Below are 288,358 nucleotides of genomic sequence, written 5' to 3'. Positions count from 1 at the left end.
CAAAGTTGCCACAGTTTATTAAGAGCAGACTGAATTAAGATTTGACTGACGACCGTTGATTGTTGTGGGTTTGACAGTGGTTGCGGCATGGCAGCAGCAGAGAGGAGCATGGAGAAAGCGCGCGACCAACGGATGCTGGTGGGTGTATGCAACTATGCAAAGCAAGCAAAAAAAAAGTAACAATAAAAATTACAACACTAAATGCGAATGACTGACAGCGCAATAAATGATAATAATCAAATTGAATTTTAGCTAAAAATAAATCGCACTCAACTAGGCAAATGAAGTAATGTGCGAAAAAGAGGAAAAAAACTCGAGCGAAAGAATAAAGTGGAAAATGCGAGTAATTTGATAAGTGTGGTAAACTACATGATATTAATAAACGGAGATTTGTTGTAAATTTGTTTGGCGCCCAATTTGTAGGAGTTATGAGAGAGAGCGCTACGTATAAATTTGTAATTATATATTTAAGTTTATTTATTACCTAAGGAAAAAAGAAATACTAAAAAAATAAATGTTACACTGAATTTTCGGGATCCCGTTTTTTCGGGACTTGGCTATAAATTTATAATTAAATATTTATGTATCGATTAATTACACCTAAGGAAAACAGAAATATTAAAAACAGAATGTTATTCAGAATTTTCGGGATCCCGTTTTTTTGAGACTGAACTATAAATTTATAACTACTTACATACATACATTTATGTATAAATTTATTTCACCTAAGGAAAACAGAAATATTGAAAAATGAATGTTATTCATAATTTTCGGGATTCGGGTTTTTTGGGACTGAACTATAAATTTATAAATTTATAATTTATAACACACTTATGTATAAATTAATTTCACCTAAGGAAAACAGAAATATTAAAAACAGAATGTTATTCAGAATTTTCGGGATCCCGTTTTTCGGGATTAGAGCAGTTTTGTAAAATATTTCTACATATAGGCTTAAAAGCCACGAGCTTGCTGCATTATGCGACTTACTGGCAATGAGTTTTCGGGATCCCGAAATTTTGTGGTATTACAAAAGTTTTGTCAGAGATCTGTTAATAAAAGCCTTAAGCTATGCAATAAATTTGTATGTGTCTTTTAAGTTTTTTAGTGAACTTATGTATGTATTTCACACTTTTGGTATCTCCTAATCCTTCAAGATAGTACCATAAATACATATAAATGTACATACATACATACATATGTACATATGTAAACATAACAATGTATGTACATATATATGTATGTATAACTTTATAATAAAAACGGTTGCTGCTTATTAACAAAATGTTACACCAATGTTATACCGCGTTAATCGACTTAGTGGCATTTGAATTTCCTTCTTAGCTTATTATATTTTTGTTCCAAAGTTTTCAGGTTCAATTAATTATTCGGCATAAATTCATAATATAAAAAAACTTTCATTGCACATAAATTAAAAATTGTTAATAAAACAATTCTCCTCTTTTTATCGCCTTCAACTTTTATTCAATAAGTTTTCGGGATCCCGACAAATTTCGGGATTAAAGAAAAATTCTAATATTTTCTCTTATTGAAATCCTATATTCATGTCAAACCTACATAGCTGAATTTCTTTTCTTTAGAAATAAATATATTTAAAATAAAATATTAATATTCTGGATCCCGAAAATTTACGGATTTTTTTTTATTTTTTTGCATTTTTGTTCATACACAATTACTTATTATTATTATAGTATTACTATTTCTAACATTTCGAAATTAGAACTCCTATGCAATATTCGGGATCCCGAAAAATGTCGGTATGTCTTAATCGTTTTTGTTCATTTGCAATACATATTTATTTCTCGCCTAAGTTTTCCTCTAAAAATTAAAAAAACTTTAGCAATATTACAAATTCTCTATGTACATTCAAAAGTTTTTGCGGGATCCCGAAAATTTAAAGTTTACATGTTTGTGTATTTACTTACATACATATACTTATATGTACATCTGTACTAAGAACAAAATCATTCGAAAAATTAGAACCCAATTTAATTTATAATAAAAAAACTTCAAAACAAAAATTCCATAAAAAATTTTGAATTCCTCTCGCATTGACACATATTGAACACAGAATTTTTAATTTCAATCTTGTAACATTCAAACACATCGCAGTGAAATTAAAAGTTATAAGAATAAATAAAAAAAATCGTATTCGAGGCACGTACAATAGCCCTTTGTCAAAGCAAGTGCTTAAAACTACGGGCGTAAGCCTCGGTTACATATTTACATATCTACAAAGCAGCTAGTGAGAGTGGAATTGACAGCAGTCTTTACATGAAAATAACTTTAAATTTTTTCGAATAAAACATTTGTTACCTAAAGGCAATCCCAGTTCAAACAAAAGCTTGCTATAAGTGTGTTCAAAGCTCATATATCAAATTTATGAACTGAATTTATTATTTTTGGAATACGTTGTGTAATACTTAGAAAATTTAAAAAAAAAATTCAAAGTTGCCACATTTTTGAAGTAATACAATAGAACTAAAGAGTTTTAAGAAAGCTAAGAAAGCAAACATAGCTTTTGGGAAGGGTTTCAGGAGGATTGCCACTTGTTTAAACAACATTTTTACTTGGATATACAAAAAAAAAAGTTAGAAGGTTGCCAACTTCTGGAAAACATTTAACCAAAAATTATAAATACAAGCAAAAATACAATAAAACTAAAAAAATGTAAGAAAGCAACGAAAATTTAAATTAAATAATTTGTGTTTTCATGTTTATAATAAAAATTATAATTTGCTTTGAACCGATTTTAATGTTATCTGAAACATGCGTTGTAAATCTCGAACTTTTCTAAAAAATTTAAGGTTGCCACCTGTTTGAAATTATTTAACTAATTATTATGTAATTAAGAAAATATACAATACTTGTAGAGCTAAAGAACCTTATGAAAGTAACGAAAACTTAAATGCGGGGTTTTCAGCAGGGTTGCCACATGATTACTAAAAATTATAATTTGGTATGAACCGATTTTAAAGGTATATGATATATGCGTTGTAATAACTGAAATTTTCAAAACAGCTAAAAAGGGTTGCCACCTGTTTGAAATAATTTTTAATTCGTTTTGAGTAGATTTTAATGTCATATGAAGCATGCGTTGTAATCCTTGAAATTGAAGTTTTCAAAGTTGAAGGGTTGCCACCCATTTGAAATTATTTAAACAAAAATCATATAATTAAGAAACAATACATGAGAGCTAAAGAAGTTTAATTAATCTTTGAAAAAATAAATAATTTTTGCTGACTGTTTTATAAAGGATGCCACTTGCTTAAAAAATATAATTTCATAATTTTAATAAAATAAACATACTAAAAAATATCAAAGGTAACACATTTAGATAAGTTCGCTTTAATAAAAATTTCTTTAGGAAAGTTGCCACCTAATTCAAAAATCTCATATATTCTTGAAATATGTATATGCAGTATGTGTATCACACTGCAGTCCTAAAACATGTCACCGGTTAAAAAAAATTATAGAAAAGTTGCCACCTGAAAGCAATTAATATACTTAAATTTATTAAAATTTATAAAAGTAAAATTTTTTAGCAATGTTGCCAGCTGTTTAAAAAATCTCAATCAATGAAATTGTTTAAGTAAAGTAATTATTAAAATATATGCTCTAAAGAGGTCTAAGATATATTTATTAAAAACATTTTTTTTAGGAAAGATGCCACCTGAAAACAATTAACATAGTTAAATTTATTTGATAAACATTTGAAAAAAACATAAAAATTTATATTATATTTAAAAAGGTTTAAGCAACTTCAAAATCGAAAGTGTTTTCAAAAATGTTGCCACCTGTTTAACAATTTTCAAATAATTAAACTATAATATTTAGTTTAATAATATGGCAAATGAATAGAGTTGAAGACATTTATTGAAGTTCGGCTTTGAAAGTATTTTTCGGAAAGGTTGCCACTTGCTTAATATTTTTCAAAATTAGTAATAATATTTTAATGATAATTTAAATTAACAGAGTTAGAGACATTTAATGAAGTTTGCCTTTAAAAACATTTTTCCGAAAGGTTGCCACTTTTTTAATATTTTTTAAAACTAATAAAGTATTTCCAGTATTTATTCTTCTTTTAAGTGTCTATATTGCTTACGACACATGCTATTTCTTTTTTATTATGAAGAGAGCTATTGTGTACAGGAATATTTTTCAAGTTGGGAATATATTTCACAGTTTAATTTTGCCGACTTCAAAGTAATCGCGTAAAATATTTATCGCTCAATAATACTTATATATTTCTTTACTACTTCGTTTCATTCTTAAGAGAAAATATCTGGGAATAATAATTGAAAAGAATTGAAAACGAGACTTTTCTTAAGAGAATGGTATTTACTTTTCCTTGAGAGCTCGAGAGAAGATTGAGAGATCTGTTTTCAAATACTGCATGCGTCAAAATATCAGCAGTTTTCCACTTTTGGAGCTCTTTTACATAAACAAAACTCTCTTGAATGTTAGAATGTCAAATTAGAAAATGATTGGGTAATGTAAAGCTATCGTAGGACCAAAGATGAAGCGTCTAGTCGGTTGGTGGATTAATTTGAAAAAAAAACTTGAAAATATGTCAGGAGAACTGAACTGAACTGAGGAAAGTCAAGACAAAGAACTCTGCGGCCAATAAATCAACGAAGAAGGAAGAGAGCAAGAGAATCACTTGTTTTGCCACCAAGCTCCATAAAAAACAATTTAAGCTTAAAAATAATGTACATCAAAATTCTTTGACGGACATTTCTTTTCAGAATAGCTTAAATTCTGGTTTCTTAAGCAATGAGTTCTTTATATGATTCTAGAGGCTGCTTTACAGACTAGTAAAACTTTTAAATTGATTTAATGAGTTTATATTTTCTAAGCGCAAAATTTTTATTTCATTTTCACAGTTTTATATCTGGCATTACACTATTGGGCACACCCACAGAAGTCTATCTCTTCGGCACACAGTATCTCTATATCATGGGCTCGTTGGTGATCATGGGTTTCGTGCTTTACTATTTCTTCCTGCCAGTATTCCACGATCTCAAATTAATATCCACATATCAGGTAAGAAAATGTGCTCTGTCTTATAGTTCTTCAGCCTACAGTTTTTGTACCCTTTCTACCATTAGTATTTGGAGTCGCGTTACGATCGGCGCATGCGTCTCTTTGGTTCGGTGCTCTTCATGTTCGGATCGGTGAGTGAAATTCATAACATAAAATTCACATTTCTTTAGCAGAGAACGCTTTTTTACTCTCTTTTCTCTCTCTTATTCTCTCTTTATTCAGTTATTATGGCTGCCAATTGTCATTTATGTTCCCGCACTGGCCTTCAATCAGGCTACGGGCGTTAATATACATCTGGTAACGCCGATGGTTTGTCTGGTGTGCATTTTCTACACATGTGTGGTAAGTAGACAGCGCTGAAGAAGCATGTTTTCTATTTCAAAATTGCTCCTCTCTTTAGGGTGGTCTGAAAGCTGTCGTTTGGACCGATGTTGTGCAGACGATTATTATGTTTGGCGCCATGGTTTTGATCATTGTCAAGGGCACCATAGATGTGGGTGGATTTGGTGAGGTTTATCGTAAAGCGAAGGAGAGTGGACGCATTGAATCACCAAAGTAAGTTTTTTTCTTATTACTGTTCATAGTTTATCGGTATACTATTAGCTTTTACTCTCCACAGCTTCACCTTTGATCTCACCGAGCGTTATACCGTCTACTCGCTCTTTATTGGCGGCGTTGCTCATTGGCTGAAATCGAATGCGATCAGTCAGAACATGATCCAGCGCTATCTTTCGCTGCCGAATATGAAATCGGCGCGCACCGCACTGTGTCTCTTCATATGCGGCGTTCTGACTTTCATATGTGTTTGCGGCTACAGCGGACTGCTGATCTATGCGACTTACCATGATTGCGATCCGCTGCAAACGAAGGTGCGCTGTTATTTATTTTGTTGCTAAGACACCGATTAAATCTGTATTTTCAGCTCGCCAAACGAAATGATCAACTACTGCCGCTACTTGTCATGGAAATACTGGGCGACTATCCCGGCTTGCCGGGTCTCTTCGTTGCAGGAGTCTTCAGCGCTGCGCTCTCTTCACTCTCCACTGGCTTGAATTCTATGTCTGCTGTGATGCTCGAGGACTTCTTCAAATCATTTGCTAAAAAGCCACTCACCGAGCGTCAGACCGCGCTTATAATGCGTTTCGTAGTCATCATCTTCGGTGCCATATGTGTGAGCTTGGTTTTTGTGGTAGAAAAACTTGGTACTGTGCTACAATTAACCATAACTTTGTCGTCCGTCGCGAACGGTCCACTCTTGGGCATCTTCACGGCGGGTGTTATGGTGCCCTGGATTGAGGGAAAGGTGAGTGGCTGAAAGCAGTCTTAAGAGAGCTGAAAAGTGTTGGCTAACAGCAAAAATAATTCGAAATTTTTAGGGCGCTCTAGTTGGTGGCCTAAGCAGTCTCGTCTTCATGGCCTGGATGTGCATACGCGCTCAGGCAGATCTCGCTAGCGGCGCTGTAAGCTACCTACGCAAGCCACATACTATAACGGGTTGCAATTACACCTTCATTGATTTTGCTTCGATGAGCATGATAGCTGAGAATGTTACTGGGCATACGACAGTGCACTCGGAGTGAGTAATATAGACAATTTTGAACAAAGATTTTCTTAATATTTATAATAAAAAATATATGAAGAAAATAAAAAGTAATGAAACTAAGGAAATAAAAGAAAAAACGTAAACTTCGGTTGCACGAAACTAAAATCTTCTGTATAGAGTCATGTATAGAAGTTCACACAGATGAGGAAAGTTCTCTTAATGCCACTCAAATTGGAGTGGCCAGAAACGATTCTCTTACATATGGCTCAAGCAGCTCACGGCTTTCGGTCTTAGACCAAGTATCCTCTGGGTAGCCAAAGAACATCTGTTTGAAGGCGAGCTAAAGTGAGAAGGCGAACCATCCCACCCCAGAATTGGGCACTGGGTTTGGGACGCGCCACTTACAAAATGCCCACAATGAAAAATAAGCAATAGTGTCGGATGAGAGACCCCCTTTTGATGGCGACGATATTAAAATAACCTTCACAAATACAAAATATTTCTTAATATGTCTTAGACAGTATTCCGTGCAATATTTCGTGAAGATATCTCGTCAAATGAAAAAGTTTTCCCTACAACCACTTGATTCCAACCAATCAGTTTATATGATAGCTGTATGTTATAGTCGTCCTATATCGGCGGTGCAGACAAATAAGCTGCTTCTTAGAGAGATAAGGACGTATGCAAAATTTCGAATATGGCAAAATTTCAGATCAATATCTCAAAAACCGAGGAACTAGTTTCCGCATATACAGACATAGGGACAAATGGACTTACAAACGAATATGACTAAATAGAATCAGATCGTCAGGCTGATTGTATATACGCTACTGGGTCTATGAGGTTCCCTTCTGAGTGTTACAAATATCGTAGTAAACTCAATACACCCTGTTCGGAGTATAACAACCAAACTTATAATTTTTTTTAATTTTAATATAATTATAAACTTTCTTTATGCAAAAAAAAAAATAAATTATCTTCAAAACTCTTTCAACAGAAACGACACCTTTCACATCTACAACATCTCATATCTCTTTTACACGATGATCGGCTCGCTAATAACGATCGTGATTGGCTTGATCACCAGCTTTCTCTTGGGCCCCAATAAGCTGGAGAACATGGACACTTTGCTGCTGTCACCCTGCGTGCGACGCTGGGTCGATAGTTACAAGGCGCGAAGAGCGCTAGAAAATGGCGCACAGCAGCAAAACAAAACACCAACAAAAGCACTGGAAATGGACAAATTGAAGTTAACGAAACTGTCGGAGAAGCCCACGTAAAATTAAACGAGTACGAGAGACGCCAAGCAACTAATAAGTTAATTTATATTTATTGAAGGCTTTAAGTGAGCTACCAAAGAAGAAAAGAAACGAAGAAATTAAGTTTAATATTAATTTAAAGTGTGTAAAGAGGGAAAAAATTTATTGGTGTTGCCTACATTAAGGCGCTACTATTTATTTAAGTCAATAATTGTAAATATCATGCATTAGTAGAGAAGTTGTAGTGTGTAGTTGCCACATTTAGCACTGTAAATAGCAATAAGCAAAACAAAAAGAAAACTAAAATTAAAATGTTCCTATAAATTATTGTAAATACAAACGAAAAGTATGCTCCCATCAATATTTGTTGCTTTATTTGGGTTTAATTACGACGATTATATTACTTAAACCCACACATAGCTCAAAATAATACTTCAAAGCCTGCCTGCAGGGCAATACCGGCATATACGTATGTATATATATATTTTTTTTAAGTTTTCGCCGCCTCTAACTATACATAGCGGCCTGATTCCTTCACCCTAAACACAAAAAATGCCCACTGGCGCGTTGGACCCATCACTAACCTCAAACTAATGACCCGCATTTTGCCTATGCACCCCTGTTAATTGTTAACTAAACCCTTTTGCGGCACTAAAATTCGTCTTTCATCTTTTTTCGTAGTGTTGGCTGTCGGTCCCACTCGGCTTGTATGCGAAAAAGGTCACTTTACTATTTGTTATGTAATGTTTTTGAAAGTTAATTGAAAATTTGCGTCTTTCTGACCAACAACAAGCTTCGTTGTTATTGCAAGTAATTAGTAGTTGTTTTTGTTTATTTGATTTGTTGTCTTTGGCTGCTGTGATGTGTTATTTGTTGGTGGTTAGATAGAACTTAATTGAATAGTTAATGATTTGCGAAGATTTTGAAAGAATTTCAAAGGGAATAATTTTATTGCGATTTTCCAAAACAGTAATAGCAATATGTGGCAGAAAAGCTCTGTTTAAAAGTATGTAATATTAAAGCACTACACTCATTATTAAAGTAGCTGCATTCTAGTTCTAAAAAGGCCTTGAACTGTGCGTTTAGGGTTGGTCGAGGAGTGCCTAACCTCGCTATCAATAGCATCGAGTCTCTTTGTGATGAGACTGCTATGGGTGCCAAGGCACAGCGGAACCTCAGAATTGTAAAGCTGGTGAGCTAGCAACGAAAGACATCCTAGAACCGCTTTCAGAGGAATGGGAGCGGGTCGGTGCTCCCGCATTCTCTTGAGTTCTACTACTAGATAGCTGGAATTCGCGTAAGCTTGGCCAGTGTTGGGGCAGCATCCGTAAAAGCGCTGTCTTAAAATTCTTTTGGCCCAATATCGATCACAATAAATCTAGGAATCTCTTTGGCATCAGTAGGGCTAGCCTCTCCCCTAGTTCTGGGACTTTTAACAGGTTATTGCTCTATTGGCTTCCATGCTGTGAGGCTGGCAACCTTACCAGATGCTATCTGCAGTTACTGTATGGAAGAAGATGAGGTAGAAACAACTCAACACTTCCTACTTGACTGCCTCGCGTTTGGGAGATTAAGACTTGGAAGCGCATACCTTCGGACATACCACGGAACTGGCGGGCATGGAAATTAAACGCCTGTGCAAATTTGTTTTGGTCACTAAACTTCTTCTTTTCTATAGTTTCACAAACGACTACATATAGCAGTACTTGACTTGTTACGTTTCCGTTAACGATTGCTTTTAAACATACTTACTATAATAAAAAATACAAGGGCTCTCGCAAAAATTACATATCACGGTCAGCCATCTAACCTAACCCTAACCTATGTCGCACGTTGTGGGGACCTTCCGACTCACATTAAGAAGTAGCCGAGAGTACAGTTTCCCGTCGAGAGGACACAATTTGAATACAACCATCGCCCACCCTATCACCGATTTCGCATTTATTCAGTGCGGCGTTCCATATTCCTCGTTTTGAGACTTATATGTATGTCTTTACATACGTTCAGGTCTAGGTTTTGAACAATAGTACGTTTACTATGTAATTCCACATGTTCTTCCAATTTGCCTCGTTTTTAAGCATGATAGTAAGAAAGCTGTACGGAACAAGGAGTGAAATGTGTAGGTCCTTGTGGCATTTACTACAGTGCCCATATAAAGGAACACAAATTCGATGTGGCATTCGTGGAGGGAGGAGACTACGTCGTCGAGTCCTGGCATTCACCCCGGTAAATGAACGTCTAACCACAAGCCGCATCAAGCCGAATTTCTTCAACATATCGCTGATTTGCGCCCACGCTCCGAGGGAAGAACGCTAGAAGCGCACCTATGAGACATCAACGATGACAACATCTGATGAGTCGACGTTAAGAGTTTTCGAGAGAAAGGTTCTGCGGAAAATGTATGGTCCCTTGCGCATTATCACATGGTGAATATCACATTCGATGAACGATGAGCTGTATGAAATATACGACGGCATTTACATGGTTCAGCGAATGAAAAGACAGCGGCTACGATGGTCATGTAGTTCGAATGCACGAAAACACTCCAGCTCTGTAAGTGTTCGACGCAGTACCCGCCGAGGGAAGCAGAGGAAGAGGAAGACCTTCAGTCCGCTGCAAAAACCAGGTAGAGAAGGACCTGATTACACTTCTAATTGGCGCCAATCAGCGAAAAAGAAGAACGACTGGCGCGCTGTTTTAAACTCGGCTATAACCGCGGAAGAGTTGTCTATGCCAGTAAAGAAGAAGAAGATGATATAGCAAACAAATTCTTATCGCCCATAGGTAATGCTTAGAAATATAAAAAAAAGCAGAGTTCCATTATTATACTCTAGGAAAATAAAAAAATATTTATTCTTTACTAATAGAATATTTCTATTACTCAAACTATTATAATTATAACTAATTATGACGGCATAGTTTGGCTTTGACTGAAAGCACAAAACTAAACAAACTATTACCAAAACGGATGTCAGCGGAATGCAACCCTTCAACTGCTTACATCTGCAAACACACGAGATAATACAAAACAGCATCCCATTAGTGATGTCAACTCTTTTATGCCGCCAGTGTCAAAACATTAGCGTACACAAAGAGCGACGAAAAACAATTACAACCGCAGTGACATGAGTACACATTTTTGATTTTTCTACTACTATTTTGTAGTCAAATGCACTTTACCCCCAAAAAATGCGTAATGGTTGGGTGAAATAATAATTAAAATTGTTGTAAAATCGCACATAAAAGACAACCGAAAATGTACGGTACTCCTACACGAAATTGTGGCCTGTAGGAAAAGTATAGTCTAAAAATTTACGTCCAATGAGCTTTCATACTTTGTTGTAATTAGTTAAGTTAGACTTTGGACTATATGTTATAACTGTTATAGTGTCTAAGTGTTCATATATGCGATTCCTTGGTGCTTTAAGAAGTTTTCAAACTTAAACAAAGTCAAAAGCTTACACTTCTGAGCTTTCGCATAACCTAGCACAATTAATCTACGCTTAAAAATATGTTTATAACTAAACAAAGACCATTCTAAAGCCAGAATGAGTTCCTATTACGAATAGTACGGCATATGTCTAGAGTATTACGTGTTAATGAAATTATTTTGTATGAAAGTTCAGTGCTGCGAAAGCTTAAATGGAAAATTTAAACAAAATAAACTTTCATCTTTCCAAAAACAACAACAAGTACATTTCTGAGCTTTCATAAACTCTATTACAGTAAATTGAGGCTTGAAAATATATATACAAACAATGCAAAGCCCATATTGAAGCCAGAAATCAGTTCCTACTACTATGAGATTCATATATATATTCATTCCATAAATTATTAGGAGTCAGCGTAATAATATTGTTTGAGAGCTCGAAATTCTCGCATTAAGACCTAAATTTAAATAAAAGGAACATACATTTCTTCCGATCTTCCCTAACTTGTTTTCAGCTCTCTATATTATTGAAAACTTTCGGAGCGCCATGCACAGATAATGTCGAGTATATGAACCTTCAATTCTAGACATCGACTGGGAAAATGAGATAGATGGAGATAAAACTCACAACTTAGGTGGAATACAGGCCACAATTTTGCAGCCGATTTTTCTTACCTAGAGAATCAGTCAACCAAAGATGGTGCATACATTTAAGCGAATCCGTCAGAACTATTCACTATACTATAGGAAAATTTTAAATATAATATTTACTCTTAATTTGTTTCGCAAGTCTAGCTCGAAATGACAGCAAAGCCACAAACATTGCGAAATGTATATAACAGAAAATGTTCCTGCAATTAGCATAATTTATCCCAAGGCGTAGTATACTTTTAAGAGCGAAGACCAAATTTGGCTAGAGCTACTTCTCTTGTGTAAAAGTTCACGCAAGTGAGGAAAGTTCTCTGAGCGCCATTCGCTTGGAAGTGGCCAAAAACGATTCTTTTACATAGGGCCACATACATAGGCTCACGACTTCCGGTCTTAGACCAAGTATCTTCTTGGTATGTAGCCACAGAACGTCCGTTTGAAGGCGAGTTAAAGTGAGAAGACGAACCATCCCTTCCCTGGGTTGTGCGCTGGGTTTGGGACCCGGTACGTAAAAAACGCCCCGAATGAAAAGGAAACAACAATCTCTGATGCGATACCACCCTTTTGGGAGCGACCACGGCAAACGCATTAAGAATTACGATTTAAGGGCATGCATCCGGTCCCTTAGCTGAAAAGGAGCCGCTGTCCAGATGGTTGATGTCCTCGTAAAAGTAAATCACCGCCGTTCAAGAAGTGCAATGGGTAGGACAAGGACTAAGACGACTACTACAGGGACCATATAGAGGAGTACAAATTCGCTGAAGTACTAGTGGCGGAATAGAAACTCCGTCGCCGAGTTCTGGCATTCACCCCAAATCAAAAGGTGAGTAAGGTTCTTCGGAAGATTTATCGACGACATTGTTCACAGATTTGAAAGACAGCGGCTACGCTGCTTAAGTCATGTCGTTCGAATGGACATCCGGCTCTGAGATTATTCGACGCAGTACCCGCCTTGGGAAGCAAAGAAAGAGAAAGACCTCCACTCCGTTGGAAAAACTAGGTGAAGAAGGACCCAGCTACACTTGGAATAATAAAAATATTTTTACTCTCAGCAGAACTTTTAGATTTTTTATAACTGGGTTCTTAGAAAAAACTGGAAAGCAAGCAATGAATACAATCAAAAGATTGAAGAAAAGCTCCTTTATATGGTAGACCTTGAGATAGAATTTAAAAGCTTATAAGCTACATAAGGCTCATCAACCAAAAGCCAGAAAGCAACCTACACTTTTCCTAGAGGGTACTCACTACCACACTATAAAGGTACAAAAAAGCGCACTTCAAATTATTTTGTTGAAATAATAGTTGCTAGCGGGTACTGGCTGTACGAAAACCTACATTTGTACCCATAGTTGCAGCGCCGCATTTCCCCATTGATTCGTTTTTGATGTGCAGCGCCGCTTCGACTCGGCGCAGTTCACTAACAGACGGGTGTGCGGCCCCGGACCCATTGTCATTTCCGTTTTTCGCTTGTCGCCGTTGTCTTTGCTGCCGCTGTGGCCGTTTGATACCCGCTTTTGGGCTTTTTTCGGTTGCCAGCTTCCTTGATGTGCTGCCGCTATGATGCTTTGTGTTAATGATAAAATTTTAATTATAAAATTTTTATTTCATTACTTTATTGTAGTTGACATTACCTTTGGGTGCATTACGACACATTACCCGCTGCTATTATACCAAGCAGCACAAAAGCGGTAAGTTTGTAAGCAAAATACTTTTAAATTGTGTGTTTGTAGTTGTGATGTAGCTTGTGTGGGGTTAAATAAATATAGAAAATATTTTTGAACAAATTTTTATCAAAGAAAAATAATTACTGTTATCATGGAATGTCAACGAATGAGCCCAGAGCGAAAATTTCACAACAAGGGCCATGGACTCAAGACCCGACTCTGAAGATGAAAGCAGTGAAGCAGAGAGAGGGGTTAGATCAGGATCATTTCTTAGAGAGACCGGAGTTCTCAGCGAGTTCAAATGCTCTGCCTACATTAATTTCTTTAGCAATTCACTGCAATTCTCCCTGGGCTCGGATTCTCACTGCGGCTCTGGATAGAAGTGTACCTTATGCCAACTAGCGAGAAATGAAAGTGGAACTCCACAAATTAAAGGAAAATAGAAGCATAAATGTCATAAATTAGAGAAGAATTCAAAACCTATGGCAAACACCTGTATCATTGGAAAAGGATAAAAGTAGAACTCTCTTAAACTAAGAGGAATGCAATGTCTCGGGTAAAGTTCTGTGAATTCAAAGAAATTTGAAAATAAATTCTCTCAAATCAAAGACGGAAGAAAGTATAACTGAAACGAAGCAGCAATAGAGCCGCTGGGCTCATAAGATGAACTGTGGAGCAGCACAATATCATGCTATTATTGAAAAACAGTTTTTGTGATTTCGAATTTAATTGAAATTTTGGACACGTCCTTTACAGCTCAAGAAGCGGTTCATGTGTCGGCACCGCCGATGTTGGACCGCTGTACCATATCTGTAGCTGTAATACGAGCTTAAATAGTGACCGATAAAAAACCAGGCTTTGCATTGAAATTGATTTTATTTGACGAGATATCTTCTCAAAATGTTTAGTAGTAGATTATTGTGAAGGATAGCACTACAGTCTCCGATCAAATTCACAGACTGTCCAAAAACAAGATCTTATTTTATTGCGACTTGAAGGTTGTTGATATCAAACAACGTGGGCAGAAAGATCTAATATAAATGCTTTAAAAATTTATTTGTGAGTGAGTCCTAACCACTCCAAAACCTCCGGAGAACTATAAGGTTTGATCTCCAGAAGTCATTGTCAACCCTTAATACGGAAAATACTGCTGGTTCCCTAAAAACACTGAAGTCGATCAAAGGCTATAACGTTTAGAAAATGGTATAAAGCTGTGTTCTTCAAGTATTTCTTACTACTGTTCTTATACAGGTTCATAAAGCGCTAATAAACGTTTTCTATTCGCCACTTTCCGGCTCGCTAAGTTTGAATGCAAAAAGTTTACAATTGAAAGCAGCAAGAAAGTTATCTAATGGAACACCCAACAAAAGGATACGAGATTTCTCACTTAAATTCTACTAAGTATCTTTATTATCTGCCTATAGCATAGCACCTAATGTATGTACTATGTATCTCTATCTATGGATTATACCAATTTATAGGGTTTATACCAGTTCTTTGTTCGATTTGCTAGACTCTAAAGTATGTCAAATATAAGATAAGCTGTCTGATCTGTAGCTGTTTGATTATACCAATCGTTTACATTTCTACCACTTTGTCGATCGAATCGCCACGCTCCAAGACTCTGTCAATCGAAGATTATTAATATACCTAACGAAGTTCTAGGCTTTCAAACATTTATTTTTCTCAAACTGACCAACTTCTTTAATAAATTTGAGAAAATGAGCGCGCTAATAGCAATCCGCTATCAATTTAAGTGCGCACAGTTGCTAATTTCATCCGCAGGGTTGCATTAGCATTAAGATTAATTATTTGTAAAGCACACTAAAATGCATATGAAATAGGATTCAAGTAAAAAAGGTTTAAACATTGAAGATAACTAAAATAAAATAAGTACCGCTAAGAGCATGTAAATTGTGGAAAAACTAAAAGGCGTACACCAATACACTCGTAAATGAGCGGAACGCACGTAGACACATAACGACTTACTTACGAGTGCGACACTTTTTTATTGGCCCGCTCGTATTTTTACAACTCGAATGTTATTCAATGAGTTTTTGTATTGCAACTGCTGCCCAGTAGGAAAAAATGGTAAGAAAAAAAAAACTAAAATAAAATTTATTTTTTAAATAAAAATTAATAAAATATTGTAGCTATTTGATTATTTGATATTTATTGTAGCTGATGATCAGTTGGAAAATATAGTGCAAAAAAAAATTTAAAAAAAAAAATTATTTTCCAAATAAAAATTAATAATAAAGCAATTGTATATTTTATTTTTTTATATAATAGTAACCAACAAAAAATTTAATTCTAATAAATATTTTATCAGTTAGAAATAAATTTTAAATTATAAAAAAATCTCCTATCATTTAAAAGTAATTATAAAATTTTTAACATTTTATGGCAGCACTACTAAGTATAATTCTAGAGCAAATAATTAAACAGCATATGCTAGAATACTCAAAATCTTTTTCGAAGTGAGTTTTTTTTTATTTTTTTTTCATACAAGCTTACTTAATTTTAATAATTATTTTTTAGAAAAAATTGGAAAATTATTTTTTAGCATTTAAAGTTGCAAGATACACATTATACTTTTATGTAGAGCGTTTTAGACATGTTCTCTCATGACAATATGCTATCTTTTATAAATATTCTGTTATAATGTTTGCGTCACTGCTTCATATTTTTCCTACTCTGTCAGTTATAAATACATTGGAGAGTATCTTAGAACAGTCCAGCCATTTAAGTCTTTCCCTACATTGTCAGCAATGCCGAAATGACTTCCAATGAGAGTGAGTTAGCCAGAGAGTAAATAACCACAACACGCAGACTAATAAAAAAATCGTAAACAATTTCTTGAAGAAAAAATATTGTGAAAAAGAAGCAATACTAGTGGGAGCTTTGCTGTTTTATGCGTTTATTTTATGTTAGGATGAGAAGGAGGGTGGGTTGTGTAATGAGCTGGGATATACATATATACGCTATTCATCTACCTAAATATTATTTGTAATAAATCCCAAAGAGGGTCAGGCATATTAACATACTATGTATATAGTTTTGAAGGAAAAGTTCATCCATTGTTTCTTTTGCAATATAGCATAGTCCTTGGAAACAAAGAAGATGCCAGGTCATCCCACAGCAGGCACGTAGACAATTCTAATATTCCTCCAGGAAAGAAATATTTATGTTTATTTTCGATAGACTTGCTGGAGGTTTTGTTCCTGTCTAAATTTTTATAGCTCTTAGTCTATAATTCACAGTTATGAAAGAACTCACATTGGAAAATTTAAGTTTTTTATCAGTCGAGATTATCTGGCCAAATATTTTGATTACTTACTCCGGGCCTATATCGCTTTTGAACTATACTTGCAGTATTATATAATCCTAAGTAGTAAGGTATTCCATGAGCTCTAAGAGCTTCTGAAAGCAGAACTTGTTTTTGGCGGAAAAATTGTGAGTCGTCTCTTGGAAACCACAAAAAAGGCCTTAATAATACTTTAAGCAGGGAGAATAAGGTTAGGTTGAGAGTGAAAAGGCATTCAAGCTTAACCGAGCTTCTAGTTCTTATTGTTCTGATAGCACCTTATTAATGACACTAAAAACAGATGGAAGGAGGCTGATTTAGAAGTAGGCTCTGGTGGCTACCTTGTTTCAGTTTTTCTTAAGGAAAATTTTAGTTCGGTTGACCTTTAAGCATGTTCCAGCTTCCATTTTCAATTCTTCTTGTATGTAATCACCATATTCCTATCTGTATCATACAGATTTTCTAACATTTAAGTCTGGGTATCCAGTAAAAACTTGTTGAGCTCGTTAGACACTATGGTCCTCAGTGTCAAACTAAGTAGAACCTCCGAAAAAGAAAATGTCAGGGTGTGCGAGACGGGAAAGTGAAGCCCGCTGTTTTTCATTTCTACATCAAACTCAATCCATCCAAGAAAACTCGGCAGCAATTACCAGAAGTATTTGATGAATCATGGACTTGAACCAATAATTAAGAAGGCTGAGAGTGTAAGGTTTGAGGAGTCTGCCGAGATAAGCGAAGTGTTAGCGGGAACTCATTGAGAAAAAAGTTTGTCGGTATATAGTTCAGATAAGCAAGAAGCTAGACTTCTACAGTATACAAAACGAAATGACGTGCGAAATTCATTTCCTGCCTGCTGTGGGTGGGAATACCGATTAACATGATGTTGGTACTAACTTCTGGCAGAACCAAAGTTTCCAGAAATGTTTATTTATATTTTTTTAAATAGTATGTCTTTTGAGACTTTTGAATTTGGTAAAGAAAATAAGACTCTGCAAAATAAGAACGAATATTTTCGAGTTATTTAAATTTAGAACTTGGGCAGTACGCCTTTGAGTTTAATATCGAGTATCTTAACTCAGTTCGAAAGAAAATTCAACTGGAACATGGATTGGGCTAATCGATATCGCCTTAAAATCACATTTTGCTATATTAAATATGCCTGATGGCTTGATATTATGTCTTGGTTGCTGGGAAGAGCACTCTAATATCGTGCATTCATATCATCATGGTCTTCGATAATCAGTTTAGAAGCAAACTTGACAGTTCTTGGTATAAAAATATAATTATTGAGAACGCCAAATGAACAAAGACGCAAGGATCAAGCAAAACCACTGAGCTCTACAAAGATATTGTAGATAGCTTTGCTCTTTATACCCTGTCGGTTAATACGCGAACTGGTCCCTCTGTTTTTGAGATATCGCCCTGAAATTTTGAGAACAATCTATTCTCATCAAGAAGCTGCTTATTTGTCGGGACCACGGATATCGTACAACTATAGCGTATAGCTGCCATACAAACTGAACGATCCAAATGAAGCCGTTGTATGGAAAACTTCTTAGTTTGACGAGATATCTTCACAAAATTCGACACAGATTATTATTTTGAACAACGTTAAAATCTCCGAAGAAATTGTTCGGATCGGATTACTATAGCATATAGCTGCCATATAAACTGAACGATCAAAATGCTGTTCTTTCAGAAAAAAACACTTCATTTGATGAAATTTCTTCACGAAATTTATTGCAGAATATTACCAAGGAAACGATACAATCTTCAAATACATTTTTCAGATCGGACCACTATGGCATATAGCTCTCTTACAAAATCAACGATCAAAAAAAGTTCAATTGTGGCGAAGGTTTTTATTTATAAAAGGTATTACAGCTTCGGTACCACCGATTTTAACATTTTTCCTTGTTTATACTCATATTTATCCCCTATCTACCACAAATGTTTAGTTCAATTCAAGCAACTTACGAAATATTGCCTAAGAACCGCGCTACTATAATTAAACTAAGAAGCTTATTAATTCCTTACTGCTGAAAACTTTTGGAATATTTTACTTAGAAAGTATTAAACTTATAAAATAACTCAGAATTTTTTCGGTTCACTTAGTATTTAGAACAAAGAGCCACTTCATACTCCTAAAACAATACTTAAAATTCTCTATCGCTCCCAAGACAGCCATTGCAAGTTGTTGCTAAAATGCATTTCATAATCAGTCAGCAAAATAAAAACTGTTTCGAACAAAATGCAGTAAAAGGTACTCAAAATGCTCAAACATGCCATGAGTAGTGTCAAAGACTTGATCCTTTCCGCAGGTCAATTGCCAAAACTTTTACATTACTCAAGTAAGAAAACTTTGCATACTTTCGGGATGCGCCCATAAGCATAGCACGCTGGTTCAGCAGCAGCGCTGATGACACCTAACAACAAGCTGCTGGAAAAAAAACAGAAAAAACATATTTAAAATAAAGCCTGAGCTACTAACTACCAGCATAGCGCCGGAGCAGCCGCACATTCTTCAACAAGTAAGTGGAAGCGCTTAAGCGGCACACAAAAATCCCTGTAATGCAATGGCCTGCAGTCTTCGGGTTTAGTTTGCGACGAAACTTTGTCGAACATACTTTGCTGCCCAGCACCCACGCGCTGATGTATGCCGTTATTTTGCGTAATTTTTTTCAACTTTTTATTGCTGCTTCCCTTTTTACTCAGTCGTTGTTGTTGCTGCTGTTGTTGGCTTGCCGCAACATCATTTCTTTGTTGTTGCTGCTTGTTTTGTTGTGCATTTTGAGGCTACTCTAATGCATTACAAAGTTTTTGGGTTTAACCCCCCCCCACAGCGTCTCTTTCGTAGCTCACATTCTTGCGCGCGGCTACTCGAGGCTTTGTCCAAGGTGTAGAACTTCTTTAATTGCTGTTGTGTTGTTCTTAGCTGGTACTTAGTGGTCTTAAGTATCATACTGCCACCGCCGTACAACTCAAAGCCAGTTAGGCGCATGCCGTTTTGGTACAGCGTCCGTCGTTTGTTGTATAATACAGCCTTTTCTTAGTGGACACCACAATAACGGAAGTTTTACAACTATCTGATACTCAGGTAGAAGTTGCTGGTTTTTCACCTTTTTGTTGTTGTGTTTATTACTCACCTCCCGCTGGCTGTATTTCCTGGTTGCTGCTACTTTCTGCTTGTTGTTGTTATTTCTGGTGTCTTTAGTGGTGTTCTAATTGCTAACAAACTTAATTTTATTTCTCGGTGGCTTTTGGTTGCTTAATTTCATTTCCTTTTTTCAAAAAAAAAATGTTGTTGTTGTTTGCTGTTTGCATAACCGAAATGTTTTTGCAAGTCTCCGTATGCCAAAACTTGCATAGGCATTTGTAATTACAAGCTCAGTAGTTATGTGTTGCATACTTTTCGGAGCGCAGTTTTGTTCGACAACCCGCATGCAGCCTTTGATGTAGCAGTGCAGGTGGAGGCAACAAATATTTTATGCAAAAATTGTATTGTCTTGTTTTTTTGCAATGAAGAATAGCAGATGATATCATAACCCGATATTTTTCCCCAAACTGCTGTGTAAACGGCTGACCGGGACGAAAGAACACTAATTACTTTGAAATTAATAGCAAAAATTTCAGTTATCTATCTCTGCTATCTAGCCATTTTTGTGGGCTAATAAACTTTCCAGGTATCTCTACAGTTTACAGCCTTAAAGCGCAATCCATTTACACTGTTTTTTTTTTTTTTGTGCAGCTTGTCTCGGAGAACTAACTTTTTCTGTAACTCGTAACGTCTCCTGAATCAATCACGATGGTTTGAGGAATTTACCGCTTATTTCATGACATTAATGTGAGCTCACCAACTGCTCTGCTGTTTCTACATTTTACAGCCCTAAGGGTAAAAAGTTTTTTGCTTTTGGTCTCGAAGACTCCACTTTTTCTGTAAACTCCAGCTAAAACTTCAAACATGCCTCTTACTAACACCGCAAAAAACGGTTGAACCGATCCGATGTAAGTTCCAAATATTTTACCAAACACTAGCTGGGGTTAATTTTGTCGAATTAGAGTTTGAGATGCATTTACATGATGACCTGAACAGAAACAAGGTAAGGGAAATCAATACTCGATGGACCGAGTTACTTAAGTGCAAAAGTGATGTGTAAAAATGTTGATCGGAAGTACACAAAATTCCTATTGGCACTCAATAGAAGAGACTGTAGGAACATGGTCGGAATACTAACTGATCACTGTCTGGTGGCTGGTCCCCCTTAGAATGGGGCTGACAGATCGAGAAGACTGCAGGAAATATCTAGAGCAAGGCACCAGGGAAACAATGGAGCAACTCTTGTACACTTGTTCGCATAGGCAAGACTACGCTTAAAGCATCTGTGGTCCCCACGGTATGATACATTTGGAATGATATCGAAAGTGAGGCCACAAAGTCTGTTGAAATTTGCGTCAAGTGCAGGCATCTTTAAGGTTGACTACTCCTCATGGACCTCACAAAACGACGCGTATCTCAAATACTAATGAATATTTTGACGTGAAATTTGGCATAGATGTCACTAAGAGTACTACCAACTTACAGAAAAAAAATATCGATTCGAAAAACACGCGAAGTATAAATTAAAAATTCACCTTTCAATTTCAGTAGTATGTCGTCCTACTCAAAGTTATTCCCCTTGGCCCAATACATTTGGGTTCACGTTTTTTCCAATACTCGAAAGAGTTGTTAAAGAAAATTTCTCGAATAGCCTTCAATGCATAGCGATTAACATTTAATGTCTTCAATTGACTCAAAACAGTTTCCTCTGAGCGATCGTTTGAGTTTGCAGAATATCCTAAAGTCGCGATATTGCTTAATTTCGGCGTAAAATTCACTATGAGTCTATGCAATATACGACGATACATTATTGCGGCGCAAGAACTAAGGGTTTTCGGCTCATAATCTTGGCATCTTGTTACTGATTTGACGTGGTTTTTTCGGCTTCGGCTCAACTTTGCCGCGATATTCGGCCGATTGATCGTCTGTTTCCGGGTCATAAGCATAGATCCAAGACTTAGCACCTGTAATAATACGTTTCATGACATCCTGGTAGTCAAATTTCATTGTTTCACAAAGGTTAACGCGACGCTGTTCTTCGAAAATATTGAATGAATTTGTAAGCCATCGTGCTTTCACTTTTCATAGGTCCAAATGAACTTTCAAATTGTTTTCACTGATCCCTGTAGCAGCAATTCTTTTATTTTATTGACGTGTTGATCATCAGTTATGTCCAGGATCTCTTAGAATAATTTGTACGAATCAAAAATATTTACTCGTTAAAAAAAATTAACTCCCAAAGTCTTTTCCAACATTCTGAACGTTTCGACACCAAAAATTTGACTCCGCACACGAAATTTAATGGAACTTCTTTTTTGAATATTTTCTTCTTCTTCTTTATTGGCGTGGCACCAATTGGGTATTCCAAGCGAAGCCAGGTCCTTCTCCACTTGGTCCTTCCAACGGAGTGGAGGTCTTCCTCTGCTTCTCGCGGCGGGTACTGTGTCGAATACATTCAGAGCTGGAGTGTTTTCGTCCATCCGCTCAACATGACCCAGCCAGCGTAACCGCTGTCTTTTAATTCGCTGAACTATGTCAATGTCGTCGTATATTTCATACAGCTCATCGCTCCATCGAATGCGGTATTCGCCGTGGCCAACGCGCAAAGGGCCATAAATCATTCGCAGAATTTTTCTCTCGTAAACTTGCAACGTCGACTCATCAGTTGTTGTGATCGCACCATATAGCAGGACGGGAATTATGAGTGACTTATAGAGTTTGGTTTTTGTTCGTCGAGAGAGGACTTTACTTCTCAATTGCCTACTTAGTCCGAAGTAGCACCTGTTGGCAAGAGTAATCCTGCGTTGGATTTCCAAGCTGACATTGTTGGTGGTGTTTACGCTGGTTCCAAGATAGACGAAATTAGCTACGACTTCAAAGCTGTGGCTGTCAACAGTGACGTGAGAGCCAAGTCGCGAGTGCGACGACTGTTTGTTTGATGATCTTGCCCTCGTTCACTGCCAGACCTATTTGCATTGCTTCCCTGTACAGTCTGGAGAAAGCAGAACTAACAACGAGGGTGTTGAGGCCGATGATATCAATATCGATTTTAAGACATTTTCATAGTTGGTATTTCGAAGACATTTAACGCTTGGCGTGTAATTAGTTAATTGACTAAATTAAGGTTGTATAAGAAAAGCGTACTAAATTTCATAATAGCTATAATAAATATAATATTTTAACAGTATTATGAGTTCCATAAGCACTCTAAAACCCGTATAGTGCTTTGAGCCTCGTTTTAATTGTCCGTTTAGACTTCAAAAATCACCCTCACTTTGGGATTACTAAAATACAAGTTACTTACATAGACTTAGTGTCAAACTGATTGACCATTTACAAATTAAGTAATAAATAGCCTAAACAAAATATCAAACAAACAGCTCAACCAATGAAGCCCTAAGCAAACAAGTAAACGTTGACCAAAGCCAAAGGAAGGGTTATAATAAGAGGAATGAACCAAAAACAGGCAATGAAGCGACAGAATAGATACCTTCATGAGCAAATCAAGTTCTATGTAAATAGCAAATTCTTCGTAGAAAATTAGTAGAATGAGCTGCTGACGAAAATCGGGATATAACAACAACGAAAACAAACACGAAATATTTTATCCAAAAACAGATTTAAGAATAAAGAAGTAATATATCGAGTTGAGTGGCAGATTTAGTGGCGTATTCCCACACACTTAATAACAAATGACAACAACAACAAAACCAAAACTAACTGCACGCTTAACTTGTCCAAAAAGCTTGAAGAAAGCATGCTGCTCAGAGCAGAATGTCCAGCTGACACTTAACGTAGCATTTTGTTGTTGCCTCCTTGAACTTATGGCCTACAAAATGCATGTGTGTGGTTGTGAACAGACGATATAAAGCTATAAACTCGCATGTACATACATACTTGTATGTACAAATTATAGTCGCACGCGCCAAGCCAGCTCGAAGGAAAAGCGCAATCTTTGCAACCCCAAGTTAGTCCAGCTAACAAGGGAGTGTGCCACAAGCACTTGAGTTGACCAGCAGAGAAAAGACAGCAAAAATAAAAGGCAAGCAAAACTCAACTATATATTACAAAAACAAAAACAAGTAAGATTGAAGAAGTAGTTCGTTTGAGTGGTTCAACTTAACAAATAAGGAAGTGCGCGTCAGTGGTCAGTCTACAAGACGCGCCAGGACCTAACTCGCTTTGGTTGCGTTAAGAAATTGTCGTGTGGGGTGACTTACATGTGTATGTGTGTATCAAGCATAATAGGAAACGGTAAATGTACCAATAGGCCACACATGTAATACAAGCGCTGTGGGAGGTGGACCGATTGACGCCGGGTACGCAAAAATAACGGTGGTTGAACCTGTCATATAATCGTATATGATTATGTAGCTAACTACACTTTTAAACAGACTATGAATTAGTAGCTGCTGATTTATACAAAAACCAACGTAATTTTAGAGATATAGCTACTGGCATAAATTGGTATAATCGCATAGAGTTGTTGTAGCAATTGGTTAGAGCATTTTATGAGGTAGTCAAACTCTCTCTTGAGTGGAATTCAACAAAAGAAATTTGTTGTTGCGCTCCGTTTAAATTTTTTCAACATGCGAGCAGCAGAGCAGAAAAGTAGCGTATCGAACACTACTAATATTAGCGACCTTCACAGAGTGCTGTAATCCGATTTCACACTGTAATATATATAAAAATGATAATTGTGCTAAGGTAACTTGGCTATTTATGGACATTCATATATATTTAACCCACCACCCTCTTTTTGATGAAATCACATATTTCGAGACCCGACGCACTGATTTCGACATAATTTTGTACGTGACATTTCTCTCATATTTCCATGTTACAGTGAGACTTTCCTAAATCCAACCAAAACTGTTCAAACCGATCAGCCAATATTTGGACCCCAATACCTGTAGTTGATTTTTGATCTAAAATACCGGCAAATGCGTAAGATATATAACTGAAATTCAGGGCTAATTCTTTTATGACAATGATATGTCTGTGTGTCAAAAATCGGTTGAATCGGGTCAATACTTCTTTTAGCACCCAACTTTATGCTGGATATTTCGGTCAATATGTGAGTTATCTCAATGGAAATTACAAAGAGTGTTTTAAAAAATGGGCGAAAGCTTTACCTCGCCCCTATATAACTATAATCAGTATTTTCGAACAACCGGCTGACATTACTCTTGATTGGTTTTACACCTTAAAGTATTTCCCTGGCTTTGATTCTTGCAAACTGCAAAAGTATAAAATGCTCGATTGCACCCGAACTTAGCCCTTCCTTATTTGTTATAAAACTTATTTTAAATCAGCTCTCTATATAAATGTCTCGACATTTAAAGATTCTGCGTGAGTATCGACCTGATTTTCATTATCTATTAATCGGAAAATGCACCTCAATGCATATTGCGCTCACTTACCTTTTTATATAGAGTTTGATGAATGTATGAATGATTTTAATAGCGACTTGATTAAAGTGATACACAATTGTGTAACCTTTGAATGAATAGCCCTATAAATAAATGAGGAAAAAGTAATTAGGTAAAATATATGTATATCCAAAAAGAAATTTAAATCGTATAAAAATTATATCTACAAAGTAAATTATTTGTTATCAGTTTCCTAAAATTTACATAACTTTTTTATACAACATGATAGATAATAGCATAAGCTTTTTTGGCTTAACCCATTTTAAAATCACTTCGTGATATATTAGAGAGTCAATTGCAATTTCTCTTTCGCTCGTTGAGCAGACATTTAATATGATTTAGCCACGAATCAAATTCTTGTAAGGAAAACTTTTGCATTTGACGTGGTATCTTGACGAAATTTGGTATAAGTTATTGTTCATAGAAGTAATGTAATATCGGAAGAAATTGTTCAGCTCGGCTCACTATTGCATATAGTTGCCATACAAACCGAACGATTGGTATCAAGGGCTCGTATGGAAAACTTTCGCATTTGACAAGATATATTCACGAAATTTGGTAAAGATAATTTTTTAAGGCAACAATGTAATCTCCGAAGAAATTGATCAGATCGGTTGACTATTGCATATAGCTGCCATACAAACCGAACGATCGGTATCAAGGGCTCGTATGGAAAACTTTCGCATTTGACGTGGTATCTTCACGAAATTTGACGTGGATTGCTGCTTAAGGGAATAACATAATCTCCGAAAAAATTGTTCAGATCGGATTATTATATGCTATAGCTTCCATACAAAATGGATACATAGTTACTAAAAGAAATGCACCTGTGAAAGGTATATTAGCTTCAGTGCAGCCGAAATTAACGTTTTTTCTTGTTTTGGAATAAATATAGACCGATGATTTCACCGGACCACAGATCACATCAAACTTTTGTTTTTTTTGATGAAATAGACGCTCTTGAATCTCTTCAGATAGCTCTTTATCCGAAATGTTTTAATATGGGTCTCCCCGCTGAACGAAAATAGTAAACATCGGGTCTTCTTGGAACTTTTCAAGAGCTCATAGGACAAAGCGATGTCGCTTAGTAAAGCTTAGCGGCTTCAGTTCTTGCATTAGCTGTATTTTGTATCTTTTGAATATAAGGTCTTGACGTAAAATGCGCCAAGTCGTTCCATACGTCAGTCCAAGCTGCTGCAAACGGCGCCGAATCGACACTCCACGGTCTTTGTGAACATTCCCACACGCTAAGATTAGGAACGCTTCGATCTAAAGTGACATTATGCATTTTACCATTGTGGAAACGAAGGCTCCAACTATCTATTTGATCACAGAAATTGACGTTGTTTTTTTTCGTTGAAAAATTGCAAAAAAAACTCCCTGAATTTTGAAATACTACTAAATTGAGTTAAGTTGAGAAAGTGAGAGTGCCCATCACATAACATGACAGAACATGCTTTGCATAATTTAGTGTAACTCTGCATGTTGGATAAGCTGTTAAACTTCCCTCATAATCTCATATTTTCCTCTTCAAAGCTAGATTTTATTCTAAACGTGATAGCCTTTACCAAATATTAGGCTACATTTGGTTGAATTCCGGCCTTAATTGTTTCAAATGTTTGTCTAAGTTGAGTAAAGTTTTTACATATACGCAAACTATTGCTCGAATATTAACTGTTTAAGATAAACTGAGTTGAGCTTAATTTGCTAATTAACTACATAAGAGATGGATATCCGTATTAAATATTAAGAACAATGTTTAATTAGCATCAAAATTTACTCATATAATAAATATTGTTTAAACGTAGCTTTTGAGTTCAATTTACGTCTTAATTGCCGCATCTTTTAAATACAAAATTTAAGTTAAATTGAGTTCAATTTAGGCTCTTATCTTATGTTAAATATTAAGAGAGGCAACTCAACTTTACTTTGAGCTGTGCGAGTACTGCGTTTGCAAACTGTTTGAAAATCTCAGCGATTAAACAAAAATAAAATTTTTATTAATTGTATAATTCATTTTTATTATATAAATACATAGTTATTAACAATAAATGTGAAAAATGAGTATGTTAGTAATGCAATGAATATTAATTATTTAAGTTTAATAATGTTTCAAAATACATTTTGAAGTTTTTAAAATATGCTATTATATAAAAGTGATTAAAAATAAATGATGTCAACATTTAATATCAATTTGTATAACTTAATTCGTTGGTATTTATCGATATTTGGTTTTCAATCTCATTAATTTAAAGTTTATGGTTCGACTGCTGCGCTACAAAGAGACAAATTTTATGAAAATTTATTCGTGACAACAGCACGCATATAAAAATTTTCAATATTTTTTCATATAATTTAAACTAACCTCTAAAAATATGCAACCAATATGCACATTACAGCTTTTTGCATAATTTTTTGAGTCATAAATCGCCTCAACGCATTTCCCACCCTTTGCATACAACGCCCAGCCAACGCAAGTTAACACTTAGTACTACTTTTCAACACCTTCACTTCTTTATATCCACCGCATTCAACGTGTGCTCCGGTATTTGCTCCCACAGCTCCTTCAATTTATTGCCGATATTCGCGGGATTTTTCCTCAATACCGTGTCCTTCGCTAGCAGCGTGTCAGCAGCGAAACTCTCCTCGAAATCCTCCACCGAATTGCTGGCAACCGACGACTCCGCCTCAAGTGATTCAATAGCGTGCTGTTTGTGTTAAAAATAACTAAATTAAATATGCGCATTTATAATGAAATATGTGCGTATTTATTGCGAATTTTTTTTTATTTTTAATGTTTTTTTAATTTTTGCGCGCCATAAAAATGCGACCTTTTGAGTACTCACAGCGGACCTTGGCACACTGGCAATGGAGTAGGCGCATATTGCTAGTAAGAATAGCATATGTACTAGGGCGAAGCGGGAGTGACGGCGGTTAGAACGGGCTTGCGTAGTAAACATTTTTAACACTTTTATAATATATTATGATACTTTTTTTTAATTTTTTATATAATTTTTTTTTTAATGTTTTAAATATTTTATTTTAAGTTTTTTTTTTAATTATTTTTTAATTTTATAAAAATTTTACTTTAAAATGTTTATTTTAATTATATTAAAATATTTTTAACTTGTTTTTAATTTTTATAACCTTTTAATTAATTTTATATTTTTATTTTTATAAAATTTTACTTAAAATGTTTATTTTAATTATATTAAAAATATTTTTAACTGTTTTTAATTTTTATAACCTTTTTAATTAATTTTATTATTTTACTAATTTTTTTATTTATTTTAATGTTTAATAATTTTTGAAATTATTTTTAATTTATTTTATTTTTTACTAATTGTTTGCTGTTAATTTTTTTTAATTTATTTGAATTTTTTTTCTTTAATTTCCGAAAATTATTCTATTCCGCTAAATTTTTCTGTTAAATTTATAACGCAAATAATACAGTTTTCCACAAAATCGCCAACATTTGCAATAAAATTGTATAATCAACGTTTTTGCACGATTTCGAAATTATTCCAAAAATTCGAGAAATTCTAATAGCACATTGAGCGCTCTTCAACAATTACACCAGCCCTGTGTTTTTGTGCGCTTCGCTTCAACACTTTCAACGTAATGCTCAATCAAATTGTCCGTCCGGCTTTGGCCGCCAGTTCACGTTTAATAAACTAGCATTGAACGCCGCGCACATTAAACGCTTACGACGCGTTCTCCATATAAAGTAAGCAGTCACAGCACACATGCACACACACTCATATGTAGGCGCTGCAAATTTACAACTGTGCAAATCAAAAATGAATTTTTTAGCCAACAAAATAATAATAATAATGAGGCATACGTAAGTCTTGACTCCACAAAAGCACTCACTCTTGCCTTTTCGCACGTAAACAACTTTTGCACTCATATTTTTTAACATTTGTGGTGTTATTAACACACTGTGGCGCTGTTTAACAGTAGCTCAGACTCTCTTCAAGCACACAGCGTACTCTCGGCAGCAATTACTTGGTGCTGCCATTTTTACTGTACTTATAAAATTTTATTAATTTCCGATTACATGGCACGCTCAAATTGCCACCCACCCTGTAGGAAAAATTTGGTTGCACTTGTTAAATTTTTGGCAATGTTAAATATAATATATGAAAATATATTCAATTTCATAGAAAATTGTATTATTCATATACACATACCCTGTAGGAAAAATTTGGTTGAACTTCTAAACTTTTTGGAAATTTTAAAACTATTATTTTAAAGTAATTTTAATTTCATATAAAAGGTTGTTTTTCATATATTTTACCTACAGGCTTTGTAGAAGAAATTGTATTGTACTTTTTGACAAATATATTATTTAAAAGCATATTTATTTTCATAAACAATTTTTCTATTTATATGTTTTTACCTACATACTCTGTAGGAAAAATTTGGTCGCACTTGTTAAATTTTTGACAGTAGTATATATAATATTTAAAGTGTATTTATTGTCGTAGCAAATTTTATTATTAATTCTTCCACTAACATACCCTATACGAAATTTTTAGCAAACCCATAAGTTTTTAATATGCAATTTTAAATATTGTCAATTTTGTTTACTGCGTCCTTCTGATTTAATTTGCATTACTAGCATGTTCGCCTATATACCCTGCAGGAAAACTTTAATAAAGTTCATAAATTTATGTTGAAATAAAATATTTTGCATTTCACAGATTTGGTTAACCTTATTAAATTTAAGCAATTGTGTTATTGCCGAAAGACCCTGTCGGAAAACTTTAATGAAGCTGTTGAATTTATTTTTATGAACTTGTATTAATTTTACACATTTGAGATATATATTGATATTTATTAAATTTTTTTTATTAAAATGTTTTACTGGTTTGCTTGTTACAAACATACCCTCTATGAAATATATGTATATCTATTATTTATTTCAATTAAGTTAAGTAAATTAAAATTTATATATTTATTTAAATTAAGATTTTTATAAAATTTTTAAAATGCAGAATTTAAAATTTTCTTATTGGCATATTTGCCTACTTACCCTGCAGGAATTAAAAAGGAAAATCGTAATTTTAATTTATTAATAAAATTAGATATATGTATTTTAAATATTAGCCTACATACCCCTTAGGAAAAAGTAAAACAAATTTCAAACATACCATACTTTTTTTTACATATTGTGAATTTTATATATTCTTCTTAAATAACTTTCATTATTAGATTAGTATTCTACATATATACCATATTTTTTATATTAAAATAATTACTAATTAAATCTAGTTCATCTATTTATTTTCTTCTCTCACAATTTTTTAAAACATATTTTAACGCCATCCCCTGTAGGAAAAAGTTATCCTATATAAATTTCAAAAATCTCTACTTTGAGATGTTTTCTTTTTAATAATTTTTTGGTTTTAGTGTTTTGCATGGAAATTTGTATAATGAAACAACATTTCAAATATTTCTAAAAACAGGTTTTGCTCTTTTCTTACGTTTTAATTTTAGTGCGTTGCCCTGCAGAAAAATATAGTTAAATAAGCTGCGTCACTAGAAATTTTAAACTATACCGCTATTTGTTAATGATCTGAGCTTCATTTTTATATTAGTTTCAGAATTGTCAATAAATTTCCTACAGCGCATTGCATAAATATTAGATTTTCACATAATACCGGCGAGCAATAATAAACCGTAAGAGAGTCAGTTTTATTATTATTCTAATTATTGTACACATACAATTGCAAAGTGGTGAGAGTGGAGCAGTGTAGTCAATTATTTGCGCTACTACTCGATTCATTGTGAGAGAGTATACATACATACAAACATATGTTACACGCTCATAAGCGGTCAGTGGGGCAAACATGCATAGAATGTAGCGTAATGAGCAGGTGTTTCTATAAATAATCAGTAGTAGATTTGCCGGTAGGCAGTGGCGTTGGATACATTTTTCATATAGAATGAAAGGAATTTTTATGAATTTCTTCTTTCATTTCATAAAATATCAAAAATAAAAAGGGAGCTAACGTGCGAAAACTAGTTTTCTGGGAAACAGTTGTTAAAAATAATCAACTCGTTTCGTCAGTTTCTCGTTATCGTTATTATTTTTTGACACCTAAGCCCCCTTTTCGTAGACCAGGTCACATATTTTTAAACAAAATATAAATAACTTTTATTTTATCTTAATAACTAATGTTATTTTGGTTTTATAAAATGTATATAATTTAATGTAGATGAACAATACAATTATTATAGTTGAATTTCCACATTTCTAATTACAAAAAATTAATTAAAATTAATTTAAAAAAAAATACAAATTTTGTATAAAATCCATTCATAACTAGTTATTTTATGCCCAACAAACATTAATATTGCGAAGAGGCTAAACACGAAAAAGTTGACCTAATCCCGAACACAAGAACTTCAAGAAAACTACGAAAGCCGTAGAGCGGCATATGCTAAGCCTGAACTCGAGAGAAAAGCGCATTCTAGAAAAGGCTGCGCGGCTTGGAACGCCAACAATACAAGAAAAAATTGGAACACGAATGCGGAACATTTCAAAACTAAATGCTTCGAAATTACTAGCAGCAATAGACAACCAGAACCCATATAGCAACTCACCAAAATTGCAAGGAAATTTGTCGAGTCAAGGCTTCCCACAGCATACATAAAGCAGAAGTTTACTGGTGGACCGAAAATATCGCCCAACTCACATGCACATGCCTCAGCCTTTGCAGATCCCACACGAGATCTAGGTGCTGAGGAGCCGTGAACCCTGTAAAACGCAACGGCTGCTTGTAATCAGTAAGGGAAAAGAAGACCCTAACTTGTCATCAGCATACCGTCCACTACGCATGTTTGACACAGCGGAAAAGCTCTATGAAAGGCTACGTAAAACCAGACTCGAAGCGGCTATCCACGAAACTGAAGGACTTTCCCCTATACAGCACGGCAGATCAACTCTAGGGGCTATAAATGCACCGTCGAAAGTGTAGAAGCCGCACAGTGTATGTGGCATAAATACAAACGAATTGTGTTGCTGTCAAAAATAGATGTCCGAAACGCCTTGAACAGCGCTAGAAGAGTGGATATGATAGAAGCTTTAAGATGCCCGACTACTTCAGCGCTGTGGTTCGAAGCTACTTTAGCAACAGAAAACTGCTGTACCAAACTAGAGAGGGATCAAGACGAACAGACATACCCAGATTTCAACTCGTCTCGTCATATATACATATATACTATATATATAACTCTATATCTACCTCGCTTAGTTGTAGGTGTTACTTACAACCATTGGGTGAACAAAACTATTCTACTCTGTAGCAATAGGTTGATTGAAGATAAGGAATGCACGGCGACCTTTGGTCTATTGTGCCCTTAGCAATAGGTTACCAGAATATACAAATCGGTTTGATACTACCCCAAACCCCTTATACTACGTATAATAATTTTCGTTCTACTAACAAACCTTATGGTGAATATGTCGGACACTGCATGAGTTATTTATAGTATATGTATATATTTACATCTTAAGGTATTTCCCTCTCTTTGATTCCTGCAAGTTGCAAGAGTATTGAATGTTTGGTTGCACCCGAACTTAGCCTTTTCTTACTTGTTTCTTCGCGTGTTGGTTTAGAAGCTCGGTGGAAGATCCAACGAAAAGAATATGACTTAATTGCCTTACTATGCCTTCAAAAACATGCTGCCGGTACACTTCTGACCCAGTTTGAACCTGATTACCTAACTATTACAGCAGCTGGCTGGTGACCACATTGAATCGAGTGGGTTACTCTTCCGCCGCTCTTAGCCTAGAGGCAATACTGGCTTCGCGATTCTCTGACATTTCGTTTTCTAAATAACGGTTTGTATTATTCACCAGCCATCGTGTACGATAATATCGGTTCTTTGAATGACTTTATACTTTGTATGGGTCGGTAGTTTGGGAAAATTTTTCAATATTCAATAATTACTAGGAGTTTACAAAGAATTTAAGCTGGTAAATTCCTCACGAACAATACACTCAAACCCCCTGTTTCTAGCGCCACTGCTTTGAGCTCACTTCGCATGAAAATGAAATTATTCATGAATTCAAATTGATTACTACACGCTCTCGCCGGCTGAGTCAGTTGGCGCATTATCAAAAACACAAAAAATGCATTTGCGTATGCAACAAACACACAACCGGCACACAAGTGCATACAAAGTATGTATACATATGTACATATGTAGGCGTGTGTATGTTTGTTTATCATAAATATGCGCACAATAAAAAGCGTTATGACTGTTGTTCCACAATACAATATAACAATCTAAACGTTGTGTAAGTAAAACTAATCGGCAAATTATATTTAATCTTTGTGCAACATAAACAAAAGCGGTCGGCGCACGTTAAATACACTGCGAAAAAATCAGCGACATAATTAGTGTGAGACTATTAACTTTTATTGCTGTGCGGTCACCTGTAAGGCGCATGTGTGCTTATATTCACATACAGCCATATATGTATGTACATAAATTCAGTTTTTCTTGCGTTTATGACTCACTGGAAAATCCCATAATATTATATAAAAGTGTCGAACGAATTGTGCTTGCGGAAATGTTACGCCAGCTCAAATTAGCGATTTTGTATTCAAGCGGCATACATTGGGTATAACAACAAAAATGTGTATGTATATATGCATATAATATGTGTTTGAGCTGCTCTTCGTGTTTATTTATAAATAGTTTTTGAACCACCGTGAATCCGTGAATGTAGAACTAGAGCGAGTGTCTACAGTAAGACCGTGATAAATGGCAGTGCAAATGTATGGACAGTGGATTTGGTAATGGAAAAAGCATACTCTATATTTTTAGAATAGAAAATTTTCGTAATTTTATTAATCTCTGTACATCGCTAAAAGCAAAAGAGTTTATCATGAAGTTTTTAACACCCAGAAGGAAATGTCGGAGGATGGAGTCATGTGTAGAAGTACACGCAAGTGAGGTAAGTTCTCTGATCGCCATTCACTTGGGAGTGGCCAGAAACGATTCTTTTACATATGACTCAAGCAGCTCACGACTTCCGGTCTTTGACCAAGTATCCTCTGGGTATCCTAAGAACATCCGTTTGAAGGCGAGCTAAAGTGAGAAGGCGAAACATCCCCTCCGCAGGGTTGTGCGCTGGGTTTGGGAACTGTCACGTAAAAAAACACCCTAATGAAATCCAATCCGCCTTGGATGAGAGACCCCCCTTTTGAAGATGACCATGGCAAACGAAATAAGGGCATGCACCTCGAATGTCCGGTTCCTTAATTGGGAAGGTGCCACTGCCCAGCTGGTTGATGCCCTCATGAAAATAAAGGCTGACATCACCGCCGTCAAAGAAATGCGATGAACGTGACATGGACTGAGACGAGTAGGTCCTTGTGGCATTTACTACAGTGACCATATAAAGGAGCGCAAGTTTGGTGTGGAATTCGTGATGGGAAAGAGACTCCGTCGCCGAGTACTATCATTCCCCCCCACGGAAGAGAAGGACGATGTGACCAAAGATGCCTTCTATGAGCGCTTGGAGCGCACTTATGAGAGCTGCCCACGCCACGATGTCAAAATTGTGCTAGCCGACTTCAACGCCAGGGTGGGCAAAGAAGGTATCTTTGGCCTACGGTCGGTAAATTCAGCCTCCACGAGAAAACATCTCCAAATGGGTTGAGGCTGATCGACTTCGCCGGGGCCCGAAATATGGTTATTCGATTCTAGCACAAGAAAATACATTAAGCTCCCTGGCTGCCTCCGGATCGAAGAGCCACCAACCAGATCGATCATGTTGTGATAGACGGAAGACACGTCTCCAGTGTTCTAGACGTGCGTACGCTCCGAGGCCCTAACATCGACTTGGACCACTATCTTGTTGCAGCCAAGATTCGCACCCGCCTCTGTGCAGCAAAAAGCGCACGTCACCAAACACAAGGAAGGTTCGACGTCGAGAAGCTGCAATCACAACAGCCAGCCGAACGATTTTCTACTCGGCTGGCACTCCTGCTCTCTGAGAGCACTCGTCAACAACTCGGTATAAGGGAACTGTGGGACGGCATTTCAAATTTCTTACGTACAGCTGCTACCGAAACCATTGGTTTTGTTATCGTCGTCCATGCCTCTGCACCATACAGCAGGACGGAGATAATTAGCCCAGGATGGGGCTATGTGTAGAAGTAGGATGGTGCCATTTGAAGAAATTCGCGCAAGTGAGCGCCATTCACTTTGGTGTGGCCAGAAATGATTTTTTTTCATATGACTCAAGCAGCTCTGAACTTCCGGTCTTAGACAAAGTATTCTCTGGGTAGCCAAAAAACATCAGCTTTGATGCGAGCTAAAGTGGCTGGGTTTGGGACCCGACACGTAAAGAAAAAAACCTCCAATTAAAAGAACACAACAGCCGCGAATCTAGGTTGTTCTACATACGCATAAATGCTGTCCAGTGAAACCGTAAACAGAAAATTTGTTCGTAGGTGTAGTGGAGCTAGAAGTGTTAAGACTCCTCCGATTGAACCATGCATTTCATAAGAAACTTTTTCATAGCATACAAATTTGAATTGTCGAGCTGTTAGAGAAATCTAACTAATCTTGTTTGTAGGTTAGGGTCGAGTCCGGTAGTACATACATAGTATTAACTGCTACATAGCGATACTTAATTAACGGGTTTTATTCTAAATATGAATAAAAGCTAAATGGCTGTACTTAATGGCTCATTCATTACGCCCTTAAAACTCAATGAAATGCAAATATTTAGCTCATTGAAGAACTGCTTTTTTGTGTTTTTACTTTTTGTCTTCTGGACTCATCAACGCAGACACGAACAACAACATGCAAATATACCAAAATATCTACCAACACCAGCTAGCGGTCCAGCACGCATGAGAGTGTGGTAGTATTAACGGCAAGTGGCGGCATCGCTACCAAAACCACCGTTCCAACTGTGAACGAGTGTGCCAACAACAACAATGTCAAGCATAGAGCCAAGCAACGGCAACAACAAAAACAATGTGAAGCCCTTTGCCCAGCAGAGGCATCAACAGCAGCCGTTGCTAAAAGCACTGACAAAAAGCAGTAGCTTAACGGTAAAGGCTTCGCATGGGCGCGTGCTCTTTGATTGAATGTGTGTGTATGTGTCGGCGTATGTGTATGTCATGCATACTCATTTGCGTCCCGCATAAATCAATTGCACTTGTCATCAACTCAATTAATTTTTGGCAAACAAAAGTGTAGTAAATCAATTGCGCTGGCAGCGTATAACGGGAATACAAAGAAACACTGATGTGTTTGTGCACACATATATATGTACATCTGTGAGTGGCTGTGTGGCTGTTTTGCGCACAATAAGGCCTCTGTGCATGCTAGACCCCGCTCAACCATAGATATCCATACACTCGCTCTCTCTCTCCCGCTCTGCGCTCAACTCTTCAGCCACTGCATGTCCTTTTCGTGCCGTTGCGCTCTACACACACACACACACGCATGTGTGGCATTTGCATTGCCATTATTGCATTTTTTTGCTAATTTATTTTGCATTTTCTGCCGCTTGAATGTGCAGCATATTTGTTGTTGTTATTTTTTTGGTGTCTCCCACCGCCAATTTTGGCATTTTTTCTATCGCCACTCATCAACCGCCCATACATTTTGCAAATGACGATACTTGCCTCGTAGCAAGCGCTTTGCATGCATGTGGCGGCCGCTGGTGTATGTGGCATGCAAATATGCGATGAATGCGTCGCTTTGGCAATGTTTCGGTCATCAAATAGGGTTAAAATGCGATTAAATTGGGTTTGGCCATGTCAACATCGTATTTTATAGCCGCAGATATCCAGATATCCATTGAGGACAGCCAACAAATTTTTAATACACACACACACACACACATGCAGGCATTTTGTATTGCAATACATTTTTTTTCGCTGTCGTTGAACGTCAGTATTTTCTACTTTGACAGGCGTGAAAGCCTATAATTTTTGCGCCAAAGCTTGTTGTTGCTGCTTTTGTTGGCATTGCAAATTGTCAAGTCGATATTCGGGTGGATAATGTAATGTAAATAAGGCAAATGAAACGAATATTTGTGTAAAAACAAGGAAAAGCGGTAAAAGCAGGAGCACCAAGAGTCGATAGTTGACTATAAAACGACGAATTTGTGGACTGACTGTTACCCTTGGTATCTTACAATAAATGAATATGCCAAACTAGTTGCAAATCATCAGATATTCGATATATTAGCGGATATAGCTTTGATGAAAAAAGGTAGAAATTCTTTTGTTTTTGATTACATGGAAGTTAGCCAGGGATATGGACTGATTTCTAAAAAAACTTTTGGTACGACGTACACAATGTCCTAATTATTTGAAATTATCGTACCATGAAATCATATACTAAACATTAAATAAAGATTCCCACACTGCTGACCCATATAAGGTATAAAGTCAAGCAAATAACTGATATTATTATATACGATTGCTGAGTGAATATACAAACAGTTCTTTAGAAAAGAAAGTGTCAGAGAACCGTTAAGCCAGTATTGCCTCTAAGCTATGAGTGGCGTAAGCGTATGCTACTCGTATGAAAAATATTCCAAAGACGCAAAACTGTGTTTCCAGGGACTTAAAAGGGTCAACTTTTAGCTGATGTAATGGTTAGGTAGAGAGTCTCCTGTAAAGGCGTAATACCTCTTAACTTCTGGAAAAATTAGGTTCAAAATGGATATGAAGTGTGCCAGCAGAATTTTTTAGAAGACATGATAAGGCAAGTAAGTCACACTCTTTTCGAAAGAGAGAGTATTCCAGCAAGCTTCTGCATCAACACACAAAACCAAAATCAACCAACAGTTGATGATTGGCCTTCAGGTAGTCCCGAATTGCCACCAATGGACTACAGTTTGTGGCCAGAGTTAGAGAACACGGTCTGTCGAAAAACCTCAGAAATATGGAGAATCTCAAAAAATCTTTGGTTCCAGCTATGATATCAATACCAATAGAAACTATATGAGCTCACGAGTTGTTCTTTCGATTAGCAGAGAAAAATTATAAGTAAATTGAAAGGTCCCTGGCCTACTATAGCATAATACAATTTTTTGTCAACACTCGTTGTTTGTATTCAACATTGTTCCTTTATGGCGACCCTCTAACTTTTCGATACCATTTTCGTAGTACGATTTGTACTTTGCCTCAAAATAGACCTAAGTTTCGGCGATCATCCTTTCATTCGACGAAAATTTCTTTCTAGCGACCATTCTGAGATCTCGAAACAGAAAATAGTCAATGGGGACCTGATATGGAGAATACGGTGGATGCGGAAGCAAATCAATTCTTGGATTTTTCGATCGTTTTTTTCCTGGTACATATCTATACAAAATTATTCCAAACGCGCCCAATATACAGCGGCATCTACTTTGCATAGAGCTTTCTCATACCCAAATATTCGTGAATCACGTTCAGTTGATATCTTTTGGCGTCCACAGCGTTCACCGTCTTCGGTAGCACATTCTTTCTTAGCATATCAATCCTTGTTGGTTGATTTTTGCTTCAGTTCTATTTTTTTCTTCAAAAAAATGTCTTATCAACACGCGAAATCCCTTTTTTTTCTTTTTTTACAATAACAAAAGTTTCTGCACTCAAAATGATATACTACTGATCAAATTGTAATTTTTAATTTATGTTTCGTGTGTTTTTCGAATCGAAATTTTTCTTCTGTAAGTTTGTAGTACTCTTAGTGACATCTATGCCAAATTTCACGTCAAAATATTCATTAGTATTTGAGATACGCGTCGTTTTGTGAGGCACTAAAAGTGAATTCTTCGATTTTTACTATGCTTGAATTTATTGAACAAAGAACAACGTGATCATTTCGCCACATTTTCAACTAATATCGTGCCGCAACCAACGCATTCGCCTGATTTAACTTCGTGCAACTTCTGGCTATTCAGAAAATTCACATCACCACTCTGAGGACACCGTTTTGACTCAATTGAGGGTATAAAAGCTGAATCGAAGAAGGCGCTGATGGCCATCACTGCGAAGGATTTTTCCAAGTCCTATGATGACTGGAGAGTTCGTTGGCATAAGTGTATTGCAACGGAAAAGGGATTACTTTGAAGAGGATGAAATGGACCAAATTCACCTTTCAATTTGATCACAGTTCACGTTACCGCTTAATTTGTTAGTTCTTAGTCGTTTGAAGTTTATTTAAAACTTGCGAGTTTCCTCAAATGTGTGGCAACATTAAGGCTTCAATCTCGATTTTGTACAGTAGGTTCAAGACAGCTTCTGAATAAGGAAATAATTCACAAGCTTTCGTGTGATTAAATTCGTTCATATATGCTTAAAAATCCGTTTGTAGCCTGCTTATGAATTGAGGGAGGCACCCTCACACTTCTAATCTTTTGGAAGGTATGACCTAATCTAACAAATTTGTTATTTTATGAATTTGGTGTATATGAACAATAAATGTTAGTTTTAGGAAGAGATTAAAGCTGATTTCATAAGTATTTCTTTACATAATCTTATTATAGAATAGTTTTTACCAGAGTTTCTTAGAAACTTCCAGCTGAGAGCCTTTAAAATGGAAAAAACATGACTTTTTCGATTTTTAAACCTTTTTTTCATAACCTTACATTATTTTCATTTTCCCTACCATTTATAATTTGAACTAGTATGCAATTGGATTCAAATAATTTAATCCACATACATACATATATGTGAAGCAGGAGAATTTATTTCAATCATATCTCAAATAAAAACTGCAAGTAAATATTATTTGAAATACATTTTAATCTCAAAAACCCCCAAGCAAATATCACAAATTCAGTGTGTCAACAGCATTGTAATTCCGGTATCCGGTCAATTAAACGGCTTACCAAAGCACAACAACCACACTTCCCGCAAGACTAAGCCGAAATAAGCGACGAGCGCACGAGAAAATAAAAAAGAGAACGTGAAAATTGTTCAGCAGGTGTAAACCAGCAAACATGAAATATAGGCGGGTGACAACGCGAATCGGCAAGCGGACCGAGAATGCAAACACACACACATGCACAACGGCGGAGTGCAAATGATGAAACGGATGTAACCGCCAAACGGATGGCAGGCAACGACGCAAATGATTCATTTCCGATGAGTGACAAAATGCAAACAAAACAGCAGAGGTGTCTAAAACAGGAGCAGAAGACTAAACACATACACACATACATATTTGCATATGTGCGCAGAAATAAAATTGTAAATAAGCGAGGTGGTGAGTGCCAGTGCAGGAAGTCGAAGCGGTGTTGCACAGAGTGTTGCCCACATTTTTCTATTTGCATCGAACAGCAGGTGAGTAGTGACGCTTTGAATGGTGTGTGGTGAATGTGGCCAGCAACGGCGCTAAAATCGCTACCAATATTGCAATACTTGCTTGCCACACCGATGCGATGTGAGTGAATGGCGCTGCTGTTGTTAGCAGGCGGGGTATGTTGTCCTATCGATATGTTGACACCAAAGTCCCCACTTCGCTTGACATTCGATGGTGACCCCGCTTCGCAAACCTTCGCTTTTCATTTGCTTATTTTAGCATTTGAGTTATGTGGAAGTGGTCAGCGACCATTCGATGGCATTGGCCGGTCTGACTTTGACATGTGTGCGGCAATGAAAGTTGGTGTGGGTTCACAAAAAACAAAAACAATAGGCATTTTCAGCGGCCAGTAGACGCCAAACCATGCTGTTTTCCCTTTGCTAACCCTTCACTATTGGTTACAGCAGTCGCACTGCAGCACACTTTCAGTCTTCCCCCATGGCGTATGAGTGACATGGCGACATATTGGAAATCAGCTATGTTGACACATGCCACTTACATGAATTATGAAATGCTGACTGGGTTGGTTGGAATGTATGGGTGTAAATATTTTGAGGTACAAAATACAGTGCTTGAAGTGAGTTGGAGTTTGGTATAATCCGCTGATCGAATGTTTTGTAGTAAAAAGACGCAACGAATAATGTGAAAAGCGCACAGAGGGAAGCGGAGAATGCTTAAAATCTCTTCTAAACTCGCACAGTTAACTACCCAAATGTTTAAACTTAAACTTTATTTTTCACCAGTACGCATTCTTCATGTTCCCAATTGCACTTCCGACTTCAGCACATCAGTTTCAACAACACTCCAAACTCTTAAGATAAAATTTTTGATTTTCGACGAGGTTACTGTCTTGATTGCTGCTTAGCTGTCTACGTAGATGTTGACTTTAGAATTGCCTGTAGGTGCACTAGAGACCAGCTCTACGGCTTTCGCAACAGCAAAGACATCAGCTTGAAACAACCTGCAGTGGTCCAGCAACTTAAGAGGCTGACTTATGCCTAAATCTGGAAAATATATCCCCGCACCAATTCCATCTTCCATTTTCAAGCCATCCGTAAAAATATTTACAGTGTTGCGCGCAGCTAACATAACTTTACGCCAACCATTCTTTTTCCCTGTTTACTTTGAACCTGCTTTGCCATTTGAAAAGTGCGATCATGTAGTCGGTGCTGTGGGTGGAAGGTTTTTTCCGAGTTCAAAACCCGCTGTTGAAGCTGTCTTTAAAGCTATCCACAGCGCTGCGAGCCTTTGAACTCTTTATATTGGCTTCCGGTATGTGGATTTCCGGACGCCCGTCCACCTTACTACTGCAACGAAAAGAAGAATTAGTCTTACAATAGCTGTGTAGCAAGAGTTCATGAGATCTCCCTCTCTCAGCCTCCAGGCTTTTCTCAGTTATTCCACGTTGTTTTTCCACAGCAGTTTGCTAACCAAGACTACGCCAAGTTATTTTGTGCGGTCCTTGAGAGAGAGTTGCAACCCATTTTTCGAAGGTAACCTCCAAAGAGGAATTTTTTGCCTTCTTGTGAACACAAGCAGATCCGATCTCTGCGGTTTCATCCCCAGACGAGCTTGCGATGCTCAATTCTAAACTGTCTTGAGAATGGTGATCAGAATACTGCTAATGGTCTGTAGATACCTAACCGCTATTATGATGGCAATGTGGTTCATATAAGCCACTATCTTAAAGGCTTTTGCCGTCTAAGTTCTTTAGCAGTTCATACAACACTAATGTCCATAGAAACAGAGATACACTCAGAGAGCACTCTTCTTCTTAATTTTTTTTTGAGAAATACCGCTATAGACTTTTTTGATCATTCTAGCGTCGCACCATTCTGTTCTTATCGCTTCAGAGGTCAAAAGGCTTTTAATCCAACGTAGTATAGCAGGATCAACAACTATTGACTGGATACTATTCAATAAAGATTCCGTAGAGACCTTGTTGAAAGCTTCAGAGATGTCCAGGAAAGCTCCAAGAGTGTATTCCTTATATTAGAGCCCTTTAGCCCTTTCGATATTAAATACTAGTGTATGAAGTGCAGTCACTACCCACTTGCCTTTCGTATATACGAGCGGCACCTTGGATAAGCTTCGAAGAGACGTTGCGGCCCTAATATGCACGTCAAGGATTTAAAAGCTTAGCTAACCTGTTGATCAATGGTCGAATTGCTTAAAGGCTCTCAAAGAAGCAAGAGATGACCATTTCAAATACAATTTTTTTGTTCGTTCACTTAATACATGCTTTCTTACAAATAAAAAATTTATTAAACAGAAATTTATTTTAGTTCCATTGTTATAATGTAATTGTTGTAATAGAACTTGTGACAAAATTAAGTATAATTTACCTTCAATAAAAGTATTAAATTTGTTGTTTATCTTGTTTCAAAAGATATTGAAAACAAGGATTGTGAAAGTCCATTTCTGCTACAAAATGTCAGCTTCTAAAGCGCAGAACACAATATATGTGAAGGATTTTGTTTCAGAAATATATTTCTTAAGAATTTAGAACTTTTATTAGTCCTCTCCAAGTATCCTCAGATATATTTATGCTATTATTATACCACATACTCAATTTTGGGGACAATGAGCATACAATTTCGGAATTCAACTTTGGAATTTTACACTAATAAATGGGAAAACTGATAGTACACACAAACACATACATATTGCAAACAGCATTATGCCACCAAATAGTTAACGACAGACAGAGAAACTAAACTGAAAAGCATAAATTTTGCGCCTTATCGCCATTGTTGCGAACGCGCTGAAAATTTGCCGAAAATGAAGTCATCGAATGAGCAGTTAATTGAAATAAAAATAAATAGCCGAGAATATTATATGATGGGCTGGGTATCTCCACGCCATTGGGGGTATTTTCGTTTGTTTGGTGAAATCGATGTGAAGTATCAGTGGCAGGGCGGGTCAACTATAAATTCTACAAATAGTTTTGACAATAAATTGTGTGGGCTTTGTTGTAAAGTGTTCGAACGGGAATGCGAACTTAATTTGTGGTCGCCACAGACGCTAAGTGGCGCATAGATATGTGCAACACGTACGACACGTACGTTTTTATGCCACCACTGTGGCGACTTAAGTGAATTTTTCAGTAAAAGCTTTAAAATATTATGCAGCAGAAAATCGAATTAAACGCGCACAGAGCTTTAACGCAATGTGCTGTTGCTTTGAAGTTTGCTTTATTTCCTTTTAATATTTTTTTCGTTATTTTTTTTTTCTTCAGTTATTACTTATTCCCGTCAAGCGCCACTACTTAAGCACTTGTTATCTCCAAGGACCTCTTAAGCATGTGTTGGGCAATAAAGTTGTTGTAGCATGTGTGTTGTTGCTGCTGTTGTTAGTGTTATGTGGTCTGTTAGCAAACACATATGCAACAACAATAATAAAAAATGTGACAAATGCCACACAGTTTACTTAAAGTCTAAGATTGACAAAAGTGTGTGATCAAAGTGAATGGAAGAAAAATAAATAGGAGAAGCAGCAGAAGAGAAAGATGAAGTGACGGCAGAAATACAAAAAATAGTAACAGGAAAATCTCATAAAAGATGCTTTGTGGCTGGCATTTTTTATTGTTCAAATAAACCACGACATCGTGTGCACACATATTTATTTGTTTGGCACAAGTTCTTCAACGCTATGCAACACAGCGCAGAAGTTTTATCATAAAAAACGTGAATTGCAGCAATTTTTTTCACTCACACCATAAGCACACACATTCAACTAACCAGCTGTATGTGTGTGTGTGTAACTTTAAGTAAGTAGTTGAGCGCGAATTAAATGTCTCACTAAAACTTAAGAGAAAACACCGACAATGGTTACGCACACCGACATACAGGGTGCTACAATAAGTTTGCGCGGTCATTTTGTGACTTTTGTGACGCTGAAGCCATTGACCACTATGCTTTTCAATCTCTGAAACTGGTCCAGTAATTTTTTTCTACGGCAAGCAGTTCCTTCAGCACTTTAATTCTTTACGAGGAGCTTTTAAAAGCTTTCATATTTAATTTATATAACTTTTGGTGCATTATTATTTCTAATATTTCAATACTGCATTAGCGATATACTATACTTCAGTTAGCAATATCATATATAATTGGTTTTTGCTAAGGCTTTAAGCTTTTTTTTTGGAGTTCTGTTCTTTTATATTTCACTACCTCATTGCTGATTAAAAACTTCTAGTGAAAGCTTAAAGCTCTGTTGTAAAACTTTTTACCTCATTGCTAGTTAATAATTTCTACTGAAAGCTTAAAGCTTTGTTGCGAAACTTTTTAAGCGTTTCTGACTTTAAATAGTTTCCATATATAATTTACGTCATTTTTGATTATTGGTATTACTTTTTTTCAAATCGGCGCTATCTAAGAACTTAAGTTATCAATTTCATATATTTCTTAAGTTATCTGTAGGAGATTTTCTACGTATGTTCCAACTTTAAAAACCTTCATCATTTTGTCGAGATTCTTTTTTGTGTATCTCTTTCTATTTTAGCACTTCAATTAGCGTTTTTATAAATTTTTTTGTAATTCCATAAAGCTTTAAGCTACTTTCTGAAGCTTTTGAAAAAAATTTTTGTTGTATAGTGTTTTTTATGTTTCAACTCTGCGCTATATAATCATCATTTGTCGAGATTCTTTTTTTGTGTATATTTTTCTATTTTAGTATCTCAATTTGCGGTATTATAAATTTTTTTGTAATTCCTTAAAGCTTTAAGCTACTTTCTGAAGCTTTTAAAACAAATTTTTGTTGCATAGTGTTTTTAATGTTTCAAATCTGCGCTTTTTTTTAGCTATTAATTGCTTATAGTATATATAATATTAAGCTAGTGAAAGATAAAAGCTTTGTAGTGAAGCTTTACTTCGTTTTTCTGGCTTTAGCAAACGATTAAGAAAGATAATTTTTGGTGCATAACATTTGTTCTGTTTAAAATCCATTTTATTTTAATATTTCAGCTTTTAATTAAATATATTATATAAGCTACTGAAAGCTTATAGTTTTGTGTGAGAGTTTTCCTTTACAGATCGAATATATTAATCGTCACCTAAAATGCAAAATAACGTAACAACATTTACGAAAATTTACAGTGGCGTGAATGAAACTTGAAATAAAATGAGTGAAAAAAATTGTAATATTAGTTAAAACTGGTTTATATTTGAGCGCAGAACCTGAAAATGTTGGACAAATGTAATATTATGAATATAATTTGAAGTAGTGAATCGTAATCTGTAAGATACCCAATTTCGAATTTTTTAAGGATTCGTTATTTTGCATTTTAGGTGACGTTATGTTACCATATACATATATTCCTTTTTAAACTCCCAGAACGCGGTTATAAATTATTATCTGAATACTTCAGTGGTATAAACTCATAATAACAAATTTTTTAACTCTTCAACACTCAATCTAGTTACTTTTGAAAGAGTATTTAAAAGCTTCGTGACATTCCTGATAATGTTCGTGAACTTTCCCAGAATTTTGAAATATTTCTTAAACTTTTAAAATATAAAAGCTCTTTCCTGGGGCATTTTTACAGTTATACATAATATTTCTTTTTAACTGACATTATTCTAGAGGTTCTTGTCAAATTTTTCCTTCCTGAATACTCCCTATTTGTTTCTTTGTGTATTTCAAAGGCAAAAGAGTCCTATGGAGCTTTGAATTGTTTTGAATTTTAACTCAATGCTACTCAATTCAGGTTATTTTTAGTAAATACATAGTTAGTTAGTTCATAAGTTCGCGTGATAACTGTCAATACCAAATCAGCGCAGATACATATTTTAAATATTTCTTTCGAAGATTCTGTCGACGATCTTTGCTGATACTTTGTGTACAATGTAATATTCTAAGGCGCTCTGTTAGAGAACCATGCAAGGAGTTTGTGAGTTCTGACTCATAACTTAAAGCCCATACCCGTCTGTTTTCGCTCTCGTCTTTGTTCGGAAGGCGCTCTGTTTATTTATTTATTAGATATACGTGCAAGGAGCTTGTGAATTCTGAATCAAAACAAACAAAATATTCTTGCTTCTTTTCGATTCCATCTGTGATGCTGCTCTATGCCTTGCTATTTAGATATGTTACTGAAAGTTTCTTCGATAGATATTCGATGATATTTAGAGATGTTACTGAAAGTTTCTTCGTTAGCAAAATATTTTAATTTCTTTCCCACTCAATTACTCGCTAGAACTCTTTCGAATATCTGAAGGTATGCTATTTAGGAAAGTTTAGAGCTATACCATATTTCCAGAATGAATAATATGCAAACGGCAAACTCCAGTCAAAGAGTTCGTTTCGTTTCTAGGTGAGTTAAAAAGTCGAGAAAGAGTAGATATTGAAATTTATGAATGAGATAATCGTATACCATGTTCAGACCGAAAACTTAAAAGATTAGATTACATTTAAGCATTTCATAACCCAACAGTGTTCTCACTGCCGTTAGAAAGATCAAAAAACAGCTGTTATTGTCATTCAAGAATTCACAACGCTTAATATTTATGAAAAGGAAAGATTGTCATATAGTATTTTAAAATAAAAGCCGTCTTTTTTTAATATTTTCCATATAATAGAAATAATGGATGCATTTTTTCATTTGTTAGGTCGATTTTCAGGTGAAATTAGATTCATTGCTTTAAAAAAATGTGTTTGTTTACTTTTTCCCCCTTTGTAGTGTCTAAATCAGCTGTGATAATGTAACAGATTTCCAGTGCTGACAAGTAGATTGCGCAAAATCAGAGTCGCACAGAGAGATTTAGCGTGGATCAGTTTGAAATCATTTCAATGAAGTGATTTGGAACTGTCATTTTTGTATGGCGAAATCTTGATAAATTTTTAAGATTAGTGGGATAATCCATTCAACAGCCGAAATCGTGTGATTAAGTGTCGATCTGAACATGGTATTAGACTTAAAACAAACTATTCTTGGTTCATAGGTGTAAGGTCTCAGCACAGCATCCGAATCGAACTTTTTGTCGTTTTAAAAAAATTTACAGATTTACAAAAGCACAGCGCCCATATTGCAATACCCATTATATTGTATTTAGATAATCGGCAAGCCATGTTAGTTGAAAACTCCAATACTAACTCCAATATCGTATGTCACATAGCAACACTTAGTAAAATGTTGCCGAGATTCAACGATTGTCAATGGGAATTCTGGAGAGAAGGAGCACGCGCATCACGTGCTATTATGTACTAGCTTGCAACACTGTCGTACCACTAAATGTTGCAATAAAGTTAATGCTAAAAGGCTTTTTATAGAAGATATTCAGCGCAGAAATGAATATGCGGGAAATAAATTTCAATTTATTCCAAAGTTACTTTAAAAAGAGATATTGTGAACTGAAATATTTGAAGAAGGATTGAAGTTTTGAGGTTGACTTACGAATCAGTGGTCGAGTCTTTATTTCGTGCATCAAAGGTTTCAACGGCGGAGACAATTACCTTTTTTGCAATAAGTTAGTTTCTGAAAGTAAAGCGATACCAACTTAGATGAGTGAGTAAAAACTTTAATAAAATAGAGGGAACTAAAAACTAGCATATGGGCCAAGAGAAACATTTCGTTGACGTCTCGATTTATTAACTGCTGTATTTTAGAAGTATTAAAGCCTGATTTTTAGCCAATTCAGAGATCCCCAGCTTACTCTGAACACTGAAACAACAGCGAAGATCTTCGATGGATTTTGACAGCACATTCGTCGAAATATGTCTTCTATGAGCGCTTGGCGCGCAGCTAAGAAAGCTGAACCCGCCACGTTGTCAAAATGATGCTTGGCAACTTTAACGCTAGGGTGGGCAAAGAAGACATCTTTGGCTTACATGATGAAACATGCGCAAAGAGGTTGAGGCCGAATGACTTCGCCGCGCTCACTAATTCCACTAACAAATTGTACAATATACCATTTTTGTATGACACTCCATTACAGCTTTAAAAGTTATTGGCACTCGTCTTCTTATCGTTACTGCTTCCACTGTTTTACATGCATTCATCTCCGGTCTAATAAGTTCCTCACAATTGCACTCAATTGTAGCAATTATTCAATGTCACAACCAAATGCCACTCAGCACAGTATTTGGACGCAATAGACATATCTAAGCATAAGCCAATGCATCCTTCAGCTCTCCGACGTGTGTGGCATGCATATATTGAATTATTTTGAATAATCGACAAGCCAATCGATGTGCACTGCTGGTAACATTCAACAAAACGCCTCCTCTTCGAGGATAACGCTGCCCTTTAATTTTTGCCAGCAAGCTTTTATTGTTGCTGCGAGTGTGTGAGAAGGAGATAGAGTGCATAGGCAGCCGCTTGCAAGCCAAGCGAAGCGTTTAAGCATAAATGCAACATGCTGCAAGAGACCACATGCAACACATGCCACACCTGCCGCACAACTTGCGTTTTAGGATAAGTGTTTGTGGATACAACTGGGTCTATGCAGCCTTGTCGTGCTGGCAAATGCACTTTACCTAACGCTATTAACTTTGTACTTATTGTTGTTGTTGCTGCAAATGAACGATATGAAGTGCAATCATTTTGAAAATTTCAAGTGTCTGCACTCCAGCCACCAGCCAACAGCTTGACTGCCTATCTTTAGCCGGCTAAAATGCTTTGGAGCAACGAATCGTTGTTGCTCTTGTTGTTGTTGTATAATATTGCACTCGCATTGCCGTCGGTTATTATTCACACGCTATTGATTTCTAATTGAGTTGACTTCAAATCTGTCTGCATTGACAGGCAGCCAAGTGCTGCAACCCAAACCGAAGGTGCCTGGCAAAATGTAGCATACTTTTTGGGGCCATGTTGTAATATCTACATACGTATGCACATATGCGCTGGTTTCGACTAAATGACAACATTGCTTGCAAACTGCTACCGATGCATTCGAAGGGAGCTGCTGTTGTGTTTGTTGTTGCCTGCTTCGATATATTGACGAAGTGGCGGTATTGATGTGTGCACACATTTGCTGCCGGAAGTTGACTAATGAAATGCATTTATGCGGCGTGTTGGAGCGAATGGTAATCGGGCTATTAATGGCACGTTGTGCGGCAAGTAAAGTCTCGCTTTGTTTCAATTCATTGGATTAATGTGAGGTCTTCTGTTTTTATAGGTCTAAGCTAGGAAGGCGAATGGCATCAGTGGTGAGGTATTGCCATAGAATCGATTGACATGTTGTTGGTGGAAAAATGGTGTGTTTAGTTTAGCATATAGAACGTGGAAATGACAGTGAAGAATTTTCTAGAGCATAGTAAAGAGACTAAAGCCACAGCCGCAGTCATAAATGAAATATTATATGACATATGAAAGGTTTGAGCTCCTCCAAAGATTCCATATTTTCAGATTTCAGAAACACATCGTAGTGGTTGTCTGCTGTTGGCTGTAAAGATGAGTCAGAGCGGCAATACCAGCCTTAAACTCATTCAGGTCGAAGAGTGTCTGGGTTGGTCAAAGAGTGTCTGGCGTCACTGTCTCTGGCGGCGAGAGTATTTCTTATAAGACTTGTATGGGTGCCGGGCCACAGCGGAATCGCATGTAACTGCAAAGATGATGAGCTGGCAAGAAAAGGCATCTTAGAATCGCTATCAGTAGAATGGGAACGGGTCGGTGCTCCCGCATCCTCTTGTGTTCTACTACTGGATAGCTGGGCCTCGCGGATGCTTAGTCAACGCTTGAGCCAGCATTGCTACTTGCGCGGTCGCAAGAGCCTTTTGGCTCAAGATAGATCGCAGGAGATCTAGTAATCTCTTTGCCCTCAGTAAGGCTAGCCTCTCATTTGAGGTGGGGCTCTTGACGGGCCACTGTCCGTCCGGCAGTCTGTTCGTATAAATGGTGGTTTTCAATGAGCAAAACTTTTTTCGGAGTTTTCTTTTTTTGACAGTTGTTACCTGATTTACGCTCAGTGGGGCTTACCACTTCATAATAAACAAACTAACTGCGAAACGAAACTCCAATTTACTGCCGTTCAATATTCGGCCGATATAATCGCCCAACAGTGTCGGTGAGTCGAGCACCCATGGATCGTTTTTGCACCTCGTTTACTCTAGTAGATTATACGCATTCTCAGAGACGCTGTACAGTGCGCACCGGGCACTATTGTTGCTGTGGAATAGACTATCGAAGAAGTTTTGGAGTGATGATAATCCACAAGCCATAACTAAGAAGCCATTACATCCTCAAAAAGTTAAGGTTTGATGTAATCTATGGACAGCAAGAATCATTGGTCCATATTTTTTCAAAAATGAAACCGGTCATAATGTTACAGACAATGCGATCGCTGTAGAGCCATGGTTAATGACTTTTTCGTACCTGACTTTGAGGGTGTTGATGTGGACGATCTTTAATCCCAACATGCCATACAGCCAACGAAACAGTTAATTCATTGAAATTCATTCGTGAGCTGTTAACATGACCTCCGAGATCATGAGATTTAACACCACGAGATTATTTTGGGTTTTCCTTAGCCATGAAATCCAACGCATAATCGCTCTTACCAACGGGAGCTACTTTGGACTGAGTAGAGAAAAGTAAAGTCGTCTCTCGTCGAACAAAGAAAAAACTCCACAAGTCCCACAACTTTCCCGTCCTACTATATGGTGTGGAAGCATGGCCAATTACATTATCTGATGAGTCGGCCTTAGGAGAGTTCGAGAGAAAGGTTTTGCAAAAGATGTATGGTCCTTTCCGCATTGACTACAACGAGTACTGCAGTCGGAACGGTGAGCTATACGAGATATGCGGTGACATTGGCATAGTTCAGTGAATCAAGAGACAGCAGCTGCACTTGCTAGGTCATATTGTCTAGATGGAAGAGAACACCCACCGATAGGAGCAGAGAAAGAGGAAGACCTCCACTCCGTTGGACAGACCAGGTGTTTCTACCCCACCTTCCTCCGTATAGGATAAAAAAAATCAAGAAAGGTTTATATTTTCTATTAAATATTCTATCTATTATCATCCAAAAGAGTGGCATCGCTGAAGTTAAATATAATTCCTTTTACGGGAAGGCAGTTTATTTGTGTTTATTATGGAATCGGTAGTGATTTCCAGAGAAAAAAATTGCTTGGTTAATTTTTGAACTTTGAATAAATGCTGAATCACTCACACTTTCTGCCATCGAACCATTTTGTTAGATGCCTTAGCAGATCGCCATGACGGGAATATCTTGGACAACTAGAGGTAAATCCTATGTAGGTTCTGAAGTTGGGTAAGCAGTCAGCAATTTGCTTCCCAACTTAAAATTTTATTATAGCTGATATTCCTGGTGGAACCGGTTTCAGTCTTAATTTTGCCAAAATGAAACAGTCAAGGTGAGAAGTTTCTGCCTAGTCTTGTTCCAAACAATTTTGTCATTAAGCTTTCGGTAAAATTTGAGAAAGCTCTACAGCTTAAGCCTAAGAACAACAATTTAGGGTTAGGTTATGTGGCGATCTAGAAAGATCGCACATGGACTGATATATGTAGTCCTTTTTAAAGTCATAGGAACGAAACAAATTTGTGTTCGAACTTATTAACTAGCAAAACGCTTAGTAGCCAATACAAATTTGCACAGCCGTTTAATTTCCTTCCCACCAGTTCGGTGGGATGCCTGAAATAATGCGCTCGCAAGTGTTTAAGACTTGACCTACCAAGCACGGAACAGTCAAGAAGGAAGTGTTCAGTTGTTTCCACCTCATCTTCTTCTATACAGCTTCTGAAGAAAGGAGAGGCTAGCCTCACTGAGGGCACTAAATCTCTTGCGATTGATCTTGGGTCAAAAGAATTTTGCGACAAGGCATGTACCGATGATGGCCTAGCTATCTAGTAGTAGAACACAAGAGGAAACTGGAGAACCGACCCGCTCCCACTCTACTGATAGCAGTTCTAGAGTGCTTTTCCTTACCATCTCATCAGGTTTACAATTTCCTTTAATTCCGCTGCGGCCTGCCACCCAAACCAATATTATCACAAAGGCACACAATGCTATTGATAGCGAGGTAAGGCACTTCTTGACCAACCCTGAACACACCGTCAATGAGTTCAAGGCCGCTCTGCTGTCTGAGCGGATGGTCATTTTTCTAAAGGAGAGTACACTCGAGATCAGTAAATCGACTGCTACCTTAATGGCTGCAAACCGGGGTTTGGAGAACATTGCAATAGTGAGGAGTCTGAGGTGGAGCTTTCGCATCCATACACCCTCCGACGATGTCAATGGGTAAGAGGTGCAAGATGGCGTTAAATGTCGTGGTTGGAGTGGATCTTAGTGCACCAATCATGCTGATGAGCGCCGCCCGTTGAACGCTCACGAGTTTCTTTGAAAAGGTAGTTCTTTCATAGCCCTTCACCAGATAAAGACGCTAGAGCATAATGGGCTTCACTATGGTGTCGTAGAGCCAGAAGAACACTTTCGGTAAGAGACCCCACCTTTGGCTCGTCTACAGCAGTATAGGGCAATCAAATCCTTTTTTGCTCTCTCTCGGATAACACTTTGGTTGGAAATATTCTTTTATTTGAATTAACATTCAAAACTGCGAAATCTGAGGATACAAATAACCGCTTCTAATTATCAAGAAGACATTTTGTCCTCTGAGAATGACAATTTGAATCCCATACCTGGAAAATACTTGGTTGAAATATAAGCAAAACGAAAAATTCAACATGTTTTGAATGAAATAGTGTTTCAACCCGAACTTATGCGATCTTTAGTTTGAGTAGAATGACGAGTTCGTTTTACAATGTTTAACTGTGGATTGAAACTACATTGATTGGCTTTTTTTTATGCCCACTTGTTATAACTAGTCCCTTATAGTAAAATGTGATATGGAAAACAATGACATAAGATGAGAAAGAGAGAAAGAAGGACGATCAGAGTGATAGGGAGTATACTCTGAGGCATATACTATATGCACTTACATAAGAGGGTAATAATTTAGCAATCTTTCTGGTAGTCTTCAATAAACCAAACTTAATTGTAGAGTATTATGTCCAAGTTCAATTCAAATACTAAAGATTTTGCGACTATTAGAATTCCCGTTCAATGAAATAGCACCTGGAAAGTACGTACTTAATATTTTTAAGAAATATTTTAATTTGAAGTAAATCTACAATAATTAAACAACAAAATATATACATTTATGCTCCTATATTAGCCTTAGTATAACGGTAAACAATTTCCTAGCTGCAATCTTTCACAAAATCCGTTTTATCTAGCTTCCACATGTAGTAGAGCATGAAATACAACAACACCACTAAACCATAGATGTATGTATGTACATATGCATGTATGTATGTACATAGATAAATATTTATATTTATGCTACCAGAAATATATTTGTTCGGTTTTGCTACACTGAGCTGCACAGCGATTTATTACTTTGGAATTTCAATCTTAAATTTCGCAATTTATTATCCAAAATAGTAACAAAATCAAATGTGTTCCGGCACGAGAGGCGGTCGCTTGAGTTCGGTCGGGTGGCGAGTGAGTAAATAGACAGTGATACAAACGCAAAACTACTTAGTAGCAAAGCGAAAAGCGACCCAACTAAACAAACTGACCGAACCAACAAGCACTGGCAAACAATCAGTCAAACAAACAAACCGAAATGCATGGAAATAAGTCAACTATGCAAATTCAAACGTTGTAAAATGGTATAGAACTCTAAGCATATGTACTGACCCCGGACGTCGGCCGGCAGAGCCAATGGCTGCAGCCCCAGAAACGGTAAAGAAATGGTAAATAGGAATGACTGTTGGCACAACAACAAACGACGATAACTAATATAAATATAAATTACCTTTTGATAAATCTGAGTCATTCATATGTGTAAAAACAAAAATAAAGCAAATGGATTTGTGCTTTTACGAGGACCGTTCGATTTGTCCACGGTTAAGAGAAGACCGAAATTTAAATAATTTTTTAGCACGTGGATAACGCTTATCCATCCTATCTAGAAAAAAGATTTTCGCACTAGTTCTCTTCACACCGCACGCCACTATGAGTTTCCGAAATTAAAAATAGTTGTAGACCTAGAAAATTATATTTTATTCATATATTTATAGAAAGTTTTTTTTTCTATTCAAAAGTCAATTGTTTTTACCTCTATTTGATATTGAAGTAAATGGAATTGATAGGCATACATTTTTATACCCTCAACAAGGTATGTTAAGTTTACCACGAAGTTTGTAACACCCAGAAGGATACGTCGGCGACCCTATCTGTCGTATTTCGATACTAGAAAAACTATGCCAGAAGAATTTCTTAAAGCTTTTCGCAACTTTCAGGAAAGTGTAGGTCGGCTAGTTAAACTCGAGGACAAAAGAGTCTTCGAAGTTTTTAACACACAGTATGATACGTCGGAGACCCTATCTATCGTATTTCTGTATATACGCAAACAAATCACTCAGTTTTTGAGATATCGACCACTAGAATAACTAAGCCAGGAATATTTCTTAAAGCTTCTCGCAACTTTCAGAAAGTATAGGTCGGCTAAATGAACTTGAGGCTTTCTCGAACTCTCAGAAGGTCGGCTAGATAAACTTGAGGACTATGTAACAGAAAACCGCACTGACCTGTATTCCTGGTAACCGAAAAGTATTGTACAGGATTGCTAGGAAGCTAACCGATACGGCAACAATAAAATACCTACCCGGAATTAACGGTCTTTTAATTTTGCAATGTAGACTCAAATCAAAAGACAAGAGCTTGAATAATGTAAGGCAATGAAACATGTTTTCAAAAATATGATAAAACAATGCTGAGGCTCTGTTACAGAGTCGAGAAAGTATCTTATACGAACTCTTGATTAGATAAGTAGATATGGAAGTAGTATGAATATTATTTTTGAAAAAATAGTATTTCAAAAGTGGAATTGCCTAGTTGGTAATATACATATATACGAGTATATGTATCTTCATTCTCGCTGCGAACTTCGAGTTTAAAATAAATTAGACAATATAACAAGGTCACTGAAATCAGATGAGATCAAGCGATTCGCAATTCGGTAAGATTGAGAGACCTTAATGCTTCGAAGTTACGAAAGTTAATAGAAAAAGGCTAGAGTGTATGAAAAATCTACGCAAATAGAGAAGAAGAATATGAAAATATTGATAACTGCATTGATTGTTATTGCAGATCTCGAGAAGCTCTCAAATCAAACAGCTAACCAGGAAGTGATTGGATATAATGGGTTGTCAAAAAAGTCAGTATTTTTATTGAATTTTTTTTTTTATTGAAATTGAAATGAATTTTTAATGACTCATGCCCAGCTCTTGACCGATGCTACGGCTGATACTATGCCGGTGTCTTTCGACCAATTCAGTGATTTTATCGCAATTTTCGACGACAGGCCTTCCGGAGCGTGGCGCATCTTCGACTACCTCTACACCAGAACGAAAACGTTGAAACCATCGTTGTACGGTGGAAATGGAAACTGTATCGGATCCATAAACTGCACAGATTTTATTGGCGGCTTGAGATGCATTTTTGCCTTTATAGTAGTAGTACTGTAAAATATGCCGTATTTTCTCTTCATTTTGCTCCATGTTTGCGACGCTTTAACTCACGAACGACTTAAAAGAAACGACAATCAATCAAACACGTGTGAAATGAGCTCTCCAAAAAGGTATAGCATAACCCGATGCGACGAATAAAACTAACGCGCTTTCAGCGCCAACTAACGAAAATACCGCACGACTTTTTTGACAACCTTATATGTGAAAATATTAGGTACAAAAAGAACTGATTTTCAATTGCAAGTTTAATCCCATAAAGTCTCATAGTTATATCTCAAAATGTGGATATACATACACGGATTGTAAAAAAAAATGTTGCACTTCGAGTTCAGTAGGAATTATTCAAGATTTCCCTCCCTCGGTCACTGTCCTTACATAACTTTAAACAAAAAACAAGTTTACTTCGATTGCACCGAAGCCACAATCTTCAAAAATCACAGAAAATAGGTTGCTTACAAAAACTTGATTCTTATCGTTCAGTATAAGGATTCGAACTGAACAATTTGTTTTAAGTAATGATCATGTCAAATTTCGTAAAGATATCTCCTGAAATGAGAAAGTTTTTTTTACAAGCACTTGATTCCGATAGCTAAGATTGTATGACAACTATATGCTGTAGTGATCCGATGTAATGAACTCTGGATGGAGCTCTGAAAAAGAAGATTATGTTAACCAATCGTGATATAGTCACGATATCTTGAAGTTGCGGTTAGCTGAAGATGGAACTAACAACAAAATTATGTTGATAATTACTAATATCATGGTTTCATGGCTTTTTATCATTAATAATTCTTCCACCATTTTTTAAAAATATGTTATATCTAGCACTTCCTAAAAACCCTAAAGACATATATCCGTGGCTTATTGGCCTACCAGACTAACCTAACCTAATCTAACCATTTATTATTTCTGAGAACGGCTAAGCTTTAGATAAATTAAAGTTTCGTTAATGTAGCTTGAAACGATGTTCTTATTGCCTGTTCTATATTTTTCTCAATACCTACAAAGGGAAAACACCACCCTACAAGTCGTGAAGATTAAGTCAGAATGATGAGGATCAAGATTTTGGAGGACGCAACTTATCAAAGCTGCAGCGAAGAGGATAAACACTTTCACCTTCACCGTCCAGGTTTCACTAGATCAAGGTTAAAGCATTTTGGTTGTCATACTTTTTACGAACCCGACGAATTGGCTGGAATAAATTCTAGCCGGCTAAATAAATTTGTGATGGGATCTAGGCGCTTTGCCGATATACGAGGGTCATATCTAGGAGTTTTAGGCATCACGACGAATAGGCGTCACTAGCTGCCTAAGTGGGGTTAAGAATAGCCTCTCGAAAAAATCGGACTATTTACCTAATCTAAACTAACGCACGTAAGGGAAAAAAAGCTTGAATTTCTGTTCGTCACTTTTTACGCAAAGATTTTCGATTTGAGTATATATTTCCCGAGGCTGACACTCGATTTCTCGGAGGATTTCGACCTCAATTTAAAGCCGCTTAACGATAACTGAAAATCACCTTGACTATTCAAGCCTCCATCGTTCAAACGCCGCATTTCTGCTCGTAGTAATAGCTTATTTGTTGTTATTACTGTGATTTTTCTCCCCACACAACAGTTTAGAGCACACCAAAAGAGTTTCGAAGAAAGCAGCCGAGCTGCAGTTGCACCACCAACAGCGAGACGCATGCAACATGCTTACGAATATATGCATTTGTAGCGCGTGTATGCCATGCCAGCAGCAGCTTGTAGCAGCTTTGACTGCGGTACGGTGGGGCGTTAAGCGTGCGGACATAACAAATATCTACGTATTTGTCCAAAAAGTGCACAGTTGCATTTTATTTCTGACATATTTGTGCTGGCTGTTGATATTTTTCAACAATTTTGTTGTTGTTGTACCCTCCTTAGTTCTTGCCTTTATATGCCACATACATATATATACAATATATTTTGTTGTTTGCTGCATTTTATAAAATCACATTTGCCTTACGTCCGAGTATTTGGTTTATGGCTTGTGCTTTAGACGCCCGTCGCTCCTCGCCGCTATGCTTCACTGCTGCTCCCTGGCTGGGTTTGGAGAAATCTAATATTTTTGCTGGCGTCACACACGCTTGAGAAATCTATTCGAACGTAAATCAATCCACATGCATCAGCGTACAGGACACGCAAGCCAATGGCTACGCTCGAGCCATTTCGTCACAACAGCACAGACCCTACCGCCTGGGATTTTGCTTCGTATAGTTGCGGCCCATTTCGTATGTGCGCTGCGTCTCGACTCACATACCTCACCAGTTCATTTGCCACTAACTAGTCAGTTGGCCATTGGCAAACACGTTAGCTGGAAGAAAGCTTGATTACGTAAACACATAATATGCCTCGAGTGAATTTCGAGTATTCTCTTTCCCCACACCATCGTGTGCCAAGCAAGCAGTCCAGCGTCATTTCTTTCCGCTGCTGCTGTCAACTTCAATTTAGCATTTTCTTTGCCGACAAACTGCTACTGTGCCGATCGGTCTCTTGGTCTCTACACTTCTCTGCAGTTGTAAGTATGTTTGTTGTTCGCAGAATTATAAAATGATTTTTGCTTTGTCGTATTTCATTTTGTTCGTTTCGAATTTGAATTTGGTTTCCTTTGCCTTTGCTGCTATAAGCCGCTCTCCGTTTGAGCTTTGCGCCCTTATGGCCGTTGGTCACGGAAAGTCGTTTGATTTGTCCTATTGCCAGCTCACTTGGCACTGCCTGCTTGTGGTGACTTCCAATCGAGGCCTTTGCTTGCATTGGTTACACTCTTCCGGCTCACAGTGTGTTATTTCATAAAAGCAGACTTGTAGGTTCAACGCGCTCGGTATTCGTACCTCGAGTACATCTGAGAAATCGTTTTGATGTTAGCCAAGATACTTGTATATTCTGAAAATACCTAAACTGCCTTACGATTAGTCTTAGGTCATTAAAGAAAAGAATTCATACGAAAAATAAGACCAAACCTCATTGTCGAGAGAGACAAAAGTTTGAATCTGATGAGTTTCTGAGAAAACTAATTGTTCTTCAATCCTTTTCAATTATTTTTTCCACAAATAAGTTCTGACAAAACTCCTCTTAAATAGGATTGGTCAGTCAAGCCCTCCTTAGCATGTCTCAAAGCTGAGTGAAACATATTTCCGTTGAGTTCTCTTTTTCTACAGGCATTCTCGGTGGTCTTTGGTGGAGTTGGTAGAATATTTCTTCAATTTATTTAGTAGTAATTTCGTCAAATTTCTACATTTATAGAAGGGACAGTTCAGTACGTGATTTTAAATTGTAGTGCCTGAAATTGCAGAAATTTTCTTGCAATATCGGAGGCTACGTCAGTTTCTCTTCAGACAATTTAAAACCGCTTTTTCTAAAATCACTTCTAAAAATGAAAGCTCTGAGCCTTTGCCCCATCGGTTCCGAAGAATATTTTAAACGTTTTCGTGATCGTTTGAGTTAAAAAGATATTGAATATCCAGGAACTTTGAAACGATTGATATCCAAATAAAAGTGGTTGTCGAAGTCGAGACTCTAAGCACTTAAATGGAATACGAGCTTAATTTTTAATTTGTTAGAGATCTGAGACATGGGTGGATGATGGGTGTATCACGATACTCAGGGGAACGGACGAAATCCAAATAAAACTCAAATCAAGGTCTAGCTCTTATGTACAGCCGTTAGAATTTCTTCAGGAACTTTCTCCGTATGAAGTAGATGAATCAAAATTTATCGGCCACTCAAACCGATAGTGACTCGCCAGATGCTACGGGAGTTTCGTTGGCAGGTTCTCATGACTAATACCTCTAGCTTCTATGCACAACCTTTACATTTTTTGTTAGAGATCTGATACATTGGTGGAAGATAGGTAAATTACGTTACTCAGGGGAACGAATAAAATCCAAATAAAAGTGTTTGTCGAAGTCGAGACTCCTTTTCTTAGCAAAAGCTGGGGCTCGACAACGAGAGCAAGCGTCTGGAGTGTTTAGTGTGGGTTGCAGATTGCCAAGAATCTGAGACATGGGTAAAAGATGAGTTTAACACATTACTCAGTAGATTATAGAAGGCGAAAGGTAGGAAAGTTTTCAGAATGAATGCATAACTACTCAAAAAGGGGACTAGTGAAACAGAGAAAGAAATTCACCACTCTCAAGAGAGGAGAGAAAAGTAAGATTAGTTCAATTTAATGAATTTATATTTCACTCAAAGGGTTTGAGCATAGAAAAGTCAGAAGATCGGTGCGCATTTATGAGAATCTTTAAGATCAAAAGGACCATAATGACAATACTACAGAATCACAAAAAATACGCAGAACCCTGCAGCCGAATTAACGAAAACTTTTTACATAAAATTTTAGTCAAATCTCAGTTTCTTAAACACTGTGCTTCCCTGGTACGATTTTCGATTAGAAATTGCATTTACGATATTTACCACTAGCCACCAGCCACCCCTCTGCAGCAAAGAAAGCTCAAAGATTGCTACGGGTTTAAGGTTGAGTCAACTGGGTTATGAGGCACAGCAAATAGTGAGTGCAAGTGAGTGAGTGTGGCATGCATAGCAAACTAAGTCAAATTGTTGCAATTTGCCAGAGACCAAACAAACCGACTGACTTACACGACGGAATCGGTGTGCAAGGATCACTTTTTGGACTTGTTGGAGTGCGACAATAGTGCAAAGCGGAGCCAAGCTCGCCAATTTTAATCTTAACACAAGTGCAACTGACCAGCCACAGCAGTTTCGCTTTGCTAGCTGCGTTTATGAGACTTTTTTTGCAACGCTTTACAAAGGCGAAATTCGTGTGGGAAAGTAAAGGCAGATTCCACGGTAGTGGGTCCAAAAATGTATATGTGTGTGTGTGTGGCTGCCGCAGCATTGCAGTTGCAACATTGCATCGAGGAGACAACCATTAGCTTCCGTTTTTGCAATCTTTGTTCTGCTACCACTACTCCTTCTTCTTCTTCTTTATCACTGATTTGTTTCATTTCTGTTGCACGCTGCAAATTTCCTATGAATTGTAGATGCAATCAACAGTCCGACCAACAAACAAACAAATCAAGTTGGGCATAAGAACACAACAAGGCAGTTAGTCACCTAACGAAATCTGCAAATCAGTTGGGACCAACAAAGAAGCAAAGCTGGCAGAGCTGACCTTAGTGACACATAAGCGTATATAGGGCTGTATACGCATTTTTTCTGTGTAGCTGGCAACCCTGTGGCACCTAACCATTAAGCCAGTTTATTGTTGAGCTCACTGGTGCCTGCAGCGGCATCTCCTAATGAGCCCTCACCCATTCTAGCTAGTTCGAGGTTGTTCTCTAAGCTGGTAGTTGCAAAGCTCATGCACTCTCTTCGTAATGCCAGTGCATATTCTGTCCCTTATCAGCTAAACATTTAGTAGCTCTGCTTCTTTGATATGCCACATTGCTTTTGTAATCGTTCGTGGCATTTTGGACATGGGTAAAATGTACATAAATCAAATTGGTAATTGATTCGGCATATTTTTCGGAATTTTTAGGGGTTATATAAACACCAGTAAAAACGAATCCAATACTTTTCTGATAGACAGTTTTAGTAATCTGGTACTCATATAAGTTCAATTCGTTTACCCTGTCTGGCGTTAGAATGACAAGACTTACTCCCAGAAAGTTTTCAGACAGTTTTGGGATTGCTTGAATAGTTCGACAACGACACTTAGTCCGACATTTCTAAGTCAAGCCATCCCAAAACTATCTTAGAAGTTTCTGTTACGAAACGGTGTCAAAAATCAAACCCATTAAAAAGAAGATGCGCCATATTTTGGTTTTGTTACTTCCGTTCCACACTTTGGATGACCGGTTTTCAAAATTATCGCAAAATTAATGTCAATCGTCGCAACTTGAATCCAAAAAATTCGATCCACATCTGAAACTAATGGGTACTGTCAAGGAAAAGTGGGTCACTTACAGCAAGACTAGCATAGATGATCAGCAAAGTTTTGTTATGTGTGGCAGGAAATCATCTTCTAAGATCTACTTCTCTACCCTCATACTTTTAACTCGAATCTGATCTGCCAAAAATTTAACTATTTGAGAGCAGCAGTTGCCCAAAAGCGTTAAACTTTGGTTAATATGAAAATAATTCTGTTCCAAAGCATTTGGGCTCAACGGGAGTAAGCTACCTCACCAAGGTCCTAAACCTGTCGCTAACCACTCTTCGACTACCCGATGGTTGGAAAATTGAAAGAGTGCTCCCACTATTGAAACCTGGGAAACCCGCCAACAAAGAGTAGTCCTATCGTCCAATAACTCTCCTCTCCCCAGTAGTGAAGACACTTGAGACCGTGCTACTCCCGACCTTCACACACCACCTGAGCCTAGCAAAGAACCAGCATGGCTTCTGAACAGTGTATAGCCCCACTACAGCACTCAGAGTCATAAACGCCCAGAGATTTATGGCCTTAACCAAAAACCAGCCTGCGAGAGGACGATCTTTATAGGTTGGACTTGTCAAAAACCTCAAAACCTTTGCCACAGCCAATCACACAACGCTACTTGAGGACATCGAAAAAATATACGCTCCCTCCAGGAATGAAGAGATGGACTCTGAACTACATGAGCGGTCGTCAATCATCATCAAAACTGAGAAGAATTATGTAAACAAGGATTTCCGCAGGGTGGTGTTCCTCTCCGTTACTAGTTAACTTCTTCATCTCGAAACTCCCTTGACCACAAGACGGCTATCTCTCCAAACTTTCTCACTTCCTCGCTGCGCGGAACCTAACACTCTCCTCCACTATATCCTCAGCGACCATATTCACAAACTGGACGAAGGAGTACAGACTTTATCTTAATATTGCAGTCAATGGCGTTAAGACTCCGACTGTCAAGACTTCTAAGATTTTAGGTGTGACTTTCGACAGCCTATGCTTCTTCACTTCTCACACAACCGCGATTATTGCCAAAGTATAGAGCTGCAACAAAATCCTCAAGTCGCTAGCCGGCAGCACATGGAGAAAAGACAAAGAAAAAGAAAGAAAGTTGTTGGCAACATACAAGGCAATCGGCCAGCCGGTCCTTAACTACGCCGCCCATCGAACACCTGCGTTGTGAGACCCCTATGCTCCCAGTTAAGGAGAATAATGAACTCTCTTCAACCACTTACTGCTAGGGTGCTTTCAGAGAAATCTTATCTGCAGTCACGGAAGTTTAAAGGGGGGTTTTTCGTGTTCTGCAAGTGGCACATACCGTTGCCATGACGATAGCTCTGATGATGCGAAAGGCATTTCCACTCTCTCATCCGCAAAAAAATCTCTTAAGCACACCTACCGACACTGTAAAAATTGGTAAAATCGGAAGATAACCGTGTCCAAGGTACTGCTAAAAGTGCGACAAATCCGTAACCAAATACGACAGGGATATAAAATTTTTCTCCCGAGACGGTGTGATATATTTTATAGGGGCCGGGGTAAAAACTGGACGATGGGCGTGGCAATCTCGGACCTCTCCCGACCGATTTCAACCAATTTAGGTAACAGTGCGAAAATGAATGAAATCGGATTGCTATCACACCTACTTCCCACATACATAACACTATTTTAAATTGCATTGCACGATTTCAACTCATTTAAGTAACAGTGTGAAAATAAATGAAATCGAATTACTATCACACCTAACTTCGACATACATATGTATATGTATAGATAACATACATACTACGTGTTCACCCTTACCTTTTATTTACTGCGCATACATATGTATGTATTTAATTTATTTCGATTAAACATACGTCGGATATTTTAAACGCTACGATCGAACAATAAAAACAATTTAATATCACCAATATTGATAAATTTCTCACTCAACTTAGATTTACTACTATACATACTTAGCACAACGCGCAATTAGGAACCTTCGAGAAAAATCACACTTTTTACACGAGCATGCTGACACATGTTTGCCAAACCAACACATTCTGCACTGCTTTGCTACATTGCATTTGCACACTTTCTCTTCAATTAATTAACACACACTTATCACTGCACATTCACAAATTCAAATAATTTTAATATAATACTCACAAGTCTTCACTAAATTATTATTTTCTTACTTTTTCACAAAATTTGATCGCGTTCACGAACCGACGCGCACTTACCGACACACGATTATCAAACAGCGAATGTTAACGAACATGAATGAAATTGTGTTAACATTCGGTCATTCAGCCGCACCAATAATTTTCTGCAGTGCTGTTCACCTGCTTCGTGATGACGAGACAATTGCTTTGTTGTATGCGCAAATATGTAACATTCCTGCATTGTTGTGCATGCTGTAACGAAATTACAGGAGATCACTCGGCGGTTTTGCAGTAACATAAAACGAACAAATTACATTGATTTGTTGTTTGTCCGGAATTATAACAGCAATTCCAAATAGTTTGTTAACATCAATGCTAATAAAGAGTGACTGCGTTGTTTTTATACTCTTGCACTATGTTGCTACCGAGTATGTATAACATAAAAATAATCGTCACAGATATAGGACAAAGAGCACATGTGGGCAACATTTTTTGAAAAATTGGGTGGCCCGACCTGCAATAAATTAATGCTCATAACTCCTAAACTACTAGAGCTACAACAATAAAATTCGCCCAGCGCAAATATTACTGCCGACAGTATGAAAATTAATGAATCATAAGCCCGCTCACTCCTCATATAACGGTACTATCAGAAACTACTAAAAGCGCAATAAATCAACACGCCAGAGATATTAATTTTTTCCACCGAGATGTCATTAAAAGGTTTTATGGGAGCCGGTGGAAAAATTGGACGTAAGGCGTGGCACTAAAAATATTAAGTTTTTGTTTAATTTCCCTATGTATTCTTGAAAATTGTATAAATATAACCTGAATATTTCAAAAAAATCGCTACAGTAATTTTCTTCTAAAAATGTTGTAAAAATTAATTTTTTTATACTCTTACACTTGGTGTGCGCCTTAAACACTTTAACGTTCACTTTCACTGCCCAAAAGCGCCTGCTGATATGCTAAGAAAATGTTTGCAGCCTAGAGTAGGGTATGTATTTGCGGCTAACAGGCATTTGTTTGCTTGTGGTTTATTATGTGCGCCTGAATTGATTGCAAATTATAAAGTTTAACTCGCACAAACCCACAGACGACTCATTGAACACACACATACAAACACACAAAGTAGTAGACCCACACATACCATATAATATACATACATATATAAGTGATATTTGTTATGTATGAAGTCGAATTGAAATCAAAGGCAACCAAAGAGCTTAGCTCTCTTTACTGTTGTTGTTGTTATAACTGTTTTCATCTTTTACACTTGAACATTGAAAAGCACAAACATGAACATTCAACCTTTGACATCGCATCGGTGTAACTATCAGCTGCCTTTAACGCCTCGAGGGCATTGAGCTATTGAAAGTTAGTTACATGTGCTGGCAAACAAACAACAACACGTTACACAGTTTCATACAGCATTTCTTAACCGTTTCAGCACTCAACACACACCTGCATCTTCATGCATTTATTCATTGCGGCCCTTTGGTCCTTTACGAGGTCAGTCTCAATGAACTTAACAAAGTATCTTTGCCTCAATACACTTACCTACGCCATTGTTGTTGTTGCTATTAGCTTGTTTTTTGTTGTCAGCAACATTGCTGCCATCGTCGTCACCTTTTGTTTGTAATCAATGTGTTATTTGTTGTTATTGCTATCGCTTTTCACCAATGTACATTAGTTTGCGTGAAGGCATTGAGGCGCACATAAGACGATTACACATCATTTAACCGGACAAAAAGCTTACAACACGACAGTAACAACAACGACTACACGGTGGCCATACCTTTTATGCTTCGTGTTTAGTTAAGTGGAAAGTATGGGCAATAATTGTTGCTTATTGTCTCTAATATTAAGTAGAAAGCAATTCATATGAATACTAAAACGGCAAAGTTTTCGAAGAAAGGTTTCGTATAGAAGCATTTGAGGTAGGCTGTTGCGGTTGACGCAGGAAGGCATAAAGTAGAAAAGGTTCAGTATTTCCCACCTCGAAGGACCTAAAATCAGCGAGCGGCTTTAAAAATGATATATGTAAAACTTTTAGTAAAGTCCATCTAAGAAATATCACTAAAACATTTGCTTTGTTGGCTTCTATTAGAAATACAACCCTGAACTCTTTATAATCTCTTTCAAACTGCGATATATTGGTTAACTGCAACGTTCGTTGTCAAACCAATTTTACATACGCCTTTGAAACAAAAGTTCGGATCTTCATTTCAGGCCGTCTCCTACTAGAGACGTTCAACAACTGTTAAAAGCAAGGCCATGCTAAGTAAAATCCAATAGCTTGAAGCTTAAGTTGGGTTAGGTCAAGTAGTCAGGCGCTGATTTTCATCAAGTAACAATCAAACATTTTGGATGGCTAAGGACTACAGTCCGTTGTGATGCCAAGAGCCCCTAGTACGGATCAAAAAGAACTTCACATATCGATAAAGCAGTCCCAGTTCACAGAAGTCTGTAGATATTTCTATCCTTTCAGAGCTGGTACTATCTTTCTGATCAAAACATACACACTGCACCGTGATATTTACATCATCATAAGTGAATTTCTTCCGCCGAACCAGGAATATCATTTGAGCCTTACGTGGCGTGTGAGCTAAGTTATTCATCCGAAACGGCAGGATTCGCTGCAGTTGTTCTTCGAGATATCATCCCCTACCACCATATTTGCTTGATATTTCTGGCTCAGGCCAATCCGGGACGCCGTTTTTACACGATTGAGGAGATTAAAACGAAATAGAAGGAGTCCTTAAAGACTGCAATTGAAGAAGATTACTAAGACTGTCTCGAGGACTGGTAAAAACGTTGACAAAAGTATAAAACGCACAGACGCAATGCCTTGCAGGAGATGAAATTTATTTGGAAGAATCTACTTTTTATAAATAAATTCCCCTAGTGAACTTGACAGCTCAATTTAAAAGACTCCGGCCTACCATAGTAAACCAAATTTTTTTTGGCAAAAATCGTTTTTTTATTCAAGATATCTCCAAGTATAAGTTAGTGTGTCAAGAATGATATACTGGTTATAGCGACTCTCCAATGTTTCGTTACTATGTTTGTTGTACTCTTTGCCTTTTGCTTCAAAATAGACCTAAGTTTCGGCGATCACCTCTTCATTCAATGAAAATTTCTTCCCAGCGGGCATTATTTTGAGATCTGAGGAGAGGAAATAGTCACTAGAGGCCACATCTTGTGAATACGGTGGAAGCGGAAGCAATTTCAAGCCCAATTAAAGAATTTTTTCCTTCGTTTTCACTGATTTGTGATTGCTTTTTCTTCAAAAGCGGACGTTTTTCGCTTTCGCCTTTCAAACCCTAAATAATAGTCAATAAAAAATAACCCTAAATAATAGTCACTACTGTTGATCATTCCTTTTCCAAAGTAGGTAATAAAAACTGTTCCATGCGCATCACAAACTTCAAATGCTATAACCTTGCCAGCCGACTGTTGTGTCCTTCACGCTTCGCAGCGGGTTCATCGTGTGCAGTCCACTCGGTTGACTGTCGATTGAACTCCGGCGGGAAATGATGGAGCCATGTTTCTTCCATTGCCACAAATCGATGCAAAAACTCGGGTTTATTACGCTTGAACATCTTCAAACACTGTACTGATTCTTCGACACGTCGTTATTTTTGGTCAAAATTGAGCTCGTCCGACACCCACTTTGCACTTTCTCATATTTAAATATTCGTGAATGATATGATGTGCACATTCAGTTAAAATCTTCAGACTGCTTTCTACCTTGAACAACTGCACTTTATGGTCATCCAAATTAATTTCGTGCTCTTTTTTGACGTTATCGTCGATAATAACCTATTCTGGGCGTCCACTGCGTTTCCGGTCTTTGGTGCTTATTTCACCAAGCTTAAGCTTAGCATACCAATAATTAATGGTTGATTTTCCTGAGGCAGTGTCGGGAAAATCTTTATCAAGATAAGCTTTTGTTTGTATTTTTTCGCCTCAAAAAACAAAATTTTTAGCTTTTTCACTAATATTTTTCTAGTCGAGCCAAAGCCGAAAGACGACCACTTTGGTCGAAAAGATCAACTCAGCAGAAAAGGCAGTGATCAAGATTCACTTCGAAGAAACTTATACTCTATGTATACAGGATCGGCGGCTGTAAAGATGTAGTGGTAAGGAATATGTATGTATTATCTCCATATAAGAGCTGAGTTTTATCTCAGTAATGGCCTTTTCAAGATTTACTCTCTTTACTCAAACTTGTGAAGGCATGCGAACTTTCTGTATAACAGCACCTCAAGATATTTTTGTTCATTGGCAATACACAGACCTTAATTGTAGATTTTCTCGTCCATTTCGAGATTGAAGCGATATGTTATACATATGTTGATCAATTTCTAGATTTACGATTAATTAGGAAATCCAGCTTTAAAATCTCAACTTACTTTTCCAAATCGCAGACAATTTTCTTCTTTCGGTATTTCTTAAAGAACAGTCAATAAGGGTTTGTCTTCTTTGCTTCGATTCTCAGAATTATTGTTATTTAGTGTACAATTTTGTAAAGTTAAGTGAAAATAATTTTGAATCCAGAATCCTGATGCCAGCTGTCATTTTGCTTTCTTATACAAGGTCTGTCGCAAAAGAAACAGAACTTTTTAAATATAACTGTTTCTGGTGGCGCCACCTATTGGTGGGTATATGAAGTAAAAAGTCTGATCTCTTGTTGACATTTCGTGAAAATTTTGAGGCAATTGGATAACTACAATCGATGTTATCGAACAAAAAGTGACTGCAGCTTTTGGTCATCGGTCGTAAAATGCAAAGAACAAATATTAAATTTTGTTTTAAATTTGGGAAAACGTTTACTGAAATATTTCAAATGATGAAAAAAGTTTATGGTGATCAGTGCCTATCCCGTAGTAATGTGCATGAGTGGTTTAAGCGATCCCAAGAAGGTCGTGAGGACCTCTGTGACGATCAGAAGTCGGTCGTCTTCAGAAGTCAAAAATAGAGAAAATGCTGATTTGTTTTTACGATTCCGAGGGTATTGTACACCGAGAGTTCGTCCAACCTGGCCAAACGATTAATGCTGTGTTTTACCTTGATATTATGAAACGTCTTTTGTCACGCATTTGTCGTGCTCGACCACAATACCGTGAGGCAGGGTCCTGGCGCCTGTTGCACGATAATGCGCCGTGTCATCGGTCGACGCTTGTCAGTGATTTTTTGACAAAAACCTCCATATTAACCATTAATCACTCACCCTACTCACCTGATCTGGCACCCTGTGATTTTTACCTATTTGGAAAACTTTATTTGTCCATGAAACGACACTGGTTTCAGGACATTTCAGCTATCCAAAAGGCGATCGACCGATTTCTCAAGAGCATTCCGAAAAATGACCTTAAACACTCATTTGAAATGCTAATTGACCGGGCTGTATCGAAGCACAAGGAAACTACTTTGAATAAAAAAATATAACTACTTTTGAAAAATATTAATTTTTTGTTGTTTTTTTAACAGTCCTGTTTCTTTTGCGACAGACCTTGTAAGTACTATAATTCAAGCGCCTAGTTTTAAATTTTGCAGGTCTTGGGAAATCTTCTCTTACGATTATCTTTACAAATTCGTGTCTATAGAGGTATTTCTTGAGCCGAAGTACATCTGGGCACCGAGTGGAATTATTGTACCACATCGGCGATGGAGCGACTGGTTCTACATTTTTGTTAGAGAAAAGCTTTGATGCGTCTACACGTTGGGCCTCTGTTGTCTTCGTAATCTGATTCTGTTCCCTTCCCACATAAATCCTTCAACGACACACTACAATCTTGAGTAATGCTAGAAGTTTCGAAGAAGCTATCACCAGTAACACTATTGAGATTGAGGATCGCTGTAATAAAAAGATTAAGAGATAGGCTAGAAATTGGCCTAGACTGACGCAGCGGTAGAAGTTATGGAGGGGAAGGCTATATAACAGCGATTAGGAGCTAACCAAAAAGTTACTGTTGAGCTATTTTTCAAAAGAGTCCTTGCAGTTGAAATATATATATCCAACCAGATAAAGATCTCTTCAAATATGTAGCTGATTTTCAACAAAGTTGTGATATTGTAGAGGAAGTAACAACTGCTTCTCAAAGGAAACAAGTGTCTTCAGAATTCAGTTGAATATCTAATCAGGAATGTTTTTCGGATCAGAGTAACGATTGACTAACAATGCCACTCAGAGTTAAAGTGTTTAAATTAAAAAGGGATATTCCGTGTAGGTTACAGTTAAGGCCACCGCCCCCGAACAAAACCTCTACTTTAGGCAATTGTGGAACTAAAGTTCGGAGGAATCCCAAATATACGATTCAATTTAATTTTAATGAATTTCGGTCAACAGCCAATGAATTAAGGCTTATCTTAAAGCAACTTTTCACTTTTCGTGCTACAACCCTACTTCGCCATCGATAGCATCAATTAAGCACTTGATTTATAACCGAATTCCATTAGCATTCGATGACAGCAACTACTGAATAGTCATGAGAAGCGCAACACAAACGGTAATAACTCGATTGAAATAGTACTGCAGAAGTAAAAAAAAAGAAAACTAGAGCAACAGCATCTCCTGGCAAAGGCACGTACCTAGACTTCGATTAGCTGGCTTCACGCTAAATCTATATTTCCGTGCCGACTAATCATTGGCAACACTTAATGGGCCGCTTCCGTTAATGCGCAGCGTCGAGTAAAGAGCAAACTAAAATAAAGATGCAAACAGAAAGAACAATGAACAAAGGAACACGCGTGGGCGGTACGAGGCAGCGCAAACGGAAATTCACTCGACAAACACGCCCTCCAATTACAAATCTATTTTCCATAGCATTTCAATGAGCGATGAGTGTTCGATGGTGTGTGGTTGGTTGGGGGAAACAAATAAAGCAACGAGTCGAACGGCAGATAATCTACTAAAGAACTTCCGTTTCGTGCGTGACTGGAACACACAAACACAGACTTTCTTGAAGGTGAAAATAAAGCAAAATTGAAGCGCTGCAAGTGAAAGAAGGCAATGATAAACGGTTAGCCGGCCAACCCGATGGGTTAGTCTCTTGGCGCTGGACGGACGGAGCGACCGAATATGTTGTAGCGGCAGGATATGTGGCGAGTGGTGGAAAGGCATGCGAGTGGCAAGGTAAGTGGCGCATTTTGAAAGGATTTAAGTGTTCGGACATTGTGTGCGAATGTTAGGGATATAATCAAGTGACTTGAATGAATGGATGCGGCAAGCTAAGGACGGGCTCAAGAAGGAGGCGGGAGACTTTAAGAAGGCAGCAAGCAAGCAGTCTGGCAACACGGCGGGCAATCGAAGTATATGCCAACTGACGAAGTTATAGTTTAAGAATTACCGACGTCTAGTGTAAGGAGACAACAAACGGCAAAAGTTCGGAATCAACAGACCAAAGCGTAGACCGTACGGCAGACGCTCACAAGCGACGCTGACGGCAACAGCATACCATGGAAAACTCACACACTTGAAGCCAATTTCAATAGTTGCTTGCTGTGCAGTATTGCCACAAAGGCACTATATCTTAGACACTAACAACCGAAGACACCGTTTGTTCGCCGGCACACACGTTACGAGGCACAGTAGGCCGTCGGTCGTCTTATGGACATCCACTGGCCGTTTGTCTGCGCAAATATTACCTTCTGCAAAACAATTTATTGCACTTTTCGGCACTCACACTGTCGCACAGCGCCAACTAAATGTATGGAAATCACAGTTAATCGTTGAGATTTCGATGCGGCGCACTCGTTTTTCATTTGTTTGCTACGAAACTTTTGTTTTTAGTCGCCAAAGAACACGCAAGTTGGCGTGGCGTTGCCAAGCTGCATGTACGGTGTTGCCACACACAAACACGGAGTGCAGCCAGAGTCGTGTGTCTGGCTGGTAGACGCTTAAAGCAGTGTTGAAATTGACAGCGAAATAATTGGTGGATTATTTATGGCTTTGGTGAGGGCCTGGGAAGGGTATTGCAGTGTTAAATATTTTTAGGAATGAGTGCCTATTCAGTATACTTCTGTCAATAAATCATTAAACATTTATTATTGGAAGAGTTCACTGTCAGGTTTATGGAAAAAAAGAATTTTACTAATTAACTCGCGGCTGGTAAAGCACCTCAATCCTAGCTCCATAACCGTTTTGGTAGTCAAATATGAAGTTCGGACTTAGACACCTTTGTCTACTAAAAAAGTCCAATCGGTAGTCCGCCGAATAGCTGTTGCCCGCCGAAAGCCGTCCGAAGTACTCAGAAGCGTTACAGACGCTCATTACGATTTCATCTAGTAATGTTTGGTATTCACACGGACTTATTTTCAAAGACCACCTCGACCATTTTCAATATTCAATTAAGTTTCAAACAATAAGTAGTATTAATGTACGTAGTTAGATCGATAGAAAGTCGAGATTAAGTCAAGATACGCTTTTCAGTCCATGGGTGGGAAAAATGTTACAGCCTGTCAAGTAAGAGCGTGGTCGACTTTACCGACAGTTAATGAAAGATTTCGCTCTATTTCCTTCGCGAGCCAATAGAGGGAAGCTTTGTCCGTGATGCATTGTTAACAAAGGTTCAGTTGTCGTTGATCTTTTGAAAGAGAATCACGTTAAACGCCATGATTGCTAAGTACGCATCGCGCTACGAAGCTGTGTTCCTTTGCATCCACCCGTAAGGTCCCAAAATGTCGCAATCAGCGGCTGCTAAAGATATGAAAAAGTTGAAAGCATTTGTAGAGAAGTGGATACAGCGATATATAGTGGCTAAAAATTTCGATGATTTACCAGAAAGTGGTTCGATAAGAAAAGTGAACAAAAAAGATGAAAAAAGAATAGTGAATCTGTTTTCGCGGAATCCTGCTTTAACACTGCGGCAAGGACAAGCAAAATTAATGGAAAAAGGTTTAGATATATTCTACGAAACTATCCGAACCCTTCTTCATACTCATGATCTGAAATGGCGCAACACAATGAAGAAGCCTCTGTTGACTGAAAAACTTGTGACAAAGCGACTCGCTTGGGCGCATGAGAATATTGATAGAGATTTTGAAAATGTCATTTTTACTGATGAATGTTCTATATGGGCACGTTCTGTTCTCACGCGAGCCTGGTCAACTTCCACCAATGCATCTTTGGGGCTGCTTCTCAAAGCAGGGGTTCGCCACTTTGTACCTCTCTACTGACAACCTAAATAAATGCCGAGAAAATGATAAAAATCTACAAAAAGGCTTTACTGTCATCTGGCAAACGATGGTTCATCAGAAAAAATGAAGATTGGATTCTGCAGGAGGACAACGATCCTCAACACCGCAGCAAGCTCTGTACTCAGTGGAAAACTCAATTTGGCATCGTTACATTGGATTAGCCGTTGCAGTCGATGCAAACCCTATTAAAAATGTGTGCGCATATATTAAACAGAAGCTTCTTGGAAGACGCACATACACTTTGAAGCAGTTGTCTTACGAAATTCGTCGGATCTGGAGATCCTTGCCACTAGAATACGCCGTCAAATTAGTAGAAATCATGCTTTGGGATGCCAGGCAATTATCGATGCCAAATTGCATCATTGTGTGTAATGTGTACAATGTATATACATGCATATATGAATATGAAGGTTTCATAAAATAATTTTTTTTATAAATTAACACGACCACGCTCTTACTTCACAGACTCTATATTTGAGATAGATTAGTTTGACAGCTTTATGCAAAGATTATGACTTTCAACTCCTTACCAGAACTTCCATTAATTCAATCTAGCAGTGCCAAGTGAACCCATTAATGTCCTCAAGATCCTAACTAACTAATTAGATGCCGTAGAAGTTCTCAACGCGCTCGGGAGACACTCCAAATATTCTGACAGCGACAAAAATTTTTGTTTTTTTTTTACCTCTTACCCCCTCAAATGTTAGTGATTGTCAAAACAAAAATCCTCCCTCAAACCATGCGTTGTAGCATAACTCTAAGGGGTCGGTATTTTTTTTTAGGTTCCCATTTATTTAACATAGGAATTTTGGTTTTTTCATTCAAACTAAAATTTCACCAATTAATTTTCGTTTCTCAAAAATAACCATCATATATTCAGAAAGTGGACTTTTCAAACTTTAAAAATTTTTGCGACATTTGGACATACATATACTATATACATATAACTCATACACTGACAAACACATAGTAAGACTTGTTAGAGAAAAAGAAATCATTATATATAATATATGAGAGCAGGAGTAGTATCGACTTGATTTTATCTATTTTTCCCAATACTACATACTCGATCTTAGAAAATCCTGATATTTGTTATATGGGGGCTAGGTCAAGTTTTCACTCAAATGTATTTATTTTAGGCACAAAGATACACTGTTATGAGTAAAACACGCTCTCTCACTTTCATTGAGATAACTCACATATTGACCGATATAAGCGGTACACTCGGAAGTTCGAACATTTTTATATTAAGTATATGGGGGTTATACTTCCCGGTCCAATTCAAACTATTTTCGAAGTACAGGCTTACCATTTTCAGAGAAGATCATCCCTGAATTTTAATTATATATTCCACACATTGACCGATATTTTCGATATACCGCAACTATAGGTACAAGGGTACAAATATTTGTTGCCAATAGGTACCTGTTTAAACAGTTTTTGTTGGATTTGAACAATTTTTGCTCTTAAGGTGGGAAACAGAAAAGTTTCGTTCGTTTACTTTTAGGTGATACATACAACCGTTAGGTGAACAAAACTATTATACTCTGTACCAATAGGTTGCAATAGTATTAAAAGCCCTCTAACATAGCGAAAGCAGGCGTCAAGCTTCATTTATGTAAAACAAATATATAGTATATTACCAGAAGTACGAAGGCCATGACATATACGGTTCTCCAACAGTTTAATAACTTCACTTTTGAACAAATTCATAACTTTATCGTGTTCATGTCAAATTTTTAACTCTAGGCGTAAAAGTTCTTATCAAAAAGGTACCTGATCCGTGTGACTAAGACTGTAAGCAGTAATTTAATGTTTTTCCATCGAAGGATATATATCTTTCTTCAGCTTCTTTAACTCTAAAATTTATTTAAAAGGTTTCTTATCCGAGTAAGCAGTAATTCAAAGTTTTCTCTGTCGAACGAAATCAGTCTTTCTTAAGCTCGAACTCACAGCAAATGTATGCGGTCTTAGAAATGGTAGAGGAGGCAAAGGACCACTGATGAAGTGATTTGTGGAAAAAGAAAAAGTGGTTAGTATTAATAGTTAGCACAAAAAAAGCTATTGCCTTATGGAAAAGATTATCTCAAACTATCTTTTAAAAACTAAAACAAGAAAATATCATCTTTAAACACTTCGTACGAAGAGTGTATGTGCATAGCACATTTTTCAAAGAAATATTTTTTGGCAAAGCAAACTAAAAACTACATTACATTTACACTTCTGCAGTTGCCCTTGGCTAAATATCAGTCTTCTGCAGTCTTCTGAAGCACAACTTATGCAAATCTTCTAAAGAAATGCCATAACATATGGCATGCAACACCAAATGAAATGCAGCGAAAGAAAAAATGCAACATAAACTAACCAACTCGGCTGACAAGTGCATATCACAGCTTGGCACTTCGCAGATAGGCGAGTTGAACAAAGCGTTTCATAAGTTCAACGAAAACGTACACAGAAACGAAGTTCTCTGTAGGAAATTGTGAAACTAAGCAATAAGCGTTATATTCTAAATAATTATAAGACAGCCTTTATTCTAAGTTTTGAAAGCGCCAGTAGACAGGAAGCCCTCAGTTGGTACGGTTTAGAGAGATTAGACACGAACTCGGATATTCTAAATAAATACGAACAGCTTTTATTCTGAGTTTTGAAGGCTCTAGTAGACAGTAAGACCCTAGTTAGAAAGTAGTGTAAGGAAATTTGTGGTGGGCTCTAAAGAACCTATGACAGCCTTTATTCTAAGTTTTGAAAGCGCCAGTAGACAGGAAGCCCTCAGTTTGTACGTAGTTTAGAGAGATTTGAGTCGTTCTCCAATGAACCGTAATTTTCTATGAAAAATTTAATATTTTCCTAGCCAGTCATAACTTTCAAAGAAGCTCTTCAAATATGTTGCAGTTCCGAAGTGGCAGACAACAGATGTGTGTTAAAAAAGTGATAGCGTGAAAAGTGTGCATCAAAAGTTTAAGTAAACAGCAAAGTGTAAATTTCAAGTATTTTTTTAGATCTTTTCTTTTTTACACCCACATTTAGTTTGTAAATACAACTGCTTTAGCAACACTTCTTTCGAATCTGTAAGTAACATGTGTGCGCAGAGAAATCTTACAAGTTTATCAAATATGAGAGCCGTGCTGCCTGACAGCTGTCATTTTGACAGGTTAAAGTTTGAGACTATTGCAAGTAAGTAAAAACTGAATATCCATAGGCATTAGAAATCATAAAAAAAAATAATTTTTAATATTTTATATTTTTAAACTTATTTTAACTACATTAAGTCGACAATTTTAGTTTTAAGTTCAAGCTTCTGGAACATTGTATTATAAATGTCGGATACTAAAAGTTTCAGATTGCCTCAAATTGCTTATAGATTTCTTTCATAAAGTCTTAAACCTCAAAACATATTCATAAATAGACTTTCGGAGAGTATAGACTCACTTTAGCAAGGCTTTGAACCCAACATCCACAAACGTTATAGCGGTTAGTTTCAGCTTTAAGGTCAAGTTTCTTCGTGCTATTAGTATTACAAATGTCGGATACTAAAAGTTTCAGACTGCCTCAAATGACTTATTGATTTCTTTCATAAACTCTTAAACTTCAAACTTTCCGAGAGTATAGACTCACTTTAGCAAGGCTTTGAACCCAAAATCCACAAACGATACAGTGGTCCAACTTTAGTGTTTTACTATAAATAAATGTTTATAATACACAGTTTCTCTAATCTTATTATCAAACTCTATTTCTAATTAGTCATTCATGACATGCGCTCCTTTAAGAACTCTTACTTTCATTGCAGTTATTTTGCCACTGTTCTGCGTCAACCGTAAAGCTTATTTGAATAAAAAAAATTGCGCGCAAAAATTATCATTCACTGCACTTAAATGATTTTTCAATTAGATTACATCACTCATTCTACACGAATGACGAATTCGAGCAACAAAGTGATGCGCAAAAGCATAGGAAGTGAAGCTTGAAATGCGCGCCAACCCAGACCACAAACCAATCGAATGAAGTTCATTGTGGAAAAATCATGTTTCACATTTCGGCCGGAACTATTGTGACGGCGTTCATTAATTTCAGCCAGCCACAATTAGTCGCGGCGCCTTCGATGTTCCGATACCAACATTTATAGGCATTGTTGACAGCTCCGGGATATTTGGCGCGTGTTCAAAACGTGAGACCACTAATTAATTAGCGTGTCACAAAGTGTCAAAGCATGTTGATAAGATGGCGAGTAAGGAGCCTTTAACAGAAAATATTGCGAAGGCGCCACGGGATATTTTTTGCTGTTAAGCAGCATTCGAGGAATGGTTTTTGGAAGGTAATTGGTAAATGCATAAAAATAGAATATATATACGAAAAAGTTATTATTTGACTGGTCACACATTTAGGGGTTACGCGTTATTTTTTATGGCTTCTTTAAGGGTCTTTCATTCACTACATCAATATCTCTAGAACATCTCTCAAAACAATCTCAAAGCTTTAAAGCTTGTTTCCATAATTTCTTTGTATGAGTTTTCCATGCTCTTCAACATGCTTCTTCTACTAGTAAATTAAAATTATTTGAGAAATAGTTTCCAAGTAACATGATCTATGAATTCATGAAGCATAATATCCTGCACTAACTGGTACGGACTCCGTTCCTATATCGCGCGAGAAGTTATGAAGTGATCAACTTCGAAAATACCTCTATAGGCTGATCGTGACCAGGAAAACATTTAAGCGTTAGTGAAGCTTATGCTGACCATGTATAAATATATTTTATGTGTTCCCAGCACCACAATTTGGTATAAGTCAACTTTCGTAACGATTTTTGTTTTCGATTGTGTAGATCACTTTGAACACTTCAAAGTGAGGAAAAAATGGATCTCTTTGCTGCTTCAATATACCTAATTATTTCAGATAAATCTAAAAAATAAGCTGAATCATGGTATTACATTAATTACTATATTACAAAGATATATGTATTATAATAGATTATTAACGATTATGTTGGAATCTACTTTGTCATCCGATCAGTCACTTGTGCGGAGTTAGAGCCTCTTATACCGGAAGAACGCTACATCCACAAACATAAAAATGCAAAATAATACTAAATTTGGGGAAAAGGTGTTTCTCTTTGTATTTCCCAACAATATTCCCAAGGAACTACAAGTAGTATTTTAATAAAGGGAAGTACTAACTTCAATATGAAAGCCAGTTTTTCGCCTCCAAATATTGCAAAAAACATGAGTTTTCTTAGAATAGCTTATGATAGTGAAATATTTTACTAGGTCTTAGGTAAACGTAGTTACATTCAATCCATCAAAAATTTCTCATTTGAAATACCTACTAAAATCGGACATGATGACAGTCAAATTTTAAACTGTTTACTCAACAGCACCGTTTTACAATTGCTTGTAGAAGGATTCACCACTGAGAGGACAAAAGTCTCATTCTAAGGCCTAATAACTAAAAAAGAAAATGGAAAATTTGCGTATTGGGTATTATTAGAGATGTCTGGTAATCTGTATATAGACCCAGATCTGCCAAGAAGTGAGTTGTTTCGATGCATTTGAACTTCAGAGAGGGAAGTATGTAGTTTTGTTAAGGCAGATCAAGAGCTGATGATTGAAGACATACATACATTGAGAAGATCACCTTTAGATCTGGTTAATTAGCCGGAAAGATAGAGTTCTTCGGTTTGAGCTCCAGAAAACTTTCTTCCCTAGAAGCTGCTCATTTGCCGGAACTAAACTATTTATTTGAAACTATCCGAAAAAAGTTTTGAGATCGGATCACTATAGCATGTAGCAATCACGTCTGTGCATGGATTTTCCCCAACAACAACAGCAATTATACCGAGTACTTGAAATTCAGAATTATCTGAATAATACGTACATGTAAAGGGAGTCATATACTCGGCTCAAAGACAAGTAGATACAAAGAAAGGTTTAACGAAGATTGTAAATCTGCTGTAGCGACATTTGGTTTTAACTCCTAGCTGTGATCTTTAAGTATACCCTCTGATTACTGGCATTCACTGACTTGAGAAAAGAGCACAAAACTATTTTCTACACACAGTTAGAATATGGATGCAATTTAACTTTTTCATTTCCAATTTTCTGTTTTATTTTTACCTCCTGCTTTATTTAGATCTTGCATTTTCATTTCCTCGACTCTGTTCCTTTCCCACTTGTTTTAGTATTGAATTAAGAAGGTTTAGATCGAGTCAATACTTCACTGTCCATCTACTCGTTCAGTTTCCCATTTCCTGCTTCATTTCAATATCCTTGTTTTTCTTCCACCTTCCAGTTTTATTTCAGTTTTTTTAATAATAAGTTAAGAAAACGTTGAACTAGTCAATATTTATACGTCTATTCTCTTTTTATTTCCACCTTCCTGTTTTATTTACAATTTCTGCTACTTTCTTGTCACAATGTACAAGGTCTGTCGCAAAAGAAACAGGACTGTTAAAAAAAACAACAAAAAATTAATATTTTTCAAAAGTTATATTTTTTTTATTCAAAGTAGTTTCCTTGTGCTTCGATACAGCGTTTAGCCCGGTCAATTAGCATTTCAAATGAGTGTTTAAGGTCATTTTTCGGAATGCTCTTGAGAATATCGGTCGTCGCCTTTTGGATAGCTGAAATGTCCTGAAACCAATGTCCTTTCATGGGCAAATAAAGTTTTCCAAATAGGTAAAAATCACAGGGTGCCAGATCAGGTGAGTAGGGTGAGTGATTAGTGGTTACTATGGAGTTTTTTGTCAAAAAATCAGTGACAAGCCAGGACCCTGTCTCACGGTATTGTGGTCGAGCACGACGAATGCGTGACAAAAGACGCTTCATAACATCAAGGCAAAACACAGCATTAATCATTTGGCCAGGTGGGACGAGATCTCGGTGTACAATACCCTCGGAATCGTAAAAACAAATAAGCATTGTCTCTATTTTTGATTTCTGAAGACGACCGTCTTCTGATCGTCACAGAGGTCCTCACGACCTTCTTGGAATCGCTTAAACCACTCATGCACATCACTACGGGATAGGCACTGATCACCATAAACTTTTTTCATCATTTGAAATGTTTCGGTAAACGTTTTCCCAAGTTTAAAACTAAATTTAATATTTGCTCTTTGCATTTTACGACCGATGACCAAAAGCTGCTGTCACTTTTTGATCGATAACAACGATTGTATTTATCCAATTGTCTTAAAATTTTTACGAAATGTCAACAAGAGATCAAACTTTTTATTTCATATACCCACCAATAGGTGGCGTCACCAGAAACAGTTATATTTAAAAAGTTCAGTTTCTTTTGCGACAGACCTTGTATCTTTCTGTTTCAACTTTCTTGTTTCATTTTAACCTCCTAGTTTTATTTCCAGCTCACTTTTACATTCCCACTTTTTTAACATTGGACTAAGAGAACTAATATCTGGTCAAAATTTTGAAGACTGAAAGATTTGCAGCTATATTTTCATGGTTTACCATACTAGCTCCATTATGCTGTTTTATAATATCCTCTCGTTTCTTTTACATCTCCTTGTTTCATTTTCGCGGTTTTGTATTCATCTTCCTGTTTAACTACAACGTCCTTCTTTCATTTCCATCTCCAACTTTCATTCCACATTTATTAAAGGTATATAAGTATAGCTCTTCACCGTGCCTTACCTGAGCTTGCCGTCATTATGGCATTCTGCAGCTTCTTCTGATAGTGACACTGCTACTAAATCAGTGGGGATTAATTGCAGAGTATATTTATGAACTCTACATTCGCATACATACATATATGTATGTATGTATATATATTCCTGCATATAAAATATACTTTTTCCTGGCTGTAAGCAAACGCATGCCCATCAAGTTCGTAATTATAATCGCGCATAAGCTAGAAGCTCGCTAATAATGAATAACATATTGAGTTGCGTGAAGACATCGAGCAGCACGTTGCTGTTGTTGCAATGACAGTGAATTGTCGCACAGCTTCATGCAAAGCTCAAGCACTCAACACATATGCAACTTCATGAATTATGTCGCTAATCAGGAATATTTTGTTACGACACGAAGATTTTTAATATGCCAGCGTTAACGGTGAAAACGAGCAGCATACGAGCAGCTGTGTCGGAAGAATATTGCGGCAGTCATAAAACTAATAAAAGTGTAATGTAAATAGTAATAAGCAGTGCGCGCACACACACACACGTATGCGTTTAACCACAAAACGTAGCATACATTTGGGTGCGCTGCTTTTGAACGCACCGTACTTGGCGCAGCGCGTCTTATTAAACACACTCTAATGACATTTATTTATGTGTGCAAGTGTATGTTGTTGTATATATATACATATGTATATGTAAGACGTGTTGACATATGCGCATTAATTTTGATACGCACTTCGCTGCCACCACTTTTAGGCGCACACACCAGCAACACAATCCAGCAAGTGTACACCACAATTACTACTCCTATCGTCGATGGCTGCCAAGGTGCACGAAATTATATTTATTATGCACACTTTGCTTTACAACGCATGCACACACGCACACTCATACAAGTGCCGGTTGCTTAAGTTGTAGCTTTATGTTGCACTCGCCGCGAAGGCGTGCGAAGTGCATTACTTGTGGTGACAAGCGCAACATCATCAAATTGCTTCAGTATGTTTATATATACATATTTACATATGTATGAATATACATTATATATATATATATAATGTATATATGTGTGGTATAAATTTGTATGCGCGCTTCAATTGCTCTTTTTATTGAGTATCAGTTTCTGCACAAAGTATGCGGTGCTTTTTGTGAGCTTTATGTAGTACATTATAGCCTTGTTAGGTAATTAATTGAAGATAAAGCTACCTGCAATATAGCATCCAACCACAGCAGAAATGTGTTTAGATCACTAGTTTCGCTCCTTTGAAAGAAAAAAACCAAGTTATTGTACTTAGAAAATAATATAATATGGTATGAGAAATAAAAGAGTATAAGGAAATAAGAAAAACCTTAATTTCGACTGAAGAGAAACTATAATACCCTTCGCAGGTTTATTTCCTATAGAATAAAAGGGTATAAAAATGGTTTTATCTTGATTGAATGTTTCTCTTATTTATAAGTTCCAGCACTCGAAGTGTAACCAATTAAAAAAACCATAAATTCGGCTTGGAAAATTATATTTATTTATTTTAAAGTACAAAATGTGTGAAAATAATTATAAATTCAGGACCAATTCACTTTTGCTCGATATGACCACCTTTTGTCTTAACTATGGCCTTGAGACGGTCAAAAAACGAATCGCAAGCTGCACGAATGTGACTTGCCGGTATTTCGGCCCACTCACGGACAATGGCTTTCTTCAGCATCTCGAGACTGGTGTATTTTTTACTTCGGATCTTGCTCTCCAAAATGGCCCAGAGAGAATAATCCATTGGATTCGCATCTGGTAAATTCGAGAGCCATTGTGTGGTCGTAATGAAGTTCGGAATGTTGTTTTTCAGTCATTCTTGGTTCACTCGCGCTTTGTGAGACGGTGCTGAGTCTTGTTGAAACGTCAATGGTTTGCGAACGAAATCTTTGTTTGCCCACGGCTTCAAAGCAGCCTCCAGAATATTTTACCGGTAATATGTCGCATTTACTTTGACGCCAGGCTCGCTGAAAACAATTGGAGAGCGCCCATCTGCGGTGCGAGATCATGGGCCTTTTGGAACTTATAAGGCTTGACCTTGAGCTCATTTTTCAATATGCGTCGGATGCTGCGGTTGGATATTTTCAGTTCTTTAGCCATTTGTTTGGCACTTCGTCGTGGATTTCGCTCAAATCGCTTCATCACTTTCCGAACCATCTCACGTGACGTTGCAGCCTTTTGATGACCACCTCCATGGCGTTTTGCGTTGCTACCAGTATCCTTGTAACGAGTGATGGTGCGATAAACAAAAACTTTATTCACATTAAGGTGTTTGAGCTCACGAACATTTGCTGGCTGTGATTTTCCAGCTAAATATAAAGCAATCACATTATTACATTTGAATTCCATCGCTGATCACTTTTATTCATTATCTTTCAATTCCATTAAAGTAGCTCACATATTGGACGATATATGCGGTATAAAGTCACTCGGTACTTCAAACATCTTTATAATAGATATATGAGGGATAAGGGAAGTATTGACCAGATTCAATATATTTGTAACATGCACACAGACTATTATCAGGAAAGCATTCTCTCCAAATTTCAACTATGTTTTTTACACATCGATCGATATTTTCTGTCAAAAGTTAACTATAGGCACTGAAGTCCAAATTTTCGGTGCCTAGTGGCTTGAACACTTTTGGGTCTATTTGAAAAATTTTTTGTCATAAGGTGACATACTTCAAAGGCATTATTCGTGCAAGTTTTGTACTTCTTGATTTATATACTAAAAAGTCAAAAAAAATCAAATGAAATTTAAAATTGTCTTATATGGTTATAGTCCGATTTCGCTCATTTTCGAACTGTGGCAAAGGAATATCAGACGAATATTATTTACCGAAGTTAGTTCAAATCGGTCGAGCAAGTCCAAAGATACATATGTGATTTCTCCTAAAAGAGAGCGGTGCCACGCACATTATGTTCGTACCTGGCTTCTTAATGCCTTCGCATACCATCTCGGGTGTAAAATTTAATGTGTCTAGCTTAAGAGCTATACCAGTATGACATAAAGTTTTTGTTTATTGCAACCATCACTTGTTACAATGATACTGGTAGCGTCGCAAAACGTCATGGAGGTGGTCATCAAAGACTGCAACGTCACGTCAAGAGATAGTTCGGAAAGTGAAGAAGCGACTTGAGCAAAATTCTGATGAAGTGGCATTCAAATGGCTAAAGAACTGAAAACATCCGACCGCAAGGTCAAGCCTTACAAGTTCCAAAAGGCCTATGATCTCACACCGAAGCAACAACAAGTAAGACTTGAGAGAACGAAGCAGTTGCTTCGAACGAGCCTGGCGTCAAAGTAAATGGGACATATTATCGGGAAAGTGTTCTGTAGGCTGCTTTGAAGCCGTGGGCAAACAAAACTTTCGGTCCCAAACCATGGACGTTTCAACAAGACTCAGCACCGGCTCACAAAGCGCGAGTGAACCAAGAATGACTGAAAAACAACATTCCGAACTTCATTACAACCACACAATGGCTCTCGAATTTACCAGATGCGAATCCAATGGATTATTCTCTATTGGCCGTTTTGGAGAGCAAGGTCCGAAGTAAAACATACACTAGTCTCGAGATGCTGAAGAAGGTCATTGTCCGTGAGTGGGCCAAAATACCGGCAAGTCACATTCGGGCCATTTGCGATTCGTTTTTTGACCGTCTCAAGGCCATAGTTAAGGCAAAAGGCGGTCATATCGAGCAAAAGTGAATTGATCCTGAATTTATGATTATTTTCACACATTTTGTACTTAAAAAAAAAATAAAAATAATTTTCCAAACCGAATTTATGGTTTTTTTAATTGGTTACACTTCGAGTGCTGGAACACCCTGTAGTGTACATACAATATATTTCGAAGTTACACCCAAATTTGAAAAAGGCATTTTAAAGTACTTGGAAGTACAGGGCCCAACTGTAAACGCGTTTTCCTCAAAATGGTGTTTTCAAAATCGGTGACAAACATTACTCGAAAACGGCTGAACCGATTAATCTCAAATTTAAACGCGAGCCTCTTAAAAATATTTTTTTAGTAATTAATTGGAGATTTTTTCTCTCCGATACATATTTTTTATAAACAGTTTAAGGCAGAAATTTTGGTCAAAAAACGGCTTTTGTCAAAAAAATTATTTTTTCTTATTCTTTCAATTTGATTTTTAGATTTAACATTACTTTAAAGAAATCTGTTTGGTTTTTTTAATATCGGAGGATCCACCTTAGAGATACAGTGGTCACCACAAAACGTCTTTTTTGAGGGGAGTTCTCGGAGATCAGCTGTAGTTCCTTTCCAAATAAATGTTTTTACTAATACCTAATCATAAAGTAGTTAAAATATACCATAATATGTGTGCTGGAAAATCTGTTTTTTCTCCGTCTCTAACTGTATATAACCCCATAAAGGGTAAATTTAGTTTTTGAGTCTTTTTGTGTTTTAAGATATTTTTATAAATAAAAGCCATTTACTTTACTTTTTAGTGCTAATTGCTTTGGGTACAAATTATGCTGCAAGTTAGAGATTTCGTTCTCAAACTACATGCGTTCTTACTACGCTCATTTCTGCTTACCCGCAACATTTCATGTATTTACGATATTAAATTATCATATCCGTAACAAAAGTATGCCTTCCTTATTAAATCTACACATCTATGTTTGTATGTGTAATGCATATAGATTTGTCTGTTTATGTGCCTGCAACTGCCTATAACACAAAACATATTGACGATAACGCAATGAGGTAAACTGGCGTGTTTCTGCGCTTAATCTTGTCCATGATTTATGTCAGCTTTCAGCAACAACTTTCAATAGCTTCCAAATGAAGGCAAAAAAGAATTGGAGAAAGTGGGCAAAAATGAAGATGCTGCTGCAAGCAAATACAATTGCATAAACAATAATACAACAAAAGAAAAATATGTTATTGTATTGTATAAATGTGTGTTTGACTGAAGTTTGCTCCGCGCCGCCCCTTAAAGCCCGCCTGAGTGTTATTGGAGTTTACTTGCCATACTTCGGCACTTTCTGTCGTTACTTTTTGCTTTCGTCTCACTTTGTAGCTCATATTCCCGTTATATATATGTCTATGTGTGTGTGCTGCCGCACAAACGCATAAATCAACAACAAAAAGCAGCAAATGATTTATATGAATGTCAGCAGCGCAGCGACGCTCCGTAGTATTTGCCACCTTTGCGCGCACCGCCCGCCCGCCACTTATTACTCATATTCACTGCCATATTGTAACTGTTAAGCAGAAAAAGCCAGTATTACTTATAGAACGCGCATCAAGCGAGGAAATATTTCTATAAGGTGGCTGGGGTGTGCATGAAAGTAGTGTAACAGCCAAAGTATATCAATGACTAATGCAAGAAAGTTGTAGAAAAAATATTTGTTGGCACGAGGCAGAAAGTAATAGAAATGAAATAAAAGGATAATCAGGATAACGAGCCATACGCTCGCAACTACAGCCGGATATGAAGATGTAGTGCTTATAAGTCTGCGGAAAAGACACATGTTTATTGCTATATGTGTGTTAGTGTTAATATATGTGTATGCGTGTATATGTATGTTTGTTTGTTTGTATATGTATGTATGTATGTTCCCTCCTTGTAATATCAACCAATAATAATAATAAAGCAATCAAAGAAAGTAATACCGGTAGGCCACACAGTTATATACACGCTTATGTCTGCATGTATGTGTGTGTGTTTCTTTGAAAATTATAATACCATATGCGCGATTTCCGTTGATAATATACTTAGTAGCTAGTAGCAAAAACAACAAAAAGAATGTCGAAAGCACTTCGAACATAAATAAATACGAGAGAAGAACAAGAAAAATAACTAAAGCAACAAAAACAACAAAGAAATTACTATTATCAGCAACGTGACACAGCTGCAGACAGGTGGCTTGTGAAGTCTGGCAAACCAACATATCTAGTAGCATGTATGTGTTTATGTGTGTATGTATGTATGTATGTGTGTATGTATGGCGTTCGATGGCAGTTCAAAGATGATGCCACAGAATTTATCACCACGGCTGCTAGTAACCGTAGTCGGTAGCAATAAAAAAGCAAAATAGAAGAAACTTAAAACATAGACTTTGCAGACCTTAAGGACTTGCCCTTGCATAAGGGCCTTCAGACCGGTGTAGACTAGGTAAAGCATCAAAATTTATTTCAATTTAAAAAATGAAGAATATAACAAATGAAAGAAAAGAAGAGAACTTCTATAAATGAAAATTTTAATATCCACATACTTGCATAACCCTCCCAAGGCTCTCAACTGACCGAAATACATAAATCATTTTTCGTAAAAACTTCAAGAATGGTTTAACACAGGCATACAAGATAAGATTTTTGACTGACGAAAGTTCATTTTAGGTTTATAGACCAGTTCTACCGAACCAAAGATAAGATATGCGTGCAGATTGAAGCTTAAATAGCAAACTTAAAGTATAGTAAATGCGTCTGTAACTCAAAACTCGCCATCAATTGGTAGAGTTACACTACACTATCGATTATAACGGGTGTATATTTTTTGAGCAGCTATTATTTTATTTATATTTAGTTTGGTTTGCCATTTTATAAATGACTGACTTCAAGTCCTTCAAACGTGTCATACTTCGCTGAAAGTATTTTGCACAAGAAAATTTTATTCAGCTATAAAGCTCATTTTTGATTAACCAAATTGTCGCATGTGGAATGTTGATAATCCACAAGTTATTGATGAGACGTCGTTACACCCTCTAAAAGTTACTGTTTGATGAACTTTAGCGACAGAGTGAATCATTGGGCTATATTTCGATCAATGGTGGAGCTATGATTAATGCCTTTTTCGTCCGTGAATGAAAGCATGTTGTTGTGGATGACCTTTATCACCAACAAAGCGGCTCTACATGTTGAACGCATTACCACGCGTCGTGGGTCTGTGATTCTGACGTGGCCTCAAAGCTCGTCGTTTTAACACCGCTGCACTTTTTTCTGGGATTTTGTGTGAATTCGCTTATCTACGTAGATAAGCCCGAAGCGATCGACGCCTGGGAAGAGAATATTTGATGCGTTATTGCAGACATACCACCCTAATTTATAGCAGAAAGTGGTGAATTGAGAAGCTTGGCTTAAATTTATTCGAGCCAGCCATAGCGATCACATGCCGGAAATCATTTTTAAAACATAAAAAGGACAGAGTAAAAACGTATAGAAATATATCCTACAAAGTCTACGTTACCGAAACTGACCCGGGTATAATATCTAGACAAGGTCTCAGAATAGCTTAAAGCTATTATACAGTTCTTTATATTATTAAAGTAGAACCTACTACTGAATCAAACGAATCTTCTACTAAACGACGGGGCAAAAGTTAAATTAGTGTTGTCAACGCCGAAACGACAGGAGCCGATGGATTACCAACTCAGCTATTCAAATACCGCGGCGAAGAACTGACAAGGTGTATGCATCAGCTTCTATGCAAGTTATGGTCGGTTTAGAACTCCTCGACGATTGGAACCTAAGTGTGTTCAGCACAATCCACAAAAAGGGGGATCCCACAATCTTCGCCAATTACCGTGGGATTAGCCTCCTTAATATCGCATATGACTGAAGACCATCGTAAGCAAATAGATTAGACTTTATTAGCGTCCCTTTAGACCTGGAAAATCTACAATCGACCAGATTTTCACCATGCGCCATTTTAAAGCCGCCTTCGACATAAATAATACGAGCTCCAGTGCTAAATAGAGAACATAGAATCTTCTATAAGGATGTACCACCGTCACACTGCTTTCTCCAGAATGGCTAAGAAAGCGAAGCAATGGGTCTGGTTGATTTTCGATTCAATACCCGCCGGTGGAAGCAGAGGAAGAGGAGGGTATACACTGAAACGACTGGCGCACTGTTGTTAACTCGGCTATTGAGATCAACAAAAACTCAGTGACAATTTATTTAAAAGTGTGAATTCTTTATTCGTTTTTTGATAAAGGTAGGGTAATAAAGTCTTTCATGTGTTGATTCCAAAGCTAGAGCTCCTTTTTCGACCACTGGGAAGTACTGTATTAAAATAATGTTTTTTGCATATTTTATAGACTTTTGAATATTACCTTTATAGATTTTTGAATATTGCCCAGAGTTTAGCAGTTTAGCGTAGTCAATTTTATAGTTTCATAAGGTTCATTATAGTAAGTGGTGGATACACATCGCACGTCAGTTGCGTAATAATTGACTCACACTTCAAGAGTATTATCAAAGGAAATGAGGAGCGACAGAAGAGTCAGAGGAAATTAACTAGCAAAAAACAGTCACGATGAAAACGATATATAAGCCTCGAGCCTGATTATGTATGGTGCCAGGTAAAAATCATTTGTTCTTTCTAAAAATTTGTTTAAGGGGGTATTCTTGTCTAGGATTTTGAAAATATCGATTTTTTTTTTGCATATCTTGAAAGTTTAGACTTTCAAAAATGTGACCTTGGAAAGATTTTTCAAAATTCGACTTATTTTCGGAGATACAGTCTATTTTGTGACGTGGCGTCCGTGTTCACTAGAATTGTCTCCTAAACTTGAAACGCGTTTTTCTCAAAACTGACTTTTTCGGAACGATAACTTGCAATTTTTATAGAGCCTTCTTTAGAGGCATGTCTATGGTTGGAACTAGCCCCATCCCCAAATTTTTATTTTTATTATTTTCAAAAAATTCGAAATAGTCAGAAAAAGTGATCCAAAAAAACTTTTTTTTTCAGGCAGTCGCCATTTTGTGAAAAATTTTTTTCCCACTTTTCCGTAGTTCCGGCCATTGCGACATTATTCTAGAATAATAATCTTTTTTTTGGTTTCAGATAACTTGAAATCATGGCCTATCTGCCCAACTATCCGTCGGACTAGTCTCACAGTGCATGAGATATCGATTTGAAATTTTTTACACGCTCTTTCTTAATCTTTTCTTGTTTTTGTCGTAAAATATGTTAAGGTAACTTATATAAAGCTATGCTTTAACCTCCAATAAATTGGTAGTTAAGTTATTAACAAATATTTCAAAACTACTTACGATTTTTGAAGCAAACGCTTTTGCAACACTTATATCTTTCACAAGAGCAACAATTATTTCCGTGATGAAACCTGAAAAAAAAATAAAAATTATTATTTTTTTAATGAAAAGCTAGACAAACACACATTTTTTCTACGCTTACAAGCGCCACTGTCTTAATGCTCGCAATCTTATGAAATTTATTTCATCGCCTGTATTATTTATTTGCTGATACACATATGAGCTGGTATGAAAATTATTGCCTTGCAGCGTATTTACTAACCGCAGACGCATTATTTTTCGCGATACTTTGCTACAAAGCAGCATAGAGACGGCTAAAAATATGTGAAGTGCTTGCTAGCACTTTTAAGCTGCACAACTTATACCAAAACTATTTTGTATGGCTGTGAACGCCTTTGTGTATGCTACACAATCATTACCTGTCGTTAGAGACTCAGCATATGATGGAGTTAGATGAAGAATATTAGTTTTATATGAAGAATTTTGTATTTATTAATTTTATATAATTTTTTGTATTAGCTCATACATATATAAATATAAGCTCAATCATTTATAAATAAAAATATAGTTAGTTATAGCTATAGTTCTCTTATTACTAGTCTATTCAGTAAAAAAGTTGATATTTATGTCAAATGATATGAAATCGTGTAAATGAGATTAAATCGGTTTCCTTTCAGCAACAGAATTACACTCAAACTGCTCTCCGTCACTTTATGTTCGAAAACCAACATTATCCGCCTAAAAATATGCCACGTAGCTCAAACATTGCTTTTTGAATACCAACTCAAGTGCATGGGAAAGCATTGGCGCATACAACTTTTGATACCATAACGATAAATACAGCGTTTTATAATTGTTCTTTTTACGTTTCTTTCTTTACACTTCAAGCACACAATTAAAATCGGCTGTTTGATCTTTTATTTGATTTCGAATTGAATGTAGAAGTACTTTCGAATCACTGACTGCTTAAGCACCTAACGGCTCTCAATAATGTGGTTTGTTTATAACGTTGCGTACGTTTACAGGGTTGTATTCGGAAGACTAGCACAATAGAAGATTTTCAGAGCAAACGAAAGGCAAAAGAGTAAGAGAATCGGTAAGTTATCGACCTAAGTTAATTTAGCACGAGAGTGAAGAATTCTTAAGTCAAGTATTATTTGAACTATCGTAAACTAAAAATAATCACATATAAAAATTTTAATATATATTTTAATATATTATCTCTCCAAATTAAGAATAGAGTGAAAAAGTGGTAGATGAATGCTTGACCATCTGATTGCACTTGGGGCTTCTTTTATATAAGCCAACACTCCTTTTATTCATAGAATAATAATTACTATGAAGTCTATCTTCGATAGCTTGGAAAAGAAACTTGCGTAAAAATGGCGCGATCCCATTCAACTCAAGGGTTAAAAGTGTTACAGTGGGTCAGAGAGAGAGAGAGAGAGAGGGAGAGAGAGAAAGAGATAGAAAAGGAAAACTATTTTTCCGTTTTCTTGGAGAATAAGTAACTTCAGTTGGGACCACAAAGATCCAGTCTAGGCCCAGACTTGTGGGAAATCAGGTACGACGATACTAAAACTCGCTACGCCGCCGACATTGCAGCAATGATTACAACACTAGACCCATAAGAAGCGATAAGAAAGCTTAATCAGGTCATGATACGGGCGCAACCTCCAGCTACGGCCTCAAGTCGGCTAGACTCACACACTCTCCAGCTCGCTACGAAACAAATCACAGCTACTACTGCTAACACATACTCCTCGAAATAAGTATACAAAGGATTACGGATATTCTTAGGACATAAAAAACATTAAGCAACCTAGGCGTAAGACTGGACTCAAGAATAACAGACTGCAAAAATAACCCCCTATCTAGCAGATTAATGACCAAGGAAAGAGATATGCTTTAAAAGGAGAACCGGCAAAAGGTAGTGGACAAAGTGCACCGCACTGCAGCCACGAAAATTACAAGAGCGCAATAGAACAAACAAAACATGTAAGGAAGGGCTAAGTTCGGGTGTCACCGAACATTTTATACTCTCGCATGATAAAGTGATAATCGAGATTTCATTATCCGTCATTTACATATTTTTCAAATACCGTATTTTTGTAAAGTTTTACTCCGTTATCTTCAGTGGTATATAATGTATATACATATGTATTATACAGAGAAACGATTTCACCCATATTTCGTACATGTCATCAGGGTGTTAAGAAAATATTATATACCGAATTTCATTGAAATCGGTAGAGTATTCCTGAGATATGGTTTTTGGTCCATAAGTGGGCGAGGCCACGCCCATTTTCAATTAAAAAAAAGCCTGGGTGCAGCTTCCTTCTGCCATTTCTTCCGTCAAATTTAGTGTTGCTGACGTTTTTTGTTAGTCGGTTAACGCACTTTTAGTGATTTTCAACATAACCTATGTATGGGAGGTGGGCGTGGTTATTATCCGATTTCTTCCATTTTTGAACTGTATATGGAAATGCCTGAAGGAAACGACTCTGTAGAGTTTGGTTGACATAGCTATAGTGGTTTCCGAGATATGTACAAAAAACTTAGTAGAGGGCGGGGCCAAAAAAATTACGTCCAAATATGGCCCTTCCTAATGTGATCCTTTATGCCAAATTTCACTTCAATACCTTTATTTATGGCTTAGTTATGACACTTTATAGGTTTTCGGTTTCCGCCATTTTGTAAGCGTAGCAGTGGGCCGATTTTGCCCATCTTCGAACTTAACCTTCTTATGGAGCCAAGAAATACGTGTACCAAGTTTCATCATGATATCTCAAGTTACTGCTTGCACGGGCAGACGGACGGACGGACAGACAGACATCCGGATTTCAACTCTACTCGTCACCCTGATCACTTTGGTATATATAACCCTATATCTGACTCTTTTAATTTTAGGACTTACAAACAACCGTTATGTGAACAAAACTATAATACTCTCCTTAGCAACTTTGTTGCGAGAGTATAAAAACAATACACGATATTCAATCAAACGGGCGGCAGAAAAGTCTGTGAACTATAGAGAAAGCATCTAAAGATGATTTTTTTTTTACTCTAAGCTATTTTGTGAGTGCTTGTGGTTCAACAAGTGAAGGCCTTGAGAGCAATTTGTCTATACCTCATATGATTTTTCAATGTAAGCTAATGTATCAAATGAAGTAACATCGACATGTAGCATGATATATACTTATATGTATTCATATATATATACATAGACTAGCCTGCACAAACAACATAAACCGCTGAATTCACTTAATTGCCTTTCCAAGCCAAACCAAGACATTGCCAGCTAACATATGCCAAACAAAACCAATGGCAATTAATCTATGTACACGCTTAATACAATAAAATAAAGTGCCGAACAACGGCAACACATCACTTACTTATGCATTAGTACATGTGTAAACTACACTCATACACAAAATATAAGCACACACAACCATAGCTGCGAGTTTGTGTCTTAGTATACGTACAAAGGTAAAACTTTTATATGGATTTGCTGTTATTTTTGTACAAAGTGATTATCTTAGAAGAAGTTTGACTATGTCTGGCTACTGTGGATACACACATACATACATATAATTTTGATGTGAGCACATATCTTGTAGTAATTGTGGTAAACAAAAGGAAGTTTAAGAGTTTCCGCAAAAAAAAATGAGTACATAAAAGTTTTACGAGCACAAAAGTATTTGCGAGCGGCAGGGATGACAAAAGGAGTTCAATCTGACAAATTGTGTGAGTCGAGTGTTTATTTTGCAACGTATTTTGCAAAAATAAAACTTAATCGTTAATATTTTAGTACTTTTACAGAAATTTCGCTTAGCCAAGTCTATAGATATAGTTTTTTTTTTGACTTTACTCAAGCTGACTTACTCCATTACAGACTCAAGCTGCTTAATTTTTGAAATAATAGTTTCCATTAGAGATCTCACCTTAAGTTTTCTCAGCTTGGTTCTATATTTTTAACTTTTACTTCTCTGTTCTTTTCATAAAAGCTCTAGACAAAGTATTAGCAGACTTCATTAATTCCTTGCAATTCCTTCTTCCTGTCAACTATTTACTGAACCCAAAGCGACAGTTATTTGTACCCGAAATGTGTCAAATAGACTTCAGTATATCAGTAGTGCCTTTCGTCACTATATTAGGTTGAAGTCTTGGATAAACTAAATGCCTGAAAAGTGAGTCTGTGAATTTCTTTCGAGACAGAACTCACTTTAACAGGATCTGTAAACTCAAAAAACTGCAATGAATATACAAAGACCCGATTGAATCCATAAAAAGAAAAATTCTCACGGAAGACGCATACATTTCGTCAGTCTGAGAAAAAGGGTCCCAAACCCAGCGCACAACCGTGGGTAAGAATGGTTCGTCTTCTCGCTTTAGCTCGCCTTCAAATGTATGTGTTTTGGGTACACAGAGGATACTTGGTCTAAGACCGGAAGTCGTGAGCTGCTTGAACCATATGTAAAAGAATCGTTTCTGGCCACTCCCAAGTGAATGGCGCTCAGAAAACTGTCCTCACTTGCGTGAACTTCTACACATGCCTCCATCAACTTCACAATTTTATGGTTATTGTTGATACATATGAGAAAGAAACATATGAGAGAGAGATAGAGAAATTAGAGAGAAGGAGAGAGCAATATAGCTTATTACTGCAGACAGTATTGTCTCGATGAGCTTTTTTCCAGCTAATATTGAAGCGAAGGATTTGGAAAGCGCGAACTCTATTTTGGATGTCCCGGCCAGCTCTACTCCTTGCAGTGTGTATGTGAGAACTGTCTTTTAGATGTGCACAAACTAGTTTTCATAACCTCGCTTTGGCTCAAAGCGGTGGCAGGAAGCGCTTCCTAAACATCTTAAACATTACAACAACAAAAACTACACCAGCACTATAACTAGGACCCTTTCCACCGAGGTCTCAAAAGAATGCCGAAACCAAATCAGCTTATAACTAATGGTATAACAACTTTAAGACACCTATTTATTTGCAAAAACACATGCACATATTAACATATTTACAGATTTACTTCCACACATACATATAAACACATATCCACATACACGCACATACCCAGTATTTTCGTTCAGCGCCACTATTGGCAGCATATTTATAAGCTTATATCTGCTTCTCTGCTTCATTGATGTTTGTACACTTGTGCGGCATCCCTTAAATACCAATTTATGGCAGCATACAGATAAAGTCGCAAATCTGCACTTAATCTTTTGTATTGTTTAATTTTGGCTCATTGAGTTACACACTCACTTAGACACACATACATACAAAGCACGCTTTCTTCATTTAGTAAATAAATAGCAAGAACAAACAAAAGCCGGCTAGGAAGCAACACTTGGTAGCGATTGGAAACAGGAAAACCGCAATTTCGGCGTTTGGTTGGGCATACGTGGCGTATACGTAACCATCTGGCGTAGTTGATATTACGAAGACGGTGTGAGGAAAACACGACAAACAGGTGTGAAAAGCAAGAAAAACTTGCTGTAAACGTGTGTTGATGAATGTGTGTGCCAAGCTGTGTGTGGTTTTACGCCGGAAGCATGTGTGGGCAGTTAGTGGGTTCGAGGGAAAATAGAAAAGCTTAGCGGCGCTGCGTCTGTTGCTTGGCAAATAAATCGTTTGTTTTGCAATATTCAATGGCGCATAAGCAAGCACTGACAATAACAACAACAACAAAAATAAAAACACATGCTACAAAAACAACAACAACAGCAACAACAAAAAACAACGGCTATAAAAACAAAAATGAAAGCAACAACAACAACAATGAAATCAACAACAGCAACACTTACAAAAACAATAAAAAATGATAAAAATGCAACAACAATCAAAATTACCAAAAAAAACAACAACAACAAAAATAAAAACTACTACAACAACGAAAACCACCAACACTTACAATATGCTAGAATCCAATAACAAATACGACAATAAATACGCAAGCAACTTCTATTATTAAGCCACATCGACCACGCACACACACCCACATGCTTGCAACGCACACCACGAAGTTGGCACTTAACTTTAGATTGCTTCCTGGCCTGCCAGCGCCCATACGTAACGCTTATATGCGCTCACTTTTAACTTCCCCTGCCGCACTTCCGCTTGCAAACTCGTTTATTACACCTTAAGATTTCAGCTTTACCTGCGTGTGTATGTGTGTGTGTGTGTGTAAGCAACGCAAAAACCTGTTGTATTGCTTTGTATGCTTTCTTTTCATTATATCGCTTGTTGTTTTTGTTCTTTTTATTGTGCATTTGTGCCTTTGGTCTCATAAAATATTGAAAAAGCCGCAAAAACTTTGCCAATCCAGTCAAGCGTTCACAGCCCGGCACACCTTGTGCGTGGCGTGTAGCATGTGACATGTAGCATATGCCGCTGTTTGCCATTGGCATGCAGCAGGTGTTTCTAGCTCGTTGGCACGTCGACACGCCTAATTGACAGCTTATTTGTAATCGGTAAAAAGAAGTTTAAACATTTTTAAACACAAACTCAATCGGCGAAGTTTCTCGGGAAATGTGTGAAAAATTAACAAGAAATACTTCAAATGCTTCAGCCAACGTGCAGAAGCACAGATAAGAGAGTAGGGTGAAGCTTTTTGTGAAAGCAGGTAATGATAAACTTAGAAGATCGAATGAGAAGACCTTAGTTGAGTTTAAAAATGGCCAAAAGCTCATGCTTGACAATTTTTTTTAAACAGGCGGCAACACTATATAAGTCGATTACATATATCATTGATTTGGTATTCTTTTCAAAATTAAAGCATCTCCATGACTACATATAAGTCTATTCTAGTAGTAGCAGACATTCGGATATTATTGAATCTCATCCACTTAAAGGCCAAGCAAAGACTCTCTACAGTTTATTGCACTAAAAATATGTATTTGGATGAAGACTGGATGTGTTCTCCTGAGTTGTATATCTCATAAATCGGTAACTTTTAAAATTTTTTCGAACTTTAGAATTAATTTCAAAACGAAATGCAACCATTAATGTTGTCTAAAATAATTTTCGCTTTTATAAAAGATTTTTTCATTAATATTTATGGTTGCATAATAAAATAATTAAGATTGGCCAGAGAAAGATAGAAAAAAGTATTCAATTCACACACAAACCCTCACTTTAAGATTACAGAGAAGGCGAGAGAGAGACGAAGAGAGAGCGGTATTTTCAGAAAGAGAGGGATAAAGTTTAGCGCTTCAGGGAGAGAAAAAAAGAGTTAGTTTAAATTGTTACAGAGAGAGAGAGAGAGAGAGAGAGGGATATTTTCAGAAGGAGAGAGAAAAATTTCAGATCTTCAGACCGAAAAAGAAGGAGTTAGTTTAACTTTCTAGCTATTGATAGGTTATAAAATCTTAAAAAGTCCCCAAGCAACAGAAAGTTTTGAGATTTGATAACTTAATAAAATCTTTAGAAGATCTCAAAAATGGTAAATAAACTACTTATTGATACAAGAGCCTTAAAAGCTTCCCTAAAACAAAAAGTTTGCTATTTGATAAATTTATAAAATCATTAAAAATTACCAGCATATAAGAAAGCTTTTGACAATTTATATAGTCTTCGAAAGCTTTCGGAAAAGAGTAAGCATAAAGAAAGCTTTTAACAATTTACATAGTCTTCGAAAGCTTTTAGAAAAGAAAAAAGCTGTTGTCTTTTATATATTTCTTAGATCTTTAAAAGCTTCCAGGTAACAAAAAGCTTAGCCGTTTCATAACTTAATAAAATTCTTAATAGAATACAGAAATGGGAAAAAAACAATTTACTATAAAAGCCTTAAGAGCTTCCATAATTCAAAAAAGGCTGGTTTCAGATAAATTGATGAAATTATTAAAAACGAATAGCAAATAAAAAAGCTTTTTTATTTACATATATGGTCTTTAAAAGCTTTCAGAAAATAAAAAAAAGCTCGCATCTTTATAAAATCTTTAAAGAATCGTTAATCTTTTCGGAAAATAAAAAGCAGTGGCGTTTTACAATTTATATGCTATTTGTACGCTTGCAGCTTAATAAAATTAAAAGCTCCCTGAAGAGCTTTAAAAAAAACGCTATAGTGTTTGATAGCATTCAGAAAAGAAAAAACGTTCGGTTCTTTGATATATTTATAAGATCTTTAGAAGCTTCCCGAAAAGAAAAAGTAGTCACTTTTTACAATTTATACATTCTTTATAAACTTTTAAAAAACTAAACAGCTCTCACTTTTGATAAAATTAAAAGCTCAAAGAAGAGCTTTAGAAAACGCTATAGTCTTGATAATTTTTTTATAACTAAAATATCCGATATATTGTACTTATTATGACCAGTTCTGAATTAATAAATCTTTTTAACAAGCTAGAGCTTTGAATTACATTAAGGCTACGTAATTGGAATTAGTAGTAACCGCACTCTCTCTAACTCCTTTGTTACTTAGCTCGAAAAGATTTACAAATCTTTCCACTAATCGTCTTGTCGTCAATATATTTATGTATATCCCATAAGAATTCACTAACTATTTCGTTCCAAAGTGTAAACCCTCATTTTGTACAGACTAATTTCTAAAGCATGAGTCGGCAGCTCCCCCAAAATAGCAATTCTGCCAATATAAATTGTCCGTATGGAAAAGCGGGCATATTATTTTTATACGCAATGCGATTTTTAACGAAAAGTAAACATTATTAAAATATGAACCACACTCCTCATACCTGTGGCAGAGTCACGATGCCACGAACACCTCCTAAGGTACGCACGGAATTATAAATAAACATATTGCATTGTTGCTTAGATTTTACTAGTGTTGTGGGAGACGCTTGGCTGACTTATTGCAAAGATGACTGGTCGCGATGAGTTTGAATTTCAAATCAAAAGCACTCGAAAAATCTCCGAAGTAAACTCAGAGAGTGAGAGAACTATGCATTTAAGAATGAGCGTACGAATTTCTTTATTTATTTTTCTTTCAGAAATTTTTGACTCAACGCATACTTGCTTTGCATAATGAGAAAGTTAGAGATTGACAATAATGGTCTTTCAAGATAGAACTCGCGTCTCGATTTCAAATACTACTATATACATACATACATATGTTAGATGAGGAGGTTGAAAAAACGAAGAAGATAAAAATAAGGAAATGAAAACGAAGAGCTAAGGAAAGGATATGAAAGAGGATAAATATAAAGAAAAAGATAAAGATAAAGATAAAGATAAAAATAAAGATAAAGATAAAGATAAAGATAAAGATAAAGATAAAGATAAAGATAAAGATAAAGATAAAGATAAAGATAAAGATAAAGATAAAGATAAAGATAAAGAAAAAGATAAAGATAAAGATAAAGATAAAGATAAAGATAAAGATAAAGATAAAGATAAAGATAAAGATAAAGATAAAGATAAAGATAAAGATAAAGATAAAGATAAAGATAAAGATAAAGATAAAGATAAAGATAAAGGTAAAGATAAAGATAAAGATAAAGATAAAGATAAAGATAAAGATAAAGATAAAGATAAAGATAAAGATAAAGATAAAGATAAAGATAAAGATAAAGATAAGGGTAAAGATAAAGACAAAGATAACGATAAAGATAAAGACAAAGATTAAGATTGAGAATGAGATAAAGATAGACAGAAAGAAATTAATATTTTAAAGCACTATTATTTTTCGAAGTAAGTTCACCCTAACTCGAGCTTATTTGCTTTTATAATTTTCTGCATAACTCCAAATATTTTGTAGTTAGAGAAAATGTGCAAAACAGCGGTCATTGAAGTGCGCTCAACGCGCAAACAAAGGACAAATTGAATTTTTCACTTAGGTTATTGCAGGGATGACAGCATAAAATAATAGCGTCAACTGGAAACTGAGGTGAGTGCGAATGCCATTGTAAATACAAGAAAACAATAATCAGTTAATACAAAACAAACAGCGAAATTAGACCCAGCGGGGTTTTCTTGACAATATGCTTCCTTATTGGCATAGGGCGCAAATGTTCAAGCGAAATCTTCTCAGAAATATATTAATGTTTTTAAATTCTCCCCATTTCAAGCCATTTCGTGATTCTTACAATTGTCTTGCCACATAGATCGCGCGAAATCAGTTTACATTGCATAGCACGCCCGAAAGCAGTCTACAAATTCAATGCCTCCATACATTTCGTTCACCAATATCAATATTTACAATTCACTTAAATTTATATGCACGAATGAGTTGCATACTTTTGTGCTGCTCGCAAATTGTTTGACTTGTTTGTGTGCGCGCTCAATGGTATGCTACATTTTTGCAGATTTTCGGTTTACTTTGCCGATTTTAGCATTTAAATGCCTTTTTTTCGAATGTTTTTTAGTCCTTAATATTTTTTGTTGTGTTTTTTGCGCTCGTTTTTCGGCTCACTAGATTTTTGTTTACGTTTTGCCACTAGAAACTTTTCTAATTTGCGGCTTAGAGTAGTAATATGTTGCTAGTTGGCTGTAGCAGCGACGCAAATAGAAATGCTTAGCAAGCCAATTTTGAATTTTGGAAATTTTGCAAAATTCCACATACTCACTGTATTGTGTGGCGTGTTCGTGTGGCGCCTAAAAGCAAATCAAACACTTCAAACAAATATTGACAGGCAAACAATAAACGTCAAAAGTGGTAGCTGTTTGTGGTGCGCCCACGCGTTGTTGCGCCTCCCCGCTCCCAAATGTATGCTACATATTTGAAAATACTGTCTTCACGACTGTTTGCGGCAGCGTACTGCTGCGTTTCGAATATCATTTGCTGTTTCAACTGTTTGCTCATTCAACTGCCAACCGTTTTGTACTTTGATAACTTTTTTGCGCCTATAAATATGTGTTACTCGCATGAATTTATTTGCATTGCATGCCGCACTACTTTAATAAACTGCAGAATTTTATTTACTTTTTGCTGTAAAGTGCTTCTTTGCGCGCAGATTTCGGTGTCAATGAACAGTTTTAGCATATTAACATATTACCAAAAGTTTCTAAGTCAATAGCGTTGCGCACAATTAGGCGTAGCGAGGCAACAACGAACTAGTCCCTCAGTTTTTAAGATATCGTTTTAAAGTTTTGCAAACGTCATTTTCTCTTCAAGAAGCTGCTCATTTGTCGGAACTGTCGATATCGGACCACTATAACATACAGCTGCCATACAAACTGAACGATCGGAATCAAGTTCTTGTATGGAAAACTTTTGCATTTGACAAGATATATTCACGAAATTTGGTATAAATTATTTTCTCAGGCAACAATACAATCTCCGAAGAAATTTTTCAGATCGGCTTACTATAGCATATAGCTGCCATACAAACCGAACGATCGAAATCAAGGGCTTTTATGGAAAACTTTTGCATTTGACATGATATCTTCACGAAATTTGGTATAAATTATTTTCTCAGGCAACAATGTAATCTCCGAAGAAATTGTTCAGATCGGCTCACTATAGCATATAGAGGCCATACAAGCCAAACGATCGGAATCAAGGGCTTGTATGAAAAACATTCGCATTTGACGTTGTATCTTCGCGAAATTTGACATGGATTACTGCTTAAGGTAATAACATAATCTCCGAAAAAATTGTTCAGATCGGAGTACTATAGCACCTGTGTGCAATGCACGTGTGTGGAGGGTATATTAGCTTCGGTGCAGCCGAAGTTAACATTTTTTCTTTTTCCAAAGTGCTAATAACACTATCGCTCACCCAAATCAATTCGTTTTGTAGTTCCTTTCAACTCGAGATATATATTCCTATCACCGTTATATGTGCAAAACCGTTATATGTGCAAAACTTTTAGATGCTTTACAACATATAAAAACATGTAAAAATTTATAAAAAAAAGCGACCTAAAAAATGTTTTACCATAACCTTAAACGTAAGTAATAAATACAAAGTTTCTCTCCCCAACCACAGCTTTTCTTTGAAGCTCAGCTTTGTTGCTTTCCACCTTGCCAGCAATTTGTCAATTTTTTTTTCGCATTTTCCAAAATTTGCTTGAATTTTTCACTTGCCACACGCTTACCGGCTTACTAACTCAAATCAATTCCCTTTAGTGACGTTTTTCACAACGCACACATGCACACACGCACACGAATGTAAAGCTTGCGACTTTCCTTTTAGCGATTTGATTTTAACTCAATTCGCTGCACATAACCTTTAAGTTTGTTAGCAAAACAAACGCTCCCGAAGGTGTTATATCTTATATGTGCTGCTGTGTTGCCCTTTTTCTATCTGCTACACCTTTCTAATGCTTGTTGTTATTGTTGTTGTTTTCTCATGCATGCAGCTTCGCTGACTGCTAACGGTTGATAAAAGACGAGCAGTAACTTTGAAGTTTGCGCGCACAAATATTGTGCATGTGTTTGTCTTTGAAGCGATTTTAGTATAGTTGTATATTTATACGAGTATACATATATATGTGTGCCTGGGTATGTATAGCTGCGTGTGTTCCCGCCTGTGAATTATTAAAATCTAATAAACCACAAGATTTTATATGTGCCCCACACGCAGACCTTATATGAGCGTGGCAAAGTTATATATGTTTGCCTGAAACGCCTTAGCGCACAGAAGTATGCTACAGTTTTCGGTGTTCAAACATTTCCTTGCGTGTGCACAAGTTTTTGTGGTTTACGTTGTATTGAACCTTAAATTAAGTTTGAACGTGTACACTCACACGCAATATGGACGGCACACATACATATATATGAAGATGTATGTGTGTATGTGCGCGAACTTGCCAAACTTGTCTTGTTTGTATAGGTTAAGTTTAATTTGTCGTGCATACTTTTAGGCGTATGGGCATGTACACATCAATTTATGCCACAACTAACACCACTAACAGACCGCCATAAAATGCCACAACAACAACAACAACAGGAACTACAAATTCTCCGAAACAAAACAAACAACAAGACGACCAGCGAGTCTATATGTTTGTATATATGTATATGTGTGCTGTGAGGTGTGAAAATCTTTGCTGTTCGATGGTACTTTTCACACTTGCTGCACTTCACACCTTCGTAGCGCACACAATTTACGCACAAATTCGAAAAGCTGTTATGTGGACACACACACATAGAGAACTTCGGCTCAAACCTAAAATTAATTATTCCAATACCAATTTTCTTGGCTGTCAAATGTGATTTTTATATGAAAAGTTTCAATAGTTTCTCAAGGAAGTTTAAAGATTTCTGATGTAATAGAAATAGCAACAACAATGAAGTTTCCAGGGACGGTCTTTTCCAAGGTTGGGTATGGATGGGTAAATATGCTGATTTTTCGTGAGGCCTTGAATAATTTCACATGGATAGCTGGAGACACCTATCCGTTATGATGCTCAGAACTACTACGTTCACATCAAAAGGATCGTCGCAAATCAACAAAACGCCTATAGGCTGCCAGAGATTTACTGAAAAGGTGCATCGACTCTCCGCCTCATTTTGCTCAGAGCAATATTGACAAGTTACGTCCTCCAAAATATATAGCATGATGGTGGAACAGTATACAGTTAGACCATCTATCTTTGCGACAATGTGAATTTTGCTAAAAGCTAGCAGTTCAATGAACCTTTCACTTTTCATTCTGGGCCAGAAAACTTTCACAACCCCACAAGTGCTGATTGCTAACCAACGCTTCCTGAGCTCGCGCGAGGCCCATAAATCCAGCGCCAGAATACACGAAGACCCGGTAAACCCTGCTCGTTCTTATCATGGTGGAATTTGGTTAAGGTGGCCTTTTCTTACAAGCAGATAAATTTAATATGGATGGAGCTTAATGCTACTGCTAGTGCGCCCCTGCACTGACTAGCTTTGAGCCCAAAGTAAGCGAGCTGAACTATACAGACCAGCTGCTGTGCTAACGAAGTGTATGTATACCCTCCTTTTTTCTAAAGAAGATACTTTTTTAGGAATGTTGTCGATTTTCAGAGATCAACACATTTGGTATACGACTAACACTCGTTAAGTCGTCAGTTCAAGTCCCGGCAATGCAAGAAACTGTAATTTTAGAAAAAAAATGCTTATCTTACGTAATAGTCATGATCTAAATTCCGAATATGCTAATTTCTGTCATGAAAAAGTTTTAGCTAAAGTTCCTAAAATGGACCGAGTCAGTTGAAGACTCGAATCACGCTATTTTGGTATGTCCACCACGTTCTTGTTGTTGTTTTTAGCGGTTACCTAGACCCCGCTTAGGTCGTCATCGGAATCAGGTAACCGTAGTTCAAGTGTAGATGCTATTTCGACGGTGTCGAACCATAGGGGGAGAGGCGTTAGATGAGTGGCGTTTGCAGGGCACGAGAAAAGGTAGTTAGAGTCATGCGGAGACTCATTACACACTATACAAATATTTAGTATATCGAAATCGATTTCGGATAAGTAGAACTTTAACCTGCTACAGTATTCAGAGCGAATTTGCGGAAGGGTAATTCTAGATTCTCGGGGCAGCTAGAGCTCTCCGTATGCTATGGGTGGTGGCTTAACTCCAAGGACGTCTGTCGCTGGAAGGAAGTCGATGAAAGTGTTGATGGCTCCACTGTTGATGGCGATAAGTGCATGTCTAAAGTTCATTGCAACCGTAGTTATTAGCTGCCACCATCGTTCTCCGTTAACTGCTGTTCAAAATAGCCGAACCGTTTTCGTTTATACAACTATATTAATATCATAAGATTCGTAGAATTGAATGCTCCCTCGTCTGTAATATTTTAGCAGAAACTTACTCTAGAGTATCTCATCAATCATGCTCATTTCTTGGTCAAATACATTAGAACATATTGAAAGGCTTAAAGCGTTTGAGTGTTTTTAGTTTGTCTAAAACTGGATTAGTCCAACATGGGTTCCACGTGGTTTTAAGGCCTCATGAAACCTCTCATTCATTTAAATGGATTTAATTTCTAATAAACAGTGATATATTTTTACGTACACTATATAAAAATAGAGCTCCAGCAGTATTTGAGTAGTCAAAAGGATATAAGTTTTCTTGTTTAAGTCACGTTAATGTTTAAACATCTCCAGATAGTGTGATAATGAAAACCACGGAACATTTAATTAGAGGAAACCACTATCTCATCTTCAAACCTTTAAAAATTTGCAAGATCAAATCATTGCAGCTTTTGGTCAAAGCTGTAAGGAAAAAGGCGTGGTGGAATCATCTTGTTAAATTTATCTCTAATTCCCGGCTTTTGGCAGACTGGGTTTAAAATATCTCTGTAGACACACCTTTGGTGAACCCAACAAAGTGACTGAGAATGATATTAACCATCTTAATAAATTGATGGTAAGCTGAAAACGGAATATCCAATTGGCGCCACATAGCGAAAAGAAAAAACGACTGGCGCGCTGTTGTTAATTCGGCTAAAATCGCGTAAGCGGTGTCTACGCCAATTAAGAAGAAGAAGAAGCTGAAAACGCTTCGTCGATCTGGATGTGGGCAACTGCTTTTAGTAGGTTATGGGTAAGGCAAAGGACGAATATCTGTCCAAGTGAGATACATCGACCTTACATCAACCTTACTACCTAACTTCACCTATTTTAAATTTTCTGGAGCAGAAGACTACTGCAAGTCCATTTCGCCTTCAATTTCTTTCTCTCGTTAATATGTACAGCTAAAGTAAAAATAACTTAGTTTGGCTATTCTACGACAAGCGGTTATAAGTATGGAAACGAAAGAGAGCCCGACTTAGTTATAGAAAAAATTACTGATGGGTGCTGTATGTCTACCCAAAGCATTATTGGTCTACACTTCATTCATTTCACTTACAAAACGACATTCTCTGATACTGATTGAGTAAAAAAACCTAGTACGAGGGCTGCTATATGTATTTCTGGCCTGCCTAGGCAACACTAAGTGTTGCCTGGTGCAATCTGACATTTCCATTGGAAAGTTTGACATTTTTTAGCATAACATCACTCAGAACGTTTTGTCATTTAATCGTGAATTGTTTTATTTACAGGGAATTAAAAAAATCATCTCGGCCAAAAAATGGAATTAACTCGTGAACATTTTCGTGCGATCATTTTTCACAACTTTCGACTTGGATTATCACGACAAGAGTGCATCGATGAACTAAAGTCTTTGTATGGCTATGAAGCACCATCCTATAGCCCTATAGCACCGTTAAAAACTGGTACAACGAATTCAATCGTGGCCGACGCTCGCTCAAAGACGAATTCCGTGAAGGTCGTCCAAAAACAGCCGTTGTGCCAGAAAACATCGATGCCGTACGTGAACTGATAATGCAAGACCGTCATGTAACATACCTTCAGATAGAAGCATGCCTATGCATTTCTCCCACCAGCATACATTCGATATTGCATGAACATCTGGCCGTAAAAAAGGTTTGTTCTCGTTGGATACCGCACAATTTGACAATTGCTCAAAAAAAAGGCTCGTGTGGATTGGTGTAAATAAATGCTGAAAAAATACGATCGCGGTGCTTCAAAAGACGTTTATAAGATCGTCACAGGTGACGAATCATGGATCTATGCGTATGAGCCCGAAACAAAACAGCAATCGACAAAAAAAAAAGAAAAAATAAAAAGAAAAAAAATAAAAAAAAACATTTTCGTTAATTTCGTCCGATTTACATTATTAGGCCAGAAATAAATATAGCAGCCCTCGTATCCTAACACTTACGTAATAGTTCTTATCGAAAAATTATTACCCATAGCTGACAGGACTTTTAAGGGAACATAGTCAGTACAGTACTCATTACTTACGAAATTAGACAAAAACAGAGTCTTAAGCATTTCGACATTGAAAACTTATTCAACTTAAGAAAACAATAGCTGAATATCGCTGAATGAAGGACAGAAGTCTTAAGGAAGAATTAAGTAAGACTAAAACTAGAACTCCATTTGAGTTCTCTCAGGCATGCAACACTTATAAGAATAAAACTGAATAAAGCGCTGAATTCTTAAAGAAGAAAAGAAAAGATTGATCTATTTTCAAGATAATGATAGCTGAATAAAGTGCTGTAAGCCATATCACATCAAAATTAAAATCCAATATTTGAGCGAAAGTTCGATGAAAAGCCGATCAGCCAAAATTTATGTCACCAAAGCGACAATTGTTCACTAAACCATTTCTTGTTACAGACTACAATATACTTCAATATCGCTCCAACTTCCAAAAATCCATATATTGAAGAAATACTACAATAAGTACAACCGCATTGAACTGTCTCAATTACTCGGCTACTTACTCACCATACTCAGTTGCACCCCACCTTACAACACGTTGCCACAGCAATAACAAATATAAGTAATTGCCGGTAATTAAGGTTCGGTTTCAGCCAACATCACCATTACCATCAGCAATGCCATTAACGCGCACGCGAAAATACGCTCCAACATTTTGTCTTACCTCCTTAACCCCCGCCAGCGCCACCACGCCGGCAGACGCAGTCAGTCATGCGCCAGCAGCCACACAAAAAATGCCAAATTATCATTTCGATTGTGCATTTGCATTTCGCACACACGTCGAGCGTTGCTCAATTTACAACAACTTTCACTTGCCGGTTTTTGGCGAAATTGCGACTTTTTTGCTAAGCATTTTTGTTGCTGTCTAATTTACCATTCGAAATTGTTACTGCATGACGAACGCATAGCACAACAACAATGCGCACATTTCCGCTTGCAGCGGCGGCGGTTGCTTTGTTGCGAAAGCGCCTTCGATTCGACAAGGTAACGACGGCATGGCAAAGTGCCAGCCAAGCAACCGTCGGCCCACCTTGCGGGCCATACCACCATGCCGTTATTACCTTTCGAAGGCAATAAAATTTATTAAAATTATATTTTGTTGCGCCAGCAGCACAAGCGTAGTAAGTCTTGCATACTTTCGAGCGCGCGCGCCACAGACGCACTTCCCGGTTATCAGCTCACACCACAGTCGGCAACGCCGAAAAGTTGCGCGTCTTCATTGGCGCTACGTGCAGTTTTTGGTGTAGTAAATCAGCGCTCGATGACATTAAAATAAAATTTTAATGCTGCGCCTGAGTGTATGCCTGTCTTGCCTTGGCGGTGCACAATTTTCACCTTGGCTACACACTTTCAATGTGGATTTTATGTTGGAATTTATTTGCATTTATCAAAGAATGGTTCATTTGCACGGAAATAATTGTAAATATTTGATATGCGCACAAAGCAGCGGGTAAGTAATAAAAATAAAATTGAAAATTTGTTTGCATACTTGTTGGCGTCATTCAATACAGACACCAGGCTGGGAGGTGTGGGTAAAAAGCTGCCAGGAAATTGATACATAAGTCATTTTTATTGACATACGCTTGAGTGTCTATCTACAGCCAGCGGTGGGTGTGGCAATATTGGTGAAAAATTTAATGGCGCGTGTGCCCATGTGGCTGCGGCGCTGTAATGTAGGCAACGATTTTTAAATTTTAGCCGAAAATTGTGCTTTATACGCAAAAAAAACATATATTTATGTCTGAAATTTGCTCATCAATGCTCATAAATTAATGCCTGTCCAAACTTAAGCGCACCGTCGCTCACACTTCAGCAGCAGGAAGTGATAAATTTTGTCGGTTTCTTATCCACACAACACGCTCATTGCTTTCGGCGTAATTTAATATTTGTCTATGCTCCCAAAGCGCGTTGCGAAAGTAAAAAATTACAATTTTTAATTATCAAATGCGTTAATGACAATAAACGCGCGCGCTCCACCGCCACCCTGCAACTCTCTAACGGCGCTTTAAGTAAGCATATACTTTTTTCTTTTTAATTTTTTCATTTCTTATATTTCTGCTACTTCTACTTCTTCTACCACTTCTATTACACATATACTGGCACTCCAAGCTGAATTTATGACACGTCCGCTCCTTGATTTACACGCTGCTCTCGCGTCTTCGGCGTGAGACTGGCACCCACCCCACCCCGAAACATCCTTAAATGATTTTCTACACTTTAGCGTTGCCTATAATTAATATTAAAAACTCCCAAAGCGCGTAGATTTCAACATGCTTGACTTGATGGCGGTTTGTTGTTACAGTAAGCAGGAATAAATGCTTGTAGATTTGTTGTTATAAATCTTAGATTTTTTCCCATTCGATGCGTTTGACGCTTGCTACTTACAGGCCTTTGATGTTCTTATGTAAACACAAGTTCTCACTCTTCTAGTGCTTGCTTCTTGTTGAGCAGTGTTTTTCAATTAGGCGCTAGCTTAGACTCTCAACTGCTTCACATATTGAGATTGTTATTACCTGCTTTCTTGCGTTTCACATTTGGAGTTGTGAAGCAAAAGATGCGGAAAACCCTAAGAAATTTAGACATTCCTCGAATATGGTTAATGGTTATTAAAAAAATGTCGCCTTTCTCATAAACCAGGCAGTGAATGATGTCCTCTCTCATATACCCAGTAGTAAGTGAGGATCGTTCGAAGTTCTAAATTCCCTACTCAGTCCGAAGTAGCACCTGTTGGCAGGAGGTTTCCTGCGTTGGAATTCGAGACTGACGTTGTTGTTGGTGTTAATGATGATTCCAAGAAAGACGAAATTATCTACGACTTCGAAGTTAGTACTATCGACACACTTGATTTAGTCCTTAGAAATCATTTTTCAAATTCTTGGTTTCTGATTTTAAATAGCAAGCGTAGTCAGACATTTCGAAATATCTGCTTTCTGATCGGGTAAAGTATAACAAAGGCTCTGAAGATTACCCCCAATATGACAAATACCAGCGAATAAAAGAGATCCATGAGGAATTAAAAGCAACGTTCCCATTCCTCAATAGAGAAGAATGGACAATGGCTTTGTCAGCGAAATCTATGTACATATTCACAGAGGGATCACAGGCAGAAAAAGAAACAGGAATGAGCTTTTGCTGTAGTAATCCACTCGCGGAAAGTATCTTCAAAGATAATAATCCATAACTACAAGTCAGTCTTTCAGGCCCAAATTGTTGGCATAGCAGAAAGTGCTAAGTAGGCTTCTGCGCTAACCCTAGCAAGGTAATAAATTTTAAAGTGGAAATCATGCATACAGGCAATAAATAGACTCTCAGAAGGTATATCATCAGTTTATTCAGTCATGGGAATAGAAGAAAAAGAAAACACAGACGAGTTGACTCTTTCGGGGGCAGCTACAAACACAATTCCCTTAAGCTGCTCTAGACCATTCAGCTCTTTCAGGAGATGTTTGAAGCAATGAACCGTAGACAAAAACTCAGGTTTTGGAACGCTTGCGACACAGAATTACTTTGGGACGGACCAATAAACTATTTTTTCGCAAAACGAAACTTAATAATATTGTAAGGTTCACAAGATAGGGCACCTACCCTTAAGATACCACTAAAAGTGGTTACAGCGGAATTCAAAGTTTGCGCAGAGGATGTTGAGACGCTGGAACATGCCCGGCTGAGCCGAGATATGTTCCACGGCTCCCAGTGCTCCAACTTAAGGGACATTTGACAGCTGGGTTGGAAAAATGTCAGGTTTTTGCCAAATTCACTGAATTGCTAGAATTAAGTCACATTTTTAAGAATTTGGCCTGTGGTCTAATACTCCTACGACTCCTTTTTCAACTGACCACCAAACAAAAGATCTCTCATTGACTTGACTGACTTTGCTTGCTTAATATTTCGCCTTTTTGTGAAAACTGTAAGAACAACTCCTTTTATTTAAGACACCATTCTGTTTAATAAAAATCACTGATTTGATTAGAGGGCTGTAGATAGCTTACTCATTAAGGAATGATCGATCACTCCAAGCATCAGCCGCCTCATGTAGTTGTTTTTGAAACGATCATGTTAGCATGATAAAAACACGAGTTCGGTTAGGTTAAATGGATTTAAAATGATCTTTATTATAATTAAACCCGAAGAAATCTTCACTTTAGAAGTTGCTAAGGAGAGTATTATAGTTTTGTTCACATAACGGTTGTTTGTAAGTCCTAAAACTAAAAGAGTCAGATATAGGGTTATATATACCAAAGTGATCAGGGTGACGAGTAGAGTTGAAATCCGGATGTCTGTCTGTCCATCCGTCTGTCTGTCCGTCCGTCCGTGCAAGCTGTATCTTGAGTAAAAATTGAGATATCATGATGAAACTTGGTACACGTATTCCTTGGCTCCATAAGAAGGTTAAGTTCGAAGATGAGCAAAATCGGCGAACTGCCACGCCCACAAAATGGCGAAAACCGAAAACCTATAAAGTGTCATAACTAAGCCATAAATAAAGATATTAAAGAAATTTGGCACAAGGGATCGCATTAGGGAGGGGCATATTTGAACGTAATTTTTTTGGAAAAGTGGGCGTGGCCCCGCCCCCTACTAAGTTTTTTGTACATATCTCGGAAACTACTATAGCTATGTCAACCAAAGTCTACAGAGTCGTTTTCTTCAGGCATTTCCATATACAGTTCAAAAATGGAAGAAATCGGATAATAACCACGCCCACCTCCCATACAAAGCTTATGTTGAAAATCACTAAAAGTGCGTTAACCGACTAACAAAAAACGTCAGAAACACTAAATTTGACGGAAGAAATGGCAGAAGGAAGCTGCACCCAGGCTTTTTTTTAATTGAAAATGGGCGTGGCGTCGCCCACTTATGGACCAAAAACCGTATCTCAAGAACTACTCGACCGATTTCAATGGAATTCGGTACATAATATTTTCTTAACACCCTGATGACATGTACGAAATATGGGTGAAATCGGTTCACAACCACGCCTTCTTCCAATATAACGCTATTTTGAATTCCATATGATGCCTTCTCTGTATAATATATGTATACATTAGGAACCAATGATGATAGCGGAATAAAACTTTACACAAATACGGTGTTTGAAAAATATGTAAATGACGGGAATGAAATATATATAATGACATATGCACTTGACTTTCCCCAGAGATACTGATACCAAAAACACCAGCAACGATTCACACCTACCAAGCGCGAGTAGCATAATACCAAAATACCGTTAATTCACAGCTAAATGTCAGCTAGCAATGTACTTTTATAATTAAAGACACATGAGTGCATATAATAAAGGAATATGTTATGTACAGCAATGAAGGTGAATCGGTTGGATTTCTTATGTGCCTGCAAACATTTCTTCCAGCTAGATATTAAGAAGGTTGCTTATGCTGCTCAATGATAGCTTGGAACAATTTTTCCACGTTTCTATGAGAGCTTCACATATTTCTGGCAATGTCAACAGCCCTCAATTGGCACACAGGGGCATGTAATACAATATGTAATATGTACGAGTACATATATATTTACTTAAAAGTGCGAGGCGGAAATGAAGCTCACCACTGCTCTTTGCATGGCTCCTCCTTGGCTGTGGCAAAGAACATTTTTAATGCACCTTTGGGTCTTGGGAATAAATGAACCAAAGCTAATACTTATATATCTATAAAAACTGCTAAGAAAGCTTACATTTTACTAACGAAGAATCAGATTATGTTAGGTTAACTGAAGATAGGTACTGCTCTCCGAACTTCTTAGTTCTTTAGAATACGACTAAAAATAGTATAAGTAAGCGGAAGATATGACATGTATGTGGAAATCAAATGCTGATGAAGCATTCAGAGTGGTCAAGAATTGCTAATCCAGTAGTTTTGTAAAATAACTAATTAATCATTCAAAATTTTAGTCAAAGCCAGAAATTGTTGGTGGGTGATATGTCATATTCATCTTCCGCAAGCTAAGCAATTGGGTGAAATGATAGTGCAATGAATTTATCTCATCATTCCACAATTAGATTATACTAGAACCCACACTATAAAACGCAGGAAAGTTTATTTGAAACCCCTAGTTAACTATTGAGAGATTAGTGAATAGAGATGTTTAAAACTCTAAAGAAATCAAAAGGCTTTAGCGGAACACCTATCTCTAACATTAGAGAACAAAGAGTTCTTGTTTAAAAGAGCGTCATTGCCATGCACATTAGAGCGAATTGATTTACAAGGAGTAAAAAAAAAAACAAAAACAAGAAAAAACGTTAACTTCGGCTGCACCGAAGCTAATATACCCTTCACAGGTGCATTTCTTTTAGTAACTATGTGCTCAGTTTGTATGGCAGCTATATGCTATAGTTAACCGATCTGAAAAATATCTTCGGAGGATACATTGTTGTCTTAGAAAATAATCTATACCAAATTTGGTGAAGATACATTGTCAAATGTGAAAGTTTTCCATACAAGAACTTGATTCCGATCGTTCTGTTTGTATGGTTGCTATATGCTATAGTTAACCGATTCTTCGCAGATTATATTGTTGCCTTAGAAAATAATCTATACCAAATTTGGGGAAGATACATTGTCAAATGTGAAAGTTTTCCTTACAAGAACTTGATTCCGATCGTTCAGTTTGTATGGTAGCTATATTCTATAGTTAACCTATCTGATCAATTTCTTCGGAGATTACATTGTTGCCTTAGAAAATAATCTATACCAAATTTGGTGAAGATACATTGTCAAATGTGAAAGTTTTCCATACAAGAACTTGATTCCGATCGTTCAGTTTGTATGGTAGCTATATGTTATAGTGGTCCGATATCGGCCGTTGCGACAAATGAGCAGCTTCCTGAAGAGAAAATTACGTTTGCAAAATTTCGAAAGAATATCTTAAAAACAGAGGGACTAGTTCGTATATATACAGACAGACGGACGGACGGAAAGACAGACAGACAGACATGTTTAAATCGACTCAGCTCAACATTTTAAGGCGAAGATTTTTTGGGATTTTAAAAATTACTTCTTAAAAGTAAGTCCAAGCGACATCCCTCCGCTCTTTGGGCTCTTGAAAAGTTCCTAGAAGATCCGACGTTTTCGAGCCAAATTTTGTTCAGCGATGAGGCCCATTTTTGGTTCAATATGTATGTAAACAAGCAAAATTCCCACATTTGGTACAAAGCGGAACCTGAGGAGATTCAAGAGCTGCCACTTCATCCAAAAAGAAAACAAAAGTTTGGTGTGGTGGAATCAAAATGCTCGAACGAGTCATCGAAAATCGGACTCAACCATATCTGAGACAACCGGCTCTAAAGTACATTTATACGGTATAAAAGATCAGTATGACGAGCCGAATTGAAATTTAGGTAACTCTGTCTGTCCGTTTGAAAGTACGTGAAAGATTTCCCACCAAAATGTAACCAGACGCATAAACTTAGCCCTTCCTTACTTGTTATTTCTCTGGTTGTTCTCATATTAAACTTCAAGCTTCTATTCATACAGTTACTATATGAACCCGGTAATAAAAGAAACAAGTTTCATAGTTTTTGATCATAGATACCATAGGTCCAAAGCTATTAGGGAAACAAAATGGAAGCTGGCATTCGAGATGCTAATTATTGAACGATGTCTTCGCAAATATCAAAGCTCTGTAGGTGTAGATCAACTTTGCGACTGGATTCAGTATTTGGACAAAAAGTACTTTCTTCAGTATTCATCAAGGTTCATAGATTGTTTAGATTGATTAGGATGAGTATGAGCATGAAATGAGTGAATGAGAAGTTTTCTATCAGATGTTTAATTGTTGTAGAGGGAGTGCTTGATGTAGACTAAAATCAGTAAGGTTTTTAAGACTAAAAATTGTTCTGGTATATACCAGGACTTTTACACACTATTCTGGTGCTACTCTGCCAAATTATTCTCAGTCTTAATCGAAGTATTTTTAAAGTGGAAAAAATACGTTAAGAGTGGCAACATGAACTTTGAAGCTATACTATAGATCATGTGCTCTATCTCCATGCTCACACTTTCAACTCACTCACTTATTACTTTGGCTCGCGGTCGAGTGCGCGTTCCGGAACTCTGCACTTGGCAAACCACACTAACTGCAATTGAAATGGGGCATTTAGTGCAACTTCCGGTTAGCGGAGTTTTTAATTTCTTCACAAGTAGAAAGAAAAAAGCCTGCAAGCGCGCAGCTTTGTATGTGGAAGAACAAACAATTAAAAGTGTGTTTTAAAAGACAAAGATGAGGGTTAAAAATTTTTCGTTTTCTTTTTCATTTTTCATTAATTAACAGATAAATATATGAGGGTAAAAGTAAAGAGAAGAAAATCTGGTAAAAATAATAAATTACTTACTTTTGAAAGATTTATGTGCGGTTGGCTAATATTAATTTAGCTATGCAAATGTACTGATGGCAGATTTATGCGGCGCTAAGGAATGAACGAAATAATTTTTATTTATTATACTGATCGGCTTAAGCAATTAAAAATGGAGCAGCTTTCATGGAGCACATTTGAGGTTCAGACTGTCTGCTTATACAGTGAAACTAGAGAAAAGAAAAGCAGTTAGAGGAGGTGCGTACGTAATATGGTGGATGTACTAGTGTTCCACAAGTTCAAAGCTTAAAATACCGAAAAAATACTTGATGGTTCAGGGGAACAAGCTTTGGGTATCGAAGAATTTGATCAATAGACTACATATGAATGAAGTCGACTGACAAAGTTAAGTAGATAGGTAGGTAAAAGTAAAACACCTTCGGGCTCAATTAGCGCTAGATATGTCATTTTGAAACTCTATCGTAAGTATTTTATATCTTGATATTACACAGCTTTGTTGGATTCCAATCATTTGGTGGCCTTAAGAAAGCTATTTATGTCCTTAATGTCTTCTTTTTTTTTTGTAGATAGATATTCAAGGTTTGGTATCTGATAGTTTCCTAGAGTTCGATGTCTGGTTTGTGATAAAGCTGGACACTCACAGACTGCCTTCGAGCTCACTGTTGCGGCAAATATTATTATGCGGCATGCACATTTTTAACGCATGTTCTCCAAATGCCCAATTCTCCGTTATGTTAGCTGTACGTATGTGTATACTTTTCCTGTATCTATGAAATAAGTCCTTAGTTTTTGTGTTGCCATATTATGGCCATATCTGTTTCGTTATCCTGCTTTTGGTTTTAAATTTCCATCTGTTGTTGCTGTTATCTAATCCCCGTTAAGATGGTAAGGTTCAGATAAGTTGTCGTCGAGGTCATCCAACGGTAGGTCCAGAGTTTCGCGGGGGTCGGACCACAGTGAGGCGAATGTCGGATGTGTGAGGCTAGCAGGGCATGCAGATGTGGTTAGTGTCATAGGAGACTCGTTGCACGCTGGATATATTTGATATGTCGAGGTCGTTTCTGAATAAGTAGACATTTAACCAGCTAACCATATCAATTCCCACAACAGCCGGTTATACGTTACCGGAATTGACACAGATTTTATCCAGCCAAGGGCTGTATTTTCAGATATCCTACTTTTTTTGGGCTGGCAAGTCTTGAAATTTCCATCTATTCTGAGCAAGTTGCTCAAGCTGTGTATTGAGCTCTCTCTATTTCTTTTCTAGCGGGCACGGTATTATCTCTGCCGCGGATTCGTCTATAGACGTTCCTAACTTTGCCAACTCGTCTGCTTTTTCGCTGCCGTAAATGTTCCTGTGACCGATAACCAAAATTATGGGTAAGTGGAGTTAGCTTGCTAGTGTGTTTAAAGCCTTCCTACATTTGTGGACTACGCTGAATTTGATTTTTGGCGAAAACAAAGCTTGTAATGCCGCCTGTCGCCTAATGTAAATGGTCGCTTTCAGTATTTTCACACAGTTGTTCACTAGAACTCCATCAGCCTTCTCTATGCCAAGTACTTTCGCTTGGAAGATGCTAGCTGAATTTGGTAGACGGAAAGATAATGAAACATCGAGTTCGGATCCCGTCCTACCACGCAGTCCCCGCAGTCCACTTTGGATCCATCGATATAGTTTGATATAGCATCTTCCTCAACTGCTAAGCCTCTTCTTCCTTTACATCTTGAGGGTATTCGCACCTGGAAGTAACTTTTGAAATCCAAATCTGATTTATTTAGATTAGTATCGAACTGCTTCAGAATTTCACTCGGAGAAAGTTAACCTAACCTATAAAAATATTTCAGTTAAATCATAAATTCAGTAGACTAGCTAAGATGAACCCTCAAGTGAGCTGTCTTGTGCCATCACTTCCAACACATACTCGTATTTTACAGAGCATCTCACTTTATGAGTTAAGTATAGCCTGCCTAGGCACTCTTTTTTCCATGACAATATCCTTGTCATACACAGCAGGCGTCGAAATGTGCAATTTCAAGTGTAATTTAATAGCGAAAATTCAATTCAAACACTCAAACCTTGAAATTCTACGACACATATGCTTCTATATAACGAGTAATGCAAATGTTGCAAGGCATACAACGGATTATTGCAATAAACATAATTATAAGCGCTGCATATGATTTTTCAATTACACCACCATATCTCACGCCGAACGCCTTTCGGCAACAACAATGACGCTGACAGCGGCCAGAGTAAATCAAAATTGAGGGCGTAATGTGCGCGGGTATTATTACCCCCAACCACCTAGTTAGACACAACAGTTATTTGTATGCATAGGCGATGCAGTGCCATTAAAAGTGCAACACTGCGCGCAGAAGGGTTGCCAAACCGGCTTACAATTGTGGAAGCATGAGTATGGCAATGCTATTACGATGCGCGCAGATACGTGGTAATGCAAACGCGTAATGATAATTAAGTGGTTGCGCCCTACGGCTGGACTGAGTGGTGATTATCTGCTGCCACTGAAGTGGATATCCATATCAATGGCTTGTAAAGGCGCGTCGTTTTCGGTGTGGCAAAAATTTTAATAGATATTTGCATTTGTTTGGGCATATCGTTGTCATTAAAATTTACCCGTGTTGCGGGGGCAGCGGTATGGGCGCAATATTTTATTGAAAGCCGATTTTGCACATATTGCACGCGACACTTGCAATTAGAAGAGGTGTTGAAGCGGAATGCGTGGAGTGTAAGCTCGATTTGAGTGTTGTCATTTAAGTGCGCAAAATTGCAGCGGCAGGGTTGCTATTGATACTTATTGGAGTTGGCGTGAGAGAGAGCGAAGGCGAGTGAGAATAAGGCAGACAATTGAATGTTGAAATTTTTTTCTAAAGCAACTGAGTGACGAAACATTTGTAGGTGAGAACTAGGCAAGATATTGGGTAGGATTTCAACCTCTCTGAGCTTAATTTACGCTAGAAGCGTCATTTGAGGTGGGGACTAAAAAGTGATATTTCGACTAAAGAAGCAGCGGAAACCAAAAAAATTATATTTCGAAAAAAAAGAAGAATGAAATTTGTAGAATCAATATAAACTCTAAGCGTGTCTTGATAAATCATTAAGTTCGCTCTATGAGAAGTAAAGTCAAAACCTTATAGAGTCCTTACTAGCTAAGAAGAGTGCGAGTTAAATCGATAAATTTCTGCTATGTCCTAGAGCTTAGAAGAAGCTTGAGCAGCTAAGTCCAAAGCACTGCAGTATTTTATAAGTACAGTTAGAGACATACCGAAATCAATATAAAGTCTAAACGAGCCGTAATTAATTATTAAGCTTGCTACCTGAGCAATAATAATGAAGTCACATAACGGTATGGAGTTTTTACTTATTCTGAGGAGTAGAAGCTAGATGTGGAAACTTCTGTTAAGTGGGAGCACAAGCTAGCAAAAAAAAGTGGTCGACCCACAGCAGGTATTTACAAAATATTCTGATTACTAAAAGACTTATGCCTTATTATTAAAGCTTTATGCCATTGTATATATCTTTAACTTACTGGACCTTCTATACGTCCCATAGCTATGCAATTACAAGCTTTCGAGCTTATCTCCACTATCAAAAGTCTTCTCTTAGCAACCTCTTTCAATTGGACGTGACTTAAAACTTTATGGTCCGTTTATCACTCGCATAATTTGGCAATTACGAACATCTGAGTATATTACCATTGACAAAAACATTTTCTTTCTTTTCTTTTTTCTTTTTCAAACAGAATTGTCTTACAACCCTTAGCACCCAAACCACTATAAAAAGCCTTCTCATAACACATTAACATTGTGGTTTAAAACTTTTTCGACTTCTGATTTAATTTTCACTGACAAAATCATTCTGAGAACATCCCTTTTTCGTTCGGAGATGTCTTAAAGCTTATGGGTAACACCCCGAGTCACATAATTCAGTGATAACGATATACTGAGTACAATTTTACTGTCAAAAGCTTTCTCATAACACTCTTTTGCTATTTGGAAACGGATGTATACCTGTAGTAACCTCTAAACCTAACCGGACGCCGCATGCAAAAGCTGCTTGGAAGAAGATGCAGTAGAAACCAGCCAGCACTTCCTTCTTGACTGCCCTGCTTTTGGGAGATCAAGACTGAGGCACTTGGGGGCACATACCTTCAGACATCCCACCGATCAGGCGGGCAATGAAATTAAGCGCCTCTGTAAATTTGTATTGGATACTAAACGGTTTGCCGATCTCTAAGTTCGAACACGGGAGTTCGAGTTTCAACAGCTTCACAAAGGACTACTTCTAGTCCATGTGCGATCTCCGTTCAGCCGTCTTACCTAACCTAACCTAACCTAACCTCTAAACTTCGCTTAATCACTGTTTACTTTCAATACATCCAATAACTAGAAACTTCCTAGCGTAATTGCACTATCAAAAGCCTTCTCAGTACAGCTTCCTGCTCATCGGAGAAGTCAACAAGTGTAGGTTCCCTATCAAAAACCTTTCATTATGAACACATTACCAATTGGAGATTTTTTAAACCAAGAATAGAGAGTTCAATCTCTTGAATACGGCTCTTACCTAAGAAATTGAAAACTTCCGAATGTTATGGGATCTCTCTGCCTTTTAAAGCAAGATCAACTCTCGTAAACGTTTTATAACTGGGCCATTAAAAATATCGGATTAAATTGCCATCACTAAAAGTCATTTTTAATATCATTCTGCTAATCGGAGGTGACATAAAACTTATAAGACCCTCGAGAAACATTCTCGCGAAATTTGAAGCTATATTTCAATAATAAAAATAAAAGCTCAACTAAGCATATACCAAATGTGTAAACGCCAATTATAGACAGAATACGAAGCAACGGCACTTCAAATAACTGGATCCGAAGATAGAACCTAGATGAATAAACAAACAGAAATTTTGCCAAAGAAGACTAGAACCTTCCTAGCATACGGAAAACGAACCTCTCCCGACCAAAATACCTACAAATATCTACATATTTGCTTAAAAAGTCAAAATATGAATTTCCGTGGGGTTACAGCTTTAACAATCTAATCACAGAATATTCAAATAACTTCAATTAAAAATCATGCGATAAATATCGACAAGCAAACATGATTCTGTTTTGCCAAGCACATACATGGAAATCGCGTGTTCAACAACAACAACAGCTTGACAATGTACCAATTTCGCTATAAAGCACCGTCGCATAGCTAATCTTCCAGTTTTCAAACACATTTCGAGCAAACCCCGCAAAAATGGTTTATCGCTTGCGGCTCGCACTCTTCTGTCCGGTTGTTGTAATATTTTTACAGTTACAGGCGACAAATGCCAATAATCGCAATATCGAGCTGAATTCCTTTCAACCGATGTCGGAGTACGATGACTCCTGGGTGGTTTGGGATACTTTGCGTTTGAAGAAAAAGACGCGCACTGAATTGGGCTTGACAGGTGATGTAAATATCAAGCAGAATTTGGGCAATGAGCAGCAGGTGCGATGCACATATGTTTTATAATTTTGAATATTATTATAAAATTGCAATATTTCAGGTTTCGCTGCAAATTTACAAATACGATCGTGAGAATAAACGACGTGGCCCGATTGTGTTTCAAACGCAAAAACCGTTCTGTAAACTAGCGGAATCACTCAAGAGCACATATGATGGCATGGTGAAGGCATCAAATTTACCGGAAAAGTTCGAGTGTCCATTCCCCAAGGTAGATTTTTGAGATTATTAATGATTATTATAGTAGTAAATTAATTTATGAAATTTCATTTTAAACAAGAACGCCGTGAATTCATGCAAAAAAAATAAATAAATAAAATAAATGTGTAAAAAAGTTAAAATTTGAAAGAGAGAGAAAGAGAGCAGAAAAAGAGAAATGTTTTTAATCACTAAAGCTTAATTTATTTTTTCTTATTATTGCTTTTAATTTCCATCGCTTTTTCACAGAACACCTACACCTACAAGGACTATGTACTTGATACCGATGCCCTTGTCAAGGACGTACCGAATGGCGATTATCTTATTGTGGCAGTCTTGAAACACAACGGAAAAGCCGTTAGTGGCATCGAATTGGATGTGACAGTTGAAAATTAAATACATAGCTAATTGCTTCGAAATTATTTTTTATTTCACAAACATTGTTATTTTCTATATTAATATTTATATGCTAAATAATTTTTGACGTTTTCATACATACATATTTATATTGCGTACAACTATGTATCTCTGCTGCTAAACTATTTCGAACTTTATAGATAATAATATTGTGAAATATAAATTAAACTTGTAATGAATGGAAGGTCTTTTATATTATTTAATGTATGCTTTGATCATATTTGATGTAAACATACAACTAAACATTATTTTTTTCTGATAATCTCTATTACCACGAGCTTATTATTAAATGTAAACGATCCTTGTACGGAAAACTTTTTTATTTGACGAGTTAGCTTTACAAAATTTGGCTAAAATTATTGTTTAAGGCAGCTGTAAAGTCTCCAAAGAAATTATTCCGATCGGATTACTTTAGCATATAGCTGTCATATTAACTGAACTATCACAAATAATCTTTCGTAAGAAACCTGTTTTGTTTGACAATGTATCTTCTCGAAATTTGACACAAATTACTATTCAAAGCAATGTCTTAATACATTTTTTTGATCCAAACTAAATGAACAAAATCAAGTTCTTGTATGGAAACACTTTTATTATATTATTAGCATTAAATATTTGCTATATTCTTTAATTACAGATTACACAATACTCACACACGTTCATTTGTAAATATTTGATTTTTTTTTCATACTTCCAAACCAGATCGTTATAGCATATACATAAATGCCTACAAACTTGTTTTTGAGTCCTAGTATGGGAACACTTATATATTAAAATTTTTTTTTTAATTTGCTATATTCTACAGCCACTACTCACACACGTTCACATATAAATATTAGCTTTTTTCATATTTATCCTTTCTTTTTTAATTTCCAACAGTTTAAAGCATGCATTTTCCTTGCTAATTTAGCCCTTTCAATGCGTTTATTTTACGTTTATTGTCTGTCGTTTTTTTTTTTTGTCTATAGACATACTTATAGACATACATATATGTATATATATACATATATATACATATTTATGTCTTTGAGTAAGTATTCATTTAATATTTTTTATTACTTTGTCATTATTTACAGTTGATAGAAATCCAATTAATTTTCATTCAGTCCGACATTTTAATAGCCACTTGACATTTTCCATGGGAGCGCCGCGTTATACACACAATGAACATCTGCATATGGTACAGATGTGCGTTTTACTCATATGTATAAAAAATCAGCAATTAAACACCAAAGTAATCGTTAACAAAAAAGTTCGCATTTTTTTAAATAAATGCAATAATTTTGTGCTCGTTCTTTTTATAGCATTTACAAGTGTGCATGTCTGACCAGAAGTGCTCGCAATGAATTGTCTATACTTTTTACCAATTTCGCGCAGCACTTCAATATGCTTGTTTATGAATATGTACACAAAAATAAATGCATATTCACAAATACGTATAAATATGTAACTATATAACACAGGCGCATACTTACTTACCTCCATCACTTTGCAAGTTAGCCAAAGCACAGCAGCATTTCTATCAGCACAAAACGCACATACTTAGTTACATAAAATTAAACGTAAAACGCGCACACTTGTCTGTAAAGCCTTTTTAATATTTTGCTTTTTGATGCTTTATTAAATCTGTCGATATTGGTTTAAAATATACTTGGTTGCAATTTTACAGTTGCATATATAGTTGTTAGTACATATATAACAACGATAGCAACTTTTCCACCAGAACTTTCCATGCGAACCAACAGCTTCTGTTGCTCAGGCACATCGGTACATGTATATACGAACATAAACGAACATAAATTTATGCTTAAAACGCGCACACTTAACTGCTCAATGATTTTACACTACCTTTTTGTGAATAGCTTATATAAATATAATACACTTTAATTTTGTAATTTTGAAACACGCACAATTTCAATTTTTATTGAAGACAATTCAATTAATTTTTAAAACTGTCATTTCCTTCGCTTTGATCTTCCTTCTTCTTACACACAGGGTGGCGATCATTGCAATCGAATTAAGGAACACGTTTAACCCCACACTTTAATTCACCTCAATATTGTTTTTGCGTAATTTTTACCGTCTTCCTCGCACTTCCGTCAAAGATTTCAACTAAATTTGCTATAATTTACTTTAATTAAGAAGCATTTTTATATTTATTTGTTCATTTTAATATTATACAAAAAATATGTTTTTTATACAAAAAAAATAGCAATACATCCGAGTCATACTGTTTCAAAGACATTTTTCGCGAACGAGGTGTGAGAGCAGACATTTTAAATAGTACGTCATGTGAAACAAAAAGGAAGTGCTTAACGGGATCATAAATGAAAATTTTCTTTTTATTTAATAATCTACACAAGTTTTGTATATATCATTTGAATCTCCTACTTCATTCGTGCGTAAATTTATCATCCACATATCACACATTACAAATACAAACCAAACACAATCAGTATTACTGAAATGAGTGAGGCAGAAAATAAAGAAAATAAATAAGCAAACTAAAATAAGTCTAATATATTTGCAACAACGCAATAATGCAGCAGCTGAGCGCACAATCGAGTGAAGTTGCAAATACAAAGGAGATGAATGTTGCCAAAACCCTCGACTGACGCAGCTCTGTGGGATGTGACCAGCCAGCCAGCCAGCCAACCTGCCTTAGCCGACGTAAGTGGCTTGTACACGCTGGTAAGTGAAAAGTTTCTGCCGACATTTTCGAGGCCATTTATTGTATTGTATTTATGTATTTAAAACAAAAAGCATTTATTTCTAAAATACTCGCACCATAAGCAGTTGGGAGTTCCGAAGTAAACTAGTAAGAAACAAGTGTAGCAGCAAGACAATCGACCAGCCAGTCAGACAACACAAAACGACGATTGTAATGGCATTGAAAACTTGGCGCAAAACTTCATTTTCTAGAATTGTACAATGAGTTGATAGTGCAAAATAAAGTAAGATAATGAATTAGCGGGCAGAAGAAAACTTGTGAATTCAAATAGCCGGATGCGATTGAGCGCTACAAAGCAGTTGCCGCTGAAATGTAAAAAGGTGTTGTTGTTGTAGTAGTGTGAGGATTTCAAAGCAATGGGTGTTGCCGAAGAGCTGCAGTTGATGGTTCGATGAATTTATTACACGCAAGAAAAGTACAAAACTAAATTTGTGGATTTAGGTACGTAAGGTACGTAAATTACATGTAAGTGTATGTATGTACATATACATACATACATATATTCCCGTTAAGGTGTTAAAAGTTCCTCACATAAATGTTCATAATAACATAGAACCGTGTCTACTAACATGAATATATATGTATAAGAACATATTTTGTAAATACCAATGTAATTGTTTAAAAATTCAGATATAAGACTGCAACAAATTTAGTTGTAACGGTTATTTAATTCTTATAATTTTTTTTTTATTATTATGATCTTTAATTTAGCTCCTTAAAATGTGTTTACTTTCAAAGCTATACATTTATACCTATTAATTGCTATAGTCCCTTTAATTTAATTTTCTTAATATGAATTAATTTTTATTTTCTATCTTCTCCCACAATAGCATAGCACCACCCATTCACCACTTGTAACCCCATATGTAGTGAAATATACGCAACAATACTCCTCGATTCAATTTACTTGACTTACAGCGCCATCTATGCTTCAACTTGTTCAACGAGTTATATTCATTTCAATTGTAAACAAAACGCTGTCAAAACGTTAAACGCCAGCTGCAATCCAATCAGCTGTTTTTTGCTTCACTCAATTCGTTTACATTTTTGTTAACCTAAAATTTTTTAGTGTTTTTTTAACAATACGCGTAGTTTTGCCGCCTCAAATTAAACTTTTTATTTATTGCTGTGAAATTGAAGTGAAATTGTGTTGTTTTGTGTATTCGCTAAAGTGTTTTAAAACAATTTGACAATGTTCAACGCACGCACGGACACGTTGAAACTGAATCAAACCGCAATGTTTGCTAAAATACGCGCCGGTTTGCCGGTGGAGCGCCAGCACACGCAAAATTTACTCGAATGCAAGGATGATATGCTGTACGCATGGGATTCAGAAGAATGCTGTTTATTGGCGGTGAATTGGCGTCTGGCCGCCTTGGAAGGCTTCGAAGCCGTCAAATATCAGGTAAGTGTGAAGTACCATTGAATTGTATATTTGGTTTACATTTGCCGGTGGGTGACGAGGTGTATTTGTATATAGTTATGCGAATATTGTTACCGCCTATGGTATCTTTGATATCAAATTTAAAATTATTCATGCTCTGTGTATGCGCAGAAATGAACTGATCAGATCACACTTTTATGAATAAAACTGATTAACTTGTGTTTTTGCAAATGGTATTGTTGCTGTTGTGTTGTGTGTCATTTACTATTATAACATACCATAATTCAGGAGTTTTACGAAGCCTTTTATAAATATAAATAAAGTCTTACAACAATAATATGTGAAGTGAACTGTGTGTACTTAACGAAACAATACCAATGACAACAAATTATTTCCGAATATCTTTGTGTTGATGGTTATTCTTTGCATAAATATAAACTATTAGACTTAAAGATAAACTCTTCTTATTCCTAAAAAATGTAATTCAATAGTAACACACTCGTTTACATTTAGATCTCAGACTGCATCGATCGTTTTATTATGCATACTATATATAAAATTTTGTTTAGATCGATCTGTGCTTAATATAATCATTAATATAGTAAAGCAAGAATTTAAATAAAACGAAATTAAGCATACCCAAGCTCATTGAAAGCTCTTAGGGAGGAAGTTTTATGCGACAGTGAACAGTGAATGTCAATAACAAATATTTTATATAATATATATTTTAGCGCCATGACATATTTAATTGAATATTTATTTAATAATCATTCGAAAAACTCCTAACCTCCTGGGTAATGCACGTTTCATTAAAAAGGCATGAATACACAAAAAATATATATTTTTTTTAAATAACGTCTCGCATTAGCATCCGTTATATGCGAAAAGTAATCGACTGCAATTATTCAACGGCTTAAATATCAATTTTTCTCACATTTCTCGTCATTAAACTGCATTTTTTTTATACAAAAAGGCAACCTCCCTCGTATCACACTACTGCTGCCAAAGTAAATAGGTTTGTTTCACGATACTCCCTGTTGGTTTGGTATAAAAATTGGTTTTTTTTATTTTTATATTTAAACTCTGTTTTCCTTACAGCTGCCCTGGTCCAATGACAGCAAGACGCTTCATTCAATGGCATCTTCAATTTCGCGTCACTTTTTTTTGTCAGCGCCGCTTTGACGCCAACTCGCCAGCGACGTCGGGCACTTTGTCACACACAAAGTGGGAAGCAATTCTTTTGCATTTTATTACAATTTTTCTATTTAGTATAAAAAATTCAATTTTTCCACGCACATACAACCAAACGCGTGTGCGTTAGTTTGTGTTGTTGTGGCGATGAATATCTGCCACCCCTTCCCGGTCTGCGTGCGGCATACTAACTTGCACAGCACATTTACTGCCTCATCTATTTAATACCATAAATAATTGCTTCTAATTAAATATGCTCAAATGAAAATGTCCGCTTTTTTCGTTTTTTTTGTTTTGCTAAATGTCATTTTTTCAATTTTTCGCACCCGTTTGCTTCATTGTGTGCGCTGAGCAAAAGGCGCACAGGACTGCTGCTGGACGCTTTGGCTTGCCGGTGCTGCAGTTGACGCGCGCGTGATGGAGCGAATGTCATTCGAAATGAAATTTAAGTTCCAATTTGCGAGCAAAACGAAGAAACAATTACAAAAGCAAGCAAAAGCAGAAAAATTAAACAAAAACATTTAATACAAAAGGATAAAGTAAAGTGAAATAAAAATTGCGGAAGTTAAGAATTAAAAAGAAATGCAAAAATTTTACTCGGCAGCATGTAGCGCGGCCGCTGGGCGCTTAGCTTGCAATGTGGGTGGCGTTGACGGAATTTAATAGTTTTCAATTAGGAATCATTCGTTTGCAGACGATAGCTTCCCTCCCCCACCCGCCATTACCGTTTTGCTGGCTCCTCATCCGCTTCCTGCGCCTGTCAGTCAACGCTTGACGCTTCTTCCGCGTCGGCTGCCTACTTCCTTTGCGCTGTCTTTCAGCGTCTCTAAGCCAACCTGCTTGCCTACACGTTCGCCTTGTTTCAAGTGTCAACAAATGAAGTCACGATTTTGTCGCGCACACAATGCAACTCAAACCCCCTCCACTACCGTGACCAACGCGTACGTACCACTCGCTATCGCTGGCACTCTCGCCACCTCAGCTCATTTGGCATTCACTATTCTTTCAATGACTGCTGACGGCGCTTTTCACGGCATTTTTTCGCGCCTTGCCGTTTATCGTAAATTTTATTTTATTTTAATTTCACTGCAATTCGTTATATTCTCAATGTTTCTCCCACTTTGCACCCCGTCACTTAATTGTTTACTTATTTTTTTCTTTTTTCGCTTTATTTTTATTTGTGCACTAGCGGTCGCGTCAATTTCTTTTAGTCACAGCACTGTTTTGCTTGCAACAGAAAATTCTTTATTGAAATGCTCGCCCTGGAATTTGTCACGTGACACTCATTTGCTGCAAAAAGCAAGAAAATAATGCAAAAATTACCGTTTTCTTATTTTTTTTTTAGTCCAGACCTGGTAATATGGCGTGTAGACTCAAATGTGGCTGTGTTTAGTGAGCGCCACCGCATTGAGTGTCAGCACAATTGCTTCGCTGATTATAAGTGGCATGCAATGTGGGGTTATTTTACAACAAAAAAATGCGAAAAATGGACGAAGTCATAGCCTATTTACTCCACCCTTAATGCTAGGTAAAGTGGAGTTCTAATTAAAAGCACTTGTACCTATTCAGCTTAACTGATGCTATTTTGTTTCGCAAATTCCACTTTATTATCTTAGGAAAAAAGATTATTTAACGAAAAAAATAATAAAAAAGCTGAAATGACTTATAGTGTTGTTGTTATTATTGTTGTAGCGACAGCAAACATCCATGCAGTAATTTGGAAAAATGCTGCCGAGGTTACAGTCTTTGGACGGATAAAAGTCCGGGTCCGGTCCGGTTAAGTACACGCGACTGTCGTGGGAACAGATTCTCCTATCAGGGTTTGAATATTTTTTTATCACAAGACAACACTCTTAAAGGAGTTTTTTTTTTAAAAGATCATTCCTTTGTTTGGTCTACGATAATTATCCAGAATCGACCCCGACATACCAAATATACATATGTGCATATGTTTTGCGTCCAATGAGTTGCCGCATGACTCTGTTAACCACTTTGCAGACCTAATGAATCTAAATACGTAAGAAGACTTGCAAATCCTAATCTTTAACAATCCAAACCCAGACTAAGATCCATTATCAAGACAACCGGGCTTTCCTTTCCAAAACCTAACCGTGGTTTTTAGCCAATGTAACAATCTTTCTCAAAACAATGTGCAATAACCAAAATTTTAGGTATATTGTTGTTTCAAAAAAAAATGTATTTCGGTATCCGCATTGGAAAATCTTCCTCGACAAATAATCTGATTAGACATATTTGCATAAGAACTATAATGTTTCTTCCAACAAGCTGAAACTGATAGATTCCCAAACATTCCTTCAAAAAGCTTTGGAAAGCTTCCGGACAACTGGCAAACGTAGACAACGAAGTAATGGAGAAAAGAGAGACAGAGAGAGAGGCATGGAAGAAATGAAGAAAGAAGAAAGAGAGTTAGAGATAGAAGATATGTAGAAAGCTATAGAGATATTGCATATATCTTGTTGATATATATACTTGTATATCGATAAAATCCAAGTAATATTCTCTTAAGTAGTTTCCAATGGCTTAGAAGCTTCGGTTGTCGTTTTTTCTTACAAGCAAATACCAGGGTTATATGGTTTCTAAGGGTCGTTTGTATTTATGGTTTGTATTGTAATAATCGTCCACCTGTGCTCGCTATTCATGGAATTGTTGAAAATTTTCAGTGTAAATTTTTGTTTACATAATATTCAAGGTTACAAGACAAAGAACCAGAAAAATATTGCTGCCGTTCAGAGCAACTGTTGCTGAAGACCGCAATTTGTCGATTCCAAGACGTTCTCAGGAATTGGAACTGCTTCAAACCCTAAACCTGGCGGATTGTGAGAAAGTATTTCGGCTTGCATCCATATAAAATTGTTTTCTGTCTGAATTTGCTAATTTTGCCTTGGAACAACTTGGAAACGTTAAAGATTTTTTTAAGAAAATCATCAAAATAAACAAAACTATCGATTCTGATGCGAAGAGTATCCACAAATTATTCAAGATCAACCATTACATTCACCTGAATTATCTTCTAATTCACTCGAAATTAAGCTGGTGGCTCCGTTACTATCAATGGAGAGCAGTATAGATCGATGAAAACCAACTTTTTTTGGGTGCAATTGAAAGAAGTTGGTCTTAATTTCATCTGGTTCCAACAAGGCGGCGCTAAATATGTGCCACCAGCACGTGTTACAACCGAATTACTGCGAGAAAAGTTTGGAGATTCGTTTATGTCAAGCAGTTGTGACATTGAATGGCCTCCAAGAAGTTGTAATTCAACACCATTAAACTATTTCTTGTGTGGTTGTTTGAGGTCATTGGTTCTTAGCAATAAATTAGACTCTCTTCAAGCTTTAGAAGTCAATTTGAACGCGATATCCATGACATACGACTTGATTTGGTGGAAAACGGACTTGAAATTGAGTTATATATGAAAGGTATACAAAACCATACTTTAAAACAAAGCCTAAGACCTTAATAAAAAATGTTTTATTTAATATTTCCGCAAACAACTGCAATGAACGGTATGCATTGCAATGCAGTCAATGATGTCAGCCATAAAAAAAGAACTTGAAGCAAAAAAGAAGACAAAAACTCGCTTTAACGACTTGCCGCACGACTAATTAATTGAATTCACTGGAGAATCCCGAATGCACCGCTGCATATGGAGACTTATACTATTAACCTTTAAAGAGCATATTAAATTTTAGCCGAAAGAAAAAACCGTTATATAGCTGTGCTATAAAAGCAATTGGTGCGGCGAAAATGTAAAACATGCGACATTATTGGCAGCCAAAATGGTGGTTATATAAAAAAAATATTTTAAGTACTTACATATATATTTCCGTATTAGGGTGGTACTAAAATAAGACAAAGAAAATTGTAGAAAACTTTAAGACAAAAGTAAAAAAAGGAAAGCTTATTTTTATTAAAGATTTCTGTGGAATGTTTTAATGCGCCATTTGAAATATTGGCCCGTCTAACAAAGTGTCTTTCAAGTTAGAAAAATAAAATAAAATCAAAATGCCATGTAGCGATCAAACGTTCACCTCTGCAGTAGAGTTGAAATATTTCAGTTACCTTGTTAGACATGAGTTGATACTTTTTTAGATGGAAAATGTGAATTTCGTGAAAAAAATTGTATATACAAAATAAAAATAAAAAAAATTTTGTTATTTGAAGTTTCTATATAATTTTTGAGGTTATGTGAAAATGTAAAGTTTTAGACCTTTTTATAACCTTTTTTTTTATAAACTCATGGTTTTGCCGAAAATCGAGATAAACCATTTTTAACCCTTCAAAACTTCAATGACGAGCCTCACCTTCCTTTTTTTGACCTCACATGGGCCATACATTATTTGTGTTTTAATTTTTGGTACGTACTATGAATATTTTCACTTTTAACCATTCTTAAATGCTTCTGCACCATCCTATGTACAGTTTTTGTATAAGTTCCTTAAAAGGATTTTTTTCTGAATTAAATTTTATGTACTTAATTCGGTTTTAACCAAGAATTAATATCACAAAACCGTAGGAAAAATATTGTTGGGCCGCTCACAGCGGAATCGATGGAAACTGAAAAGCCGATGCCGCACAGCTGCTTGCTGGGAAGGACTTTCTCCAATTTACGATTGGATGCTAGTCGGTTTTCCGTTGTTCTCTAACATTGGACCTATGGACCTCCATGGATAATAGGTTCATACGCGTTCCGGCTAAATGTTTTGTCGGACGCTCTTTGCCAAATCTGTATAGAGGAACGCGAGTTAGAATCATCTCGTCTCCTTCGTTGCCGGTCTTTTGAACGACTTTGAAATATCGCGGTAGTTAGACCTTTGTCGCACTTAGCGCAATAGCTAGAATTGATATTAGCCGCCTTCACAAATTTGTGGTAAGCTGAAAACGATTCGTCGATCTATGGAAATCTGGTGATCCACTTTTAGAAGTTTATGAAATATTTTGGACGTTACACCCGCTCAAGTGAGTTCCATCGATTTTCGTTCAATTCTACGACCCAACCTAGCCCATCCTCTAACTTTTTCCAAAGTATCTAATGGGATACATCAACAATAATTAGTTAATAGAGACTGTAGAATTTAGTTTCTGCTGAAGTTTTGTTGTTGTTAAGGATTTATTTTTAGAAAAAATCTTAACACTATCAACTTTTATATTTGATTCCAGTATCTACTACTTCGTTCATCTAATGTTTAATATCTTCCAAGTTTAAATTAGAGTTTGAGTAGAAGACTATCAACCACTGAGTTTGGAGTTAAATTTTAGCCGGAAAATGTCTTCGTTTTCGAGAGTTCGTTAGGTATAAATGTGGTAAGCAGGAAAGCTCCAAAAGCCTTGATTCAAGTTAAGTTTCATCGTCGTTACTTGAAATCCTCGAGCGCACCCTCGTAATGTAAGTAAATATCGCCTCGGTTAATTAATTACACCCATTTATATGCATTACAAGCCGTCAGCAAGTAGCAAGTACGAATAAGTAATTAGCCATTCATGAGTAGATATTATGTCTGAACTATATATAGTATGTACCATATGTCCCTGGTGGTCCGCGGTTGCAAGTACTCAATATTTTCTGGTCACTGACTAATTTGCCGTTTTTTATGTTTGCAGAAATATGTAAAAATGTCAGCGCTAATTAAACGAAACGTCATTGTGTGTCATTGCGAGGTAGAAGTGAGTTGCATCACTGCATTTCGAGGCACTTGGCTACTGCAGCTAAAGAGACAGCTGAAGTGTCGTAGACAAAGCGCTGATTATTAATTTATTTCCACCAACATTGGTGCAGGCATCTGATTTTTTCTTGGTTTTTGACGCTGTACGATAATCAAAAGCATCAGCATTGCTGCTTGTCGCCACCACCAACAAGGTATTTCTCACCTCATTGACATTTTGGCGCTTCTTCAGATCGTTGCTGGCCGCTTGTGTACACTTTGTGACGGCATATACATTTTTATTCCTTTTTTTAGGTCCTTCGGCAGCAAACCCGGTTCGGCATCCACTCTTTTTTTGAGTCATTGCATTTTTATAGCTTCGTGTATGCAAACACTGGAGTCTATTAACCTCAATTTTATTACGCGCCACTCATTTGATATGCTGACTCCTTTGCTATCCAGCGCGATCTCCTCCAGCTTCATTGCTGTTGTTAAATAAATAGCGTTTGACTGGTAGAAAAAATCGAAAAATCTTTTTCATCACTTTTACCTGTCGCCATTGAGCATTGCAGCCATATTTTAAAATGCAACACTGTTGCTTGCACATTTTTATGCGTTGCGCTTACAAATCACTGCGCCATTCAAAGCTAACCGCATTCGAGCTTTGCGTACGGTTTTTTATCATTCATTTTTTCACTCTTGCGGTCCTTACCGCTCATTTGGTCCATAGTTCAGTCGCATTCGTTTTTGGCAGCTTTTTTCGTCAATTTCTCCACTATTTTTGTTCGTACCCCACTTGGTCCAGCGGTTAGCGGCATTTGCTTAAGCAAACTTTGTTTCGTTTTTTCACTTTACTTCGCTGGCCTTCACTGGCGCTCTCAACAATCAACCGGAAACAATGTTTACAATTTTTTCCTTGTTACCTGTCCCGTTTGGCTGCACTGCGGCATTCAATTGTTGCTGTCGGTCCATCGTCGCCGCTCAATGTTCGTCGAAAAGTATTGAAAAATCTCCAGACAGCATTTCACGTGCAACTTTTCGTTTACTTTTTTTGTTGTCGCGCGGTCACAAAGTTAATTTGTAAACAAGAAAAAACGTTAACTTCGGCTGCACCGAAGCTAATATATCCTTCACAGGTGCATTTCTTTTAGTAACTATGTGTTCAGTTTGTATGGCAACTATATGCTATAGTGAGCCGATCTGAACAATTTGTTCCGATATTACATTATATCTATAAATAATAATTCATGCCAAATTTTGTGAAGATACATAGTCAAATGTGAAAGTTTTCCATACAAGAACTTGATTCCGAACGTTCAGTTTGTATGGCAGCTATATGCTATAGTTAACCGATCTGAATAATTTCTTCGGAAATTACATAGTTGCCTTAGAAAATAATCTACACCAAATTTCGTGAAGATACATAGTCAAATGTGAAAGTTTTCCATACAAGAACTTGATTCCGAACGTTCAGTTTGTATGGCAGCTATTGCTATAGTTAACCGATCTGAACAATTTCTTCGGAGATTACATTGTTGCCTCAGAAAATATACAAAAAATTTGGTATATTTGATGAAGATACATTGTCAAATGTGAAAGTTTTTCATACAAAAACTTGATTCCGATCGTTCAGTTTGTATGGCAGCTATATGTTATAGTGGTCCGATATCGGCAGTTCCGTCATCTGAGCAGCTTCTTGAAGAGAAAATGACGTTTGCAAAATTTCAAAACGTTATCTTAAAAACTGACGGACGAGGTTGTATATGTACAAACGGACAGATAGACAGACAGACGGACATGGTTAAATCGACTCAGTTCAACATACTGATCATTTATTTATATACTTTATAGGGTCTCCGACGCTTCGCTCTGGGTGTTACAAACCACGTGACAAACTTAATATACCCTGTTCCGGGTATAAAAAATTGTGGACGCGAACTTATGATTGTGCGGTTTTCGTCTCGGCGGTACGGTTCAATGTTTGTGGCTTCAACTAAGCGCGTGAATTATTTTCCCCCAAAATGTTGTTACACTCTAACCTCAAAATTTAGACAACTTCACTTTCACTCTTTTGCCCTTCCCATTTACTTTATGCCACTGCACATTCTCTTGACTTTACCCCACCATCCCTTCACTCCAACTTACCTTAATTTCATTCCACATTCACTGCTCAACCATGCAACACCGTTAACACCAAAATCGCTCGGCCGTTGCGCATCGTGAAAAGGGTTCAACTGCAACGCTTTCTTTTGCGAACGCAGAAAACACAGTTAAAAGTATGAAAGCTAAAATTTATTGGTATTTTACACTGTCGTACTGTTATTTATTTGTTATTTTCTTTATTTTCACCGTTTTTGTGTTCGTTTTTTTCTACTTTTTCAAGTTTCTCGAATAAAGGTAATTTATAAGAAAATTGTTTGTGTAACCACGGCCTGAAAGGTGGTTAATGAGACACAGCCACACTCACCCGAGTTCAATGAGGCTAATAAATTAATAGAATGACAGTTTTGGGCAGTTCTAACCTCACAATTTAAGCAGTTCCCCCATCTGTGATAACCCTTTGTTTTACTTTAGACGGGGTTTTTTTGCTTCTTACTTTCGAATTTTTAGAGAGCTGGTATCGTTTCTAAATATTAAAAAGAAATTTAAAATCCGTTCGATTTTGAGATCTTTGTTGTATAGTAATTTTGGTAATAGTCGGAAAGTATTTATTTAAAAAATTGGCTCCCGAAAAATATTCCACAAAACTCCTATCGCAGAGCTTAGTAAATTACCAAATTGAGTAAACTCTATAACAAGTTCCCTGCAACGAAATTGTATCCAGAAAGATAGAACACTTACATTGGCAATGAGCCCTGCATGGATGTCCCAGAAGTCAGGAACTCCGATATGCATAGTGAACGATTTTTTTTTTGGTAGTCCAAAAGTATTTGCTGGCTTAGAGCTTTGACGATATGTATCTGTATCCATGAGTATTTTGCGCAAAAATTAATTTACAAAGGCATAGGTTTTTCAGTGTCATTCACTCTCTACTTTCTGCCGCGTTTCTGAAGGTGGGATCTTAGAGGTTGGTTGGTTCTGATGTCTTTTACAATGTACTTAGTTCCCTTCTACATATTCACTATCTAGCTCTTCAGATTATGCAGAGCTTTGTGGCATTAGAAAAGTTTAGTCGTATATGCTCGAGTCTTCGCGCCAGTCGTTCTTCCTTTTCGCTGTTTGACGCCAATTGGAGATTCCAAGTGCAGCCAGGTCCTTCTCCACCTGATCTTTCCAACCGAGTGGAGGTCTTACTCTTCCTGTGCTTCCCCCGACGGGTACTGTGTCGAATATTCTCAGGTCGTTCACTACCAGAAACATTTGCTTCGCTTCCTTATCAAGTTAAGAGAAAGGCAAAGATAGGTAAGATTGTGACATACTGTCATACAAGGTCTGTCGCAAAAGAAACAGTTTCCTTGTGCTTCGATACAGCGTTAAGCCCGGTCAATTAGCATTTCAAATGAGTGTTTAAGGTCATTTTTCGGAATGCTCTTGAGAATATCGGTCGTCGCCTTTTGTATAGCTGAAATGTCCTGAAACCAATGTCCTTTCATGGGCAAATGAAGTTTTCCAAATAGGTAAAAATCACAGGGTGCCAGATCAGGTGAGTAGGGTGAGTGATTAATGGTTAATATGGAGTTTTTTGTCAAAAAATCACTGACAAGCGTCGACCGATGACACGGCGCATTATCGTGCAACAGGCGCCAGGACCCTGCCTCATGGTATTGTGGTCGAGCACGACGAATGCGTGACAAAAAACGCTTCATAACATCAAGGTAAAACATAGCATTATTCGTTTGGCCAGGTGGGACGAACTCTCGGTGTACAATACCCTCGGAATCGTAAAAACAAATCAGCATTGTCTCTATTTTTGATTTCTGAAGACGACCGACTTCTGATCGCCACAGAGGTCCTCGCGACCTTCTTGGAATCACTTAAACCACTCATGCACATTACTACGGGATAGGCACTGATCATCATAAACTTTTTTCATCATTTGAAATGTTTCGGTAAACGTTTTCCCAAGTTTAAAACAAAATTTAATATTTGCTCTTTGCATTTTACGACCGATGACCAAAAGCTGCTGGCACTTTTTGATCGATAACAACGATTGTATTTATCCAATTGTCTTAAAATTTTTACGAAATGTCAACAAGAGATCAAACTTTTTATATGAACCCACCAATAGGTGGCGCCACCAGAAACAGTTATATTTAAAAAGTTCTGTTTCTTTTGCGACAGACCTTGTACTTCCATAGAAAGACTTCCATTTCATTTTTGTCAAACTCACTTCCAAAACGGTAACGGTAGGAAATTGTCGGCGTATTTATTTCAAACATTCTCGTTTTACTATCTCATGCATTTGCTGTCTAAATAATTTCCTATAACCCCCAAAACATTAAACGGATATATTCATACCCCACAGCTTATCACGAAATTTATCTCACAACACGAATATGTGCTCGACAAAATAATAAGCAACAAATTTAACTGTCATCAACACGAAAATAGAAGCCTTTGCTTTCAACTGCAAATAATAAAAAATAAATAAGTAGCAAAGGGTTGCCACGCTATATATTTCACATTGCATACACACATACTTCCGTAAGAAATGCCATTACGCTAAACAAAAAATCACTTCTTTCACACTTTTCATATTAAAAAAGCATAAAAGGCACTCAAACGGCAATGAAAGAACACGCAAGCGACCGCAGAACGCTTAAGCCTATACACAAGAATTGCCAGCACAAAAAAAAAAAATGCTTGCTTTGGAGACAAACGGCACTTCCTGTTGCATGTGCTCAAGACAGGCGGCAAAAGCGTTTGCTTCAAGCATTCGCAACGCCTTTTTTATTGCTTTTTAATAACACAAAAGCTAGTGTGACAGCAGAATGGAAGGAAAAAAAGCAAAGAATACGGCAAGAAAATTGGCTACAAAAGATGCTAATGATTTATTTAATCGATTTGCACATATGTTGCCAGTTGCACATTTATCTTGTCTGACGCCCACACAATAAAAACACGCGTGTGTGTGGTGTGTGCCCTGCCATGTGACACATGACCTGTGAATGCGGTCAGCCACTCAGTAGCCCCTTTTGTGCTGCTCAATAAGTGTCATTCCTCGCTTTTTTATGGTCTAGGTGTTGCTCGCCTTTCTATGCATCCTGTTGCATGGACCACGGGCTGGCAAGCTGTTGACAAGGGTTACCCAGACATAAAATGAGCATCTTAGGCACGCACGCACTCAATGGACCGGGTCACGCTAGTTTAAGTGAAAAGCAATAGTTAACTAGCAAAGCAATTTTTTATTGCCGATGAACTGCGTTGGCTGGATGGTCAAGCTATTTTGGGGTCGTTTAAGGTTTGACCAACGGAGGCAAGCTGTAATAAATACTGGCGAACGTGGTTTTCCTTTAGTGTTTAGTGTGCAGCTGCCTCGCTGCTTGCCTGATGGAAGTGATTGGAGGGTTTGAACGAAAGCATGCAAGCAGACGAAATTTGTTGAAAGTTGCGTATTTTTCATACAAACAAGCTTTAAAACGTTCGAAACTCTTCACTCCCATATTTTAAAGAGTTTGGAAGCTAAAAGAAAATAAAATGTAAAAGCCATAGCAAGATTCATATGGTGCAGGCTCCAGTAAATTTTGTATAGAATTGGCCAACGGTAGAAAACCCTCGTTACTGTTGGCAAACAAAAAAAAACTGAGGCTTTTCTTCAGGCGAAATTTTGAGCAGCAAAATCATTCTCCATAGAGTTGAACAGCTAGTAATCACTTGGTGCCAGGTCTGAACTATAAGAAGAATTCATAAAATCCTTCCAGTAAAGCTACCGGCGCTTCTGACGAGTAACTAGGATATTATAATTTCTAATATACTACTTGACGCTAATGAGGCGATGTGAGCCCTATTTGGAAACATGAATCCAAGGACCTTTATGCTGCGTCTGCAGACTGCTAAGAAGACACTTAGCAGGTGTTCTGGAGTTTCATGCTCCCTGTTGCAGAACCGGCAATTCGCACAAGAAGCTAGGCCCAGTGTAGAACGCGACAAGTAGCCTGAGTTTGTTTGTTGATTACAATCAAATTTAAACTTGTTGAGGTTGTGACCAATATCTCTACCCGCCTACTCCTTTATGGCACGATGACCCACCGCGATGAGGAGTTCAGGTCCTAGCATCTTAATGGATGCTACCGAGCGGGCGAGCTCTTCAGCCAGTTCATTTCCGGCTATAGCTTTGTGACCGGGCACTCAGATAAGGTGCATTTGGTTACGTTCCATTAGACTGTTCAGTCTCTACACTTCTGTGCCAGTAGCGATTTGATCTCGTAGGCAGAGATTGCTTTAAGTGCCGCTCAACTGTATGGTAATACTATCGTTGCGCTAGTTGCGTTGGAGGTTTATCTCTTCGCACCGACTTATGGCAAAGACTTCTGCCTGAAATATTCTCGGAAAACTTTCCATAAGGATGGAGAGTTTGGTGCGTGGTCCTGCGACTTCTGCACCAATTCCCTCCGACGTTTTCGAGCCGTCGGTGTACCACGTGATCGTAACCATCCATCCATCCTAGAATACGTGGATTGCGATTTCGTATAACTTTCGTTCCATTCTTCTATGTTTCGTAGTCTATAGGTCAATTCAATTTCATTTTCACGGCCACATTGCCCATCGGCCCATTTGACTACTAATTGCTTGGCTGCCAAGAATGATGTCCAAGTGTGAAAGTCCTTGTAGGGGTAATTTTCATAATACCATCGTCTCTTCACCTGCTCCACGAGTTTACTTCGTTGTCTCACTTGCTTTTCAGCACTTTCAGGTTACAAGTAGGCTCTATTCGTTTTAGTAACATACCACATGTGTAAGTCATTTTCGAGTTGAATCCGGTGAGAACGGTTTTGTGAACTCATAGTCCGATTTGACTTTATTCTTACTCCGGTATACTTTTCATATCTCCTGATCAGACCTGATTACAGAGGCTATTAGATATATGTAGGTATATCATGTTCCGTGAATCTGTTAGATTCCCGTAAGGAGAATGCTTGCTCTACCATGAAAATATTTGCTTCAATCACCCCCGGTAACAGGCAATTAAAATACTCTCTAGTTATGCAGATGGTTGCAAAATGTAAGCTTATCCTTCCCTCGTCTAATGCACAAGCGATCTCATAATATTTCCGGGCTAGAAATAAATATTAGCAAATTTACTTCTCAGTTCTCCGTTTCGGTTAAGTAATTTGATTCATTTCCGTTGATTAGCAGCCGGGTTTTTTCACACAAATTGCACAGTTGTGCAAACTTTCTAAAGTGGAAGTCGCCACTTTTCCGGTTTGTCATACGCAATGTAAATAGGGCTGCGAGAACAAAAATAAGAGTAAGGAAACGTTTCATTAGTTTTCACTTAATTAGATTTTTTGCGAGCACACAATGCTACAACAGCGACACTGATGGCATTTTGATGATTCGTGCGCACCCAATTCTGCCGCATACTTTATAAGATACAGTGGTAGTAAAAAAATAGCATTTTAGTTGGAACTTGAAAACTATAACTATTAGAATACATAAAATATTCCAATTTTTTCTTGCTTTTCTTTTTTTCCGCCAATAAATTTGTGATGTGCTGTGGATTTGTCAATCCTTGTGCAAAAGAAAGTTAGCGTCCGTTCCAGTTACGTACACCCGACTATCATTTTCAGATAGACAGACTTTACCAAGGCCCACGAAGTAATACTTAATCATCCGTGGCGGAGTCTGGAGTTGGGAGTAGTATGGTTTTGAGGCTTCCCCGTAAAAACTTTTCCAAGGCATCGTTACAATATCCGAACAAATTGTACAGATCGGACAACTATAACATATAGCTGCTATAAAAGCTGACCCATCGAACTTAAGTCCTTGTATTTGTAGTGCCGAGGTATCTTCACGAAATATCATTATTCAAGCAATCGCCACAATCTTCGATGAGATTGTTGAGATCGGACCGCTATAGGTTATTGCTAGCTTTCGATCTGACCATTAATACCCGAATAAAGATATTTGTATACCCTTTAAGCTATACAAATTGCACCTGTGAAAGGTATTATAACGGGTGATCCAAGTAGTGGTACTTTTTTCAATAGACTTTTTTCGACAGATCACTCGCGAGTCGTGTCAAGTATCCGACCTACTTACTGAGCATACTATTCGCAACACCATCACTCATCGTGAGATCCAGCATTCATTATTGGATAATATTCCTCCGAATAGATCACGTCCAGCACACAGTAAAGAAAATATAGTATATATGTATAGACCGTAGAGAGTCGTTTCGACGTCGTCCGCAGTAACATGGACTGACGTATGAGACGACTTCTTGAAAGTTCCAAGAATATCTCAAGTTTTCGTGCCAAATTTTGTTCAGCGGTGAGACCCATTTCTGGCTCAATCGGTATGTAAACAAGCAAAATCGCCGCATATCGGATGAAGGGCAACCTGTAGAGATTCAGGAGCTGCCATTTCATCCAGAATAATCATCGGTTCATATTTCAACAAAACGGCGCCGCTTCGCACACATCGCATCAATCAATAGATTTATTGAGAGAACACTTCGGTCAGCAGATAAATTAACGTTTGACTCGGTCGATTGACCACCAAGATCGTATGATATCACACCGTTAGACTTTCTCCTGTGGAGGTACATATGTAAAGTCTAAAGTCTATGCGGACAATCTCGTTTCGATTCAAGCCTAGAAGCAAAACATCACGGGTGTCATTCGCCAGTTACCTGTCGAAATGCTCGAAAGAGTAATCGAAAACAGGATTGAACAGATGGACCATCTAAGACCTAGACGTGGCCAAAATTTGATAGAGATAATCTTCAAAAAATAAATGCCAAAGAATGTTCTTTCGAATGATAAAAAAAACTTCGCCCTTTAAATTTGAAGTTTCTTGTTTTTTCCTTAAAAAGGTAGAAAACATTAAAATAGATCAACTTTTCTTCGAAGCAGCCGAAGTTTACGTTTTTTCTTTCCAAATTACTGAAACTTGCCTCACCCGAAATCATATATGTATGTACATATGTCTATCACTATCAATTGTTCGACTGTTGTTATACTCTCGCAACAATGTTGCTAACGAGAGTATTATAGTTTTGTTCACATAACGGTTGTTTGTAAGTCCTAAAACTAAAAGAGTCAGATATAGGGTTATATATACCAAAGTGATCAGGGTGACGAGTAGAGTTGAAATCCGGATGTCTGTCTGTCCGTCCGTCCGTCTGTCCCTCCGTTCGTGCAAGCTGTAACTTGAGTAAAAATTGAGATAGCATGATGAAACTTGGTACACGTATTTCTTGGCTCCATAAGAAGGTTAAGTTCGAAGATGGGCAAAATTGGCCCACTGCCACGCCCACAAAATGGCGGAAACCGAAAACCTATAAACTGTCATAACTAAGCCATAAATAAAGATATTAAAATGAAATTTCGCACAAAGGATCGCGTTAGGGAGGGGCATATTTGTAGGTAATTTTGGAAAAGTGGGCGTGGCCCCGCCCCCTACTAAGTTATAGCTATGTCAACCAAACTCTATAGAGTCGTTTCCTTCAGGCATTTCCATATACAGTTCAAAAATGGAAGAAATCGGATAATAACCACGCCCACCTCCCATACAAAGGTTATGTTGAAAATCACTAAAAGTGCGTTAACCGACTAACAAAAAACGTCAGAAACACTCAATTTTACGGAAAAAGTGGCAGAAGGAAGCTGCACCCAGGCTTTTTTTAAAAATTGAAAATGGACGTGGCGCCGCCCACTTATGAACCAAAAACCATATCTCAGGAACTACTGGACCGATTTCAATGAAATTCGGTATATAATATTTTCTTAACACCCTGCTGACATGTACGAAATATGGGTGAAATCGGTTCACAACCACGCCTTCTTCCAATATAACGCTATTTTGAATTCCATCTGATGCCTTCTCTGTATAATATATACATATGTACATTAGGATATGAAAATACAATTCAATACTCAAAGTACACAATTTGATCTAATCTAATTAATTTTACAGCAAAATAAAAAAATAAGTAAATTATTAACACTTTATCATGTGAGAGGATAAAATGTTCGGTGATACCCGAACTTAGCCCTTCCTTACTTGTTAAGGTTAGGTTTGATTACAATATATACTGTCAGCGTCAAAAGAAAGTGTACACCTTCTTCCCATACATTTGACTCTTTATTTCAGTATAAAAAAACGTAAATTTTTTCAAATTAATTTTCATTTACAAATGGATAGATAGTGTTCTTAAAAAAAATTAACAGCAATCCAAAAAAACTCTACAACAACAAAAGCAACCAAAACAAAACCTAATATACGCAGTATATCACACGTCAAAACAAAGTGTACAAATACAGTAGTAGGCCTCGCATTTTCATTTTACGCCAATAAATGTACCGTTATCAATAGTTTTCTCATTGTAACGGCTTCATTTTAATGTTATTTAGTATCCTTGTGCCGATTGGATATTATTTGCGTTTGGAAATTAGCGGAGTGCACATCAATTGGACAATGGGCAAGCAAACTTCACCTGATATAAGAAAATTAGTGGTAAATTTTAAGAAGGAAGGAAAATCCTTACGTGAAATTGCTTTAATAATTGGAAGAAGTCATAACACAGTGAAAAAAGTCATTGATAAGCAAATAAAGTTTGGTAAAATAGAAGATCGACCACGTTCGGGTAGGCCAAAAATGCTTAGTGCCACAGAAATACGGTCAATTGTGAGAGCTGCGAAGGTGGATCCAACTGTCAGTGTTGTCAAAATGTCTGAAGAAGTATCCAGAATATCCGGACTGAACGTTAGTGCCAGTACGATCAGGCGAGCATTGCATGCTAATGGTCTGTATGGCCGGGTACCAAGAAAAAAACCACATATCTCTACAAAGAATCAAAAGCGACGACTGGAATTTGCGGAAAAATACAAAACTAAAGACAAATCGTTCTGGAATAATGTAATTTTTTCTGATGAAAGCAAGTTCGAAGTTTTCGGGAAGAAAAAATGTACTAAAGTTTGGAGAGTAAAAAATCAAGAGTATGAACAGAAAAACATTACATCCACTGTAAAGCATGGTGGGGGTTCGGTGATGGTTTGGGGTGCATGGCGGCAAGTGGAGTGGGAACGCTGGTGTTTATTGATAGCACAATGAACAAAACAGATTACCTAAACATTTTAAAAGAAAATTTACTTCCCAGCGTTGAGAAATTGGGCTTAGGTCAATCCTGGATCTTCCAACAGGATAACGATCCTAAGCATACGGCAAAAATAGTGAAGGAATGGTTGCTCTACCGTACACCTAAACAGTTAGATCACCCTCCACAATCACCGGACCTCAACCCCATTGAACATCTGTGGGAACATTTGGACCGGCAAATAAGGAAAAGAAGTATAACCAGCAAAAATTCTCTGAAGGAAATTTTACAAGAGGAGTGGTCAAAAATTTCACCGGAAGTAGTGTCCAACTTAGTGGAATCAATGCCAAGGAGGTTGGAAGCAGTTATCAGAGCAAAGGGAAGACAGACGAAGTATTAGCTTTTAATTTTTTTAAATATTCGCAAACTGTACACTTTGTTTTGACGCGTGATATACTGCGTATATTAGGTTTTGTTTTGGTTGCTTTTGTTGTTGTAGAGTTTTTTTGGATTGCTGTTAATTTTTTTTAAGAACACTATCTATCCATTTGTAAATGAAAATTAATTTGAAAAAATTTACATTTTTTTATACTGAAATAAAGAGTCAAATGTATGTGAAGAAGGTGTACTCTTTCTTTTGACGCTGACAGTACATATATTTTTTTTCTAGTGCTTAGCTCTGCTTTAAATTCAAATTTATCTCTCTCTCATCGTAACATTATAAATTTTTCAGTCTTTGTAGGTATGTTAGTACTATTTTTACCGGCACTTTTTTCAAGGGTGTCTTTTAAATACTATATACACTTATTTTCAGCGCGACTGTAGCATATCTTGTGTAGATGTATTTCTAGTATTTTCATGCTGCTTTGCTTAACTCATGCTTTTTCTCCCACACTACCGCAAAATCCTTAAAAAAATCACCAAAAATTACTGGCTCTGTGCCCAACACCCTTCTTAGGTGCTGCTAATGCGGGAAAACCCATTTAAGTGATAAAAATCACTAACAACTTGCTTCACGTGCCCAGCGCTTCTTCATTTCTTCTCCTTCTTGACCACACAACTAAATAGTGCGCAAAGCAGCGCATGTAATTAAATAATTTAATTTAATTATTGAAAGGCAGCAAAGTTTACGAGCGCCTTTATGCTTTTGACCATCATGCAAATGCGCACACCCATGTCTTACCTAATTTTTGCTTTTACTACCCATTTTTCTTTACTTATTTTTGTTTATTTTTTGTTGTTTTTGTTTTTGCTAGCTCATCTACACACGTGTAAAGTTTGCATCTAATTAGTGAAATGCTCGTCCATGTTGCACGAATTGAAAATTGCATGTGTCAAAGCAATTATTTACAAGTGCACGCACATACACACACGCACATATGTATGCATACACGTAAACATGCCGTTAATGTCATTTTATTTGCACGTTGCTGCAGTGTGTGCAAACCTAGTTGAGGTTATTATGTCAGCGTATGATTTTTTTCATTGCCGCTCGAAAGTGGTTTATGTCATTAAATTGACTGCCGCTGTCACAGGCGTTTCTTTACGGAAATCTCTCGAGTCTGCATATAGATTTTTACAGCTTGGAAGCGTCATGCGTCATTTGTGTGTTATAAAAAACTAGTAAAACCGCTCGTTAGTTGGCGAAAGTCAGTCTTTTGCTTGCTTTCTACTGCAGCGCTTATGTTCTTTAGTACTCCTCTTCTATTTCATGGCACTGCAGGAGAAGCATTATTTGCTAGTAACATCTCTCATTTCGAATATTGTGTTGTTCAACTGTCTTTTCTGCTAACAGCCCTTGGCTTTCATTATGATTTAGAAGCTCAACTTGACTCTGGTGCTGCTTTTTCAAAACATTTCTCTCTTTAAATTGTTTAACATCTATTATTATAAAGTTTTTCTTCTTATGTCTACTTCCTACAATATTCAACGACTCTCTTCCATAAGGTGTCCAAACTCTTTTAAAATCAGTTCCTTTTTAAATCAGTCATGTATTCTTCCGAAAAAATCTAATGTTCCAAGTCTCGATAATCACGATAACCACTATAACTCTCCTTGTCCAATGATATAAATATTCCTGGGCAGCTCAGCTGATTCAGATTTTAAAGTTTTCAAGTCTTTTTATGTTAAAAAGGCCATCCTCTAGATCTAAAACTGCCCAGTATGAAAGAAACAATAGAATAATATAGTAGTGGTTACTCCATTGTAAAACCATGATAACGTATTTGCGATCCAACTGCGGTCAGCATTGTCAGAGGCAAAAATGTTGTCATCCATTCGATTTCCCTTTTCGATGCAATCTTCGATTCACCTTCATTTTTGTAGAATATTTTTCATTGCATTGCAACATCATTATTATTTTCTATTAATCTAATCTAAATCTAAATGTTTTATGTTGAACTTGGACTCGTCAGAGAAGCTTACTTTCTGCCAATCGACTACAGACCAGCTTTGGTGCTTTATAGCCCACCGAAGGCGTTGCTGACGCATTTTCTTAGTCAAAGTAACTTTTTTGCGAGTCGTCGAGCATTCAAACCAGCATCCCGGAGCTTATTTCGTAGAGTTCTAGCAATGATTACGGTTCCATGATCTTCTATGATCTCCATCCTGATTTCCTCAGCGGTTTTGAATCGATCCTCTAGGCTAATGCGTTCTATTCGCCGAACCTACCTAAAAGATGTATTCCATGCTGCTCCTGAGCATGGTTTTCTACTCTAGAGACCCACTGCTTAGAAATTTTTCAAAAAAAAAAAAGAAAAAAAATAGCAACCTCAACAGCAGACTTCTTGAATCCAACTCTTTCATTGATCTTCCGTAATTATATATAGTATAAATGATCAGTATGTTGAGCTGAGTCGATTTAGCCATGTCCGTCTGTCTATATATATACGAACTAGTTCCTCAGTTTTTAATATATCGTTTTAAAATTTTGCAAACGTCATTTTCTCTTCAAACAGCTGCTCATTTGTCGGAACTGCCGATATCGGACCACTATAACATATAGCTGCCATATAAACTGAAGATCGGAATCAAGTTCTTGTATGGAAAGCTTTCACATTTGACCATGTATCTTCACCAAATTTGGTATAGATTATTTTCTAAGGCAACAATGTAATCTCCGAAGAAATTGTTCAGATCGGTTAACTATAGCATATAGCTACCATACAAACTGAACGATCGGAATCTAGTGCTGGTATGGAAAGCTTTCACATTTTACCATGTATCTTCACGAAATTTGGTATAGATTATTTTCTAAGGCAACAATGTAATCTCCGAAAAAATTGTTCAGATCGGATTACTATAGCGTATAGCTTCCATACAAACTGAACACATAGTTACTAAAAGAAATGCACCTGTGAAGGGTATATTAGCTTCGGTGCAGCCGAAGTTAACGTTTTTTCTTGGTTTTTTTTTTTAGGTTTGTCATGTTTTATATATTATTTTACGGCTCGAGTAAAGTTCTGTATTTATTATTACGAAGCTGTTGCTTACAAATATTATACAAGACTCCTAGTACCTTCTTAACTCATTATGTAATCTACAATTATCAACCAAGAATGGCTGCAAAACAGGCTTATTTTACCTTAATTTTGGCAAGGAGGTTATCTAAGTTTATGTACCATCAAAAATATGTGTACTACATTCCATCTTTATAAACCGTTAAGAAGTATGGTTGGCTACGTAATTTCAAATATGTTTTCTAACGGCATTAATTGTTTGGAAACTTAATTCCAGTGCATAAATCACTTAATGTTCCCATTAACAAAATATGTAATTTAGTATTTATTGCAAAAAGTATTCGCTTTCTCTCTCCGCTCCTTCAGTCATTATAAAACTAATGTATCTTTTATACCCATATATCTTTTAAGGAGAGAACCATGCCTTTAAAAAAATTTTATTGCCTACTTTTTAGCGCCATAAATAATTAAAAAATACATGTGTAAAACATTAAGGGAAGAAACAGAATTTCTAAACAAAAATCTATACTTGAAACTTCATTTGTAACTGCTGCGTTAATTACAGCACACGAAGCATATAAAGTATTATGTTGCATACTTCCAGGCGCACAAAGCCGAACGAACCCGTAACACAAGTATTATAGTGTGGCACATAATTTCAAATGTCGAAAATGACAAGCAAGTCGGCAGTAAATTTGCGCCGAAAACACACAAATGATATAGACACGCATAAGTTAACGGCTTTACGAGACAAAGACATTAAAATACCAAACCCACAGCGTGCTGCTGCAAATCACCTAAAAGTATGCAATACCCAGCAAATAAAATATGACCGAAAAATTATTAACAACACCAAAAGACATTATAGCAAATGAATGTTGCCAGCAAATCACCATTAGCCGGTGCTGACGCTATGCGAGAAGCTGTTAAAAAGCTATAACTGCGTGTGAAACGGTTAAGCATTGGCAGCAATAACGACAGCAGCGCCATTGTGGGTGCGTAAAGCGAACGCCAGTCAATGGTTCTCGGTGCAGTCGCTGCTGTTTGGGTTAAATACAAAGCAGAAATTGCGGCGCGTATGTGCCGGCCTGCAGCTGGTCCAGCAAAGGTGTCGCCACGCAGTCTACAGCCAGCGCACTACAACTTACGCACGTAAATTGTGACATTGCTCAATATTTATAGTGTATCTCGTTTAAAGCGCGCGTTGTAAAGTAATTTCCCTGCCAGTAGTGGCATAACATTAGGCGCTTTGACGCCGTACATAAAATTTATGCGTACATTATTAGAAGGCAAGCAGCAAAAAGGGTTCAGCTGCTTAGCCGCGACGCGTATACAGTATGCGCTGGCGTCTCCACCCACTGGCGACCTTTGAACCAGTCTTCTGCGTTGCTCAAAAGCAAATAAATGAAACTTAAAAGCTGTTACTCACTGCGCGCCTGAACTGCTGCCTACATCCAAGCTTGTGTTTAATGCCTTACGTCCTGAAGAATATTTTACAAGTGTAAGTGTGTGCTTTCCTGCTGCTGTTGTTGTAATTCTAAAAGCCATCAAGCCTCTAAAGCGCCATTGCACCACTGGCTCTTCACTTTTTAGCCTATCAGCTTACCTAATCTTCCTTTAGTCGCCATGCAACGCTGCTTATATTTCAGTAAAGTTATTTTATAGCATATATTTGGGTGTTTTTATATTTATTACATTGGGGAATGTTGCTCATACGCACTGTACGCGCTACTCCTACACTAAAACGAACGTGCCGCTTCGACTTTTTGGCTTAGCTGTTCGAATAACCGTCTCTCTCACAACTCAAGTTGCTGTCTTGTCTTTCTACGCAGGCTTAAATTAACAAATGTGTCTTTCAGCCCAGCCGAAAGCCGCCTCTTTATATGCGTAATTATAATTTTACATTAACTTTTGTTAATTGTTAACCAACAACAACTGTTGCATTAATGCCTAAGTGTTAAAATGTTGCTGAAACTAATAATGCGTAGCAGTAAATGCGCTCATCCCTGCTGCTCAGGTGTGTTGCTGGCCTCTTATTGCCAATATGCGCCGCCCGAAATGTGTTTTCTGTGCTTTAGTTTGTTCGGCGTATGGTTTACTACTCGGCTTGTGCGCGCACTAACCTCTATGGCTTATTGACTAATCTAAAATTTGTTCATTATTCTATGCTTGGCTTCGCAATTCAACGCGTTTTGGGCATAAATGTTGAAATCTGCTGTTCTAGTAATGGAAATGTGCGTGGAATTCGCCTCGAGGGAGTTGTTAAACATATGTGAGCACATATAAGCTGCACGCGCTCGAATTTTGTTTACGGTGGCAGCAAATTCGAAGCTGTCAACCCTTTTCTGCTCAATACTATTTTGCTTTAGCTAGAGAATAGTAATTTTTTTTCTTGACACTTGCTTTCATATTTTTAAAACTGTTTAGTCGATCTATGCTACAATATACAAATTTAATTTAAAAAAAAAACTTGAAATCGGAAAATCGGAAAAATAGGCCAATTATATGCTCGGGTTGTTTTATTCAATACTAGAAGATACAAGATGCCGGTAGCACCGCTGCCGCAAATGGGACACATCCGTCTGCAACCGGCGCATACAGGGAAATAGTTAGAGCTCATGTTTTACAGAAAGCTTTCATAAAAGCCGAACATCGAAGAGAGAGCAAAATCGGCCTTATATTGCTATAGAGGAGGCATTGGAAAAAGGTGGGATCTCTCACCGAAAGTGGTTCACTGGCTCTACGACGCGCATTATCATCGATGGAGTCTTTATGTGTTAGAGGGTTCTAGAAAAGGCCACATCTGCAAAGAAACTCGAAAGCGTTCAACGGACGCCGCTCATCAGCAGATGTGACGCACTAAAGTCCACTCTAACCATAGCACTTAACGCCATCTTGCACATAGTGCCCTTAGATATCGTCGAAAGGTGTATAGCTGCGAAAGTTGCTATCAGACGTAAAGAATATGGGATCTTAAAAGAGCATGTGTCTGCACACTAGTTAATCCTCACACACTTTGACTTCATATCGGATCATGGAGTCGCCAAAACGAGCTTTGGCGGCTCCTTCTCTGCCCAATTACCGGCGATGGAGTTGTGGGTGGGAGGAAGCCGTTGGGGACGGGCAGTGAGCTTCTTTATGGATGAGTAAAAGTTTGTTGGGAAGGTTGGTGGAGAGGTTTACTGTAAGGACCTCTCTATTAACTCCAGCTTCAGGCTTCCGGACACTGCAATAGGTCCTCCAAGCCGCGGCAATAAGTTAGCAGTAGATCTGCTGCTCTAGAGTGCAGCCTCCTTCAGAGAAGTGAGCATTCACTCAGATGTCAGAGCGGCGATACTAGCCTTGAAGTCATTTACAGTTCAAGGCAGGGTTGGTCGAAGAGTGCCTTGCCTCGTTATCGAGAATCTATGTGATAAGACTAGTTTGGGTGCCAGGCCACAGCGGGATCGCCGGAAATTGTAAAGCTGATTAGGTAGCAAGAAAATATACCCTAGAACCGCTATCAGTACAATGGGACCGGGTCGGTGATACCGTATTCTCTTATGTTTTGCTACTAGATAGCTAGACTTCGCGGAAGCTTGGCCAGCGCTAGACCACCATTGGTACATGCGGTGTCGCAAAAGCCTTTTGACCCAAGATCGATCGCAAGAGATCTAGCGATCTCTTTGCCCGCAGTAAGGCCAGCCTCTCCCTAGTTGTGGGATTTTCAACAAAGCCATTGCCCTATTGGAGTCAAGGCTGGAAATCTTAGGCGCCATTTGCAAAAGCCATATGTGACCTGGTTTACGAAAAGGGAGCTAACGTGCGAAAACTAGTTACTAGTTACTAGGGAAACAACTGTTAAAAAATAACAAATAAAAAAAAATAAAATAAATTGATTTTTTGACACCTAAGCCCCGTTTCCGTAGACCAGGTCACATATAGAAAAAATTCAAAAATTTTCCTGAAAAATAAAAATTTCAGTCTTCAGTACTTTTATCGATATAATGGTTCATTTCAAAATCTCGCCAAGAAGTATTCTTATTCTGTGAAAAATTTCATTAAAAAATTGTTGCAAAAGCTTAATTTATTTTTATTTTCAATTGTATCTAGGCTAACTAACCTTGTTTATACTAAAAGAAGAGTACAAACAACCTATTAATGTCTAATAAAGCAATTTTTATGCTTTTAGACCACATTTTTATTCTTTTTTTGGGCTTTTAATGGATTCAGCTCAAATACAAAAAGGTTTTTAAGAAACACATAAGCCTTTTCCGACTAAACCGGGTCTTGAATTGATTTTTTAACTATAGCAAGACACAATTTTATTTTATTTTTTGGCATATAGTTAGGTATTTGCTTTTAAGAGCCTTTTTATAGATCATTGTATCTCCGGTTTCATATTTTAAAGACTCAATTAATAAATTAGAGATTATTTTACGATGAAAAATACCGCCTAATATCAACAATTCACGGCGGAGCGTGTTTGCCATACGATTCTTCAAATTTAAGGTATCTTATTAAACGAAATTTCGGCAGCTTATTGTAGAAGTAAGTTATTTCTAGAAGTTAGTTATAAAAATCACTTTGGTGTTGTGCTTTTAGTCCACGTTAGCTCTTAAAGTCGAGAAAGGAAGCATTAATTCAAAAGACACACTGGATTATAAGTCGAACCAGCAGATAATATACTGGTTTCTAGTCTAAAACAAGCGCTTTGAAATTGTATTTTCGAGCTTTATCATATTTTAGTAATATTTGCTGTATAATATTTTGAATAAAGTTAATGTATTTAGTAATTGTAAAAAAAATTTGCTAAAATAAGCAGAAAAAATATTTTATCTTTTACATTTCTTCGTGCTCTATATTCACTATCTCATTGTTTAGTGTTATATGAAAATCTGAAATACGTATAACCAGCAAGAAAAATTCATTTCATAATTAAAAAAGTAAGCACGCAAGCAGTTCATGGCCCTTGTATAAAAGCACAACAACCGCCCAGCGCCTATAACTGTGCACCACTGAAGCACTCATCATAACGCAAAGCGCCTAAAGCTATATTATATGCAACGGTTTTCCATTTGAGTACCCCTAAAACTGTGTGAAATTACCAGCAATAAACATTTGCTCAACAGCAAAAGAGTAAAAGGGTTGCACGAAGCGCCACCGCACGAACACACATACATACAAACGTGCATACATACTTAGCCACATTCCCTCGCTAAGCACAACCCACTTATATAATAAAAAAAACACACGCACACAAACACCACCTCGGCTTGATGCCTGGCACACGTCAACACATGCGCGTTGCCCTACTTTTTCCACGCCAAAATTCTTTTTTTGCTACAGCAGCTACTTTCCCCCACACAACGCGCGGGCTGCGCCTATTGAAATCCCATCAAAAATCAATACGCCACTTCGATTTCGGTGCGCTAACGCACAGCCAATGAGCGTGCAGCTGTGCGCTGATTGGTTGTCGCGCGATACCGCTAAATACACTCAGCAAAAAATGTGCAGTGTGGAAAATTAATGAGTGTGTGATTTGAGTATTGCATTGGCGTGGATTTTTAAATTAAAGGTTCTGGAAAATATTGTTTGTATTTAAAAAGTTAAAAAGTATTTATTATAAAACAATAAAATAAAAAAAATAATAAAACAAAAAAAAAAAATAAAAAATATTTATTATAAAAAAAAAAATATTTATTATAAAAAAAAATAAAAAAAATTTTTTAATTAAATTTCACACAATTTTTTTTATTCTGAAACAATATTTTTTTTTTCACAAAATCCAAAAAGTAGTCGCGTTTGCTTCATAATTCATTGCCAAGCAAAAATTATAATATATCAAAATAAATTATTTTATAACCCAACTATTCGCCCTTTAGGCCTTTGGTGCCACAAAATGACCCAAAAAACAACAACAATAGCGACCAAAGGCCTTAAACATATTAATAAGGATTTCATTAGTTATGTATTTGCCGCACAAAACCCTCAATCCACGCACTCTCTACCAAACACTGGCGTCCGAAATCTCGAAAATCATTTGAATGCATTTTTCACGAAAATAAAATTAATGTCTATATTAGCATTTTTTCATTTTTAACACACACAACCATATAAAACGTTTATAAGAGTAGCCAGAATGTGTACTGCCATACTCCAGCTACCCAACCCTAACCTAACTTATAAGAGATAGAGCTACGTTGCTGGTGCTAAGAGTTGGTTCAAGCATACATACATATGTATGTATACTTGTATGTATGTGTGTGTTTTGTGGTTAGGGTTGTTTTAAAAGCAAGCAGTCGACATTTGTATGGCTTCACATCCCTCATATGTCGGCGAGTATGCCATGAGTGACCCAACTCGCACTACGCTCAAGTTTAGCGCTCGAAAAAAATATAAAAAATTCACTAAAAAGAATTGTAAAGCAAAAATTGTAAAATGCGCTCTTTTTGTCTCTATTAAATTAATCGCTGGTCATTTTTCTAACTTAAATATAAACGATAAAGCATTTTGCTGCGCAGTCAGTCATTCGCATTGACTTGCTCGGCGCACAGCCTGCACTCTGTGTGTAACTACTGCCCGGTATGGCATTTTAAATTTTTTATTGGCATTTTTTATTTTAAGTAGCACTATTTTTTTAGGGATTTTTTTAGGTTTCGCTACAATTTTGTTTTAACTGCGTTTGCTCGCTCGTCATTGGCTGCCTGTCATTGTTGCTTATCAATTTCGAAACAAACTAGACAGCTCTACTTCGTCGTATGCGTTATTGCTACTTCTTCGTCTCATTATTTCGTTCACCACACACACTCATCGTTCTTTATCAGCATCTGCAACATTTATGTGTCAATTAATTTGCCAATTTTTTATGCCGTTCGCCATTAAAGACGCTTAATGTGACATTTCAATCAATCAACGGTAATGACAGTTGAGTTGTCAAACGTATTTCACTTCCGTAAACTTTTTGTCGTGTTTTTTTTCTTGGCTTGCGTAAACCGTGCGTAAGTAATGCGCGTTGAATTTTCATTTAAATGCAAATGGCGCTAATAATTTTGGTCAAGCAGATTAGGTTGCAGGCGCCAGAAGGCTTTTGGTTCTGTGAATTGTGTGATCGTTTCAAATAAGAACAGTATTGAAACCGTCTTTTTGTCGGTTATATAACATCAATGGAGCAAAAGTTTATTTAACCAAAGAAAATGGCACTTCTAAGCTTGAAACATCTCTGTGCTTCTTGTTCTTTTGTATAATAAATCAGTCTTCTTTAAGTCTCTGCTTTGAAAGTCAACTCAACTACCTCTACCCACCTAGCATGGTTTCCGTAAATCGATTAATATGTAAAAAATAAAAAATCGGGTTCACCATCTCCAGATGTTAGATCACCACTTTGGGTCCTACAAGAATATGATCCGGTCTTGAAGCCCTCCGTTAGTCGCCGCATCTTTTTGAGAAAATTTCGAGCATTTCCTCTGTCGGCCAGCTTCTGAACCTCGCATACTCACGCATTTCGACCTCTTTCTATTTTTTGTCTGCTTATGCGTCTCGCTTCCCTCTTCAACTCTCGGTATCCATAACACCCTCCGTGTTGTGGTCGATCGCAACATTTCGAGGTAGGCTGTCTGCTTTCTCTTCACTGCGACACTGCAGTCCGCATCGTACTAGCTGTTCTTTCGAACTTTATGAAAACCAATGGTTTCGCTTGCAGCTGCAATTCAGAAGCTGAAAATGCCGTTCCACAGTTCCCTCTTACAATATGTTGCTGATGAGTGCTCTAAGAGATCAGGACAGCAAGTCGAGTAGAAAACCATTTCGCTGTTGGTTGTAATATAGCTTTTCGGCGATGTACCTTCCTTGTGTTTGTTGACGACCGTGCTTTGCTGTACAGAGGCGGGTGTGTATCTTCTCTACAAAAAGATAGTGATCTTAGTGATCGGATTGGATGTTAGGTTCTCGGAACGTAAGCATGTCAACGACTTTGAAGACGTGTCGCCCATCTATCACAACATGATTGATCTGGTTACGAACTTTTCGATCCGGAGACAGGCAAGTAGCTTGAATAAGTTTCTTGTGTGGAAATCTAGTGTCCATATTTCAGACCCGTAACTTTCGGTGCCCAACATATAAAGACAAAATGGATGTTTCTCTATGTTTGATTCTATAAAATTTATCATTTACTGTTAAGTAGGCGATGTCGAATTTTGATCCACCGATTTAGGCAATAAAATTTATCAACCTTTTGTCTTTAATCACTAACTTGTTTACCGACAATTTTGATGATGTCAACAATATCATCTTGGGTCTTAGGGCTCATTTTTCCATAGATGGAATGAATTGATCGATGAAACCTGGTCAAATGTAAGTTAATATGCCGACAATAAGTCGTTTGATCCCATAGGATAATATTGCATCCAATCATACTTACTATTTCGGTATTCGCCGTTGGCAATGCGAGATAAATCTACCAAAACCTTTCTCTCATCAGATGTCGTCATCATGCATGCATATGCACCATTTAGCAAGACGCGGATGATAAGTGACTTGTAGAATTTGGTCTTTGTTCGTCCGGAGGAGACTTTACTTCTCAATTGCCTACTCAGTCCGAAGTAGCACCGTTAGCTACGGCTGACTGTCAACAGTGACGTGGGAGCCAAGTCGTGAGTGCGACGAATGATTGTTTGACGACAGGAGATACTTCACCTTGCCGTCGTTCACTACCAATTTGCTTCGCTTCTTTGTCCAACCTGAAGAAAGCAGAACTAATCCCTCAACTCAAACACTAATGGCGCGGTTGTTATGGCCAATGATATCGTTGTCCACGGCGTACGCCAGAAGTTGTATACTCCTTTAGAAGATTGCACCTTCTTCCTTCAGATCTACAGCTTGAATTATTACGTTGAAATTTTACGTCTTGATAGCCATTATCGTATGAGGTGGTTTAATTAGAGGTTAATATTGTCTAGATACTTTTGCGACAAGATCGATCAGTAGGGATCCAGTGAGCTCTTTGACCCTAGTAAGGCTAGTTACTCACTAGTTTTTCTAATAATCTATTACCACATTGGCGTCTATGCTGTAAAGTTGGTTGTTGAGCAATAAATAATTCATAAAACTCTAAATATATTTTTGTCTGTCTACTGGAGTTTTAAAACACCAAAGTATACTTAAAAAAATAACAATTTTTTTTGAAATTTCTGGACTTACATACATCGGAGGTTAGGAACGTACAACTGAGAATATCTCTGTATGAGTCGGCTTTTCAGCGACTGATGGGAAAGTTATATCATAAAAAGTGTCAGATAACGCGACTTCTTTATTATTAGAGCTAATATCCATAACAAAATTTTTAATAAAAACGGAAAACGAAGTTATTTTGTGAAAGTTTCTTTAAGACAAACAAGCCATTGGCTTGAAGCTATTGTTTTTTGTTTTTAGTATGACCTGCATGCCCATGAATTTATATGCCCCACACTACTCGCTCAACTCAAGCAGGCATTTCGTGCGCGTCTGTCGTTAGTATTGCAATAAAGCTGCTACTAAAATATTAACAGATAAGCAAAAGTCTATAAAATGCAAATTTGCGCACCCACACCCAATACGGAAAAGGAAAAGAGTTTTGTAATTACAGCAAAAAAATAACAAAAACGAAACATTTGAAAAAGTGAAAATATAAAAGACAAACAGTATTATTGCGCAATATATGCCTACATGCCATTGTTTGATTAGCCGCCATACAAGCGTATAAAGTATAAATAAATATAAGACAAAGCAGTTCAAAAGCATGGAAGGCCTAATGAACTTGCACAGATAAATTTTCCTTTACGTGATTTCACAAATTAACGACTCAACGCGAGAGTGCGACTACAAAGCACGAAAGTTATACGACATCATGCACAGATATGGTGCATTTTTATTACAAATCGCAGAGGTGCACACACATACAAGTAGGCATAATTACGGCCGAAGCACACACACATGCATATATAGATAAATATAGAGCGAACATACACACATACATACATATGTATCCACGTGCAAGTTGCCAGCATTAAGTAGTGAAATGTGTAGTCCTTAATGCTAGAAGACGACCAGCAGCACACACATATACATACATGCATGTAAACAACAAATTTTAGAAGTCACACACACGCACAAACACACTCAAAGCAGCGATAAATTTTTAAGACAATGGAAAAATACAAAAGAAATTCTTCTAGGCATACCTTTTTTTTGTTTTTGTTTATCTTAGAGACATCTCAACACACCCCCGCACCACGCGCAGGGCGGGTTAACGGTAAAACTCAAAGCCTCGCCTACAAAGGCTAAGCGTAGAGCAACTTTTGCGCCGGTTAGTGGGTCTCGAACCAACTAATGTGCGCGTATATGAGGCATAAAATGCATGTAATTATGTAAGCAAACGAACACACACACACCCACACATTTGAATATACGAACTACACAAAGACGCATGCATGCGCGATAATTATGACATCTTAAATAAAATATATGCAACAGCAACAACTTGGCATGATAATGTCAAGTCGCTGCATAGTCAAGAAGTCTATGAATGAGTTTAAGTTGGTCGCGTATCAAGTGGAGGCGGAGAAGCTATAACCGAAAAAGTGTGTGCGGGGTTGACGTTGGCTGGGGGCTCGTGTAGCGAGTGCGCTGACATGTGAAATTTTACAATTCAAATGTCAAAAAGTCTAAAACATAAACGCACACATACATACAAACCGTTATATGTACAGCTAAAGCGCTGCGCCATACTAATTGTGCTGCATAACTGTGCTTGTGTGTGTGTGAGTTAATAAATTTGCATTTGTTGTTGCTTTTGTGAATGTATGGGTTATCTAGCCGCGCATAAGCAGACATACATATAAGCAAATATATAAGTATATGCATACATATCCAAAATTTTGCTAGCTCATACATACATCTATTATATCCTTATATACGTATATATGCACCCTGTCTTCGTATTTAAATATATATATTTGTATGTATGTATATATCCAGCAATTTGAAACCCTTCCTGTTTATCTTAAGCAATTAAATATATGTATTTTCCTTCGTATCAACATTTGCCGCCGATATCATTGCATACTTTTGTGCGCCGCGCTGTTATGAATTGCTCATTTATTGTCTGTTATTTGCATAACTTATGAGTATGTGTAGAAATTTCATTTAATTAATCAGTGATTTGGAAAAAATCAGTATTATTACAACTGATGAAGACAGTCATTTAACCACCTCTAGACCTTCCTTTCGTCGAAGAACTGATAAGGAGCATGCATCAACTTCTTTGTAGAATACAGTCGGACGAAAACATGCCCGACGATTAAAAGTTAAGTGTGCTCTGCTCAATCCACAGAAGAATGACTCCACTATCTGCGCCAACTACCATGGGATAAGCCTCCTCAACATTGCATATAAGGTTTTATCGAGCGTAATGTGTGAAAGATTGAAGCCCACCATCAACACACTGATTGGACCTTTGGCTTTAGGCCTGGCAAATCAACAACTGACCAGATATTCACCATGCGCCAAATCTTGGAAAAGAAGATCGATACACACCACCTCTTCGTCTATTTCAAAGCTGCTTTAGACAGCACGCAAAAGAGCTGCCCTTATGCCGCTATATTTGGATAGGGTATCCCCGCAAAACTAATGCGGCTATGTAAACTGACGTTCAACAATAGGAGCCGTTCGATATCAAGAAAGGTTTTAGACTAGGCGACTGCTTATCGTGAGACTTTTTTAATCTAGAAAATAATTCGAGCTGCAGAGCTGAATCTACAAGTGTATACAACTGTTTGCGTACGCCCATGACAACGATAGTTTTGGCAATAACAAACGCGCCATTAGTTCTCCTTTCTTCAAAGAAGCGAACATACCAGACGGTAGTGAACGAGGGCAAGAGGAAATATCTTCTGTCAACAAACAAACAGCCTTCGCACATACTCCCACGTCACAACTTCGATGGATAATTCCTTCTATTTTGAAACCGGCATGAACACCAACGTCAACGTTAGTTTCGAAATCCAACGAAGAATAACTCTTGCCAACGGTTGCTACTTCGGAGTGAGTAGACATTTGAGAAGTAAAGTCTTCTCTCGACGAACGAGGACCAAATTCTACAAGTCACTCTTCATCCCAGTCGTGCTATACATATCGTGCAGAGACAACATCTGATGAGTTGACGTTACAAGTTTTCGGGAGAAAGGTTCTGCTGAAGATGTATGTATGGTCCAGCGGCTACGATGGCTAGGTCATGTTGTGGACGAAACCCCTCCAGCTCTAGGAGGAGTACCCACCGAGGGAAGCAAAGGAAGACGAAAACCTCCACTCGATTGGAAAGACTTGGTGATGAAGGACCTGGCTACACTTGGAAGGAAAAACGGCTGGCGCGCTGCTGTTGTAAGCAATGTCTACGCCAGTAAAGAAAAAAAAGAATACATAGTAATTTTAAAGGAATCCCGATCGAAATCCGTTGAGCGGGTAACGAGATAGGTGATTTCACTTCAAATTGATCGGTACCGCGCCTATTGTCCAACTTTGACCCCGGATCATATAAAACTGTTATTAACTGTTATTAAACCATCTCGGAGCTAAAATTTAATTACTCTGGCGTATTTAGTTATTGATTTGTCGCGCTTTTAATGGTGTTGAACAGTACCGTTACGTGGAGAGAGAGCAGGGTTATGATCCAATTTGATATATTTTCACTTGGTATGGGTTCTTATATGATTTATCTTCAGCGAATTTGGTTAGCTTGAATGATTTGTGAATATTAAAGCTGTTCGGGTCGGGGCTACATCCATTTTCTCAATTTTTTGCCCACAGGTCCCATTTGCTACTTCCCCTGTGCCTATATCTTAATTTAGTGCTAAGTTATGGCATTATTGGTTTTCGATTACGACTGGTACCCCCGTTTTTGCCAAGGAACCCGTGTGCCGAGTTTCATTACGATATCTCAATTTGTACTTAAGTTATCGCTTCAAAAAATTAATGAAATCTTATTTTTATATACTACTAAGCCCAAAAAATAAGGTGACCTTGTATTTATTTTGAAAATTCTTTATTTATTCTTCCAAATCAATTTCATCCCCTTCAAAGTAATTCCCTCCCGATGCAATGCACTTATGCCAACGTATTTTCCAATCTTTGAAACACTGGTTGTAGTCACTTTCCGGGATGGCCTTCAGTTCTGGCTTCGCTGCGGCTTGAATCTCCTCTATCGTATAAAAACGGTGTCCCCGGAGCGGTCTTTTGAGCTTGGTGAACAGCCAGAAGTCCCACGGTGCCAGATCAGGTGAATACGGTAGTTGCGTAACGATATGGGTTGAGTTTTTGGCGAAATGATCACGAATTACGAAGGCAGTATGGGATGGTTCATTATCGTGGTGTAAAAACCAAGAATTGTCTTTCCACAATTCCGGCCTTTTTAGGCGGATAGCGTTACGAAAACCACGCATAACGTTCAAATAATATTCCTTGTTGACTGTTTGACCGGTTAGAAGGAATTCATAATGCACAACACCACGATAATCGAAGAAAACAGTCAACATAATTTTGATTTTTGAGCGACTTTGACGCGAGTTTTTGGTGTCGGCTCTCTTTTGGCACGATATTCGCTCGATTGATCGGTTGTTTCGGGGTCGGAAGCATAGATCCAAGTCTCATCACCAGTTATAATGCGTTTCACGACACCCTCGCAGTCGGAAAGCATCGTTTCACACACTTCAACGCGACGCCTTTTTTCCAAAACATTCAATGTTTTCGGTAACAGTCGAGATTTGACTGGAGGCCCAAAACATCCTCCAAAATGGTATTGGCTGAGCATTTCGATATGCCAACTTCATCAGCAAGGTCTCTAATTGTTAATCGGCGGTCACCTTATTTTTTGGGCACAGTAGTATATATTAATTTTTTTGTATTTTATTTAATAAAATTTTTAACAAGGATTTTTTAAATAATAATAATAATAAATAATAATAATAATGTAATGTAAATCAGTTAATTTAACTAAACTATTCTTCTTTCGCCTCTACAGAATCTCATACCATCAGTGCCGCAAAGCTTCCAAGTAGAACGTGTTGTCGCCTCGTCGGAAGGCTCACTCATCGCGCTCGCCGGTGCCAGAGGTGTCACCGTGCTCGAGCTGCCGCGACGCTGGGGCAAAGATGGGCTCTTCATGGAGGGCAAAGAGAAAATCACATGTCGGTAAGTCGCCATTAAGCATAAAGTACGAAGTACAAAGTGAAACGAACACACACTGCAAATCAAAACAGAATTAAATTATAAGCGCAAACAAATTTGTAATGCAAATGCGCGTGGCAGCAATTAAAGTGACGCATAGCCACATGCATACACATATAGTTGTTGTTGCACCTAAGTAATGCCGCATATTAAAATGCCATTAAAGGTCGCACCAGAAACATGTGGCATGCCACATAAGAAAAAAGTAAATATTGTCATAACTCAAGCTTAAAATTAAAATTACCTTTTAGACGCGCGGCGTCGAGTGCTACAAGCTAACCAGCTGTAAGCGAAAAGTTCGCATAAAAATTGAAATAAAAAAATTGCGAAAACTCAAAAGTAAATGATAAACTGCATTAAGCGCAACATTTCGTGCAATGCAAAAGTTTCCGAACAGAGAACTTTCCGCCATCGGCTGCTAAATGTACAGCGACGCTGTCGACTGCGTCTTATGCCAACTTTGATTCATCCGGGTGCCACAAAATCATTGCTCATGCCATGGCGTGTAGCGCGCCAGCAGGCGGCCTTACCTGCGCCAAATGCAAAGCTGCCACCGAAAAAGCCATTATTATAATTTCAAAGCTTAAAAAAATACGAAAGACGAAATAAATGTATGCAACGCCGAAAAGTATGCAACAAAGCTACAATGCTGCCCCGACAGCGCGCGCCCTAGCCACTGTTGCACGTGTAAAATGTGCCACATTAAAGCACATCTGCTTTTTATTACTTTTAATTCGCCATTAATAAAGCATTTTTTGCCGAAGACGACGTCACAATTTGCTGCCGCTCGGCTATTTGCGTGTACTTATAATTTTTAGCGCACTTCATTACATCGTTTTTTGTGAATTCTCTTTTTTTGCATCCTTAGCTATCGTCCAATTTCAGATTTTTACTTGCTTGTGTGTCTAATACAACTCTGGGCGGCTGTTGCGCCCAATAATAGGCAATTAAATGGTTTTAAATATTGCTTGCCAAGCAATTGCCGGTAATAAGTCAATAATATTGTCAGTTTTATGACCTTAAAGCGTAGAAGTTACTTAATTGCCAGCACTCCGGGATTTATGGTTTGATATTTTGGTGTTTCGTATTATAAGCTCGTAATGTATTCTCCGAATTTCAAAGCATTTTGCTTTTAGTTTGATAATTTGTATTATTTCCTCTCCTATTTTGAATTACTACCTTCAGAGCGCTATCGACAGCCAAATTGCCCCGCTGCCAGTTGTATCTACTCACTTGGAACGGAGCCAGTTTTTCTCGGTCTAACACTAAGAAACAACTCTTGTTTGAAGATATTGAGATCATTTCTTCCGTGCAGGATGTCCGAAACACTTAAATTCACGATATAAAATATCTCGTTGCGCGTTAAAATTTTGAAAAAAATATTGAATGAGAAGCTCGTCCCATCCATTCATGCAATTTTTGAACCCTTTTCTCTATATGAAAAACCAACTTTTCTTTTCTCTACCAGAACAAAAGAATAACCCTCCTTTGAGGACATTGAAAGCGCTTTGTCCACGAACGATGTCCAAAAAACTTAAATTGGCGATATAGTACATGGTTTTCTGCGTTTTTGTTTGTTTTTTTTTTTTTTTTGAATAGCGAGCTCGACCCCTTCTTCTCGATAAAAAAAAAATTAACTTATTTTTGCTCAACACCTCACTTTTTCAGTACAAAATTTCGATTTGCTTCTTCTAGTCGTGTTTCCACATTTTCACATTCCAAATAGGAAACTATGTACATATGTTGACGGTTTCTTCTTAGACACTACAACCGTGCATCAGTCTAGGCTGAGAATACAAAACTACGCCAGTTGCCTCTACCCTTTTCGAGGTCAGATCAGGTGCAGACAAGCCGCTATGCACTTTATCCTTTCTTTGAATGCGCGCCTTGCTTCCCTTGGCCAGCCATGGTTCTCTAATCTGTTTCGAGATTTGCTACGATTTGCCGAAAATTTTAGGTCTTTGTTTAGTATATACTATTCCTATGTCCATTAGCAGTATTGGAGTTCGATTTCTGGACGATTTCGTTTTATATCGTATTTTATTTTATTTACTTTTGTTTTGAGCAGACAATTCCACAAAGCGCGTTTTAATGTTATATTTCTTCACAACCCAATCCAATATTTGGATTTTTATATTGTCTATCGTAAATATAGGAAAGCTTGTATCTAAAAAAAATCAGTTTCGAGTTCGTGTTCGATACCTCAATTTCTGAACTGCGACCATACCAGTATTTGATATTTCAAGATCTCTCCTCCTTTTCTAAAAAATACCTCACTTATCTGAAATATGTTTCCCTATATAATTGCTCTTTTCCCAAAGTGAATTCAATTTCGACCGAACGACTTGCGAATGTAAGTCTAAACGAACAATCCCGCTTCGATTCAGGCCTTGGAGCAGAGTTACAAGTCGAAATGCTCAAACGAGCCACCGAAAATTGGACTCAACAATCTTTAAAGCAATCGATACTAATATCTACGCTCAAGCTAGTAAGCCTCTAGAAACCACGCTTGTACGTGAACTATCAGCTCAATCTCCATAACATCGTGCCATGGTAAAAACAACACCCACAACCACGCAATAAAAAATCAAAAATTACCAACCCAAGCCAGAGATGTACTCCTCACAAATCCAGTATTTCGCATTAATCGGAATTCTATGCAAATATCAAATGAAATTGTTGCAATAAAATTGCGATGCAACTTAATGCAAAAGTTCGCCGAACAAATCCGAGTTGTACGTTGTCGGCATTTGAGTTTCATTGTAGGCAGCAAATACTAGTAACTAGAAATTTGTAGAGGCTAATAAACTTTTGCACAATAAACAAAATTTTCAAACATTTATTACACGGGTTTTTTCCACGCTAACTTTTGGTCCACGAAAGAGAACCGCCAAAAATGTGTAGCAGTGGGGCCGGGTGGCGCATTGTTCGACGTGTACGCGCTCATTAATTCAAGAGCAAATTTCTATAATGTGACTAACAAAATTTTGGTCTCATGAAATGTTACAAATGTAAATATATTTCAAATATTTTGATGCACACACTTACAGATTTGTTTGCAAAAAATTTTGAAAATTTCGCCTTGACTTAAAGCAGGAAGTTATTTAGTTCAACTGGAAGCGCGCTTTTCGCTCAGACTCTGTCTCGTCTCTCTCCTCGCTCCTTCCACCTACCAAAGCCTTCTCATGTAACCGTGTGTCATACCGCTAGCCTAGTCGAGAACTTCCGTTCCAAAGAAACGAAGCGTCGTGCGAAATAAAAGCGCGTAGCGTGGCAAGGAAGCAATGCTTGAGCGTTTGTACTCCAACCGCTTTGTCCTTGATTGTCTCGCTAAAGTGGTTGGCCCATTTTGTGGCGATTCGTTGCGCGAAACAAAGCACTTGCAATGCTGGAACCGTTATAATACACAGTCTTTTGCAAGCAGACAGGAAATCAGTGAAAATTTTCTACAAAATTTCATCATCACAATAATCCTTTAAGAGTTGAGTTGCTTTCCGAATTATGCTTTGCAAATTTGAACTTTTTAAGCGTGGAAGAAAGAGAGCGGAACGCTGCAAAATTATGCTCTAGCTAAAGTAAAGACTGTTCATTATTGTAATCACAAACGAAATGAGCAATCGAAAATTCAAATTCAAGCTTTTGTGATTTAAAATTTGGTTTGAAAAGCATGCGAGGCAATAATCGCAATAAAAGCTAAATTCTTCAAAGGGCGAAAAAGTAGATACTTCGCTGTCTGAAACTAACACTGGAGGATTTCCCTCCCTTTTTTACATTCGAAATACGCCTCCTTTTGAACAAAAGCTTGTAGGATTCGTTATCATACCTGTTTCGTTAGCCATATTCTTATGGCATTCCATGTCAGTGCAGTTCATAAGTCTTCTTCGCCATTTTTCACGCTTGTGTTGTACAACAAATATAGGCTAATATAGATGTATCAGTATCAGTATGTTGAGTATGACTTTCATAGCAAAAAAATAACAAATCAACCGTTCCAAAGTTGGTCCATGTCTCTCAAACCCTTAATTACCTATACTAAATAACGGTAATACGTTCATAAAACTGATGATGGATTACTCATTTCGATCATTACGTCTTCGGAGCAATATCTTTTGTTGTAAATATATTAGATTAACAGAAAGAATACTATATATGTATATCGGTTTGTCTACCTAAACCCTTTTGGATACTGGAAGAATCTGTCTAGTCCGAATCGCGGCACAATTCAATAAAGACTACCTTTAAAATGAACTCATTTAAATTATGTCTAAATATTATAAGATATCGTGTTTAAACTTAGGGAACTATATACATACATATATGTATTTACAGAAAGCACTTCGTAGAAGTTATACTAATTATGAAAACCAGTCTAACTACTAACTTAAGACCGCCTATATACTCTTATAAGCCAAAAATAGTAAGACTTTGTTCAGAATTTTAAAATTCGTAATTTATTTTTCAAAATTTAAGTCATACCCTTCTTAATAAACTTGTGCCAACGCTTTTTCCAATCCTCGAAACAGTTGTTAAAGTCACCGGTGTGCACCACACCTCGATAATCGAAGAAAACTGTCAATAAAACTTTGATTTTTGAACTGCTTTGACATGTTTTTTCGGCTTCGGTTCACCTTTGCCATGATATTCGATCGATTGATCATCTATTACTGGGTCGTAAGCATAGATCCAAGACTCATCGCTAGTAATAATACGTTTCATGACAACCTGGTAGTCGGAAAGCATTGTTTCATAGACGTTAACGCGACACCGTTTTTCGAAAAAATTGAGTGATTATGGAACCAATCGTGTTTTCACTTTTCTTAGGTCCAAATGATTTTTCAAAATGAGTTTCATCGATTCTTCCGATATTCCAACTTATCACTTTGTGCACAGCATCAATAGTTTCCGGAACAGCAACTGATTTTGAACGACCTTCAATAAATACGTCTTCTAGTGATCTACGACCTTGATTGAATTCACCATACCAGCAATAAACACTGGTCCTTGATGCAGCTTCATAATCTAAAATGGAATTAAGTTCATCGTTGCACTGTTGGTGAGATAATCCATGTCAAGACTTGTCAAAAATAATCACGCTAAAATGTTCGATTCCATTTTTACGCCGAGATGAACATTTTAAGTTACTATAAACAACACAACTAGCGCTCGTATGTCATAACATTCTGAGTATGTTTCACAACACAATATCGAACTTCACGATACAGTTGTGAGTTGCTAGATTGCAGCAATAGGGTTGCCAAACAACCGAAATATAAAAGGCAACCTACGTAATTAGGCTGACATTTGTGAGACCACGAATTATCTCGTTTGAGCAGCTAGAAACGGCGGTCGTATTAGCCGAAACTCGAAGATATGGATCAAGAAGGTAGGCTCATCTCAACAAAACGCCTTGACTTTGTCAAAAATTTGTTAAGACGGCTAATATCACTTTCTGCCAATGTGTCTGACTCGTAGAAGGTATGACTATGTCAAAAAATAATTTGGTTCTTCTCATATTGCACTTCTCTTGAATCCTGTCCAGTCAGCGAACGTAGGGAATTATAGTTAATCATTAGGATGAAGGCAAAGGAAAGTCGACTTAATAAATAATGAAAATGGACCTTACTTCAGAACTGATTTCAGTTAAAAACGTATGTTTATTTAACCTCGTCATTAATCCACTTGTTTCTAGATTTATGAGCGCTACTTCTTAAACCTTTACGTACTTTGTACGCAAATCTTATTTCAGAATCCATTCTATAATACGTAAATGCTTGACTTTTTCTATTATTTTTCCCGCTAACCTCGCACTGAAGAATCATTTTCTACGTTTGTGCCTTCGATTGTTTACTGGAAATGCGCATTAAAACATACTTATGTACATAAATTTCATATGTGCATATATAATTATGTGTGTGTACACTTTCTATAATGTGTTTGACAAATTATTTCTGAAAGCCATGGTGTATACGATGTCAACAAACTAAATTGAAGCCTAAACGTTTTGAACAGCAAATTATTGTAATTGCAACCGGAAAATAGGCAGCTAAATTATGAAGAAGAAGAAAAAGCGCGGCGCGAACAACACTTGAGTTGCATGAGGGAAAAATACAAAAGTTATGTATAAAATAAATATAGAAATAAGTATTTATATTTACTGCTAACCCCTTATATTAATTGTAAAACATTTATTCGCACAGTGCTGTCAGGATTTATACGGATTTGTAGGTATATAGCTTACAGTTTTTGCTGGTCACGATCATTGAGGATTGCGCAAAATCTTTACGAAGCCCAAAATCTTTGATTCCCTTAAATGCTTAACTCAGAATCTCTTATAGCTTACTAACAATTCAACAGCGCTCCGGGAAACAATTGAAAAATTGAAGGTTAATCCGAGATATATTCCTTCTTGCATAAGAAGATTTCTTACAGAGATTTGAAAAGTTACAGGTACTTGTTCGCAACAATGTTGAACCAAGTTTTGTCATACAAATCTCCAATTTCCCCGATATGTCCACAAACAACTCGACAAAGCTTTAAAGGCTGCAAGTTTATTCCCCTTTTGAACAGTCAATACCTTTTCAGTACAATATTCTGTTCGAAACTAAAGAAAAATACTTAAATTTTTAACTAATAGTAAAATGATAGCACCATGCTAAATATCAGGAATCCATGGTATTGAAGAAAATGTTATCCTCCCTAACCGCAGCTCTGCCTTCTTCTTTCCAGCATAAGAGACTTAAGGTAGCTCTAATAGACTTTGGAAAGCAGAAAATGATCTACCACAGGTTCTTCGTTTATCCATTCACTGGAAAAGAGATTAATACTTCTCATCATATGGATATCAAGTGCAGTCTTAACAGTACATCTGCCCACGATTTCGGTACTAATGACATCGAAAAACTTTTCGAAATAAATATTTTATCGGAGATCTCTTATTTTTAACCAACTGGGCTTAACGTGCTTCTGAAAATTTTCATTAAAAAGTTATGACGTTTAGAAAAATAATAAGTTATTAGGGAAACGTTGTAGATCTATAGGATACACCTATCGTCCCAGAAAGTGGGGTTGATAGAGCAAACAATTGCGGTACAAAATACTTGATTATGCTATCTGCACGAAATGACTCGGCAGAAAAACCAAAGACCGACAGAGAATATTAATAGACTTAACACAGGGTTGATTTTATATATGTCTGGTTCTGGTTGTGGTTGATACAACGGTTATTCTTTCCGAAAAGCATTAAAACAAACAATCAATTTATTTCAAACTTATCTATTTTAGGTTTCATCCTTTCTGAGATCCTTATTTTACATACATGCTTATCCATACGACCCTGTTAATGAATAAATATAGCAAAAACGCAATATATTGTGAGCAATAATATTACTTGTACGCACTTCACCTACTTTGTAGGTGCACTCGAAAGCGAATTCAAGCCACATGCCCTTCTCAAATATGCCAAAACGTCGAGCACAAGAACAATAGAAGCAATTGGAAGCCTTTTCCCACCAGCAAGCACACAAACCAACACCGGTGATGACTGAAAATTGCACAGGTTAGGTCGCTTCAAGTGGCAACACCCGTACTAACGCGGCAACTAGGTGCATATGTACACATGTGCGCCAGCCGAAGGCAAAACTCCTTGAAAGCGACGTTTCGATTGTTGTCGTTAGTGGTAGGGGGAATGGCGGTGCAGAGAGAGCAGGCTAAAATCTCAAGTGTTTAATTTTTCGCATAGCTGCACCTACGCCGCACCCACTTTGTTGGTGTTTTGCAATTTTTCTTTGATTTTTTTTTGTTGCTGCAGCTTTAGCTTTCAATTGTTCTGTGCAGTTGTGTTGAAGAAGTTGATTCAGCTTTTTTCTACTGAAGCGCTTCTGCATTCCCCCTAGGACCTGAATATTTGCAATCAAGTCACTTTTTCTTCACATGTCAACAAAATATTTCTTTTTTGCTTAATGGCGACAGCAATTGCTAGCTGCAATATGTTGTAGCGTTGCTTACTTTGTGGGTGCTTTGGGTGGCATTGGGTGTTCTTCAGCTTGCTGGCATATGAATACTCGCTTTGTTATTAATTTCATATGAATGTTAAGCGTCGACTGGCAGCGAAAAACATAAAATATGTAAATTTAGTTGGTATGTATTTGTGGGGTTATGTTCGCCGTGGCACTTGTCGATATTTAAAATAATTGTGGAAAAGTCAGCGTCGCACAGGAAGTTGAAAAATTATTGTACGAAATTAAAATGGTTATAGAAAAAGCAGAATGAAATAATTTGTCGTATAATTTGTACATATGGGAATTCAAACAAAAGACACTTCAATTGCTCGGCTGTTAAAAGAAAATCGGCATTTAAAGAAACGTTCCGTTCAAGCCAGTTTGAAAACCATTTCCTAGAGCTTAAAGCTAAAAAACAATAATATGTATAACACGAAAGCTTTAAAATATATCTCCATTGCTATTTCTACCGATTAAGCTCACTGTTTGAAGCTGACACTAAAAAAATCGATACGAAACTCGCTTCAAGCCAATTTGAAAATAATTTCCTGGAGCTTAAAGCTCAAGCACATGATACACGAAAGCTTTCACATTAAAGTAGTTGTATATCGTTCTACCCATTGCTATTTCTATAGAATGAACTCACTTTTTGAACCTGACATCAAATAAATCTGTACGAAACGATCCGTTCAAGCCGATTTGAAAACATTTTCCTGCAGCTTAAAGCTCAAAAAATAACACTCGAAAACTTTCACATTAAAGTATATATCCATTGCTATTTCTACTGATTAGGTTAACTTATTGAACCTGACAGCAAATAAATCGATACAAAATTTCATTCAAGCCTAATTGAAAATCATTTCCTGGACCTTTAAGCTCAAGCAAATGATACACGAAAGCTTTCACATTAAAGTAGTTGTATTTCGTTCTACCCATTGCTATTTCTATAGAATGAACTCACTTTTTGAACCTGACATCAAATAAATCGATACAAAATTTAAGAGAATCCTTGAAAGATATTAAAACTTTATCTGGAAAGCTCTCTTTGGAACATTCTAAGTTAAGGCCACATCTTTCCATGCCGATAGATCTGAAACCTAGCTAGCTTAAATTTTACCCTAAGTCCGCTTATACATATATTTATAATAACCAGTGAAAAAGCCTGTTGTCAATTATTAAATTAAGGGCATTTTTCTTTAAAAAAAGTTTTATATTATGGGAAAGCAAAGAAATGTAGGTTTCGAACTGCTATGAAAGAAGTGATACGTTAGTGAGCTTTTGGATAAACGTTTTCTTCTAATCAAAAAACAGATTTTGTTTTATAGAATGAGACTTATTTTAAGGAGTGGCTGAAGTGCACAGATTTTGCGCTCCTTTTCCTTCCAACTCCTTCATTTTTACTGATGCTTCATTCGAAAGAATATTCTTTGGCATTTATTTTTTGTTGGCCGCGGCTATTTCCCATCCGTTAAGTCCAATTTTCGAAGACTCATTCGTGCAAATCGATTATATCTTTATATATCCCCACAGGAAAAAGTCTAAAGGTGTGATATGATAATACACCATCTTGGTAAACAATCAAGCGGCACAAAACGTAAAATTATCTGCTCTTTCAATAAATTCATTGGTTGATGTGATTTTTGGAAAGTGGAACAAACAGTCGTCGAGATCACGAGCTTAACTAGTCGGTTATCATGGCGCTATAATGGTTCCCATTGACCGTTACGTTCTCACCGGCATCATTTTGAAGAAATATGGACCATTGATTCCACCGGCTTCTGGATGAAATGGAAGCTCTTGAAGCTCCTCTGGTAGCTGTTCGTCCCAAATGCGAAAATCGTGCTTATTTACATACCCATTGAGCTATAAATAACAAATAATCGCTGAACAAAATTTGACTTGAAAACGTCGGATCTTCTTGGAACTTTAAAAGAGCGAAGTGATGTCGCTTAGGAAGGTCGAGCGGCTTCATATCTTGCATAAGTTGTATTTTGTACGTTTTCAATCCAAGATTTCGACATAAAATGCCCCAAGTCGTTCCATACGTCAATCCGAGTTTCTGCAAACGACGCCGAATCGACAATCCACGGTCTTCGTGTACACTTTCAGCTACGGCTGCTATGTATTCTTCACTGCGTGCTGGAGATTTTATATTCGATCGAATGTTATCCAATAATGAATTCTTGGTTCCAAAATGGGTGATGTTGCGAATAAGGAAACGCTGAATGCAAGAACTGTTCGAATTCAAAAGCCCTTATTATCTTACTAACTGTATTAGAAATACTAGTAGATGTACATAGACACTTGGCCAGTTTTTGAACGGTAGTGCTCAATTTCGATTTGGACAATAATTGGATATGAGTAGTGCTCCATTAAATAGAACTTCCGATCTTCATAGCTGCTAATGGTCAACAGGCCTTATAAGCAGTTGGGGTGGTATCTGTTGTAGATCTGGAGACTGAGTTAGTATTGAGTTGATGATGGGTGGTATTGTAGATCTGAAGGCTGAGTTATAATCTCAAACTCGAGGAACTTCTTTGGGCTACACATCTCTAAAACCTTAATCTCTTTATATCAATATCGGAAGAGCTTTCTTAGTATGAGGCAGAGTTAGTATTGATTTGAGGCGGTTATAATCTCAAACTCGAGCAACTTCAGTAAGCACAATTCCACAAAGCCAAAATTATTAGTATACATTGAACCATTGTCACTCAAAATAATGAACAATCCTTAAAATATTCAAATGTCAAAACGACAGCAGCAAAGATATACTAAATTTTAATGCGGCGCATAAAGAAAGACATGACCTGATAAATGCACAACGCAGAAGATGATGAGCTACGTGCAATTTACACGCCGCTGAATGAGCAAAAATATTTGATTTCTGCAATACAATTAAGCCAAAAATGCCAGCAATGCCAAATAAATCACGGCAATGGAAAGCTAACGGCTCCAAAAATTTCGAAGAGCGAAGTTATGCCAACAGCCCAAGTATTTCCAAAGATTTACAACAAATTAATTAAATTAAAAGTATGGTTTGGCGTTAAAACACCTACAGGCCATAATACACGAAAACACAAACACCTCTGGCGACCGTACAAAGCCCGGACCACGCGTCGCTGACTTAAGACGTTAAGACGCAAGCACTCTCGCTCGCCCTCCTCGCTGTCAACTGTCAAATGTCGTCGCTGTAACGGTTCGGCTTGCATGTTGTTGTACATATAATGAGTAAATGCAATATTCACAGTCGAAAATGAAATGGAATGACGGCGAAAATGTCAACGCGGCACATTTGCCACATCCTCACCGGAGGCTGGGTTATGAGTCAAGGAGTAACGCGCGACACTCCACACCAATATATACCCACCTTTGCACATTAGCATGCTGCGGTAATAAAATTCTTAATGTGCCATTAAATCCTTTCTTTTTGCCGCACCAACTCCCACCCCCGCCACCAGAAGACCGAGGAAAAAAGTTTTTGCTGCCGCCGCCGAAAATTCTTGCGTTATACGTTGATGGAATTTGTCCAAGAAAAGAAATGTTTCCGCGCTCAGCATATCTTTTGGCATTGTACCCTTGTTGTTGTTATTATTATTATTCCAAAAAGTTGCCGTGTAAATAAATTGCGCAGATTTGTTGCCATCTTTGTTGTTGTACTGTATTATATGGTGGCAATAGTTGAAAGCCGCAGTGGCGAAGGTGTTAAAATCGCTGATAAATGCTTGACTATAACGGTAACGGTACAGCCAGAAGATTAGTGGTGGCTGTCTCTCCGACTGGTGGCTTATGTCAGTTTCGCTTGCTATTATTATTGTCAGTCAGTTTTTGGTTGAAGTGATTCAATGCATTTAGATGACAACATTATGGAATTCGACTCTTTATAGCCAGTCGAAGAGTCGCAGGAAGGAAGTCGGTTATTGTATTCGTGCACATTTGGCAAATTGCATATTTTTCGAAATTATAAGCATAAATTTTGACATTCTTTGATATTTGTGACAAGTCGGCGGAAATGACAAAAATGTTGATCTACAAAAATAATTAAAAGTAGTAATGGTTATAGCAAGTAAGGAAAAGCAAAGTCATCGTAGGCTTATTCAAAAATATAGTCTACAAAGAGGTATATTATATGCTCAAAGAAACTTCCCTTAGATTTTCAATGTTGGTGGGCTTACTTTGGAAAGTGATTCGAATCCGAGCTTTTAAAAATGTATGCAATCTAAGCTATTTTAAGAACTAGTTTCTACGATAGGAATGATGCCATATGTCTATCTCTATATCTATCACTCATTCTACAAATTGAGTTTCGATTTGAGACAGCTTCCTACAAGATCCTTTTGGTCCTCTTATCCGTACTACAACTTTGTACTATATATTCCGAAGGTAAACATGAAGCCAGAGAAAGAGCTCCTGAAATACCTTTGGGTATTTCTGCGAAAGTAACGTGCATTGTGGCCAGGATATAAATTCAATTCCGAATATCGTAAGAGCAGAGTTTAATTATACGTTGTTCATTTATTAAGGAATCTGCACCTCGCGTCATAAAGATAGATCTAGCTTGTTCAAAGGCCCTATATCCGACATTAGTCAAAAACACTTCAGTCTCGAATTTCGCGCTTAGATTTAGAGCTTCTTGAGGCGAAGGAACGCGCTTCCAACTCACCACGCCATCATCTCGAACCGCGCGAACAGAATATCCTTTTGCCGTCTTAGCAGCAGCCACAGAGCATGTTCTGGGTCCACCACTCGAGGAATGGTTACCGTCGCTTTAGGCACCTATGGAATACTGCTGCGGTCCACCGCCTCCAGTTTTGTTTCTTTCCACAAGTTTGGGAGGCGTTCTGACCGCTTCCCCATAGCTCCCTGTTAGCGTCGGGCCATCGTTGCATTTCAATATTGTAATCCTGCTCCATCAAATGACGGCATGGGTGCGCTCGGTTCGGCGTCCATTCTCGAAAACAGGGCTTCCAATAGCTTCTATTCTACTATTTTCCACCGTTCCTGTGATGTTTGTCCCAGCGGGTTACTGCAGTCAATGAGCGCGACGATTCCTCAAATGCCGCTTCGCAACCGAGGCATTACAATTACGAGTGGCGAAGTGTGTTCGGCCGTTCTTCGGCCTCCTCTTAAGCCCAAGACAGCCGTTTCATATCTTCTTCTTTCAGGCTGGAGCTTACGCTTCGAGATGGTTGAATATTCCGACCGCTACTTTGTACCTCGATTTTGCACTTTCAACCCCTCCCTGCTTGGCGTCTTTCGGGGCTCTCTCCCGATTACCAGAGTTGAACCCTCGGTCGCTGGCTCAAGAGAGCGAAAAAAGTTCTTCTTCCTTTTCTCCGTCTATGACTTACATTACTTTCTTTGTCAGAGTCTTCGTGGACTGTGGCAACCGTGCACTGCATAGCTGTTTGACGTATTTAGTATTGCAGCCACCACTTGCTCACGTTGCAGTGGAGGTGGAATAACTGGCGATACGCTGCTGTGCCCGCCGGTGGTAGCAGGCCTCGTCTCCCACCGACATTTTGAACTGATGTCCCAGTCCACTTCGTTCCTTTGTTGACTTCCACGTTGAGTTTTATGGTTCGGGGGTCTCTACCCCTAGCGTTGTATTACCCATTCACCTACTTCTGAGGATGCATATAACTGACGAGGAGCCAGCTTGAAATCATGACATTTGTAACTGAAGGCGATTCGATTTGCTTTAATAGTTGTTCGTTGTGTGAGCAGGCATGACTTCATTTGTAGCCCAGATGAAGCCTGCTTAGTATTCAGATTATGCATAAGACAAAGGTATCTATCTAAATTTGGTCTCCATCTATGCATTTAGTGTTGCCTGTTCTTGGCATCGGTTTCAGCCATCAGGCTTCATTTGTGGGGCTGGATGAAGCTTTTAAAAGTAATCAGATCTAAATAAGATGAAGATGCATAGTACGTCTGAATCTTGTTCTTTCTTTAGTATTCTCAGAACTCGAAATAGTCAAATCAAAGTATTATCAGCAGAGTTCGGCATAGTCACCGTTACAGTTCTCTTTGTAGAGGTTTTAAAGCCGCGTTTTTGACAAACGAGAGTCTACAGCACATATCTGTCAAGCCCCTATTATATCAAAACCTATACAAAAATATAGTAGTAATAATTATCTTCAAAAATTTTTTATAGATCTTATTTAAACTAAGTACGAGGAAAAAGTATCTTCAATGCATTTACTTTATTAATTCGAACCTCGACGGAGTAAAGTTAATAGAAATCATCATTTTTTTAATGCTGTCGTTTAGAAGATTACTTTTCTTTAATTAATTCAATGTAGCAAAAATTACTCTTAAAAATCCAATATTCTACATAACATATTGCCCATAATTTGGAACGTAAACCTCTTCCAAATGAAAGGCGACATCGGCAACATGCTGGCGGCTTTACAAATGTAATTTTTATTTACACAAAATTTTAAGCCTCAACAAACACAACCTCCGTCTCTTGCATACGCAATCGACACTGCCAGCGCCTAAGCAAATTCAGTGCAGAGAATAGCTTGTAACCGAAAAAAGCACGAAAAAATGGGAAATAAATGTCCCAAACAAGGATTAATGAAATAAAATTATGTGTTTCCGCTTTAAATGAGCAGGCGGGGCCCACTTATTTGGCTGCTTTATAGTGGTGTAAAGCAAATATCTACAGACAAGTGTAGTAAAGAAAGGGTTAAATGCGCCAACGTTCAAAAAAAGGCAGAAACAAAGAAAAAATTATACAAAAACTGAAATAAAACAGGAAAAAGCTGTAACACGTACGAATCTGCTAATTTATTTATTTTTTTCGCTGTATTATTCTGTGAACTTCTTCCACCATCCTTAATGATGAGCACGTGGTTGTTTATCGAAATTGTTTCCGTTATGGCACTGCTTAGTAGACATTATAGATCTTAGCTGCTTAGACGAACTGGTTAAACCCATACTTAGTGTATTTCTATACTAAGCCTGGTCTTGAATTGAGCAAGATTCCTAAAACTCAAACCAGGAACCGAACTATGCCCTCATTGAATTAAGTTTAATTCACTTTCCTTGAAATCCGTAGAATTTTATATATTATAAAAAAGTTCCCTAAGATAGGTGTCTTTTTCAGTACATTTTGTTTAGGCTTAACTAATTTATGGCTTTCGACCGTCTGCGCACATACCCCATATTTTTCGTGGTTCACATAATTTTTTTTAATATTCAATCTGTTCAATGACGTATTTACAAAAGTCCGTTTGTCAGTATATTAACTGTGTCTTTCAGGGTTGGTTCGAAGAGTGCCTGACCTTGCTATCATTATTATCGTGTGTCTTTGTGTTAAGACTGGTATGGGTGCCAGGCCATAGAGGAATCGCAGGCAATTGCAAAGCTGATAAGCTAGCAAGGACTGACACTCTAGAACCCTATCGGTAGAATGGGAGCAGGTCGATGTGGTACATGCGCTGTCGTAAAAACCTTTTGGACCATGACCGCTCATAAGAGGTCTAGTGATCTCTTTAACCTCAGTAAGGCTAGCCTCTTCCTAGTTGTGGGGCTTTTAACAGGTCATTGCCCTATTAGTGTCCATGCTGTAAAGTTGGAAATCTTACCAAACGCCATATGCAGAAGCTGTATGGAAGGAGATGAGGTGGAAACAACTCAACACTGCCTTCTTAACTGTCCCGCATTTTTGAGGTCAAGACTTAAATACTAGCGCATCCCTTCAGACATCCTACCGAACTGGCGGGAGTGGTAATGAAGCACATGTGCAAATTGGTCTTGGATACCAAGCGTTTTGTGTGATGGCTTCACAAAGGAGTTCACGTGCGATCTTTGATCAGCCATTTCACCTAACTAAGTGTTTAATAGTAGACATTTTAGAAAAAGTATAGGTAAAGCAAATACATCTTAATGCCATAAGCTTTGTCACAGTTCAATACCTGCCCAGCTTCCTCAAAAGAGCTACTCTGACCCACTGGCCGAACCATAGAATCAGAAATTCTGTTAGGACAACCACCCGAGTTTGCGTAATCGAAACGAACGAGGTTCTCGATGCAGCCAGTCATAACTTCATCTTGTCTCGTGTGCCGGAGTTTGATTCCCTAATGTCATCCAGCGGCCGGCCTAAGTCGCGGTCTTCTTAGAAAACCAAAACTAAAAATCAAATCATAATTGTTAAACGATCGCCTTTCTTCCAAACTAGAGAATCGTATTCAGGATTCAGTTGTCTTTTCAATTAAGATTTTGTTTTTACGGGTTTTATACTAAATAGATAGTACGTAAAACCCCAATTTGCTTTGAAGTTATTTGACGGAGTTAGTCTTTCCGAGATTCCAGTACAGTCTTAGTCTTGTAAAAACAGTTCTGAGAGAACTTCCGCGAAGTTTGTTTCCCTCATCAGCTTCATTTTCCCCTATAGACAAATGAGATTCAGTCAAGCTTCCTTAAACCTATCGTCTCTAGACAAAGTTCTCAGTCTTTAAAACTTGTCTCCCACCAAACCTCCATATAAATAGGTACTTCTGCCAGCATCATTGCGAAGCGAAGTACTTACGAACTATTCCGCTACATTATAACCGAATGGCAACATAAAAATAATAAACTTAATCATCGTCGCCCACTGAGTATCAACTCGTAAACGCACACCCTGGCTCGCATCGGTGCTGTTAACGATACTGCCACCACACAGTTCGCCGCATTGCCCTCGTTCAGCCATTTCTATGCTAATCGAAGTAATTTGACAGTTGAGCGTAATGTCGAAAATAAAATGAGCCCGACGATGCCAATGACTGCCAGTCGATTAGCTCAGCGTCTCTTCGCGGCGGTGTAACCAGTTTTGTGGATCAGCCGCGCATATCAGGGTTGCTTAGTTAGCAATCATTGGTAATCAAAAAGTGCGGCAGTAAGGCCATGCATGACAGGTGTGTGATGTGGTGGTGAAAATATATGTATAATGGCTGAGCGGATGCTAGCGAACGAATGCAACGGCGCGCCTTATAATCAAAAAGTGCTTATGAATGAAATATGAAAAATACTTACAACTTTTGACTACTGTATGCATATTTTTGAATATTTTATAATATTTCGACTGAAGGATAATGAAAACAAATATACAAATATTATATAAATGGGGGAGTAAAGGAGTGATGGTTGATTATCATTGTTTCATTCACCGTGTACTCGTACACCTCTACGTACGATGTTTTACAGTCGTCTTTACTACCATCATGTTTTAAGAAACAGACGAGAAGTCATAAAATTAACGATAATGTTTTTTAATAACATAGCAGAGATGATAGCCGATTTATATTTAATCAACTTTACGAAAATTTAAGAAAAAAAAAATTAAAGTCATATTTGCATAATTTAGTTTTATGATTTTTAAGGGATTTGCATAACTCCACTTGTGGAGATATTTTTATTGACTAAGAATCCTTAAATTGTGACAAAATCGTTTAAAATTTGCATCTTAGTCTGAAAAAACTTCTCTACACTTTTGGAGACTGCTTAAATTTTGTCTCATTTTCATTGTTTGCATCTGAGATCACCTTATTAACATCCGCGCCTGAAAAACAATCTCTACACTTTTGGAGAGTTAATGAATTTTGTCACAATTTCATTGTTTGAATGTGAAATCGCCTTAAAAACTTCAACATTAACCTCCTTGACTGAAAAGCAATATCTACACTTGTGGAGAGTTATTAAATTTTGTCATATTTTCATTTTTTGAATCTGAAACTGTTTAATAAACATCATACAAGTATTATTATAAATAATAATTACTTTCGACATATAAAAGTTGCCTACACCTTTGAAGAGTTATTCAATTTTGTCAAATGTTCTTCAGATGAAGCAGCGGCCAGCAAAAAAATTATATAACAAGCTCTAAAAATATTTGCGCAGCACAGTTCCGTGCAAAACTAATATAAGTAAGCTTCAGTTAAATCTTCAAAAGATTTTAATAATTAATAAAATCTCTTATTTCGGCAAAAACTTAAACATAAAAGTATGTTCTGTTGACTTAAAATCATGTTTTCAATATTTAAGTTAAATTCATTTTCCATATCAAAAGTATATGTATGTATGTATGGACATAAACTAAAATATTTATAAAAATTATCAAATTTTTAGTTTTCACTATGGTTTAGAGTTTCTAAAGCTTTTACCAGAAGGAAAACTTTTTAATAATATTTAATTTTAATCTTTATTGCATGTCTATATAAATGTTTACATATTTGGTCTTAGCATTTCTCACTTATTACTTACTATCTTCCCATCTGGAAAATAACTTTTGGTACTAAATTTTCCATTACAGAAGTAATTAAAATCAATACTAAGTACAAATTATAGTATTTTTGGTATTTTTTTTTAACTCTCCACTTTTTGGAGAGTTGTAAAATTTTCTGTTTCGAGAAGCTATGAACTTTTTAATTAAAAAAAAAATAACAAAAGTAAAGCAGTAACTCTATTTTTCTTCTGAAATATACGTTTCTACATTTTTGTAGACTTTTGGTGACAATATTTTTATATCATAATCTACATACATACATATATGTATGTATATTACAAGTATTTTTTGCTTGCAAATAAAACTTCTATGACTCGTATCTTCCCTTTGGAAAAAAATATTTCTGCGCCTGCCAATCACCTCAACCCTCTGCAGCAGCAGACAAGTAACAGTTTTCGGTTATTACCAAAAATTTGAATATTTCGAAAATAATAAACTGCGGGTGAGTTACTAAGTGTCTGCCTAACCACCTGCGCGCCATCCCGACCGCCAAATGAAAGCAAACTCGCCACCTGGCTACCACGCTGAATGGCCTCATTATTATGCGTCCAATAACCTTTAACGACGCTCCACACCGCGCACCAACACTTCCTGCAGCAGCCGGCCAACAACAACGACGTAGCCGCGATATAAACGCGCGGCTTATTTCGAACTCCAAACGACGACGGCTTGTTGACTAGCGGATGCCGTCGTCTTTTGTCACTCAACGCTTTGTCGATTGTCATTTTTGCTTCGTTGATTTTCGTGCTAGGCAACAACTACACAGTCGGTTTTCATACGCTAGCATAACAAAAATATTTTAAGCATTTTTTATGTGTTTGTGTTTTTATGTTAATTCATATTTTTTCATAAACTCGCCGAATGCTGTGGGATAACAAGCCGCACAGTCAAGTTGCTGTATGTGTATATGCGTGTGTATCACTATCAACCCTTTTGCCTGCTGCTTTGTTGTTGCTGTTTTGAAAATTTTAATCCTTTTAATGAAAATTAGTTTCTCTCAATACCATTTAATATTTCTCGCTGGCGCTATCTTCATGGATAACTGTTCATACATACATACATATGTAGTATGTATGTTTGTTTGTATCCGTGTCTGCCTACATCCTTAAATATTCGTACATATTTGTGCTGCTGCTTTTCTTGTTGCTCCCGTGTTGTTTACTTGAATTATCATAATTTCTGTTTGCCACCCTAAATCAACACCGCTAACATCAGCTCTCTCCCCCAATGCTGTATGAATTTTCCCATAAGCTATACACCGTTAATTCTCGTGCCGCTTGCTGTGTTTTTTCGTGTGTTTTATTTGAGGTTTATCGAAATTAATGTGGCGTTTTTTACAACCTTTCTTTGCTTACCTTCAACCCGTTATGTACACTTTTGCCTTCCCATACCGCCTTCGTTGCTCGTAAATGTCACTTTATAGCGCTGATATGCCGCCGAACCACACTTCTGCTTCATGTTTGTTAGTATTCCAGATAATTATTAATTAAAATTAATGCAAATGAAAATGAAATGAATAAAAATGATAAGCGAAAATACGTGTTTAAGTGAAAAATGTCGTTGTTATGACTTCGAAAGTGTTTTTGACAAAATAACGGGTATTTTTTATTAATGTGTGAGGAAAAATGTGTCCCCACCTCATTTAATCGCAAATTTTACGTTCAAACTTGATGTTCAATATACGTCCATGCATTTTTAATCACTTTGTGAAACTCTCCACTAGTGTAGAGATTTTAAATAAGTGTTTAAATAAATTAATTGTTACAAAGGCATACATAAATGAGATTTCAAAACTAAACAAATTTTACAATATGGAGAGTTACTGTACATGGCCGAATCTTCACTAAAATAACCAAATATGTATATCTCCATATACTGTATTCATATGCGTTTTTGTAAGGACTCGGATATACTGGGCATACACCAATAATCAAATAATTTTTTCTGCAGTGTACTCAACCACTGTAAAATAATAACTTCTTATAAAACTAATGCTAATAGGCATCCTATCGACTTGTACACTAGTTTGAGTTCAGAAAAGTAGAGAAGAGGAAACACCTGCAGTAAATTTAAGCATTATATATGATTTTATTCAAAAATTAATATAAAAAAAATAACTTACTTTTAAATCACAGTGAAATGTGAGAAATCAAGAACCCTTTACGAAATCTTTCAAGCTAAAGTCTCCATCAATATAGAGATGTCTAATAAATATGAAAATCTAGAAATTATTCAGAGACGTTAAAAAAAATAATTGCATGGGTATTCAAAATCTCTACACTTTTGGAGAGTTATGTAACATTTTTAAAGAAATAATTGCATGAGTATTTAAAATTTCTTGACTTTTGGAGAGTCATGTAAAATTGTTAAATTTTACTATTTCAACCATTACTGAATAGATACATAATATTTGAAAAAGTAACTTAATACCAAAATCACATTAATAAAAGTTTCACCATTGAACTAAAGCTAATTTCCAAGACTATATCAGGTGCTATCAAATATACATATGTGTAGATAGCAAAACCGAAAAACTAGATTTTTCTGACATTTTTAAAAAAAGTTCAAAGATTTCTTACCTTGAGACAGGTAGGGGAGGGTATAGTGATAAAGGGGCTTTCAAAGCGATATTTATTTATATGAAAATTTCTAATAGCGGTACTTTATATTTTTGCGTTCGTTTTTTCGTGGTTTTAAGTCGAAGCGCCCAAAAGTATACTACCTATATCCCCTTCCTACTTATTATTGACTAAGCGCCACATAATTCGAATACGAGCCGAGAATAAATTACTTTCGCACAATTTGTCTCGCAACTAAGTATAAGAGCTTGATAACTTTTTTTTAAAAAAAACGCATAAAATTTGCAAAATCTCATCGGTTCTTTATTTGAAACGTTAGATTGGTTCATGACATTTACTTTTTGAAGATAATTTCATTTAAATGTTGACCGCGGCTGCGTCTTAGGTGGTCCATTCGGAAAGTCCAATTTTGGGCAGCTTTTTCGAGCATTTCGGCCGGAATAGCCCGAATTTCTTCGGAAATGTTGTCTTCCAAAGCTGGAATAGTTGCTGGCTTATTTCTGTAGACTTTAGACTTGACGTAGCCCCACAAAAAATAGTCTAAAGGCGTTAAATCGCATGATCTTGGTGGCCAACTTACAGGTCCATTTCTTGAGATGAATTGTTCTCCGAAGTTTTCCCTCAAAATGGCCATAGAATCGCGAGCTGTGTGTGGCATGTAGCGCCATCTTGTTGAAACCACATGTCAACCAAGTTCAGTTCTTCCATTTTGGCAACAAAAAGTTTGTTAGCATCGAACGATAGCGATCGCCATTCACCGTAACGTTGCGTCCAACAGCATCTTTGAAAAAATACGGTCCAATGATTCCACCAGCGTACAAACCACACCAAACAGTGCATTTTCGGGATGCATGGGCAGTTGGCCACCAAGATCATGCGATTTAACGCCTTTAGACTATTTTTTGTGGGGCTACGTCAAGTCTAAAGTCTACAGAAATAAGCCAGCAACTATTCCAGCTTTGGAAGACAACATTTCCGAAGAAATTCGGGCTATTCCGGCCGAAATGCTCGAAAAAGTTGCCCAAAATTGGACTTTCCGAATGGACCACCTAAGACGCAGCCGCGGTCAACATTTAAATGAAATTATCTTCAAAAAAGTAAATGTCATGAACCAATCTAACGTTTCAAATAAAGAACCGATGAGATTTTGCAAATTTTATGCGTTTTTTTTAAAAAAAAGTTATCAAGCTCTTAAAAAATCACCCGATATAAGCAAATAACAACAATAATAAAATGCACATTTCACAATTATTACCGAAAATTTATGAATCCGCTGAGAAAGTGCAAATATAAATATTGTGAGCAGCCAAAACTCCGCTCCATACTATACACGCATACACATACATGTGCAATATAACGACTCAGCAACCGGTTGTTGGAACTGCGTCATTTGTTATTGCTGTTTTCGGCACTACTCGGCTAAGCAAATGTGCACTTATGCGCGCAATTAAGCCAACATTACTACAACAACCACAAGGGTGCATAAGTGTATCCAAAAAAATAAATTTAACGGGAAAAAGTCATAACGGCGCGCAGGTGAAATTTCGCAAGCAATAAATTTTTCGAAACTACAATGGCAAAAAACAACAACAACCACAAAGTTGTGTGCTAAATATGAGTAAACAAATAGCAACTTTCTGTTAAACCCTACAAGCGGATGCATCTACAACAACAACAACGACAATATTTTTTATAGAAACAGCAATGTCATCAGATGAAGTCACCGAAACGCTTCGCTGCACGAACGATCCAAGCGACAAATTTTCCTAGAAGTTGGCTTTCCGCGATGTTGACAGGAGGCAAGCAGGCAGACATACAGACAGACGAAAGCTGATATCCACAAGTGCGGATGCGTGTGAGAACTTTTCGAAATTTCGAAAAAGATGCATGGCGTTATAAAATGTTCACATGGACTTTAATGATAAGGCTAGAGTTTGAGAATAAAAGAAGGTAAAAGAAATGGTTGGCAAACTTTGTGAAAATCGAATTTTTAAAATAGGTGGCAACACGCTCTATAAGTTTGCTGCTTCAGAGATTCCACATAAAAGTTTTTAATGCTGCCCATACTACAATATTTGTTTTATTTCTTTTTTAATTTGATTTAAATAAATTAAGAAATATTGGCAACCCTACACAAAAATATCTCCTAAAGAAGCCCTTCTTAAACAGCTTTAATTTAATACCATTATGTATCAACAATTTTTTTTTATAAGTTTTTAAACAGGTGGCAATACTGTTCAAAAAATGTATGATACTCTAATGTTCTTTAAGCATCTTCAAATCGATACCGAGAAATTAGTGTTTTCATCTATTAGTTCTCTCTTGTATACAATTTTTAAAAAGTGGCAACACTGTCAAAAAAATACATATCTTCAACATAAATTTTTTTTAAACTAAACATTTTGACAGATATTTTATAATTTCATTTGTTTATCAATTTTTCTAAAAAACAATTATTTTGGAACAAGTGGCAGCACTTCTTAGTTTTTTGTTTTATTTTAAAAAGTGGCAACTCGTTAAAAAAAATTTATTCGACATAAATTCTTCTTAAACCTCTTTAGTTTGACACAGTATCACCGTATTTCATTTTTTAATTTTATTTGATTTGAAACTGGTGGCAGCGCATCCAGGGAATATTTTCAATTTGAATAATTTCAAAATTTATATCATAAATATTTTGAGATAAAAATATGCTTCATTTGATGCCCGTCTTCAATTCATGTGAAAATGCGTTATTTATGTCAAAAATATTACATAATCTAAAATTTTTTAAATAGGTGGCAATACTATTCAGAACATACGCGTATATGTAACTGTATTCTGCCTTAAGCCTCTTCAAGTCAATATCAATACGATAGTACTTTTTAAGCTACTACATTTATTTTTAAAAATTTTGTGAAAAGGTGGCAACTCTTCTTTAAAAAAAAAATATGTGTAACTATATTCTGCCTTAAGCCTCTTCAAGTCAATACCAATAAGCTAGTAATTTTTTAAGCTACTATATTTATTTTTAAAAATTTTGTGAGAAGGTGGCAACTCTTCTCTAAAAAAAATATGTGTAACTGTATTCTACCTTAAGCCTCTTCAAGTCGATACCAATAAGCTAGTACTTTTTAAGCTACTGCATTTATTTTTAAAAATTTTGTGAAAAGGTGGCAACTCTTCCCTAAAAAAAATATGTGTAACTGTATTCTGCCTAAAGCCTCTTCAAGTTAATACCAATAAGCTAGTACTTTTTTACGCTACTACATTTATTTTTTAAAAATTTTGTGAAAAGGTGGCAACTCTTCTCTAAAAAAATATACACCACAGATTATTTTTAAACTATATTTATATATTGATGGGATAAATTTTATTTATCTTAAACCTCTTTTTTCTAAAAAAACAAGAATTGAAACAGATGGCAGCCCTTCTAAGATATATTTTGTCATTTTATTATTTCCAAAACTATCTCGAAGCTTTTTAAGATACAAATATTCTTAAAGCTCTTTCGTTTGACACCCAAGTTTCTATATCTTATCAATGTTTTAGACTTAATATTTTGAAAAGGTGGCAACCTTCCACTTTTTTATGATAAACTTTGCAGAATTGCAAGAAGTAATCTACAAAAACGAATAAAAGTTCTTTAACCTTCAGTATGGGGAGCTTTTATATTGCAATGTGACGGAAACTTGTCACGGTTTCGGTTGCGTACTACAATTTCTTCTAAGATTTACTATTCTTACCTCAAAGAGTTTGGTGTGACAGTCATTTCTAATCTAGTATATGTAAATCTTAGATTATCATTTCTAATCTGGTATATGTAAATCTTAGATTATTATTTCTAATCTGGTATATGTAAATCTTAGATTATTTTTATGCCTTGAAAAAGCTTCTCATAAAAGCTGACGTTCCTAGTTTGTGTCAAAACTTTCATGATCCGAAATGTTTCCGTATGATATTAAGAAACACGATACAAATAGAAAGGCAAACTTTCTAGCCAGGGCCTACTAATAATTTTTACTATATACATATGTATATACACGTGTATGGAACATCTTCCTAGCGCTTTCTAAAAGCTTTTTTCTACTAATTCAATTTTTCCAACAATTACAGCAGTAAACTTTAAACTCAGAGCAAGTTCACTAAAATGGTTTGTAACTGGAAATTAACTACCACTTCCCACTAAAATTTGGACTAATTGAAATAATTTGTATTTTGATTACTGATAAACGAATCGTTTTATGTATCTAACCACAAAATGCGGCCGCAACGCCCACGCACACACACCATGCAACACTTCCTACATGTGTGCGCCAACTTAGTAGCTGGCCTCTACTAAGGGGCCAAAGTGGGCAGCTATTGAGTAGCAGTAAGCGCTTGCAGCATGTTTTTGTTGTTGGCTAACAAATCTGAATTTGACTTAATCACCATTTCGACTCGACTGTTGCGCTTCGAGCACTTACGGCAGCACAGCCTGGTAAGCCAAGTTGATGAACGAGTGAAGGTACGTTGCATGCCACATAGCTAGCAATAGAGATACATATGTATTTAAATATGTGGCAGTAACAAGAAATCAGCCAAGTGAATGATTTGGTTAGAGCTTTGTGCGCACATGCAGCCAGCAAATACACATAACGGTATATAGCTGGTCGAGCAGGCGGTCGGACAAATCGGTCGGTGACTGGTGCAATGGCAACGGACAGCAGTCAAGAGTCAGACTGACGCATTGTGCTGTGTTGAGTCTCGAGTCGCCAAGTGTGGTGCGCTCATGAGGATTTCTAACCTCACAAAATTGACTTTTTGGTATCTTATATAGTTGTAGTAGTTGTTGTCGGTGTAACAACAACAATGATTACTAGTCATATGACTTGTCTGTCCATTGGACTCATTCTGCCAGAACTCAATTTGAGCATTTTGTCCACTTTGGCCGCTTTCCACCTGCTTTCGGTTACCTTTGATGCGTTAAACCTGGAACTCTCTCTCCTCCTCCCACTGACCTCGTTCGCTTGCTCGTCGTTGGTTCGCCCAAATACCTTAAATTGCATTTGAAAAGTTAATTGAAATGGAAATTAGTTGAAATTGTAAAACGAATTGAATTGTGTATGTGATTAGCCTCGAAAATTTTGCAATTGGTTTATCATTTGGTTGCGCCACTGCTGTTGTTGTTGTGGTTTGTTCTGTGGCTACCGTTGGATTTTTATGCTTTGCGAATTATACAATTCGTTTCTTTTTTGTTACTTTTGTGCTTAACAAATTAATTAGACTACCATAAAATTGCAAATGATTTCTACTTTGAAGTGCCTGGTTAGCCCAGGTCCAGTTGATGGTAACACAATTATTGCAGTCGTCATTTGCATTTGCTAATTTTAAGCAAATTGTCAATCAGTGGTAGAAATGGAGGATATAGAGACGGATAGATAAGGAAAAAATAAGTAAAGATTTATTTAGGCTGACACTCTCCCTGAATATCAATATAAAGATAGATAGAGATGAAAGAGGGAGAGAAAAGAAGTGAGGAAGCCAGATAATTATTGAAATAGATGGGAAGAGAGCTATAATGTAACTGGTGGATAGCAAATGATCAGAAAAACAACAAAATAAAAAACTTTGGCTTCACATAACAATACAAATTTCATAAATAATTTTTCCATACAAGAACTTGAATCTGATCGTGCAGTTTGTAAGGCAGCTATAAGCTATAGTCGGTATGAAGGTGCAACCGAAGTGAGAATTTTTCAGGCTATACCCTACCCCGAACAGAGTATTTTAAATTTGTCACGAAGTTTGTAATACCCAGAAGGAAGCGTCGGAGACCCTATAAAGTATATACTATATATATAAATGATCAGTATGTTGAGCTGAGTCGATTTAGCCATGTCCGTCTGTCTGTCCGTCTGTTTTTAAGATATCGTTTTGAAATTTTGCAAACGTCATTTTATCTTCAAGAAGCTGCTCATTTGTCGAAACTGCCGATATCGGACCAGTATAACATATAGCTGTCATACAAACTGAACGATCGGAATCTAGTGCTGGTATGGAAAACTTTTGCATTTGACGTGGTATCTTCACAAAATTTGGTATAGAAAATTTTCTAAAGCAACAATGTAATCTCCGAAAAAATTGTTCAGATCGGTTAACTATAGCATATAGCTGCCATATAAACTGAACGTTCGGAATCAAGTCCTTGTATGGAAAACTTTCACATTTGACTATGTATCTTCACAAAATTTGGCATGAATTATTATTTATAGATATAATGTAATCTCCGAAGAAATTGTTCAGATCGGCTTACTATAGCATATAGCTGCCATACAAAATCGACACATAGTTACTAAAAGAAATACGCCTGTGAAAGGTACATTAGCTTCGGTGCAGCTGAAGTTAGCATTTTTTCTTGTTTTTGGATTTTTTTGACTCGTTGAGTCCCTCGGTTGTAGGTAGGTTGTATCTTTAGTGTGTGAGCTACCTACAGCAACCTCATTTTGATGTTTGCATCTCAGTGGACGTTCATTACATAATGAATAAATTTTATACATATGTCCTTTGAAGGTTAGGTATACGTGGTAGATCTTTCAAATTCAAAAACAAATATAAAATTTCTAATAGTAATAGGCTCATTATAGACTTTACGCTCAAAGTAATTCGAGTCACGTCTACAAAACCTCTTTCATGTATGGAGAAAATCAGACCGAATCCATGACGGGCATTTTTTGAGCACAGCTCATATTTCATTTCCTTTTTAATTCAGCATAAAATATAGACTTGAAAATATATTTGTAAATCTCTTTGCATACATAGTAATATAAATACATATGCATTTGTAATAGCATATATGTGATTATGCAAAAATAAATGTGGCTAATTTTTTTTGCTGGCCGCATTATTTTTTTCTGCAACAAAATCCAGCGCACACACAAAAAAAAATAAATTATGAAAACTTTTTACCGCCATTACGCCATGCTCAACAACCCGCTAGCCATAACCAATTATTAATACCACTTTACCCACACGCTCGCACTTTAGTCTTGTGTAGCTTCTTCTGCTTCATTTCAGCACCCACTCCGGCAACCCGGCAGCGCGTTTCTTTTTATTTTTCGCTTTTCGCTCGCCAACGATTCGGTTACATTTCATATCCGCCGGATGGACATTGGTATCCATTTCTATAATTTCACAACGCATTATGATAAAAATGACCAAAGCAAAGTGTTGTGTGTGAGTGTATGTGTGAAGAAGTGTATGGGGGGTGTGTTGGTGTGGGAGCGTGTGCCTCGTTATCTTAGCATGGGAAGTGGTTGGTTAGATATGCGATTTTTTAAATAATTTTTTACACTTGTGTCTTTTATGTGGCACATTTGTCTTCCAAATACGCGCACATATACATACATACACATGTTTATACTAGGTATGCGCCTTAACACCCTCACTATGCTTACTGTTGCCTTTGTGCCGTTCGTGCTTGGCATTTGCTATTAATTTATTTCATGTCCTCGCAGCTTTTGTTTTTGTAAATTTCTATTTTTTGTTTCTGTAATTTTATTCCTTTGGAACTTTTTGTTTTTGTAATTTTTTATTTTTTTTGTATTTTTTTTTATATTTCTTTTTTGTATTTTTGGTTTGTTTTGTCTCTATTCTCCATTGCTTCACGTCGCTTTTTGCGTTATTTTTCACATTTTTTCCCCGCTTTCGTTGTCTTTGGTCCGCTCTGCGCGTAATAAATTTTTATAATTTGCTAAAAGTGTGTGCGCACAAATGTATGCTATGCATTTATGCATGCGCAAATGCAAATACACACATACATATGCGCATATTATACTAGTATGGGGATTAAGTGTGCATTTCAATTTGTTGGCGAACACATGTGTTTGCATGTAACTCCCTTCGTATGTATGTGTGTGTGTAAAACACACATAATGAATATTATTTAAGCATGATTATTATTATTTTTTCTTTTGACCCTGTTCCCCAACCGCCGGTTTTAGCGCCATAGCGACGGTATTTTTTCCTATTTTTTGCAACTTTTTCTCTTTGCGTATTTTTTGCATTCGCTGCCTTAGAAAAAATGGCGAAAATAAAAATTCTACGAAATGAGATACGTAGCAAACTGCACACCCTTTTCTTTGCAGCAGCTTGTGTCATTTTTTCCTAAGCGCTGCTCATTTCCATTTTTAATTTAATTTATGTGTTCTCGCTTCGGCGCAAAAAGCGCTTTGCCGGTTGCAAATATGCGTCTGATTTCGATATGCAAGCATGTCCTGGTTTAGAACCTTGAGATAATGCCATTTCATATATTTATTGAACAAATCCCGGAACATACTGTGTTGATTATATCCACAGCAGAGTGTAGAAAAGGTTCGTTACTAACGTCTCGTTGTATGATAATCTTCAAAGAAATTGTTCCTTGAGCCGGCTGTTCTGGAAATGACGTCACCAAAAGTACCAATTTTTTCAAAGGAATACTACTTATTTCCTCTCTATCACTCTCTATTTCACTCTATATGAATAACTCAGCGAAAACACCCTTTAGTAGTAACGTCTCGAAACCAGGTAGGACTTAATGTAGGGAGATTCCAGAATTAAGCCATTAGAAATGTTTCCGAATATACCTTTTCTTGATAGGTCGATTTTCACTGAACAACCCACAGTTCAAGAATCATCATAGTGGACACGTCGCAATTTCCAATGAAAAATTGAAGCAACCACATCCTAAGAGTGCTTGTTAAATAGTCCTAGAGTGCAGATCAAAGCGCACAGTCATGCGCACACCCTCTTTTATGGGTGTAGGTTTTCATAGATTCTAGTGGGTTCATGCGCAATTAAGGCAGATCTCTGGATAGAGAAATGTAACAAGGAGAGCAGTAGCGTGAAGCGGTGTTGGTCCGCAACTTTTAAGGGTTTGAACAGATAATTAAGTGTACTAAGGGTAAAATTAGTATACACTCGCCACTGTAGACTTACGCGTTATCTGCAAAAAATTTTCATGACAGTCAAACAGAAAAATACATTGAGTAACCCATCCAGATGTAACTTACTTTTGCTAACGATTTTTCCAGTCCTCGAAGCACTTTTTGGTATGACCTTCAGCTTCTTCAGAGAATTGTTTTATCTCCACGACTCACTGAAAACGGATTCCACAGAGCGACAATTTCAGTTAGCGGAACAAGAAAAAATCACACGGAGCCAAATCTGGTAAATACCAACGATTTTTCCAGTCCTCGAAACACTTTTCAAAAGCACTTTTTGGGATGACCTTCAGCTTCTTCAGCGAATGTTTTTTATCTCCTCGACTCACTGAAAACGGGTTCCACGGAGCGGCCATTTCAGCTAGCGGCACAAGAAAAAATCACACGGAGCCAAATCTGGTAAATACAGTGGTGGATCGATGGTATTCATTGCGTTTTTGGCTTTAAATTCGGCGACAATCGTGCTCTTTTTGAAAATTTTCAGCTTTATTGGGACAAGTCGAGCAAGAACACGTTTCATACCCAAAATATCCACCAAAATCATTCTTGTCTGACTTTCAAGCACCATATCCTTCACTTTTATAATATTCTCATCAGTTGAAGAGGCTGAAAGTCGTTCAGAAAGAGGTATGTCTTCAACAATCTCTTGACCGTCTTTGAAGGCTTTGTACCGACTTAAGCAACTGCTGTAAACAAACTGGTTGACAGATCGCACATATATTTGGCATAGTAATTAAGGAAAGTCCTACCAACTTAGCATAATATTTTTTTGAAATATCATTTACGCGGAGAATTTAATTACAATGTTCGGGTGCTTTTTTGCCTAAATGTGTAATACCAACATCTAAACCTCCAATTCTGATAACTATTATGTCGCATATTAAACTCTTGCCTCTGTTATCAACGCAAACCTTAATATTATCTTGATAATTGTTCCATTTTTTATTTCCTATTTGAATTCTCCACCACTTTATTTTAATTTCAGCATCCGCTCCATTTTTTACTCAAACTAAATTTATAGCGTTTTCAGTTTGCGCTGTTTGCTTTTAATTAATTAATTTATGATTTTTTCATTTAATGAAGAACGACACAGTTTGCGCTCATTTCCACTGAATTCGCTCCCTTTGGTTGTATAAATTGAGAAAATAAGAGAAGCTGGTGGCACTGTTCGCTTAACTTTTGTCTGGCCTAACTGTTTAACTTTTGACCGTCATCATGCGTTGGGCAAGAGTAAAACTTAGCAACAACAATAAAACATGGCTTTAGTATGAAAGCCACATTGAACAAGTGTTATCTTATTATTTTTAGAGCTGAAATAGAGGAAAATTGAAGTGGGCTTCGAAAAGCGAATGAATAATAAAAAACCTCAAATTAAATACAAAATATGGGTTTTGTCTCAAAATTTTATTGAGAATCCATCTTTGACGGTGCTAATAATAAAACAAACTATGTTGATTTTGATTGATTTTGAATAAAAAAAGTTTATTTGCCATCATCCTTCCATTCTCTTTATGCTTTCATGCTCTTCAAAACTTAAAATCTCGATGCGTTTCGGCACCTTAAGACCGCCTACCAGAATTACATTTCATCATTCATTACTTTTTTCCATTCATCGGAACACAGGGTGTAAAAATAGGCGAATCGGATCACAATGACCATTACAAATTTCGCTGCTTATATAAAATTCCGTTCAATAACTGAAGGCTCAGATGTTCAAAGAAAACTTAATAAGCACGGTTCAATTGATATGTGGAAGACATTTTCAATAAATAGGTTCATACATTTCTTGGGCCCCCAATATAGAATACAATGGTATTCAATCATCCTATAGGATTCATAATATATTTATATATTATTATATATTTGATAATAAGCGAGATTTAATGAATCTCAATAATCCAATTCCATTTGCTATTTTGTAAAGATGGATGAGCCCATAACCTCACCTACTTCTCGGATACACTTAATATATTGATTTTCGTCACCTCGTTTGGCTTAACTAGTGATTTTTCGAATCAAACTTGAACAATTTTAATGACCGAAAGTAACCTTCTAGCAGTCTCTAGGTTCATTTCGTATCTATGCACCGAAAATGCCGATATTATACGCTACTGTCGACTTTACAGATCATTTCTTGAACCATAAACGAGTTTTGTCTGTAAAATTAAGATACGATAATGCTAGCATACGCGTATATATCTCGGTTCACAACTTCCCTTTGTGAATACCTGAAAGAGATTTTCAAACCGCTTCCACTCAACAGCCATACAGATGAGGAAGAAGTTATGAGATGCCTAGATGTTGCCTGCCAAATGGACCTTCCAACAAAACATATCTCACAATTAGAGGTTGAGGAAGTAATAAAAACACTTAAAAACTCGAAAGCACCAGGACTTCGACTTTCTCACTTTCCAATGCAGTGGAAATGTGCGGAGATAATAGCGGTATTGAAGTCTAATAAATCAGAAAGTGATATTAAGTCATATAGACCAATTAGGTGGCTGGTTACATTCTCTAAAATATTGAACAGAATATTTCTGAGAAGAATACTATCATTTATTGAAATCATATCTTAGCATCAATTTAGAAAAAACACGGAACTATTGAGCAATGTCACCGAGTACAGCTCAAGAGATTTTCTAGATATTCAGCAGGCTTTTGATAGTGTGGCATTTTCCTTCGCCATTTTATTGTGTGGTCGCAGCTTTTATGTAAAACATAGGAATGATTGTTTAGATATTCATTCAATTGCTTCAAAGCTGTGTACCTGTGCCTGTCCTCTATACCATGTTCATCTCTAATTTTCTAACAACCGAAGAGGTACTGATAGACATTTGCTAGACACGGCTTTAAGAGCGAAACCCAATCTAGTGCTAATTCACTTATTCAACCTGAGCTAAATGTATGAAAAAAATGGAATGTTGAAAGTGAGTAATGACAAATCGGTTCACGTAACACTAACTAACAGAAAAGAAAGTTGTCTTCACACATACATATATATAAGCTCTTTTTGGCTTTCATTCATTAAATATGTTGGTTTCCGGTCTTCCTGTCAACTTTATCATGGGTTTCTACGATCAAAAAAGAGATTCAATATTTAGTATTCATGAAATTATGTGGTCGTGCTCCGCTTGTGTTAGTGGCATTGTCTATCATAGCTGGATGAAATTAGTACATGTCTTTCCTGAGTCCACATACACCGAATATTTCGGTTTCTGATCTCCGTGTTAATTTTAGAGAGAAATTGTCGGACCAAAAGCCTCATATTAAAAAAAAAAGCTTAGTGTAATTCAAATTTCGACAGTGTTTAACACTGCATTCCGCGAAAACTTAACGCCGGTTTCCATATTTATGCAAGATTTGGTTATAATAGGTTGTCAAAAAAGTCTTGCTGTATTTTCGCTAGTTGGCGCTGAGAGCGCGTAGTTTTATGTAGTTTTATTCGTCGCATCGGGTCATGCTATACCTTTTTGGAAAGCTCATTTCACGCGCTAACACGTGTTTGATTGATTGTCGTTTCTTTTAAGTCGTTCGTGAGTTATAGCGTCAACATGGAGCAAAATAAAGAGAAAATACGGCATATTTTACAGTACTACTACGAAAAAGGCGAAAATGCATCTCAAGCCGCCAATAAAATTTGTGCAATTTATGCACCCGATACAGTTTCCATTTCCACCGCACAACGATGGTTTCAGCGTTTTCGTTCAGGTGTAGAGGTGGTCGAAGATGCGCCACGCTCCGGAAGGCCTGTCGTCGAAAATTGCGATAAAATCGCTGAATTGGTCGAAAGAGACCGGCATAGTAGCAGCCGTAGCATCGGTCAAGAGCTGGGCATGAGTCATCAAAAATTCATTTCAATTTCAGTAAAAAAAAAATTCAATACAAATACCGCAAGACTTTTTTGACAACCCATTATTTGAATTTAGAGAGCTTGGATACCCTAGGTTGTGGCCGAACTTCGCGTTTGCTTACTTTTCTATTGCACTGTTAGTAAAATTCACTCAAATTTAAGAGACCTTCGGAATAAATTTACCTATCCAGAAATACAGTTATATACTGTACTTATGCATTTGCATTGAATCGCGCGTAAATTGGACTAATTATGCGCTTCACGCGGCCACTCAATGCCCTCGGAACCCTTAGAGCGCGCTTACATCCAAAGCGATCACACATACATAGCTCCCATACAGCCCCTCAAAACATTACAAGCGTTAACGTCAATTTGGCAGTTTTACTAAAAAAAATATATTTAGCGCTCCCACCTGAGCACTCCAAAATGCCAAAAAGCCACAGCCAATTGTTTACAAAACCCGCAAAACATCAATTTTCGCTGTCATGCCATCGCCAAAGTCTTTTCACCGTTGCTGGCCACTTGTTATCTGCCTAACCGCGTTGCGGCCACAAGTGGCCAGAATATACGCGTGCCACATGCATACATACGTACACACATAAAAATCGTAACTTATTGCCAGCGATTTGTGTGGCGCACCACAGCTGAGAGTGTTGTATGAGAAGCGTTTAGTAAGGGTTAAATCTGAAAGTGGGGGGATATTCGTTGAATTTGTTTGTAATTGCAAACAAAACAAGGCGCCAAACCCGCAGCGCTACGTAGCGCAGTCAATCTCGATGCCAGCGCGCACAGCAGCGCAACAAAAACTAAACCTAAAAACGCTTTAAATCTACCATTCTAATAGTAGCGCGGCGTCGCACATAAACGTTGTATTTGTAATTTGTTTGGCTATTTTCATATAAACAGACAGGGCACACAGCGCGCGCGTACATATAGCATTAATCGTTCACCGCCGCCAATGTTGCGCGCACTACACACACCTTCAGCGCGCTCATTTGCATGCTTTCGCTGAGGAACGTGCCGTTGCATAATCATCGAAGCCATTATCGTTTATCGCGTTCTATGCGCCACCCACCAGCGCATCAACGCGCCCACCTCCTGCCATCCGCGCACCATCTACCAGCCCAACAGCGCACTAACCGCTTTCCAGGTGCGCGCCTCCCACCAGTGCACCAAAACGTTCAGAGCCCCACGCCAACACATTTCACACGCCGCGCCGCCTGCCAACGCGCGCCTTGTTTTGTAGCTGTTTTGCACACCTTCGTGCGCGTTTTTCTTGTTTGCCGTTATTGTTGTTTACCGCAATTTACCATCGAAAACTAAACTGCAGCTCGCGCGCTCGCTTAGCTATGGCTAACGGGTTAAGTATCGGTGTTTGCGCGTAAATTCCAACAATTTGTGTGGCGATTGCGCCATTTCACTGCTCGGCGTTTCGGTCGATGGCATTTCTCACGCCTACCCTTCGACGTTTGCAACGCGCGCTCGAGTGCTGCCAACTGACGCGCTGCGCCGCGCTTGTTTATTTATTTTCAAGCACCTGCTTTTTTAGAAACCACAATTTCGCGTTTTTTTCTGTTGTTTTGCTATGTTTTCGTGGATATTGCTAAATGTACGCGAAATGGCGATTTGTAAATATAAATTCTCTCACTATTAATTTGAGCGCATCATCATTTTGTATTTTTTTTTTTTTATTTTTTTATTTTTTTATTGCTGGCGAATGCGCGACTCAACGAAAATAATTTACACACGCCGATATGGTAAGCCTAAGTAAATGTTTGCTTTCGCGCTTTTTCGCGTTTTGTGCGATTTTTTACCCGCTTTGCTATGTTCTAAGTGCGTTCTTTTTTGCATTCAAACCGAAAGTCAAATAAATTTCGTATTTTGCTGTAAACTCGTTAGATAAATCCACTTGTTTTGATGGGAAGAATATTTTTTAAAACTGGTATCACTCACTGGCGCTCATACATATAAATAAATTTACAAACCATAAGCAAAATCTGTATAAAATGTTATCATTCTCCCTTCTCTTTTACTGTTTTGCACACCAAAAATTTTAAACTAGATAGGTTACTTTACTTGGTGATGTTCAGACCCAAATTACTTTCAGCTTTTATATATCCAGTCAAGTTGGTTGGTGTTACATTCGCAAAATCTGATGAATAGCGAATACCATGTCAAATAATAATAAATCTGCAGTATATTGAATACTGGTCCGTTTAATCAAATATAATTAATACAAACCTAAGTATATATTTATATATTATATAAATTTTCTGTTCTGAAAAATTTTATGAGATCTTTTATATTTTATAATTCTAAATTCGAAGGGTCTGTTGAGGATTGAAGAAAACTACTTTTTGGTTATGATCATAAGTATAATGTTTTCGAACCCATATCCTCCAAAAAGATAGGATGCACATTTAATCAGTACAGGACAGTCTCAATATAATCAGCCCTCTTAGTATCGCTTAAAAAGGGTTCTCTTGAAAGTATGTACACTCTTTTGTATAAAAATGACACATCTATCTTTAACAAAATAATGGAATGGAAAGGTTAGATTTTATACAGATCATGACAAGTTATTGAGAATAAAACATTTTTCGACTGAATAAAGCGATTTGCTTGTAGGATAGAGTTATATGGAAGGTGCTCCGATAAGTACTTAACCTAAACTTAACCTAAAAAAAGTGAAAGCTTTAAAAGAATGTAGATTTATTTTTCAACGTAATATCTTTTTAACTTATTTTTTTAATTTACCTGAATAGAAAATTAACAAATTCTAGAGAAAAGGGTGGCTATGACAGCAGACCGTAACCTAATTCGAACATGTCGATGATGGTAGTGTGAGCTGGCGCTGATGAATCCTAAATTCGTAGAAATTGACGAAGATACTCCCTTGAATTAAGCTGAAATACCAACAAATACTCCTGTGAAGTTGTTGCAGGCGTAGTGTGGAGCAATGGGACACTCAACATGTTCAACATGCAACTAATCAGCTAGTTTACTAAAATATTCAGGGTAGAAGGGTAGTGGGTACACCACTCACGTAGGATGACGATCTCTATATGGTGCGAAGGCTTTTTAAACCTTCCTTTTGGAAAAGAATAATAGAAAATACACTCTTCTACAGCTCAAACCTATCAATATCGGCTTTAAGCAGAGCCACCTTCCATGAACCTTCAGAAGAGCTTACAAAAAATTCTAAATTAGATTAGTTAAATATACGACACCCATTAGACGGTCCAATTAACGAACCCGCAACTCGCGACTCGACATATAGTATATGTATGTACATATATCTCGGAAGTCAGTAACTTGCTTGTATTTGACTCGACAAGAATACTACTTCATAACTCGGCCTTTAAAAGAATTTAATGATAGCATATGAAACGATCACATTTTACTATGATAAGATCACCTAAATTAATATACCCTGTAACCTCACTCAAGAACAGAAGCCATTGGACCACCGTAAACGTCATGATTTTGTTTTGGAACAACTTGAAAACGATAACGATTTTTTTTTAAGAAAATCATCTCCGAATAGGCTCACTTTCATCTGAGTGGTGTGGTAAATAAACAAAACTGTCGAAAAAAATCTCTGGTGCGAAAAAAATCTACAAATTATTTATAAACAACCATTACATTCACCTAAATTGGCAGTTGGTGACACCGTTACTATCAATGGAGAGTGGTATATATCCATGATAACCAACTTTTTATGGCTGCAATTGGTTGAAGTTGATCTTGACAACTTCTGGTTTCAACAAGATGTGAATACGTGCCACACTGCACGTGCAATAACCGAATTATTGCTAGATATGTTTGAAAATTCGATTATTTGAAAAAATTGTGACGCTGCATGTCCCCCAAGAACACAGAATGATTTAACACCATTAGACTACTTCTTGTGGCGCTATTTGAAGTCATTGGTCTTTAGCAATAAGCCAGACACTGTTCAAGCTTTAGAAGTCAATATTGAAGAAGCTTTCGTGACATACGTCTTGATTTAGTGGAAAAAGTACTCGAAAATTGGATTCATCGAATTCGTTCCTGCAAAAGAAGTCGTGGAGGCCATTTGAATGATATTACAAGGTGTGCTCCAAAGTAAACAGGACTTAAAAAAACAGAACAAATGTTTTTTTCGGCAAAATCAATTTAATTTATTCAAAATAGTCTCCTTCTGCTTCAATACAGCTTTTTGCACGGTCCAAAAGCATGTCGAACGAGTGTTTTAGCTCGTTGGCCGGTATCGCCCCCAGGTGCAAGCCTTTTGAATGGCCTCTACGTCGACATAACGCTGTCCTTTCATGGGCAAATTAATTTTTCCGAAAAGGAAGAAGTCGCACGGTGCCATATCAGGTGAATACGGTGCTTGGTTAATGGTTAAAACGTGATTTTTGGTCAAATAATCGGTCACAAGCGTCGATCGAATGTTGGATTCTGAGCAATTTTTGGTCGTCAGTCAATTTGTGCGAAACAAACCGTGCACACACCTTTCGTAAGCCCAAATGTTCGGTCATTTTTTGTCGATATTTTGGAGATGTTCAATTCCATTTCCATGAATTTAAATGATGATTTCGGCTGGTTTTTGATGAATTCACGCACAGTTTCGATGGAATTTTCGGTGATCACGAATTTTGATTGGCCCACATGTTGATCGTCATTTATGTCCACTCGACCACTTTGAAAACGTTGAGGCCACTCGTGCACTCTGCTACGGGATAGGCAATCACCGTCCTAAACTTGTTTCATCAATTGAAACGTTTCGATAAAAGTTTTACCAGTTTTAAAACAAAAGTTGAATTTTGGCTCTTTGTTCGAAGCTCAATTTCGTACCGATAACACAAACACACTGACACTTAAAGCGCAATAACTTCACTTCCAATCAATGAAATGTCATGAAATTCTCACTGGACAATCGATAAAGATAGCAGATTCTAACGCACCAGTCGACATATAAATGGCGCCACCAGGGTGCGCGAGATTCGAAAAGTCCTGTATACTATGGAACGCACTTTACATATTCAGAACTTAATTGTATCGATCGTACTTCACATTAAATCAAAAATTTTAATTTCCCTAACAATTAGTGTGTTCTTATTAAGAAATCTCATCACTCTTATTGGACTAGAATGTATATAATAGCCATAAATCAATAAAATTGATAATCCTTCATATATTGTACAATAAATGCAATATCAGTTTTCTCAAAATTACCGGACCAACTACAACTTCTCTGCTGTGCTGTAGTTATAAATTAAATTTAAAATAGAGTTATAAATTATGCGCGTATACACACACATGCAGAATAATTACATTTATTTCGTACTCAGCGCCTTTATCTATTTAAACGCATATGCGGCTGCTTGACTGGCACTACTCCTAACCCACTCCGCACAGCGCCACCACGCTTGCTAATTCCCTCGACAGCAACGTCTTGCGCGCGCTTACATGTGTATATGTGTGTGTGTGTGCTTTTAGTTTGCCATTCCATATTTTATTTCATTTGATGGCACATTTTTTTAACGCCTCTGCGCTGTAAATCGCATGTGTCCTTACGCGGCGGCAGCAGGACATATTCTTCATTATGTAAATGCACGTTTTACACGATTTTTATGTGTGCGGCTCAGCGCGCTGACCGCTGCTTTGGCATATTTTTTCCAGCATTTTGCATATTTTATTTTGCACTGAAATTATTTTTTTCCTTTGTTTTCACTTGCTGCTAACCATATTCATTTGCACTTGTTTATCTCGCTGCCTTTTTTGCGCTCTCATATATTTAGTTTTCTTTTATTTATTTGCGTTTCCTTTTTATGTGTGTTTGTGTTTTGGGTGCTTTTAAAAAATTACAAATGGGAGTCGGGGATTTCTGTGTGCAGTCTATAAAATTTAAGCTCTAACAGATTTGTAGTAGCTTGTTGTTCCCCCTTTTCGCGCGCGACTCATCTCATCTTCCTGCGCGCTCCTGCCGCTTCGCTTCGTCCACGCTAACTGTCAATGTGTTTTATCGCGTGTTTTTAAAAGCCGTTTTAAAAATTAAAAGCACGTCCTAAGTCCACATTTGGTCAGCGTCTTTTACCGTTATTGCAGTGCAGCACACGTCGTGGCAGTGGTGGGTCAAAGGTTGACAAAAACATCTTCTGTTGCAAATAAACACAACAAAAAAGCACGACTGTCAAAGTAAATGCGTACGTGTTCGCTAAATAATGTGGTATACGAAGGATTAGGGAGCTCTATGGCACTCAAGAAGTTCAGGTGGGAAATGTAGGAGTTAATACACTTTATGCAGCAGCTTTTGGAAGCTTTTACGCCAGCTGACGACTAGTTAAACCTCATTTTTGTGGTCGCGTGCACTTTGTCGGCTAATTATGCTATAACTTGAGTCGAGTTTAATGAACCGCTGAACAATGTTCGAGTATTTTTTAGACAAAAATATTATTTTTATCAAACATGAACTATTGAAATTATTTTATCTTGAAAGAACACGCAAGAACTGGTTTTGGCAAAGTCTACTGAGGCTAAAGCTCCCGTCGGCTTCTAAACGCCTCTCTTTTCCGGGAGTTAAGACCCAAATATTTGGGAAACATGAACTTTATTCGGTTAATTGTGACGTGCTGTGCATAGACATGAGTTGTTGTAAAATTCTAATATTAACTATCGGGATTTTGAACTAATTACACCTCGACACCTGTTCCACCTTGGTCGGGTTCGAGGCCGATCAGTTCTGCCAAGCTGTGGGTCCGGTACCCGACCGGAACGACTCCACACTAAATTAAATTTTTAATCCTACCTGCCTTTAGGTTTAAACCTCAGCCACCACGAGTCTCCCAAAAGCGCCAAAAGCAGTGAACCGAGGGGCGAACTCCAAGTGCGAACTGCTCCCCGTGGTACCAGACTTAAGTCTCCGGTCAGACCGAGCATCCCACAACTCAATGACTGGTGACATTTGTCGCTTGAACCTCAAATGTCTTTTCATTAGAACGAATCTCAATCAAAGTCTATAATATCATTTCAAGATGAGTAATATAGCACTATTTCTGACAAAGACTACGCTGAAATTTCTAGGAAAACCAAAAGTAGAGACATATGGATTTAGTCGCCTCTCACGACAGGCATACCTTACCACGGGCAAATTCTACCCCCAGCCCACTGGGGAAAGCTACTATACTGAGCTTATTGGAAAGTGAAAAAGTAGACTTTTTTCACTCCCAAGGACTATCAAATCGAGACATGGCCAAATAGATAAAACGCATCTCTAGAACCGTTGATAGATATTTAAAAGATCCAGAAGCATATGGCAAACACTTTAAAGGAACAAAAGGACTATTTAAACAATCAGTACGCAATTGTTAGAATTGCTTCAATTTCGGCTTCTGGCTTGATGACTTTCAATACTATTATCACGATTTGTAGAAAAGATGAGTTATATACATACATACAAACCGCCACCACAGCCGAGAAGGTGGAGTCATGGTGTGGGGAGACATCACGTTTTATGGAACAATTGACTTGATTTTTATCGTTCAGAAGATGAACGGCAATCACTTAAAATCATTGTTGGAGCCCATATTTCCAAAATGAAGTGATCTCTTTGCACCAATTTCTTAGATTATGCAACAAGACAAAGCTCCTATTATAACGCTCGAGTAGTAAAGTCGTTTATTTCGAGTCAAAATGTTAATGTCATGACCTGACCACCATATTCTCCACATTTTAACGTAATTGCAAATATTTGTTGCTGGCTAACACGGAAGGTATACGAAAGCGGAAAGCAATACGCAGATAAGGAAACATTAACTGCGGCTATTAAACGTGCTTGGAGCGAGATTTCCGTGACCTACATAGATTCCCTGTATCATTCTATGAAGGACCGGGTATATGAAGTTATTACTAACAAAGGAGGCAGTACTCATTACTGAAATTATTTTTATTTTTTTATTTCTAATAAATCAAATATTAACACGAACCAAAAATTTTAGTTAAAAAAAGTATTTTCTTATAAACAAATTTAAAAGCGTAATAATGATCAAAAAAAAAGGCTCTTTTTTTTGAGTAGCTGTAAGAAAACGCTTGAAAACACACAATTTTGTTAAGTTTATCAGATATCGCTATGAATACTTTTTTCCACAAGATCGGATCTCTAAAAGTTATAGCTGTCATACAAACTGATCGAACAAAACTTGGCCTTGTATGCAAAACTTTGTATTTGACGAGATGTTTTCAAGAAATATGGCATAGAATATTGTTTAAGGGGGTACTCTCATGTGAACACATACATTTTACCACTTTTTTGGAACATTTTTTTTATGCGACAACAAAATTCAATCATTTTAATTTTTTAATATATTTTTATTTGTATTTTGAAATGTACAAAAATTTTTTTTTTTTCGTTTTTTACACTTTTAATATATATTTTTTTTTGTAATCAAAGTAGTCCACAACAAAAAAAGTAGTTCACTGGTCATGGTGATAGCGGCTGTTCATGTTGTCTGAAATAAAAAAATCTAATGGATTATTATTCATTAGTTCTGCGGCTATCGTCCCTACCAAATATAATCAATTTCATTAAAAAAATGTCGAACTTCAAAAAAAGGTCACGAAAATCTTGTTTTTTTTCGTTAAAAATCGTTTAAAAAAATATGAAAATATTTTCGAAAATAAACAATTCTGGTAGGGACGATAACTATAAATGAGTAGAAGAACATTTGTAAATTTTAAAGCAATCGGTTGAGTACTTTTTTTTTAGGACCATGACAGTTTCAGAAAATGATGATTCGAGAAAAAAGCGTTTAAGACAGTAAGACAGGTAGACAGTCGCTTACGACACGTCGGCGACTATGAGCTGTAACTTATCAAATACTATGAATTTCGGTCTGAATTTTTCACAGCATGTTTTCAATAGGTTTTACTGTCAAAATAAAAAAAAACGATTTTTCGAAGTGATTACATGAGAATACCGCCTTAAGGCTAGAATTCGAAGAGATTGATCAGATTGAAGCTGGATTACAAACAGACCAAACTTAAATGCTTGTATAGGGTATTATAGCTTCAATGTAACCGAATAGTAGTGGTGTCTTTATGCTAAAATGAGATTATATTTGAACAAAAAAGAGTTTTGTTCTCCTCCTTTTAAGAGCGTCGTTGACTTTTATGACCTCGACCACGCGAAAAGGGGTTACATGGAAACATTCAACAAACTTCTCTTGCTCTCTAACCTGGATCTTTATCAAGAGATTATTCTCTGCATGAAAGTTGCGGCTTTGTTCGAAAAAATTGCGTTCTTCTTCCATAGCTGACAACACATATACATGAATAAATTTTAATTTGGTTATGAATTTTTAGCCTTTGGTTTAATCAGATCATGCCAGAGTGTCAGTAAATTCAAGTTTGAACCCTAAAATCGCCAAGTTTAAACCAAGCTTTATGTAACTCTTTACGCAACTCTGAATTCCGAACTCAATTTTGAAACCTTGACTTTTGCACCACGATGCCTCTGCTCACACACATCGTTGCTTGTGCGCGACTTTTTGGCCAAAAACAAAAAACTAATGATGCCGCAGCCACCGTGTTCCCCAGATCTGCAGCCCCCTGGTGACTTTGATAAAACGGTATCAAAGCCAGGAGCTGAAGATAAAAAAAAATGATTTTTGAAGTGCTTCGAAGATTGGAAAAACCGTTGGTACAAGTGTATAATATCTCATGGGGATTACTTTGAAGGGGACAAAATAGATATTCATGAATAAATAAATAATTTTTGAAAAAACACAAAATTCGCGATACTTTTTGAACACACCTCGTATGTCCAAGCTTCAACCAAAAATCGTTGAAGTTTCGTTCTGTCACTATATGACATTTTACAAAATCAAGTTTTTATATAAAATAAAGTCATTTTTATTAACTTTATACTAAAAAGTTTGGAACTAACTAAAAAATCCTGCGCAAACTTCGGCAAACACGAAGTTATTCCGCAGAACCACACCCGACACATTCCACGAACATGCCAACGAAGCAAATTATGCCTACAAAAAAAATTGTACGCTTTCCTCTTTAACTTTTACATCGTTTTTTTTTTGCATTTTTTCTTCTTATTTAAATATTTTTTTTTATGTGGCATCCATTAGATTGCAAATGCGATATTTGAATAGCAAGTGAATACCAAGAGATTGCCAAAAATAAAATTTATTTCCGCTTTTTCGCAGTTACCAGCACATTTTATTAGCGTGTGGAGTGCACTTTGTGCATTTTTTACACACACATGCATTTTTTTTAGTAAAATTAGGAACCACATTGCAATTTTTTTGCATTATTTCTGCATTTTTATTTATTTTTTCTTTATTTTTTTGTTCCACTACTACATTTTGCACCCACTGTCTCTCCGAAACGACGACGCATTAGCAACGCAGTAGAGTGCATTTGTGGCAGCGGAACATAATTTTAAATAAAATTAAAATTATTAGCCGAAATAAAAGGCCAGCGTCCGCTGTCGCACTCAAACACACACACACGTGCTCACATATACAGTGGCACTCACATGTCCTGCGGCAAATGCGCATAATGAGCAGCGACCACTACTGTCACTGTAACCGCAGCCGAAGCTGCTCAAACAGGCAGGCGAAAAAAATTCGCTAAAAATTTGTAGATTTTCCCCCCCAAAAAAATGCAAAAAAGTTAGGCAAGCGCTGGTGGCTGCTTAGCATAACGCGCCACGCAGCATGTATATACATATGTATATGTATATATGCATGTATATATGTGTGTATATGTGTTAGTGTGCGCCAACTGGGTGTCATTACCGAAGATTTGTTGCGCTAAATATATGCGTATTAATATATAAATGTCTGTATTTCAAAATATGTATGTATGAGTACATGGTGTGCGCCCGCTGCCCATTTGCATTTGCTTCTGACCGCGTTTCGCTGTCCCCCGCGGCTTATTCCATACCAATACATGCTTAAAACACACCATTTAAAAGTATCAGTTGCACGCTTTTGCTTTTGTTGTTGTGCGCTTTTTGTCAGCGCTCATTTCTTTTCTTGTTTTCGGTTTTGCCTTACATTATCCTTTTTTGGACGCTTTCAAATGTACTTTATGGCAATCTTTTACATTCATTTGACATTTTTTCGCGCATATCCTTGAGTTGGGATAATGCTGGTCGGATATTCACATACAATTGTGTATGTGTGTAAAATATATGTATGTATGCGTGTACAAATTTTTTCTATGTGTTTGTGTGTCTTCTGTGCCTCCGCATGTGTCACATGTCCAATGAAGTTGTTTCCACTCACACAAAAATCGTGGAAAAAGATGCTGCTGCGGACCATTAATGGGTGGAGCCATCATTAAATATGCAAATTATTAAGGGTTGTTTTGGCAACAATTGTCGAAAATTAGCAGCATAAGGAGTTACAAGCATCAAACAATATGCAAGTGATTTTAACTATTATTCTTAACAAAGTTGCTGCCTCTTCTTACAACTTTTTTCTAAAATTTAACGCAAAAAAATATGTTTTTTGCAGTATAGCAACTCCGTCACATATAGTTAATAAACATGTAAAATTTTCTTAAATATACCTCTATATTTACAATTTACGAATTCGCATATGGTCATACAGGGCGTATAAGTAACTTTTGATGAAAAATATAAACAAGCTGTTATTACTAGCTACGTATGTACATACTATATGTATATCTGAAAGTATTTACTTCTATTATAATATTAAAAAATAATAAAAATTTTGCCACTTAATTTCAACAACAACAACAACAAATCTGAGCTAAAAATTGCATAGCTTTTTAAAGAAAAAAATTATAAAATTGATAAAATTAGATTTGATTGCTAAAAATAATTGTTATAGAGGGCGATACATCTATTATAAGCGAGATGTGTTCAAACATTAAAGGGAACTTGAATTTTTTGAAAAAATATTCTTTCATACGTTTACATTAATGCTGTCGCCTTCAAAATATGCCCATTCGATATTAAGGACTTATGCCCGCACTTCTTCCAAACGTCGAAACACTTCTCAAACTCGATGTTTTGTGTAAGCTCTTTCAATGATGCGCTGTTAATGTCTAATAAGCTTGTAAAACGACGGCCCGTTTTTTGGAAATAGGAATCAGTCACACGGTTGGCGCCAGGTCATCGTTACAGTATTGTTTTTTGTAAAATTTTCACGAGCAAATTCCTTGATACATTTCTTTTAGCAAACGAAATCACCGACTGCTACAGACAAAGCAAGCAATGAATACAGCTGTAAATTGTATCATACTTCAGCAGTATGTAATATCAAGAAAATAATTGGACTATAGAAACCCGCTAATATTTAATTTTAAAATTCTCGTTATTTTTTGTTTTTACACACTCGAAGATTTTTCGAAACATTCGATAGCACTTTTTAATCATAAGATTTTGTAGCAAATCATATATCATAGGTCTTAGTATCAACGATTGCCTCTGCATCATCACTAACTTTCATACCACAGAGCATTCTCTTGAACCATAGGTTCAGAAAAAATCGAAAATTCGGATGCGGAAACAATCCTAAATCATCCAATTTTCCCACCAGGTTAATTTATTTGTAACTCAATTTGCAGTTCGCTCGGCACCCCAAAACTTCATAAACGATATGTGCAACACTTTCCTTTGATATCTTTAGAACATTAGTTAGTTATCGATCAACCTCATTTGCTATCATCCAAAGTCATTTTGTGTATTTTTTTGCTGTATTCCTCCATACTCCATACTCTAGTAAGTTTCGTGGTTAATTCGTGGTGGGGGAGAAAGACTCCGTTGCCAAGTACTAGCATTTACAGCGAAGTTCTTCAATATATCGCTGATTAGCGCCCACGTCCCGACGGAAGAGAAGAACTTTTATGAGCGCTTGGAGCACACCTATGAGAGCTGCCCCTGCCACGATGTCAAAATCGTGCTTGACGGCTTTAACACCGGGGTGGAAAAAATAGGTACCTTTTTGGCCGAATGGTCGGGTTGAGATCGACTTCGCCGGGGCCCGAAATATGATTATATGTAGTACTAGATTCCAACAGAGGAAAATTCATCAAGCTACCTGACTGTCTCGGAATCGAAAAGCCACCAACCAGATCGATCATGTTGTGACAGACGAAAGACAGTCTACAATGTTTTACACGTTCGTACGCTCCGAGGCCCTGGCATTGACTCGGACCACTATCTTGTTGCAGCGAAGATATGCACCCGCCTCTGCACTGCAAAAAACTCACATTAGCAAACATAAGGAAGGTTCGATGGCAAAAAACTGTAACCACAACAGACAATCGAAGGATTTTCCACTCGACTTGAACTCTTACTCTCTGAAAGCATTCACCAGCAACTCGGTATAAGCGAATTGTGGGACGACACTTCAATCTCCTTACGTACAACTGCAAACAAAAGTATTGGTTTTCGGAAAAGGCTAAAGAACAGCTAGTATGATGAGGAATGCCGTGTCACAGTGGAGAGAAAACAGACTGCCTACCTCACAACATTGCAATAGACCAAACACGTGCGGGATGGGATAGATACCGAGAGTTGAAGAGGGAAGCGAAACGCATTTGCAGATAAAAAAAGAGAGAGTTCGCAATGCGTGAGTACGAAGAGCTTGACAAGCTGGCCGGCAGAGGTGATACTCGAAAATCCTACTAAAATATGCGGCGACTAACAGAAGGTTTCAAGACCGGAACTTTTAAGACCTCCAGAGTTGGTCTAGTATGCGATGCTCAGAGCTTACTAAACTTATGGAAGGAACACTTCTCCAGCCTGCTGAATGGCACTAAAAGCATAATACCAGGGGATGGTAAACCCGATTCCCCAATCGATGACGATCGAATGGACGTTTCATTGCCCGTTGATTAGGAGTATGCATCAGTTTCTTTGTAGAATATGGTTGGACGAAAGCATTCCCGACGATTGGAATTTAAGTGTACTCTACCCAATCCACAAAGAGGAAAGGCCCACAATCTCCGTCAACTAACGTGGGATAAGCCTCCTAAACATCGCATAAAAGGTTCTATCGAGCGTATTGTGTGAAAGATTAAAGCGCACTGTCAAGAAACTGATTGGACCTTATATATGGATAGTCAAAGTAGAGTCCTCTTTCGACGAACAAAGACCAAACTCCTCAGGACCTTTATCATTTCCGTCCAATAGTATCATTTGATGAGTGGACCTTAGGAGTATTCAAGAGAAAAGTTTTGCGGAAGATTTATGGTCCTTTGCGTATAAGCAACGGCGAGTGCAGCAGTCAATGGAACGATGAGCTGTACGAAATATAGTTAAGAGACAGCGGCTACCGTGGCAAAGACATGTCGTCCGAATGGATGAAAACAATCCAGCTCTGAGAGTATTCGATGTAGTACAAGCCGGGGATAACAGAGAAAGAGTAAGACCTCACCTCCGCTGGAGACGGGACTCGACAAAGCCTTAAAAAAAGTCTTGAAATAATATATCTTTTGTATTAATTCATGACGCTCTGAATAAATAGAGCGCGACAGACTGCAAGCGACATCTATCAAATATTAAAATACACAGGTTCTATGGATACAGTTATTGACAAGTGCCACAAAGAGCTAAAACTTAAAAAAAAATGCATTAGAAGTTGCTTTTAACTTTAACTTACACATTTACGCAGCCATGTATGTCGCCTTTTAGGCGCTTATCAGTGCGTAAACACTACAACTGTGTAAATAATTAAGGCAACGGCTTAGCGAAAGAGATGATGCATAAATGTCTTCGCATATGAGCTTGAATGTATACACGCACACATGCTTATCCCTAATTTCCTGGTAACTTTATGCATAATTTAACATAAACAACACATGTGTGTATCTGTGTGTGTGTGACAGGGCGTTCAGCTATAGTAAACGCGCGCTATAGTTTCTTCTTCGAGACACTTAAGACACTCTAACGCCCTCCAACTGCCAGGCTTGGTTGACTTCCGCGTTGCATTATGAAAATTTTCGCGCATAAATTGAGCTTATCAAAGTTGTGGGCGCGGAAAAATTTGTATTTTTGTAGGCTTATAGGCACATGTGTTGTTGTTGCGCATTGTTGTAAATATGATTTTGCTTTTTATTCCATCTTTGACGCTAGTTCAGGTAAATTAACTCATTTAAGCAGCCTCCCTTGGGTTTACTGATCTTCAAACACCACAAAGAAGCGCAAGGAAGCTTGGTTTGATACCGTTATAATGTTGTATATTTTTAATTTTTTGTATTTTTACTTTTTTCCTAATTTTTTTCTTATGAATTTCCCTCAACAACTCTTCTGCCACACACACATGCGCAGGGTTGTAATTATATATGCATGTGTGTCGGGCAATAAGTAGTGTTTGTTGGCTCAGAAGCGGCTTTTCTAAGTGAATTTATGCGCTAACATTTTAAACCGCATTAAGCCAACAAAACTACATAATTTAGCTGGCAAGCGGCGGCAAGTAGCTTATGTAAGCCACCATTTTTAGCTAATGAAATAAATATTCATATTTTAACTGCTTTAATGTTTGGCTACATTGTTGTTGTCTTTCATTTGTTTTGGTTTGCCTTCCAACCCACCAACAACTCTCTTTTTTTGTAATTTCTTGTTAATTGTTTTCCCTAAATTTTTTCTTCTCTAATTTCACTTGTTTTACTCACTTGTTTCCTTTTTTCTCTGTTGCAGCGCATTTAATTTGGACTCGCTACTGTTTAGCAACAATCCACACCTGGAACTGCGTCAGCTGCGTTGGCATCCATTTTCGCCTACCGACTCACATCTGCTCGTGCTGCTGTCGGACAATACAATACGGTAAGTGTTGCAGTGTATTTTCTAAGCCAAGCGTCTAATTTATTGTTTAGATGCTAGGCCGCAATGTAGTACAGTGGTGGCGCGCGATAATTGTCTGCTAGAAAACAATTTTAACAATTGCTTTACGATAATAAATGTCAATAGTAGTGACTATTATATAACAAATATATAATTTTTAAGCTTGCATCGAGTTATCCGCCATAATTTTTTTTAATTTTTTGAGGTTAGAGTTTTTTCAAAAGATGTATTGAAAAATATAAAAATAAAAATAAACAAAAAATAAAAAAATTAAAAAATATGAAAAGTATGAAAAATTCCTTACATAAATATTTAACCGTAATATTTTAACACTCTAACGCTACTTCATTTTGTATAAATAAAAAAATAAGGAAATACATAGGAAAAATAATTAATTTATGTATAAAATAAAATTCAAAATTGCATTCAAAAATAAAAACAAAATATATACATATATAAAAATTCTTCCAGAAATATTTTACCGCAAAATTTTAACCCTCTAACGCTTCCAGGAAAGGTTTTGAACTTTTTTCCGAACGGCCCCTTAAAAATCCTTTTACGAGAAGGTGAACTGTTAAACACATCTGATAAAAATTTTTGCCGACGCTTTCAATAAATGACCTCGAAGACCAGGGTTAATTATGACTAAAAGTTTTACCAGTGAATTTTGAGGTTAGAATTTTTTTCGAAAAGTAGGGTCAATCAATCTTTAAATTTTTTATTATCAGAAATAGTACTTAGTTCCGTGTTCTTAAAAGCCGTACAGCTAGAGCAACTGTAAATGAACTCAAGGGCATCTATCAACCTCTTCAACCCTTGCAGTCATTAATGTTCAATTCAGCTAATTCCAAGGTTGTTTTCGAGAGCCTAAACAGAAAGAATGGTGAAGACGATTTAGTCACTAGAAACGCTATTTTAAATTCTAAGATGTTCCTCGAACAACTGATACCAAAAGTGAAGCAAGTTCACTGTGTCGTTGTTGTGACGCAAAAGACTTACATAATCGAATAAGCTTTGAACTAGTCTCTAAGAATTCTAATCTTTCGGCTGAAAATACCGAGCCATATTTACAAAAATTCCCACGAAACCTCCAAGCTCTGATTCAAAGCCATTTCGACTGATTCATTTAGTTGCCTTCAACTGCGCAATGAAAAGCTGTTGCGCTCAAAAATATTTTTTCTTTATCTTTTATTTGCTCATTTGGATTTAGTGAAAGCTTAAGACAGTTGAAGCTTATAACTCGTTCAAACAATAAAGTATATTGTTTCGATAGCTTCAATAGACTTTTAAGATCATTGCTGAAAATTATGTAATAAGATAAAGCTCTATCTAGAAGCATAGAGTAAAAAATAGAAAATCAATAAAGCTATTAATGGAAATTAAAGCTTTCATTATATGTATGTATACCGATGCTTCTGCAGTTGCTCATCGTAACTCGCAAAGGTTGCTGCCATTTTATAGAGCTCTCTTAGCGTACTATAATCCTCTAATAATCCTCCATCTATACATAATGGTCGCGAAAGAGCTTGAAGCCCGGTCATAGTTACATTCATAAAACTTACTATTCCTATAGCATTTAATTTTACGTCGAAAAATTGATATAATTTTCCAAAACTCATATTTCCTTTTCAGCGTTTATGATAATTCCACTCTACGTCACGTATGGAAAGTCGGCCCAGTGCCGATGAAGAACGACAATAATCTCAATACTTCACTACCAACGGCCCTACTGCTTGGTGAATTCGCTGTAGATTTTGATATAGCTCCTGCTGTAGCCCCGAAGGATGATGCAGTCTTGAACTCCTCAACAACTATTAACAACAACAATACCACGAATGATACGCTAAATCATAGTCGCAATCTCTCGAAGGCTTTTAATGAGACTGTTGCAGGAAATGTAAGTGGTGATTTTACTGCTATTGACCTGAATTGGCGGTTTTATAAAAACAAAAAAAATAGGATTTTGTTTTGTAATATGAATTGCGAAAATTTTAGTTTTAAAAAATGAAAAAAAAAATCATGTACTTCTACTTAACGGTTTCGTATAGTGCATATTAAATACAGTTGAAATTCCCTAACTCAAATCACCATAATCCACAAAAAAATACGAGTTGGGGACACTTCGAGTTATGGCAAGAAATTTATATGAAACTTGATTTCTATTGCCAATTCAAGAGTTCGAGTTATGGAAATTCAACCGTAGTTCTAAAAAATTTACAACTCAAGTTTAAAATTATCTGTTCTGTCCTAATAATGATCCATAGAGCTTCACATAAACCCTCCTAAACCTCTTTATACAAAACGTCTCTCTCGCTAACCTCACTTTTCATTATTATTTCATGCAGAAAAACGCACAGAATTCCGAATGCATTGAATGGCCAATTATTGTGCTGCGTGAGAATGGCAATATTTATGTACTAATGGCTGGACTAGATAGTCACAAGTAAGTATTCCCGATATATTATATATACATACATATTTATATAGCACAATTTTTAACCAACGGCATATACTCTCCCACAGACCACGATTACAGGGTCCACTAACAATTACGCCACAGAGCCACGATAATTATGGCATGGACTCGTGCGCCATTTTAGTAATTCCATCTCTGCCGCCCACACTGGTCATTGCCGAAGCGAATGGCACGCTGCATCATGCACTATTTCTCGAGGCCGAGGAGGCAGAGGAGGTTTGTAACGGAGACATAGTCTAATATTCACAGTAAATAAATATAATTCTTTATATAATGTACACTTCTTTTATAGTCCTTCAACGAAGTAGACGCCAGTTTGATCATACATCCATCTGAATACACGGTACATGTGCTAGAGACCGTATTGCTGGAACTGGGCTTACCAAAAGATGACCCAAAATCGAAGACCTACAATTGTCCTATATATTTGAAACGGTTTGTATGAGTTATAGCTGGCTTATATCAGCTCTTTATTGTTTAGCAGGTAGTATACCCTGCCCTTCTAAGTTTGGCGGTTAAGTATAGTCTCTAATATCCACTAATGACCTATAAATTCCATGTATTGTAAGTCTAGGGAGAGTTAGGTTTGCATCTTATTACAAAAATGGAGAAGTGCGGGTTTCGTCGAGGTTAGACTAAAATGAAAGGTCATTGATTTTTACTTTAAAAGCCACAAATTGACGGTTGCTAAACTCCTACTGTACAAAATGTAGTTATTCTTATTCTTGTTGTTTTTTTTTTTTGTTTTTTTTTTTTTGTAACAATACAAAATTTTTTAATTGGTTTTTTTGAAAATACGAGACGTGCAGGCCGTCTCTTTCGACACAGGAGAGTTTTTCCGACATAGGCGAATTATTCCGATATAGAAGAGTTCTTTCGACATAGGTGTGTCGTATATACTATTATCTCATCATCCTCGTAACCAAAACCGGTATGGAATTATAGCGACCATGAGCTATCAACTTTTCCTAAACGAAGCCTAAAACTTACCGATCCAAACGGAGTTAGATTGCTGAAATAGCAGCTTTGGGACTAATAACCAAAAAACCGGGTATCGTGGGAGCTCTCGAAACTAAATGATGAATGTTTAATAGTGCAACAACAACAACAAGACCAAATACAGTTTCTAAAATATCGAGCTTCAAATAAGAAAATGGAAGAAAAGTGTTAGCTAGCGGCAGAAACATTCCTGAAGAGATTTCGTGGCATGGCACCGAGTTCACAGTCCTTGGCCGGATAAAAATCCAAATCCGTTACGGTTACTTAGAACCAAGTGTCGTGGGAACGAGAACTGAGTGTCGTAAATCCGCTCTGTGTCGTATTCGGATTATACCGTTAGGCTTGCATTTTCGATTGGTCAACCTTAAGGGTGCCTGCCTTTATATTATAAGTTACATCCCAACTTATTCGACCTTTCTTCGTATTTCCAGCGATTACATCAATGAGATGCGCTATTTCGCCTATCACAATGCCGGACTGCATGCGATAACCATTAATTTCATCTCCGAACTGCAGCGTTTCGTAGAAAGTGATGGTAAGTAAACAAGTCACACTTACCAAAAACGTAATTGCAATAATGAATCCTCATCTACTCTCTCTCCACAGTCGACTCCGACATCAGTCCACTCTCCATCGGCTCGAATGCCGAATATATCGTGTGCACTAAAATCGACGCCAGCGAACGCATTAATGCCGTACTCGGCTTTGTACTACTCCAAATGCCTTCGGGCGTTGTTCTACTACTCGGCAGCGGTGAAGTTATCAGCTTGAAACTCATCATCGATCCGAAAATACTTGTGGAAACAGTGAAAATTAAAGAGGAAACCGATAAATCATTGCCAAAATTGGAAGCCAAGTCTGAATTGGATCGCATGTTGGAGCCCTCCTTTGTGGATCACATCAAAAGCATGTTGAAACGTGATGTTACACAACCCATACTCTCAGTAGACAAAACAAGCACACCAAATCCGCAGGAATGCTATGAGCTGCTCACACAAGCCATTGAGGTTCTACGCACACAGTATTTGAAGCGACACGAATTGGTGCGCGCTGAAATTACAAAGCGTGTGAACACCATTAAGTTGCGTAAAGAGCAGCAGGAGCATGAGATTGCCGATTTAGAGAAGGAGCGTGAGAATATACGCGAGACAGCGCATCGACTGGCCGAGCGTTTTGAGGAGATCAGCGATCAGCAGGAGATCATAACGAAGAAGTAAGCAAATGAAAATGGTTTTTATTAATTTTATAACCATTGTTTTCGTTATAGATGCCAGCATCTTGTGCGCCAGGCACATACCCGTCTACCCACCAATCCAATTGCTGATAAGGAATTCGCCCAGGAAGTGGAACGTATCAATAAGGAGACTAAAGCCTTGACGAATTCTATGCAGAAGGCGCGCGATACCATCAACAAGCAAACTTATCATGTAACTATTATTAGAATTTTATTTTTTTATTAAAAAATATTACGGAAATTTTAATATCCCTTTTGGTTTTCTTACAGATCTCCAAGTATAATCAAACCGCTAAGAAAAAGACGTTTCATTTACCAGAACGTCAAGAGAAGAACATTAAGGAGATACTTATTCAGATGTAAGTCAAAATAATTCAATATAAATTTGTCCGAATTAGGTTAGAATCACACAGTTAAACGGATTAGCATGGAATCGAATCAATTATAGAAACCCCATCGTTATAGATATGAAGTTCTTAATGGAATAAAATTGCTGTCCATTCCGGATAGTTTCATCCGACTGTTGTACGAATGAAGCTATGATGGTAGTCCTGAGTTGGTTACGAAATCGTCAGACTATAGTAATTCTAGCAAGAACTGCTTGTAAAGTAGTGCATTTTCTCACTAACCAAATGCACTCAGGCCTCACTGCATAGTGTTTCGACAGGACACATTAAGAGGTGCCCTGTTTCTGGGCGGAACGCAGTGTTCTCACACTGAACCCGCAGCTTCTTCATCCAAGCGGCCATACCTACGCTGCGTAATTTATGAATGACCTGTCCATTGCCTTGTAATCGCGGTCGTAACACCTAAAATTTTAGAGTTTTGACAGCCGGAATCTTAATGCTATCAACTGCAGCATAAGATCCAATTTGTACTTTTTCATCTTATCTTAGAATTTTCACCTCAAAATAGTACGAATGAGTGCCGACCGATCGGATAAGTCATGGTTCATCTCTTCAACTCTGAAGAGAACGTTGATTGTTCGATTTCTTCTAATAGCGTCGTGTGATTGACTGTGTTATAGTCTTTTGACAAGTGCAACACTACTTTATACACTGTTTTTGTTTAACTATATGCTCTTTTTTAATAAGCATACATGCTACAATACAATTAGCCAGCTAGAACTATTGTGGATCCAATCCAAGGAAATCACAATCCTTCTGCATGTAAGTTGGAGCAGTTAGCTAGGTAGTGAATCTTTAGCATGTGATAAAATCTGATTTAAACATAAACTGAGAATTTCAACTTCTGCCATCATAAAAATAACATTTGAAGCACTCTGTATATTTTTGCTTTTCACCTAAAACACACACCTTACATTTGAAATTTACAAATCTTAAATAAGCTGCCATAGTTTTCTACACCCTGTGTTGTGTGTACAGTACGCATAAGAATATTTTGCTTTGATAATTAGAAATTTCGTGCAAAAGTAAATTTTTTGTTTATAAGAATTTAAAAATGTATTATAATTTATATTGTTTATTAGGCTTTAAAAATATATTTTATTTGTTTACTAAAACCATTAAGAAATAATAATATTTACATTTTTTTTGTTAATATCTCTCTCTGTTTTCATTGCTCTTATTCTATAGTGCCGCCGAAGTGGACTCTCAAATCCGTGATGTCAAGCATATCAACCAACAGCTTGGTGTTTAATAAAATTGTGCAACATCATCGAATTTTAATAACACTTACTACAATAATATATAATTTTAATGGTTGAATATTAAGCCAATTAGTTTAGTTTTCCAGCGCGAAAATGACAAAACAATAACATTTGTTTTGTTTCATTTTGCTTTTTGTTTATTAATTTTTATCCATACATATTACTTTCTAATGATATAATTTAAAATAAAATGCTCAAAATTATCAAGTGCATAGAAAATCAATTGTTGTTTACAGTTAAATATATTCTAAAGCAATCAGTTTTAACTCATAAACAGCACTATGGTCGGCAGTTGAAGATGGAACCAAAAATATTCACTCGCAAAGTTTGCAACAAATATTTAAAAATTACTTCGATTTTATAAAACTCGCGTGTACACTTCTAATTAAGCTTTGAGTTTATTTCTCAGAAGTCACATTTTTTCAGTCTGAACCAAAACCGTATCAAATTAAGGTAGCGGTCGGCCGTTATTTATGGAATGAAATGTGAAGTTTTATAAAATTAAATTTTAATTTCCAACGCTTGGTACTCTCCCCACTTTTTTTTTAATTTTGTTGTCGCGAAGCCATCACTCAACCGTTTAATAGAAGTTTGATGGCCTCAAACTTTGTGAAAGTTTCAGTGTTTCAACTTCAATTCGACGTCACTTGTATCCTACATAAGGAGAAATTACAGCACCAACATTGTTACAGAATATGACCAGAACTCAAATAAGACAGATTCGTAGGATTCCTCTTAGCATCGCCTGTAAATCATTTACCCATCGAAGTCTGTAAGTATAGTATTTTCATACCTGGTTATTGTTGAAGTAGTTATCTAAAAACCTGCTTGGACCTTCTTGTCACCTTTTCTAACAGCAAAGACTTCCGCCTGAAAGATTTTACAGTATATCGGAAATTTGAAGGGTCGCCTGAGACTTAGCGCCGAACAATGGATTCTGGCACCCACTTCATTAGACATTTTTGATCCGTCGGTGTTGATGTTAAGCTCTCATTATGAAGAAAACAGCGAACCGCTGTATTTGCTCTGAACGTTTTCCATATGAGGTTCTGTAGGCAGCAAGACCTGTAAAGCAAGATTGGCTTGGCTAACGTTATGTGCCACCTATATATAAAGTCAGGTGATAGGTTTCATGTAAACCCTGTTGTAAAGCTTCAGTAGCTGTTAGAGAAAATTTTTTTCTAGAAGATACTGAAGAAGAGTTGTTGTTTTAACGGTTATCAGTCTCCTTTAGGATGGTAAGGGTAAGGGGCTGTAGTCGACGTCATCAAGCGGGAGGCCCAGGAAACGTGTTGTTTCGACGAAGTCGGACCAAAGATTTAGTGCCTTAAGAAGAGTCTTCATCCCTGTTGTTGATGATATAACAAAATACATTGTCCAAAAAATGTCGAGGAATACTGTCATATTAGCAGTCCTTGTCAGCCTTTGGAACGGAGACTTCGTGCAACTACTCAGACTGGTTTAAAATGGACTATTGTAGACACGGGTGAGTACTGTAAGGAACCTCGTATTTATTTTGGACTGGTCCTAAAACTTATAAATCGGAAGTGTAAATCAAGTTTCATAAAAAGTGTTGCAGGCGGCTTTTTTCTTTTCATATTTGTAGACCTTCCTATACTCACCGTTCACACGTCATTCGGGGCTTAGTAACCGGAACGGACCCGGATTTGCATCCAGCCAAGAACTGTCATCCCGGCATCATGCTCCGAAATTACTTAAGTATTTTTTTCCGACGCTACAACAACAACGACCTTCCTATTTTCGCAGTTTTTTTGAAATAAAACGAACAATGTTTGTGTTTTTTAATTTCGTTTTCTTCTTTTTTTCCTTCTCTTTTTCGCTTTCTTACGTGATTCATTAAATTGTCTTATATGATATACAATAAACTGCTTAAAATCGCCACGTTCGTACGAACGCAGCGTTACCGTTATAAAAATAAATGTATTAACATAAAATAATAGTCTTAGCAAAGGGTTTCCTCCATAGATGTCGTCGTTGAAAATACCAAATTGCTCCGAGACACTTTGCATGCAGAGTATGTAGAGTATATATTGCGCGCGATGTAGATCGTGAAATTTGCCGCGCGCCAACAACTCCAACACAGCGGTGTACGCATGTTCAACAAGTCAGTGATCGATCAATGGACCCCAGAACATTTTCGATATTTTCGTCTCGTCTTCGGTTAGGAAAAATTGACGTCCCAAATGTAGAAACTCCTTTAAGGACAATTGGCCATCGCCATTTTTGTCTATCACAGCAAAGGAAATAGCGGCATCTTCATCCGAAAGACCCAGACAGCGGAAGAATAACTTATACTGTTCGAGATCCAAGTGGCCAGTGTGATCATAATCAACGGCCTGCAAATAAAAAACAACGAAATACATGCATTACTTAACTATAATTAAATAGCAATTAGTTATCAAGTAATTACCTTGAATAAATAGGGCAAAAAGCGTCCAATGCGCTTCTCCAACTGTTCGTCGTTGAGACGATGATGCACCTCCACCAAGAACTGCTCGGCAGTCACTAAATTATATGGCGTAATTTCGCCGAATTGCTCGACCCACGTTTGACGCATGACCTCTTCGAACTCAGCCGACATCTCGGGCGTGAGATGACCCAAGTCCGTGAAGCGCTTGGCAATCAATTTGTAGTCGTCAAATGAAACAACGCCATCGCGATTGACGTCGAGTATGCGGTGGAGTGTGCGCATTTTGCGACGCCAGAACTCGGAATCGCCCTGTAATGGGAGAAGAGAGAGATGGAGAGTTAAAAAATTGCTTTTGGGTAAATAATATATCAGGCTTTTATTTAAAAATTAATATAAGTAATTTTATTTCTAGAATTTTTATAGTTAAAGTAATACTTATTTCATAAATAATTAAAAAAAAATATTAGAAGAAGTATAACAAATTTAAAAATAAATTCCAAAACAATAAATTAATTAAAAAAATTAGTATAATTAAAATAAATTAGTTTTAATTCCATTTTTTTTTCTTTTGGAAAAACTAAAAATAATTAACAAATTATTTATTTAGAATAATAATTTGTAATGTACTCTAGTATATGTATTTACCGTTAGCATAATATACAATAATAAATTCGAATTAATAGAGGTAATATCTATTTAAAAATTATGGGAAATATTATAACAATTTTAATCTTTAAAAAAAAAAAATTTAAAAAAGTAGAAAAAAATTAAACTAATCTCAAAAATTAGGATAATAAAAAAATTAATTTTAATTATTATGAATTATTCATTTTTTGTTATCTTAACTCTATTGCTTTGTTTATTATTTTCAATTTTAAATATTTTAATTTCGGTACTTTTACTCTAAAATTTATATTTTAAACTATTTAAAAAATTAAAGTAATATTAATATGAAACTTAACTAATTAAATTGTTTTAATTCTAGTGCTTAAAATTTAAATAACTTTCAACTCTTCAAACCGATTAAAAAATATATTTAAACAATTAAATAAATAGATTAAAAAAAAAATTAATAATAAAAAATAAAAAAAAAAATTATTTTGGTTAAAAACAAATTTTTTTTTGCTGAAATATTCAATTAAAATGTTAAATAAAAAATAATAATTTTAATTCTAGTAATTTTACTATTAAAATAATATAAATTTTTATTAACTCATTCAAAAATAGTAATAATGTTTTTAAAATTAATTAGATTAATTAGAACTAAAAAAGTAATTTTAATTACCTTAAAATAATATTCAAATTTTTAAACGATTATTTTTTGTTTTTTTATAATTAAAAAATAAAAAAAATAACTTCACTTCTTCTAACGCTAAAATATGAAAAAAAAGTTGAATATTTTTATATAAATATTCAAATTTCAAATTTAATACTTTTGCAACTAAAATATTATTAAATGTTTTAAGTTAGGTTTCTTTATTAATTTTAGTAATTCTTTTTTAAATTTTTTTTATTATTTTTAATTAATTTTTTTCCCCCCTATTTTTATTTTAAAGCTATTCTCTGTTTTTTTCAATTTAATTTTTTTCTATTATAAGATTTATATGTATATAATTATATTATATATGTATATATACACATATTTTTTTTCAAATTTTAGTTTATGCATAGTAATTTATTTTTCTCTACTCGTTCCTTTCTCAAAAAATCTGAACCCGTTCGGCGCATGCAAATTAGTTGCTTAGAAACTAGTTGAAAAGCCGACATATTAATGGCGTTGACAAGCCACACTTAAATAGCGAAACAATACAGTTTCAGTCTGGTTTTTTGTTGCTTTAGCGTCTCATTAAATTCATTAAAAATCGGCATGTGTTTTGGACTTTTAAGCATTCAGAAAGCATCCGAAACACGCTTATTTGCATAGGAGGGATAGGGCAAAGAGAAAAAGTAAAAAAATTTAAAAATAAAATTAAAATAAAAAAATTAAAAATATACAAATAAATTATAAAATTATACAAGAACTTAATAAAAAATACAAAAACAATAGGACGCTGCAACAAAAATTTATTTGAACTGATTTTTAGTGCTATCGTCTAGGTAGTATTATGAAAAAATATTCAATTGGTGTTTGTATTTATATAAAAAAGTCAGCAAACTGGTTATAACTGTGCCCAGACTATGTCTGCTCTATAGAAATGTATGTATGTATATTAAAAAAATAACAAGTGTTACCAGATGAAATAATTAATAATCTGCATAAAAGTAAAATAAATTAAAAATACAGCAAAACTAGTTGGAAGTAAAAAAAATGTTGTTTTTTATTTGCTTTAATGATTTTAAAATATAAAAAAAAATATTTTTCTTTTAATTAAAACTTCTTTTTAAAAGAATTAGAGAACAACAACACAACTAAGATAGTGTGAAAGAAAAAATTTTAATTAAAATTTATTTTTAAAGAACTTTAAACAGTTATATTTAAAAACAATTAAAGAATATCGCTTTTGGTCAGGGACTGCAGCTAACCTAAGAACTTAGGCCGTCAACAGTTCGCCAAGCTGTGACCCTTGGTGGCCTGAGCTCAGCCTAAAAGAATAATAATGCAACTAAAATAATTTGAAAAAAAATATGAATAAAAAATAAAAAACAAAAACATTTTTTAAAATATATAAGTATTTATGATTTGTTCTATTATTTACAATTATATTACAAAAAAAATTAAAACTTATAATTAAACATATATAAAAGATTATTATATGTACATAAAACTATAGCAAAAAAAATAGAGATTAATAAATAATACAAAAAAAAATTTGAAAAAAATAAATATTAATAAAAATTTATTTTTACAATAAAAAAAATTTCAAAAAGGCATATTTAAAAAAATTAAAACTTATATTAAAAAAACTATAGGACAACTAATATAATTTGAAAAAAAATAGTGAATATTAATAAAAATTTATAATATTAATAAAAATAATATAAAAAAAATTTGAAAAAAAAATAAATGTTAATAAAAAATTATTTTTACAATAAAAAAAATTTTCAAAAAGGCATGTTTCAAAAAATTAAAACTTATATCAAAAAAACTGTAGGACAACTAATATAATTTGAAAAAAAAGTAAATATTAATACATGTAAATTTAATATAAAAAAATATAAGAAAATAATAAAATTAAATTAAATTAAAATACAACTTAATAAGTCTATTAATTGTTAATAATTTTAAAAATTTTATTTTTTTTTTTTAATAAATACTTTTAATAAATATGTATTTCTTTTATGCTATTTTTAAATAAATATTCATATATATAAAAATTTAATGTTAAATAAATATTTTTTTTTTATTGTAATAAAATTATTATTTAAATTTATTTTTATCAAAGAATGCTTACCCTCGCACTGTACTTGGCGCGTACGCTCGCACGTTTTTGTTCAAATTCATCGTCGGAATCCGAATCGCTATCACTGCAAAGGAAAGAATATTAACATTATTGCCTTAAATTGAAAAGAAAATATATATACTATATACTTGTAATATATTTCTAAACACGCCAAAATTACAAAAAAGAATCATATTTACACAAAAATATTAATAAAAATACATATTTTTAATTTAAACGACACTATAACTTTTAATAATTAAAAATCTGTTTTTATAATATTTTTACCTCTCTTATATAAATATTTAAAAATAAATGTATATAATTATTTAATTTTTTTTATAAAATTATTTAATTTTTGTGTGAATTTTACATGAATGTATTTAATGAAGAATTATTTAGCAATAAATATTTAAAGGCGATTTCAAGTTATTTTTATATTTTACAGCCAAAGTCCCTACCGCTAGTGTTGTTATATATTATTTTACAGGTAGCATATACTATGCATTTATAGTTGTATTTTCTTAATAAATAAATAGTTATTTCGTAATTTTGTATTCTAGTCTCAACAAAGAAGGAAAATCTTCATTTATCTGTGCTTTCATCGGAGTTTACTCACCTTTCTTCGTCACGCTTTGATGATGCTACCGTGGACACCTGTTTCTTCGAGCTACTTTTACGCTTGTTTAAATACGAATTGTTCACCCTGGGCTTCAACAGACAATAGCTGCCGTTGCAGACGGGCCTCATAAAACCAGCTGTGGGCAGCGTCGCAGCGTTGAGAGCTGTGCAAGTCGAGCGATGCTGTACAAGTGCAACGGTGGAATGCTGCAAAGAACAAAGTAGAATTGAACTGATTAATTTGTGGAGAAAGCGGCGGGTGAACAATAGCAATAAGAACAAAGAACTGTAATATACTTATGAATGAACAGGTGGTTCGGGGAAAATGAAGGAAATTGTTTGATGAGTCGATTAAAGCGCTTGAAATATTTAAAATTTGATTTAAAAAGTCAACAAACTACCTTAAATGAGTAATATTTATGTGTTTGAAGAAATTTCTTAAATTTATTTTACATTTAAATTGTGTTTACAAAATCGCATCACCTCGCTTTCTTTATAAATCAACACATTGTAATCAAATATATAACTTTTGTTATGTAAATAATATATGTAACATACAATTCTTAAAATCGAAATCATAAATTTTATTTGGGGTTTAAATACAAATAAATAAATAGTTTTCACAAGTCACGTCAAGTTTGTAAATATTATAACTGTATTGTGCTTCAAATTTGACTGCTCTGGTTTGGTGATTATCAAGCTATCGTACATATGTCATTACAATTCAAATGGAATGCATCTGCCACAAAGTAAGCATAAACTTATTTGCTTTCACATACTGTGTGTGTTATATATATTATCAATAACCAAAGTGAGGTTATGTAATATTTGTGCCCTTAATTTATGTGCATATATGATTTGTAAATATGTATGTGGATCAATGATTAGACAGTGGACACGTGAGCATTACTCAATACTAAATGAATTTCGAAATATATACATTAGAGTGATTCAAAAAAAAAAATTTGTTTTTTTCGTTTCATACTTGGAAAAATAGGTTCTTAGATACCTCTAAAAAGGCCTCTCCAAACATCAGTTTTTAATTGTAACGGGAAGGTCCTCCTACATACAGTTTTCTATTTTTTCTTATTATCAGATAGAAAAATTTATATCTCGCTTCCAACTACTTGAAAAAATATCTTGTTCCTTAAATTTTGTAGGAAATTGAATGCTCTACAAAAAAGGTCTATTATGATTTTTTCGTAAACCCAACCGTTTAAAAGATATTAACGGTTGAAGTTTGATTATTTTTGGGAAAATTTTTTATTTCTTATGAATTTTATAACTCAATGAAAAAAATCATTATGAATAAAGATTTTGGAGAGGCTTTCTTAGAGGTGTCTAGGAACCTATTTTTCCGTGTACGAAACGAAAAAAAAAAATTTTTTTTTGAATCACTCTAATATACATATGTATATACATACTAACATAAGTGCACTCAATTAATTTACAACAATTAAAGAAAAAATTAACTCTTAACCAACTTTTTTAGTTAATATTCTTAAATTTAATTAAATAACGTAACTTAATTACTTATTATATACTTAAGAGGGTATTCTTGTCTAAGATTTTGAAAAAATCGATTTTTTTTTCATATCTTGAAAGTTTAGACTTTCAAAAATAGACCTTGGAAGGATTTTTCAAAATTCGACTTGGCGTCCGTGTTCACTAGAATTGTCTCCTAAACTTTAAACGTGTTTTTCTCAAAACTGACTTTTTCGATTTCTCAGGTTCTACTGGACCGATTTACTTGAGTCTTCTTTATAGGCTTGTCTATGGTTGGAACTAGCCCCATCCCCATAATATAATATATATAATAAAGCCATATTACTACTTTTGTAAAATAACACGATTTAATAGCAAAAAAAATAGTGAAAATTCTCATTTTTTTCGTGCCTCTGACTACCCCTAACCCCTTAAGACATAATAATTTATATTTATTTACATATAAATTTTATTATTACTTCAAATTTATAGATAAAATATTTTCTACATTGCATTCTATATTTGTTTAATTTATTTGTTTTGTTTTTAAGCAAAATAAAATATTCAAATTAATTAAAAAAATTTATCAACAACTTATTTTATAGAAAAAAAAATTTAAAATAATAAATTAAAAATAATTTTTTTCCTAGAAAAAACTCTTTTTTCTTAGTTTTACGTATCAATTTTTATGTTTCATTGTTTCTTTTAATTGCATTTATTAACATTTTTAATTATGACTATTTATTTTATTTATTCAAAATTATTATTTTTCATATTCAAAATTTCTGATACATTTTTTCCTTTTTATTTTAACAAATATAAAATTTTCCTATTAATTTTGTTTTCAACACATAAAATTTTATTTTATCATTTCTGTTGTTAAGAAGAATTTTCTTAATTTCCTTTGAAAAATTGTTAATATTATTTTATCGTATTTTTAGAATAATTTAAAAAATAACTTTTGTTTATTATTTATTATTTTTTTTTTTTGATTCCAATAATTTCATTAATTTATTTTGATGGTTTTTATTATTAATTTTTTTTTATTCAATAACTTTATTAATTTGTGTTATGTTATTTATGTTATTAATTAGAAATGTTAAACTTTTTTTTTCGTTTTTTAGAATCATAAAATATTTAAAAAATATATTTTTCAAAAATAACTTGACTTTTAACATGGAAAATATAATTCTTTTTAATTTTTTGTATTTATTTGTTAATTTTTTTATTCCAAAAATTATATTAATTTACTTTAATTGTATTTATTTACAAATATTAAAATGATTATTTATATATATTTGAATTTCACTTTAAAATAAAATCATTTTTATAATTATTGTTTTAATAAATTATAACTTATTTTTATTTTTTTAATTAAGTTTCTTTTTTTTGCACATTCAGTAATTTTTTTCTAATTGTTTTCTTTTTTAATGTTATTAATTAATAATATTAATATTAATTATTTTTATTTAGAATCACAAAATATTTAAAAAATATATTTTTCATAAATCATTTGATTTTTAACATGGAAAATATAATTCTTTTTAATTTTTTGTATTTATTTGTTTATTTTTTTTGCCAAAAATTATATTAATTTACTTTAATTGTATTTATATGCATATAAATATTATAATGATTTTTAGTCGTTATTTTAAATTAATATTATTTCTGTTATTATTTAATTATATTTGAATTTCACAACTAAAATCTTCTTTTTTTTGTAATTATTTACTTAATTATTGTTTTAAAAAATTATAATTTATAAATATTTGTTTAATTAAGTTCCTTTTTTTTGCATATACAGTAATATATTTTCTAAATGTTTTTTTTTTTTATGTTATTTATTAATAATATTAATATTAATTATTGTTATTTAAATATTTTTCTTTGTTATTGATAGTTTATATAACATATAATAATTTTATATTTCAAAACTGTATTTATTTGCTTTGAAATACCCTTATTATTGACTTCATCTCATTTTCTCTTTGGTTTTTGTTTTTGTACTGCAATAGGGCAATAATTTAGTTAGTTTACTTCAACGTAGCGCCGGTTTCGAAAGTATTTATTTGCCAAGTTTTCTGGCACAAGGCACACGGCACACGCTTGTATATGTCTGTATTTATGTATGTATGTACATACACATACGCATTTATGCAAATGTCGTGTGTTGTCGTTTACGACACATCTTCAAGCGCCGTTAAACCATTTGGCTGTTTGCCAGTTATGAAAACGAAAGACTTCAACAAAAGCAACGAACTTGCGACGAAATGCTGGTATGTATGTATATATATATACATATGTATTTACAACTATTTATATACCATACACTTATTTATATGAATTAATTGCTTAACTGTTGCTGATCGTTATTCCATGCACACACTCCCATTTCTATACCCGTGTGTATGTATGTATATATGTAAGTACAATATATGAAGTTTTTCCCAAAAAGCCGAATTTTATGTTGTTTACCGTTGAAAAATGCAACCAAAACAAACTTTCTTCATGTAAAAAAAATTACGGTTAATTTTGTTTACTTCAAAGTTCATTGACTGCACGAAGTTAATTAAAATGTGTGTCGTGTGCAACTATTTGGAACTAATGAACGTTTTGTTTACTAACTTTGAAGGCGATTTGAATGAATTGCAGTTTAATATGGCAGGAATACGTATTAACTATGTACAGTTCCACTGTAAGCGACTTAAATATTGATAAAATTTTATTTTTTTAAACGTATTTATTTTTAAACTATTTTTACGTAAGCGTATGGGACTTTAAAAGGCTTATTTTATATGAATAGGGGTGCTGATAAGCGAATTTAAATTTGTGCGGGTTATAAGCATATACCTACATATACAAAAATGTATAAATGTTTTTTTTAATTTATTTATAGTATATATACATACACACACAAATTTTTTGTTTTTTATTTCTATTATAATTTTTTATTGTTTTTTAAATAATTTATTTTTTTGGTACTTTTTGTTTTATCATACTTTTTTTTTATTTTTTCTTTGTCTGCGCTTTTGAGATACTTTAAACCCATTTATTGCTTACGGCTGTCAATAAGTGCATACATACATACATACAAACATACTTATGCTGTTAAGTAGCATAAATAAAATATTTTCAAGTACAAACATGAAATAAGTGGAAAAACAAATAGTGTTTATATACATTTTTTGTAGTGGCTAATACTCCAAAAAGCAGAAAACAAAAATATTTACACTTTTAAATAAAGTTTGCATTTCTAATGGGTTTTTACAGTTATTTTCGCTTTACCATTTGTTTGCTGAAGTGGCGAGAGAGCAAGTGTTTTGTCTGTCTGGTTTTTTCTATACTTTTATTTTCGTTTTCGTTTTCATTTTTTTTTTTTATTTATTTTGTTTTTGTTTTATATATTTTTGTTTTTTGTTTTTTTTTTTTTTTCTTGTTTTATATTTTTCCTTTAAAATTTTGGCTCAAAAGCTTATAATGGACAATTACTGTGCAAGTTGAGATTTACAAATAATATTGTTTGTGACTTAAACAAAAAATATATGTGTTTAATAGGCAGATACATATTGTATATATTTATGTATGAATCTCATGGATTTTGGCGAGATTTTTTATGCAGAAATTTGTTAATTTTTTTCTTAAAGAAAATTAAATTTATTTAATGACAAATATACAAGAAATAGAAAATGTATACGTATATAAACAAAAGTAAAAATAAAATTAAAATATTTTTTTAAATTTTAAAAATTGTAACAAAAAAGCTTAAAAGAATAGAAAATATATATAAAAAATAGTAAGAATAAAAATAAATTTTTTTTTTTAATAAAAATTGTGACAAAAAAACTTAAAACAATAGAAAATATGTATATAAAAAAAATAGTAAGAATAAAAATAAAATATTTGTTTTATTTCAAAATATTAATTAAAAACAAAGCCTAGAACTAGACTTAGAACTCTGTTAAGTATTTTATATACATAAATTTTTTGTTATATTATATTGTTATATACTTATTTAGTGTTTTAATGCTAATTCTAAAAAATATAAACAAATATTTTAATTACAAAACTCAATTTTCATTTATTTTTCTTTTAATTAAAATTGCAAAAAACAATATTTTAATTTTTAATACCTTTAATAGTATATTAATTTCATTTTCCTTTTAAATAAAAGTTCAAATAAATATTTTATCAAAAATTTTCAAGTTCATTAAATTTTTTTTTGTATTTTTAATTTTATGATTGGTTTTTTATTATTATAAAATATATATAGTTTGTTATTATTATTATAAAATATATATATTTTGTTATATATTTCATATTTTAAGTATTAAATTTTTTTATTTTTTACTTTTACATTACAGTTTTTTATGTATTTTTAATTTTATAGTATATATGTATATTTTATTATATACATACATACATGTGTATTTCATATTTTTTATATACATTTTTTTTAAATTTTTTTTTTTTTAACTTTTAATTTATTACTAGTTTTTAATCACCTTTGTCCATTAACAATACATACACCTGCATATATACTTGCAAGCATACATTCATATATATTGATTTAGCAAATTATTCAAAAGACCTCGATTTCTTCTTTTTCAATTCGCATGCTCGCCGAATGCCACACGCAAAATACAAAGGCAACAATAATAGCAACGGTTTAATGAAGGCACCAGCAGCAATTTTTAATTAATGAAAAAACAAAAAAGCGGAAATTTTGTACCTTAAACCGTGAAGCTACTCAAAACAAAGATTTTGGAGCGTAAAGTCTGTTGTTCATAACAAGAATATACTAAAAAGTGAACCAAAAGGAAACTGAAGAAAGATATGACACTTAACTGACATAAATAAGGATAAAGATGATACGACTTTAGGTGAGGGGTTAGAGCTTATTATTTATAAAATCATCTATTATTACTTTTTCAATACTTATTTTGTATTTTTATAATTTTTTTATTAACCATTCATTAATGATTAATACCTTTTAATATTTTTTTTCTTTAAATTTTTTCACTATTATATTATTTATTGTACTATTTGCTTCCATTATTATTTTTTCTTTTTTATTTTATATTTTTGTATTAATCTTTTATTTTAAAATTTTTTATTAAATTTTTTATTTCTATATTATTTCTTTCATTATTATTTTGTTCCTTATTTTGTATTATTATTTTTTTTAAATACTTTTTTCATTACTTTTTTTTATTTTTTGTTTTTTCATATTATTTTATTTTTAAAATTTTATTTTTACATAATTCTTTTTATTTGAATATAAGTATATTTTATTTTCATTATGTTTTTTTTTTGTTATTTATTATTTTTTAACATTATTATTTGTTTTAGTATTATATATTAACATTAACATTTTTAAAAATAATAAGTTTTTTATTTGCTCGCATATTCGTGCTATAAAAAAATTCCTAACTTTAATTCCCTACTGGGTCTCTAGGTGCTAGGCTGCCACTATTAATCGTTTGCTTTGCATACAACATTGACCTGTTGCTCGCTATTTGTTTTCGTTTATTTTTTAATTAAAACGTTCTTTTGCCGTTGCTGCTCCTAGTACATCAAGGTTTCGAGACTTGGGTTTGTTAGCAATTTCTAAGTTTCGTGTGAGGTTGTCCATCGTAATTTTGTTAGTTTCTTTAGAGAAATATAGATTTAGAGAAATATATCTGGTTAAAAATAAAATATAATCAGCATCATTTATGGCTTCAAAGCCTTTTCTGGAAAAATTCCGAAAAATAGAGAGAGCAGTTGGGAAATATTTGCCTCCACAATCAAAAAATCATTGTCGAAAATTTTGTAAAGGCAAAACAACACCAACTACATATGGTGCATACATATGATCTGTATGTACGATATTCAAAACTCAAAACACGAACACGTGTTCGGCAGAAGCCAAAAAATGTTATAATAAAGTTGTTCATATACCTACATATATGTTTGAGTACAAATGCAACCCTGTGTAGTGATAAAGTAAGCCTAATAACCAAATAGGCCGACAATAACCAAAGAATGGAAGAAAAACTAAGAAAAAATATTTTTATGCATGTACACTATGGCATACATACAATGTATGTAGCTGTGCTTGTATGTATGCAGACTTTACAGATAAAGCGAAACGAGTGTGTTTAATCTTTACAAAGTTTCAATATTTCGAAACAGTCAAATATAAATGCCAACGAATACAAATTTGAATATATACACACACATGCATATATATAAAAACTAAAATATGTATTTTTATAAATTTCAAAATCAATCTACTTACATGAATGTATGTGGTATTTGTGTACTTATGTATATGTGCACAGATGATATCTACATACATACATACATACATATATGTATGTATTTATACATATATATATGCAGATGTCATATGTGCTACATGCATGTTTAACTACACATACATACATATACCACATACATTCATGTAGATTTTTTTGAAATTTCCCGCACATTCGAGAACACTCTTCTCTAATGAGTTTGAAGTTGAAAGAAGTACTCGTATTAATTATAGTTTTTTTCGAATAAAACTCATTAAGTGGGACCGATAAGTGTGTAAGATTAGACATGGACATGCTATTCACAAAATGTAGCAGACATGTTGTTGTGTTGTATGCCTGCATGTAAATGCAGATACTGTTAACATAAGCCTTAATTAAAAATGTTTGCTGCAAGTATTTTGTTTTCCATTTTCAATCGTACAATGCATAAAATCAAAAATTTTGTAGAAGAAAGAAATTTTTAATTTTTAAAAAATTCTACAAAACAAAAAATTCTCATTTTTTATAACAAAAACACTTATTTTTGGTATTTATCAAATAATGTCTGAACTTATGTTTGGACTTTTCACACTGTTTGTAAAATCTATTATATAATATTTAATTTAAAGCAAAAATATTTTTTAGAATAATTGTATTTTGAAATTTTCTTATAGTTAGAAATATGCAAAAAAAAACAAAAATTAACGAATAAGACTTTAAACTCTTTTAAAAAAAAAAATTATAATATATTTTTATAAATGTTTGGTAATTTCATGTTTTTAATAGAATTTAAATTTTTTTTAAATTTTTTCTTATACTTTAAAATTTGCAAAAAATAACAACAAAAGAAAAAACTTCAAACTTTTTTCAACACATTTGTTTTTAAGATTTGGTAATTTCACGCTTTTTTAAATAGAATTTATTAAATTGCCTATAATTTAACGTAAACAAGTTTTTTAAAATAACTTTGTCTGAAAATTTTCCTATTATTAACAGTTTGCAAAATAGATAAAAACGAAAGCAAAAATAGCAAACAAACAAATTTTAACGATTTTCACCAACGATTTTGTTTTTTTATCAATTGTTTGTAAATGAATTTTCATATATTTTTAATTAATTTATTTTATTATTTTTTTTAATAAATAATAAACAAATTTTAATTAGTAACTGATTTTCTAATATTTTATTTGAAAAAAATTAATTGAAAAATGTAAACTAACAACTGAAAATATTTTTTTTATAATTTACCACAAACAAATTTTAATTAATATTATTTTAATTAAACATAAAATTTTTTTTATTTATTATATATTATAAAATTTGACACTTAAAAAAGTGTTATAATAATTTTATAAAAATTTTTTTTAATTTTAAAATAATTTTTTTAATTTGTATTTTTTATTTTTTTTTATAATTTATGTATTTTATTTTTATTATTATTTTTTTTTATAATTTAATTTAAATTGTTTTAATAACTTTTTTAAATAAATTTACTTAAATATTAATTATTTTTATTTATATCAATTGTTTAATAAATTTAAGAGGAAAATTATAGATCGGAAGAGCACACGTTTTTGTTAATTTCAAAACTAAATATTTTTTGATTTATTTTCTATTTAATTTAAAAAGATTTTCATTAATATTAAAAAATAATATTTAATTTTCCAATTATTTTTATTTATTTAATAAATTTAAGAGCAAAATTTTTATTATTTTTATTAATTACGAAAATTTATATATTTTTATTTGATTTATTTTTTGTTTAATTCAAAAAAACATTATTTTATTTGTAATATGAACTATATGGGCAACTAGCCCAAGTTTGCGGAAGAAGCTAAGAACACAAAATAGTTGAAAAAAAAATTCTCAAAATAAATGCGACCTGCATTAATAAGATCTACTGTACTGAACCCACCCTTCCTTAATTATCAGTAGAATTAAATGTTTGATTTTGAAGTTTATTAATATATACAAATACATATATAAAACATTAAAATGTAGTAATATTCAAACACAAAAGTATGCGTACGCTGCTAAAAGTATAGTCAGTTGATAATAATAACTATATTAATTTTATATTATGTGTTTAATAATTTTTTTAATTTTTGTTTATAGTTTTTAATTTTTTTTTTAATTTCCAATATATATACGCATACTTTTGTGCACGACTGTAGCATGTAACACTAACTTCAAACTTACATTGGCTTCAATGTCCATGAAACAATGGGAGATTGCAGCATTGCCCACGGCGATGCTGCGTTCCAGCATTTCTTTGGAAGTGCGCAAAAAGCCACGGCTCATAATTGCAAAAGCCATTTTGTTGTGTTAGCTTTTCGTCTACAACACGATATTAAAAACGCCAACTTTTTTATGGAAATAATAGGCAGGTATTTGAAAGACGCACACACAGAAAAGCACTGCAAACACTATCAGGATAGTAAGTGTGTGATCATTTAAATGTGTTTGCTTTATTTGGCAGCGGTTTGAAAATTCGAAAACAGATTTTGAAATTTCAAGCAAAAGTTTTGATTTTTTTAAGCGTTTAGCTTACACAATTTGCAATCACTGTTCTCTTTAAATAATTTTTTGTTAAAAAATAATTTTCGAAAACTTGAAAAATTCACACCGAAAAATTTTTATTTAGACTTGCGCAGTTTTTACACTGTTTGTATTTTCGAAACTCTTTTCACAACACAATTGAAACACTTTTTCGCTTTCTTCTGACTTTTGAAAATTTTCAATTTCTTGTGATTGTTTTTACTTTGATTGCAAGTTTTTATATTGAGTTCTTTGCTTTTTGGTTAAGTATTGAAACTCTCGCAGTTTTTGGGAAATAGTACGACCGTTCGCTTCAGCGTTCGAATACAATTTGAACGAAACTCCTAGGCGGCACGCACGAATAAACCCCTGCCACGCTGCCCAAAAGCGCAGCTGGCGTTACAACGCAGTCAGTGACGGTAGCGCAAAGAGCAGCGGCAGAGTTGTTGTTTATGGCTTTGCCGTCACACACACGTACACACGTGGAGTATATAGAGGAACTGGAAACATAAATATAAATGTGTGAGTGCTCAAATATATGTATGTATGTGTGCATACATATATGTAGCTGAGTTTACGTTTGTATATGTGTATTTAGTGAGCAGCAGCACAATAAAGGTATTAATTCAAAAAAACAGAGCGAAAAGAAGGGTGTAACAATTGGAAACAAAAACAAAGCGAATATATAACTTTATGTGTATATGTACATACATACAGATTTATGTAAGCATGTGTAACTTGGAGTAACAGAAAATATGTGTACGAAATAGAAGCGAAAACCGAGCCAACTCCGATTTTAATGGAATACAAATTTTTATAAGTCAAATTTATGTACATATACATATACATATATACTGTACTTATACGTAAGTACAAGTATCATCTCTCGATCCAGATGCCTTGCAAAGTAAAAATTGCTACTTTATATACATATGTACATATATTTTTTGTATGTTTGTATGTACATACATACATACATATGTATTCTTAAAATGTTTTTGTAGTTCAAAATACGTGTTGATAGCTAGAAGATCAATTTACACACATAATATTAAACATTAGGGGGGTACTTAAATGTAAAAAAGGAAATTATTGGAAGAAATTCCATACGCCTGAAACTATACCTCTATACTACGTGATAGAGCTAGAAAATTAATTTATACACATATAATATAACATTAGGGTGGTTCTTAAATGTAAAAAAGGAAGGAAATTCCATGCGCTTGAAACCATATCTCGATAATACGTGATATAGTAAAATATAACATATATGGAGTTTGGCCCAAAGTAGCAGATGTCAAAGTGTGAACTTCGCTGTGGCTACTTTTGGACTAAAATATTTATGGAAAATTTTAAAGAAAGATATTAATATATCTCCATGATGCTACCGATTTAAGGCAACGAGACGACCTGAAAAATTTAATAAATTGATTATTTATTAAGTACCACCCTAAAACATTTTTTAGCTAATAATACAAAAAAAATAAAAGATTGCCTCCTTTCTTTTATAAGGATTCAAAAATCATGAAAAAGCAAACTCGACTTAGCCAAAAAATTTTCAATAGCTAATGAAAAGTAAATAATTATGTGTATTGAAGTTGGGATAGTTTTTCAGAAAAAAATATTAAAGCAATTTTAAGACTTAAACGCAACATTGATATCACTTGATAAAGCCTACAACGCAGTTGACTTTCTATACTGGTTGGAAGTGATTTTTTGACTTTCGATGCACTGTGATAGTCTCTAACTTGAAGCAATATTTAGTTTTTATATCTTTAACATTGATTTTTATCCATAGAAGGGCACAAAAATTAAACCAAAAGTATATTCGAATTTTTTAGTACCACCCTAACGTAGGTATTAGTAGGTATGCTTTAAAAAAAAAGAAAATAAGAATTAAAAAATGATAAAATCTAAAAAAAGGGCTTAAGAAAAAACATTGAAAGGCCTTCATGGTTAAATAAATAACATACATATGTATGTATATACCTAATAACTACAAATATAGCAAACTTCACTAGGGCAAAGAAAAATAGTAATTATACCTTAAGAATCACGCCAAAACCTTCCAATTCTAGAAAGTTATAGAAGACAAATTGTTCGTTGGTCCAGTTATGTGAATAGTAATTTAGTGTTGCGAGCGTTTGGTTGTAAGTTTTTTGAGGATACTACTGATATCCTTTATTTATGGTTCATTCCACAATATAACGCGTGTCTCCGCAGGTTAGGTCAACATAACACAGCAACAATTTCACAATAATAATAGGGAGTGAATTTGGAATCAAATAAATCCCTGTAAAAAAATATACAGAAACTTTTGTAAATAATCTACAACTATACAAAATTTCGTTATGTTTGAAAAATAAAAACAAGAAAAAACATTTACTCCAGTTGCATCGAAGCCATAATAATCTTCACAAAGAGTTTATATGGTCGCTATAGTGCTCCGATTGCAAACATTTCTTCGGAGATTGTAATGGTGAACAATAACTTAAGCCAAATTTAGTGAAGATATATTTAAAAATAAATAAGTTTTACATATAAGAACACGATTTTGATATCGATGATGTCTCCGGCGTTTCTTTCTGGATGTTAGAAACTCTGTGTTAAACTCTACTCTGGGTATGATGATTTTTCTACTAAACTAAAAGGTATTATTTGGCGAAATGGAAAATCAGGAATGGCACTTTCTGTAATATAAAATTCAATGGACATATAAAAAGTTATAAAGAGTGCTAAATATGAAAAATGAAAATTGTCATCGATTTTTAGAACTGTTGACTGCTTGTTCACTATTACTGAATAATTAAACTCACCAACATACACATTAAACCAATGAATCCATTTTAACTAAACACATCTACAAAATCTTGCATTGCCGCTTTCTTTGTCCGAAGTATATCAACAAAAATGAGATTTGATCCAAGCTTGACAGTAATTGGCATAAAAAAGGCCGATTTTTTACTATTGAAACCAATTTTTTATTGAAATATTGTGTTTAAAATAAAGTCAGTGTTATGGCACCATCACTAATGTGGCAAAAATACTAACATATAAAGAGTCGTACTGTGTTCGCCGAAAATATTATCCCAAAGGATGCCAACAAGTCTATTTTTTGAAGAAATAAGGGAGGGAGAACGGCTACAAAGCTAGTGTTTGGCCCCGAAGCACAGTCAAAAATCTGTTTTTTGTTGTCTCCTTGCCAACGTGGACACCTTGTGACCCCTGCGCTTTTAGCCGCATCCAAAATATTGCTTCGCGAAATGGAATTTTCATGGTCTAGATACCATTTTCAGGTCTCTAAGTGATCTAGGTTCAATGCGCCAAGTTGCAATTGAGCCCACAATAAAATAGCAATGAAAATTATGTTCCAGTATTACTTTTCCCAAGAGTTCGTGCTTAGCAGTTACAAGTTTTGTTAATATACATATATGTATATATGTACATATATGTAGGTATATAAATGTATGCATGTCTATATATATGTATGTAAGTATTTTTGTACTCAAAATGCCGAGTTATCACATCAGTCAATGCCTGCCCAAGTGATAAGCCGCCCAAAAGTACTTACATATGTATATATTTATGTATGTAATCATGTGTGTGGGTGTGTGTGCCTGCGTGCAGTGCGACAGCAAACGAATCAGCCTCTAAATTAAAAAAAATAAAAAACAACAACAACACGCCAGATAATATATGACCGCATATTGAATGCGAGAAGACGAATTTCATTTTAATGGAAACTAGGTCACACGCATACATGCATGAAAATGTGCTGCAATAGTTTGAGAAGCTAAGTATGTGTATATTTGTATGTAAATATGTATATTGTATTTACAATGGACAAGTACATATTCAAAAAAGCATAAACATACACAAAAGTACAAATACATACATAGATATGTGTATGTATATATGTATGTATGTACATATACATATGTATGTGTGCGCTTATAAATGAAACTAACGAAACGGTGAAAAACATTTAATCATACAAGCTTTATTTGAAGGTGTATATAACAGCCTTCATATATATGTACATATGTACATATGTATGTATGTACATTTATATGTATTTAACTTGTAACCAAAAGTTAAGAACAAATGTGGCATAAAGATTTAGGAACAGATTATAAATTATAAAACAAGTATGCCGTTCCCTTAACTTCCGCACACATATGCACATATTTTTATACCAATACACATACATACATATATACATATACATACTAATATATATTTATTTTATTCCAAAAAAGTTCAATAAGTACAACGGAAAAACATCTTTACGCACACCCACACAAGCACACTTATACAAACGCACAAGACTATAACAACAAAGCAACAAACCGCTGCAATGAAAACAAAATTAGTATAGACAAACATACAAATGTTTATGTGTGTGTATGTGCAAACATCTGTTGCCGAAATAAGTTTGTTTTCAAGTTCCTCTTGTTGTTGCTGTTCTTATTTTAGTAAATACAGTAGTTATTTGTTTGATTTATGGCCAACTATCAAATTTGATATTTAAATTAAACTTAAATACCAAGAATTGTGTGCCTACATGACTGCCGACACTGGAACTTGAGCAAGAAACACACATGCATATGTACATATGTATGTATGCTCACATATTTGTATGCATGTACATATACAGTTGCCATTCACAGGTTTTTTGCACAATAGCTTGTAGTTGCTTTATTTTGACAGTTATTTATTAAAAAGCAATCACGTAGTAATTTTGCACAAGGTAAGTTTCAGAAAGCATCACAACACATCGCAAAAATTATAGCCATTGACGTGCAAAATAACAGCTAGACGGCTTGTTTTTTTTTTTAAGTAGGGAAGCATCAAAAGCCAGATTGCGAAACTTCAATCCGCTAAACCTAACCTACATACTCCCAACTTCAGAGTCTCCCACGGAACCACCTCATAAAGTATGCCTTTGTAGGAATGAAGAGACATGCTACAGACTGACGGACGCCTCATCTGCTCATACGTCTCAGTTTTGTCACGATTGAGGTTGCCGCTTCGCTGACAGCTTTCCAATTCTCTGTGAGCTGACACATGAGTGTCCTCAAATTTCCCACCGTAAAACTACCACCCAGGGTTTTTTCAAGTTTTTCCCTTGTACTTAAAAACCAAGGCAATAAAAGAATACATGCTCAGAGTCTTCAAAACCCTCTGAACACACGTCGGACATAAAGCATGTCCATTTAGCATTTTGGGTTAGGTGGAAATTCTGGTCCCCACGTCATCTCTTTATCCACGAACTGATGTCCGGTATCAACAACAACTATGTGTGCTACTGCCATATTGTTAAGCTTTTGACTCTCTTCTCTTTTGGCTAGTAAAAACGCCTCTGATAACTTGTATACCCGCTCGTATTCCTCACCCTGGATGTCAATGGACCTATTACTTCAGCAGCATCGCTTATATTGTTCGAAAAGCACTGATAACTCTTAGTGCCGACAGCCTGTGCACAGCGCTTATTTGTCTGACATATGCTTTAGTGCCTAGCGCCTGGATTCATATTGGAGCCGCATATAATACAACCGATCTCATTAGCTTTGCGATTAAGAATCGACGGCTGGAATGCATGCAGCCTTTAATAAGGTGTTTAGGATTTTATTAGCTTTCTCTGCGGTGTATTCAGATGAACCTTAAATTTGTGGTTTAAGTCCATTATTACTTCCAAACACTTTAGTTGTGGTTGTTAATGAATCTCACACTTCCCTATGGTGAGAGATATACTCTCTTCCACTTTTCTAGTACTTATGAGTGAGACTTCAGTCTTTTGCTGTGACTTATGTATGTGACTTTTGTATATACTATTGGAAAGTTTTCAATACAAGCACTTGATTTCGATCGTTCAGTTTGTATGGCAGCTATATGACTTTTTGTTTCTCGACAAATAGGGAGAAATGCACATTTTATATCGGTTCAGAACTTGCTGAACCCACAAGGTTTTTAAGAAAATTTCGTTCTCGGAAAAAACTAAAGAGAAATTTTCAAATTATTCGAAACTGGTTCACCGCGATCTCCATTGCACCAATCAGTAAATACTTAGAATAACTGATGGGATCTGGGGGTCAGAAGTGACCAAAGGGCTAGCTTGTGGACTGAGACAACGAGAGGCAAAGGTTTCAAAGAGGAAAGAGAATTCTTAAGTAGTGTTCCTGATATATTTTAAGAAAATAACTAAGTGACCAACGATCGAGGTGTGGCAGATGTAAAAACTACCGTTGATTAGAAAAAAAATGAGTTTCAGACTTAAAGGAGAAATCCGCGTTCCAAATGAGAATACAGGCATAATAACGAATTTCTGTAATACTCGTATAATATATTAGTTTACTTATTCGTATTCTTATATCGGTTTTGAAAGCTGTAGAAGAATGATACAAGTAAAAATAAAGCAGAAACAGGATCCTCTTGTGCTTCTGTAAGCTGGTTTGATGCTGATCCTCTGCTCGCGAAGAGGTAACGAATACAAGTACATATGTACAAATGTATATGTAATTTACCTGCAACCCATCTCAATATATAAGTGCGAGCATTCCAAGAAACCTTAGGTGAAAGAACTCATTCATCGTCTGTTTGCCAATTCATCCTCGACGCCTCTAAAATGTCATCCAGCTGCAGGTGTACGGCAGATCCTTTGGCCGATTGAAATACCTATAGCTTTACAAATTTCTTATATGTATGTATGTATGTAAGTACCAAGCGTTCGCTTTTTTCGGTTTCAGCATATTCTTTGTAAAAGAAATGTTGCAAGAAAATATTTTCCACAATGACAGGTTAAAATTGCCACTCCTTACCCTCTCTACACACACGCACGCAATACTTATTGAGGTGCGCAATTAATCTGGAATTTTCGCCATTGTTTAGTCGCTCAATCATTGCTGAACGGAAAACAAGCGCAGCGTGTGACCTTTTCGGATTGCAAAAATAGCTGCGCAATGCACACAGTCTACTACGCACAGGTATGCGACTCGGCCAAAGGCATGAGCAAGGTTTGTTGTCTAGAATTTCAAGCGAAGAAATTGCGCAGTTCCATAAACATCAGCCATTCAACCGGTGGAACTTCTTTTGCGAAATTCTGCGCCGCATACACATTCACCTTTTGGCTTCATAAACTCACTACACACATACACGCATACATAGCGTATATACACGCACGAGTGTAAGCATAGCTGTTAAGCTATAAAAACATTTGCAGCCATATTCCGGCCGGCTTAAAGAAAGTGGCTCAAGCCAGTGTGCGGTGGAAGAAGAAGAGCTTAAAAGAAATATGATAGGAGATATGGATAACTATTATATACATATGTATGTTACCTATGTATGTATGATAAGCGAAAGATAGTGATAAAAAAGACGAGCAGCAAACTAAAAAATGAAAATGTAGTGAGGCAGAAAAACTGGTTTGAATTGTAAACTCTACAAAAAGTCGAAAAAGAAATAAGTGGAAGGCATGGGCTCTAGCTAACTGGCTGTAGCACAGGTAACTTAAGTATATGTATACATATATATGTATATTAATTATCTAGTTGCAAAAGTACTCGTATAATACAAAAGTATGCACAAAACACATGGAAAAGAAAAGCATAAGGCACGACATAGGAGAACAGTGGCAAGGGGCCTTATTGGTGTGTAGCACTGTTATGGGAGCCATTATAGGAAATTAATGCCCGGAATCACCTTAGAAGCACATCCATTTCATTATAACAAAAAATGCGAATTGTAATTTTTTTTACACTTGGGGTACCCACAACGTGTCATAATGCATCGTAAAATAATAACATCATAAATTTTTATCCCATGAATGACGATGATAACATGTGTACCGAAGCTCCCCCAACAGGCTCAGCTGCTCGGATACTTGGCAGCCGCATCGGGCGGATACCGACGGTGCTCGTAGAAGGTGGAGAAAATTAAAGGCCGATTGCCCCCTTTACCACCAGCCGGTCACCCTGGCTTAAGCTAGCCTAAAGTGGTATCTGAGGCACCTCCGGGAGTGGAAAAATCCTAAGGTAGCGGAGGTACTAGCGCAAAACAGAGATCAGAGGAAGTAGAGGCTCCCATGCATCGAAGCAGTACAAAGGAGGCCAAACCACATCCGTTCGCATACGAGGTAACGGCTAGATAGATAAGATAGATTCACCATATATAGTATATGGTTACTGAATCAAAATATTCGGTAAGTAAAGTGTACAGTCTAGTTTGTCTATTTAATCGTCTCTCTGAGCTCTAACACTGATGTTTTCAAGCTTTGGAGGTATCTAATTGAACATTTTTAAGCAAATTAGATACCAAAGCATATTTATTCCTTGTAAGTCAACGATTTTTTCTTGAAGACCACAATTCCAATAAAATATAGATGTATTCCCAGCCACCATCGAATAGATTGTGCAGACGAAAGTCTCACAAATAAAAAATCTTAAATTTGGGTTTGGGTACCGAGTAATGACCTCCTTACGAAGAAAATTTTTTTTTTTTTACAAAAATCGTATATGGCTGAATATATCGTCACTTGAAATGCAAAATAACGTAACAACATTTTCGGAAATTTACAGTGTCGTGAATGAAACACGAAATAAAATGGAACATGAGTAAAAAAAAAAAATTATATTGGTTAAAACTGATTTATACCTGAGTGCAGAACCTGAAAATGTTGAACATATGTAATATTATGTATGTAATTTGAAGTAGTGAAGCGTAATCAATAAAACACTCAATTTCGAATTTTTTGATGATACGTTATTTTGCATTTCAGGTGACGATATATAAGTTATTTCTCTCTAGATATATATTAATATATCGCGGTATACATGTTCCAAATAAGGTTAATATAGAGTAAGGGCAACTAAACGCGACGATAATAATACATAGTTAATATACATATTCTACATACATATATTAAGTTAAATAATTAAATATTTACAAGGCTCTGAAGGAAAAATTTGTTTCTGAAGCCTCCATTCTCAGTTTGAACCGATCATCTGATTTTGATAAATAATGTCCATAACTTGGTCCTTTTCAGGTTAAAATTGTGAACGTCGAGAATCGGTTTCAACACTTCAAAATTGTAGGATTTCTAAAGAAACTCTAAATATGACCTTTAAGAGAACTTTAGTAATGTAATCCCGAACTGTTCTCGATTTGCCGTGAAGTAAAGCAGTTAGAGTTATTGAACTATCCAATCAATATTTAAGTGACCCCAAAAGGTCGGAATGAGTTTGGATTTCGGCTTTGAAGGAAAGAAAACAGAGCTCAATTTAGTATTGATTGGGCGATTAGCTAACTGCTCTATTATAAAGTAAATTTTACACAATTAATGGTTAATATTAAATATTAAAATCCACTTAATTATTCTCCAAGTAGTATTTTCATTTCATTTACGAAAGCAAATTCTTTTTGACACCTGTCACTTACTAATTGTTGAAGCTAAATTTAGTCAATTTCTTAATAGTCAACTAGTACTTGATTAAACTTATTATTTTAGAATAATATTCTATTCTTTATACATACATATGTATGTATTTATGGCAAAAAAGTTGGGGAAATTTCCCCCCCTTCATATAAGCATACGTACTTAAGTAAAAATTGCTACTCTTCATTGCAATTACTTGATATTTACCATCTACTACAAATATTTATATTTTTTGAAGAGACAAAATTATATGTATTTCTTTCAATATTATATCTGAATAAGATATACTATACATACATACATATGTATAGGAAATGTAGGCCTGTCACTATAAATTGGATTTCTTGTTCATACAAAAAAATGTTATGTATATATTTATATATGTATATGTATCTGTGTATTTGTACAGCAACATAAATATACAATATAAATGGTGTTAATTTGTTTACTTTGCATTCACATTTGGTTTCAACATTTCCAGAAAGGTAAAAAAATACCTGCCTTCAACAGCGGCGTGACTCCAACGACGAGCAAATGGAAGACACCAGAAAGCAAGCAGTTGGTATATACAAACATACATACATATGTACATATATATTTATTCCAGCGCGTGCAATAAGAAAGTGGTAACAAAACAAAACCATTAGATACTTGCGGATACTTCTATGCATACAAATTCGTAAATATTTTTTTATGCGCTTAAGACTATTCACCTTTTCTCAGTTTGTTTTCGTAGTTTCTTATACCATTTTTTTCTTTAAAAAATATGTAATTGAAAGGGCAGATAATTACATAAGTAGACACAGGTAAATATCATACACAAGCAAACAAGCATAAATATATACATACCTACATATATATTTTTATGTCAGATTTATATTATTCATATTAAACCAGTTGTAAATAAGCTTCAGTTTAGTTGCCAAAAAGAGTTGTAGTTGGCGTCAGTTATTTTCCTTAATACAATCTTTTGAGCTGAATTTCCGGTTTTAAAAATTAGAGAGCAGTGAATGTCACTTAAAATAATCGATTTAATATTCGAATTGAATTAAAAAAATGTAACTGTACAACACGCTTTTATGCAATTTGATATTCAGCGCTTATTATTTTTTAAGTTATCATTCTCTTAAGCTGAATATGCGCTGAATAGTAGAAAGTCTACAAGGTACGATATAGAATTGTAATTCTTCAAAACCCTGAAGTAAAGTTTCACTCTAAGAACGACGCTTTTGAATTCAGCGCCTTATTCAGCTACCATTTTCATTATAAAAATGGCGCTTTAGTATTCAACGCTTTATTCAGCTACCATATTCATTCTCAGAGCAACGCTTTAGTATCCAGCGCTATATTCTGCTATCATTTTCATTCTAAGAATGCCGCTTTAGTATTCAGCGCCTAACTCAGCTACCATTTTCATTTTAAATAAATAGTGCTTTAGTATTCAGCGCCTAATTCAGCTAAGATTTTCTTAAGCTGAATGGCTATAAGTCTACAAAATATGGAATTGTAAGAAAATCCACATGTTTTCTTTTAGTTACAATCATCCGTAATCAGCAATAGCAAGCCTCTGAGTATTTTATTGGTAACCAGCCAGGATCTTTATATGACGGAAGCGTAAGGTACCTTATATTGATAGCGAATCCTTATAAAGCTTATCCAGCTATATCTATAAACAATTATTTTTCTTTTGCTCTTCGATTAAGTGATAGAATCGTAAAATAGTTTATATTTCCTCCCTGTTTCGTTAAATTCTGTATCGGTTCCACCAGGTATCTGACAGAAAAATTGAACTATAGTATTAACGGTCGTATATTTTGAAGAGGATGGAGCCATGTGTAGAAGTTCACGCAAGTTCTCTGAGCGCCATTAACTTGGGACTGGCCAGCAACAATTATTTTACATATGGCTTAAACAGCTCACGACTTCCGGTCTTAGACTAAGTATCCTCTGGGCAGCCACAAAACATCCTGTTGAAGGCGAGCTAAAGTGAGAGGGCGAAATATCCCATCCCCAGGGTTGTGCGCTGGGTGCTGAATCCGCCACGTAAAACACCCTACCAATGATTTATAGCTCAGATCGATTTCTTTAGAGGCAATCGAATCAAGGCTGGCCGAAACATCAAAAGAAGCAATTGAGCCGATGTTTGAACATATTCCTTGATACGTGTATTTTATGGAGAGGAGCAGCCTCTATCTTTACCTCATCTAGACTACACGACACGGCACATCAAGTGGTTATGTCCACACTACTTACATTATGTAGGATCGGAGCTCAAAGCCAGTTAAAATGAAGAAAAATCTTTATTGAGAATATCATCTAACATTCAATGGTGCAACAGATCGTTTATGGTTTGAAAATGCTTCTAAAATTGTTGATTCTTCCCACTTGCAGATGAACGAACATTAAAAAATCTTCTCATTCCCAATCAAGATGATTTGTGATTGAGTAATAATACTTTGAATTAATCGCAATTTCTTAATATTGAACTAGCTAGATGGATATCTCTAGGCGTCATTTCATGTTCGCTAAATGTTCGCTGAAAAGTTATCGAAGTCGTTGCAATAGAATATGTCGCTACCTCATTAAAGATTTATGTTCCCTTTCTAATCTGACTCTATTATACACATGTTAGCCTATATGTCCTATACTATACTAATTGTTTGTGGTTGTTCGATTCGCCGCTTTTACGTATCAATCGTACCGAAAACAAGTTCCAAGGTACTCGGCTAAGTACCTGTCAATGCTCTGAAAATTCGTTCGAATACAATTAACTCAGATAGTATTGTGATCTTATAAATCGAGGACTATAATATTGAGAGCTCGTACCCATTCAAAATAAAATAATTTTGATGGCAATCAGAGCTGTAACCCGAGCCAGAAAAGTAAGCCTTCAATCCGACCATAAAAATAGGAAGCCATAAAACGGTAAATACTAATGTAAAGTAGTAGAAGAAGCAATAAAGGCAGTCTGGTAAAGTTTGTTGTCTGGCGGCAAACACTAATTATGCCAAGTATTGATTGTAACTCCTGCAGGTCTAAGTACATCCCGGCCGACACTCACACCACCCAGAAGCAGTAAAAAGGAGGTCAAATTTCGGCGCAGGCGTATCAAATCACTTTGCTAGACCCAACTCCTTTTGCTAACGTGCATTTTGCACGTCTGCCATGCTGCTCCACCCCGGCCGCCGCTTGGATATTCATGCTTGAATTCCATTGAAGAAATTGCGCATCAGCTGTTCAAGTGGCTGGTGGACGTGCTCTAGGTGGTGGAGCCGCGCGCTGGTCACGCCGCAGCTGCTGCGCTGCCACGATGCGAGCGACATCTAATGACACCACCGCGCCATCAACGCCGGCCGTTAACATCACCGTTGTTAGTGACGCGTACGCCAACTGTTGACTGTGGTGAATGCGAATGACGCAGTGCATCGGCACATATTCGGCTTCTTTTGCGACGCATAGGCAAAATAGAACTTACGTGCCACAACAAACATACAAATACTATAACTGTAAGCTGCATATGACGCCAGCTGCTCAGGCGTGTTTGCGGCGTTTTTGTTTACCAACACCCGGCAGCATAGCCGCCATATTTTATTCTACGCTGCACGCTGGAATGCTGGAAAGCGCTGCACAGTCAGCGGCCAAGGCGTGGAGTTTGAAGTTGTAAACAAAAACAAAGCTTCCAGCGCTCAGACCTCGCAGCTGTTGACGAAGCCAAGTACTCGTTTGAAAGACAGTTGTTATTGGTAACATTTTTGTAAATATGTACATATGTATGTACAAAGGTATGTATGTATGTATGTATTTTTGAGATGTCTCTCTAAAAAGTATCTCGTACACGCGCCAACATAAAAAAAACGACAAAGGTGCGACCATATTTATGAGCTTTTTTAGTAAGGTCATTGGAAATTGTTTGTAAACACTTTTGGTAAATGCACACATACACACATAAATATTTGTATACATACGAGTACATGTTTCAAAAGAACAAAAATTGATAAAAAAATTTGATATAAAAAACAACAAATTACAAAAATGGACAGACAACTTGATGATTGTTTTAATATCTGGATACATATGTACATACATACTTACATATGTACGTGTATGTACATATTAATGTTTCATTATGCTCTTGCCCTTTTAGCACAAAACCACTTAGAGTTAAATACAATTTTAAGTGCTTCCTTCTTCTGGTTTTAATATTCATATGTACATATGTATGTGAGTATGTACAATATACAAATATAATTAGTATCTAAACGGGCATACATATTTACACTGCGACATCTTCAAATTGAATTTACTCTTAATGTGCTCTATTGCGCGTCGCCAACATGTTTCCATGAAGAAACGTAAAAAAAGGAGGAAAAAGTTGAGCGTCATGCCACACACACACTCACACTTATAAATCAATGTGAGTGCAAGCACTTATTTGCCCTTTCCTTGATGTTTTCCTAGCATGCTAGGACACATGCATGCACACAGACATACCTACTTACGCACACACACACGCATATGCATTTGCATACATACTTATACTTTTTTATTGGAACTAGGGTTAAATTTAATAGCTGCACATCTCCGCATTGGTCGCTTGCATCTGGTGTGTCTGGTGACCGACCTACTCCTTCATGGATTTCGAATTTGCTGTGCAACTCGCGTTGGTCTACGTGCGCTTTGGAACGAAGTCGGGCGAGCATTTCGATGCAGCAACAAAACAGTAAAAAACCTGTACATACATACATATGTAAATATTGCAAAATTGCAAGTGCGAAATTTCATGCTAGCAAACACACAAATACTTACATATGTACATACATACATATGGATATGGTACTGTACGTGCCAATAATTGCGCTTGCATAGCGAGTAGAAAGCAAATAGCAAAACAGAATTGTAAAATTTAAGTAAAGCCGGCTTGAAAAGAAAATGGAATAAAGAAATAAATAAATTGATAGTCAATGCAACCGGCTTAATTGAAGTAAATTTATTGAGGTTGTCCTCAGCTACTTGTTTTTTACTTTTTGCAAAGGCCACAAGTGACTACATAACTGTACATATGTATATATGTATATGTATGTATATACATACGAAAATTCATACAGTATTGTAAAAGACGAGAGAAACTGTAATTTATAACACCTGTCCTCTTTCGTTAAAACATATAGATTAGTGAACCGAACAAGCAACTGGTATAATTAAATAAAAGTAGGATAGAATGAGCTCAAATAATTTAAAAGAAGTTGGGGAAGCGCATCAAACCTGGTATAAAATATTAGCTAATACCAGCAGAATCTAATATAAATAAAATATGATCACAAACCACTTTAATGAGGCGGCTAGCGCTAACAAACAACTGGTATAAATCAAGAAATCTGCCATTACTAAATATTAAATATGCAGAGGTCAAACCATTTTAATGGGACTGCCGTAAAGAACAAAAAATTAAGTAAATAAATAACTGGTATAAAAATAAAAAGTGGTATAATTACTTAAAAGAGTACTGAAAGAGGTCAAATCAATTAAATTAAGTTGAGAAATCGAAGAAATAGCTGGCATGAATAAAAAACTGGTATAATGAAATAAACGTAGAATTGAAAGAAGTCAAATAATCTAAATGAAGTTGGCGAGCTGAACCAACCATTGGTACAAATGAAAAGGCTGGCATATTCAAATTGAATTAAAGTATGAATAAAAGTGATTACACTTAAAGAAAACTGCCGAATCGAACAAACTACCGGTAAAAATCAAGAAGGCTAAATATAAAATATGCAGAGGTTAAACCACTTTAATCGGGCTTCCGTAAAGAACAAAAAATTAAGTAAATAAATAACTGGTATAAAAATAAAAATTGGTATAATTACTTAAAATAGTACTGAAATTCAATTAAGTTGAGAAATCGAAGAAATATGACATGAATAAAAAAACTGGTATAAATCGAAAACGGTATAATTAAGTAGAGAATATCAATTAGTTCAAATTATATTGACGTATAAAACAAATTATACCAGTTATTAATTAACAATACTGGTAAATAAAAAAGTGAAAAAACTGGTATAATAAAGCAAAAGTAAAATTGAAAGATGTCATAGGCAAAAATGAAAAAATTACTTTGTATGAAAACTGCCGAAACGAACAAATAACTGGTATAAACCAACAATACTGGTATAAATTACTGTATTTAAAGTGCAAAGATACAACTGGTATACAAGAAAAAAATGGAAGATGACAAATATTTTCTGTCAAAGAGACTGAAATAATGGTTTATCGGCCTGATTTACATAGAAAAAACTGGTATAATAAAGCAAAAGTAAAATTGATACATGTCATAGGTAAAAATGAAAAAATTACTTTGTAATAAAACTGCCGAAATGAACAAATAACTGGTATAAACCATTGTTGGTATTATTGCTGGTATAAATTACTGTAATTATAGTTCAAAGAAACAACTGGTATACAAGAAAAAAATTCAAGATGACAAATATTTTTTGACAAAGATACTGAAATAAAGGTTCATCGGGTTGATTTACATAGAAAAACTCCATGAAATAGTTTCGTAGAAGTGCTAAATCTTGGAAAATCCCCTATTGGTGGGAAAACAAATTCGTCTACAAAAAATCCGGGGTCCTTAACCTGACACACATAAATATAATTTTTGTACGATCTGTTATAAAATCCGTTGGTGAAACGAAACAGACACAGGGGCAAGGTTTTTGAAGTAGAGTATATTCAAACTAGTCAGTTAAGGGTTGCGCACTGCTGAATAAATCTTATTTGGGTAAAGCACGAGGGTCTACTTTCTGAAGCCACCCATTTGAGTCGAAATTTCTTTTCGACTTACTTTAAACACTTTCAAACAAGCAACATGGACCGCCATAAAGTTCTCCCATTTGGACTTACTGTAAACAGTTCCAGGTACATAGTGTATAAGAAGAACGTTAAAAGCAACGGACAGTCTGATCTCATAGTTTTTCAACAAATTTAGAAAAGAAAAGTAAAAAACGTTAACTTCGGTTACACCAAAATTATAAGTACCCTTCACAAATTGTTCCTTACAATAACTTTATTCTGTTCGTTCAAGTTGTATGGCACCTATGTGCTATAGTAACCCGGTCTGAACAATTTCTTCGAAAATTACATAATTGCCTGAGGCAAAATAACCCATGCCAAATATCGTGAAGACATCTCGTCAAATGAAAAAGTTTTGTAAGCACTTGATCGTTCAGTTTGTATGGTCCGATATGGGGAGAAAAGGACCTGTGCAAAATATCGAAATGGTACCTCAAAAACAACAAAAAAAAGCGTTTAAACAGACAGACGGACATATGTAAATCGATTGAGATCGCCATGCTGATCATTTGTCTATTTAGACATATGTATGTATATTTTATAGGGCCTCCGACGCTTTCTTCAGGAAATACCTTGTTCAGTGTGTAAAAGCTGAGCGAGAGTAGTGGTATTTTCGATTAGTTCGAATAGTTACATATGATTCATATCGTATGTACGTGTCTCACGAGGCGTCTTGCCTGATAAGCGTTTAGCCTGTAAAGGTCGAACACAGCTTCAAAGCGTGCTTCTAGTTTTTTGCGCATATAATCTTATGCTTAACTTTTTTTTTTTGTTAGACCGACCTTAATGGTATTTGTATAGTACAAACCCCCACAGAAAACAATAACAAAACTGTATGACTTTACATACGAAGTTAACATTGCGTCGGAGAACGCGTCGGTCACATGTTCTCTAAACTAGGTGCCTTCTTACATTCTCTTACTCCGAAGTAAAAATAATTGTAATTCATTACAACTCTCATGGCATGTGACGTTTTGTTGATTTCCAGTGCTTATCTAACAATTAGACCGCTGTAATTGGACACAAAACTTATCAGGGACCCACAAAATTTTGACAGTTATGTTATGTAAGGCGTTCGGTTGTAAAAAAAAGCGATAACAACTGCGGCAAATGTAGTATATTTAATTGATAGCGTTGTTTACCATACTTTTTAGTTTTTTAACATGAAAAAATTTCGTTATATATGTATGTACTTATATGTACTGATATACATACGTATATAAATGTATGTATGTATATAATATGTGTGCGGACTCATTAAGGACTAGTTGCGATTAAATTATAGTCGCGCATGGTGGGTGTTTTGGCTGTTTACTGATAAATTCCAAAAATAGCGGGAGTTCGTTAATTGAATTTACATCAATAGTTTTTGATAAACTCAAATATTTGTTTATTCACCTTGGACGATTTCTAAAATTAAATTCAAAACCATGTATGTTATCTGACCCGGCGGAATTTTGAGTATGTAAACGGTGATCCACATCGAGTTGCCCTACTTCTTACACAGAAACTTCGATGGAATGTTTATTATCATTCGAAAGAACATTCTTTGGCAATTATTTTTTCAAAATCGTATCTGTCAAATGTTAGCCGGGACTACGTCTCTCTGAGTGCAATTTTTGATGACTCGCTCTAGCATTTCGATTAGTAAGTGGCGAATGACACGCATGATGATTTGCTCCAAGGCCTGAATCGAAGCGAAATTGTCCACCTAGACTTCAAACTTTACATACCCCGCACAAGAAAAAATCTAACGGTGTGATATCACACGATTTTGTTGCCAATCAACCGGCCCAAAACGTGAAATTATCTGCTCACCGAAGTGTTCTGTCAATAAATCCATTGATTGAAGCGAAACCAAATGTCTCCGAGACCACGAGCTTCAATTTCAGGTATCAAATAGTCGGTTATCGCGGCGCGATAATGGTCGCCGTTGACGGTTACGTTCACACCAGTATCATTTTTGAAAAAATATGGGCCGATAATTCCACCGGCCCACAAACCACACCAAACCGTTGTTTTTGGATGAAATGACAGCTCTGCAATCTCTTCAGGTTGCTCATCGTCACAAATGTGGCAATTTTACTTGTTTACATACCCATTGAGCCAGAAGTGGCCCTCATCGCTAAACAAAATTTGGCTCGAAAACGTCGGATCTTCTTGGAACTTTTCAAGAGCCCGAAGAAATGTCGTTTGGGAAGGTCGAGCAGCTTTAGTTCTTACTTCTTCTTCTTAATTGGCGTAGACACCGCTTACGCGATTATAGTCGAGTTAACAAACGCGCGCCAGTCGTTTCTTCTTTTCGCTACGTGGCGCCAATTGGATATTCCAAGCGAAACCAGGTCCTTCTCCACTTGGTCCTACCAATGGAGTGAAGGTCTTCCTATTCCTTTGCTTCCCACCGGCGGGTACTGCGTCGAATACTTTCAGAGCTGGAGTATTTTCGTCCATTCGGACAACATGACCTAGCCAGCGTAGCCGCTGTCTTTTAATTCGCTGAACTATGTCAATGTCATCGTATATCTCGTACAGCTCATCGTTCCATCGAATGCGATATTCGCCGTGGCCAACGCGCAAAGGACCATAAATCTTTCGCAGAACTTTTCTCTCGAAAACTCGCAACGTCGACGCATCCGTTGTTGACATCGTCCAAGCCTCTGCACCATATAGCAGGACGGGAAGTATGAGAGACTTATAGAGTTTGGTTTTTGTTCGTCGAGAGAGGACTTTGCTTCTCAATTGCCTACTCAGTCCGAAGTAGCACCTGTTGGCAAGAGTTATCCTGCGTTGGATTTCTAGACTGACATTGTTGGTGGTGTTTACGCTGGTTTAAGATCTCGTTGATACCGATATATACCGACAGACGCACTTAGCTAAATCAACTGAGCTCGTCATTCTGATCATTTATGTATATGTATGTACTATATACTTTATATGATCTCCGACGATTTCTTCTAGGTATTACATTTTTCAGATTATAATAATCTACTTCTACCTTCTTGAAAAGAGCTTTTGGGCAGCCCTTCTGCTGAAAATCTCACTTTACGCAAGCGTGATTTTAAGCACGAACACATCTGTTATGAATACTAAATTTAATAAATCCACACGTCAGTAACTTACATACGTACAAACAAACAAAAAAAAAACAAAACTTCAAACAGACATACATACATACAAACATATAAACAAGCTAACAAACATTCAGACGAACCAACAAACAAAAACTACAAAAATACATTCAGAGCAAGCAACATACATATGTACATATATACAAATGTATGTATGTACTCAAGCATCTAGCATGAGGAAATAGTCGGAGTAGATCTTTGCGATCGAAGGTCTCTCGCAACAGTTTATTGACAGAAATCATCTTAGAAAGGCGCTTTAAGCGGAGCATACGCGTAAGCTGGCGCTGCATGCATTCCCAAACAAACAAAACATAAAAACATTCTTTTTTGGAGAATTGTAAGAATATCAGTAAGCATGCATGACCCTGAATACCAGCTACTACAAGTGAGCGAGACGAGCTTTTGGGATGAACGAACAGCGCGCCAACGTGGCAAAGTTGGAGTACACCAATTCTTGAGTCAACGAAAAAGCAAGATTTCTTCTTAAAAATAAACTTAAAAACTGTTTATATGTAAAAATTAAATTTCCGTCTTCGTGTGTAGCTTCGCGTGCGTCCGAAATCGCATCAACCATTTGCCAACTGTGGGTGTAGATATTCGTGATCACCGATGTCATGCAGGCAGTCCAATTGTCTGCGACTCGCTGCGCCATGCACGTAGCACCCGACGAGCAATAAACGCGCCTCGCTGCCAACAATTGCATATATGTACATATGTACGTACGTATGTGGTGAAAACGTGAAAAATGCCGGCACACATGCCAAGTGATGTGGCGTGGCTCCAAAGCACATAATTGCTGCTGCCGTCTGACACTGCTGCTGAGCAGTCGACTTATGCAGATGACGATTTACTTTTTCCTATGTGTGAATACATACATATGTATGTATGTATGTATGCATTTCTGTCTTCACTACACTTTAGAGCAGCACTCTTTTTTGTAGTTGTTGTTATTTTCGTGCATATTGTTGCACTGCCGCTGAGTCCAATGACGGTCAATAAACTCGGTCGCCGTTGTTGTAAAACGGGCTATGAGCTTCAGTTGTGGCATTTAAGTGGGAACACAGCACATTGCAGTTATTACAGATTGAACTTAATTGGCTGTAAATGTGTGGGTTGCGCACAATTGAAGTTAGTGGCATGTAGGAAAAATCTAAAAATATATATAGCGGTATATTGTATTTATTTATGTATTTTTTGTTTTATTTTTTAATAAAACTAGCTACTACTAGAAGTAGCAAGAGTTATTCTACGTTGGATTTCAATGCTGACGTTCTTGTTGGTGTTGCTGGTACCAAGTTAGACGAAATTATTTACGACTTCGAAGTTATGACTGTCAACAGTGACGTGAGAGTCTAGTCGCGAGTACGACGACTGTTTGTTTTCCTCTTGCTCTCATTCACTAACAGACACACTAGCTACGGCGGGATTGTTGAGCAAAATGATATCAAGATCATCATCGGTACGCCAGCAGCCGTACACTCTTATAGAAGATGGTAACTTATCCATGCAGATCCACAGCTCGAATTATTTTTTCCAGGAGTAGGTTGAAGAAGTCGCACGATAGGGAGTCGCCTTGTCTGAAACCTCGTTTGATATCGAACGGCTTGAAGAGGTCCTTCCCGATCCTGACGGAGCTTTTTGTATTGCTCAACATCAGTCAGTCATATTAGTTTTGTGGGTATAAAATATTCAGATATAGCGGCATTAAGGCAGCTTTGAAATCGACTAAGAGGTGGTGTGTGTCGATTCTCGTTTCACGGGTCTTTTTCAAGGTTTGGCGCATGGTGAATATCTGGTCAGTTGTTGATTTTCCAGGCCTGAAGACGCAATGATAAGATCCATTCAGTTTGTTGACGGTGGGCTTTAATCTTTCCACTGTATGCTCGTTAGATCCTTATATACGATATCGCGAGGCTTATCCCACGGTAGTTGGCGCAGATTGTGGTTTATTCCTTTTTGTAAGCGAATCTCACGATATGTAAGGAAAAATTCAAAGTTTTTTGCCCACACAGTCAGATCAGCGTAAAAGGATCGGATGCGAATTTATAAATATCCAAGCATTACCAAAAAATTCTTCAAAACTAGTTTAAGAAAGAGCTATTCAGATGATGAACCGACTGCCTTTTTCCTTGTGAAGCGTCTTACTTAAGGTAGTTATTGAATGTAGAGTTGAATTCACCGTAAATATACCGACAATATACTTTTCAATTTTCAACCGTTTTTCCTACAGGGTATGTATTTACTTTTGAAATTATACTTGCGGCTGTACATTTGTGCTTAATTTGTATGACAAATGCATTGAATTGCTTACTTAATATTCATTAGAAAGTCGTAAAACGAAAAAAAACATTATTTGAGAAGCCTAGATAATAGAATTAGATTTCATATGCCGCTCTTTGAGCGACAAATCTTTAACTAAATTAAATCTTAAATTAAATGAGAAAATCGAATACGAATTTCTAAACCTTTTACTAAGAAGAATGGTTGGTTGATGGTTAGCGTTTCAACTTGCGTTAAGCTACGACTTGGGACCTCAAAAGACATGCTATGATAGTTCCAGTGCGGTGTTCTGGCTTGTATATCATACATTTATTCAGCTGCGTCTTACGACAATGAGGCGACCATGTTTGGACTGCGTGTTTAATGAGAAACCAGCTGATGTACAATGCCAACAACATTAATTTGTCCTTACCTCAGATACTGTCGTCCAGCAAATTGAGGATCTTCTGGCGCCTTTGTACTTTAGTAATGATCGCCGTGGTATGCGCTGTGAAAGTGTACAGGCTATTCAACGTAACTCCCAAAATTGTGAGGTCGTTCATTGTCGGGATTTTAACGTCATCGACAAAAATATTGAGGTCTAGTCTGTACCTCTTTGTCCAAATGGTGAACAGGGTCGCTGGGAATTAAGAAGTACAGAGTTTTAGGCTCCTTGCAGTGAAGAAGAAAAAAAGATTCCGCAGATCCCGGAGGCGTTCACTTCTTTTTGGACCGGAAGAATTGATTGGCAGAATGCAAATACAATGGGGATATCTAAGGACGCTTCAATCCGAGCCGAGCGCATTTTCCCATTTACGAAACACGCGAATTTCCACTCCTGTCAGCTTTAAGGGTCCACTCTGTGCCTACCCTAAGAGCCATCTGGATGATGTTAAATTTGTTAGTCAGATTAAATGTTTAAAGGTGGTAAAAAAGCTTAACAAGCAAGTTTTAGTACCATAGAATGAGATATAAGATAGTTACAACAAATACAAAGCAGAATATCATGATTAGTAGCCTTTGAAGAAAATAAATATTTCAGTAAGGCTATTTATCGGAAGAATGTTACAACGGATATTGCTTGACAATAAACATTATAACTTTGAATTTTTCAAAACTATTAATATTTTTTTACAGTAAGCACAATCATACATATGTTTGTATAATGAAAGAGTAACATACCTGGCTTGTGGCGTACGTGCATTGTAATAATTACATTGATATTTAATTGCGATAGTAAATAATATTTGTTTTGATATGTATGTATTAACACTTGTATTCACATTGAGTGTGTCGCACGCGTGATTTACACTTACAAATGTCAAGCATATGTAAATTAATTAGCTGATAAGCCAAAATCAATGCGTGATGAGCTGTCCAATAACACCCATAATAGCCACCCACCAAAAGTCACGCGTCATAAAGCAGCCACCGGAGTTATTGTCAAATTTACAAACGTCAGAGTAGCGATAAGCACGGAAGCAGCTGACGAGTGCGAAATTCAAATTTGTATAAGCAAGTAATAAAATACAAGCAAACGCGTGTTAGACAGGAAAAGGTCAGACAAATCATAAAATAAAACAACAATAAATGTAACAAGTGTATGAAAATTGCGTCGCTAATATATAGTGCGTACTGATGTTTCATTTTATTGAAGCGGCAAACGTGCCTTGTAAAACGTCGTCCGAACATAACTTTCCGCAAATACTTTTCTTCTAATATACATATGTACATATGTGTTTATTATTTACAAGTGACTAAAGTAATATGTGAGCAATGATAAAGCAACACTCACACCTGCTAACAATTTAGAAAAACACAAGAAGCCACAAGTGAGTTGTTGTTAAACCGGCCTCAAGCGTTTGGGAGCAGCAGAACACAGCAATGTAGAAATACATATGTATGTCCAAAAAGCAACAAAAAAACTATTTGTTATTATACCGGCTCCAAGCATTAGGAAGCAGCATAACGTATACAAACTGCCCACAATAGTGGCAGAAGCGGAATTCAGAAAAGAGCGGTAGTGATAACAAAACAAGTAGCAAACAAATAAAAGCATATAGCAAATATAATAATGCAAACAAAAAAGAGATATGCAACGGAAAATACATATCAACAAAATAAGCGGAACATGCCATCATATCAGCAACTGTTCTCACACATTCGTTTAGCTGAGTGATAGACATTTGTTTACCACAAAACAAAAGTCGCAAAGCCAACTCCAAAAAAACTAATCTCCTGCTTTTTTTATTATTGTTCGTACCTTTCGAATTTGTAAACATACGATTCATCAGCCATTGAGCTGAAAGCAGACGGGCTACGTGCCTGGTTTGGAGGTCAACTATTCGGTAATAATAAGACGCAGTCCGAAGCTTATCAGTAGCATGGGAGCAATCTTTGCTGCAGAGAATGAACTTATAAATAGCAAATAGTAAAATCCTCTTTTATGTTCTTGTTTTTAAATATTTAGCGAAAATATGTTTAATCTAAAGATTTGCTATCGATAGATTTAAATGGCCGTTTAATTATGAGAACTAAATTGAAAAAATGGTAATTAACTAACATACATATGTATGTGGACTGAGATCATGATAGACGAATATACAATTAAAATCTTTCGTTCTTCGGTTAGCTAAACAATGCGAAAAGATTCTAACTTTTGGCTGATACCATAGCACTATTTATGAACTTTCTTCTGGGCTGATACTTAACTGGAATTGCGGTAAAAAGCTTCCGAACGCTACAACGACAGTCGCGTCTACGTTACCGAAAACCCGTGTTCATATCCAGTAAATAACTGTCAACTCGGCTAGATTCCCCAAATAATTTATGATTGAAGTTTCTGCCGCTTTCATGAATAAACATAAAATAAACAAACCTGGAGAATTTTAATAAAATAAATAATAGAGCTCAGATTATTGTTGTCCAACTGCTTCAATTACAAAAGTTTATAAACTGCTCCTGCCTCAAGCCTAGCACAAAATGTGGTTGTACACACTATCTAAGAAGAGCTCCCGCAGAATTCGATTTTTGATGTTTGCCACCGATAAAATGAATCTATATGACATGAAGTGTACATGCTTTAGGTTAAGGGACCGGAAACCATCTTTTCAGGCATCTAAGAGCATAAAGAGAATGATCTTGATTACGTCGACGATATTGCGCTCTTTATCGACCAGACTACCGAGGAAATAGACATTAGGCATGCACGGCACGCTATTAACATTTTAATTTACTATATCCCAGTGAATGGCGTCCTTGGAGTCAAATCTCAAGAATTAATAGAAGAAAAGTTCGAGTTACCTGGCAAATACAGAGTTATCCTTGCACAATTTCGTTTTGGATACTGTAGCAGATTGAACTCCTACATACTTGTCCAGCATCGACCCCTACTTTCCTAAATTCCGGTTTTGCTGGCACTTTATGATCTTCTTCTTCTTAATTGGCGTAGACACCGCTTACGCGATTATAGCCGAGTTAACAACCGCGCGCCAGTCGTACGTGGTGCCAATTGGATATTCCAAGCGAAGCCAGGTCCTTCTCCACTTGGTCCTTCCAATGGAGTGAAGGTCTTCCTATTCCTCTGCTTCCCCCGGCGGGTACTGCGTCGAATACTTTCCGAGCGGGAGTATTTTCGTCCATCCGGACAACATCACCTAGCCAGCGTAGCCTCTGTCTTTTATTTCGCTGAACTATGTCGATGTCGTCGTATATCTCGTACAGCTCATCGTTCCATCGAATGCGATATTCGCCGGGGCCAACGCGCAAAGGACCATAAATCTTTCGCAGAACTTTTCTCTCGAAAACTCTCAACGTCGACGCATCCGTTGTTGACATCGTCCAAGCCTCTGCACCATATAGCAGAACGGGAATTATGAGTGACTTATAGAGTTTGGTTTTTGTTTGTCGAGAGAGAACTTTGCTTCTCAATTTCCTACTCAGTCCGAAGTACACCTGTTGGCAAGAAGCACTTTATGATAAGAGGGCATAATAGACTAAATAAAGTCCGTACTTGCATTTGCAATTAATTAATAAATTTATGTACTATCGCCTTTTGTTATTAAATGCGCAAATTTTTAGTTTAATTTTCTCTTTCTGGCAATACTAGCAGTGTTGTTATCACCTGCCCAAACAGCTGTTTATTTGTTTATGAATCGATAGTTATTTTGAAGTGAATTTTTCATTCTGAAATATTTGTATTTAAAATTTTTTCGTGTTTAATAGATATTTGTTGTTTTATTTTTAAATTGGTAGTTTTCAAAATAATAATGTTTTAAAAATGGATTTCTCTTTAGACGCAAGCACAGATGAAGATTTTTTCGGGTCGCTGAAACGGTAAATTAACTCAATACTACGGCCAAATACATAATTACTATTGCTTTGTTTTAGACAAAACACGAATTTGGAGAACCTTTTTGGGCTCGAAGCGCAGCACAATGCGGGTAAAGAAGAGCAAGACTCGCTCAAGTACCAACCTGTTAAGCAAACTTCAGTTAATTTAAATGAGAAAAAAGTTAATTCAAGTCCTAGCACAATGGTGCAAGCTTGGCAAACTATTTTAGCAAAGGTAGCGCACGCTTATAAAGAAGGCGTTGCTGTTGGCAAAGTAGGTGTGGCCTTATTGAAAAGTATTGAAAACGAATACAGAATTATCATCTATAAGGCCAAATTGAATGTACTTACCACATGCTCATTACGAAATGAAACGGTACAAATTCACCGCCACAATAACTATTTACAATTTTACGACGATGATGTATGCTGCTGGAGTGTTTATTTTGACGCCAGTGCTAATACCGAAGAATTTGTAGCTAAATTGATTGAACTTAATATAAAAATAGGAGAAGAAGTTAATAAAGAAGGCAAGGAGTTTATTCCAGAAACTGATACAGAACTAACAAACAAAGAAGATGTACTCACAAATAACCAAATATTTTTAAAGAGCGTAGAAAAGCCGCCTATTGCCCCTGCGAAGCCTACAAAGACAACGCTAATAACACGCATGGCCAAAATGGGTCAGCAATTGCCGAAAATGGAACTTCCTTCACATGTTCAAAGCAGTGCCGAAGTCACCGACTCGTCAGACACGGAGACTATAAGCACACCAATAACAACACCACGTCACTTACCGAATTCAACACCACGCAGCAGTAACAGAGCGCTGTCTACGACGCAAGCAATACCAATTAGCCAAATAAATCCTTATGCTATTTCCAATATAAATTCCAGTTTTGATTCGCAGTTCATGCAAATGATGCTCTCGGAAAATCGTACGCAAGGCTCAGAGCTGCGTATGAATATCAGCAGGTTAGAGGGTAAAGTTGAGAAGGTACTTGACAAAATCGATTTATTGCATACAAGTTCCAGTCACAAACTAAATAAAGAAGATGAAATATTGACATTGGAGGAAAAAGTGTTGGAACTTAAGAAGGAGAACAGAAAATTACGACAAACAATTGAAGAGAAGAACGAAAATTTGCCGGAAGCAACTTGTCAACAAATTTTGCGTATGTACAGTGCCGAATTGGAGCAAGTAAACCTGGCCAATTTCGACAGTCTAGAAAGACTTGTAGGTGATCTGCTTAAACAACGGGCTGCGTTGCACGAGAAATTAGAAAAGTGGGAAAAAGAACTAACGGAGAAAAATTTACAGTTGAAAACGCATCAAATACGTCTAAATGATGATCAAGATATGTTAGCAAATACCATTGCAAATAAACACCAGCTCGAGGAGGAGCTCAAAACCACGCAACAACGGCTCGTCGAGTGTGAAAGTAGCGAAAGTGATTTGCGGCAACAGCTGATCAAAAGCAAGAATGAAATCCTTGCACAACAACAGTTGGTCGAGGAGTGTAAACAAAGGGAAACAGAGGCCAACAACACGCTGCTTGAACTGCAAACGCAAAATGCAGATTTGCAGAAAAAATTAGAGGAAAAAGAAAAAATGCAGTTGGAGAGTCAGCGCAGCAATTCGAATATCGCTTTACGATGTGAAAATGAGCTAAGCGTTGAACAGCAAATCGAGACAGTATTAAAAAAGACAATGAACAATTTATATGCGAGCTTAGCTGCAAAACTAGAGACAATTGTTCCAATGCAAAAGCATGCGGTAATAGCGGTAGTTGGCAAAACTATACGCGAGGAAACGCTCAGAGCAATGGACGAGTTGGAAGAATAGCTTTGGATATCTTGAATTGTGTGCGTGCCACTATGACAATGTGTTGATAGCATATAATCAGATGATTTGTAAATTAACTTTAAATATGTATTAATAAAGTATAAACATTTATTATACGAAGAGATGTGAGTTAGCACAAATGATAACTTCTTGCCGTTTTCAACTTTGCAAACGTGCTTTAGAGATTAGCTTCTCGAATTGCTTCGAAAAAAAAAACAAAAAAATATTTTTGTGGCTTTATTATTTTATATGTATATACGTATATTTGTTCTGTTTTCGGTCATTTCTATGAACAACTCATTGATTAACTATATTATAAACTGAATGTTCCATTTTCCTGCTTCCTCTCTAGTATTTACACGTTAAGGCTTTACAGAGGATCAACAATCAATGATATACAAGTGCAGTATGCTGTTTTGTAATGAAATTAAGCTATTATGACTTTCACTGAGAAATATAATTTAACTAATCATACATATAATTATTCGTATTTATGTATGGATGAGTATACGTATGTATGAGCATTATTCGTATACAGTCCACTTTAGTCAAAAAAAAAGTTTACTAGTCATATTTTTAAATAAACCTCAATGTAATATTTAACTATTACTAGTAGTGGGCAGTGGTAGCTCTATTAGCTAAATTTAAGTATAGTTACAACGTGTGTGAGATTATGCTTAAATTAGCATAGTAATACATCCATATATAAAGTTCACTTTTCAAATTATTAAACGGAATTCAACTTTTAAAACTATATAGATAAGCTAGTATGTACTTTATATGTATTTGTAAACCGCCGGCTCCACTTATGTATACCAGCTAAAGCAACTAATTGCAATCTCACTTTAAACACAACCATTTTTAATCGGAGCTTGTTTCGTCCTCTTCACTGCTGGAAGGTCGTGCTGAAGCTCGATGTCGTTTGCGCTTCACACGCGTTTTCTTGGGACGCATAGCTTGTGATTCGGCTTTGCGTTTGTACTTGCCTTGTTTCTTCTTCTTGCGGCCGTACTCATCATCACTGCTTGTCGGTGACTCCTCATTGTCACTTGAATCCGACTCAGTTTCTGACTCTTCGCTGCTGGAATCTGAACTGCTGCTAGTATCACTGCTGTCACTCGATGATGAGCTTTCTTTGTGTTTTTTATGTTTCTTACTTTTTCCGCTTTTCTTGCTCTTTTTGCGTTTCTTCGAGGAAGTTGATTTTTTAGATTTCTTTGATTTAGATTTTTTATGTTTTTTCTCATTTTTTGCTTTCAGCAGTTCAGCTTCCTTTTCTTTTAATTCTTTCATACGTAGTTCAGTCAATGGTGTGAGATAATCCAGTTCAGAATCCGAGCTGGTGCTTGAAACATCAAGTACAATTTCTTTATTTGGATCAACCTGAAAATGTACATAAATTAGTTTTATATACATATAAAAAACTTACTTTATATGTATATAATACTTTCAAAAAGTTGCGGCATTGATAAGTCAAATGTCCTGCATATCCACATTTTTTGCAGGCTGCCCGTATAGTCTCTTTGTTGGGATTAGTCAGTGGGAAGCTCATTTTGTTTCGGTGGTCAGTTATTATTAATTGTTCCAATTGCTACTGTATTGCTTCGGAGTCGAGAAGATTTTGTTGCGGCTTAAAACCTTTTTATTTTGACAATTTTCCGCATAACCTTAATTTACTTGCCAAGTAAACAACAAATTTTCGCACCGCACAATAAAAAAAAGAAAACAAAGTCATGAGTAAAATCAATCGGTTTTGCATTAATAGTAATCGTTGCTGCTTAACAGCTCTGGATTTAATAGATAACAAATAATAATCACATGTTTTCTATTTCTCCGCTATTCGTTTCCTTTGTAGACTTATGTAATAACACTGTTAAGAAATAAATTTTTTATTTTTTTGAATATGTGTATAGCTGATTTTTTGTTAAAAATATCAAATAGAAATAATATCGAGAAGGACTTTCTAAATTAATCGGTTTGTACATATGGTTTTATTTTCGTTTTGCAACACTAACACTTTCCTTACGGGTGACAGCACACAACAAACGTCATCAAGTTTTGCAGTGAAAGAAAAGTGCATTGGTGTAAAATTGTTGAAATTACTTTGATTTTAATAAAGTATTCACTTTAAAATTGTATTAAACTGTTTAAAAGTGTATAGGAGAACAAATGTTACGATACGTGACAGTTAGTTGAATAAAAACATAATTTTTCTTAAGGTTTTGCTATAGTTTCACACCTACACCCTACTCTAACAGATTGACACAACGTAAGCGCACAGACAACTACACGCATTAAACTGTGAACAAAGCAAAATCATTGATATATCTAAACTTTTGCAGTATTCTTTCGCATAATTTTACAACGCCGTAGCGCTGTGAATGATTTCTTCCGCCTCGCCAGTTGGTCTGTTTGGAAGCGCTTACAACAGCCGAAGTAGCAGCAGTAGTAGTAACAGCACTATGCAGCAACAATCCAGCGCCTCCGGCAGTAGCCCCTTTGCCGCATATTCCTCTTCATCGACAAGTCCGCAAATGGGACTTGATGTTGAATTTGGAGCGGATCCAGCGAGTGGTGCGTTCTTTCAATCCGAAGGACGCAAACATGACGATCTTAAGCAAATGCTGGATAGCAATAAAGATGGACTTAAACTTGAAGCTATGAAACGTATTATTGGCATGATAGCGCGTGGGCGTGATGCCAGTGATTTATTTCCGGCAGTAGTGAAAAATGTTGTTTCCAAAAATATTGAGGTGAAAAAACTAGTATATGTTTATCTAGTGCGCTATGCCGAGGAGCAACAGGATTTAGCACTTTTGTCTATATCAACATTCCAACGTGCATTGAAAGATCCAAACCAGTTAATACGTGCATCAGCTTTGCGTGTGTTATCGTCAATACGTGTAAGCATGATTGTGCCCATTGTTATGCTAGCTATACGTGACAGTGCTATGGATATGAGCCCATATGTGCGTAAGACCGCAGCACATGCTATACCCAAGTTATACTCGTTGGATGCAGAACAAAAAGAAGAACTAGTGACAGTTATTGAGAAGTTACTCTCAGATCGCACAACACTTGTCGTTGGTTCTGCTGTGATGGCTTTCGACGAGGTGAGAAATACTTTGAAATGTTTTGCAACTTGAATTTGTCAAATTCCTTAATTTTTACGAGCTCAAAGTATTTTATTTGTCTTTTTCATATTATATGAACTTTTTTTATTTGCTATTTTATTATTTGTATTTTTATTTAATGAAACTGAATTATTTTATGATGTATTTTGATACACCCTGTGTTTTTGTGTTAGGTTTGTCCGGAGCGTGTTGACCTCATACACAAAAACTACCGCAAACTGTGTAATCTGCTCGTCGATGTAGATGAATGGGGTCAGGTGATCATAATCAATATGCTAACGCGCTATGCCCGTACTCAATTCGTCGATCCCAATGCAGATGAAGTCGCCGAAGATGAACTGAAACAGAAAGAAGATGGTAGCGAAAATTTCTATGAAGAAACTTCTAGTGGCGATTCCTCCGACGATAGTAGCAAGGAAAAACGTGAGAAAAACACACGAAAATCAAAGTCCGAGACATCAAAGCAACGGACATACTCATCATCTTCATCGTATCATGTAGACTTGGACCACCGTCTACTCTTGCGTCAAACCAAACCGCTACTACAATCGCGTAATGCTTCAGTTGTTATGGCTGTTGCGCAATTATATCACCACCTAGCGCCACGCAACGAAGTACAACTAATTGCGAAAGCATTAATACGTTTGCTACGTTCACATAAGGAAGTGCAGAGTGTGGTGTTGACCTGCATTGCCTCCATGTCGACAAAGCGCAAAGCGATTTTTGAGCCACACATTAAATCGTTCTTTGTGCGCACTAGCGATCCAACGCACATTAAGTTGCTCAAATTGGATATATTGACCAACTTGGCATCGGCGTCGACGATTGCGCTTATTTTGCGCGAATTCCAAACATACATTTCCAGTAATGATCGTTCATTCGTAGCGGCCACAATACAAGCGATCGGACGCTGTGCAGCGTCCATAAAGGAAGTGACTGAAACCTGTCTCAGTGGTTTAGTGCATTTGCTCTCCAACCGCGATGGTGAGTGTGTATATCAAAATTAAAAAAAAAAAAAAACATATTTTAATTGTTTTTACTATTTATCTAACCTATAGAGCACGTTGTCGCGGAGAGTGTTGTTGTTATTAAGAACTTGCTGCAATCCAAATCTGCGGAGCACTATGAAATTATCTCGCAGATGGCAAAATTGATTGATTACATCACTATACCAGCAGCGCGTGCCTCTATATTATGGCTCATTGGAGAATATAATGAGAAAGTGCCGAAGATCGCGCCCGATGTGCTGCGCAAAATGGCCAAAACATTTGTGGATGAAGTGAGTGAACTTAAGATGCAAAATATCAATTTACAGTAATTTTTCCCGTTTTATTTTTCAGGAGGATGTTGTTAAACTACAAATTCTCAATCTCGGCGTGAAACTCTTTCTCACCAATCCAGAGCAAACGTCGCTACTCAGCCAATATGTTTTCACTTTGGCGCGTTACGATGCCAACTACGATGTGCGCGATCGCGCACGTTTCCTACGCCAATTTATTTTCCCAGCCAATGGCCGTACAACCGTACTCTCCGAAAATGCGCGTAAGATCTTTCTCTCTTCGAAACCAAAACCGGCGCTAGAGAGTAAATACTGTGAACGCGATCACTTCCAACTTGGTTCGCTCTCACACTATCTAAATATGCGCGCTACTGGCTACAAAGACCTGCCAACATTCCCTACTGAAGCGCCCGATACCTCGGTGCGTAATATTGAGGGTTACATGCTGGAAAGTAGCGCAGGCGCTGCAAACGCCACTAGCAACGCTGCAAGTACCAGCGCCACACGCACGCCACAGAAGCAGAGCAGCAAAAATGCACATACAAGTAATGATAAGAGTTTCTTCTCCGAATCAGAGAAATCTTCCGCCTACTCAGAGTCGGGCTCGAGTAGCAGTAGCTCCTCGTCGTCAACGTCAAGTGATGGCGAATCATCCGAATCAGAAACGGAGCACGTGAATGACGTGGCTGCTGTTAAAACTAAAAAGCCGTCAAAAGCTTCGGACACCAAGTCGTCAACCGCAACCGTGCTGGTAAACACGTCATCGAGCAATGGCAACAACAATGCGCACTTGAATGACAACAATAACGGTGGCAACCAGAGTGAAGGCACTTCGGACAGCGAGTCTTCTTCGTATGGCTCCTCTGAAAGCAGCAGCGGCAGCGATACAAACACAGAAGATGGCTCCGAGAGCAGCGAATCGGAGACTGAGAGCGAGAAGCAACGCAAGTTCCAGCGTGTCAAAGAGAAAGCCAAGGAAACAAAGGCAAAAGAAATGGCCAAAACAGCGGAAGAGCCAGCAGCTGCAGCGGCGCCAGCTAAAAGCAATCTGGACTTGTTGTTGGATTTGGATGACATACCGCCCGTTGGGCCCGTTATGACACCCTCACTTGGCGGCTTCCTAACACCTGGTAAATTTCTACGTCACAGACTAAAGATATGGCTCTTCTAATTTTTTTCCGCTTTGCAGGTACACCACTGGGTGGCGCCGTTGGTTTGTTGCCCGTTAGCGCTGCTAATCGCATCGAGTTGGTCGGTCCCTCACACATCGAATTTAAGCATCGCGAATTGTTGAATAAACTCTCCGGTCATGGTTTGCAAGTGAGCTATCGCTTCACACGCTCACCGCATCTATACTCCGCCGCTATGGTTTCAATAGAATTACAATTTATCAATCTAACCAACGATGAGATAACCAACATACATCTGAGTCAGCAGACCTTGCCACATGGCATGCAACTGAATGAATTTGCGCCCTTGCAATGCCTGCAGCCGCAACAAATGGGCACCAGCGTGCTCGGCATAGACTTCAATGACTCGACACATGCTGTCGAACTGGAAATCAGCACCAGCGCGGGCAAGTCACGCGTCACACTCAAGCCGCCGGTGGGCGAGTTGGTGCGTTCGGTGCAAATTGGCGAAGCATACTTCAAGGAGGAGCGCACCAAATTGCGCGGCATGAACGAACATCAAAGTCGCTTGCAGCTGCAGCGGGAGGCGGTTGATTTGACCGCACTGAAGCAACGCATTTTCGAATGTATCAATGTGGCGCAGCTGGCGTCAAGCGACAGCAAGGATGTACTCTACTTTGTGGGACAAACTATGAATTCTAAAAGCCTGGTACTGATCACTTTGGACTGGCAGGCAGCAGAGGGCGCGCATTTGACATTGGTGGTGAATTGTGAAAAAATGGTGATCGGTTCGATGGTCTTGAACGAGTTGCGTAATGCACTCAGCTTGGCTTTTCAATGCTAGACATCGCGTTAAATCGCATTCAAGCTTAAAAGCTGAATTTGAAGTTATTTTTATATACAAACATACATATATTTTAAGCAAAAGTTGAATGAACAAATTTATTGAATAACAGTACATGAACTACATTTATGACAAGCAAAATATGCGTTAAAAGCGTATTATTAAAGTTGCCAGATTAGCAAGAGTAATGCTAAAGGGTTTTTGGCTTAAAATTATCAACGAAATTGCTGAGCAAAGTGCATAATTAATTAATCAAAAAAGACAAAAAAAAATTATTAAAAATGTGGCTTTTGGCATAATAAAATTAAAAAAATTTATATTTGCGTTTCAAAAATCTGAAACTTCGAATAAAACGCAACTGTTTAATAGCGAAGCATACAAAATATTGAAATTATAGTTATTAGCTTGTTGTTTATAAGGCAAAAAATGAACTGAAGTTACAAAACTTGATCTGTATTGCAGCATTGTTTTTGTAAATCACTGTCATCTGTTCAATATATAAGTATCAACTATTTTTTAATCACTTATTTGCTTTTTTCATTATTATCATTAGTTTACAACTGGAAAAAGGTTGTACCAGGGTGATCCTATAATGCCGGGAATGCTGTTGAGTAACGGTACTTGTATTAGTATAGTTTCGGGCCTGCATATGCGAACAGTTCCAGTCGAATTCATTGCTATTTTCGATTTGCTAGTAGTACTTGAAGAGTTCCGAATCGAACAAACAACTGGTATAAAGCAAAAAATGGCATACACAGAGTTAGAATAACTCAAAATATACACTTGTAAATTCATTTTTATTTTCCTTAACATTTTATACGTTTCTTCTTTTTAAAATACTTTAAATTCATTTTATACCAGTTTATTACCAAGTGAAAAAAAATGTTTTGCAACCAAAAAAAATAATAGTAATAAATTTAAAAATTGCATACTGAAGTGAACTATTAAATCAGTAAAATATGCAAAGCGTGGAATTCTCTAAAATGTATAATTTTAATAAAATCCAAAATTTCCAAATATGTATAATGTTTATATTCGGTATAAACAACCTACGGAGAATGTGTTATACCAGTTTAATTCATTAGCAGATATGCAGAGATAATTAAATATTTCTGATTTTTAACAGTAAAAATATTTTGTTATGCTAAAAGCTTAGTTGTACAACTAGTCGAAAAGACGGCTACCGAAATCTACAGTTATAAAATTATTAAAACAGCAAAAAATAAGTTAAAATTAATGTTTTAAATAAACATTTATATTTACTTTACCGAATTTTAAATAGTTTAAACATTAAAGGATTTCAGTGTTTTATACCAATTTAATTTACTGCCGTTTATGCAATATGGCTTACTAGTTAAAAAACTGGTCGAAAAATTGCACACAGTATACCTAAAAAGAAAATAAAGAAATAATGTAAAAAAGGTTGAATTTTTCATATTACTATTTCATTTAAATTTTCATTAAGAAATTTTTGTTTTGTGTTTGGTGTGTATAAAATATTTATTTAATTTTTTCAATTTAATTAAATTTTCAATTTAATTTAATTTTTTTTTTCAATTTACTAATTTTTTTTAATTTTTTCAATTTTTTAATTTTTTAATTTATTAATTTTTTTTCAATTTATTATTTTTTTTTTCAATTTATTATTTTTTTTCAATTTATTAATTTTTTTATTTATTAATTTTTTTTTTAAATTTAATCTATTTTTAATTTTATTTTTTTTTCGTTTTGGATTTGTTTTATTTTTTAATTTGATTTTTTTTCAATTTATTTATTTTATTCAATTGATTTGATTTTTTTTTTAATATTTTCGTCAATTTATTTAATTTTTTGTTTTAATATTTTCGTCAATTTATTTAATTTTTTTTTTAATATTTCTTCAATTTATTTAATTTTTTTTAATATTTTCGCCAATTTATTTAATTTTTTTTTAATATTCTCGTCAATTTATTTAGTTTTTTTCAATTAATATACATATTTACATATTTTTTCTATTTATTTTATTTTTTATTGTTTTTTACTTATTTTTATATTTTGTTTAAGTAAGTTATTTATTTTCAGTTTTACCCGTTTTTATTTTCCGTTCTATAATTTTTTTAATTAATTAACTAACTAAGCGAAAAAAGAAAATGAAAAATCTTAATCTAAAGAACATCTTATTAAAAATATTCGAAAAACTTTTTCCGCTTAGTTAGATTCGCTTTTGATTCAGATTTTTCATTTTCCTTTTATTTTATGTGTATATCTGTTTTTTCGATGTTTTTATTTAATATTTTCAATTTGATTTATAACTTTTATTTGGTTATTATATCTCAAAAATGTTTTATTTTTAAAATTTGTTTTTTTTTTTTATTATAATTTTTATTGTCTTAGAATTTGTTTTTATTTTATTTCATTTTTATTTTAATTTTTATTTTATTTTATTTTATTTTTATTTTATTTTGTCAGTTGAGTCGTTTTAAGTTTTTGTTACGTTTTTATTTAAGTTTAATCAACTTTTTGTCATATATTTTTTTCTTACTATTTTGTAGTTTTCAAATTTATTAAGATTATTAAATTTTTTTTTTGTAAAATTAAAAATATTTATAAACAGCTCTTTATTGCTTAAAGCGTTTATTTAAACTAAACTTGACGTCCAACAAAATGAAAATGATAGCAACTTAACCTCGAGCAAAGTACGGCAGATAAAAGTATTTGCCCAAATTCTGTGCCACAAGTATGTTAATAACTATGTATATTGTCTAAACTTTACAAACTGGTCTTAAATTAATTGTATATGCAACCGTGCACAAAATGCATAAATTAAGAAAGATTTTGTAATTAAACTATGTGAGTTGTTGTTGTAAATCTATTGCCTTCATGTACTATGTCTACTTTCTACTGTGTAAAGTGTAAAAATAATTATACATAATCTACACTAATTACATAACTATATGCGCATAAGCAAGCTAAGAAAAAATATAAGTAAATTTTAACTTGTGAGGCCTTGTCTTGCTCTATAAAAACAATAAATGCTTTTTCGAGGAATTTTGCTTTTCAACTGCTAAGAAAAATATAGCGTGGAGAAAACTTGTATAGTTCTCCCTTAACAACACCTAAAAGTATGCTAATTTTTAGCTACAACTTTTTCGTCTACAAAATTAAAAATAATTGAATAAAAACTAATTAATGTATAAAATAAATGCCGAAGTTAAAACTTGCTTAAAAATAAACATAAGAACTGTCAAATGAAGGAATAAATATAACGTAATTTAAATCTAGTGTTGTTAAACTGTGCAAAAATAACTGCAAACATATTTTCTTTTGCCAAATTTACGCTGTGGTTACTTTAGGTAGGCATACTTCTGGAATTTTTTTTTAATAAATTATATTAGACTGCTATCTTAAAATCGTATGTATGCATTAATAAAATAAAAACAATAATTTGTTAAACAAAAATTATATTTTTTAAATTCTTGCTCTTAAAACAACAAATTAAACGGAATATGAAGCCTTTATAGGACCGAGAAATGCGGATTTCAATTGTACGAGTACAGAGGTCCTGATCTTCTTATCTGTACTTCTAGCATTCGATTGATTTAAAAAATAAAACGCATCCTTACTTCGTAATCAGTAGAACTTCATTTCAGAATCTCATAAGACCAGTAATTGTTATTACAACTACAAAAAATTGCTCGACAAGCTGTACTGATTTTGATATGGAGGAGGGTGAGGTGAAAACATTTAGGCACTTTCTCCTCTTCTGTCTAGCCTTTGCAAGATTGAGACTGAAACACCTCGTTAATCCTACCTTCGGCGGACCAGAAGGCATAGCCGAAACTGACATGAGCAGTCTCAACAAATTTACGACAAGCTCACAGCTGTTTTTCTTATATGGCAACTCAGAGGGGAGCATTTTTTCTCAGGTTCATTGAGGTCAAAGATCAACATAATTATGAATGGTGTTTAAGCATTGTTGTTAACTCGGCTATAATCGCGTAAGCGGTGTCCACGCCAATTAAGAAGAAGAAGAAGTTTAAGCAAAATTTGTAAGAGTAATCGGAATCATATCGCTCGCTCGATAAGTCAATGTAAGCAAATTCAGAGTCTGAATTTGTAAATTCTAAGGAAAACGTCCGAACTCCGGTGTTCGTAGTATTAATTGAAAAAATTGTTTTTCCTTAACCGCAATGAAACTAAAATAAATAAAACGATAGTAAATCTTATCTTACGCTTAAATTTTAAATAAAATAATAATAATAAAATATGTTTCCCCAATGGGGATGCACTGCGACTTCTTGCTGGCTTCCACTCTCCTCGTTTAAAAGTATTGTCTGAAAATTCCCCGCGACGTTTCTTATCAGCAGCGTTGAGACAGCTCAGAGATGAAGTGCCTTGGCGCATACATATTGATTTACTGTTACATACATATAAACATACAAAAATTCACACCTAGTTTAAACTTGGCAAAAACATATCTATTTCTCCTCACGTCACCAAGCAATCATCAAAAAGAGCTGCGGTGCTTTTTGCTTTACTCACTGCCTCAACTCATCCGTATATATAAAGCTCGTAATTTGTTCCATCAAATCATTCAAAGTTTCAACATTCGATCAATCAGCACCCAATTAATTTCAAAATGTTTGGCAAAAGCTATTTTGGTATTCTAATCCTGGCTGTCATTGCTTTGGTATCGCAACTGGCGCATGCCGAGCCGTTACCCTTCGTCGACAGGAGTCATGGCAATGGTGGCAGCGGCAGTCGCCGTCCCCCAGTACGCGTACCCGGCACTCCACCATTCAATCCAAACGATCGCACTTACGGCAAATGATGGGAGCACTAGGACGAAGCATGGTTTAAGGACTTAAATAAGGGCCTAAACGCGTGTTGACAAGCAGTTTGTGAATTATGATCATGTACATACATACATATATATTTGTGAAACAATAAAAAATAATAAATTAATTATATAAGATATGTAAGTTTTATTGATAGAAAGTTTGTAAAAATTAATCTTGGTAGTTTTTATACCATTAGTAGCTCTTTTGTAGAGCTTTTTAACCTATGAGTAACTTAAAGTTATCGGGAAGACATAAAGCTTTGAAAGAATAAGAAATCTGCATCGATCTTCTCAAGCGGTAGGTCCTTTAAAGGGTTTATTTTGAAAGAAGTCGGATCATCAGAAAATATGTATGTAAAAATTTAAAAGTAGGTAGATGGCAAAAAAGGTAAAGGCGCCATAGCATTCACAAGGCAACTGAGGTTCGTTCTGAAGGTCAAGGCAACATTTAGTTAGTGAAGTTACTAATTGATTCCCTGTTAATGAAGTATGGTAGAAATATATGTATGTTAAGAAATAATCTGCATCTGCAGAGGTTATATTCTCGAAAATTATATTAGCATATATTGCTTGGGAGCAATACTGTCGTTGGGGAGGGATGTTCTAGAGGGACAAAAAATTGTGGTACCATCCGAATCAGCCATCTGTTAAGTCCGGCCGACCCATTGATATGGCTAAACAATGCTATCTGTGATGTAGTTGAAGATTACACCAATTGAGGTGGGACCAGTTTCCTTTATGATAAAGTTATTGTTCTGGTGCTTGTGTATGCTCTTGACTGTACAAGAACGCAAGCAGCCCCTTCCTACGGCTGAATGGTTGGAACGGACGTGCATTCCTCAACTCTGCATAATTATACAAATTATATCGATTTTTATGAGACTACAATAAGAATAAGAAAATTTGTACAGATTTATATAGAATTTAGTATTTTGCACAAATTTTTATATTTATAAAAATTACAAAAAAATCATTGATCTTAATGTCGAATAATTCTTGTGTTAAATTTATAGTTTCCGTAAGTAAATCCTAGCTTTGTTATTATTATTTTATATAATTATATGGATATAGAAACAATATCAAACATTAAAATGGATTATATTTTTATTTTTACTTTTTCAGTAGTAAAAAAATGGTCATAATTTTTTTTATTCTATAGAATAAACAAATAGCCCCACTGCATATTGACAACATACATCCCTCCATGTAGAGAAATCCAACGTAAATAGATACCACTTAATTGCACCTGTCGTGATATGGCAACACTGCGTATGACATCAGTTTGACAATTGGCACACACACAACAAATAAATAAAATAGTCATAAATGCACTTCTTGGTAAAACCAAATTTTCTTCACTACGAAAATCGGTACAAAATCACGCCTACTAGCTGCTAACATATGGAATTATTGAGGAAAAAACTATAGCGATTAGATAAAGTTGATAACCATAAAAAGTGCAGTCAAAAATTGCGTCTGTTTGTGGTGTATGAAGGGCCAGTTGCTTGCGTGGAGCAACAAAAATAGAGCCAAACAAAAAAGTGTACTAATATAGAAAGTACATCATTTCTAATCGCTAACGTCGCACCATAAAAGAGTAGTGATGAGTAATAGCGGCAGCGGTCGCGCTAATGGTAGTGGACGTCGACAGGTTGATTGGAATCGTTTCGGTTTAGATGATGACGGACCTGGCGACGTGGTTGTAGCAAATTTTCGGCAACGAGGTAATTCCGGTGGCTTTGTCGATTTGGGTAATGAATATACATATGCTGCTGGTGGACACCAAGCCTCTGGACGCAACGAGATATTTGCCGATGAGCAGGGCGACAAACCATGGTAATTGCTGTGCAATAAAATATATTGGTTTGATAACGCTTATAATATATTATTTTTGTATTTTAGGTGGCGTTCGAATTTTTTTATCTCACAACCAGTGCTATTCGGCACTTGGGATGGCGTCTTCACCTCCTGCCTTATAAATGTATTCGGTGTGATTGTATTTTTGCGTTCTGGTTGGATTGTAGCACAAGCGGGCATAATTAATGCAGTGCTAATTATATTTTGCACTGTAGTCATAGCGTTAGTTTCCGTGCTGTCTGCCGTGGGCATTTGTGAGCGCTGTCGTGTAGAAAGCGGTGGTGTGTATTTTCTTGTAGCTCACACATTGGGCTCACGTTTTGGCGGCTCGCTTGGTTTGCTATACTGTTTCGGACAAGCGGTGGGTTGCGCTTTAAATGTTATGGGTTTTGGCGAGAGTATGGCGGGACTGGTTGGACTGGAGGGCAACAAATGGGCGATACGTGGCTTCGCTACCGCCGCTGTGCTACTTCTCGGCTGTATCAATGTGGCGGGCGTGAAGTGGGTTATAAAGCTGCAGTTCATTTTACTAATGATATTGCTGGTTTCAGCTTTAGATTTTATGGTTGGCAGTTTCATAGGCTTCGATCCAGGTGTGTAAAAAAATATAAAAATATAAAAAAAATATTTTTATATACCTACTTTTTTTTTTGTACAGATAATGGTTTTGAAGGCTGGGGAAGCAGTAATTTCTGGGAAAATTTAATGCCGAAATATGAGGATGGCTACTCATGGTTCCGCGTGTTTGGCGTATTCTTTCCAACCGTGACGGGTGTGCTTTCCGGTATTAACATGAGCGGTGACTTGCGCGCTCCTTCCACCGACATACCAAATGGCACTTTGGCGGCTTTTGGCACGTCGTAAGTTCAACAGAATATTTATTTTTTATTACATTTAAACATTACTTGTTTTTTACTTTAGCACCTTCCTTTATTTGGTGTTCGTGCTATTTCTGGGTGCTACCTGCACACACTCCACTTTGCTCACCAATTATATGATCTCCGTGAAAGTATCAGCGGTGCCGTTGCTGTTACTGGCTGGCATATATGTATCCAGTATGTCATCGTGTTTGGGCGCTATGTACGGCACGCCGCGTGTTTTGCAAAGTATAGCTAATGAGAGCGTTATACCTGGCATCGATGTACTCGGCAAAGGTGTATGTATGATAGATATTAATTTTGGTGATAGATTAACCTTAACCTCAATTTTTCGGTTACAAACTTTAGCGCGGTCCCAATAAAGTGCCGCTCTATGCCATGGGCGTTGTTGCTGTGGTTACGGTCTCCTTCATCATAGTTGGTGATATTAATTTCCTTGCACCCATCGTGACTATGCCCTTCTTATTGACCTACGCTTGCATTGACTACTCTTACTTTGCTTTGGCGCAAACGTTCGACATACAAGAACAACGCGAGGAACGTTTTCGCATACAGGCGTCTAGTCCATCTTATGAGACGCGCCGTTATGGCACTGCGCAATCACCCGGCGGCGATAGCAACGATTTGGATTTGCTGTTTCCCGATCGCGTGCGTCATAAAAACTTGCAACAAACACCACAAAATTCACCACATCATGTGCCTTCAAATGTCGCCTCAACTGCTGCTGCAGCTGCTATGGCGACGGCTAATCAAGAGACTGAACGCAATCATATCCAACAACAGCAATATGGTAGCGATGCCAATGGCGCTGCTTTTCGTGATGGCTACAACAGCACAAACGTGCAAGAAGGTGGCGTGACGGAACAACCGGCGGATGATGAGGAGCCAATTGCGCCCATACGCTTGCCCATACACTCCAAGACAAAGAACTGGTATTCGCCTTTCTGCAATCGCTGGGCGTCGTTGCTGGGTGTGAGTGTGCTGCCTAGCATATATGCTTGCAATTTTATTACTAGAAATCTTATTTGTTTACATTTTTATTGCAGACATTTATGAAACTGCTCGTTATGCTGTTGGTCAATTGGTATTATGCGCTCACATGCTTCGTTGTTGTGTTCATTGTGTGGTTTTATGTGGGCACTGCTAATCCTGCCGTGAAACCAGGCCTAACGGCAGAATTCAATTTCTTCGCGTGGCTAAAAAGCGTCATATTCAGATGTTTTGGGTGAGTGTGTTGTAACATGCATGCTAAGTAATTAACAGATAAGCGAGAAAATGCGCAAAAAACATTGTTGTGGTTAGATAAGTTAGTCATGTGACATTTACAGCTATTAGCTGTGTACACACAAATATTTGTAACGAAATTTTTTTAAGCGAACGGTTTTAGACACTTTAATTAAAATATTTGAATAGCTTTGTGCAAATAATGTAAAAAGGTTGTCATTTTTTTTAAATTTTTATAAAAAAAAATCGTTACATCAAGAAGCAATGCAAGTGAGGTGGTTTGACAATTTTTGAAGTTAAAATAAATTTGGCGAGATTTGTCATCTGTTTGAAAATTAACGAAAGATTTATATTAATGATATTATTGAATAGTGTTGCCACATTTTTGAAAAAACAAAATTACACTAATTTCACTATAAATTAATAACATCAATATTTTTGCCAAAAATTTAATCGAAAAAATTAATATTATATGTATGATATTATTGAACAGTGTTGCCACGTTTTAGAAAAATTTATTAAAAAATATATTGCATTATAAATTAATTACACCAATACTTTACTAAATTCTAATTCAAATTTTTTCCCTTCTATCTTTTAGCAAGCGCATGCACGAATACGAGCAGGTTGTGGTGACGCCCACCTGTCCAGGCGTCGACTTCTCGCGCACACAATTGAATGAGGATAATGCTGATTTCTCGCAACGCAGTCGCTACCATCACTCCGCTGTGGTGGAAGGTCATCTCATCGATGACGTATGAATCAAATAATAAAGCAATGGCGCGTACAATAATATTTTCGTAAAATACAACAACAAAAAAAAACAAAAACAAGCACTAAAACAATAACACGCACTAAGATACCCTCCAAAATGGTAACAACAATTGGACTAAGTAACCGAATATGTATTTTTGAAGCAATATTTTCCACCAAATGACAAAAAATTATAAGTATAACAATAACAACACAAGCATTCCCTAAAAAAATCGGTAGAAAATAAAAAGTAAATAAGTCACCTCAGCACGCAAAACCAAAAAATCAAATCTAAATGCACTTCACTCAGCACTTCAACTCCGTTAACGGTTTATTGCATTTAAAATTCATGCACAAATTTGGTTCCAACAGCACTCGTCATATTCATAGTATCAACGTGTATGAGTATGCATAATACTGACAACTTTAGTGCGCTGTGTTAGTGCTAGTGTAAAAATTTTATTTATTTTTTATTAAATTAAGCAAATTATGCGCCTTTGTTAATATAAAAGTTAAATATTTTCATCAGTGCATTTAGAAGCATGCAAATTTCTCTGTTATAAAACTAAGTTAAGCGCAGCTTTTTACTATATAACAAATGACTGTTGTTTAATTTATGTAAGAGATGCTTAAAACTGTTGTATTTAGTAAATTTTATAAGTGTGATTAGTTATGTAACGATTGAAATTCGTATGTATGTTTCCTTGCGTTGCATTTAAAAGCCTAAGCAGAATTTAATGCGTTCGAAGGGAAGCATATGTGATAATGAGATAATAAGAAATGCAACAAAAAGTTTAACAAGTGCAAAGTTAAAATTAAAAATTGCAAAAATACTTAAAAATTAAAAAAAAATAAAAAAAAAAAAAAATAGTTGCAAAATGAAAATTAACGCGTTAAAAAGCTCAGCATAATCAAAAAGCGGAAATGCAGGCATAACAAAAGTGCAAAAATGCAAAATAAAATTATGTTTTCAAAAAATTTAAAAAATATATATACAATATTACTTTCGTTTTACTTAATTTTTATGACTTTAACGAAGCATTGCTTACACTCTAACTATACTTTAGCTATATTTATAAATATCAATCTTGTTTTCTATTGTTTATATAAAAAAAAATATATACATATAATAAAAAAAATAAAAAATTATAATAAAAAGAACACAATTATAAAAAATTATAAAATAAAAAGACAAAGAAAATACAACTAAATATAAAATGTTGCAAATAAACATAGTTACTCATGTACCGATTTGCATTTTGCGCAAATGTATATATGTATGTATAAGTTGAAATGTAAGAAACAAAAAATGTACTACTTTCCACACGCCTTAAACTTTACTATCTGTACTAGTATATACATTTCATATTTAGATATTCTATAACTCTTCTTAAATTTTTGCTAGCTTAAACTGCAGCTAAAAATATATAAATAAAATTAAAAAAAAAATAACAACTTTGTATGTCGTGTATTTATTGAATTTTTATGGATTTACAACACATACAAAAACAAATTAAAAATGAAAGAAAAAAATATAAAACAAAAAAAACTTAAGTCAAAACAAAAAATTGTATTAAAAATATTAACTACAAATGAAAAAATATAAATCTACTTTAACATAATATAAAAATCAATAATTAAAAAAAAATTAAACTAAATAATAAAATGGCATGAAAGTAAAACCAAACAAAACCATAAATAAGTATTAATTAGTAAATGAAATAAAATAGAAAATACAAAAAAATAAAAAATAATAAAATAATGAAATATTAAGTAAAGAGTGAGAAAAAAATTTAATTTAAATAAAAATCAAAATATCAAAATATTCAAAATAAATCATAAATTTATTTTATGTCTTTTATTATTACTAATTTATTTTTTTTAATTTCATATTTTTTATTTTATTTTTATTTAAATTAAATTTCAATATACATATATAAACAAAAATTATAAAATCAAATTAAAAATAATAAACACACATAAATATTATAAAGAAAAAATGGAGAAAAAAAAAAAAATTATATTAGTTATATGAGTTTGGAAAAAATTAAAGTAACTAAAAATAAATAAAATTAATTAATAAAAATAAGAAGAAAAATAAAAATATATAAAATATTAAGTTAAAAAATATATATAAAATAAAATTAATTGAGAAAAATTAAACTAATTGAAAAATATATAAAAAAATAAAATTAAAAAAATAAGTTAATTAAGAAGTGAACGTATAAAATTAAATTTAAATAAAAAACAAGAAATAAAACGAAAAGCAATACGTTAAAAAAGAAATCAAATGGTAAAATTGAACAAAATAAAAAACTATAAATAAATACACAAAATATAATAAAACAAAATAAATTAATATAAACAAATTGCATTAAATTAAAGTCTGATATGGAATGAAATAGATAAATAAAATTGAAATTCAATAAAAATAATCAACTCCAATAAATTAATATAATAAAAAACATAAAAAAAACTAAAAAATGAAAAAGAACGAATATAATAAAACTATACGAAATAAAATAAAAGTGAGAGAAAAATTAATTCAATTTAATTTATTTTTCGTTTTATTATTTTATTTATTATTTTATTAATTTTTAATAAGCAAGAAAAAAAATTAAATTAATTCAATAAAAATGAAATAAAAACCAAATAACACAATAACAAAAAAGAAAATAAAAACGAAAGATAAATTAAATTGAATAAAAACCTGAAACGATTTGAAGTATGAAAATAAAATACTACAATAAAAATAAAACAACTGAACTAAAATAAAATATTTACTGAAAATTTTAAAAGAGATGAATTAGTTAAAAGTTGAAGACAAAAAATTATAAAATGTGCACTAAAAACTTAAAGTAAAAATTTACATTAAAAAGGAAGAAAATGAATATAAAAGTTAAAAAAAGAATTGAACGAAAAAATTAGAGAAAAGAAAAAAATATAACTGTTAATTAATAAGCAGAGAATAAAACCAAAAAAAAAAGTAATAATAAGTACACAAAAAACCATAAAAAAAATGAAATTGTTGAAAAGACTAAAATGAAATGAAATAAAAAACTAAATTCGAAACAAAAATAAAAACAAATATTTAAAATAAATAAAATAAAATGCTCAAATCTAAATATAGAATAAAAAAATTAACTAAAAAGTGAGGATATAAATACAAGAAAGTAATAAAATAAAACTTCAAACTAAAAAAATATAATACAAAAAATAAAAACTTAAATTTCAAATAGAAAGACGTAAAATTAAAAATTAAATAAAAATCCAATTAATTAAATAAAAAGTATGAAAAGTATATACATGATTAAAATTGTAATAAGAAAAATGTAAGAAATATAAAAACAAATTCATATATTTTGTTTTATTTTTTAAATTTATATATTTTGTTATCATGCTTATATGTACATACATTTAATTTAATTAATGTTTTTAGTTTTTATTCATTTTTTATATTTATAAAATAATAATTAAGAAAATAAGTCAAAATAAAAGTTTAATAAAATAGATTTATAATACAAAATAAAGACAATAAAGTCACGTAAATAATTAATAAAAAATATAAAATTTACATAAAATGAAATTGTTTGCAAAAAAAAATAATTAGTTAAGAAATAAATAAAACTAGATAAAAAAATAAATCAAATTAATAAAAACTAAAGTAAAAATAAAAATATTGAATTAAAAAACGAAAAACAAAAATTATAAAATCAAATTAAAAATAATAAACACACGTAAGTAATTATAAAAAAATAAATGAAAAATAAAATAAAAATTATATAAAGTAAAACTACTGCAAAAAGGAATTAAATTATTTAAAAAATAAATCAAATTAATAAAAAAAATTATGCAAGAAAGTAATAAAATAAAATGGATAATATCAAACATAAGAAAAAACAAAATACAAAAGAACGTAAAAATAAAAATTAAATAAAAAAATCAAATTAATTAAAAAAAAATTAAAATTATAATGAAAAAGGTTTAAAAATGCAAAAACAAAATATATAATAATAATAGTAAAAAACGAAGTAAAAATAAAAGATAAGATAAGATAAGATAAAGATAGTAAATATATGCTTAAAAATAAATTGTTTACAATACATACAAATAAAAATTTTTAAAACAAGTTAAAAACTTGAAAAACGTGTGTTTATTACACGTAAATAAAAAAAAATAAAATAGAAAACTAAATTAATAAAAAATATAAAATTTACATAAAATGAAATTAATTGCAAAAAAAAATAATGTAATTAGAAAATAAATAAAACTAATAAAAAAATAAAGATAAACAAAATTAATATATGCTTAAAAACAAATTGTTTACAATACATACAAATAAAAATTTTTAAAACAAGTTAAAAACAATAAACAGACGTAAATAAAAAATAAATAAAAAAAAAACTCTTAATAGAATTGTGAACACTTAAAAAAAATATAAAAATTACATAAAATCAAATTAATTGCAAAAAAAATAATTTAATTAGAAAATAAATAAAACTAATAAAAAAATAAATTAAGGTTAATAAAAAAAGAAGTAAAATTAAATTAAATAATTTAAAAAAATATATTAAATTAATAAAAACGAAAAAAAAATAAAAATTAAAAATATGAAAACAAAAATAAAAAACGAAAAAATAAATTATAAAATCGTTGTCAGAAAAATATAACTCTTAATAGAATTGTGTACACTTAAAAACATAAAAATGAAAAAAAATTGAAAAGTAAAACAGTTTACACATATACAAAAATAGTAACTTATATACATACATATATTAAGTTGTGTAGCAATAAAATAGATAAAAAACTTTAATATCAAATTAAAAAATTATTTAAGCATTATATTAAAAATATATGTAAACAATTTATGTAAAATACAAGTAAAAAAAAAACAAAAAAAACTTAAAATCTTTATCTTCATATTTTTTATTTAATTTTTATGTTTTGTTTTTTTTTTTCTTTTGTTAAAAATTATATTATATAAAAAGAATTTAAAAAAACGTACATACACATATACAAATCATATAAACGACTATTAGTAAATAATGTGCATATACCGTAAATTGTAGTTAAAGTAATTGTGAGGCATAAAATGTAACTTAAATTTGTATTAAAAATATATATATATACAATAAATATATATACACGCATATATCTACGATTAATAAAGGCTATTAATTCTGAATTAACACTAAGATATAAAAACAAAAGTCTATGATTGAGTCTCATCATCGTTAAACAATTTTATTTATTATTTTAAGGTCTTTCCAATGCCTTCTCAGTAACCAGGTGACGGTGGTAAGTTTATAACGACAAAAACTAAAGTGCTAGTTGTATTGCACCCGTATGCTATAGTTGTTTGATATCGGTGGCTTTCATGTTCTATTGAATTCTCGCATCAAATTCGTTGCTTAAGTCTTTTGAATCCACCACTAAGTTCGCTGCTTAAGTCTTTTGGTTTCACCTTCACGCCTTAATACTGCCATTGAGAGTATTTTTCAACATTTCTATGTTGACGAAAATGATAAAATCTTAATTTTCGTTGAGTGATGAGCATAAAATGTTTTAAATTAAAAAGGTTTAACAAAAGAAGTACAACAAAAACGCTAATCTTAACAGACAAACACGATCTGCTATAAATGCGGCAAGCACGCAAAGCCAACTAAAAGCGTTCAAAAAGTTTAAAAAAATTAACGAAAAGAGTAAGAAACACGCAAAACATTTTCAAGGCACACTTGCACATATTTAAGTGTATATATTAATATAAAAAAATATTTTTAATAAAAAAAAATATTTAAAAAAAATTAAATACGCACTGCAATAAAAGCGTATTTCTGCCACTAGCGTGTTAACGCATTAAGCGCTTTCGTGCCAAATTATAGTGTGTTGGTAGTTGTCTGCAAATGTGTGTCCGTGTGTGTGTGTGTGGAAGCTGTGTGTTAAAATTGATGGCCTGTGGCACGCAACAGAAATTGGCTTCAGGCCGCTGCAGTTATCGCTTTAATTGACGTACAATGCGGAAGCTGTAAACGCATATAAATTTAGTAAGCGTTACAACAACAAAAATAGCGAGATTGCACACATTTGTATGTATATTCTTAAAAAACATACATATATATTTACAAAAGCAGTATAAATAAGGGAGATTTTTATAAATTTATTTTAATCCTCACTGTATACAAGGCCAGTGAAGCCAAAAGTAAAGACTTCAGTCTCTAAGGGCGTAATTGAAAATTTCCTTCAATATTTTTTGTATATTGCCTCAATTCCCTTGAATTCCTGTTGACTCAAATTCAAATGCGCCGACTGTTTGCTGTATCTTTGCTTTATCTACTAGCTCCGTCAATCTGCTTGAATTGCTTCTGCTACACTGTCTAGCCTAACTCTTTAGCCTAGTATGATGCGACCGATAAAAAAATTGAACAACGTTTTCAATTCCGAGTAGAGAAGAATGGACCAATGATTCTGTGAACAACAGTTCCAACGGCACCATATTCACTGACAGCTCAAAGAATGGATTCGAAACTGGCGCGGACTTCTTCTGTAGCTTCAAACTAAATTACTACAATTTCGTCTGTCCAAACGAAATTGTTGACATAACAAAAGCTGCCAAATGGTCTTCTGCTCTAATCAGCATGCTCTTAAGCCTTCTTGTGGATAGGCAAACGGTAATTAAGGATAATCGCTTATACCAAATCTGAGTAGATTACACAAGGAAGCAAACTAGACGCTCAGTGGAAAACTCGCTAAGTAACATTTGGGTACCCAGTCGCATAGGAGTAGAAGCTAACCAAAAAGCGGACGACTTAGCCTGCTCGGGGCTCCTAAGCTAGCCTAGACCATTTAATTCCTTTAAAAGTTACTTGAAGCAATGTACCATAGAGGAGCCGCGGCATATTTCAAAAGTACTTTAGGGTAGGTGAACAGGATAAAAAGATACTACTTTCCGAAAAAGGTAGTAACGCTAATACATGATGATATTCTGGCAAATTACTTCTGCGAATGCCGAGCCCTCCGCTAGCAATTGAGGTGGAAAAAATCGTTTCATTTTTGGCCAAAAAACTTACCCATCTATTATGTTCACCATATCACTTCTTTATCCAACCTAAAGACGTTATTACTAACATGCTGATAATTTAACCCAAAAAGGTTGCATATAGTGATTAGAGAGAATGAACCACTAACACGATAGTCGATTCAATACCGGAATTTATAATGATTTTTATATGACCTAGAATTGTCAACACACCTCCGCCGTTAATTGCTGAAGATTGAAGGGAAGTATTCATATAGCTCATAATGTATAGTATATTTAGTATTGCATTCTTATACGCTATTATAATACACTTGTGGACTCGCAAAGCTTATCATTATACTTTCTTAAATTTTTTTTCGGACTTTTTCTTTCGTTCGGAATTTTCTTAAATTTTTTTTTTATATAATCTACTCATATACTGGCGAGGGAGTAGATTTACTGCTCCGAACTGCAGCCTCTTTCAGAGATGTAAACATTCACTCAGATAACACTGCAGCGATACGAGCCTTGAACTCATTAACAGTGCGTTCAGGATTGGTGAAGGAATGACTAGCCTCGTTATCAAAAGCATCAAGTTTCTTTGTGATAAGACTGATTTATAATTCAGGTCAGGTCACAGCCAAATCCCAGGAAATTCTAAAACTGGTGGGCAAGCAAGAAAAGACACTTTAGAACCGCTATCAGTAGAATAGGAGCAGGTCGGTGTTCACTTATCCTCATGTGTTCTACTACTAGATAACTGGGCTCCGCGGGAGATTGGCCAGTGCTGGGCCATAATCGGTACATACGCTGTCACAAAATACTTTTCGACCAAGATCTATAGCAAGAGATCTAGTGATCTCTATGCCCTTAGTAAGTATAAGTATATACTTCCTACTAAGGTAAGCCTTCAAATATGAAAATTTGTTAATGAGGAGTAACTAGCACACCACTATAAAGTCAGACCTTGGATAGGTAACTCCCAACTCCAACAAGAGCGAACATTTTTCAGTCACCTTCGTAGAGGGTTTACATGGGAACTACCTCTACCGTTTTTGAGATATCGTTCTGTAATTTTTCTTAAGATCGGAATCACTGACATCAGACTATAGCACGTTGCTGGCATATAAAATGAACCATCGAAATCATGTGCTTGTAAGGAAAACTTTTTCATTTTGAAGAGATATTTTCATGATTTGGCATGAGTTATTTTATCTAAGGCTAATCGTTGTATCTCCGAAGAAATCATTCAGATCGACTACTATAGCTTAAAGCTGCCGATTAAAATCGAAATAATTATTTTATGCTCTTTTAAGCTTTAAGAAATGCACCTGTGAAGAGTATTATTGCTTCGTTTTTTCTTATTTCGACTTCCTTTACCTACCAACTGGTTGAATATAGTACGAAATTCATATATTAAATATATATATTGGGGAGACTTCCGTTAATTTTATCATACTAAAAGCAATGGAACTGTTAATAATTCATGTTTTGATGGTGAGGTGATGATGAAGCTACTGAAGTGATCATGAAGTGATTATGTGTTACATACGTATATATACTTGTATATATGTTTAAACACAAAAGTTCCGCAATTCATCTCACAAAAAGCTATGGTTGCAGTTCGTAGTCTAAAATTTGTCCCTTGATAAATATGATGCCAGTTTTACTATGAAATATACAAGTTCACTTATCATAGAAATATGAAATAATCGAATTCAGACTGATTTAATCAACTTTTGGTAGCCGGTCGATGAACATACATATATATGTGTATATAATTATATATTGACGCTGTTCAGCTGATGATCTCGTTTACTGCCGCCTCAAAACTCCTTTCACTTACACTTGTTTGGCCAAAATATTGCAAACATCAAAAATGCCAAAAGAGACTGAGTAATCGGCGAGTGTCAGCGTTGAGTTGTTGGACAAAGAAAGCAATTTAACCTAAATAATACAACTTTAGAAAGTTTGCGTAATAAAGATTTCATTATTGGATAACTCACTGATTGCTGCGTGATTAATAAGTACCTTGTATATATGTATATACTTATAAACATACTAATATATTTCAAACACCTCGTTACATAGTATATATTAACTTTAGGCTGGATGTTCAAATAAGGAGATAAATTGAGGTTAGATGATATAAGTTGTTTTAAAACGTTGTCCAATATTCCGGAAAAATAATGTTTGTTAAAATTTTTTTTTAATTACAATTTTAAAACAGGTGTAACCCCACCTAAAACTTCAAATAATTAAAATATTTTCTAGCTAAAAAATGTTTTATTTTTTTATCAGGTGGCAACGCTAAAAAAATATTTCAACTCTCTTCGTTTTGATACACACATGCAAAATTAATTCGTTTATTTTAACAATTTTATGTATTTAAATTTTCGAATTAGCTGGCAACTCTAGCAAAAACTTTACTCATATTGCAACATGTTTATTTAACTACACGTTTTTTAAGTTTGACATCTTCATTGTAGAAATTGGCTTGTCATATAAATTTCTTTAAATTATATACTTTTTAACAGTTGGCAACACTTTTAAAAAATATTTTCCATTGTAAGTAGTTTTAAAGTTTTCACTCATGAAATAGATACATATGTATATTTGAACATTGTTTTTATATTAATACATTTTTATTTTATTTAATTTTGTAAACATGTGGCAACCCTGCAAATATTTTTTGAACTCTCTTCGCTTTGATACACACCTACAAAAATAACAATAACTTTATTAAGCAATTTTAATTTTTAAATCTTTTGAATGGTTTAGCAACTCTAGCCAAAACTTTACACGACCTGAAATCTTTTTATTCAATTACAACTTTTTATCAGCTATTTCGTTTTGATAAAATTAGTACTAAAATTGGTTTAAGCTGTGATTTACTTGTTTAAATTAAATTATTTTTAACAGTTGGCAACACTTTTAAAAATATTTTTGATTGTTGGTGCTTTTAAGCTTTACAATCATTAGATATACTACATACCTACAAATTTTAACATTGTGCTTATATTTATACATTTTTATTTAATTTGTTGTTTTTAACAGATGACAACCCTACAAATATTTTTTGAACTCTCTTCGCTTGTACACACACTTACAAAAATTTTATTTTAAAAATTAAAATTCGATTTATTTATTTAAAATTTTTTATGAGCTGGCAACTCTACCCGAAACTTTGCACATCTTTATCGTTTTTTCTCTTTGATATACTCATACAAAAATAATTTATTAATTAAAAACAATTTTATTTGTTTAAAATTTTTTCTGATCTGGCAACTCTATCCAAAACTCTACACAAATTTATCGCTTTGATGCAGTCATATACAAATAATTCATTTATTACAATAATTTTATTTATTTAAATTTTTTTTAAAGTTGGCAACTCTACTCAAAACTTTACTCAACAGTAACTATTTTTTGGTTTGTTACAGTACAACTTTGTCTATCTTGAAAATGCTTGTATTGTAGTTTTTTCTTATTTTACTTAAAGTTTTCAAACAGGTGGCATCATTTTTTTAATCAAACGGTTTCTATTTTGAACCATTGAAATATTACACCGAACAGCGCGAAAAAATATATAAAAAAGCTTAGCTTTCAGCTATCATATTGGCAAGCGTGATGAAATTTTGTTACGTAACACATTTACGTTGCAGTCAAATAGTTTTGGAAACGTGTATAAAGTACCATCGTTTCGTTTTTAAAGTAGATTATATTGAATAATCCATATTTGTATACTCTAACTAATTATTTGTATAATTACTGCCGTTCAAAAAGGGTGCTG

General features: G+C 35.7%; 9 protein-coding genes across 11 annotated transcripts in view; 6 read left to right on the top strand and 3 right to left on the bottom strand.

Annotated features, from left to right (window-relative positions):
- The window catches only part of LOC120775076 (sodium-coupled monocarboxylate transporter 1), a 13,150-nt gene extending 4,920 nt beyond the window's left edge, over positions 1-8,230 (top strand). Inside the window, exons 2-9 of the mRNA XM_040105067.1 lie at positions 4,908-5,067; positions 5,133-5,198; positions 5,290-5,409; positions 5,468-5,622; positions 5,687-5,936; positions 5,990-6,370; positions 6,444-6,643; positions 7,608-8,230. Of these exons, the coding sequence (XP_039961001.1) occupies positions 4,908-5,067; positions 5,133-5,198; positions 5,290-5,409; positions 5,468-5,622; positions 5,687-5,936; positions 5,990-6,370; positions 6,444-6,643; positions 7,608-7,890 (1,615 nt within the window). The 3' untranslated portion in view covers positions 7,891-8,230. The remainder of the gene's footprint in view (positions 1-4,907; positions 5,068-5,132; positions 5,199-5,289; positions 5,410-5,467; positions 5,623-5,686; positions 5,937-5,989; positions 6,371-6,443; positions 6,644-7,607) is intronic.
- A 19,316-nt stretch (positions 8,231-27,546) lies between these two features.
- LOC120774958 lies at positions 27,547-28,462 on the bottom strand. Of its 2 annotated transcripts, none has more exons than XM_040104843.1 (3): positions 28,294-28,462; positions 27,813-28,155; positions 27,547-27,722 (listed from the first exon to the last, which is right to left on the bottom strand). In XM_040104843.1, exons 1-2 carry the CDS (start codon positions 28,405-28,407, stop codon positions 27,955-27,957), a joined length of 315 nt encoding a protein of 104 aa, XP_039960777.1. In that variant the 5' UTR covers positions 28,408-28,462; the 3' UTR covers positions 27,547-27,722; positions 27,813-27,954. The 2 variants fall into 2 exon arrangements, with proteins under 2 accessions (XP_039960777.1, XP_039960778.1); XM_040104844.1 differs by having other exon boundaries at positions 27,547-27,717.
- Positions 28,463-120,456: 91,994 nt separating this feature from the next.
- LOC120775051 lies at positions 120,457-121,389 on the top strand. Its single transcript, XM_040105032.1, has 3 exons — positions 120,457-120,733; positions 120,792-120,959; positions 121,196-121,389. The coding sequence occupies exons 1-3, from the start codon at positions 120,500-120,502 to the stop codon at positions 121,340-121,342; spliced, it is 549 nt and encodes a 182-aa protein (XP_039960966.1). The 5' UTR covers positions 120,457-120,499; the 3' UTR covers positions 121,343-121,389.
- A 3,739-nt stretch (positions 121,390-125,128) lies between these two features.
- LOC120775294 (nuclear pore complex protein Nup88) lies at positions 125,129-217,278 on the top strand. The gene is made up of 12 exons (XM_040105410.1): positions 125,129-125,499; positions 161,017-161,186; positions 210,534-210,659; positions 212,310-212,574; positions 213,023-213,120; positions 213,201-213,369; positions 213,446-213,588; positions 214,584-214,687; positions 214,759-215,365; positions 215,420-215,579; positions 215,657-215,745; positions 216,982-217,278. The coding sequence occupies exons 1-12, from the start codon at positions 125,287-125,289 to the stop codon at positions 217,043-217,045; spliced, it is 2,208 nt and encodes a 735-aa protein (XP_039961344.1). The 5' UTR covers positions 125,129-125,286; the 3' UTR covers positions 217,046-217,278.
- A 1,567-nt stretch (positions 217,279-218,845) lies between these two features.
- LOC120774738 (sarcoplasmic calcium-binding protein) lies at positions 218,846-257,156 on the bottom strand. 2 transcript variants are annotated; one of them, XM_040104492.1, is made up of 6 exons: positions 256,637-257,156; positions 233,450-234,288; positions 223,486-223,694; positions 222,879-222,951; positions 219,487-219,795; positions 218,846-219,412 (listed from the first exon to the last, which is right to left on the bottom strand). In XM_040104492.1, exons 2-6 carry the CDS (start codon positions 233,564-233,566, stop codon positions 219,182-219,184), a joined length of 939 nt encoding a protein of 312 aa, XP_039960426.1. In that variant the 5' UTR covers positions 233,567-234,288; positions 256,637-257,156; the 3' UTR covers positions 218,846-219,181. The 2 variants fall into 2 exon arrangements, with proteins under 2 accessions (XP_039960426.1, XP_039960425.1); XM_040104491.1 differs by lacking the exon at positions 256,637-257,156 and adding an exon at positions 235,834-236,048.
- Positions 257,157-259,658: 2,502 nt separating this feature from the next.
- On the top strand, positions 259,659-261,772 carry LOC120774838 (myosin-13). The gene is made up of 2 exons (XM_040104655.1): positions 259,659-259,789; positions 259,844-261,772. The coding sequence occupies exons 1-2, from the start codon at positions 259,734-259,736 to the stop codon at positions 261,630-261,632; spliced, it is 1,845 nt and encodes a 614-aa protein (XP_039960589.1). The 5' UTR covers positions 259,659-259,733; the 3' UTR covers positions 261,633-261,772.
- A 302-nt stretch (positions 261,773-262,074) lies between these two features.
- On the bottom strand, positions 262,075-263,355 carry LOC120774839 (protein SREK1IP1). The gene is made up of 2 exons (XM_040104656.1): positions 263,080-263,355; positions 262,075-263,015 (listed from the first exon to the last, which is right to left on the bottom strand). Exons 1-2 carry the CDS (start codon positions 263,182-263,184, stop codon positions 262,494-262,496), a joined length of 627 nt encoding a protein of 208 aa, XP_039960590.1. The 5' UTR covers positions 263,185-263,355; the 3' UTR covers positions 262,075-262,493.
- A 330-nt stretch (positions 263,356-263,685) lies between these two features.
- LOC120774750 (AP-3 complex subunit beta-2) lies at positions 263,686-268,546 on the top strand. The gene is made up of 6 exons (XM_040104508.1): positions 263,686-263,901; positions 263,975-264,745; positions 264,940-265,750; positions 265,825-266,045; positions 266,107-267,175; positions 267,235-268,546. Exons 2-6 carry the CDS (start codon positions 264,014-264,016, stop codon positions 268,017-268,019), a joined length of 3,618 nt encoding a protein of 1,205 aa, XP_039960442.1. The 5' UTR covers positions 263,686-263,901; positions 263,975-264,013; the 3' UTR covers positions 268,020-268,546.
- Positions 268,547-274,135: 5,589 nt separating this feature from the next.
- On the top strand, positions 274,136-277,762 carry LOC120775060 (solute carrier family 12 member 8). Its single transcript, XM_040105041.1, has 7 exons — positions 274,136-274,674; positions 274,741-275,288; positions 275,354-275,555; positions 275,617-275,851; positions 275,922-276,545; positions 276,620-276,798; positions 277,399-277,762. The coding sequence occupies exons 1-7, from the start codon at positions 274,442-274,444 to the stop codon at positions 277,556-277,558; spliced, it is 2,181 nt and encodes a 726-aa protein (XP_039960975.1). The 5' UTR covers positions 274,136-274,441; the 3' UTR covers positions 277,559-277,762.
- Positions 277,763-288,358: the final 10,596 nt, after the last annotated feature.

Source organism: Bactrocera tryoni, chromosome 4, assembly GCF_016617805.1.
Source record: "Bactrocera tryoni isolate S06 chromosome 4, CSIRO_BtryS06_freeze2, whole genome shotgun sequence".
Classification (NCBI taxonomy): Eukaryota; Metazoa; Arthropoda; class Insecta; order Diptera; family Tephritidae; genus Bactrocera; species Bactrocera tryoni.
Note: the sequence above shows the minus strand (reverse complement) of the source record. Positions and strands in the feature narration are given on the sequence as shown.

Bases quoted from the DNA above. Each gene is read 5' to 3' on its own strand.
- LOC120774958 (XM_040104843.1), bottom strand. From the start codon at position 28,407: ATGTTTACTACGCAAGCCCGTTCTAACCGCCGTCACTCCCGCTTCGCC. The intron at 28,156-28,293 runs GTGAGTACTCAA...TAACACAAACAG, and splicing joins CCAGTGTGCCAAGGTCCGCT to CACGCTATTGAATCACTTGA.
- LOC120775051 (XM_040105032.1), top strand. From the start codon at position 120,500: ATGGTTTATCGCTTGCGGCTCGCACTCTTCTGTCCGGTTGTTGTAATA. The intron at 120,734-120,791 runs GTGCGATGCACA...GCAATATTTCAG, and splicing joins ATTTGGGCAATGAGCAGCAG to GTTTCGCTGCAAATTTACAA. The intron at 120,960-121,195 runs GTAGATTTTTGA...GCTTTTTCACAG, and splicing joins TCGAGTGTCCATTCCCCAAG to AACACCTACACCTACAAGGA.
- LOC120774750 (XM_040104508.1), top strand. From the start codon at position 264,014: ATGATTTCTTCCGCCTCGCCAGTTGGTCTGTTTGGAAGCGCTTACAAC. The intron at 264,746-264,939 runs GTGAGAAATACT...TTTTTGTGTTAG, and splicing joins CTGTGATGGCTTTCGACGAG to GTTTGTCCGGAGCGTGTTGA. The intron at 267,176-267,234 runs GTAAATTTCTAC...TCCGCTTTGCAG, and splicing joins TGGCGGCTTCCTAACACCTG to GTACACCACTGGGTGGCGCC.
- LOC120774838 (XM_040104655.1), top strand. From the start codon at position 259,734: ATGGATTTCTCTTTAGACGCAAGCACAGATGAAGATTTTTTCGGGTCG. The intron at 259,790-259,843 runs GTAAATTAACTC...GCTTTGTTTTAG, and splicing joins TTTTTCGGGTCGCTGAAACG to ACAAAACACGAATTTGGAGA.
- LOC120774839 (XM_040104656.1), bottom strand. From the start codon at position 263,184: ATGAGCTTCCCACTGACTAATCCCAACAAAGAGACTATACGGGCAGCC. The intron at 263,016-263,079 runs GTATTATATACA...GTACATTTTCAG, and splicing joins AATGCCGCAACTTTTTGAAA to GTTGATCCAAATAAAGAAAT.
- LOC120775294 (XM_040105410.1), top strand. From the start codon at position 125,287: ATGTTCAACGCACGCACGGACACGTTGAAACTGAATCAAACCGCAATG. The intron at 213,121-213,200 runs GTAAGTATTCCC...ACTCTCCCACAG, and splicing joins GCTGGACTAGATAGTCACAA to ACCACGATTACAGGGTCCAC. The intron at 215,746-216,981 runs GTAAGTCAAAAT...CTTATTCTATAG, and splicing joins AAGGAGATACTTATTCAGAT to TGCCGCCGAAGTGGACTCTC.
- LOC120774738 (XM_040104492.1), bottom strand. From the start codon at position 233,566: ATGGCTTTTGCAATTATGAGCCGTGGCTTTTTGCGCACTTCCAAAGAA. The intron at 222,952-223,485 runs GTGAGTAAACTC...TTTCCTTTGCAG, and splicing joins TCAAAGCGTGACGAAGAAAG to TGATAGCGATTCGGATTCCG. The intron at 219,796-222,878 runs GTAAGCATTCTT...CTCCCATTACAG, and splicing joins GCGCCAAGTACAGTGCGAGG to GGCGATTCCGAGTTCTGGCG.
- LOC120775060 (XM_040105041.1), top strand. From the start codon at position 274,442: ATGAGTAATAGCGGCAGCGGTCGCGCTAATGGTAGTGGACGTCGACAG. The intron at 275,289-275,353 runs GTGTGTAAAAAA...TTTTTTGTACAG, and splicing joins TTTCATAGGCTTCGATCCAG to ATAATGGTTTTGAAGGCTGG. The intron at 275,852-275,921 runs GTATGTATGATA...TACAAACTTTAG, and splicing joins TCGATGTACTCGGCAAAGGT to CGCGGTCCCAATAAAGTGCC.